Genomic DNA, 271824 nt, shown 5'->3' on the forward strand with positions numbered 1-271824 from the left:
GCCCCGGGAGGGAGCTGGGATGGGGGCACCCCCTGCCCCTCCAGGGAGGAGCTGCTGCCCCAATGCCAGTCCCAGCATGGAGCTGCCCCTGCCCCAATGCCAGTCCCAGAGGGGAACTGCTGCTGCCCCAATGCCAGTCCCACAGGGAGCTGCTGCAGCCCCAATGCCAGTCCCACAGGGAGCTGCTGCAGCCCCAATGCCAGTCTGAGCAGGGAGCTGCTCCTGCCCCAGTGCCAGTCCCACAGGGACCTGCCCCAATGCCAGTCCCAGCACAGAGCTGTTCCTGCCCCAATGCCAGTCCCATCAGGGAATTGCTCCTGCCCCAATGCCACTCCTAACACAGAGCTGCTGCTGCTGCCCCAATGCCAGTCCCAGCAGGGAGCTCCTCCTGCCCCAATGCCAGTCCCATCAGGGAATTGCTTCTGCCCCAATGCCAGTCCCACCAGGGAACTGCTCCTGCTGCCCCCGGGATCAGCAGAGGAGCAGGAGGGAGCCCAGGCCGTGCCTCTCCCGATAAACATCCCCGGAGCAGTTCTCCTTAAGGACGCGCCTATTTAGCACCATTTCCGTCACAAGCGGCTGCTTTGCATTTCTCCTGCCTTTATTAAAACTGATTTTCTATTTGCTCCACACAAGCCGATCTGATTACATTTCCATTTTCCCCTGAAGAGAGGGTCTCTCTCTCCCGAGGGAAAGGGGAGCTGGGGCTCAGCCCCCCCTGCTCGAGGGCTCTTGTGGCAGGATGGGGCTGGGGCTGCAGGAGCTCTGCCCTGCTCTGCTCTGCTCTGCTCGGCTCTGCAGCATCCCGCAGCTGTTTCCATGGGGACACGGAGGCAGCGATCTGCCCGAGCCTGCAGAACCCAGCCAGGAGCCCTTTCAGCCCAAAGATGGGTTTGCCTGGCACAGGAGCAGCAGCCGGTGAATGCAGGCAGCAGATTTCTGTCTCTGCACGCTCTCCTGTTGGCTGGAGCATCTCCACACCTGCCTCAAAATGCAGCTGGGCACTGCCAGCCTTCCTGCACAGAGGCTTCTCCTCCTTCCCCCCCTGCAGCCCTTACTGCATCCTCAGTGTCCCAAACTCATCCCCCGTGTCCCCAGGGGCTCCTGGGCCCTGCCAGCACAGGGACAGGTGCCGGTGGAGCAGGTGCTGATAAACAGGTCACCAACCCGTCCCCAGCTGGGCTGTCAGGGCTGGGCACTGTGACACTGAAGGCACAGCCAAGCACAGGAGCCCTCCCACAGCTGGGGAGGAGACAGGCCAGCAGCCAGGGCTTGGACAGCCATGGCATCCCTGCACCTTGCAGACTCCCTTCCAGCCACTCTGGGATGGAAAAACCATGGGGAGTTTTCATTTTGGATAAAGATTTTTAACATTCGTTTAATTGGAATTAAGGAATTGATGTCCCTGCCCTCTACAAGGCTCAAGGCTCTCTCTCCATCTCTGCCTTCCACTCCTCACCAACCTTGTGCAAAGCCATTACCAGGAAGCAGCTTTGAAGTCCCAACTTTATTAAGATTGATTCCACCTGCCTCCAGTTTTGACAAGTCCAAAGCAAACATGCAGGGCCACGGGGAGATTTGGTAATAATTACCATCTTTAATTACTACTAAAACATCAATTGCTCTTGTTCAATTAGTATCAGAGACCCAGGCATGGCAAATTTTGTAGCACAAAATAAGCTGAAAATTGATTTCTGAGCACTAAACGCAGATCCCAAATTGCAAACCTGATAAGGGCCCTGGCACAGCTCGGGCACCAACAGGGAGGGATCTCACTGATGGAGCAGATCCAGAGCAGGACTGATAAGTTGTAGAGCTGCGTTGTGTGTGCTGGAGCAGGAGGGACTGAGGGGACAGAGCCCTGACAAGGACAGAAACAAGTGGAGATGGAACCAGGGGTGATCCATGGCTGGGAGGGGACACAGAGCAGTGCCACCTCCCCTCTCACCAGTGCAGTGCCACCCACCGTGGTCAGCACAGCATCCCTGAGGCTGGAAAGGACCTTCAGGACCATCAAACCCAACCTGTGCCCGATGCCCACCTTGTGCCCAGCCCAGAGCACTGAGTGCCACACCCAGCCCTTCCCTGGAGGGCTCTACCACTTTAGAAAATGGCATTTGCAATAGTTCTTTTGAAACAGTGAACAAGGCACGAGAACATAGCTAACACAATAACAACTACAAGGAGAATCCACAGCATTCCCTTAACCAAAGATGCAGCCCATCCTGTTAATCTTCATTGCTCGACACCACCTCCCTGGGCAGCCCCTTCCAGCCCCTGACCCCTTTCCATGCAGGAAATCTTCCTGATATCCGACCTGAATCTGCTTCCAAGAAAACCCTGCCATCCTTGCAGGACCCACAGCCAGAGGTGTCCCTGCCAGAGAGGGGAGAAGGTTCATCTGTTCCTCTGTTCTCATCTGCTTCCCCTGGATATTCCCTGCCCAGGGCACGCCACAGCCACAGCTGTCACCAGAGGTGACCATTCACACCAGAACACCCCAAAACTCCACCCCAGCACTGCAGAGCCACCAGCAGCCGATGGTTTGATGCTTCCCCTTCCCTTCCCAACCAGGAAGAGGAGGAGGAAGGGCCGGTTTGGTTTCCCTGGCCCCAGCTCAGGGAGCAGCTAATTGCTGCGGCGATGGGCAGAGCCATTTGCATAATGAAGCGTGGAAGGGATGTTTAGCTCATGTATTTTTTAGGAGGTTTATCTTTCATTTTATTTAGCTTAAGAAGGGCACGTCACTCAAACCCACGGTCATTTACAGAGACATTTCCACCGTGCCTGTGCAGAGCTGTCTCCAGGCCTAAGTGGCTGCTCCCACCAGCCCCGAATACTAATGGGAGCTGCATCCACACGGGAGACAGGGATGGGAAAAGCAGCAAACCCTTCCTGCTATTCCCTTGTGCAGGAAAATCTCCATCTCCCCCCCTGTGAGCAGCAGGTTTCTCTGCTCAGCCTCCTGAGCACCATCCCCTGGAGGGAAACGCCAGCACTGAAGGAACAGTGCCAGGAGGAGCCATGGGCAGGTGGGCTCTGAGGAGAGCTCTGAGCTGAGGCTGCTCGTGGGCTTGATGGGATTGAGGGAAACTGCTGCAAGCAGGGAGCAGATTGCTCTCTGGGCCCTTCCAGCCTGTCCCAGATGTGCTCAGCGCACATCTGGGGAGGGTCTGGGACCCTGCAGGGCCCCCAGCACCACCCTGTCCCACTGGGCTGCCAAGGAGGAGCCATTGGTGCCAACCAGGACCTGGCACAGCTCCTGTGACCAGCCCTGGGCTGGAGGGGCCACCTCTCACTGAGAGTTTTGGATTAGCCAAATTGTCTCTGGTTCTTAGGCCAGTTCCCTAGTTCTAAAGGCAAAGCCCAGCTCATAGGGGCAGCAGGGCTGAAGGGCAGCTCTGAGAGCTCTGGATTAGCCCATTCCCTGGTTCTAAGGGCAAAGCTCAGCTCCCAGCTCCCAGCTCCTCCCTGCTGAGGAACCCGGCACGCACAGGTGGGCCCGAGCTGCAGACAGGGCTCCAAACTAATTAGCACACGCACAGCCACTCATTACTGTTATTACTGCGACATTATTAATTTCCCCACCTCTCATCTGCAGCTTTTTGGTGCCTTCATTCCAATCTGCCTGAGCATCGGGAGATGGAAATTAAAGCTGGAGTGACACAGCCCCTTCCCTCCTCCTCCTCCTCCCGTCCCAGTGCTCCCAGTGCTCCCAGTCTGGGCCAGAACTGGCACCCACAGCCCCCTTTCACCCCTAAATGGGGATTTGTTGACTCCAGGGCAGCAGGGGAGCAGGATGCAGCCACTGAGATCTATTTGTTGGCAGTCATTAGCTACTCTGGGCCATCAATCTATTACCATAAACTTAAGCTTCCAGATTCTTTCATTTTAAATGAATTTTCACATCGTATTTCCAAACGAGCTCTGCCTCCAGTCAGCTCCCCTTTATCTAATAAAGCTATGCAAATATTTTGTTATATTTCAATGAAATATGTCAAAAAGTATTACCCAGTGCATTATCTCAGCATCAGCAGGGAGGCTCTGGTCCCTGCCACGGGCAGCCTGTCACTCACCAAGATGAGTGTCCCCTGCCCCAGTGCCACCTCTGGGAAGGTCACCTGGGCCAGGTGGTGCTGCCGTGAGCCACGGGTGGCTCAGGGGGGCAAAAGGGACACGGTGCCGTTGGGCACGTGCTGCCCAAGAGATGGCATCTCCCCTGGCACCTGGGGCACCTGGAGAAACAGCTCGGTGCCCTTGATGTGCAGCAGGGACTGCTCTCCAGCCCTCCCTGGACCGGTTTCTGCCAAAGGACCCCGAGTGCCAGCCTCCCCCAGCCTCCTCTCCCCGCCTCAGAACTCGCCTTCACACATTTATTGTTTTTTTTAAGCACTTTTATATTTTTAATTGGTATTCTGCAAGCCTGGAGCCTTCCCCAAGGAGCTGGGATGTTTGCCTTCAAAAAAGCCTTTCTTTTCCCAACAAATGTTTTCAAGTACAAATTTTGCTGGCGCGGATGAATGAGCTGCCTGGTTCCCCCCTGCCCTGCCTGGTGCCCCCATGCCCTGCCTGGTGCCCCCCGTTCCCTGCCTGGTGCCCCCTGTGCCCTGCCTGGTGCCCCCGTGCCCTGCCTGGTGCCCCCGTGCCCTGCCTGGTGTCCCCCGTGCCCTGCCTGGTGCCCTGCCTGGTGCCCCCCATGCCCTGCCTGGTGCCCCCCGTGCCCTGCCTGGTGCCCTGCCTGGTGCCCCCATGCCCTGCCTGGTGCCCCATGCCCTGCGGTGCCCGTCTGGTGCCCCAGCCTGCCTGGTGGTCCGTTTCCCCGGCTGGTGTGAGGCAGCAGAGGCAGTGCCTCCAGCACTGAGCCCTGCCCTCCCCAAAGCCCCTGGCAGCCCCAGGGCTCTGGGTGCCAGCTGGGCAAAGAGCCACGGCTGCCCCTGCTCCCGCTCCCCTGCGCTGGCACCAAATTAAATAACTGCAACTCCCTTTTTATTCTCCGTTTGACAGTAACGTATTGCAAACGCAGCTGCTTTTGACATCCTCATATTCAGCCTTGTGTCCCTTGGGATAAACACGTCATCTGTTATCTGAGCAAATGATTTGTACCGGGACAGCAGGAGCGGGGAAGTGGAGCAGACAGGAGGAGCAGGGCTGGGGCAGGGGGCAGTGCCCAGCCTGGCCAGGGCCCTGCCCGGGGCTCTGCCACCAGAAATGGTGTCCCTGTGCTCGAGCATGGGGTTAAAGAGCTTTTATCTCAGTGCCCTGGGCCACATCCCTTCCAGGGAAACTGACAGTGGGGACAGAGGGCACAGGGCACAGAACAAAGGGCACAGGGCATGGCACACAGGGCATGGCCGAGTGCCAGGGCAGCTGCTGTCCTCAGCAGGGTGGTGGCACTGCTGTCAGTAACAGGGTGGTAGCCCAGCTCTGGCTCCTGTCGCTCCTCCAGCCCTGCCTGGCTGCACATGGCCCACTGGGAGGGCAGCAAGGACACCCATGGTGTCACACAGCCTGTGTGGCCATCCAAGGACTGGCCCTGCCCTGAGGTCACTCCCTCATGAACGTGTCTGTCACCAGTATGATTTTATTGGGCAGGATCTCAAACGTTTCTTTCCTTCCAGCGATGAACAAACTGAAGGGTCTCAGATCAGTTTTTCATGCCCTTGTAGTGTCAAAAGGCAGAGTGGGACTGGATCCTTTGAGGAGTGTTGTGCCCTGTGTGAGAAAACAAAGGCACAGGGCTGGGACAGCAGAGGGGTCCCAGTGGGAGCCTGGGGCAGGGGGGGCTCACAGCTGGGCTCCCAGGGACAGGCAGTGTCCTTGTTCCATCTGCACAGAGCTGCTGTGGCAGCCAGAGGCACTGGGAGCACTGGGAGTTCCTGCTGTGGCCTCTCCTGCGCTCCCTCCCAGGCTGTACCAGCTCCATCCTCACCGCTGCTCCCCATGATCAGGGGCTTAGGTGATATCCAATGCCATTGATTGTTTTTCTCTGTGTTTGCACTGGGAGCACTGGGAATTCCAGCTGTGGCTTTCTGAGTGTGCCCTCCCAGGCTGTACCAGCTCCATCCTCACCGCTGCTCCCCATGATCAGGGGCTTAGGTGATATCCAATGCCATTGATTGTTTTGCTCTGTGTTTGCACTGGGAGCACTGGGAATTCCAGCTGTGGCTTTTCCTGAGTGTGCTCCCTCCCAGGCTGTACCAGCTCCATCCCCTCACCACTGCTCCCCGTGATCAGGGGCTTAGGTGATATCCAATGCCATTGATTGTTTTGCTCTGTGTTTAAGGGATGAAAGCGGAGGAGCTTTCCCAGAAATCCTTTGAGCAGCAAGACACAGCCGTGGCTCGGGGCTGAGTGCAGAGCAAACCCAGGGGTTTATTTCTCTTCCCAACACGGCTCTGGACTTGCTCTGCAGAGGAAAATGATTGTGGAAGTGATTTAATCAAAGGCAGGAGCTGATTCCTGACTATCCGACCTCCTGCTGCACCTGACAGCCTCCCTGCCACCAGGTCTGATCCAGGCATCAGTGTGGTGCCCCCTGTGCCCCCTCACTGCACACCCACCTGCATCCCCAGCCCAGGCTCCTACAGGGGATTTGGGGCTGAGCTCATTTCACACCCAACTCCCCATCCTTCCACTGCCCCCTCTCCCCAGCAGGCCCAGAGGGGGGAATTTGGCCTGAGGCTCGAAGGTTTCTGTTGAAATCTGCAGGAAGAGGCTCGGTGCCCGTACACATTCCGTAGGAGGAGATGGATTAGTGACTGAGACATATCTGAAGGGATTTGTGAGGAATTATTTATGGTGGTAACAAGTAAGCACTCATTTAGCTTATATTATACATTATCCAAACAAGGCGTTGAGCTCTGGAAGTTAAGGCAGTAATGCCACTCCAAATTAAATTCATCAGCGCCTTAATTAAGATCTATATTTAGTTGTTAATTACGGGGAGTGGAGCAGAGGGGGCGATGCTGCACGGGGAGGGAGGGATGAGTGCGGTGGGCGCTCCTGGGATGGCTCTGGGAGGGAAAAGCGAGCTGGAAACGCGGGGCAGAGGCAGGGGCGGCCACAGCTCCCCTCCCACCTCCCTGCCCCCGCCTCATCAGCGGCTCCAGCCGGCTTTGATCCCAGAAATCAAACCCCGTCTGATGGGTGACTGGATGCTATGCTAATCCTGGTTGATTGAGCTGAGATAATTACGCTTCATCCAGGTTTCCCGGGAGTTTTGAATAAATATTGATGCGCAGCTGTCCCCCCAGTGCAGGTACCTGTTCTGGAGAGCTCCGGGCTGCCTTGGGCCGGTGCCTGGGCTGGGATGGGGCCAGGGGTGGGACAGGGGGCACCGGGATCCTCAGTGACCCTCCTGGTACTGGATTCCCATCCAAGCTCCCTTTCAAGGCACCGTGGGCTCATCGTGCCTCCTCCTTCTGCAGAACAGCACAGCACCCGGCCAGGAGGCCCTGCCTGTCCTCCCTGACACACAGAACCTTCACCAGGGTGTTTCCATGCCATCCCTGCCCAGGGAGAGGCACCAGGACCCTGCTCTGCACCCTGGGATGGGCCAGGGGCAGCTGGAGTAGGCCAGGAGCCATCCGAGCTGCCTCAGGAGCAGGAGACACGAGGAAACAAGGAAATCAAATTATACATTCCTAGGAAGCATTTATAAGCTGTGTGCATTCTTTAATCTTAATTAGAAATCTCAGCAGCTCCTGCCGGCTCTGTAATCAGCGCTGGAGCGGGCTGACCCCCACCGAGCTCACCTTGAGGGCAGGAGCAGGGATGGAGGAGGGAGCAGGGATGGAGATGAGCATGGAGTGAGAATAGAGAGGGGATGGAGCCCGAGATGGAGCTGGAGATGGGATGGAGATGAGAATGGAGTGAGAATAGAGAGGGAATGGAGCCCGAGATGGAGCTGGGGATGGAGCTGAGATGGAGCCAGGACGGAGCTGGGTGTGGAGCCAGCTCCATGTGCTGGAGCAACCTGGGGATTCAGACCCAGGATCAGAGCAGAGCAGCAGGAATGATGACTGTTCACTGAGCTCTAATTAAACATCCCCACTGACAATTCCAGGAGCCTCAATCATCTCCTGGCTTGGCTCAATACCACCCCTGTTTGCAGTAAATGAGATTTCCTGGTGCCCCAGGAGAGCGGGCAGCTCGGGGGCAGTGCTGGGCACTGACACAGCAGAAAACAGATGCCAGTGCCACCGAGAGCCTGGGCTCACTGGAAAACTGGATGGGTGTTCCCTGGAAAACACGCTGTCCTCTGCCCTCACTCAGCTCTTCATTAGTGTGAGGATAAACAGCCGCTCGTTTGCTCACCGTGGTCAGGTTCGAGCTGAGCAAACTTGGAGAGAGCTGGGCAAACAGGGAGCTGCTGGCCAGGTCTGGGGGGTCACTGCTGAGGGAGAGCTGTGCCAGAAACCCCAGACAGGACCCGGGCTGTGCAGGGGCTGTGGGTGCCCTGCAGCATCACAGAGCCCGCTCTGCACCCCTCCGGCTCAGCAGGGGAGGGGGTGCTGCTTCTCCCAGTCTGGTTCTTACCCTGGGGTGATGCACAGGGTGTCTGGGAGCTGGGGGAAGCAGGAGGGGCTGGCAGAGCCCCCGGGTGGTGCCTGCAGCAGTGGTGGAGAAAGGAACGCAGCCCTGCCTCCCCCACCATCCAGGGGGCCCATATGTACTGTCATTCCTGTGTTTTGGATGTCTTCCAGGGCTTTTTGCTCTGCCAACCCCTTCCCACTGCGAGCTGCGTGCTTCCCAGCCCAGCCCCTGTGCATATATCTATATTTATATTTGTATTTATATTTCTGTGTGTGTGCGTGCAGCAGGCACGTTCCAGCACACCCAAACAAACAGAGCTCTCTGTATTTGTACACAGAGGAGGAAACGATGCCTGTGCCTCCCCAGCTGGGAGTGGGGCTGGGGCAGTCCTGGGCTGCTGACCCCACAGTGGGCACTGGTTTTTTGTAGCATCAAAGAGTCCCAGGAAGGTTTGGGTTGGAGGGAGCCTTAAAGCTCACCCCGTGCCACCCCTGCCATGGCAGGGACACCTTCCATTGTCCCAGGCTGCTCCAAGCTCTGTCCAGCCTGGCCTTGGGCACTGCCAGGCATCCAGGGGCAGCCACAGCTGCTCTGGGCACCTGTGCCAGAGCCTCAGCCCCTCAAAGTAAAGAATTTTTTTCCCAATATTTTTTCCACTGGGATGGGCCGCTCTGATTCCATCACGGTTCTGCTGGGCACTGCCTGCTGCTCCAGTCCTTCCATTTCTCTCAAGGCTGGGAGTAAACAAAGCAGTGCTAATAAATGAGAGGCACCATCCCGGCACTCCTCGTGTAATTGCAGTTATTTAATAACCTCCTTGTGACTTAAGCAAGGCAGCCAAAATCCTTCCCTGCGAGGGCACAGTGCTGGGGCGCGCATCCTGCCTCGCCGCTCGCAGCTGCTAATGAGCAATAAAGGCTGACTTTTAGGAATAATTAAAGCTCCCCGAGGGCTCCCGTGTCCTCGGTGCTGACTGCAGACCCTGGCACAGAGAAGGGGAGCAGTGCCACCCGTGCCATCCCTCCTGGTCATGGCCCAAGGTGCTGGCACATCCCTGGCTGCTGCAGCATTGTCCCCTGGCACCCTGCCCTGCCAGAGCCCGGCTCCCCGCCCCAGTTATTTTATTCAGCACCCTCAGCACAGGCAGGACTGGCTGCTCTGATCTGTTCCATCGATCAGATTTCTTAGAAACGCATGGACTAATTAAGTTGTGTCCTTCCCTGGCTGCCAGGGCTGGAGTGCTGCAGGGAGGGTGGGCAGGACCTGCACGGTGCCATCCTCCCTGCAGTGCCCTGTGGCACGGGGTGCCACCAGGACCCCCCAGGAGTGCCACACTGTCCCTTCCAAATGGAGCATGGGAAGGCGGGGTGATTTGTTGACATCTCTGCTTCTGGTCATGGTAAAAATAAATAAATAAGGGGGGAGAAAAATCCCTGTGAACATGAGTAATGGCCCAGGAATGAGCAACCCGAGATAAAACTGAATAATAACATGTCAAAAACTACACGATGTGGGTTTTTATTCCCCAGCGGAGTTTCCTTCCTGCTAATCCATCACTGTAGAAGATGCAAGATTACTGCTTTCACAAAAAACTCCGGGAGATAAATGTGAGTAAATTAGGGTTTATTATATTATTTAGGGCAATATAATTTCCAAAGTTCCTTTATTAAATTATTTATGCCCCTGGCGGTGGCTCAGCTGGGCAGTGGCCCTCCCTGGCAGCATCCCCCTGTGCTGAGTGAGGTGGGGACAGTGATGGTGACAGCGGTGGTGACAGCAGCAATGCCAGCCTGGGAGGATCCACAGAGCCCTGTCCTGCCTGGATCCCGCTCTGCAGCCCCCCGGGGGTGACATCCCTGACACCAGTGAGGGCCAGCAGCTCCCCGGGTCCCCTGTCACCGCTGAGTGTGCCACATGCAGACATGTCCTCATCCTGCTCCCGCTGGTGCTTAAACAAGGAGCCAGGCGCTTTTCTGGAAATTGCAGCAAAATTACAGCCCCATCCATAATGAAAGGCTTGTCCTCCGGAGGGGAGGCTGGCAGGAGCCAGCTGTCCTGCTGCACGGCGGCTGCAGCCTGTGTTTAAATTGTTTAAATCCGTGCGCATCCTCTCCATCCGTGCACGGCGAGGTCAGGGCTGGCAGGGGACGAACGGAGGGACAGGACAGGGCAGGACAGGGCAGGTGGGGCAGGGAGGGACAGGTGAGCTGTGTCACGGCAGAGAGAGGAGGCTGCGGGCAGGGATTTAATGGGAGCAGCCCCACTCTCCTCCCTTTGCTGGGACAACTCAAGAAGTGTCACCGAGCATCCCAGACAGGAATGCCATGCATCCCACGGGAGCTGGGCAGTGCTGCAGGGCACTGGGCTCCCTCTCACCCGGGCCATCCATCACCCACAATTCCCAGCTGGCTCCAGGGCACTGCCAGAGGGAATGGGCACAGCTCAGCCAGGAGCGGTTCAGGTAGGGCAGAGCTGGCAGGGAGGGAGGCACAGAGAAACCCTGCACCGGTGGGAGCACTGAGCCCAGCATGCCAGAAACCCTCACGGGAGGCTGCTGGACACGGACCCCACTGAGAGGCTGCTGGACACAGAGCCCACCGTGTCAGCAATCCCCATGAGAGGCTGACAGACATGGAGCCCACCATGCCAGCAACCCTCATGAGAGGCTGACGGACATGGAGCCCACCAAGAGGCTGCTGGACATGAAGCCCACCATGCCAGAAACCCCCACGAGAGGCTGCTGGACATGAAGCCCACCATGCCAGAAACCCCCACGAGAGGCTGCTGTGCTCTCACAGCCTCTCCTGGGCATGGCAGCACCACGATGGGCTCGAGCAGGCAGTGCCAGCCCTGCAGCCACACCCGCTCCCGGTCCCTCTGGCACCAGCACCAGAACCGGGCTCTGGCCATGCCAGGCCTGCCCTGGGCTCCTGAGGCGTCCCTGCTCGTTAGCTCCAGCCCCGGCAGCCGGCTAACGAGGCCCGAGCTGACAGAGGAGGATTACCCGCTCCCAGGAAGCCGGCGTGATTGTGTTTACTCCAGAACCTGGGCCGATTTACTTGTCGGTGCGCATCATTAATCTTCTTCTACAATCCCTTCCCCATCTGCTCCCACTTTTTAATGAACTGCCACTTGCCACACTCAATAAAATCAACGCTTTCCCGGGATCGCAGCAAGAGGGGAAGCAAGAGGCAAGGCAGGGAGGGAGGGCTGGAGATAAAGAGATGCACTTTGCTTTGGGAAGGTGTTTTCTCATCTACATGGGCAAACAGAGCGCGGCAGCTCTCCCCGAGATGCTTTTGGCTGCCTTGCCCCGAGCCAGTCACAAATAACCACATCAGACCGCGCCGAACGCGCGCCGTACAATGCCGAGTGTCAGCCCAAGTTTGATCCCAGCTCTGCTGTTCTACACAATTATTTTCAGCGCATCAATACTGCAGGCGGCACCGAGATTGTAGTTTTCCAGCTTGCTGGCAGCTCTGGGGATTCATCCGATATCAGGCTATTACCTTCTGATTACTTTCCTTGGCAGCCAACCCGTTTGGAGCTGGCAAATAAACAATAGGGAAGAGTGTGATGGGGAGCTTAGCTTTCAAATTACACTTTTCAATCATTTGTCACACCAAAGGTATAATGAGTGTTTCATACAAAACTCAAAAGGCTGCGGGGCTGGTGGGGGGGCTTCACTTAATGCGGAGGGCGCCGGGTTTGGGTGGAGCTCAGAAACTTCATTTCCATTTCTCGGGATTTTTGTTTGTGGACGCCGCCAGCCCAGCTGGGCAGGACCTGTTGGAAAAGCTCCGTGCTGGGAGAGGAGCCAGAAAGCCCAGGGAAGGGGAAGGACGGGACAGATGCCATCCCGACACACCTGCAGGGACCTCCCTCCCTGGAGACGGCTCGGACCGCTGCACCTGGACTCATCCCCAAGCATTTGTTACAAACGTTACTCGGGATCAGAGAATCTCATGTTAATGTGGATCTAACGCAGAAATCCATACGAGCCATTGGATGCTAATTAAATGCCATCATTCTATTGATATTCGCGGTGTTTATTGCTGGCTGCAATTAGCGCCGAGCCCTCGCTGCTGGGGCACCATGGAGCAGCCCCTGCCCCTCCCGGCACCCTGCACGGAGTTCCCTGCCCCAGACTCGGAGGAGAAGCTGCTTTGGGAGCCAGGAAGCTGCTGCCTCACCCTCGGCATCCTCCCCCGAGCTGCTCAGCCCCATCTCCTCCTCAGTCCCACTGTCAGACCAGAGCAAGGAGTAGAAATCGCTCCTTAAAGTTCACAACCCGTCACTCCGGCTTTCAGAAATACAAGCAAAAATGGCAAAGCAGTAGGGGGAAAATCCATTTCTTTCGAGATGATCTTTCCCTGGAACATGTCCTGTTGATCTGCAGTCAGGGAAAGGCGAGTGTGTTTGTCTGAGATAGGGGAATCAGATCTGTCTGAACTCTCCTCTGCTCCAAACTCCCCCCGCCAAAGAGCTTGTAGACAAAGAAAAGCCTTGAGAGAGAAATCTCTCCTGTTCCAAGACCTTTCCTTTGGGAACGTGCCCCCAGAGGGAGAAGCAGCCCTTCTGTCACTCTCCTATGCCAGCAGAAACAGCTGGATGCATCTGGGATCATTCTGAGCAATGCGAGCAGCACCAGCCCCTCCCCAGCTGCATTTGGGCTGGATATTGTGACCCCAAATGGACTGGGGGCGTTTAGAGCTGGATGCTGTAGCCCCAAAGGCACTGGGGGTGTTTTAGGGCTGAATATTGTGACCCCAAAGGCGCTGGGGGTGTTTAGGGCAGGATATTGTGACCCCAAAGGCACTGGGGGTGTTTAGGGAGGATGCTGTGATGCCAAAAGCACTGGGGGTGTTTAGGACAGGATGCTGTGACCTCCAAAGCACGGGGCCCACTCTTGGGACCTGTTGCATCCCACCGTGTGGCTGAGCTGAGGGCCTATCAGGAGGCAGAAAGAGCCTTTATTCCTACAGGGATAAAAGAACTTTGTGGTGCCTTCTCTGGCTGCCGCAGTTCCTGGGACACCAGCACAGCAGTGTGGGACAGACACAGCCCATGGGGCCAGCTCAGGGCACCCTCATCCTCAGCGGTGCAGGGACACGGCCAGTCCCGACCTGGCGGGAGCTAGGCTGCCATCGAGGGGAGGACACTGCGGCCGGGAGCACCGCGGAGCCCTCGCTGACTGCAACGAGCGGGATGCGGGATGCGGAATGCAGGATGCGGGATGCGGGATGCAGGATGCGGGATGCGGGATATGGGATGCAGGATGCGGGATGCGGGATGCGGGATGCAGGATGCGGGATGCGGGATATGGGATGCAGGATGCGGGTCCCGTCAGAGCCCCTCGCTATTGCAGAGGGCGGGATGCGGGATGCGGGATATGGGATGCAGGATGCGGGTCCTGTCGGAGCCCCTCGCTAATCGCAGCGAGCGGGATGGAGGATGCAGGACGCGGGTGCTGCGGAGCTGCGCCGGTGCAGCAGTGCCACCTCCCGTCCGCGCCGCGGGGACAGCCCGGGGCTCGCCCGCCCGCCCCTCTGCCCGTGTCCCCCCGGGCTCCGCGTCCCTGCCCCGCTGCCGGGGCCCGCTGTGCCCGGGACATCCCCCCAGCACGGGGGCACCTGCCGGGCTTTCCGCTGCTGCCCATGGAACGGGGATAATGCGACCCGAATCCTCACCAGCAGGGGAAACTGGAGAAAAATAAACACTCGGTCGAAAAGAAAGGGAAAAACCAGCAGCGTGACCTATAAACATCTGCTCCTGTTCCCCGCAGTTATTGCAGAGAGAGAAGCCAGAGATATTTCAGGCTGCTCGTGCATCTGGGAAGGGGTTTGGGTTTTGCCTGCTTCCCCCACCCCCGACACTTTCCAGGCCACAAGAACCGGAGAGCCTCGCAGAAAGGATTAAAGCTCCTGTCATTATCTCCAGGCAGTGTCCCCAAATGCTCGCCCAAAGGGGGGTGCCATGGGGACACCCTGCTGCAGGGGGGGCTGGAGGGACTCCCAGCCCCTCTCTAGCACTGAGGAGCCCCAGTGTGAGGAGGGGACAGGCAGAGAGGCACCTCAGGGCTTCTGTGCCCACAGGTGCCACTGCAGCCAGCAAGAAAAAAAAGAAATGCTGTATATTCACAATAAAGAAAGAAATACTGTATGTTCACAATAGAGAAGGAAATGCTGTATGTTCACAAAAAAAAACCAAAAAAAACCAACAAATGCTGTATATTCACAATAAATAAAGAAATGCTGTATGTTCACAAGAAAGAAAGAAGTGCTGTATGTTCACAATGAAGAAAGAAATGCTGTATGTTCACATTTGCTCTCCTGCTGCCCGGATCCCCACCAGGATGAGCAGCTCTCCAAAGGCAGCCCCTGCAGGAGCCCACCTCACCTCGGGGGAGCTGCCCAGGGTCCCCCCGAGGGCCGCCAGCTCAGCCAGGATGCCCTGGAGGGGTGCTGGATGCTCAGCCCTGAGTTATGGGTGATTTCTCTGGAGAGAAGGTGCTGCAAAGCCCTGCCCTCCCTTCAGCCAGGACCAGCGATGCTCTCCGAGGAACGATGCGGCGGCAGGATGCAGAAAGGTGCGGGAGAGCTGGGAAAGGCAGCGAGGAACAAAACCCGACTGGTGAACAGCGTCGGGAAATCCCGCTGGGAGCTCGGGAGAGGAGCGGGAAGCGGTTGGTGTAACCTTGGAGACGGAGACGAGGAGCCCGAAGGAGCGGCGGGAGGGGAGCGCCGGGAGGGGCTCGCAGGGACGGGGGGAGCCCCTGCCCTGCCCAGAGCTGCCCTGGAAGGGCACCAAGCGGGTCCGTGCCGGGGAGGGAGCAGGAGGGTGAGGCAGGTGAGACAGCGGGAGAGAGAAGCGAGGTGGGCGGATAACGGGAGAGGAGCGGGGAGGAGGTGGCGGTGCAGGAGCAGGAGGAAAGATCAGACAGGAACAGGGAAGAGCAGGATAAAAGCTGTGCCCAGGCTGCTCCTGCTGCCACACCACAGCCAGAACTGCCTGTCTCGTGGAGCAGTGTCCATCTGGATAAACCCTGTCCATCCTCCAGGAAGCAATGGCTGCAGTTCCCCTGGAACCTGGGCCGGCTTCTGCTTCTCCAACTTTCCTGCAGCCCATCCCACTCCCCCTTTGCTCTCTCCCTTTGGCACAAAGCTCTTTGCTCACACCTCCAGATTCCCTCCTGCCTGGCCCCCAGCTCGGCAGGAACTGGGCACTGTCACTTGTCCCCTGCTCTTCCCTGGAGGGAGCAGAAGCCCAGGCAGCCCAGCCACTTCCCCCTAGCTGGGCAAGGGACACCTCGGGTAAGGCAGGGCATCAAAGTGCTGCAATTAGCTCTGATCTTAATTACACACAATACTGATGAGCTCATCAGTTTAATCTAATTAGTCTGCAGAGCTCAATTGCCTGTTTCTTTTTCTTAAATAATGCGCTGTATAAGCCTATTATCCCTTTGGATACAACCTGTTCATTCCCAGCAGCCACCAGCCAGGCCTGGCCACGTGCTCCTGTGGCACCTGTCACCTCTGTCACCTCTGCATCCCCTGGGCCCAAGGAGGGGAAGGTGCTGTCCTGAGGGGCTGCATGCACACAGCATCCAGGCTCTGGGCAGTGCTTGGCACACCTGGGATCCCAGTGAGTGCTGGTGCCTCAGCCTCACCCCCAAACCTGCCCTGGCCCCGGCCCCAGCAGGGATCAATGAAATCCCCTAAAAGCTCATAACTTGGAGGTAATTATAAGAAGCATCAATTACCCAGTGATGCAGGTTTCATGAATTCAATTAATTTGCATAGTGATCGATTGAGGCAGGGCCCCCAGGGCCCCGGGGAAGGGAGGACATTGTTCTGCACGCCATTGATTCCACAATGTAAAACCAAAGCACTCTCCCCTCATTCAGAGCTGCTCATTCAGCCATATTAACTTTCAGATCATTTATTTTTGTACGTCTTTCAACTCTGTTTGTTGCTATCACACAAATGCAGAGTATTACATTGTAGAGAATAATTGAATCAATACAGTCGTGGCGCTCTGGGTCTCCCAGGCCCGCAGGAGCGCGGGAGCTGGCGGGAGCCGTGCGCAGCCGGGGAGGGCTCGTTTTAACCTTTCCAGTGATTAAAACGCCCGTCTGGCTCTGGATTAACTTTCTGCACCGCGTGGTTGCTGTTGTTCCACCAGGACTGGAGCGGGAGGTGCCGGCGCTGGGATGAATCCACGGAGAGGAGCACCCCCAGGCTCCATGGCAGGGTGCAGCCCCAGCCAAGGCCTCCTTCCCCTCGCCGCCCTTCTCCATTGCAGGCGGCCACACGCAAATCAGGGCCCGGGAGAGAGGAAGGAGCCCCTTGAAATGAAAAGCCACGGCATAAAGGAAGAATCCTTCAGATTGAAATGGCTCTGAAAAGAGACGGGTTTTAATTCCGCCTCCCCTCCCACTGGGATATTAGACAGCTAAATAGCAGCGCGCCTGTTTCCCTCAGATAACCGGCTCCCAATGAGCACCGTAATTGTCCCCGGCCCCTCTCCGGCGCAGGTCATTTACCGCCCGGCACACGCAGCCAAACACAAATCCGTTTTCCAAGGGAAATTTCTATTCTTATCTGCGCTCTGCAAGAGGGTCGCACGCGGCCCCCGTTAATTGAAGCTTTGATGTCTGTTGGAGGAGGCCTCTGATCAGCTCCGCCGAGGGCTGAGCACCTGCGCCCACCGTGGGACAGCCTCGCTGGGGAGGGAATCCTGATAAAGGAGGAGGCAGCAGCTCCACCTGCCTCGGTGCTGGAGCTGAGATGCCCCAGGGCCACCTGTCCCCAGCCCCAGGTGGCACAGGCACACCCCAGTGTCCGCCCAGGGCGCTTCCCTGATCCGGTGTCCTCTGAGTGCTTTGGCTCGTTTGCTGCAATATCCTCCAGCAAATCAAGCATCCCCTTCTTGGGATGTTTTCAATCTGTTTTATGTTGATTTTAATTAAAGAATTTGAAACTGAACAAACAGTTCGTAGCAGGTGGCCATACGAGTGTGAAATAAGCAAACTGTTCTCTCTGCCACAAACCCCACCAGTAAATTCCTTCAAATTAATCCCAGCCTCTGAGAGGCTGCCGGCTCTGTCTGAAGCAAGCCGGGCTCTGCCGTTCTCCAAATATTTGCCTTCATCCCAGTGCCAGGAGCTGGGGAGCAGGGATGGACACAAACCATGTCCTCAGCAGGGATGCTGTCCGCCCACCTTCGCTCCCTGAGGGCAGGAGGGTGGATTTCCCACTGGGAAAATACTGCACCGTGGATTTGGGAGCGGGTCCTGGAGCCTGGCTGCACTCTAATGTCACCAGCATGACCCCAACACGAGCCCATCCTCATTCTCCCCCTCTGCCAGGGCAGCACGTTCTGCCCAAGCATCCCTGCTCTGCTCCTGACCCTCCTCAGCAGCCAGGAGCTCCTGCCGTGACCTTGAGGAACAGAGGGAAAGGCCCCTGCCCAGGTAACAGTCCCTGCATATTGATGGTCCCCAGGGAAGGCAGAGGCGAAGCACAGATGCCCACAAGCTTTTCTTCTTGCAAGGCTGTGCTGGAGATAGCAGGGGAGAGAAAAAGCGAGGGAGAAGAAACGCAGTCACACGCTCCCCTTCATCTCCAACTCCTGCCCTCGCTCAGAAGCCCTATCAGCATCTGTAAGGGATCACATTCCCCTCTGGAAATGCCAGCAGGGAGCAGCTGCCAGCTCTGTTGGTGTCCTGGGCTCCATTTCCTGCCCCTGGCCCAGGGGTACCCGGGGTGCAGGGGCATCTTGTGCCCTCAGAGCATTGGCATCTCCCTCCTGATGCCCACTCTGGCCATGCTCTGAGCACAGCCAGGGAATTATTGCCAGATCCCCTGTCACCGACCATCTCCCACCCAGGGGATTATTGCCACATTTGCTGTCATCACCATCTCCCACCCCAGCTTTTGTTCCCAGCAGCATTTTGGGGAGGGAAGCAGCTCTCACCTCACCCCAGCCAAGGGGCCACAGGACAGGGGGCCCCCAGCTCCCCTTGTGCATCAATCCCCTTTCCCCCTGCAGTGCTCAGAGCATGTTTAACACCCCACCTTTCCCCTCTGCCCTTCGGGGTGGCCCAGGGCTCCCTGGATCCCCTGTGCACCCACGCCGGCCGAGCTGCCCGGATAATTACAAATGTTCCACTTCCCGACGGTTTTCCTTCCCTTCCCCACAATAAATATGGATGCACAGCTGCTGCTGAGCAGAACCAGCAGCAACAAAGAGGGGCAGGCTCAAAGCACCACTCCCTCTTTCCCCCCGTGCTCCCAGTGCCGCCGCTGGCCCGCATTCAGGCGCTTGCAGGGGTGGATTGGGAATTTTCTCCCCAGGTGCCAGGCTCAGGTGCCGGTGTAGACAAAAGAATCCTGACAAACAGCTGGGGAAGAAGATGGGATTTAAGAGAAAATGAGGCAGCAGCACAGCTTCTCCTGCAGCCTCGCCCCAGAGCCGGGAGGAAGCGTGGAGATTAAAGAGTTGAACACTTCCCGTGAAGGCTCCACGGGAATGCCACATCCCAGAGCTTCCTCCCGGCCTTTCAAGGAGAGGATATGCTCTGCTCCATTTATTAATCTCCTAATCACTAAATTAATTTCCATCTCAGTTACAGCACGCTCGGAGTCTATTAGTAAATCCTGGCCTGGCTGCTTGGCAACTTTTGTTGTAAGATTCCTATTAGATCATGTTTCAAACCGGCAGAGATGGAGCAGTTATTATCTTAATAAGTCCAACATTAAAGGCTCTGCAGCGGGGATGGATGGTTGGGGCCCTCCTGCTGCTGGCAGCCCTGCATCCAGGCACACCTGGATGGATCCACCTGGGAGAGCCCACCCTGCACCCCGAGCAGCCCAGCCCCGTGCCCTGCCCTGCTGCTGGGCTTCACTGCAGGGCCCGAGGCTGTCACTGCGGGAGGAGCAGCCTGAAATGTTTGCTCACCCATCTGGGAATGATTCCTGATTCCTGATTCCTGAGTTCTGATCTCTGATTTCTCACTTCTCATTTCTGATCTCTGCTTTTTGATTTCTATCAACCCTGGCGCTGCTGCTGTAGGGGCAGGGGCACAGGGGCTCAGACAGGATGGGCTGGGGAGCTCAGGCCAGCCCAGGGTCCATGGACAGGACAGGCTGGGGGGCTCAGGGCCAGCCCAAGGGCTCAGACAGACCCCAAGTGCCTCTGTGCCAGCCCCGCAGCGTGCCCACACCCTCCCCTCTCCCCCTGCACCGCACGCCGCCTCCTCCGGCTCATCGGCGTGAAATTTAATTTGCAGCAATCAGCTGGAGGTGAGGCAGGCGCTGAATTAGCTCGACGTGGCGCTCTCGCCCCCGCCCAGGCCCCCTCCCTGCACCCGGAGCATCCCAGCAGGGCTGGATCCCGCCGGGGGTGAGTTATGGCCGGGCTGGATGCACACATATTCTGATAAGGAAGAATAATAACTTGTCAAAGATACATATGATATGTGTTTTCTTTCCAGACAGAATATATATTGGGATAATTCATCAACTCGGCCTGGCACTGGCCAGGAGAAGGAAAGAAGAGAAAAAGAAACTCAATAAAAAGAAGTGAAGGCAGAAAAAGGCCTTGGCAGGGAGTGCTGTCTCCCTGCAGGATCCCTCTGCTCTGAGCCGGGTCTGGCAGGGACTCCTGGCTCCCCACTGGAGCCTGGCCTGCATCCACAGGGCTGCTGTGCCACCATCACCACGCTGGGCTGGGCTGGGCACGTCCCCACCTCGCTGGGCAGTGAAATGGGAGTGAAACTGCTCTGGGACAGGCAGAAAAGCTGAGCACAGGCAGCCCCAGCTCACCCAGCTGCTGCCACAGCCTGCCCTGAGCCCCAGCGCCTCCCTCCTGAGGAGGAGCGTGGCACAAACACCAAACACCCGGGATGAAGGCTGGCACAGCCCAAAGCAGGGACTGAGGGAAGATGCAGAAGGGGTTTGTAAAGTGATTTGTCAACTGACAAGCAGAAATATATTACCAATTTAGGCCTGTGATTTGCCTGCAACTTTTTTATCCTTGAGATGTTGTTGAGCAGATTAAAGTGTCAGCTTTGATCCATGCATTTGGATGGAAACATAAATATTGCTGCCTCTTCTCCTCCCAGCCAGCACCTGCCCCAGGTGAGCGTGCCCAGGGGTGCTGCCCAGCTGTGCCCACCCACATCCCCATCCCTCCAGCCCAGCATTGAGGCACCAGCCCCAGGAATGGCAGGGAAAGGCCTGGAATTACCCTGACACTTCAGTTTGGCTGGACCTGCCCTTGTTTTAAAGTTTGTGTAGAGCAGGGCTCAGCTGCAGACTGCAGGGTGGATTTTGGATGCACCCAGGACGTGGGATGCTCATCCCAGGTGCAGGAGGAGCCCCTGGGACAGTCCCAGCCCCAAACCCACCAGGGGTGCCCTGCAGAGCTGCCCCAGGCAGGCACCTGCTGGGGAGCAGAGATCGCTGTTCCGGGTGGTTCCTGATGCAGAAATATGCAGCATCATCCCATTTCCAGGCAGGGAAACAAACGAGGCTCTGCTTGCTCCCCTCTCCTGTTTTCCCCTCCTTCCCACCCTCATTTGATCCCACTCCATGTGACAACATCAAACGAGCGTTGAATATTTTAGCTCCTGTAAAATATTTATATTATAAGGCACGGGAGGAAATCGATGCTTCCAGGCCATGTAAACATCTGCCTGGGAACAGCTGGATCCCTGGCAGTGCTGGGGGAGCACTGGGCTGCACAGCTGCTGCACTCCCAGTATTCAAAGCCCTGAGAAGCCCCAGCATCAGGTGTGGGGCAGGACCTTGGAGCCCAAACCTCTGCCAAGGGCTGCCCAAGGCTGACCCCAACATTGACCCCCAGGCAGCTCCTGTGCCCTGTCCTGGGCAAGGGTGGGCAAGGGAGGTGCCCTGAGCCCCCAGGGGATGGCAGGGGCCTGGCCTTTGCCCCGTGACTGGAGATTAATTGAGGCTTGCCATTAAAATGTCACCGAGAAAATTATTAACTTAAGGTAAACCACTTCCACGCGTCAAAAGCAAAGGCAATCAGTCCCAGGCATGTCCCCCTAGGAAATTATGTGGAGTAATTAATCAAAAAGCTAATGAGAAATGTGTTTTCTTTCCCAGCCTAACACCACATCATATTCTTATTAGCCAAGGTTATTACAATAGTAATCATGCATGCTCCGAGTTCAGATTGGGTTTTTTGCTCCACTGCCACCAATTTAGAAAGCCATTAATGGCAGAGATAAACCCCGATACACAAGCCAGCCCTTTGTGTGTGAGTGCCCAGGGCTGCTCCTGGCCACACACGAGCTGTGCCCGCTGTCACAGGTCCCTGCCACCCCAGCCCTGCCCATCCTTACCCACGGGTATCTGCCACCCCAGCCGTGCCCATCGTGCTGCCCCAGAGCAGGGATCTGCTGAGCTGAGGCTGCTGCATCCCCTGGCGTCCTGCTCTGCTCTCCCAGCCTTCCCCAGCATGGAGATCAACCCCAAACTCCTTCCCCAGCATGGAAATCACCCCTGAACTCCATCTGATGTTGTGACTCCACACAGAGGTGGATTAGGGACACTGGGCACACTGTGATTTGTGAGCACCCTGTTCTGGCCCTGCCCATCCCTCCTCCAAACCTGTCCCACTAATTCAGACAGCTGAAGGACCCGAGGTGCTCCATAAATCTGGCTGCAGGCAGGTGATGTGCTGCTGCTCGGGTTCCCCCGGGCTGGCTGAGCGCAGCCACTGCCAATCTCAGCAGCCCTGAAATGCACAGTCAGCAGCCAGCGCGGGGAAACCAGCCCTGCTTGATATTCAGCATTAAATAATTCAGCCCCCACAGAGAGACGGGGGAGAAGAATGAGCCTGACAGAAAATATAAAGATTTCCTATGCCCCGTTAAAAATGCATTGACCTGATTAGCTGGCTGGCAGGATGCTGAGCCACGCCAGGGCCGGGCAGGGAATCCCATCCCAGTCTGCAGCCACAGAGGCACAGGGAGGACCTCAGCAGGCAAATTCCACTCTGCAGAGTGCAGCAGCACCCTCTCTGCTTGATTTCTGTGGGTTTTCTTGCTAAATCTCTTTTCCTAGCTTGCCCACAGGTGACACGTGGGAGATTTTGCTGCCTTTTCTCCGCAGAACCACAGAATCATTCCGGTTGGGAAAGACCTCCCAGATGATCAATCCAACCTCTGAGTGACCGCCACGCGTTGCTCACTTGCTCAGGGACTTGCACATCCTTGCTCAGGGCCATCCCACCCCTTCCCAGCGGCTCAGAGCCCCCCTGGCCCAGGGTCCCTGTTGTGCCCTGGGCAGCCCCGAGCCCCCTGCCCCGCCGCTGGCCGTGAGCGATCCCCAGGGCACAGGTGCTCACCTGCATCCCTTCCAGAAGGGATGGGCTGTTCCCACATGCTCTGCTGGAGGGGGGCTGCAGGGACACAGAGGCACAGGACACGGTGCTGTCCCAGGGACACTGAGGCACAGGACACGGAGCTGTCCCAGGGACACAGAGGCACAGGACACGGTGCTGTCCCAGGGACACTGAGGCACAGGACACAGAGCTGTCCCCAGGGCTGTCCCAGGGACACTGAGGCACAGGACACGGTGCTGTCCCAGGGACACTGAGGCACAGGACATGGTGCTGTCCCGAGGGGTGACCCAGGGACACAGAGGCACAGGACACGGAGCTGTCCCAGGGACACTGAGGCACAGGACACGGTGCTGTCCCAGGGACACTGAGGCACAGACCCTTCCCCAGCCGAGCGTGCCTGAGCCCTGAGCCCCATGACCAGGCCCTGCTCACCCTCCAGTTAACACATCTAAGCCGTGTTTATTTCCATCCAGGCTGCCTCTCCATTTGATTATTTATCTCCCGTTTAGCCTCTGACAGATCAAAGGCTCGGCGGAGGGGAAGCGGAGCCGGGCCGCGCATGGAAATGAGCCTTGATACATAATTAATTAGCATAAAACAGTTTCATTAGGAGACGGTGTTACATGGCTGTTTGTCTTAAAAATTTAAGCTGTGTAAAGAGCACGGGGGAAGCAGAGCTCCCTGGCAGCCCCTGCCTGGTGCTGCCCATCCATCCCAGCCTGGCTCCCCAGAGCTCCGGAGCGTGGCCCCCTCTCCTGCATCCCGTGCAACTTCTCCTACCCTTGATTATTAATCTGTTTTTAATTCTATTAAGAGATAGCCAGGAGAAAGAGTATCAATTTTAGATTAACAAGGTTATTAGCACTTAATTATGTGAGGTGTCTTTGTAATTGAAAAGGAAAAGAGGAAGCGCCATAAATATCCCGGCCCCCGAGCTCCTGGGGGTTTGCGTGTGGCTCTTTATTCACGAGCCTGTGGAACCATAAATATTAAATATCGGGTGGAAAAAAAATTACAAGGCAGAGGGAGGATGCCCTCTGGATATTCCGGCTCCGAATGTTCTTGCATTTACAAATATTCATTAGCTGGGATCTGCAAAGTTATTTCCACCAAGACTCGGTGAAGGAGGAAGAGAGAGAGAGGTTATTGAAAAAAAATAGAGTCTAGAGTAAATATTATTAGTAATTTTTATCTCTGCGTGTCCCTAATTATTCCATAATTAGGGAAAGTGCACATATGCATATACAATCACTAACCTGCCAGTCTCAGGGATTCTCACTGCCAGCCCTGCTGTGGGATGGAGTCCCCAGGGAAAACTCTTCTTCCCCAAAAGGCAGAGGGGGTGTCTGTGCCTGGGGGAGCCCCACTGTGCCCCCATGCCCAGGTGATCCGTGCTGGGAGCCCGGGATGGCTCAGGGAGCCACCAGCTCTGCCGAGCACCCACAACCTGGAGCTGCTGCTGCCGCTTAGAGAGACGTTAAATGACAAATCTCAGGCTCTTTTTAATTAAAAAATAATAGAACTCAGCAGGAAACAGAGCAATAACACAGCGCTGCCAAAAACCACTTTGCTGGAGCTGCTAAAAAAACAACAGGCAGGAGGCAGCTGGGGGAGCAGCCACTCTCACCTTTGGGGACAGGTGAGACACGGGCAGGGTGGTGGCCGAGGGTCCCCTCCCAGCACCAGCCCCACTCCCGTGGGCTCCCAGGGACAGGCAGTGTCACACCCCAGGAATTAAGCTCTTAATCTAAACTAAACACATTACCACGAGCTCATCAACAAAAATCTAATTACGCTGCGCGAGGCCGGGTTAATTGCTCGTCCTTGACACGAGCGGGGCCCCTGGAAGCCCAGGAGCCAGCGAGAGCCTGGGACTGGAATGATCCTGATCCTGGAAAAAGCACAAAAGGGGGGAAATAGGGCTGGGCAAATAGGGAGAAACGAGAGCCTGGGACTGGAATGATCCTGATCCTGGAAAAAACACAAAAGGGGGAAAATAGCGCTGTGCAAATGGTGAGAAATGAGAACCTGGGACTGGAATGATCCTGATCCTGGAAAAAGCACAAAAGGGGGAAAATAGGGCTGGGCAACTAGGGAGAAACGAGAGCCTGGGACTGGAATGATCCTGATCCTGGAAAAAGCACAAAAGGGGGAAAATAGGGCTGGGCAAATAGAGAGAAACGAGAGCCTGGGACTGGAATGATCCTGATCCTGGAAAAAGCACAAAAGGAAAAGGGGGAAAATAGGGCTGTGCAAATAGAGAGAACCAGCAGACAAATCAGCTGGTGATTGTCGGGGGGAGCCCCAGGGTGGGGAGCACTGTGGCATCCCCGGCAGGCTGCAGAGGGACACACAGACACACACAGCACAGGCACTCCGGGAAGGGGGAATGGTTAAAGCTGGCTCTTCCCACAGCAAAGAGAAGCTGGAGCCGATCCCCAGCCCGGCCCTGCTCCCCCAGGCAGCCCTGGGCTCCTCGTTTGCTGCTGCTGCTAATGAGGAAATCGGGATGCAGGAGGTGGCTGAGCCCCGCTGCCTCCCCCGCTCGCTCCTCCCCGACTTATCACCACTCACAGGATGTTTACAATAATTTTTAATTTGCGCAATTATTAATCATTTTTCTATCTGTCTCATTTGCATAATAATTACTCTGCTTGCTGTTTGCCATGACTGTGAATGACAGTGGTTTAAATTAAATTAAGATTTTAATATTCATTTTTTTGGGTTAAAGCTAATCAAAGTTGCTGCTCGATGCCAAGACCGGGGCTCTGCCCTTCCAGAACCACTAATGAAGAGATCCAGAGCTGGTGTCACTGCTCCATCTCCATCACCCAGCTCATCCCACAGGATCCCTCAGCGTTTGCCAACTGCTCAGACAAGGCCACAGCCGGGACAGGGGATGTAGGATGCACAACAAGGGCACAGGGGGGACAAAGCCAGCTCCCTTATCCCCAGGCAGCACACGGGATGGGATCAGGGAGGGAGGTGTTCACCACGTGAGCCCCCCTTTCCTCAAGGATATCTCTTAAAAATGCAATATCTGCTAGCAAACAAGTAACAGATGTATAAATGCAGCATTGTGATGAACAGGGAGGTCCCCAGGGCAGTGCCTCTAAAATTTTAAAACCCCAGCCTTCAAAATCAGCTGCAAGAGCAGAACCTGATGCCATTTTCAGCACATTTTGTTTAGTAGCAGCATTTAAAAGTGCTTTTCCTCCTTAAGAGCAGCCTACAGTCCCAAGAGTGGCACGAGGCAGCTGCTGGCAGCTGTGGCTCTGCAAGAGCAGCCACTGTCACCAGGCAGGTGGGGAAGGAAGCAGCATCCAGCTCTGCCCACCAGGGCGAATCCAATCATTCCACAGCAGGTTCTTCACATCTCCAGCAGCACTCAGATTAAGTGAGAGCAAAAACGAATGTGTCAAGTGGAACTGCTCTTGTGGAGGCTGCAGCTGCCTCAGGTTACAGGGGGAATGGAACGGGGCCTTGGTGACAGAAGGAGGAAGCACAGCTGGAAGCAGCTGCCTGGAAACGTGCTGCCACCTCACACCAGCACCCCCCGCTCCCAAACCATCTCCTGCCCAGCAGGTGCAGCAGGGCTGGCAATGGTTCAGCTGCCTTGGAAAAAGCACCAGCACGCAGAATCGAGTAAAAAAAGAAAGGGTTTATTTACAGGTGAACACACCAATTCCAGGGCCGCTGGAAATGTGACACAGGGATGAAAAGCAGGGAAGTCCCAAGAGTCTGGCACTCCAGAGCACACTGTGCTGCTGTCCCTCCCACCCACGGCCCTCCCAGGGCTGGAGAATCCCTGGAAAGGGCGATCCTGGCCTGCCCTGCACTGCTGCAGCCAAGGCATCTCCATGGAAACTGCTGCTGCATTCATCCCTGCTCCCTGGGACCTCAGCAAGAACAACTGTATTTATTTCCACAAGTGCTTTGTGGCACTCAGGGATTAAGGGAAGCTCCGAGACAGACAAATCTGATCCCAGGAGAGGGTTGTTACACCTCCCACTGGAGCGAGCCAAGTGCTGAGATCAGCCCCAAACCCAGAGGGGTCTGGGGGGAGCAGCTGCTCCAAACTGTGAGGGAAGCAATTCCAGGTCCTAAGTCCTAACTCTCCACGCATTTACTTCCAGTAGAAATGGAGCCCTGCAGAACTGCTGAGGCTCCTGAAGATCTTGCTGCCCAATGCAGCACTGCAGGTCTCTCTTCCAGTGCCAGAGCATTCCCTGCCCAGTTTCCTGCTTGGACAGGGTCAGGAGAAGCTGAGTTTGAACTTTCCTGCACGTTGGTGACTCTGGGATCTACATGGCAAAATAACTGCATAAACTTGACCAAAGTTCAGGAGTTCCACTAAACCTGAGTTCTGGAGCAGACTGACCCACGACAGGAGGGTAACTCTCCCAAGCCCAAGCGTTCAGCAGATTTGCACCTGAGATTTAGGACACCTGAAGACTTGGGAGCTGCTCTCAGAAGTCATTTGGTGTAGAACAGAAGTTTGTTAGAAAACAAACGAGAAACTGTCCTCCCCAAGGAGCTGGAGGCTCTGGCTGCCAGGAAATCCAGCCTGGCCTCTCAGGAGATGGCCAGTGGGCAGCTGAGCACAGGGCTGGCTGCAGGGAGAGCAGGCCGCTCCTCGGGCTGTGCAGAGGTGGTGCCTGTGGGGCACTGCAGGAGCTGTCCCTACATGTCCTCCACGCTCCACTTGTAGGCCAGCTCCTGCACTGCCTTCTTGTTGGCAATGCGGGCGAAGCGCTGCTGCTCGAAGCCGTTGGACCTGCAAGGGACACCCAGTGACAGCAGCTGCTGCCACCAGCTCTCCCGACCCCTGCAACCTGTCCCCTGATTTACCCTGGCTCAGTCTCCACCTGGACCTGCGGTTACCGAGAGCTGATGCCTCTGAAGTGCCTCACCTCCCTTGTGCCATCTGTGCCATCACCCACTACTAACTGCACCCATTCAACCTTCCAGTGCCAACCCCCTCACTCACCCCAAAACTGGCAATGCCCTGAAGCAAAACTCCTTATTTTCACTGTTATTCCAACAGGAACATTACCTGTCCACACCATCCCAGCGGTGCCCGGGCCAGATGTTGAACCTGTTGAGGGGAGGTGCTGGTCCCTTGTACCTGGGTTTTTCTGGAACACAAAGAGCAGAGGAGCTGTGTTCAGCACAGCCAGGTGGCCACATCCTCACCCACCCAGGAAGTTCTGCAGGTACAGAGCACAGGCTCCTGGCAGCCAGCTCCAGCTGCCAGGGGTTCACTGTGACAAAGTGCTGAGTCCTCAGTCAGCAGGGCCTGCTCTCCCAGCTAACAACTCATGTAACTGCTACTGGTAACAGGCCAGGAACTCCAGAGGGTCCACAAGTGTCCCCTGGCTGTTTACTGAACAGCAGCTGCATTTCTGCACTGCTGACACCTTAGACAGGTGTGCTCCAGAGACATACCTTTCTCCTTGTTCTCCTTGGCCTTCCTCTTCTTGATGAGAGCAGCCATGGGGTCTCCTTCCCTCTCCTGCTCCCTCAGCATTCGGTCCAGGTCCTGGTCATCGATGTAACGGGCCAAGGGCTTCTGCATCTCCTTGACTGCATCCTCCACGTTCTGCTGCTGCTGCCTCTCCTGTGCCAGCCTGGAAAACACAGTGTGTCACCCAAACCCCAGCCACCGCTCCTTGGGAGTGGTTCAGCGTGCAGGAGGGGTCACAGCCCTCAATCCCCACTGCCCGTGCAGCATTCCCAAAGCACCTCCAGCACAGGAAGGGTTTTCAGCATTCCCAAAGCACCTCCAGCACAGGAAGGGCTTTCAGCATTCCCAAAGCACCTCCAGCACAGGAAGGGTTTTCAGCATTCCCCAAAGCACCTCCAGCACAGGAAGGGCTTTCAGACACGTGGAGCACGTGCTGGTCCCAGGCTCAACCTCGAAGCACAACACCAGTCTGGCAGCAGATCCAAACTAACAGCAGGACATGGGAGGCCCAAGGACTGTGCTTTGGAGTCCCTTCCTCACCCTTTTCCCCACTTGGCATATTGCTCTTCTCTCTTGGCCTCTGCCTCAGCCTTCAGCCTCTGCTCCAGCTGCTCCTGGGCCAGGTTCCTCTTGCGGCCGGACTTGTCTCGGAACACGGTCTGAGCGTTCCGGGATTCCTCTGGAGGGGACACACGCCTCAAGTCACAATTCTGGAACATTTTATCACCTCCAGACAATTCAATGACTAACTGGGACTTCTCTTTTGCTTGTCCTCATCTCCCAAAGAGCCTGCCACCCAAATCCAGGCAGGATCTCAGATTTCCCTGCTGCCCCACACAGACCCTGAGCTCTCACTATCCATCAGCTCCCTCAGACTTGCAGAGAAGCATTTCCCACTCCCTGTGACCTCCCTGGCATTGCTCTGAAATCCCCATGTGGAACAGAGACCCTGGCCAAGGCTCCCAGCAGCGTGTCCAGCTGCAGCTCCTCAGGGATGCTCCCAGCAGCATCCCAGTGCCAGGGCCTGACAGAGCAGAGGAATGAGCTGGGGCTCAGGCTGTGTTCCACTCCCACCTTCCAGGTGCCTGGTGCTCCTCTCGTGCTTCTTGAGCTCCTGCTTCTCCCTCTGCAGCACATCAGCTGACACCAGGCCTGCTTTGGCCCCAGATGACATCGTGCCAGCCTGGAGAACACACAAATCCCAGTTACAGCTGGCTGAGAGGGGCAGCCAGAACAGGGGCTGACCCAAACCACAGGGACAGGGCAGGGACAGCCCTGTGAGAGCCAAGAACTCCCCAGCTTGTCAAGCATTGGGCTTCCACAGCTGGAAGGGAAAGAGACAAACTTTACCTTCTTGGGAGAGCCCTTGGCATCTCGGTGGTGTGGGGAGTGCTCCAGGGGGCTCCGTGACCTCTGCTGGTCCCTCTGGGTGGGAGAAGCCCGCCCTGGAGGAGATAAATCAGAGTGAGGGGCTGCTGACTCCCCCAGGAGGAGATAAATCAGTGAGGGGCTGCTGACTGCCCATCCTGGTGGAGATAAGTCAGAGTGAGGGGCTGTTGATTCCCCCAGGAGGAGATAAATCAGAGTGAGGGGCTGCTGACTCCCCCAGCAGGAGCACGCTCAGGTGCACACAGCCCAGGTTGCAGCAGAGGCACTGCAGGCTGGCTGAACTCTCACCCAGCTATGCACAAGTACAACCCAGCTGTGCCCACAGGGACACACTGCCAGCTGTGCCAGCTGTGCCAGTGGAGCAGCAGCCCCCAGCACTCACCTGGCAGCGTGGGTCCCAGCAGGTCCCCAGGACACAGTGTGTGACACTCACCTTTCGTTCTGCTCTTCCTCCCACTCGGGGAGCCCGGCTTCTCTCTGCGAGGTGACAAATCCTGACGCTGCCTCCGGGGAGGGGACAGATCTGGGGTGTCGTGTCTCTGTCTCCTGGGAGGGGATGGGTCAGGGGTGTCGTGTCTCTGTCTCCTGGGAGGTGACAAGTCTGGGGTGTCGTGTCTCTGTCTCCTGGGAGGGGACAAGTCTGGTGTGTCGTGTCTCTGTCTCCTGGGAGGAGATGGGTCAGGGGTATCGTGACGCTGTCGCCGTCGAGGAGGTGACAGATCTGGGGTGCCAGGACGTCGTCTCCTGGGAGGTGACAAGTCTGGTGTGTCGTGTCTCTGTCTCCTGGGAGGTGACACATCAGGGGTGTCATGTCTCTGTCTCCTGGTAGGTGAGGGGTCAGGAGTATCGTGACGACGCCGCCGCCGGGGAGGTGACAGATCTGGGGTGTCACGACGCTGCTTTTTGGGAGGTGACGAATCTGGTGTGTCGTGACGGTGCCTCCGGGGAGGGGATGGGTCAGGGCTGTCGTGTCTCTGTCTCCTGGGAGGTGAGGGGTCAGGGGTGTCGTGTCTCTGTCTCCTGGGAGGGGACACATCAGGGGTGTCGTGTCTCTGTCTCCTGGGAGGGGACACATCTGGGGTGTCGTGTCTCTGTCTCCTGGGAGGGGACACATCAGGGGTGTCGTGTCTCTGTCTCCTGGGAGCAGAGAGCCCCAGGGAGCCGTTGTGTTTCCCTGCTGGGGCCGAGGGCTCTGGGGAGTCGTGGCACCGCCGCCTGTGAGGGCAGAGAAGGTGACAGTGAGCTCCCTTTGTGCCTGGCTTGTCTGGAAACACAGCAGGGCCCCAGAGCTGGGAACAGCTTGTGAACGTGGGTTCATTGGGGTGCTGCAGCCCTGAGCCCCAGCACTAAGCCCCCATACCTCGAGGCAGACTTGGCAGATCCCGACACATCCGAACTCTGTGAGTCCTCATCTGAGGGAAAACAATTGCAACCACCATTACTAGGGCTCTGCACAGCCCAGCAGCCCTCCAGCACCTCCAAGGTTATTTTAAACTTGCATCATGGTTTGGAGAAACCAGGCATTACGAGAGAGCGTGGAAGGGGCTGCTCTCACCTCCCAGGAGCTTCCATTTGGAGTTTGTTCGGAATTCCTCCATGAGCTTCACCTCCTCGGGGCGCTCATCAATGAACTCTGCCACCTACAAACACGCAGCGAGCACCAGGGGCTCAGCAAAAGGGACAGCTCCCACTGCTCACACAGGCAATGCCAGTCCCTGTGCCCTGCTCCAGCAGCTGTTCCGGAGCACAGAGCCCCGTGCTGGCCCGCAGAGCACGGGCTGCCTGGATCCACAGGGAGCTCCCTCCTGCCTGCCGGGCTGCCGCCCACCCCCGAGGCAGACCCCGCCCCAACAGGGCAGGGAGAGGCGCTCCAGCGAGTTCTTCCCAAAGGGAGACACGAGGTGAGCACCACAGCAGACTGAGGGTGCCTGCCGGGGCTCTCTGCTCACCACAGGCATGTCCCCTTCGTCCTCCTCCTCCTCCTTCTCCGGGGCGGCGGCGATGCTGTTCCAGCTCACATCGTCATCCACGATCCGCATCCTGGCAGCGGGGAGAGGCGCGGTCAGGGCCCGTGGGGACGGGGGGATCCGCGGCGGGGCAGCCCCGGGGGCTCGGGGAGATCCGCGGCGGGGCAGCCCCGGGGAGGGTCCCGGCCCCGGGCTCTTGGGGCTCGGTTCGGAGCGGGGCTTTCAGGGCAGTGCGCTCGGGCGGTTCCCAAGGCCGGGCGGCGTACAGGGCCGCGCCTGCTGCCCCCCTTTCCCGGGACTCACCCGCCCCTGGCGGTGCCGCCCGGCAGTTTCCTCCTGCGGCGGCGGCGGGGCGGGCCGGGCTCGGCGGGGCCGCTCAGGTACCGCCGCAGGTACTCGGCCTTCGACAGCCCCGGCGCCGCCATCGCGCTCTGACGCAAAACTGCGGCGCCGGCGGAAGGGGCGGGGCCTGAGCGCGGCGGGCTGAGATGGGCGTGGCCACTGCCATACATGGAGCTGTAACGGGATGGGCGTGGCCAGGCCACGGAAAGGCCATAATTGGAGCGAGGGCGGGGCTGTAGGAGTGGCCAAACGTGTGACGACATAAATGCAGTAGGGGCGGAGCTTTAGGTGGGGTCAAATGTCAGCCTATGCCATAAATGGAGCAGGGGTGGGACTATAGGCGTGGTCAAACTTCAGCCAATACCATAAATGGAGCAGAGGGCGGGGCTATAGGCGTGTCCAAACGACAGCCAATGCCATAAATGGAGTGGAGGGCGGGGCTGCAGGTGTGGTCAGCCAATACCATAAATGGCGCAGAGGGTGGGGCTGTAGGCGTGTCCAAACGGCAGCCAATGCCATAAATGGAGCTGCGGGCAGGAGCATAGGCGCGGCCAGGCAGCGGTCGCGGTTATGAATGGAGCAGCAGGAGGACACGACTCCATCAGCATTTTCAATCAGCTTTATTGGGGAGCCATCCCGTGCCCCAAACCACCAACAGCAGCTCACGGCACAGCTCCGCAGGGCAGGAACAGCTCCCTGGCCCCACACAAGTCCTGGTCCCAGCTGGGGCAGGGGGTGGCAGGGCCGGGCTGGCCCCGCTACCGGCCCGAGGCCGGCTCTGCCTCATAGCCCTCTGTCCTCATGTCGTTGAGGCCCAGCTCCTCGTTCTGCTCAAAGGTGCGCTCGTAGCGCTGCACGCTCAGCTCCGGGTCCTCCTCCGGGGCGTACACGTTCTGTGGGGACAGGGCACAGCTCCTGCACTCCCCTGTGCTGTGGGCACAGCCCCTGCACTCCCCTGTGCCCCAGGCCGGGAGCCCTGGGCACCCCCACAAAGCCAGCAGGGCTTCCAGCATCTGCTGGTGCCCAGAGCTCCAATGGGACCCCCACTGCCACCACGTGCCAGGGAAATGAACCCCCCAAAGTGCCCACAGAGCCCGAGGGCCCAGGGCTGTACCTGAAGGTAGCTGTTGCCTGCAGGGTCGTCCATGATGAAGTGAGCCTGGGCCTTCCCCTCTATGATCTGCAGGAACACAGCACATCCCATTAAGGCTCCTCCTCATCTTTCAGCACCTCCTGGACCCGTGCAGAGCATGGAAAACCCAGAGCAAACTCACGTCCTGCAGCTTCCCAATGAACTCCTGCAGCTTCCCTGTCCTGCTGGCCGTGGAGCTGTCCCCCAGGCTGAAGGGGTTCTTCTCCACCTGCAAGGGCAGGTGAGGCAGCTGTGAGGCAGCCAGCCCCTCAGCAGAGCCAGGGAGGGGGCTCAGCCCCCCCAGCAGGGCCAGCCAGGGGCTCAGCCCCCCAGGAGCACTCACCAGGTCCCGGATGTCCTTCAGCAGCCCCTCCAGCGTGGTGAACTTCCCCCCCAGCGCTCCCATGCCCAGCTCGAACTCCAGCTCGGGGATCTCCACGCTGCACGTCTCTGACTGCAAGAGGAGCCCCTCATGAGGCCATGCTGGGCCCCCAGACCCCACAGCAGGACAGGGCAGGGACCCTGGGCACTGCACCTTCAGGATATCCCTGGTCATGTCGGAAGGGTCTGTGATCCTGAGGGTGATCCTGGTGCCTTGGGGCTCGATGGCTCCTCCAGACTTCACCTGGGAACAGCTGGCAGTGAGCTCACACCCAGCCCTCCCCTGTGCTTTAACAGGCTCAGCCCAGCAGCCCAGAGGCCCCTCCACAGCTGGGGCAGTGGCCTCAGCAGCAGCAGAAAGCCCCAGGTGCAGTTTCCCTCCCCAGCAGCCCAGGTGGGAAGCAGAGCTCAGAGACACAGGCACAGAGCTCCACTCCCTGCCCTCTGCCCAGCTCACCTCGTTGGTCCTGTGCCCACAGGAGTCACAGTTGGTGGCCATGATAATCACTTCCTTGAAGTGGGGGATTTCTGGGGCAGGGAGTCAAGGCAAACATCCAAGCAACAGCCCAGGGATGGCAGGACTCCACTGAGGGGAGCTGTGAGCAGCCCTGAGACAGCTCTGCAGCCCAGCAGGCCCCAGCTGAGAGCAGCAGGGAGAGCCCAGGCACGCAGAGCCCCCAGCCCTGAGCAAGGATACGCACTAACTTCATGTTGGTGCTGGCCGGGGCGTTGCACTCGGGGCAGTTGGTGTTGAACTGCAGCACCTGGGGAGGGAAGGGACAGCCTGAAGGTCCCAGCCAGCCCAGGGCAGGTGGCCTGGGTGTCCCTGAGTGTCCCTGACACTGCAGCAGCCCCCACCTCGTCCCTCAGGTCCTCGGCAGCGTCCGGCGGCTTCGCATCCACCTCCTCTCCCTGCAAGGGCAGCAGAGTCAGCTCCTGCTCCCTGCTGGGGCTCCAGGGAGCGGGACAAGGAGCAGGGGCTGCTGCAGGCACCTGCAGGCCCAGCAGGGCACACTGCTGCGGGCTCCTCCTGTAGTGAGTGACCTGCAGGGCCTCGTCCCTGTGCGGCGCCCGCGGGTTCTCCACGAAGCTGTTCCCAGAGGGATCGTCCAGGATCTGCAGGACAAGGAGCCCTGAGGGAGCTGCCCTCCCTGCAGCCCCCCCCTGCCAGGCCTGCCCTGCCCTGAGCACTCACAAAGGTGAAGGGGGAGCTGACTTCCTTCAGCTGCCTCAGTTTCCCAATGAACTCGTCTATCTTCCTGGCCACCTCTGGGTCTGTTGCCTGGAAGGAGACATGGAACCACAGAACCTTTAAAATGGGGACACCCCAAAGTGGGGCTCAGCTGCTGGGGACAGTCAGAGGTGGCTGTGGCACAGCCAGAGCTGTCCCCAGCAGCCCTGGGTGCACCAGGGGATGGACACCCCAAGCACTCTCCATCCCCGAGGAGTTCCCCTCTCCATCCTTACCCTGCGGGAAGGCTGGTCCTGCTCCAGGCCTGCCACAGCTCTGTCAATGATGCCCTCGATGGTGGTGAGCACTTGGCAAGGCAAGAACACAGAGCTGACAACACCATGAACAGACCCCAGGGACCCCCTGGAGCCCCCCAGGCACTGCCCCATTCACCCACCTCCCTTCTGGCTGAAGGCAGGCACCTCAAAGTCCAGCTCTGGGATTCGAGCTGAGGCACAGTCGGTCTTCACCACCTCCCTGTTCATGTCCTGCACAGAGCAGGGAGCAGCCTGAGCCTCCCCTGGCACACAGGGGGACCCCAGACCCATTCCTGCAGGGATGTGCAGGTGCTGGGCCTCAGCAGGGCAGGGCAGGGCAGGGCAGTGCCCACCTGGCGGGAGGTGACGGCCAGGGTGTAGCGCACGCCCTGCTCCTGGATCCTGCCCGCTGCCTGGATCTCCGTGTTGGACCAGGAGCAGCTGGGGCACGAGAAGGAGCTGACAATGATCTCCTTGAAGAAGGGGATCCTGGTGAGCAGGAGCCGGGTCACTCCCTGCGGGGGCAGCGAGGGGTTCATGGGAACCCGAGCCTGGAGCCATGGCCCTGACAGCACCTCTGGCATGGGCAGGTCCCTGCCCCTCCCCTGCCCGCCCCACAAACCTCCCCTCACCCCCCAGGAGCTCCTAGAACCCCTCTCAGTGCCCCCTGTTCCGAGAGCAGCTGTGGCCCCCAGCAGTCCTTCCTCGCTCCTGCCCCCACTGGAACCCGCCAGCAGCCCCTGCCCGCCCCGATCCCGGCCCACACAGGCGTGTGTCCCCTGACCCCACAGACCCCGTACCAGCCCTGGCCCCTCACGCCCCTTGTCCTGCTCTCCCCGTGACCCCACAGACCCCCCAGTCCTGCACGCCCCTCGTCCTGCTCTCCCCCTGACCCCACAGACCCCCCCGTGCCCCCCAGTCCCCGCACACCCCTGTCCTGCTCTCCCCCTGTCCCCTGTACCGGCCAGGGCCCCTGTGCCCCTGTCCTGCTCTCCCTGGGCCCCCGCAGGCCCCGGTGCCCCCCAGTCCCCGCAGGCCGCCGCTGCCCGGCCCCCGGGGGCCCCTCACGTTGCGGTAGCAATTCATGCACAGGGACTCGATCTCTGCCGGCTGCTGCTCGCCGTCCTCGGCGCTCAGGGGCCGGAACAGGGCCTCGGCGGGCGCGGCCGCCGCCGCGGTGGCCCCGAGGGCCGACATGCTGGTGGCGCGGGGCTGTGACGTCACGGATCACGGTGGCTCGGGCGGGTCATGTGACGCGCGCGGGCCGCGATGGCGGCGCCTTTATTGGGGTTCAGCGCCGGAGCCGCCCGGGGTCCGCCTTGGGATCCTCCCCGCCACCTTCCCCGGGATCCCCCTCGGGACCTTCCCCGGGACCCTCCCCGCCCCGCTCGCTCAGGCTCAGCGCCAGCTCCCGCCACAGCGCGTCCAGCCGGGCGCGCAGATCCTCCACGGGCGGCGGCGGCGCGTCCAGCGGCCCCTCCGGCGGCTCCGGGCGGGCGCTGAGCTTCAGCCGCATCTGCTCGGTCTCCTGGTCCAGCGCCCGGGTGAAGGCCTGGATCTGCGCGTACGTGTCCCGCCGGAACTCCTCCACGCGCCGCTGCACCTCCCGCGCCAGCGCCTCCCGGGAGCGGCCCGGGGCAGCCGCGGCCCCGCCGGGGTACAGGCTCAGCTTGGCCTTGAGCTGCTCCAGGTTCCGCTGGATCTGCCGGTGCAGGTCCCGCGCGTTGCGGGCCAGCTTGGCCGACAGCTCCTGGATGTGCCGGTTGAGCTGCTCGGGGCTGGCGCGGGCGTGCGGGGCCACGCCGCGGTGCAGCTCCTGCACGTTGCGGTGGATCTCGCTCAGCAGCCGCTCGGCGTACGGCTGGAAGATGTCCTTCACCTGCTCCGTGTGGAAGGCGATCTTGTCGCCGTAGTGAGCCGCGAAGCGCTGCAGCTCGTCGGCGCCGCCCAGGAGCTGCGCGGCCACCTCCCGGCTGGGCACCAGGTGCCGCCGCAGCTCCCGGGCCCGCAGGGACACCTGGTCCAGCAGCTCCTCCGTGAGCGGCCGCAGCTGCTGCCGCAGCTCGTCCAGCTGCCTGCCGACCTGCTGGTGCACCTCGTCCACGTACGGGGACAGCTGCAGGCGGAGGCTGTCCAGCTCCCTGCGGAGGGCCTTGCGCAGGCTGCCCGGGTCCTCCCCCAGCCGGGGGGGCTGCAGGCCCCTGCCCAGCGGGGACAGCTTCTCCAGGAATCCCCCCACGGAGCTGAGCCCATCCTGAACGCTCTCCTTCAGGTTCCTGCACGAGAGAGCCCCGAGTGACCGCCCCGTGGCCCCCCCGTGCCCCGCACCCCAATAAACGCTGTTCCCCCCCATCGGGCCCTGCCCTGCCGTGCCCGGCGGGGAGCGGGGGCGGCACTCACGTGCTGTCACTGCCCAGCTTGCTGTGGCCGCGCTCCAGGCTGTCCTTGTCCCCCGTCAGCTGGCTCAGGTACCGCCAGAGCCCGCTCTGCGCCGCCTCGGCCGGGGGCACTGCGGGCGGGAGCGCCGCTGCTGCTGCTGCTGCTGCCCCGCAGCCCCCGGGGGGACCCCTGAGCCCGGCCCGGGCCCGCACCCACCTGGGCAGGCGGCCAGCAGCGAGAGCAGCAGCGCGGCCTTCAGCAGCATGCTCGGGCTGCGGGAGAGGGGACAGAGCCGTCCGAGTGCTCACGGGGGGCTGCGCGCCGCTCCCCGCAAGGACCTGGGGGTCCCCTGGGCACCCGCAGCTCCCTAGAAACCCCTGCGGTTCTCCATGACACCTGTGGGTCCCGGAACAGCTCGGCTGCTGCCCCGCTGGAGTCACGCCCGGCTCCTCCGGCCGCACAGACTTAAAGCCCCCCGCCCCTCACCTGGCCCGGGTCGCCTCCCGCGTCCCTCCCGGCCGGAGGCGGCCGCTGCCCGCCCTTATGTAGGCTCGGGGGGCGGCCGAGGAGCGGCCGATAAGGCGGCTTTGGGACGGGAAGGCGTTTTGGACCTCACTCCGTGTAAACACAACGTGGAGGTCCGGCCGGGTGACCTGGGGGCCGCTGCCCCCCGGGCTCGGGGGACGGGGCTGGGCCTGGCCCGCGGCGCTCGCTGCACCCCGCGGGGATCGCGGGACGGGGACGGGGACACCGGTGCCGCTCCCGTCGGGACGCGAAGGGAGCCCCGAGCCCCGCGGCGGGTGCGGGAGGGCGAGCCCGGCTCGGGCAGTGCGGGGCGGGCGGGGATCAGCGGGTCGGGCTCGCACCTTCCCCTTCCGAGGCCGCGCTCCCGCCGGTCCCCGTCGCGTTCGTGTCCTTTCCTTTCCGCCTTGGTTCTTCCCGGGAACGAGCCCGGGCACCGGGGCTGCTGGGCCAAGGCCGGGGTGAAGCGCCGAGCGGGCGGCAGCGCTGCTGCGGCACCAAAGTCCGCGCGGTCCCTGCCCGGCACGGCCTGCGGCGACACGTGAGGCTGCTCCAGGCAGCGCTCACCTCGTCCCGTCCTGTCCCGTCCTGCCGGCAGAGCGCCTCAGTCCCCTTTCCCTCTTGGTGACCCGCCGAGCTCCCTTGCTGCGCTGCGGGGACCAGGCGAGTGTCCCCCACCGCAGATCTGTCCCCCACCATAGATCTGTCCCCCACCGCAGATCTGTCCCGGAGCCACCGATCCCCACCCCTCATGGCCGTTGCGGCCCCACCGCGCTGGGGATGTTTGGCCTCACCCCGCGGCTCTGCCCCCCCGGTGTCCCCGGCTGTGTGAGGGGCCAGGGCGGCCTGGGCTCGCCCATGGGCTCACCTGGCTGCCGCCACAGACACTCCCACCCACCCGGCCCCAGCTCTGCTCCCTGTCCCTGCCGCCCCAGAGCCCAGATTTGGGGTGATGTTCCCCCCTCGGAGCAGCTGAGGTGCCCCAGGTACCCCAGCCCAGGGGAGGATGGACAGGGAAGGAAGGACAGACACGAAGCAGCACGTGCATCACAAGGAGATTTATTTGAGCCACTGCAAGTGGCCAGGAGTGCTTGGAATGTGCGTGGCTGGCGGGGCGGTTTAGTTCTGCGGGGGCGCGGCGGTGCTGAGGAAAGCGGCCACCTTGTCCCGCACCTCCTTCTCCAGCAGCTCCAGGTGATCCTCCACGCCGGCCGCGCCCGAGTCCAGCTTGCCGCGCATCTCCTCCAGCCGCTGCACCAGCTGCTGCCCGAAGGTCTCCCCGAAGGGAGCCGCCTGCTGCCGGAAGGTCTCCAGGCTCTGGCCCAGGCGCTGCTCCAGCTGCTGCGCCAGGGGCTGCAGGCGCTGCCGCAGGCTCTCGGCGTCGCCGCTCGCCGCCTCCCGCAGCTCCCGGGCCAGCGGGCTCAGCTGGGCGCGCAGCTCCTCGGAGCTGGCGGCCAGGCGGGCCCGCAGCTCCTCGGCCGCCCGCTCCATCTGCGCGCTCAGGCTCTGCAGCTGCCGCTCCAGCCCGTCCCGCACCTCCTGCGCGTAGGGGCTGAGCCCGCGCCGCAGCTCGGCCACGCTCTGCTCCACCTGCGCCTTCAGCTCGTCCGCCACGGGCGACAGCCGCTGCTTGACGCCCTCCACGCCGCCGTCGATCTGCTGCTGCAGGCGCTCGGCGTAGGGGCTCAGCGAGGCCTGCACGTTCTCGGCGCTGTCCTGCAGGCGCTCCCGCAGCTCGGCCGCGTAGGGCTCCAGCGCCTGCCGCAGCTCGCCGGCGCTGCGATCCACCTGCGAGCGCAGCTCCTCGGCGTACGGGCCCATCCTGGCCTGCAGCTGCCGGATGTTGGTGCCGATCTGCTGGTGCACCTGGTCGGCGTAGGGCGCCAGCTTGGCCTGCAGCTCCTGCAGCTCCCGCTGGATCTGCTCCTTGAGGCGCTGCGAGTCCTGCGCCAGCTTGGCCTGCAGCTCCATGGCGAAGGGCTCCAGGCGCTGCTGCAGGTCCTCGGCGTAGGCGCTGACGCTCTGCAGGTTGCTCTTCAGCAGGGTGCTGGGGACAGGGGACACGTCAGGGCCTGTGTGCCCCACCCCGGGCCCTGCCTGCCCCCCGAGCCCCCCGAACCCCCGGTCCCACAGCTGGGCTCACTTGAGCTGCTTGCTGAGCTCGCTCTGGTGCAGCTGCTCCGCCGTGTCCTTGGCATTGCTGCCCAGCTCCGTGAAGTACTTCCAGATCACGCTGGCCACCTCATCAGGGTTCACATCGGCCCGGGAGCCTGCAGGGGGAGCTGGGGTCAGAGCTCACACAGTCCCGTTCCTCGGGGACAGCGGGGACACTGCCATCCCCACCCTGCTGGCACCAGGGGACAGCAGGGACACTGCCATCCCCGCCCTGCTGGCACCAGGAACCCACACAACACTCACCTGAGATCGCCAGGAGAACCAGGACAAGGGCGGCCGCCTTGGGCGCCATCCTGAGTGCTGGGGACTCCTGCGGGAGCACAGAGAGAGGTGAGGGAAGGCCCAGGGACCAGCAGCCTCAGCCAGAGCCCATGGAGAGCCAGGCTCCCTCCAGGCTCCCTCCAGGCTCCCTCCAGGCTCCATCCTGGCTCCCTGCAGCCCCTGCACCCCTGCACTGCTCACCTGTGCTGCCAGTGCCGCGGTAGATGCAGAGCCGGCAGCTCCCAGCACTATTTATGCAGCCCGAGGGCTCCTGCAGCTTCCACGCAGGCTGTGACACAGCAAGGGCTTGGACTTTAGTCGGTCACAACGTGGAGGTGCCTGACGTGTGCGCAGGCCTGACATCACCCAGGGCCCTGACATCACCCGCGGCCCCGCCAGCCCCCAGCAGGGGGACAGGGACAGACAGGGCTGGGGGACACCCCGAGCCCCTCCTGGGGACAGGGGCCTGGGCTAAGGGGACACCTCAGAGCTGTGAGGAGGCAGCAGTGGCTCTGTCAGTGCTGGCAGGGCAGTACCTGCGATGGGTAGGTGTGGAATGGGTGGCAGTGTGACGGGACGCGGGCTGGGGATGCTGCAGGGACCTCCCAGCTCTGCCACGGGCTGGGCAACGGGCAGGACACGGGCTCAGGGCAGGACACGGGCTCGGGGCAGGACACGGGCTCAGGGGGACACTGTGATGGAGCTGGGGGGCACACGAGGCTGTGCACAGGCAGGAAGGCATCACTCCTTCCCCGGCCAGGCTCCGGGAGGGAGCCCTGGAGCAGGAAGAGGCCAGGACAGGGCACAGGAAGAGGCCAGGACATTGCAGGGCACTGCAGCCCCGCGGTGCCCGGGAATGCAGCTGTGACCCGTGTGTGTCCCCGGCCGTGGGCATCGGGCTCTGGGCACGCACCGGAGGCAGCCCCGGCCCAGCCCAGCCGCCCCGGGCACAGCGGGGCCGCGGCCGTGTGTCCCTGCGGTCAAAGGGCACGGCGGCAGGGCAGGGACCCGCCAGGCAGGGGCAGTGCCAAGGTCCGAGGAGCCTCGCGGTGCCCGGGCCGTGCCCGGGGCCAGGGCCGCTGGATGTCACCCTTGTGCCGTGCGTGCCCGGGCTGTCCCCCCGCGGGCAGCGGGCGGGCTGCGCACACGCGTGTGCCCGCGGCCCGCTCTGCGCGCACACGCGCGGACACGCGGGGCCCCTCAGCTCCGTCCCGCGGCCTTTCCCAACTCCTGGCTGGACACAGCCCCCCTGCAGCCCCCCCGCGCCCTGCCCTGACCTTTGCACGAATCCCCCGGGCGGCCGTGGGGCGGCTATAAAGGGTGAGCCCGGGGCTGCCCCGCGCCACAGCCCGGCACAGGTGAGTGGGGACAGCCCCGGCGAGGGTCGGCCTGGGAAGGGGACGGGCTCGGGACCCCCGTGCCCCCCCGTGCCCCACACCGTGCGCTCTGCTCTCTCCCCAGCCATGAAGGCGTCGCTGCTGTTCGTGCTCGCCTGCACGGCCGTCCTGGCGCTGGGAGCAAGTAAGGGCCGGGGGCTGTGCAGAGCAGGGCTGGGGGCTCAGGGCAATGGGGGCACACAGGGGGGCGCAGCCGCGGGACCCCCAGTGCCACCAGGCTCGCCCTTGCAGGGGCCGACTCGCCCGAGGACTCGAAGGCGCTGGTGCAGAAGGTGCAGGAGCTGGCGCAGAAAGTCTCGGCCATGACCAAGGACGCCTTCAGCAGGGTGCGGGAATCGGAGGCAGCGCAGCAGGCCAGGTGCCCCCGAACCCCAGCCCTGTCCCTGTCGCTGTTCCCGGTGCCGGGGGACCCGGCCAGGGCACCGCGCTGACCCCCTGCCCTCCTCTCCCTCGGTGCAGGCAGTGGCTGTCGGACAACGCGGAGCTGGCCAAGCAGCGCCTGGTGTGGCTCAAGGAGCAGCTGGCCGAGCTCCTGAAGAAGACTCCGGCCCCGTAGCCTCGCCGGGGGCTGCCCGGGCTCTGTCGGGGCTGGGGACCCCCGGCTCCCCCTCTCGCTGTCGCGGTGCTCTCAATAAAGCGGGGCTGATGCAAACGCTGTGCTGCCATCACTGGGGGCTGGCCGGGAGGAGCGGGACCCGCAGAGGGAGGTGGGGCTGGGACAGACACCAGCACCGGGGTGCACACGGCCGTGTCGGGCTGCCCAGGGTGGCAGGAGCCGGGTAATGCTCCCAAAACCTCCTGCAAATTCAGTGCCACACATCCAACGCCCTGAGTGGGGCTGAGCTCGGCTGCACCTCGGGCAGACTGGACTCAAAGGCTCCCCTCACCAATCCAGGGAGCCTCTTACCAGCCCAGGGCACCCATCACCAGCCCAGGGCACCCATCACCAGCCCAGGGCACCCATCACCAGCTCAGGGCACCCATCACCAGCCCAGGGCACCCATCACCAGCTCCCTGTCTCCCCAGTCCCTCTGGGTCCCCCAGTACCCCCAGCCCAGAGCACCCCTTGCCCCCTCCAGCATCCACTGCAAAGACTGAGCGAGCTCCAATAACTTAAGTCAAGTTTATTTCTCAAAAGGGAGGCAAAGCTGAGAGCGACGCCGGGCTGGGGAGGGAATTCTAGGGGAAGAGGGGGTCTCCGGGGAGGACACCCGAGGGCTCCTGCAGCCTGTCCCCAGAGCCCCCTGAGGAGAAGTGCCCGGGGCAGGGCAGGGAGCGCCCGGGGCGGCGGCGGAGCGGGGCTGGGCTCAGTCCCTGGCCGCGCCGGCCGGCAGCTCAGGCCACGGTCTTCTGGAGCTCCTCCAGGAGGCTGAGGAAACGGGCCTTGAGGCTCTCGGTGTAGGGGGTGAGGCGCTCCTTGAAGTCCTGCACCAGGGGCGTCATCTTCTCCCGCAGGCTGCTGAGCTGCTCCACCACCTTGGCCTGGTATTCGGCGGCCTGGGGGATGCCCTTCTCCCGGATCTCCTCCAGCTTCTGGCTCAGCTTCTGGCGCAGCTCATCGCTGAAGGGGGCCACGTTCTTGCGCAGCTCCTCGACGTGTCCGCGCAGCCGGTCCCGCGCCTCCTCGGCCACCGGGGTCAGCTTCTGCTGCAGCAGCTCCACCTTCTGCTTGCTGAGCTCCTTCAGCTCCTGGGCGAGGGGTGCGAGGCGCTGGCGGTACTGCTCCAGGTCCTCCGTCCACTTGGCAGAGAACTGGTCCAGGAAGGGCTTGATCTTCTCCTTCACCTCCTCCAGGTCCTTGGTGAGCTCCTTGCGCAGGGACTCGGTGTCCTTCAGCCACATCTCCCGCACCTCTTTGTAGTAGGGGGCCATGTCCTCTCGCAGCTTGGCGGCGGCCGCGCCCAGCGTGTCGAGGTTCTCGCCCAGCTTCAGGCTGCGGGACGGGAGGGAGGGAGGGATGGAGAGGTCACGCACTGCGCCCGGGCGCCCCCAGCCCCCCGCCACACGCCCCCCACTCACTCCAGCTGTTTGCCCACGGTGGAGGCCTCGAACTGGGCAATGGCTTCCTTGCCGCTGGCCTTCACGGAGTCCAGGTACACATCGAGCATGTCCTTGAGGCGGTCCAGGGGCGCCTGGGGCTCATCGTGCTGCCAGAAGGAGCGGGCCTGGGTGCCTGCGGAGAGAGCCGGCCGTGCTCAGGACACGGTGCCCAGGGACGGCTCCAGCCCTGCCGGGTCCTGCCCGGCTCGGGAGGAACCGGGGAGCCCCTGGGCTGCAGCCCGGCTCCAAAGCAAAGCGCTCCGGAACGCGGCGGCTCCCGGCGGCGCTCCCGTCCCGCCCGAGCCGCTCCATCCCTCCCGCACCGCTCCATCCCGCGGGGACCCGCAGCCCCGGCCGGACCTACCCGTCAGGCAGAGCAGGGCGAGGGTCAGCACCACGGCTCTCATCTTCGCGTTGGACCTGCGGGCAGGGGAGAGAGTTGGGAACCGGGGCAGAGCCAGAGCCAGCCCGGCGGGGCTGAGCCCCAGCCCGGCTCACGGTGCCCGCTCTGTCCTGCGGCTCCTCGGGGCAGCCCGGGCTCTTACCAGCTCTCTCCTCCGCTGCTGCTCGTCCCGTCTGAGCGGCCGGGGCTCCGCCGCCGCTATTTATGCCGGAGGGGCAGTTCCGCGGAGATAAGCCAGCGGCGGCCCCCGGTGTGCGCGCAGGGTTCAAGGATCGCGGCATCGCCGCGGAGCGCGGCTTGGCAGGGGCGGCGAGCAAACAGGAGCTCCCCGCGGGACGCGCCTCGCCGGCCAAGGAGCTGTTTACGCTCCCGGTGACCCAGATTCCCGCTGGCCTTGCCGGGGCCCCTCGCAGCCCCCAGGGATTGGCCGCGGGCCCGGGGACAAGGTTTATTCCCGCAGGGATTTGGCCTGCCGTACCCGGACCCCTCGCCTCGGCCGGGGTCTGTGCCCCGTCCTTCACGGGGCCGCTCACGTCACCCCCTTTGCCCGCTGTGTCCCCAGCTCACAGGTCCCGGGAGCTGCGCCCTGCCCGCCCACGCCAGCCCTCGCTGGGAACCTGGGCAAGGGGAAGGCTCAGAGCAGGCACCGGCACTGGCACGGCCGCCCCAAAACCGCCCTCAGCCCGAGCCAGCCCCAGGAGCTTCCCTGTCCCATTGCCACCGGTGCGGGGGTGCACAGGAATCAGGCTGAGCCCGGCCTGGCAAGGGGAGAGGGGACGGGGAGAGAGGGGACAGGGAGAGAGGGGCCGTGTCCCCGGAGGGGCTGCAGGGGCTGTGCAGGGCTGGCACTGCCAGGGGAGCTGCCACAGAGGAACGATGCTCCCGTTTCTGGGGGGCACCGGCTCCCTGCAGCCCCAGCCCGCTGGGCACCGCAAGGGCATCGCACGGGAGCTGCCACCGCAGGTGCTGCAGGCACAGCTCAGCTCAGCTCCCTGCGCCTCCCAGACCCTGCCCGCGGCTGGAAAAGCCCCAGGGCAGCAGATGCTGGGCAGGCTCTGGGCTGCAGCACTGCCGGTCCCCAGGCTCTGCTGGGCTCCGGCTGCAGGGGGCTGCGAGTGCCGGGGGGCTCCGGGAAACCGGCCAGGGGGGCTGCTGGGGACCGGGACCAGTGACAGCGCCAGGGATGGGCTGGGGACACAGCAGCTGCCGCCCCTTGAACTTTGGCGTTGAGCAACAAGGCAAACAAGAGCCCAGGGAAGATCATAATCATGGTTTTATTTGTTATGATCCCACTGTCCAACTAATTGACTAGTTGCAAGTGACCCACAAAAAATGGACTGAAGATTTACTGAAACTCTTTTTTTTTTCCTGTTCCGTTTTTTAGTCCAACATAAATGAGGAAGAAAAAAAAAATACTTCTGACATTTCCAAAAAACAGAAATAATAGCAAAGTATATTAATATACATTCAACATATACTGCGCGTATTGATTACTACAATACAAAGCCATGATAAAAAAAGTGTGATACTGCGGATGGCACGGTGACGGCCCTGCGGGGCTGCTGCTGCTGGGGGGGGCCCGGCGACTCTCCCAGGATACAGTGTCATGTAAACAAAAGGAAAATGAACCAAAGGGACAGAGCAAAAGGCTTTCAGCGTTCCCCACCCTTCCCGCTCCATCCCGCGGGCTCTCCCGGCCCGCAGGCGCCGCTGAGGGGCCGGGCACGGCCGGGCTGTGTGCGGAGCTTCCTTCCCTCCTCTCTGGTTCTCGGCATCCAGAGCTGTCAGCGTTGTTCTCCCGGAGAAGGGGAGGCCGGGAAGAGGCACGGGGTAAGGACAGCAAAGTCACCTCTGCCGTGCTGGTTTCACACTTCCTTCTGTGCAAAGTCAGGAGGGCTGGGGCGATGTTTCCTTTAGTTTTAAAAAATATTCCGGAAAAAACATCAGTAAGAAGGGTTTGAGCTGGAGCTTGTCAAGTCCCAAAGGCAAGGGTGACACCATGTGCTCCTGAGCCCCAGGGCGGGGGGCCTCCCGCTCTATCCACCACGGAAAGGATGGAAAAGGGACAAAGAAGAGACCTCTGCACGTCCCGACTGTATAAGGAGAATTACCACTGTCGCCACTGGCACGAGAGAAAACCAGTCACAAGTACAATGTCATTAAAAGAAATAAAATACTTTGAACAAAAGGTGCAAGTCACAATTCATATAGAACAGAATCTAGTTAAAAATTTCTCTCAAACAGAAATTCCTTTTGCCTTTTATTAATAACAATAATAATAAAACAACATTTACCAAAAAAAAAACAAATCCTACGTGATCGGGAGGAAAAGCGAAGGAAACAAAGAAAAATCCGTCTGCCCTACATTAGCCAGGAAAAGAAAAAACCCCAAGTCGTGGCAGAATTGGAAAGAAAAGGGGAGGGAGGGCAGGGCAGGGGGGATGCTGCCAGCACCCCGACACACGAGAGGGAACAGAGCAGACAGAGTGAGACAAGAAGTGAATTGCACCGGGGTGGGAGGGCCCTGCCAGGCCCAGAGCCCCAGTGCAGAGGGACAGGGGCAAGGAGAGCGTGGCCTCCATCCAGGAGCGGCTCCAGCCCCCTCGGAGCTGCCCAGGGAGGCTCCAGGGAGGCTCAGCCCGGCGTGGGGCCCCGGGCAGGGCCAGCCCCCAGAGCAGCCCCGGCGCCGAGGCCGATCCTCCGTGTCGGGCTCAGGGCTCTGGGTGTAGCTGGAGTTACAGGCAAGTGTGGCAGAAATTAAAGAACCCAAAGGAACGACACACTGGATGAAGTGAGGATGAGGAAAGGGGCCATGGTATTCCAGTTAGTCAGAAATACTACGGCAATTTGGCGCAATGCTGCTAGATACTGTTGGTTTAAAATGGACCTTTTCATTTCAAAGCTGTACACAAACCCTGCAAGAGAGAGAAAACAGATGTTAGGGGACACCAGCATGGCACATCTCCTCCCACAGCCCTCCAGCACCCCCAGGCCATTCCTGACCCTGCCCCAGGAGAGAGACCCTGCTGTGCAGAGGGGTCTGAGTGCAGCACAAGGCTGAAGGAGGGATGCTGTCCCTGGGCACATGGGGCACAGCAAACAGCTTCAGCTCTGAGTGGATGGTCCCAACCCCAGCACTGGAGCAATGAGCAGGGAAGGTGACCCAAGGGAGTGAGGCAGAGGTGTGGTGTGCTGAGAGAAGGACACAGGGATACTCACTCCCTCCTGGTTACACCCCTGCCTGCTCCATCCCAAAGGGCACCTCCGGGTGCTTGTAGCTCAGCAGGACGTCCGTGATACACGTCGAGGGGTAGCAGGAGGTGTTGAGGTGCTGGCTGCCATCGCCCAGGCTCCCGTGCTCTTGGCCTTCCAAACCCTCCCCGCATTCTGGAAGGGCAGAGAGGTGACTCAGCAGCCGTGGCAGTGACTCAGCTCCCCGAGGGGCTGCCCGGGCCCCCTCCCCGTGCTCACCCTCGCCGTCCCTGTCCCGCAGCTGCTGGCTGGCCATCAGCGACGACTGGCTGAGCACGGCGTCCGACATGCGCGCCGAGCTGAGGGCTTTCCCTGCCATCAAACTCATGCCAGGCAAGTTATCCAGCTGCACCTGTGGGGATGGCAGGACACACTCAGGGCCAGCTCAGGATCCCCTCTGCTGTTCCCATCTGCCCACAGACAGGGTGCCCAGGGAGCCTCTGCAAGCCTTCAGCAAGGGCTGGGCAAGACAAGAACTGCATCAGGCACAGCCTGGGTGCAGCCTGTCCCTGCAGCAGGATGGACTGAATGGTCCAAATGCCTCTGAACTAACAGAATCAGCATAGCTGGGGTTGGAAGGGAGATCAGGAGATCATCCAGCACAAACCCCTGCCAAGGCAGGCACATCTGGAGCAGGTGACAGAGAAACACATCTGGCCGGTTTTGGGATGTCTCCAGAGAGGGAGACTCCAGGCCATACCCTGGGCAGCTGTTCCAGTGCTCTGCCACCCCCCATAGAAAGACGTTCTTCCTAATGTAGAGGTGGAACTTGTTGTGTTTTAGTTTCTGGCCCCTGCTCCTTGTCCTGTCACTGGGCACCACTGAACCAGTGAAGCTGACATTCTCATCTACAGCAGAAGGGAGCTGTAGCAAAGCCCACACCCAGATTTGGGCAGGACAGTCCCCAGCACTCCAGAGCCCAGAGGGCACAGAGCACTGGGGTCTGGGCTGCCCTGACCAGCCCCTTCCCAGCTGGGCTGGCTGTGTCTGCAGAGCCCTGCTGGCCCCAGGCTGTCTCAGAGCAGGGACGGGGCAGGCAGAGGCACCTACGTAGGCATCATCACTGTTCTGGATGGTGTGATGTCTCTGCAGGCTGCGGGGCCGCGGGTGCTCGCTGGACGAGGGGCGCACGGGGTAGCCCAGCCCGTTGTGGTCAGGCACCTGCATGGCTTGGCCAGGGGAGCTCCTGTCCATGCAGTTCCCTACGATGGACTCTTGAAAAGCAGACAGAAAAAGGACACGTTAGTACAAGGGACGTGCAGCCTCCTGTGCTGCACACCAACACTCCTTGCTGGCAGAGCAGGGACAGGACCCCCGGCTGCTCCAGTTAGAGTGGCGCAGCACCAGTGCCCCCAGCTGCACTCACATGGGCCTCTCCCTCCCATCAATATCCCAAAAGATCCCAATGCTAGCTGCCTTCCATCAGGTCTACAAAAGCAGCCTAAGGCTGGAGCAGTGGGGCACAGGAACCAGACCCTTTCCCACTTCTGCCTTCCCCTCAAGCCTGAGCTCGACCCCCACATTGTTACACAAGAGCTGGGGGAGCCTCCAACACGGGATGTTCCAGCAGGGCCCCTTGGCAACTGTAAGCAACATAATCCTGCTGAAAGAGCTGGCCAGGATCTTCACTTTTATCAGATGACTTCTCCCTGCCCTCCCACAATCTGGCTGCGGGAGCACACGAGTGCTCTGCCTGGCAAAGTCCATCTGCACTGCAAGCTCTTGTGACTGAGGGCAAAGGCCACATTCCTATCAGGCAAAGCCTCTCATCATCAAGTACACGATGTTTTGGATAAAGTCCTGAGCCATGGAGGAGCCTCCATCGGGGCTGAGCTCGCAGAGTGCAGACCCTGCTGAGCACAAAGGCCCGAGCGCTGGGGAGCTGCCCCGGGGTGACACAGCTGCAGGTACATCCCTCACACAGCCACAGCTTTCCCAGGGCTTTGGCCAGTGGGAAGTGATGTCCTGCTGTGCTGGGACACTGCACGGCCCAGCTGACACTGCAACTGCCACAAAACTGCTCCCCAAAGGGATCTCACAGAATCCTAGACCATCCCCACATGGACCCACAAGGATCATGCCTGACCTGCACAGAGCAGCCCCAAAATCTTTCCACAGATTTAGCGGAATTCAGTGAGACCCCATCCCGTGTGGTCCCCACGCTGCTCACAGGCAGCACATGGACAGAGCATGGCAGAGCAGGGACAGCACAGGCAGCACGCTGCTCCCCATGCCCTTCCTCCATCAGCAATGTGGCATTCCTGCCGGAGCCCTGGCCCAGGGCAGGCAGAGATGCAGCCTCCCCCTTCCTTTGCACAACCGTGGGGTTACGTGCGGTTAGCAGTCAGCCTTCCCAGAAAAGAGAGAAGGAAAACATGAGGTAACAGATGTTAGCGGATCAGTGCCACCCACACACGGCCTGGGATGCTGCTCCAACTGTGGGAACAGTGGTTGGGGCCAGCAGCCTGCTGCTCCAGCTCCACAAACAGCCCCAGCCCCAGCCCCTGTGCTGCGGGTGACGAGTTCCCTCAGCCTGGATGAGCCAGGACACAAAAACAGCTGCTCCCCAATGCCAGCACTTCACCTCTGGGGATGCTGCTCTGCACCCAGGGACAGACACCCCGAAGTGACACCCCAGCCCTGCAGAGGAGAGCCTTTCATGCCCCCATCCTTTGTGTGCCCGTGGCATGTGACGCTGGCACGGCGCTGCCGCCAGCCCGGCTCCCTCCGCCCAGGTTTCCCATGGGCAGCGCTCCCAGCCCCGGGACGGCCACGCTGGAGCAGAACTGGAGCAGGGCTGTTCACAGGCAGCTCAGCCACATCCCAAACAGATCTGGTCGGCTCTCAAGGTCCCCGGCTGCCATCCCTGGCAGCTGCAGCACAGACATCCAGAGCGCTGTGATCAGCGTTAGCACGCGCCCTTGGAAGCACAGGCACTCCCAGCCACAGGGAAACCACTCTGCTCCAGGAAAACACATCTGGGGAGCTGAGGCAGGGAGGGAAGAGACCCTCAAACTGCACCCTCATCACACAGTCTAGGGAAAAGAGTGGGAAAGCCAGGATACAGGATTTGGTGTAGGTCAATAGTGGGAAAGCCTAGGGATATGGGATTTGGTCTGGGTGAATAGTGGGAAAACTGAGTGATGTAGGATTTGATATAGGTAAAAACCAGGAAAGCCCAGGGGTGCAGGGTTTGCTGTAGGTAAAGGTACCTGGGAAGCTCTGAGGTGACTCTGCCTGGACCTGAGGGAGCACAGGCCTGAGTCCAAGTGGGTTATGGAGGCCATAGGGAAAACGGTACAAGCAGTTGCATCCCAGGACAGAGTTTACTACAAACAGCCCTGTCAGAAAGGCTTACACAAGCCTATTTGTAAACATCTATTTGCTTTTACTCATTTACAAGGCCTCGCAGTCTAAAGTCCTTCTCCTTTGTGTAACCAGTCCTTGCACCAGCAGTGTGGGGGCTGAGATTTGGCTTCTGACTTCAGCAGACCTCACTGTCCATCTACCAGGCTTCAGTGACAAGACTCAGACTCATGATTTCACACCAAACGCCCCTCCAGAGCTTCCAATCTCCGCTGAGCCTGGGGCGATTCCCCCCACTCCAGGCACGGCAGGGAAGCAGCACTGAGAGCAAAGAGAATTCAGAATTTGGGAGGATTTCAGCACAGCCCAGCCTCGTCCCTGCCCCCCGCCCACGCTCTGGGGGGTCAGGGCTTGGCAGCCCCACTCAGCCCTGCGAGCCAGCCTATTCCAGCCCGGTACTTTCCCAACAAACCCGCGCTGTGTCCCTGAACAAAGCTGGGCCTCCTGTGCCTGGACACAGCTCCTCCGCAGCAGGGCCCTGGTGCCAAGGGCAAGCTGGTGGCTGCAGCCCAGCACCCCGAGTCCTGCAGGGAATACTGATCTGCCCACTCAGCCTCTCCTCAAAGCCCTTCAGCAAGGGGCTCAAGGGGTGCTTTTCCTGCAGAGGAGCCTGTGATTACAGCTCAGGCAGGAATTCTCTGACAGCCCAGGGCTGCCAGAGCAGCCACTGAGGAGCAAAGGTGCAGCTGCTTCCAAGGAGCAGGAAAGGTCTTCAGATCCTAATGGCAAGTTTAAACTCACTCTCTCCAGAATCCACCCTTCCCAGTTCAAGCAGGGATAGAATCTTGCTGCTGCTCCTTCCCAAAGTGCCAGAGAGACTGCAAGGCTGCTGGAGCCACAGGACACTGACCAACACTGTTACTGTGTGTTTGTGGGAGCTTTAGCAGTGCCTGGGCTAAGAAGAGGAATAAATGACTGCACTGCCACAGCTGGGGTGTACTGGCAGCTGAGCTGTTCCTATCCCCTCTTTACAGGGGATGGGGAACATCATCAACAAGAATAAATCTGTGGCCACCATGCAGCGCCCCTAAAAAGTGGCACCAAGCCGGGGCCTGGTCTTTACCTGCCTGCAGAAGTAGGTCAGATTCCCAAGGGAAGCAGCCCATGGGGCTCCTTCCTTATTCAACCCTGTTTATTACAGAGGCTGTGCCTGCAATTTACTTCAGGCCACAAAAGCCAGAAAGAATCTTGGTAATTCTGTGCTATGCAGAGCATGTCAGGAAACCCTTGGTGTGCCGGTGTCCTGGGCAGGAAGGTGAGTGGCTGGCACAGACAGACAGACAGCTGGCCTGCACGGGCAGCAGGGAGCCTTACCTCTGCTGGGCACCTTATTCCTGAATGCGGGCTGATGCCTGTACTGGTGCGTTGCCAGCTCCTGCGCGGGGTTAGCAGTTCCTAGCAAAGATTCGGGGTCCCCGTGCCCTCCTGTGTTCACGAGCAGAGGGCTCTCGTGGCAACCTTTGGTCAATGTGTTTGAACTCTTACTGTCAGGAAAGCTGTCCCTGTTTCCCTCGCAGGCGCAGTCCTCCTCCATGCTCTCCGAGTGGAACAGGGCTGGCTGGTGTCCGTATCCCTGCGGCGGCGGTGGCACGGAGGCAGGGACCTGCTGGATACATTCTTGAGCCCTGATTTTTAAGAGATGTTGGGGGCTGTTCTGGGGGTGGTACGTGTCAGCACTCTGATAAGGCAAAGACAACGACTGGCGCTCCGAGAGGTTCTGTCCCATGCTGCTGCCCATATTCCCAGCATCCCCTTGACTCATATGCCTGAACAACTCTTGGTACTCTTGCTGCTGCTGCTGCTGCTGCCGCCGTTTGATGAGCTGTGCAAATTCTGCCTGGGGCAGCCGCATGTCCGTGTGGCCCGTGAGCGAGTGCCGGGGGGAGAGCAGTCCCTGGAGGATGTGCGGTACCTGCTGGTGTCGGCTGTAGTCGGGCGGGGTCGGGGACAACAGTGCCTGCTGTAGTGCCGATGCCGTGTAGTGCTGCTGCTGCTGCTGATGTGCGTTCGGGGGGAAACTGGGGTACTGCTCGAGCTGCGGGACCTTCAGAGCCTGCTGGGCTGCAGGGAACCCCACCCCTCCCGGCGGGCTGTAGTTGCTGGGGGAAACGCGGGGCTGCTCCGGGAACAGGTGGGGGTGTAAGTGCACCTGGTCGTAGTTGGCGGGGGGATACCTGTTCACGTTCAGGCTGCAAGGACAAGGAAAAGGATCGGTGATTGTGCTGCTCAGAGGGAGCCAGAGCTGCTCCTGCACCGGAGGGGCTTCCCCAGGCAGGTGGCACAGCAGCCCTGGCCCGGCTCAGCTACTCCTTGCCAGGGCCAGCGAGGCAGCAAGCACAGGGCAGAGTGGCGAGGACAGCGTGTCTCCCATTGCCACCCCCTGCTGCCCACAGCGCTGCCCCAGCAGGCAGCAGGGCCTCACCTGTGCGACTCGGCGCTGTCGGCGCTCAGCTGCTTGGACAGCTGCCGGTGGCCGTAGCTCAGCGAGGCCATCAGGTTGGCACGGTGCTGCATCTGGATCTGGCTGGCGCTGGGGCTCAGGGACATGCCCCGGGCGTGGGAGGCCCCGGGCAGGAGGCTGCTGCCCACCATGTCCCCGGGCTCCTGCACCTGGATGGTGACCTGCTGGGGCTGCTGCTGCTGCTGCTGCTGCTGCAGGGCCAGGCACGTCAGCCCCATGGCCGGGGGAGGGGAACAGTTACCCGACTGCGGGAAGATGGTGGTGTGGGATGGCATCCCTTGGAACTGGGACTGGGAGGCAGCACCTGCAAGGAACAGACACTCAGCACCCCTGCCAGCCCGGGGTGAGCCCAGGGAGTGACATCTGCTCCATTCCCCAGAGTGCTGGACAGGGCTTGGATTAACCTGGCCTACTGAAAGGTGTCCCTGCCCGTAGCAGGGGGCTGGAGAGGGATGATCTGTAGGGTCCCTTCCAACCCAAAGCAGGCTGTGATGCTGTGATTCATTCCATGACTCTGGGCCAGGCTGGGAGCCCAGTACGTGTCCGTATGGGCGCTCTGTCATGCTGTGCCAGCGTGCAAAGGTCACAGCCAGAGCCCCTTGCACCAAAACAGAAACTCTGCGGAGCTGACAGGGATTTGCATAAACCTGAGAATATCAGCCCTTCCTCCCCACCCCCGGGAGAGATAAGTAAGGATCTTGTGACAAGGAACCTGACAGCACATTCCAGCTGGCAGCTCCTCGCCAGCTCTGATAACAGCAGCCCTTGCTGCCAGATGGAGAATCTTTTACATCATCAGCAAACTGTGCAGGGCCTGGCCTGGGGGAACGGAGCCCTGGCAACCCCAGGCTGCTCCTGCAGGCTTTGGTGGGATCCCACGGCCCTGCCCAGCTCCCAGAAGTGCTTACCATGGGGCTGGAGCACGCTGCTGCTCACGGGGGGCGGGCTGCTGTTGGGTTGCCTGAAGAGATGATTGCTGGGGTGGTTTGGGGGTGGGCTGGATGGCTGGATCCGTAACCTACGCAGGGAAACAAGCACCTTCTCACCAGGCCTGCTCCTTGTCAAGATGCTGTCTCAACTGTGAGAACTGATGCCAAACACTGCATGTCTTGTTCAAAACAAACAGCATAGAGCCCTTCCTGGCCATCCCAAGGTCTCTGCAGCTTGGCTTCTCTTCTGAGAGCCACCTCCCTTGTCCAAGTCACACAGGGAGTGAGCATAACCTGATGGCTACCACAGAAACCTGGGGACAAGGACACTGCAGGCTCACCTCCTGAGTCACTGCACCTGGTGAGACACCCTGCTGGCATTTCCCATAACTCAGCCTCCCTCACCCACAGGTCAGGGTGCTGAGGGCAAGGAGGCTGAGCTCACCAAGGGCCTGGCAAGGTGTGAGACACCCAAGGAAGCATGAGAGAGCTTCAAGCCACTCAAAGGGCAGGACTGTCAATCCTCTGCTCAAAGCAGGTCTGTGCCCCTGAATCAGATTTCTCTGATTCTAAAGTCCTTCTGAGAGAATCCAGCCCAAAGGACAAGGCACATTCACCTGGGAAGTGGCAGTGTCATTCTGACTCCATAAACCTCCAACTCAGCCTGGCCTCTCCTGAGTGTGTCAGCTCATCCCTGGGCTTCAGGAAGAGCCAAACCCAGAGCTGTCCTAAAGCCATTTCTTTACCTCTGGAGCTGGTGAGTGAGCAGAGCTGGCTGGTTTTCACATGGAGCTTGCAAGGGTGGAGATGGCTGGGGAGGCCGGATACAGTCCTGAACCAGGCACCACAAGAAAACAAGAAGTGTTTGCAGTCAATGCCTCAGTCAGTAAATTTAGAAACACTGCTGGGTGAAGCAGGACATATCCAGATTCACTGAGTGTCAGTCCCTGGCTGCAGCCCTGGCTGCCACAGCTACCACAGCAGCTGTGCAAACATCTCTGCTGAAATCCTTCAGCCTTCAGCAAGCCCAGCAAACGCCCCTCCCTCAATCCCCCCGGGACCCGCTCACGAGTTGTGTCTGCAGCAACACAGGAAAACAGAGCTGAGCCTTCAGCAGCACTGGCTGGGGCTGCACTACCTGAATCTGCTGATGAAGGATCTGGTGGTGCTGCTCCTGCTGGTACAACATGTGCTGCTGCTGCGTCTTCTCCAGCGTCCGCTCGTCCATGTGCCCCCCGTACATCTTCTGGAGCTGCTCACACTCCTGCAAGGAACCCAGCACAGCCCAAAAATGACCTTCTGCTGCACAGCACCCTGCTGTGTGGGAATGGCACGCTCTGCAGCCCACCCCTCTGAGAAAAGCTGGCAAAGCAAGCCTAATCCATTCCTCTGACAGAATCAGGTGTGCAGGGACGTGGCAACAAGCCAGAAAAGCAACGGGTGCATGTGACACTGAGCTGGCACTGCTGTGTTCCCTTAATGCAGGCAGCAAGCTCTGGGAACGACACTTCAAGGTGAGGAGAGCATCTCATTTGTGCCATGCTGCAAGGGGAAAGGCCTGTCCCAGGGCCAAACCCTGCTCCAGCCATTGGCAAGCTGTGCCTGGCTGTGCAGGGAATATCCCACAACACACTCAGGAGCTGCCCTTTCCCGGGACACCCTGGAACAGCCCCAAACTGCTGCCAGGGGAAATGTGGGCGAGCAGGAGCTGCAGTCTGACAGGGCTGGTGGGACAGGCAGGACACCCATGGGTGGGCACAGCACGATGGCTCTCCCCAGAAAAGAGGGGGCAGGAATCCCCCCAGGTGCCCAACTGCAGGTGAATAGCTCATACACCCAGAGGACACTTGGGGTTTGCTGCAGTCACACAGGGCAGGAATAACTCCAGGGTGTAAAGATTCCTCCTTTGCTTCCTGAAGCAGCAAGACCGAGGCAGTAAGAACTCCTTGTGGAGGCTGTTTTGAGGGCCCCCTCTCACCTGCTGAAGCTGTTTGATGCTGCTGTTGTTGCCCATCTTCTCCAGGTGGGCTTTGAAGGCCTGGATGCTGGCGGCCCCGTCGGAGAAGCGCCGCACCGGGGAGAAGCGCTCGGTGGGGAGGTGCAGAGTGTTGGAGTCCTTGTAAATAGAACTGAACACAGGGGAAGGGGGTTAGAGACGTGTGACCAGCCAGAACACAAACTGCAGCACAGGATTTCCATTTCCACCAGCCGCCCAGCTGCCTGGGTGCCCCACACTGGGCAATCAGGATGGGCACACCTGAACCAAGCTGTGCCCAAGGCACCTCAAGCACTTCCCCCTCTCAATGAGGTTTCTTTGCCATCAGAGGGAGCCAGACTTTTTTCAGGAGCTGTTTTCTGCCGAAGCTGGGGCTCCCCCTTATCACTGAGCTCCTGCCCTGCCATTAGGTGCCATCTGTGTTATCAGGAGCAGAGATAACCTGGCAGACACTCAGCACAACGTGCCTCACAATAAACAACTGGGGCTCTGCCTGCCCTCAGGGCTTCCGGGCAAGTGCTATCTCTGGCACCTGATTTCTGTGCAAATCACAGAAACACAGAATGCTTTGGGCTGGGAGGGACACCTTCCACTGTCCCAGGTTGCCCCAAGCCTGTCCAACCTGGCCTTGGACACCTGCAGGGATGGGGCAGCCACAGCTTCTCTGGGCACCTGTGCCAGGGCCTCCCCAACCACAGGGAGGATTTTCTCCCATCACTAAAGGATTTCTTTTGTAAAGATTCTGCAGATGCCACCTCCAGAACCCAGCAAGCAGCACTGAAGGCACAGGCTCCAGCAGCAGCCTTGGTGTGTGAGGGTCATGGAGATGTGGTCTTTACAGCACCTCTGACACCAAACCCAGAGGAGCCTGCCTGGCTGCAGCTGGAGTGCTCCTGAGCTCCAGAGGTCACTCTGAGGGCGGCTCCAGCTCCCCCTGTCACAAAGTGACTGATGCTGCACCACTTCCAGCAGGCTGGGCTCTGTTCTGTCCCTGTCTCTGCCTTGGGAGGACACAGTTCAGCTTCCTTCCAAGGAAAGAGCCGTGCTCCTGCCTTTTGAAGCCATCCCATCCATTATCCTGATCCATTTGTTCTCCTGTTGCATTGATGGAAAGCAGAAGCTACAGATAAAATCCTGCTGAGTTTTTGAAACCCGTGCGGGCAAGGCAGAACAGCTGCACTTCCCTGTACAGCTGGACTTCAATTCTGCTTTCAGACATTGAATGTGACAAATAAGAACACACATAAGATGGCTTAAAATAGGTTAAGGGCTAAAATAAAACCCACCTGCTGTTCAATAATGTGGTTTATTTACACAATGACTGCTAATTTCTGTGCCAGGTATGTAATGAACTCACTGTGGAACACTGTGTTTAGACCATGGTCAGATGAAATTTCCGTGATTTCACAGGAAAAACACAGGACAGGCTCACAGCGCGTTACAACACCAAGAGTGCAACGAGCAGATACCACCCGGCTCATGATGCAACAGCTTCAGGACTCCAGAGCCAAGAGCCAGAGGTGACACCAACGTTATTTACAGGGTAAATGTGTTTAAAGTCTTGTAAAAATTCCGTTCCTGCTGTGCGTGAGGGACTAGGCTTACCTTTAGGATTTGCAGCAATCCCGAAAGCAGGACACAGCACATTCTGCTTGTTTTGCAAGCTGCACTCCTCTTCCTATCAAGCTGTGACCCTAGAAATGTTTCCCCTCTGCTCTTCCCATCCCCCGGGCACCTCTGAAGAGTAACTCGAGGGCAGAGAGGTGCTTATCTTGGTTTTGCAGCTCCAGCGTGGCACTAGCCGTGTCTCAGTCTGCTCAGAGTTCACCTGTCCCTGCTGATTACATCAGTGCTCAGCTCAGCAGGTCTCTGGCTCCAATAAAAAGGGCTTTGTCAAGCCTGCCACTGTGAGCTGCCCGAGGGGCTGAACAGCAGCACCAGCCTGGCCTGGCAGCCACTGCTTTCCCAAGAGGCAGCAAACCCCAGTGTGCAGCTGGTTTGCTCCTAGCACTGAGGTGTCAGAGCCCTTTCAAGCATTTTTTAGAAGTTTTTTTTTGTTAACAGGAATTTAAGCTCCCTCTGTGGCATTAGCATCTCTGGTTGGCTGCTGTGACAAGGGCTCTGTCACATTAACACCTCACCAGGACTGTCCCTCCCACACATCCTGAGTGTATTTAGATCTAATTCAAAAGTTCCCTCTTTCCCAAACACGGTGATAGTTTGTGTTTTTCCTTCCCCACCGGGATTCCTTTTCTCACATCATTCCCATCAAGGGCTCAGGTGAGAAATGAAATTACTCTCGAGGAGCTTTGCACAGAGACTTTGCAGTCAGAACACACAACTCTGGTGCAGAACAGTGAGGGTTTTAAGCTCTGCTGTGGATGACTCTTGGTGCAATCTTTTGCCTGCATCTGCCTCCAGAAATGTTCTGTAGCAAATCTGCTACCTTGACGCCTACCATTACACAGGGAAAAGCATTCCTCTAAAAAACACAGCTTATTCCCAATATTTCTGTGATGGCAGCCATTCCAGCAATCACGTCCAGCCACAAAGTGGGACTGGAGGGAAGAGCCAGCTGGTTCCTGCTGGTCCCTGCAGGCAGGGGGTCACACACCCTCTGCTCTGTGGGTCTGCTCTTTGTCCCTGCTCCTCCTCCTCCTCCTCGTCACCCCTCCCTGCCAGCGGGATGTCCTCAGTGCTCCGTTCCAGGGCCACCTGGGCAGGGTCCTGAGCGAGCTGCCCGGCCGGCCGGTGCCGTTACTCACCGGTGCTGGTCGGGTCCCAGGTGTGGAGCCCAAGCCCGGGGTCGGAAGGACTGCTGTCCTAGCTGCCTCTGCAAGTCTGGAGGGATTTCAGCTGTAGGGTTGGTCATGGCCAGAGTGTGCCTTTTTGACCTATTTGCCAAGTATCTGCAACAAGCAGGAGCACATTTTATAAGAGACTGATGGGAGTACTCCAAAAACAGGGAGTGTTAGATAACCCAGAGAACACGGGAAGGAAGAAGCTTGTGCAGTGCTCAGAACACGGCACGGACACGCTGCCCATGCCCGTCACAGCACTGGCTCCCCTGTGCTTTGGGGACAAGAGCAGCTGCAGCTGCTGCTGCTCCACTGCCAGCCCTGGAAGGAAAGAGGAGCCGTTTGCTCTTCCCAGCAGGAAAGCCACGTTTCACCTCAAGGGGAATGCTGGTATGTCCCTTTGGGAATACCCCCTGCCCTCAGCGGGCATTCAGTGCACCAGAGCAGATCTGTCCGTGTGCCCCAGCCCGGGCAGCCAGGGCAGAGATAACCCAGCGGGAGCTGCTGCTCGGCCCGGGAGCCTCCTCAGAGCCACCCGGCTCCGGCCACCAGCAGTGGGCACCGTGTCCCAGCAAGGGAAAGTGCCTGAGGAACACCAAAAGGGCTGGGCTGAGGCAGGGCTGTGCCAGCCCGGTCCAAGTGCGCCATCTAGTCCCTGCTCAAAGCCGGGAACAGCCCGGGATGCGCAGGGAACGGGAACCGAGCAGCAAGAGGGTTCCTCCCTCCGGAGCCTCCAGCACCAGGGCTGGGCTGGCCTCTCACACCGGAGCTGGGAGGCGACAGCTCAGACAAAAACCCGCTGTGCCCTGGAGAAGAGCTGCAGCTCTCCTGCAAAGCCCCCAGAGACCGGGGAAGAGGAACTCGGAGCCTGTGCTCCGGAAGGATGTGAGAAGGGCAGGCAGTGCTGAGAGCTGCTCCTGGCACGGCTGGGCTGGCAGAGAGGGGCTGGAGCCCCCGCCCAGGGCTGGCACTGCACCAGGCTGTGCCCGCTCAAGGCCGCCGGGATGAGCGGAACCCTTTGTGCCCTGTGAACACAAATAGCAGCCGGGCAGCTCCGGTAACCAGGCCAGGCACCGCTCGGGCACTGACACCTGCACGCCCTCACCTCTGCTCCTTTCCCCAGCTACTGCCCCGGGAAGCAGAAAGAGCAGCAAGCAGCGCAGACTTGCCCAGACCCAGCCTCTGCTTGCTGCTGAAGCCACTTAAGCAGAAGCAGCAGGTTAACAGTGCCGTGGTGCCCCGCCAAAGCCCGTGCCATTAGCTGTTTAAGAATCATTTGATGTAGACAGGGAAAGGTTCCCAAAGAGCTTTACTGTTGTGGTTTGCTAAGATCATTTTATTTCAGCCCTCCAGGGAACAATCCAATCACGAGCTCTAAGAGCGTTTCGGGTGGAAGAAAGTTTCCCAAAGCTCAAAGGAGATGTGACTGCTCCCTGGAACAGAGAGAAGACTGTGCTCTGCTTTCAAGGTCAGATTAAGGAGGGCAAAAGCTGCTCAGTGGTGGCTGCAAACAGAGTATTTGGGGCAGTGTCCTGAGAAGCTAAATATTTGCATCTGTCCCTGATGTTAATGCTATTTACCCTTCTCCTCTGATGACTACTGACATGTTGCAACACAAGGGGGTGGAGAACAAGTTAACACACAACCTGGATGGTGCTTTTTCAAGGCCATCTGCTGGAAGAAGAACATGTGCTGTGAAAGAACTAAGGGCAGCACTGTCGAGAGCAGTGAAGTGACCTCTGAGTCCAAGGGGACTTGGTTCCCAGTGGGATCTGAACATTTCAGTGCCTTGCAAAACACTGCACAGGGGTTTCAAAATGTTTCCAGCTGAGCTAATGCTTTAAAGGCTCAGCTGAAACCTTCAGGTTTAGAATAGCGAAAATCTACCCAGGTAAGATGTCCAGGCATGCCCTTGCCAAGAATGAGATTTATGTTTGCACAGCCAAGAAGACCACCAGCTGTTTGAGGTGCTGTCAGAGGACATTACTGCCCCTATATGAAACTGTTAATGGTTGTTGGAGCTATTATTGAGGCTACAAGCTGACTTTCCAGGCTGAGGTATGCAAAGGGAGCCTCAGTGCACAGCCTGTCACTGCTCACGCCCACTGTTCCCTGGGAGCACTGAGAGGAGCACAGCTGGCCAAGGCTCTGGAGCCCGATCTGCACCCACCCCAGTGTCTCCCTGCCTGCAACAACCCCCAGCCTGAGCCCTTGTGAGCCCTGAGGAGCCACTCCCTTACCCAGGTGATGACCTGTACAAAGGGGGATCCACAAAGCTCTTCCAGTTTGAGGTAAGAAGCAGGAGCACCCACCACACGTAGTGCCCAGCTGGTTAGCAGAGAGGAAACTATGCAAAAGCTCCTAGGAAAATGTTAGCAAGGCCATGGTTAGTGTGTTCATGGACTGAGAAAGTACAAGCACATTCTACCCACTTCCTACAATGTGTTTAGAGCAGACACAGAGAACAGAAGTTCCCAGCCTGAGAGCTAATAATGCTTCCCTTGTTGGAGCAGACTATTTTAAGGCCTGATGCTAAAATTAGCAGCTAGAGGTACCCGTAATTCCAGCAAGCTCACTTTGTTTGAGGCATCAGAGTTGGATGTTTACTGCATGTCTTGATACAAAAGCTGCTGCACTGGCACCCAAGGCCACAGAGGAGATTCTCCCACCTCCAGCACCCAGCAGGGAGGGGAATCCCTCGGCACTCACTTGGCAGGTTAGTGTGGATCGCATGCTGGTGCACACTAAGCAAAGGAATTCAGCAGTTCCAAGAGTTTCTGGAGAACCTACTGCTCAATCAGCTACCCATTTCAGGGGAATCCAGCTTTGCAAGCACCCACAAGTGCCAGAGGAGCAACTGCCCACAGTAATCAACGCCCAGAGGAACAGGAGAGGTGCTGAGCCTTCGCTGTAAAATCACCAGTGGAGCCCTGAAGAGGTGGCTGTGTTTGAATCAGCTCTGGAACAGGCAAGGTGAGCCTTGTGGAGGTAGGAAGGGCAAATGTTAACTGGGAGTTACCTCTGCACAGCTTCCTGGTCCGGCTCCCCATCGGAGCTCTCCTCGTCCACAGGGGTGACAGCTGGCACAGCCTGTGGAGAGACAGCCACGGCTCAGGAGGGCACCCAGCACAGCCCCCTCCGTGCAGGGGACACCTGATCTTCCCAAACAAGCTGCCACAGGGGTGTGTGCTGGCTCCTCTGCAGCAGCAAGGAAACCTGGCCAAGAACCCCTTCCAACATTCCTTCCCCAGTCCAAGTGCCTGGGCAGGGCTGCTGCTGCTGCTTGGGGAATTCATTGATACAGACGCACCCAGGGAGCGAGAACACGCCCGACATGGACGCTTGGGTTTTCTCCATGGGATCAGCAAAGGACAAAAGCCACCATGAAAAAGTGCACAAACACTGTCAGTTCCAGAGAGGAGCACACAGCCCCACGTGGCTCCTCCAGGAGAGCACGGCAGTGCTGCAAGGGGAGCAGGAGCACCTTGGGCAGCGAGCAGGCACATCCCTGCAGTGCCAGGCCTGCTGTGAGCTGGGCACAGCCACCTCTGCCTGCAGGAGGGGACATTCTGAGCTCTGTGCTACTCACTGGCGTCATGGTGACGAGCGGCGAGGGGCCCCGGGGCCGCTTGAGCAGCTGCTGTGCGTGCAGCTGGATGTTGGCCCCGCCGTCGGACGCGCGCCGGCCCAGCGGGCCCATCCCGTTCAGCAGCTGCAGCGTGGGGGGCTGCAGCAGGGACTGCTCCTGCAACACACACACAGCACTGTCACCCACCCAGCACAGCCCCAGGGCACTCAGCAGGACAAGACAAGCCCTCTGGGCTTCAGGGAATGTCACCAGCATCTCGAGGGATGTGTGGCAGGGACAGGGGCAGGCAGTGTCAGTGGATGAGCAGGGTTTAACTCTGCAGCTCCCTGCACGCTGCTTTAGCTGCCAGGCAGGCTGCAGCTCCAAGCCAGGCAGCACAGTCCTGTTTCTCCCTAGCCCATTTATTCATTTCATATTACACTGCTCTTTCATTCTTTGGCTTTTTCACAGAATCAGAATGGTTTGGGCTGGAAAGGACCTTAAAGATCATCTCATTCCAACCCCCTGCCATGGGCAGGGACACCTTCCACTACGCCAGGTAGCTCAAAGCTCCATCCAGCCTGGCCTTGGACACTTCCAGGGATGGGGTATCTGCAGCTTTTCTGGGCAACCTGTTCCAGAGCCTCACCACTCCCATAGTAAAGAGTATTTTCCTAATATTTGATCTAAACCTACTTTAGAGAACCAACTGGAATCATACATAAAGAGAGTCATTCTTGAGGCCTATGCAGTCCAAGGAGTGACAAACAGAGGGAGCACAAACACCCTCCCACCTGGCAGGGCACAGGTCGTGGGCAGTACCTTGTACTCCAGCTGCCCCGTGGGCTGCAGGTTCTGCCTGGGCAGCACACTGTGCATGAAGTTCACATTCGGGGTCACCTGCAGGAACGGGGCCTGAGGAGTGACACGGGGGAAGCCAGGCAGGAGCTTCTGCAGGTCTTCCATGACTTCCGTCCTGTACAGTCACATTTGGAGAGGGGAATCAGCCATGATGTGAGGAAACCCCTCACAGACCCAGCACACCCAGCTTCCCTTCACAAAAAGCTTCTTTCATGTCAGGAAAATGGTCACACGGAGCAGCCAAGCCACTCTTTGGTTTTATTTGTCTCCTTTTTCCCCTCCATGTTGAGATTTGGCAGAATTTGCTCTTGGGCATTAACCTCAATGGCATTTATCACAAAAACTTCACCTTGGACATGACAGCAGTGCAGCTCAGGTAAGACAGCTGCCTTGACCAAAGCACAGCTTACCCAGAGCTGATCAGGAAGGGCAGGAGGAAAGTACCTGATCCCCATCTAAAATACTGACCAAGCTGTGCAGGGGGACTGGCAGCTTTAAAGGAACACCCAGCAGGACCAAAGTCACGCGCTGGGGTGAATGTGCAGGCGGGAGTGCAGTACTCACCGTGGGTCAGCCACTCCCACTGTGTGCCTCCTCATGGAGAGGTAACGGACCAGAGCCTCGGGGGATGGCTCCTCCCCTTCATCACTGTCCAAGTTCATTGTTCCATCAGTCTGGGCAGGGCAAACATGGCAGAGGTTGAAATGCAACATGAGGATCAAAGGAAAGGCCTCGATGTGAGCCAGAAAAAGAGCTCTGGAGGGCTCATGGGGATGTGCCTCACCTCCACAATTTGGTTCTCAGGGTTGATGAGCTGGACTTGGGGCACGTTGATGTTCATGGTGTTGCCTGTCTGTTCTGTCTGCTGAGAGGAGAGATCAGGGTCAGAAGACAGAAACACAGCATTGTTTTACAAACACTGCTGGATTAACACCAGCCCTAAGCACCTGGAACAGAGAGGTGACCCTGGAGCCAGTGAAGGGCTGCTTATTCTCAAGAGATTGTGTCATTTACCCCCCTTCCTTCTGTTCAGGCAGGGTCAGCATCTCTTCTGCTTCCCTTATGGCCTGGCCTCTCCCAGAGCAAGTGCTCATTGCTCCATCAGCAGCACAGGTGGGGAAGAAGCATCACACAGCAGCCCTGGGCTGGGAACTCCAGCTCCCAATAACTCCCTCAGCTCCTTCCCCTCTGTCACTAAGGGAGCAGAGACTGTCTGAAGGATGTTCGGCCAATGCACAAACTGTTCCTAACCTCAGGATTAGGGCACCCTAAGCCCACACCAAAATCTCAGACCAGGAACGTCTGACACCCAGCCAGGGTGTGGGCACCCCCGAGCAGGTCTGAGTTTAGCAGGTAAGGGACTGGCTGGCCCTGCAGGGCTGGAGGAAGCCGGGCAGAGGGGAGGCACCTGGATGTTGGCCGAGGTGGGGAAGGTGATGGTGCGGGGGATGCTGGGCGAGGGCGCGATGCGCAGGTTCTTGTGCCGCTTGAGGCGGTCGCAGAGCAGGCTGTAGATCGCGCTGTAGTGATCGTACGCGTCGGCTCGCAGCGACTGCAAGGCACAGCACAGCAGGGATAAAGTACACTTTACACTGTGTGGGGCTGCTCAGCTGCCACCAAACACAGGCACTGATCAGGCAGGACGCGCCAGGCCTCACCTGCACCGTGCGCTCCTTGTCCAGCCCCATGTCCGCCATGGCCAGCAGCACGTCCTCGTTCAGCGGCTCCAGCTGCCTCTCGGTCTTCAGGTGCTGACACTCTGCTATCAGCTGTGAGGGCACAGGCACACAGTCAGAGCTGACATTCCCAAAGGCACACTGATGAGTCACAGCGCTCCCAAGAGCCCAAGCACCGGGCTCTGGCTGCAGCTGGCGTGAGGTCTGATGGCAACCGATCCGAAATCCACTGCCCCAAGCTCCCAGTGCCACGGGGGAAGATAAAAAATGTACATAGATAAGGAGTGATGTGGAAAGCAAGGCCAGGAGACAGAGAAAAGGGAAAGGCCACGCCTGGGAATGAGTGTTCCCAAAGAGCAGAACCAACACTGCAGCACCACGTGCCCAAAGCCTGTTTGAGTCACTGAGCAGACCCTGCTCGCTGCTGCTCACCCTGTCAAACTCTGCATCAGCCTCCCCCAGCTTCATCCACTTGTGTTTGCAGATCTGCTCCATGGAGAGCCTCTTGCTCGGGTCCAGCACCAGCATGTGGCGGATCAGGTGTTCACACTCTGCCAGGGAAGAGAGGCTGGGTCAGTCGTGGGGAGGGACATGGCTGCTGCAGTGTTCCCTGTCCATGCTCCCGTCTGGGGGATCACCTCACAGAAATACTGCTTCTCCTTGCACTTCACACCTGCTGGTCCCCAGCGTGCCTCACTGCTGCAGACATTGTCTCCCCTGTGCCAGGAAGGAGAGAAGCCACCCTGGCTACACAGAGCCCTGTCACCCTGTCCCCCCATCCTGATGTGAGTGGCTTTTGGAGGCTGAGAGCAAAGGACCCTTGGAATGTTCTCCACTGCACAGCTGTGCCATCATATTACACGTGTGCTGTCACCAAGAGGGACTGCTGAGGCTCTCCTGTTTAGGCTGGGATCTAAGTTTGCTGTGAAAGCTCCATATTTTAGCAGAATTTTCTGCATGGAGACAACCTCTTCCCCAGATAACACAGCAAGCAAGGAAGCCTTCAGCTGAGAAACTCCACTCAGAATTGTTCCTTAACCTGACAGCAGGCAACCAAGTACCTCCACGTGACTCTTTGTTAAGCTGAATTTAAATGAAAATTAATCACACTTTCCACACCCGAGATTTATTATCAAAGTGCTTTTGCAGCAGCAGGACACAAACGCCCATCTCTGACGGGGCTGTTGCTGGGAATTCAAGCCCCACAAGGCAGTAAAAGCTGAAGATGCAGTGACAAGCCCCTTCCTTACCTGTGGACATGAAGAAGGGGATGCGGAACTTGCCGCTGAGCACCCGCGCGCGCAGGTTCTGCAGCGTGCTCCCGTCGAAGGGCAGCGCCCCGCACACCAGCACGTACAGCACCACGCCGAGGCTCTGCACCAAACAAACCCCGTCAGCAGCGCCAAACCCAACCAAAACCCATCCCCGGGCAAGGCATGCCTCTGGCACCTCCCCACGGGGAAAACACAGCATGGAGTAGCCAGAACGCAGCTCTGGAAACGTTCCTTTGGAAAACGCTTTTTGCTGTGTCAGGGCTTTTCTCCAAGCACTCAGGAAGCAAAGCCAAACAAACACAGCAAAAATCAGATCAAAGTCACAGAGAAAGAGGCTCATCACATACCCAAATATCAACCTTTGGCCCATCGTACTCTTTGCCTTCAAAGAGCTCTGGAGCAGCATAGGGAGGACTCCCACACCAGGTTTTAAGGAGCTGGCCAGGGGTGAAGATGTTGCTGAACCCAAAATCTGAAAGAACAAAGAGAACCGATGAGAGGAATGCGATTCACTCCAACTGTCCTGAACAAATGGTATTTCAGTAACTTGCTGAGTCTGGTAAGGTCACGTACCATCCTGTAATGGGTAACTGGTACACAGACACTGGAAATGGGATCACTGAGGTTAGAAAAGCCTTTAGGGTCATGGAATCCAACCTGTGCCTGATCTCCATATTGTCACCAGCCCAGAGCACTGAGTACCATGTCCAATCTTTCCCTGGACACCTCCAGGGGTGGTGACTCCAAACCTTCCTGGTGACCTGAGCTCTGGGCAGTGCCAGCAAGGACAGAGTGCAAAGGGAAAAAGAATGGGAATTCTGATTTTTCCAGGAAGCACTACAGGGTTATGGTGGGCAGCTCTACCAACAGTCAAATCCTTCACCAAGAGCAAATAACAAATCCTGAAAGAGAAAGGTCTTCACCTCGCAGGCAGCCAACCATCAGCTTATGTGGGCACTAATGGCATTCTCTGTTAATTAATCTGCCTCCCCCTGGCTCACAGCTGGGACCTGCACTGCAAAGGGCAAGGAAACCAGTCTGGATCCAAGAGAAGGGAGTTGGTTCTTGTTAAAAAAAAGAAGTTTCCTTCCTTTTTTTCTTAATTGAATTGAAGCAATCACAGTCACAGAGAGGAGTTCTGAGGTGTCCACATGTTTTCTCTAACACGTTTAAGATTATCCAATATTACCAGCTAGTTACCAATTAACTACCAGTTCCACACGGAATTCCAAGTGAGGATCAGCAGTGATGCCAATAGTTCTATGCCAGAGGCAGGCAAATCCCACCAGCACTCCCCAGAATGCACTAACTGCTGAGTCCGTGCTCCCTCTTGCTGCTCTCCTTACAGGATTTTCCATGACCTAATTTCAGGTGACTCCTCTCCTCCTTTGCACAGTGTCTGCAGAACCCAGCAGCCCACCTGGCACTGCTCCTGCCAGCTCAGCTCCAGGGGGACACCGCCAAATTCCTTCTCCCTGTCCCTCTGCAGGGAGGAAATTCTCACTGTGGAGATGATTTATGCACATGGAGAATACCTAACACAGCTGCTCCTGTGGAAACACCTGGAGTACACACCAGGCTGCTCCAAGCCCAGCTCCAAACAGAGCAGAGATGGTAAATGTTCTTTAAAGGCGCTGTGGAATCAAAACAAGGCACTTACATGCCCGTTGGGTTTTTACTGTTGGCAGTGAAGCCATCTAAAGCTCCAGTCAGCCTTTGGAGGACAATTCCAGGGAAATAGCACACAGCTGCACAATTGTCTTTTCCACCTCTCAAGCCTTTGAGCTGCTGTCTCACGTTCAAGGCAGGATGTGTAACAAGTGCCTGAGTTACGGCCACCGGAGCCAGCAATAAATGCTGCAGCACTGGATGTATTTCCCAACACACAGCATTTGTATCAGGTTTAGACATAAACTCCTTACGAGTGTGGAATTTTGGCACTTCCCATATATTGAGCAAGTTACCCTAGTTTAGTTACTTTTATTTGTCTTTGCAAGCACACCAGCGGGCCTTGGGGAGCCACCCGGGTTTTCCAAGGAGTGCACAGCCAGGAGCAGCTCCAGCCCTGCTCAGGTGAGAGCCTGAGGTGCTCCCCACTCTGCTGCAGGGGTCACAGCGAGTGCCAGCAGCAGGGGCAGGGCTGTGCCATTCCAGGGCTGTGCCATTCCAGGCCCGTGCCATTCCAGGGCTGTGCCATGCCAGCTGGCAGCACCGCAGCCGTGGAACAGACACGCAGCAGCTGCCTCCTGCCCCCTCCTCTGCCTCCTGCAGATTGGTCAGCTGGGAAACCTCACCCCTTCCCCATGGTGCTGAAATTCAGGCAGGGATTCCCAGCTCTTTGGGACAGGGAGGGGAGCTGGGGAGCAGGGGAAAGGCAGAGTCTGTCCTTAGGGAATGGGGCCAGCGGGTCCCAGAGGAGCCCTGGCGCGGGGTGAAACCTCTCCCTGGGCAGGGATGCTGCTGTGCCCAGCCCTCCTGGGCTCAGGGCAGGCAGGCAGGCTGCTGGGCTCTGCAGGGAGCTGGAGCCAGCAGGTCCTGCACAGGGACACTGCTCCCAGGCTGGAAACGGCTCCCAGATCCCACCTGCACTGCGGGACTGGGGTCAAGGCTGGGGAAAACAGCAGGGCTTTAAAAACCCAAGGAAAGTTCACGGGAGGACTTGAAAACCCCGGAGCAACTAAGCACAAAATCTAAACCAAACAAAAACACAAATTACAACTTAAATAAACTTTCTTGAAATCTATGGCCAAGGAGATGCATAAATCCAAATCCTCAGGGAGCAATCAGGTCACATTCCACAAACAGATGCAGAGGGAAAGAGGCATTTTTGAGCAGCAAGGTGAGTCACAATGAGGTGATACAGGGAAAAATATTTAAAACAAACATCCCTGCTACAAAACACTGGGTCCAGTCCCTCAAGTTTCCTTAGAGCTGAGCTCAGGGAGTGGTCTCAGTCTCTCCCAAGAGGGATTTGAGCCTCAGGAGGGGAAGGAGCAGCTGACTCCTGCAGACGAATGCAAAGCGATGCATAGATGAGATTCCTCTCGGAAACCATCCCCGGCAAGGCTGGGCTGTTTAGCAATCATCAACTCCTGGCTGAACTCTCGGGCTGGGAGCACAGGGAGCACAGTGCCAGCAGCTACTGACTCAGCCCCTGAGAAGGTACACTGGAGAAAAAGCATCCATGGGAAAAATGAGAGCGAGGGTCACGGCGTTGGGATCTCGCTGTTTACGGAAAAATAGCGAGGCAGCAATCAATCAATCAATCAATCAATAAAAACCCAGTCCAAAGAGTGCCCACCCTGGGAGCTGGCCCCTGCTGAATGCCAGGCAAGGGAGATAAAGCTGCAAATGGATGTCAGGCAGAAAGTGCCAGAAAATCTGCCCTGATCAGAGTCTGAAAAGCTCCAAGGTTTGAGTTAGACACAGTTAATGGGTTTGGCCTAATAAGTTCAGCTGGTTCCTCACCAGTGTAACCAGTGTGTGCATTTCTGTAGCATTTCTCTTGGGAGGTCTGCTGTGAAGCAGATCTCTTGCTATCACTTTATTTTTTTTTTCTCTTGAAACAATGGAAGAACTGGTGTCAAATTGTAATTGACTGAGTTATAGGGAGAAAACTTAATACTTGGAAAATCCTATACCATAAATCAGCTTTTCCAGGCTACTTTTCAAAGCACTACAGCATCTTCCTGCCAAGGCAAACACTGCCACCACCAGGGTGGGGACTATCTCCTGGAGTCATTCTGGGAGCACAGATTTGGAAGGAAAATAGTTTCCAACTCCCTCAGATAAAAAAAGGTTTCCACAATTTCCAGAGCTTCTCAGCCTGCTCATGTGGACATTTCTCCAGCAAATCCAGCTGAATTCCAGTTTCCACCTGGGTTAGTTTTTAACTTCTCGCCGTTCACCAGGCACCCTCCCCCTGCACACAGAGCGGATTTTCCCCGTGAACACAAGATGGCCTCAAACCATTAGTGCAGCCTTTGCATGAACACCAGAAAGTGCTGCTCAGAGACCTCCCCAGCAGCTCTCCCCAGCTCCACAGCCCCTGCACTCCTTCTCCAAGGAGCTGCACTCCTGTTCACCAGCCATGCCTCTGTCACTTATCTGCTGCTCCCAGAACAGTGAGGAGCAGGTTATCATCCCTGTGCCAAGGAGGACGTGCTTCACACTGTTAAGCACCACAGGGAAGTCCATGAAGTCCTGCTGTCCTTCCTATTCCTTCCCCAGGCCCTCCCCACAGATGGAGTGTGAGGGAAGCATGAGAAATTGCTGATGATTTTACCACAAACCGAATGCTGAGCTCTAATCTATCACCTCAGGATGGTACACGGAGAGAACAGCAACAATGAGCTAGACTGTTTCCTTTCTACAAGATGCTATCTAGACAGAGGAGTATTTCCCACCTCCCAGAAGTAACATTGCTCAGACTGAAGTTTTGTAGCCCTCAGCACTTTAAAAAAAAAAAAAATAATCAAGTTACAAACCCTTGCAAAAGACAACAATCTCACCCAGGAAGTCTGCTGGGAGAGGGAGCAACCAAGTGCTTTCTAAAGGTGCTCTGCTGTGCTCTAGGCTCTGGGAGAATGAAATGCTGAGTACAAGATCTACCACTTCCAAAGCCTGTGAAATGAGATGACCAGGGCAGGATCACAGAATATTCTGAGTTGGAAAGGACCCACGAGGATTGAGTCCAACTCTTAAGTGTTAAATCTCACTGGTCAGCGCTCCCCAGAGACGGGCCAAGGCTCAGTCTCATGCTCAGAGGGTCACAGACATGCAGCTGTGTTAGGTCAGGACAGAAATGCCCAGGGAAGAAGCTCTCTAAAGGGGCAGTTAGTGACAAAAAAATCCCTGCAAAATCCAGGAGAAGGCAGTGAGGGCCTGAGTGCTCAGCTGCTTCAGCTTCTCTCCCTGCAGGGAATAAAGCCCCAAAGCACTGAGGCCACTCTGGCTCTGTCACAGCACATTGAGAACGATTCCAGGAGCACAGCTTCCCCTCCACTGCTCCCCCATCCACCCTGTCATCCCTGCTTTGCCATTCCTGCTCTCTCACCTAGCCTGACCTGCTCTGAGAAGCCCTGAACCAGCAGCAGGACTCAGAACAAGGTCAGTTTTGTGACACTGTCTCACCCATCACCCAGAGGAGTGAACGCCGCAGTGTCTGCAGCCTGGGGAGCCAAACCTGCCTTTTTTCCCTTCTTCTTTTACTTTGCACTACTCGAAGGGAGGTATAAATCTCCTGGCTTCAACCTGGCAGTCCCAGCTCTGGGCAGCAGGCCACACAGAAATCCAAAGCTTCCTTTAGCTGCACCGCGTTTCCTTCTCCCTGAATACCTGGAAGCAGCCAGTGCCTACATTTATTAACTCCTGAAAGCAGCTGCCTTCCTCCCACACCGCTCAGCTTAGCTCACCTGCTATTTTGATGTTCAGGTTTGCATCCAGGAGGAGATTTTCTGCCTTCAGATCCCTGTGGACTATGTTACGACAGTGACAGAAGTTGACAGCAGCCACGATCTGCTTGAACTTTCTGCGGGCTTCCTTCTCGGCCATGCGCCCGTGGGCCACGAGGTGATCTGTGGGGTGAGGAGAACACAGGGTTATGGACACAGGGGCAAATCCTGCTCGTGGAGAGAGCTGGGGAGGTGGGAGCAATGTGGCCACAGCGTGGTTCCCAGCTCCAGCAGCACACATGGAGGAGGCACAAGCAGGGACGGGCACAGCACTGCCCACCGGTCCTCGCCTGGGCTGGCTTTGAAATTTATGTTATATACAGGACAGCTGAGGGGATGCCTGGAAAATCAGAACTGTTTTGTACGCAAGGACAAAGGTTTTTAAATCTTTTTTTCATCAAAATAAAAATGAGGCTTTTCCAGCCCTTGCCCTCAGTCAGACCCCAGCCTGGTAGCACATCACCTCAGAGGTGCAGCTTCCTGGCCACATGCATCCTTCCTTCCCCCTGCTTTTACACAGGAAACGTCTCTTTGGTCTAACTCCTGCTGGAACCAGCCAGCTCCCAGGTAGTCACAGCCACAAGCAGCTGCTCACCTCAGCTCTCCAGCCAGCACAGCTCCCAGCAGCTGCAGGAGGGACTGAACATCCTCCCTCTCTGTGCATCGATGCAGCAACACCCTTGCGAAATCCAAGAAAGCATTTCATTATAAAAATGGAGCTGGCCTCCACTACGGAAATCTGAGCACTCCCAAACATTTTGCTGAAAGCCTGTACTCTCTCTCAAAGGTAGTGTTTGTTGCCAGCTGGGCTTTCCTTGGAAGCCAGCACTGCACACACGGACAGGAAAAGCCTCTCCAAGAGATCACAAAGGCAGGCACACAGCAGCTGAAGTTCAGTCCACTTAAAACCTGGAAGCACCAGGCTCACAGAAGCCACTTGTCACTGTCCCAGGAGTAGGGATGGACAGGCAGGAGAAAAGGCAGAGAAAGAAGGAGGTAACTTCAGGAGGTTGTAACTCCTTGGTCAGGCCATCGAATTGGCCTCAAAACATCTCTGGCCAAAATTAGGCTGAAATGATTCATATCCCTCCCTAAACTCCATTAAACTGGGGGCTCAATACAGATATCTGTTCTTGAAAATAAAAACAATAAATCACTTGTGCAGGTTTCTCATCGGGTGGTTGTGTTTTTCCCCAGTCACCCATTCATTAAAATACCTACGACATAATTGACTCGCAGTAAATACTAATTACCAAGATCCATCAAAGCAGTTGTGCTGCTCCTGACTGCACAGCAACCTACTTCTGCCTTTGCCCACTCACGTTGTGCAACAGACTCGAGGTGTTTTTCAAAGAACTTGTCAATTAACTCTTGTTCATCGGATAAACTTATTCTGTAAGCAAATCTGAACCAGGGCTGGAGAAGGAAAACCATCCCCAAGTCCAATCTGACCCTCAGCTCGCTCGCTGGGCAAAGCAAAGCCACCATCTCAAATTGCCCCGTCGTATTTCATTAAGGCATTTGCATGGTCATAAATTTGTGACTCTAAGGAGACTGACAGCAGAGCACAGCAAGGGCTGCTCCAATTTAAGCCACTGATCAACAGGTAATAGCTCAGCTCCTAAACAAGGTCATTCACACCTTCTGCTCCACTGGGATTTGGAGCCAGCCTGTCCATGCAGCAAGTGCCCTTGAAACAGCACAATTTCTGAAATATTTTAGCAATTCTGCAGGCAAGAAAGCAAACGCAGCTACTGCAGCAGGTGTCTTTCTGCAAGGCTCTCCTACGTGGATTTGTGCCCAAACCAAGTTCACGGTCCCACACAGCCGGTGACACCACGTTCAGTGCTGGCACTTGGGGCACCCCCAGCCCCACGCCTCTCACCCAGAAAACTCTGCTGCCCCTGTGCCCAGCCAGCCCTGCTTAGGCCGCAAAAAGCCCGTTTTAGGTTAGGCGTGAAATTTCCCTTTTGCTGAAGAACTGGGAGCAGAGGCCCAGGCTCTGCACGTAGGCACCGCGCTCCGAGCCCACTGACATTTCTGCACCAGCTCCAGAGGAAGGACAGAAACAATGAGGCTACAGAATACTTCACATACCACCAAGGGCAACTGTATGCCAAAATTAACCATTGAGAGCTTAGTCTGCACAAACCTCCCATGCAGGGGAGGTTACAGAGCTGACCTGAGCGCTGAGCTGGGAGCCAGAGCACCCAGAGCCCGGCTGGGCTCGCGCACAGTGATGCTGCTCTGGGTGTCTTAGAGAGGGGAAGGAATGCATCATTGCATTGCACAACCCCTACACACATCAGTCACTGCTCTCCCTACTTACAGGAGGCACCTGACGCTGCTCTCTGTGTTAAAAAACAATCCAATCCTACACTGGGGAAAAATCACCTTTGGTTCAGAGAGCACTGACACACAAGTTTCCACTCGCCGCCTCTGGACAGACGCCTCGTGCTTTTAAGCTGCTTTCTGTCTGGAAAACAAATGCTGATGAAGCTTCACATCTCCTCTGTGTGGGGGATTAAGTCACATTTCCAGTGAATTTGGTGACCTTGTGATGTCAGAAGCAGTCTGACCTTCTAGAGACAGGCACCACAACATTGTTTAATGTGTCTGCCCAGTTCAGGCTCACAGTGCTCAGGACAAGCGGGCGGGCGGTGGGGAGACAGGGCAGACGTGGGAACCACATCAACCAGATGATAATTTTCTAAATTTCCTGGGATTTTTTTTGATAATCAACCAAGAACTCATATACCGTCAGTGAGGACTGCAGATTATTTACAGTTTTCATAGTAAACAGCTGAAAGCAAACCAGATTTTTAGACTATATTCCATCTGACCTCAAAAAGGACACTCGAGGGACCTGGAATAGAGACCACCCTATGTTTAAAAGGAGACATTCATTTCTTCATAATGTCAAACCAGCGACCCAACCACACGCAAAACACGGACAGGGACAAAAATAACAATTTACATTTGGCTGCTGGAGCCCACAGCAAACCCAAGGCCTGTCCCTGGTCCCTGCTACGCAAACAAAGTGAATTATCAAACATTTCCAGTAAGAGATGAATCAAAGACTCTTACGGCACAGCCTGGCCGCCGAAGGAGTGCTCAGCCCTTTACTGGAACTTGGGATAAACAGGTGGTGCAGCCCTCCAGGTGCTGAGCTGGGATCCCTGTGGAGCTCCCAGGGCAGGGACAGGCCAGACACACGGCCAGGACTGACTGACTGACTGCAGCCATTTACAGAAACCATCGCTCTCACAGCTGAAAGCTCTGACCTCTGGCACTGCCTGGGAAACACTGACAGCTTTAAGCCTTGGGAAGTTCTGAAAGCATCAGAGAAGCAATTTAAGATGTATTCCTCACAAAAACCTGCAGTTTACAATAGCACAATGCTGCAGCTCTGGTTCTATGGGGCTGCACTCAAATGCCCCATGGCATTTGGCACCCAGAACACCACAGCTGTCAGCCCCCTTACCCTCCAGTACCACATTTTAATGCCTACATCATGCAGGTGCTAAGACATGACCCAGAAGAGGACTGAAGAGTCTCAGCACAGGCCATCTCACAGAGCAGCCCCAGTGCCCAGTGAGAGGCACGGTGCCAGTGCTGCACTGCCCACGCACACCTCACACACCATCCCTGCAGCTCACCCAGCCATTCCCACCAAGCCCAGCTGCCCCAGCAGGGATAGGCACTCAGAGGAGGTGCAGGTGAGGTTTTACCCAGGAGGAGAGCCCAGCTGCCCACGCTGCCATCCACTCTGTCTCCACACACACAGACGTGAGACCCTTCAGCGCTGGAGATGCAGGGACTGCAAGGAAACCTCCCCAGAATGGGCTCCTGCTTCCTCCCTGCAAATTGCTTCCGCTGGCAGAACAAAGTCTTAATGGCTCCTCAGGAAACTCTGAACACAAAAAGCTGAGACTTGAGCTTTCCCCTCTCTGCTCTTGCACTGAGGGCAGTGCCCAAAAATCCTCAAAACTGGGGAGAGAGGCACGACCTCCTGCTGTGGGTCTGGAGATGCCTCACGCTATTGCAGAGCTGGCTGCTCCCAGCTATCAGTGAGGATAAAATGCTGGGCAGCAACATGGAAATTAGCCATGCTAATGAGCTGAATTTACTACAGCAGAAAATCTTTCAGAAAGCAATTAGGTTTTCACTTCGACTCACGCAGAAGGCTATTTTTATAACCAAAGAATTCATTCCAAGTTTGTATGTGAGCTTGCACATAGCTCTGGATTTAAAAAAAGATGAGCCCATCCCTGCCAAATTCAACAGAAGAAGGAGAAAAAGTAAAAAGAGATTTATACTTTTCTGTGGTGATACACACCCAAGCCAACTCCAGGTGATTTTGCTGTGCAGGGGAAGGTGAATTTCACAAGCCTTTGGAACTGCTGAGTGTGTCCAGCACCATGATTCATATTTGAATAAACAACTGGAAGGCTCAGCAAGTCAGTTTTTCACCAGGCAATCCACACTTCCCAAACATCAGCTGTCACTCGCTTCCCCTTCGGCTGTCACCTTCTCAGGGAGAAATCCAAGGGACATGGACAATATTGACAGGAAGCCATGGCAACCATCTACAGAGGGACTGAGGAACTGGTGGCAGTTTGTATGGCTGCAAACCAGCACTTTTCAGCTTTTAGTTTCCTTAATTTGGGGCTTCTCTTGCTTCACTAAAGCTTCGCCTTTTACTACAACTCAGCTTCTCCTCCAGAGAAAAGAGAAGTAAAATCAAAAGTGAATCTTCTGCAGTGGCTGACGAGGACAGGGGGAGTGCTCCCAGGAGCTGACAGGCCACGTGTGACTGTCCTCACTTCCTTGACTGAAGCTAATTCAGGCACACAGGATTTTCCCCCTTTTTGGAGGCTCATATTGGCAAAGCCAGTACAGACCAATGTTGCAAAATCCTGACTCTGTCACCCAGTACAAAATTCCAGTGTATAAGTAAATTCCTGTTTCTCTAAGTTTTGCTATTGTTCACCAAACAAATGAATCAATCAGCCCACAGCTCTTTCAGTCGTGCTGCACAGATGCTTTTTTCCCTTTCAGGAACAGCTCCTGTGGTCAAGAACACTCAGCCAAAACTCTCTGGGACAATGGTGCTTGGAAGGAACGTAACCAATGCCGGCTAAGATAACATCAGATATCAAAAAGAAAAGACAGGACATGGTTTTGAGCACAAAACCCTCCAGAACTGCAGAACTGCCTGTTTCTTTGAAAGCTACTGACATCCCAACAGTTCCACTATCATCAACAAGGTTCATAAAACTTGCTGGGAAGCAAAGCACTCAGCAACACTAAAATCCAAGTGCATGACTATTTCCAACATCTTTAATCCCAAAGTGAGCGCGAAAGAGGAGCAGCACCACCTGTCAATGAAACCCAAAGAAGAAGCAGAGGTTATGGGGGCTATTTTTCCATTGAGTTGGTCTCATTTATTCCTTTACTCCTCTTGTCAATGGAAAGTTTGCAGGCTGAAGGGCACCTCTCGGCTGAAACAAGAGAGTGTGGTGGCTATTTTCAGTTTACTGTAGTTGACCAAGTGCATTATCTGATTAAAGAATGCAATAAATGTACTTACCAAATATTTCCCCTCCACTGGCATACTCTGTCACCAGATAAATCATCCGCTCCGTCTCCATAACCTGCACACAAGGACACAGCAGTGACACATAAGGAGACTGCTGAGTGCAAGGAGAAACAGCCCTGAAACCACCTTTATTCCCCTGTAACACAGGCAGCTGCTTTCATCAAATCCCAGCTATAACCTTCCCAGAGCCATGTGCAGGGGTGACAGGAATGGGGACAGTAAGGATGAAACAGCCAGTTTCAAACACTAAATCTGTAACTACACATTACGCTTCACCTGCACCTTCCACCTCCTGCTGTTTCCCCTCCCATTAGCATTTGCTCCCTGGTCTTGTCCATTCCAGCAGCCTGGGAGACTTCCCCACCCTGCTCTTCTCCCGCCCTAAACAAAGCCAAGCCACAAGTGTCACCTCTTCAGTACCACATCAAAAGCTTTAGATGGAATCAAACAGGTTTAAAGAGGGTTTTTGGCTCAAAAGAAAGGTTTAAGGAGTAAGTTTGCAAAGAAGCACTCCCTGGGTACCCTGAAAGTGCCACAGTCCCTGTAAGCATCTCACACATGGTGTGGCCAAAGGAGCTAAACATTAACCTCTGTCACTTCCACTCAGTTTTAACTCTTTGGAGTCCAAATAAATGTTCATATCTCTCAAGAACAGATGGGAAACAGAGTCCTTTATTCCTCTGCTCCCATCACTCTGCTGCACCCTCCTCACAGAGGGGCACAACCAGCTACCTGTGCAAAGGGCAGACCACGCGGCTTCTGCCTCTGGGGGTTTTGTTTGCAGACAAAAAAAAGTCAAACAAGCTGGGAAAAATGTCTGCAAACAATATTGAAAAGCAGGTCTGCCGCCAGTATTGATCCCCTTCCAGGAACTGAGCAGACCAGCAGGGCCTGGGGGCCACAGGGAGCTGGGCAGGAGAGGAGAGCCCAGTCCTGCTCCCGGGTGAGATTCACTCCCTCCCTTAAAGGGAGAAGGGGAACCTGCATCCGGTTTCAACTGGGAAACTGAGAAGCACACAATGGCCATAAACAAGTGGCAGGAGGCCAGCCCACAGCGGAAGCGTGATGGCCAGAGAGAGAAGGATCAGCTCCACTTTCCCCCTGCCCCTCCAGTCAGAGCACTTTGAGACCTTCAAACATCAGGGGCTTTCCCAGTTCCATGTGCAAGGAAAGGAGGGATAGCTCTGGAGGAAATGCTGACATGTGGAGCCAAGGGATGGGAGCTCCATGGCACAATGCTCCTACCTGGTACAACCTGATGATATGTGGGTGGCAAAGCATCTTCATGATCTGGACTTCTCTAAATATCTTCTTCAGGTTCTCTTCGTCCAGCTGAGTCTTATCAATGATCTTTATTGCAACCTGGCAGAGGGGAAACAGAAGAGAAGTTACTGACCCAGCTGCATTACCCACACAGCAGCTCCCTGCACCAGGGCTGACAAACCCCAGCACGGATGGAAATGGGGGGCAGTGTCGGGCTTCTAACAATTGAGGTGTTTATTTATCTGTTTTAAGCCAGAAGTGCTCCGTAACGCTACACTAATGGAGTTTAAACAAGTCTAAGTGCTTCCAGTCAGCTGCTCTACAGTCTCCAAGATTTTCCCTCCACCTCCCTGGTGCTGGCAGCTCCCAGCTCCTTTGGGCATGGACTGTAGAACCACCAGACTCCAAACGTGGAGACACTTCTGTGCAAAGAACCACCTGTCCTCAAGTCCACTGGGCACCCTGCTTCATCCACACACAGAGAGCAAGGACAGGAATGTTTTCTGGAATGCCAGGATGAACAGGAGAGAAAAGGCAGAGTGAAACCTTGATGGAGAAAAGAGCTGAGAGAAAAAGCTGCTCTGCCTGGCAGAGGAACATCTGCCCTGCTGCTTCTAAATCAAATTTCAGCCTTTAGTGTCCTCCTCCCCACCACGAAACACCCCTTTGAGCGAGCAGCTCCAGTCTGGGGATTTGTGGGATGAGTTCCCATCCCCCAGCAGGTTTTCTCACTCGGAGAGGGCTCTCTCTCCCTGGGAAAAGAACTGCCTCTACAGATCTCCTGGTTGCTTTGCTGGAGAGCCTAATTTACACAAGGCCTGCCCAGGAAGGCTGCAGGATCATGCAAAGGCCTGGGGAAGGGCATGCAAAGCAGCACTGCCGCGAAAACCGCTGAGGATGCACAGCCAGAACGATCTGACACAGAAATGCCTGGCTTGTCCCAGACCCCAGAGCTCAGCGGGGACAAGGACAAGTGCCCTGTGCACGGCAGCGTGCCAGGACCACGGGCACAAACCCACAGGGCACACGACCCAAACACATGTCCCTGTCCTAGTGCCAGCCCAAGGGCAGGGCTAAGGGATGCTCTCACAGGCACGCACACAACCACACAAAAGCAGCTTCAGATCCTTTAAGGGAATCTTTCTTTGAGGGAACAATCTGAAGCACATGAAAATTAAGCCCCATATTTTATGATCAAATCCCTGCCAGAGCAATAACCGCCCCGCATGTGAGCAGAACCCAGCAGAATCCCGAGAAGGCACCCAAGCACAATAAGCTGTTTCTTTCATTTGAAACCTTTAATTCAGAGCGCAGGAACGCTTCCAGCCTTCCAAGTCACTGAGCATGCTTCCTCCAGCAGGAGCGGGAGCTGAACGGCAGCCAGGTCTGGCACTCGGCGCTGGGAGCTGCTGGCAGGAGGGGCTGCAGCCCAGGCACGAGGTGAAGCGGCAGCAGGGGCTGCCAGGCACCGGGGCTGTGATTAACGGGGCAGAGCCCCAGGAGCAGCCCGGCGCGGACCCACACGCAGGGATCCAGGAGCTCAGGAGAGGGCTGGGGATGTACAGGGAGCCAGAGGGGGATTGGGGAACGCTCTCCACATGCTTTTCACCCAAGGTTTTCCTGCAAGAACGGGCTTTTGTAAAGCTGGAGCATAAAAACACATAAAAGCTAAGCGACGCTTCCTCCGAGAGCAAAGCCAAGATGTCTACCCAGAGACATGAGTCATTTTCAGGCCCAAAGACGTAAATGAAAATCCACAGATCTGGAGTATTCCTGAGCTCCTTACTCATTCCCAGCTCTATATTTGCTCTAAGGAACTCTCATTTCCCAGCTTAATTATATGGCTCGAGCTGACACTCTCGGCCAAGTTCAGGGTATGCAGAGCATCTGATTGCACCCAGCTTGGTCAGTAGGGCCAGACACAACAGAACTGAATTCCTCTGGTTTTCCCTGATAACCCCGGGCAGGGAGCACCAGGCTGCCACCTCCCCATCTCCCTGTGACGCTGCGGGATTTCCACATGGTGAGTGAAACTCCACACCCACAAGACACACAACAGCTGGATGGGGAGCAAAGCCAGACCTGTAGCACTCAGGAGATGTTCTTCTTGAGAAGGAGCTCAGCCCCAAACCCAAACCCACCCTCAGCAGTTACGCAGAGAGACCTGAAGGAGTTTCTTCCAAATGTTTTCATTCCACACAAATGCCTCCAGCAACTGATGCAACATGAAAGGCAAAAGCCTCCTGAAAAATCCTGGGGAAAGCACCTCGTGCTCTGGTTTCAGGAAATGCAGAGCTTCCTCAGGAGCCTGCGAGGGTGGAAGGAGGAAATCCCCTGTGCTCTGGGCAGCAGGGACACGCAGGGAATTGAGGATTTCAGGGGGCTGATGTTCCACCCGGGGCTCTGCAGCAGGGGAGCTGCAGCTGCTCCAGAGCTTTGCTCTTTGGGTCCTTTTGGAGAATCACTGCTTTTCCAGAGGGCAGCACTGGTGGAAAGGTTTTCCAGAACAGATCAGGGTGGTTTCTCCAGTCCTGCATCTCCTAGCTGGCTGATATTCTCTCTTCCCTCAAAAGATGATTTGGGATTTCAACAGAAAAGGGACTGGCTGAGGTCCTTGTGTTGCACCAGCCACACTGACTCCATCTAAAGCTCAAGGGATGGCCACAATGAATTCAGCCCTTTATTTTATTATTTATTTATTTATTGGAGATTATAAATTGGAGTAAAACAGCCAAACAAAAGGATCTTTAGGATCTTTAAGGGAAAAATCTAAAGCACATGAAAACTAACCTTCATATTTTATGATAAAATCCTTGTCAGGGCAATAACTCCCCTGTCTCCAAATATATGTATATATTTATAATTATTTATGCAAAAAGAATCAGTTTCAGTTATAATAAACCCCAAAATCGAGTGCATTTCCTCATGCTTACAAACACCACATAAAATAGAGAGGAAGACTAAACATCATTAAGTAAAGCAAAAATTCAGGCACAAGTAGAAGTGGAAGACAACTATGATCCAAATTCTCAAACAATGAAATACTCTAAAAAAGGAGTCTGAGAAATTAACTATTCTTTTATCAGAAGTTAATGAAGCTTACAGGCAGGAGGATAAATGCCAAGCCTGGAGCATGCATGCTGCTACCAATTAACAAAATGTTCCCGCCACTTGTAAACAGTTCATTTATTCCTTCTTGCATCCAAGTAAAACTTGCACTAGTAATTTGGGAAAGAATTGTTACTTGGGAGAAATGACAAGTAGCTAAAAACAATTGGTGGAGAGCAGGCAAGGTGCTCAAAGTGACAGCTGCAGGTTGCAGGTGGCTTGTTCACTGCTTTTCCAGATTTTTCTCCTCCTGGTGCTCAGCTGAACACTGCTCTGTAACTCCTGCGATCCCAAAGCTGGGCTGGGTGGATGCACAGCCAGGCAAAGCCCTGTGGGGAGGAGTGGAAATTCCAACCACATGAAAGCAGGAGTAGTTGGAAAATGGAAGGAGGGGTACTGAAACTCTGGGGGCCAAAAGGGAGCACCCAGATATCCCTGTACCAGCACATCCCACTGCATCCCATGGGAAGTCAGGAGGGATGGAAGGCACTTGTCAGGCAAGGCAAGGCGGCTTCAGTCACCCCAGAATGCTCAGAGATGTGGGGAGGAGCCCAGGCTGCCCCTCTGCCCTGAGCACTGACCACTTCCTTCAGCCCAGCACACAAAGCCTGGACAATCCCTGCTCTCAAACTCACAGGATTCTCCTGAAGTTCCCAAAGTGACACATAAACAACATTATAAATTCTTACTTTGCTCTGAGATACCAGGTTGTCAAACCTGGCAGCCAGCAGAGCTCAATATGCCAAGGTGAGGGGCTCTGAAACAAGGCACAAGGCTTGGAACAGGAGAGGGGAGAATATCAACTTGCAGGAGTTAAAACTTCTATGGACGTCTTGTTTCTCAGCTGAGTGTGGATAACAATCCAGACAGACTTCCTTGAATGCACAGGGCCCTGCCAACAGGAAGGGAAAGGAACTGCTGGGTGCCCAGGCGGATGGGCAGGGAGGGGACAGCCACTGTGCCCTGCGCTGCTCCAGCTGCTTGGAAAGGCTCTGGGGCAGAAAGAGGTGGGAGCACGGTCTGTTTTCAGTGGAAAGGAGCCATGGGACACTGCTTCCTTTTATTTCTGTGCTGGGAACAAAGGAACAAGCCAGAGACCCTGGCCTGGGCTAAAATCTGCTCCTTCATGCCATGCGTCTGCTTGGATCTAATTATAATCCAATGATAAATAAAATTTCTTGCATGAGTGATCATTCCATAAAGAAATCACCCTTTCCCTTCTAGTTCAGTTGTTTCTGCAGTGGCCTGAGTGAAAATGAGAAACTCCCACTTCTTCCAAAAGGAGCCCATGTGCTCAGTGTGATCAGTGCTCACTGTAAAAGTGTAATTATGGCAGTGGCATTCCTGTAAATCAGCACGGATCTCCTCCATGGAAAGGGAGCCAACAGATGGCACCGGCAAAGCGACTGCATTGAGAAAATCAACATGTTTATTTGGGAGCAAGACATTTCCTAGAACTGTCCTGGGGAGTCCTCCTGCTCCAGATTCCTCCTGGAAAAGGCTCAGTAAACAGCCATGGATGGAGGTGTCCCTGCAGCTCGGCCCCTGTGTCACCCCGAGGGCACGTGGCAGCCTGCAGCCACACTGAGAGCTGTCACCAGAGAGAGTCTCTGGAACAAACCAATAAACCTGGAGCAGGCTCATCCACCCAAATTCCTCCTGCATTTGCAAAGCAGCCCCCTCGTCGCTGTCCACCGTAACCCTCCTGGGCTGACAACGTGAGCTGTCAGAGGGGCTGGCAGGGAACAGCTCTTCCAGCTGCTCCTGCCTGCCACAAACACTTGGGAAGCTCGGGAACACGGCCTGTTTGGATTAAGCAGCTGCTGGAGGGGTAAAAATCACTCCTGTAAGCAGATACCAGAGCTGCACAGGAGAACTCCAGCAGCAGAGACCAGAATTACGACAGAAAAGGGGAAAACAGAGGGCTAAGGAAGCACTCTGAGGATATGTGTATGAGGCACACACAGAGGCACTCAAGTGGCATATGGACACAGGGCTGTGATAAAACCACAAAAACACAGCATCAACTCCAGGCTATGCAGGTCGTGTCCTCCTCTGCTGGGTGGATGTCCCTGCACACAACGCACGGACACTCCCATGGCAGAGGCACATGTTTCTGAGGCAAGCTGTCAGCACAAGCCTGCTGGTGGGTTTGGGGTCACCAAAAGCCAGCTCTCTCCATGCAAACAGGCAATTTGTACAGTTTTTAGTCATAAGAAAGCGCCTGACAAAAAGGAAGCACTGACACTGCTGATTCCCGGACTTCTCTTGGCAAGCTCATAGGTGACACAGGGGCATCTCCTCCTCAGAATTAACCAACACAGAACCTACCTAAGTCAAAGTGATACAGCAAATAAAACTAGGCCAGTCTGCAGCAACATCAGTGGCTTTTGGAGGTGGCACAAATGCAAATATTGGCAGCAACTGAAAGCAGGAAACTGTGGACGAAGATGTGCTCAGAGAAGCTGCATTTGCTCAGGAAGGAAGTTCTCACCTTGTCCACATCCCTCTGCACAATCAATGCAGGGACTTGTGTCTTGCACAAGGTGAAGAAAATACTGATGGTGTTACGAGAAAAGTCAATACATCCAAATCCTCTTGGCCGGCTGCAGTGTTAATACCCGGCTTGTGTGAGCGCCGTGCTCTGCCGTGACCTTTCCCTGTCCCAGAGGGAGCACAGCTGGGATTTCAGCGGCCAAAGCACAAACCCCACATTCACATCCACGGCTCAGAGAACCAGCTACACCCAGGTAAGGAAATCTCATCATTTCAGGGCAGCTTACAATTGTCACAGGACAGGAAGCTCACCCAGAGCACCCCCAGGGATCCCAGCCTTTATCCGTGCTGCATTCCTCCTTTCCCAGTCCTGGATTAACCCCGTGCCAGCAGCTGCAGCTTCTCTTTTCCAACAGAAGCCATCAAAAAGGTCTGAGAGGTAAGTGCTCCCCACCTGACACTTGCTGCTTCACAGCCTCAGTGCTGATTTAATCCCAAATGCAAACTCTTTCCTACTCTGGAAGCTGCAAGGGCTGACAGGTAAATTCTGTCATGTTCAGCCACAGCACAGCTGTGTAAATAATGTCCTGCCAGCCACGAGAAAGCCTGGTCACATTGCTAGAGCTCTACTTGTCACACTCACCTGGATGCCAGGTCCCAACCCCTCCTGGAGAGCTTCTCCTCATTATTTCATCACCTGGGGCAACAGCGGGAAACAACAGAGACTCGGAGTTACCTGCCCTGGCTGACACACACTACATCAGAGCATGCTGAACAGCATCAAGGGCTTTGGGATTGCAGAGAAAGGCACGGGGAAGGGAGCAGGAGATGCCAATTAGATAAACAAACCATCCTGGTGCACAAGAACCTCCCGCTGCAAACGGGAGGTGCCGCGAGGGCGAGCGCCATGAATCATCACCTGGGGCTGCAAACACACACCTGGGAAGAGGCCGAGCACAGGGACAGGCCACAGCACTCCACACAGGGCTGGGAAGAGCCTATCCAGGCTGCATGGAATTAGCACATATCCCCACAAAACCTAATGGCTGCTCAGCAAGTTCTCTGGGCTTCAGGCAGAGCAGGACTCAGAGGACCAAGCAGCAACCAAGGAGGTTAGCCATGCACAGCTTAAGAACAGGAATCCCTTAAGCTACACCACATCTCCTTCTAGCCCTTATCCTTCTTAATGACAAGATTTCCAAAGCTTTTTAAAGTTCTGGTCAGACACTGAATCTCCTGGCCCCTGCCAGCGCTGCCTTTTTCTCCTGCAAGAGCCTCCATGGGATTGAGCCGAAGGCAGAGCAAGTCTCAGCAGAGCAGACTGCAGGTAGCCACACCTAACCACCTCAAACACAGCACGGATAGCCACACCACTCCTGTCTGCTGGATTGCACAGCTTCGCACCGTGCCCTGTCTGCATTCCCACTGACCTCCCTGGCTTTTCATTTCTCACTCTGTTACAGCAGAAAACCCCTCCAGCCCCAACAGCTTCGGCTGACATTTATGCCAGTAATTTGTTTTTAGTTCAGAAGCCTTGTAAAAATTCCTGTAATGCTTCCCAGATGCAAGGCTGAGAACTTCACAGGAGTCAGAACGTGAATTAGAGGTGGTATGGAAAATTATTTATCCTGGTGAGGGAAGAGAGCAAACCACACAGACAAATGGCAGCCTACAGTGAGTGCTGCTACCTGAAACATGTCCACACGTCCATCCTCAGAGAGCAGGCACCAAGAGCTGCGTGCCTGGGAGGTCAGTTCATCAAACTCCTCCACACCTGGACCATAAAAGCAGAATATCTAAGAACAAGTATTAAAAATCAGCTTAAGCTGAAGGAAAAGAGGCTGAGGTAAAAGGCAGGCTGTAAAAGCTCCTGCCTGTGGCATCAGCAGGAATTCTAGTGGGATGCAGCAGGACACTGCTGAGCAGAAGGAATGAAGGCTGAGCCTGAACACGGCTGTGGTGCAGCCCCACGATCTGCTGACAGTCTGCAGCACTACCTCCATGGCTTCCATGCAAATTAAAAGCACTCTTGGCACTTACTACACAAAGACTGCACTTGATAATTAAAACCGGTTTTTGAATGCACTTAAACTGGTGCAGAAGCTCATGGAGGTGCATTTAAATCGATGCAAACTGGTTAACTAACAAATGTGATGTGAAAAAGCAGAGCCCGGTCACGTAAGCCCGACTGTTTGGCCAGGGAGGCTCAGCTCCAGCCCCTGTGACAGCAGATGGGAGCACTGCAGTTCTGCTCAGGCCTGACTGCACTCCTGCCTGAGCTCCAGCTCGGCCTCCCAGCCACCTGCAGGCAAGCAAAGCCAAGAGGTGAATCAAATTCTGGGAGGACATTGCCCACCTTGGTCCCCTTCCAGTCCAGGTCACCCGTTCAAACCATTTGCCTTATTGCTGTCCCCTCAACGCAGGCACTGCAGCCTACACATCCCATGGAAACAAATCCAGACCAACACCTTGAACACCCATCTGTCAGTATTATCTCAGGAGATGTCAGCTGAACACTGCAACTGACCTCTGGGCAGGATTCTGCCTCCAAACCTCTCCTGAGATTGCCACTGAAGCATTTAAAGAATCCCAGAATCACTGAGGTTGGAAAAGCCCTCTGAGACCATTGAATCCAACCTGTGCCCAATCCCCACCTTGTCCCCAGCCCAGAGCACTGAGTGCCCTTCCTTGGACACCTCCAGGGATTCCACCTCCTCCTGTGCAGCCCCTTCTGATACCTGTCATGAATTTACACAGAATGAGAGGGTCCCCTTTGCACCTCCTTTCCTCCAGGCTGAGCCCCCCAGCTCCCTCAGCTGCTCCTCATGCCCTACTCTCCAGCCTTGGAGAGAGTTGCTTAGCAGCAGAGTTTTGGAAATGTATTTGCACGCAGGAAGAAAGCTGTGACAGCAGGAGATGTATCAGGAATGCTGCTGTGGAACAGAGCCCCAGTGGGGACCCTCCCTGCGAGCACAGGGACCACGAGACATGGAGTCACCTGCCAGGTTTCATGGGAAAGGCCTGGCTCAAACATCAAGACAAGTCTTTAAAAAGCTGCCAGAATATTACAGCAAGCAGGTTTTGAAAGTGTTATACAAAGTTCCCTGGATTGTCATTTTGCTCTAATTCAGTCGTGACCTAAAAATGCAAGTGACAGGGAAAAATAGTGCATTTCAGGTACAGAGTGTGCAGTCAGAGGCAGCTTTGAATTACTGGATTATGAAATAAAAAAGCTCAGAAATAAGGAAATTTAGAAGCTGGTGTGCATGAAGTGATGTGTTGAGAACACACTGTGCGTTAGGGTTTGGATTTTTTAAGCAATGCTTATTCTGCAAAGAACACCACTTGGACTGAGAGGTCTCCTGAGAGGAGAGGGAATACCTCAGCTCCCTCCTGCCTAACCCATATGGAGCACCCAGCACTGGTGCAGCACAAGTTAAGAGTAGCTACTTTGGAAAGACAGAAAATGGCTATTTTTTAATGACAAACCAACACACGCAGCAGGAGCGCCCTTGGCTGGGCTCCCCAGCCTGCCGTGCACCACAGAAACGCTCCTGCTGTAAACTGCATCCTGGGAAAGCACCTGGCACTGCCCCAGGACGTGCAGCACAGTCACAGAGCCATCTGGGCTGGGAAAGACCTCCAGGACCAGCGAATCCCCACCTTGTCATCCAGCCCAGAGCACCACATCCAGGCATTCCTTGGACATCTCCAGGGATGCGCACTCCAAACCTCCGTGGGCAGCCCCTTCCAGTGTTGAACAACCCCTCCTGTGAAGAAATCCCTCCTGATGTCCAACCTGAGCCTCCCTGGCACAGCTTGGGGCCATCCCACCCTCTCGTCCTGCTGCTGGTTGCCTGGGAGAAGCTGCCAGAGCCACGCGGAGCCTTTGCACCGGATTCCAGTGGATTTCCTGAGGCTCCCCAAGGGTTAAAGCCAAGGACTTCTGGAAGATATTAAGCACCAATGTCTTGGCTTCCCTTCTGCAAACAGCAACAAGCTCCAGAGGAATCTGTCATCCCGTATAACAATCCCTTTCACTCAGCCCAGCAGCCCGAGCGCGGTGCTGGCTCCGTGCTGGGCTCCTGCTCCGGGTCCTGCTGCATGCCAGGGGAGCCTGGGCCCTGCACCATGCACGGGAGCTGCAGCGTGCATGCACCGTGTGTGCAGCTCCGTGCACCAGCGCAGCAGCTCCTGCTCACACCAGGGCTGCAGGAGTGTTAAGTATCACACTGGGATCACCACACAAAGTGACAGAGAGGATGGAAGGAATCGCTGCTCCTCTTCATGTGCCACCAGGTCCATTTGGGAATGTGGGATTCTGGACTCCCAAACAGACTTGCACAGATATTTTCCTAAACCTGTCAGTGTTAGGTCTTTTCTATACCAAAGTCAAGCTAGCTGGATGTTCAAAACAAGTCAAAAGCAACAGCCACACACTTACAGAAAAGGAATTTTCCCCCAATATTGAAGATTTCAAGTGCATCAAATGCCTTTTATTCAGTATTTATCATTTCCATGTGCATCATCCTGCTGCTGGCAGAAATGCAAACACTGCTCCCTTGCCAGCACCTCTGAGATCACAATTAGGAGGTGACACCATCACCTCTAGTTCTAGGATTATTTTCAAGGTGCCAATTGCATTGACACTGCGGGTCCTGGAGCCCACTGAGCAGGAAGGGGCCGAGATCCTGCCAGGGAAGAGAGGAATAAAGCACCACGCCAGATCTGGATGATACACCGAGGAATTTTTAGACGCTGCGTTTGCAGCAGGAGCCTTTGTGCAGTTTGCCACGATCAGATGGCAGTTTCTATGGGAACAAACAAGCAGTGGCCCTGTCACAAGATGTCTTGTAGAGACACGGATGAAGGCATTGAGTCTCAGGAAAGTTTCTTCTGCTGCAGTGCAGCCTGGCAAGGATACTCCAGCTCGGGTTATCAGCTTGGGAGGCAGAACTAGCAGGATACACCCCAAGTATTTTCAGTACAAAGTCAGTGCAGTTGTTACACTCAGAATCTTGAATCCAGCCTTTGTGTGCACACAGCTTTGGAAGGCTGCAGTTTGCCTCTCAGACACTCCTCCATCAATAATGATGTTTGTTACGTGCCACAAACCCCAGTCACTGGAGTCTGTGCTTGGCTCCAAAAGCAATAGAAATGATCAAACTAGTGAGACACTATTTTTTAGCTTCAAACATCAGAATTTTCATCAGTCACAAGACTACAGCAGAAAGCAATTTTCTTCTCAAAACCACTGCTTCTATTTACCATCCCCACCCCTTAAGTTAATTAAAAATCCTTCAATTAGCTGATTTAGGGAGGGTTAATGTTATTGTCAGGAAGACTGGTTCCCCTGGGCCTGAAAACAACTGTGGCTGCCTCCAGCCCCCGATTACACAGAACATTTTCAGACTCAAAGGTTCCCGAGTATCACCACCCCTCACTCCAGAACTGTTATGAAATGGAGTGGAAATTTTTAGAAAGAGAAGCCAAAAGTGAAACTGTGAGGAATGCAGGCTTCAACACATTAACCCTCAACAACCAAGATAAACCACATCCAAGCGATGGAGAGTCCCTTCCTCACCCTCAGCTTGCCCAGGCTTTGCAGGAGAAGCAAACCAAACTGTGCCAGCTTTAGCACCACGGATTTACCCCCAGTTAGGGGGGAGAGGCACTGGCTGCCCCCAGCCCTGTCCTGCCCTCAGCAGAGTTTATAACAAAGGAAGGTGAAAGGTTGGCAGCTTGGGTCTGATTGTAAAGTCCAGATTAAAATAAACTGATGTTCTACAGCGGTATTACCTGAGTGAAGGCAGAAATTCCCTCCCTTTTAGCAAGGGACAATCAGGGAATCTCATTCCAGCTTGCTGAGGACAAAACACCCTTGCAGTCATTTCCACTAAGACCTCCCAGTGATGTCAGAACACAGGAGCTGCCTCTTGGAACTTCAGGAAGTTTCTGCTCCCCCAAAACCACAAAGATTTGCTTGAAATTTGAATTTGTTTCATAACAAAGCAAGCTTGACAGAAGAATCTTCCACAGCAGTAACTGCACGGACCAACTTGTTAAAGAATCACCTTTCACTTGGGCACGGAGCTGAATTACAACACTAGAGAAGCCTACAAGCCACTTCCAACAAGACTATCTGATTTCCCTTATCAGCAGAAATGACTTAAACCCACAGATTACACGCTCAGGAGCTGAAACCCTACTTCAAAGCCAAGGCATGATCCAGCCCCGGGCTCTCGGGGCCGCGTGGCACAGCACGGTGTGAGCAAAAGGGCACCAGACCCTGCCCCGTGCCAGGGCTGCCAAAGCCACCCCAGGAACCTGGCTCTCAGCAGGGCAGCCACCTGGGACACAGCCTGGGCGTCACTGCATGGAGAGCATGGGCCTTGGGCTCGTGATTCACGTTCTGCACTGCGAGGAGTGAATTCAGGTCTGGGCTGCAGCGTCCCACTAATCACCCCAGCCAGGCTCCCAAATGTCACACACGGCCATTAGCCCCAGGTTGGTGACAGCACGGGGCAAAGGGCCAGAGATCAAACAGCAATGGGTGTCACTCTGATCCCTGCTGCTCCAGCCATGCAAATCCAACTCGTTCCTGGTGCCAACAGGCAGCACCCAGGGCTCGGGTGCCCCCAGACCTGGGAGGGAATCCTGCCCTCGGCACCAAGGCAGCCCTCACGTGAGGCTGGCAGCCATGGCTGTCACCAGCTCTCAAAGCAGGGGACAATGGAGTATTTTTGGAGCACAGACACTGCTATTTTGAAAGCACTTCAGCGCTGTAGTACCCAAATTCTAATTGTGGCTGCTGCTTTGCTTTGCCACCATAAATCCTGTTCCGAGGGAGTAAGACAGCAGCCAATACATGAGCGTAGGCATTGCACAACTGGGCTTCTACAAGCACTTGGTGTGAAGAATAATGTTCTTAAAAGATTTAATTTCTAGGGAATGTTTAAATACTGAAGAGTAAACACTGAGTCAGAGACACGCACTAAATACAGGTAAATGCAGCAGGGGCACGTGGAAGCAAAGCCGCAGCCTGGAATTCTCTCAATGCCTCTCCTTGTACATGGGAAATTCAGGGCCCACAGAGGACAAAGCCTCTTTTATATGTGCAGAAACTGCAAGAAAACAAAAACCAAACAAATACAGCCAACCTACAGATCCTTTTGGGGGTCTTAAACCAAGCCTGCAGCACACAGCCCGGCGTGTCTGAATTTTGGGTATTTGAGCCGTTCCACATGCACAAAGCCCGGGGCAGGCAGTGGGTACCCACAGCTCACGGGACCCCTGAGTAACAGCAGCACAGAGGAGATGGGGCCCTGGACACTGCAAGTGCCTGGGAACTGCTGAGCATCCCTGGGGTGCAGCGCTGCTCCCCTCCACACCATACACCAAGCACAAATACATCCCTTTCCCCTCATCACAGCATTTCCTACTTCTTCCAAGCAGCAGGTCAGGACTTATTGCACCAGGACACTGACCACACGTTTCCATTTGCTTTCAGTAGAACAAAAATATTTACTTTCACAAGCACAAGCTGATGTGCTACTAAATCATTTCACTCAGCCTAGACCTAACAGTCCAGCGAGAGCCATGAACAGCCCAAGAACTACGTATGAAGGCAACTCTCCAGTGCCAACAGCCACAAAACAGAGGTGTGTTTTCCCTGTCCACACAGCCCAGGGTACTTTCTGATCCCAGACTACCCTTCCCAAAGTGCAGCAGCAGGAACTGATGGCACCTGGCAGCATCCAGCAGGAGCCAGGAGCACCTCACAGCTTGTGTAAACCCCCTCACATGGGCAAAGCACAGCTAGGGCTCACAAAACCCCTGAGATTTCAGAACAGCAGGGGTCAGTCCCAGGCAGGGCTTTCCCTGCCCACCCCTGTCCCAACAAAGCCCAAACCACTCAGCCAAGGGAGCTTTGCCTCCTCAGAAGGGAAAAGGGACCATAGATAGTGCTCTGCAAACTTGGCAGGCCATGTGGGAACTGATACAGCCAGGGTGGGCAAGCTGGAGCCAGGAGAACAATTTTGGCTCCTAAACTGGAAGCCTGAAAAATTGGAAGTGGCGCTCCATTTGTTTAAATTACCTTCTGAAACCATGCTCCATATGTGGGAACGAACAGTCACTCTGGTAGCCCTAAACACAACCAGGAGTAAATTGTTCCAAGATGCACATCTGCACTTACCAAAGATCAGACAGCAGGGCTGCCAAGGCAGGGCTTCATTTCCCTTACAGGACTTTGTTTTAAGAACTCCTAACTGAAAATGGCAGCCCAGGAAGGTGCTGTGTGTGGAACAGACCACCATCACCCCTGCCTCAGCAAATAAAGGTCTCAGTCTGTCCTGCTGCCTCGGAATCACGGAATTGTCTAGGCTGGAAAAGCCCTCTAAGATCAGTCCAGTGACATTGCCAAGGCCACCACCCCTGTGTCCCCAACATCTACACGGCTCTAAAACACCTCCAGAGATGGGGACCCCACACTGCCCTGGGCAGCTGCTCCAGGGCTGGACAATGCTTTTGGTGAAGAAATTTTCCTTAATATCTAAATGTCCCTTGGCACAACTTGGGGCTGTTTTCTCTCCTCCTGTCCCTGTTCCCTGGCTGTCCCCTCCTGTCAGGGAGCTGTGCAGAGCCACAAGGTCCCCCTGAGCCTCCTTGGCTCCAGGCTGATCCTCACCTGCTCCTGGGGCTCCAGACCCTTCCCCAGCTCCACTGCCTTTCTCTGCACGGGCTCCAGCACCTCAGTGCCTCTCAGAAAGCAGGTTTTTGTTTTTCTGCACATCCACACAAAACCACAATAAAATTCAAAGTCCAGATGCAACTTGAAGTGACCAGAGTCCCATCTCGAGGGAGGGAGGCTGCTCCATCCATGCCTGTGAGCACAAAGCCAGCGCAGGGCAGGTGTGTCACACACAGATTTCACACGGCCCCGGAGCTCGAGTGCTCCAAGCTCTCCTGCCTGGGCTGTACAGTCCGAGGGGCTGCAGCCAGCAGCTCATACTGTACGGCTCTCGGGTGACGTGCCCAGTAAAACAAGCTGCCTGCCTGCCTGCCTGCTAAACCTGGACTATCACAAGACCACGACATAAATGTCAGGCCCAGCAGTGCCTGCTCGCACCCAGCCCTGCAGCCAAAACAGAGTGTGCCCCAAACCTGCAAGGGACTGAGCAGAGCCCTTCTGCTTCCAGCCTTTATTTGCAATTCTGCTTATGTGGGGACAGGCACACTGGTCAGGGCACAGAGAGCATCTGGAGTGCCTGGAGCAGGAGAGGGGGGCAGCTGATTTAACAAGTGACTGACCAGTCCTGGGCAGGGGATTTATTGCAGCTGTACAAGAAAACACGGAAAAGTGCAGCAATCCAAAAACACTGCCTTGCTTATTCACCCTTGATATCAACATTTACCCAAATTCTTTCCTTGCTTCTGTGTCCAGGGAAGAGAATGGAGCTGGGAAGGGGCTGGAGCCCCAGGAAAGGCTGAGGGAGCTGGAAAGGGGCTCAGCCTGGAGGAAAGGGGGATCAGGAGGGCCCTTGTGGATCTGCTCACAGGGAACAGGGACAGAAGCAGAGGGAACGGCCTCAGGCTGGGCCAGGGCAGCTCAGGGTGGGCACAGCAGGAATTTCCCCATGGGAAGGGTGCTCAGGCCTTGGCAGGGGCTGCCCTGGGAGGTTTGGAGCTCCCATCCCTGGGGGTGCCCAAGGAAGGAGCGGAGGTGGCACTCAGTGCTCTGGGCTGGGGACAAGCTGGGGATGGGGCACAGCTGGGACTCCATGGTCCTGGGGGTCTTTTCCACCCTCAGTGATTCTGGGGTGCTGTGAAATATTGAGTGCTCAGCTTCAGGGAGCTGATTAAACCTTAAGTGAATTCTTTCCCCCTTAAGCATTTTTGACCATTTAAGATACCTGCAACACTGAAACCCCAAAGACAATGGTGATGCTATAGGAAAAAAAAAGGCTTTAGGGCTGGATAAAGGTTCCTGAGCAGCAAGCCTTGCAGAGCTGTCCACGAGAGCTGTGCAGCTCTGCTGAGCACATACTGAACCAATTACACAGGAGCCTCCCCAGACCCACACAACCTCAGGAGCTATCACATTATAGATCCTTATGTAAGGCACAGTGACGTAAATCCAGGCTCCCTTGACACACGGAGGGTGCGAGATGAGCGAGCCTGCAGGAATTTCAGATCATATTTCCCATCTCCCCTATTCATTCATTTGTATCATTTGCCATGACCTTGCTCTCCAGGGACATATATCACCAGAAGGAGATAAATGAGATTTCTATTAATTTGAATGATAGCAGCAAGAAACTGAAGGCGCTGTCTCACCAGGCTGATTAGTATTTTTTCTCTCTTTAGATGCAGATGAAAACAAAGGCTTATTTACCAGCTGCAGGACTGGCCACACTAACTAACTGATGGCTGCTCTCGGTGCCAGCAACCAGATCAGCTCATTTCAGCTCAATCCTGCAGCAGGATGCAGGAAGATGTCAGCCACCAGAGAGAGGAGATCCTGCATGCTCAAGGATTGCTTTTAATTTGTTCTGAGTGTGCAAGGGGAAGGCTCAGGCCAGGACTGCTCTCCACAGCCTGCAGGGAACATGCAGAGCCCTGCTCCTGCTCCAGCCCTGCTGGGTGAGGGGTGCTGCTCCCCAGTCCACAGCAGGTACTGTCACTTCTCCAGGAAAATCCCCCTCAGTAAGGCACCTACCCTGGGTGTCTGCCCCATGCAGTTACAGCTGGGCTAAGCTGGGGGACTGAGGAGAGGGAAGGGCTGAGTGGAGCCAGCACAGCCAGAGCTTTGTGTGGTGCAGGAGAACTTTTGTCTCTGCAGCAACGAGCTCTGTCGTGTTAGCCTGACTTTCTATGATTCAGGTACAAAATGAAAATGAGTTTCTATTCTAGCACATACCAAAAATTCCATCAATCCAACAGCTGCCTCAGGAAAAACAAGAATTTTTCCCTGGTTGCAGAATGTGGTGGAGGGTCAGACAATAAACATGATATCTGAGATAACCATAATGGTCCAGGACCAATACGTGCACCTTGTAAAGAGCCCACAAGGCTGCTGGGGAGCCAGTCAGTGCCATCAGACAGGCTCCACAAAAACATATTCCTACAAGCCACAGCTTCTGTGCCTCACATTCCTCTGCTCATTCCCAGACACAACCAGCAGGCTCCGAGGTCAGGCTGCAAGAGCTGCTATAAAGTCATTAGCTGCACCCTCAGATCACACAGCCCTGCATCCCAGGGAGCTGCAAGAGGCAGGGCCATCGTTCCAGCAGGATTAACAACTTAGAGATGCTTAAAATTACCAAAAAAATTCACATGAAGAGGAGGTAAGTGTTTAAGTAACAGTTTCACACCCTAACACAGGTGAACACAGCTGCAGGGCCAGCTCATGGCGTGGTGTAGCCAGAGTTCAATGGCCACAGAGGGGACCAGAGCCAGGGGACATCAAGGCACTGAACGTCACCAGAAGAGCAGGACACGAGGTCACAGCACACAAAACACCCCAATGGTCCACAGTCCACAGCTCCCCATGGGCACAGAGCATTCCAGCACTGCCCAGCTGGAATCACTCGCAGCCTACTGCTCAGGAACAACCCGTCCAGGACTGCAGCTCGGCAGCACCCAGATAAACCCCGCTGGAAACCAGCCTGGCAGCAGGAGCAGGGCTCCAGGACGAGCAGGACACGGACAGGACAGGCAAGCAGCTCTCAGATAAGGTGTACGCTGAGGGCAGTTTCACAACAACCAAGGAAAATATCAACCCCACGTCGGCAAGTCTTGAGGAGCAGCCTGGAATTATCTCCCTGCAAACCTGGGATCCACTCATCTCCACAGCGGTACCACAGGTACCCAGGCTGTGATTGTGGCAGCTGTGAGCTGAGCTGTGCTGCTCACACAGAGCACACCTCGTTTCTGGGCAGCAGCTTTGCAGCCTGCAACTCTCCAAGGAGCAGCTGTGGAGGGATGGAAGCAGGAACCACTGCAGGGATGGCACTCCATCACAAAGGGGCACAGGCAGCTCCGGAGCCCCAAGCACAGTGCCAAACCAGTCTGAAAGCCCAAACAGAGCTGCAGAACAGCTGCTGAGGCAGAATGAGCAGCAGCACAGCACCTGAGCAGGTGAGGGTCGGCCTGCTCCCACCCCAAGCCTGTGCTCTGCTATCCTTCCCCCTCGTGTGCAGCAGCCCTGCTCTCCGAGGGGAAGCTGGCCAGCAGAGGGTAAACAGCTCTGCTCAGTCCCTCTGGGGAAAAAGGAAGAAAAAAGCTTTCCAACGTCACTGAAATGGAATGTGAGGGAACCAAGTGCACTTGTAGGGGGAGAGAAAGGAGAGCCTCACGCTCCAGCCCGTGTGTACACAGCACTGGGCTGGGGAAGGCACACATGGAGCATCCAACAGTGCATCTGCTAAAGATCCCTTCAGCTCTGAGGGTCTGAGGAGATATTTTGGTTCACAGAAAAGTTATGTTAATGCAATGAATCATTTGATAGGAATGTACAGTCATCCAATGCAATGGAAAATGTAGAGGTTCGAGCGTTCGATGTGCGCACCCAGAATAAAAGGTTAGGGTAACACTTCTTCCAGAGGCATTACTCATCCCTGCCTCGGCTGCACATCCCTGCAGAGGTGTGCAGAGGGAGGATGAGCAGCAGCAGTAACTTATCAGCTGCAGTACAAAACCACCAGGTAAGAGCCATAAAAAGCAGAAAGCAAGACCTAAAGCACCCCTAAAGTAAGGAGTCTTTGTGCAGCAGGGCCACCTCCTCAGCACTGCAGCTCTGAGTGGGTGACATGAGCTCCACCCCACTCTCACGATATCCCAAGACACTCATGGAATGGTGGGACTCATCCTTCCACAAGCACTGTGAGAAGCCCCCTGTATCAAAGAGCTGACAGGGTTTGCTGAAGCCCTGTAGCCATTTACCTAAGGAGAAAGAAGAGAAGAATGCTTGGTTGAAGCCAGCAGGAATTGTGCATTACACACAGGCTTTCCTGGGCTCCCAAAGCTGCACTCCAAAAGAGCATTCAGTCACAGACCAGAGTTCTTGCAGTGGCTGCTTAAGGACATTAATTCACAGAGATGAAGCACCCCAGCATTTCTAAATACAGCCCATTCTTCACTAGGTGGGGGTTTGTTTCCAAGGCCATGACATGTTATGACGCAAGAGGCAACAGCACACAGGCAGATGACTCCCTCACGCAGACAGGCAGTGGATTCACCCCGACAGGAGGTAAGCTGGAATCTCTCCCATGCCACACACCCTCCCCAAACCCCTCCTCAAGTGCACTCAGCTCTGCTGAGAAGTAACGTAAGGAAAAGAGCATATGGACAGATCCAAAGCTCTTCTGAATCACTGCTGCCTGCCAGCAGACATATTGCTGTCATTAGCCTCTAGCTCTGTCACAAGATTTGTTTCTGAAAAGTCTTTGAGCCAACAGATTATATAAAGCTCAGACCCTTCCCCTTGCACACGAGCTGATAGCCTCCTCACTATGGAGGGGTGAGGAAAACACTCATCCCTGCACACACAGGGTGATGCAGCTAATCAAAACAACTTCCCCAGCCAACAGGCAGCGTGCTGCAGCCAGAGCTGAGCTGCCAGATAATGCCCACTGACAGGAGCATGGAACAGAGTCCCACAATGGGCTGGGTTGGAAAGGACCTTAAACACCAACCAGTTCCACCCCCTGCCATGGCCAGGGGCACCTTCCACTATCCCAGGCTGCTTCAAGACCTGTCCAACCTGGCCTTGGACACTTCCAGGGATGGGGCAGCCACAGCTGCTCTGGGCACCCTGTGCAGGACCTCACCACCCTCGCAGATCCTGCAAGGTGCTCTGAGGTCTCCACACAGGTACTCATCAACTTCAGGGCCTCCTCAGGGCCTGCTCCAACACTTCCATGTCCTGCTTGTGCTGGAGACCCCAGAGCTGTGTGCAGGACTCCAGGTGGGTCTGCCAAGAGCAGAGGGGCAGAATCCCCTCCCCAGTCCTGCTGCCCACACTCCCATGGATGTGTCCCAGGGCACCCTTGGCTTTCTGGGCTGTGAGCGCTCACTGCCAGCTCACGGTGAATTCTATCATTCATAATGATCCTGTACAGAAAATCTGCAGAGATCAGAGTTTATTTACCCCAAACCCTGGGGCAGGGAATGGTGTGACCCTCTCCTAGCACCAGGGTCACACCATTCCCTGCCCCAGCCCCTTCCCAGCTGTGCTGCCTGACCTGGTAGCCCCACAGAACCGGCTCATTAACTCACAAGCACTTGGAAATAACTGCAGGTTACTGCCCAGGGTTCTCTGTATCTTTTATCTAAGCAAAATGCTACAGGACCAGGCTTGTTTGGTGCAACGCCCTTGTAGCTTCTACTCCCGGGAGCAAGTGAGCAGCTAGCTCTGTACACCTCACCTGGCTGCCTTTTGCCATCTTTTACAAACCAAGGCCTGAAAAAAATAAAAAATATATTCTGTCTTCTGAGCTGTGAAGCGAAGACACCCTTTTGGTTCCTTAATTAATACACAGCAGGATGGCCCCCACCAGGTTGTGATAAACTCCTTGTGGTTTAAGCTTTACTGGAAACCAGGCTTCCTACCTTGTTAGTTTTCCATATTACTGTCTCTCATTAAGCAATTCAGATACTCAAGTAGTAAATCAGAAGTGAAAGGAAGGCTCTTAATCGCCAGATCTAAACAACACTGGTTTTCGTCACCTCGTAACTCCAGATAACCACCATCTCCTGGTCCAAGCTGTCTCACACACTGCATTATCTTTACACCTTCAGGTGTCTGAAGGAGGTCAAACAAACACACTTTAGTTTCCTTGTAGAAGGCTGGTAGTACTCCTGTGGCTGCTTAACACTTGCAGTGGGATGAGGTCTATTATTTCTCTAAGTTCTGGTAACTCAGCCATAAATAACCACGGTCCCTGTGCTGAAAACAGCCTAGAAGAGACCAGGTGAGTGCAGAAGCCCCAGTGGTGGTGAGGCACAGCCAGCCAGCCCAGCAGCTACTCCTCAGTAACTCACTGCTGCTTCATCCAGCAATTCTCAACACAAAATACATAAACAGTCCCTGGAGCACAGATGGAAGCTGATCCCTATCCCCTCCCAGGGGAGTTCCCTCATCACTAGGCTACAAAATCATGTTCCCTCTTGCTTTCAGCCCTTTGATGATACAAATCTTACGTTCCTTCCTACACAGTGCCCGGGTTTCAACATGAGAGGCAGAGCCTCTCCTCCCTCCTCAGCCGGCAGCTTGAGGATTCGGGCACTCTCAGAACTGGAGTCAGGGACGCCCCAAGGCCCGAGGAGATGCCTCACCTGGTATCACACTAAGTGCCCTTTCCCAGCTGCCTTTCACTCACCCACAGGGTACGGTGCTCATCTGCCATGAGGACGTGGCTGCAGGAGACCATGGAAGCACTGACCTTCCCTGCCCATGGATTTGCTCTTTCCATGAGAGCAGCATGCTGAAGGAAAAGGTCAAGTTCTTGAAGAGCAGAAGTCATTCAGGTTTTCTCCTCACAGCAAATGGCAGCTGTACAACAGCATTTTGCCACAGGTTTTTTTTCGGGACTCTCACCCTGACTGCTCATGACTCTCTGTACAGCTGGTACTCACACAGCACCTCCTGCAGCTGCCTGGCCAGGCCCCAGGCTGTGCTGAAGGGAGCAGGTGAGCTGAAGGCTCTCCCCATCCTCTCTTGCCTGGCTGCCTGGCTCAGTCCAGTGTCCTGTGAATGAGGACAGGGAACCCCCTCTCCAGGTATGAGTGAAGTGCAGGCAGTTCGTGTGCTTCAGGTCACAGAAGCAGCAGATCTTGGAGCTTGAATTATACTTTAAAAAATCCAAGTGAAATTCAAGCTCTGTCACAGCCTTGCACTGCAGCTTCCCAGAGTCCTCCAGCCGTTTGTTCTCTCCAGGGAAGACAGATAGGTTGCCAACCAAGACTGCACTGTGGGATTAGCCAATGTTTATGAAGTGCTTTAAAGATTAGAAGTGTCACCTATGTGCTAAATATTTCTCTGGCACTATCAGCTCGAACAGCACCCGAGTATCTTGTATCTCCTCCTGCTGATCTTGAGCTGGTTGCCGAAGGCGTCACTCAACCTGACTCCCAACCACGGCGCTTGGCACTAATTCCAGGGGCGCTTTGAGACGTATCACAGGAGAGGGCAGAATCAAGGAACCACTTAAACCCCAACTTCTGAACACTACTAGCAGAGTAATGACAGTAACATCACCAGGAGAGGCTTAGGGATTTGTGTTTTTACAACATTCTCATCCGTGTGTGCGAGATGGAACAGCCTGGCATGAAGCCCAACCGTGCGCAGAGAGGAGCTCGCCCCGCTCACCCAGATGGAACTGGCTGGGCAATGGCATCAAAAGGTACTTTGTACACACCAGTCTGATAGCAGCCCAATGGAGCCCGGCTCCTGCACTTCCCTCAGAGCTTTTGGCAATGCTCCTGCAGTGCCTGGATTGAAAAACTGAGCAGTGAGTCCAAGCACACGGGACAGCAGCACAGCACTGCTCAGGCCCTCTGTGCTGTACACACACAGACCAAACTGCAGGGATACACCTATTTTCCTGCCTTTCTTCCTCTTGTTCCCATTTCTCTTCCAGCTAGAACACAGACAGAGCCTGTGTCAAGACCTTTCTACTGATACCACACAGAGCCAAGGTGTAAGGCTCAGCTGGACATCCGTGTTTCCCACTGACATACCTTTTGTTACCCAGATCCCATCCATCCTCTGAGGACTGACACTGCACATAGATCTAAAACCATCCAAAATACAGAGTACAGCCCTCCCCTCAGCCTGTGGGCTTCACCAACAGCAGCAGAATCCAACAACTATTGAAAAATGAAACATTCAATTCCAAGAGTTTACTCTGCACTGGAGAGAGAGAAAAACAAAGCTGGAAATCCCTCACTTTATAAACAACAGCTCCTCTGAAAGCACTGTCAATAGGAAGTTGTTGCTCCAAACTGTGTACACATTTGGCTCACAATTTGCCAACAATGAGGAAAATGAACTTCATGGAAGGATTCCCACACTGGGAGCCCAGTGCTGTCACCCCAAATGGATGCTGCCAGGGCCAGAGCAGCAGGACTGCGCCAGCAGGAGCTGATCTGCACCTCTGTGCAGGGCACAACTCTCTTGCTGGCCTTTGGGAGGGCATTTGGGGGAGGAATCCCTCCAAAGATGCCAAGGTGGGAGCATGGCAGGAGGCAGAGCGCAGCTGAGGTGACAGTGCTTTTCTCACACAGCTTTAATGGTTTCTGTGTGACAGAAGGAGCGGTGCCCAGCCAGGAGCCTGCTGAGCGAGGTGCCCTGCTCGGGACAACCCCAGCCAGGTGTACTGCACACGGGTTGGGCTCTGCAGGTCCCCGTGGCTGACAGCTGCCTCCAACTCGAGGTGACTCACTCAAGTCACACATCATAAACACTTCTTACTCCAGCCCTGAATCTGGAGCACAGAGAACTCAAACAAAGCTCCTGTGACACATGCCATTCCTGCAGAGCCGCTCGCAGCCTCTCCTGAAACCAAAGGATCAAAGCAAACAGAGCACTGGAATTGCTGTTCAAGATCTTCAAACACATTTAAGATAAGAAAAAAACAGCTAGCAAAAACCAAAAAGCTATCTTAATCACCATTTTAATTGGGAGTTGATACTGCTATTCTAACAAAACCACTGGAGCATCCATATCCCAACACTCAGGTGCAGGGCTGAGGTTTCCAGCAGCGAGGGGCAGGAGGCACCATGGTAGAATGTGCAGAGCAGCCTTTGTTCTGGGACCTGGTGGGGAAAACATCTGCCAGGCCCAAAGCACCGCTCCCTCCAGGGCGATAGGATCTGACCTCGGAGCACAGGAAGGCAGCTTTGTTCCAGGCAGCAGGGAGGGAAGGCGGCGCTAGCACTGCCACTGCACAAGGGCTGGGACCTGGGAGACCTGCAGGTGGTAAAACAAGAAGCCTTCTGCTGCTGCTCACCTCAGACGAAGCAGCCTCGGCAGAGCTGCTCTTGTTTGGACAAGCACGTTTGCTCTGGTGTCTATTTGAATGATGACTCACTCCAACAAGCCAGGGCACCCTACCACACACAGCCCCGAAGTGCTGACTTAGGGCTTGGGATGCAAATCCGGCAGGAAGCGGCGCTTCCCGACCAGGGCCACGCAGCCTGGTCACTGCTGCCATTGCCCTCCTCCAGTTGCACTCCCAGCCTGGATGACGAATCCAAAGAGAAGATGACAAGAACAAGAAAATTGTATAAAATTTGCTCTTAAGAGTGCTTCTGAAGTTACTTTTTCTCTCTTTGAATATTCGTGCTCTGCAAAAGTGACAGCCCAGTTGCAAGTTCCGTGTGTGCCACCCCGTCCCCGTCTCAGGAATGCTGCCCAGCACCCCGTCCCTGGCTTGGAGGCGAGCCCGTGGCCACCCCGCTGGTGGCACTCCTCCAGCCACTTCCACTTTTGTCTCCCCAAGCATGTGAGAGTCACAACCCGTGACGAGCCGGGCAGTAATTGCCGTATCGATTTCGACGTTCCTCCGGCCGGAGCAACGCCTGTAACTGTAAACCATAAACCTTTTAATATCCCGCTCAATTATGGGGAAAACAACTCCTGAGCAGCAGCACGGTGGGAGCATCGCTCAGGGCCCGCTGCTGAGCCTGCCTGGGGATGGCCAAAGCACACTGAGACTCTGTCAGGGGGACAGAGCACAGACAGCCCTTCCACGTGTCACTGCCACTGCTCCCAAACCTTTTTGTGCTGACCTCACCAAAGAGCTGAAAATGCTGGAACACATGGAATGAGAAGACAGATAAGCCAACGGATGGTGCGCCATCAGAACGTGACTTAGTGCTCGTGCAACCTCTGGGCTGCTCGCAAATCCGAGAGAAAGAGCCCAGGAATTAAGCAACTCTGTCTGGGCACTGTCACACAAGGCAGACTTACAACCTCTCCATTATTTACAAACAGTTTCAGGGAAAGGGAAACAATCAGAGTGACTGTGTGGCCTTTAGAAAACATTCCCATCGACTGCAAAAAGCACAGAATCACAGAGTATCCTGAGTCAGAGGGACCCATGAAGTTCAAATCCTCCCCCTGCATGGGACAAGAATCCCCCTATATGCCTGAGAGCATTCTCCAAACACTCCCTGAGCTCCCGCAGCCTTGGGGCTGTGGGCACTTCCCAAGTCAGGAGCCTTGATGACATAAGAATGAGATCAGTGGAGCACACCTCTAATCCCCAGCTCCAAATCCTGGTGTTGGTCACCTCACCAGCCCTTTCCCCAGCAGAAGGGGCAGGTTTGGAGACACTCAGCCTGGAGAAGGCTCCCACCTTGCTCTGTGCAGACCTGACCCGCTTTTGTCTCGCTGTGCTGTGAGCCAGCCGGGCTTTGTTGCCATGGTGAAAGCTCTGACACGTTTAGTTTTCCCACTAATTTCCTGCTGTACTAAAGCAACTGCTGCTCTGCACCTCACTGCCGTGGCACAGCAACAAGGAACCCCAAGAGCCCCAGAAACAGGGGGCAGGTCCAGCCACACGCTGGTCACTGCCAACTGCTCCAGGCAACTTCAGCTACACCTCCTCAATATCCCAAACCCATCTGCCTTTAAGCCCTACAAAAGTTCTAGAGATTTGACCATCACTCAAAAAGGAACTAGACAATTCAGTGATCTCATAATCAGGGGCTGTATCCCACCTTACCTTAAAAGAAGGTAGTGCATTTCAAATCCCAGACTGCAGTCACCAAACCACCCCATTTTCCTTTGGGCTCACATGAAGGGACCGGGTTCATTCCCGACTGTGTCAATGGTAAGTGAAAACAAGGATCCAGTTGTGTCTGTGGAACCAAACTGGGACCAGCAGCACACACACACACGAGGAAAAGCAGAGACTAAGGCCCACACTGTCAGCTGATGACTCAGAAACTGCACAAGCGCCCACTGAGTGGGAAAATACCTATAGTCAGCCTTCACTTGTCATTTTACTGTGTAATGGGAGTCTCAGCTTGGATGAAAAACACATGAATATTTTGTTCTGACTAAGCACAGGTTTCCCCATGTACCTCAGCTCTGCCAGGGCAGTGGGCACACGACACCCACGCTGCAGCAAGGGGGAGGGAGCGACCGAGATTTCCCTCTTCACCAACTCTGCACTTTGTTTCTAACATAAACCAGCTGAATTAACCAGCAGAAACGAAAAGTCTTTGGATTTTTTTAAATCTTACACTTCCCAGAGCCGCTCAGGGGAAAAACAGCCTCTGTGGAAGCCAAATATTAAAATCCTCGTACAGAGAATGAATCAGAATGATTTTTATTGGTTTCCAATGAGATTGTGCTTGAAAACAAACAGTTGCTGTACGACTGACAACCCCCTCACTGTGTCAGAGAGATGGGAGAACATAGATGGGCTTTGTAGAGCTGAGAACATGCTCCTCCATGGCTGCTGGGGAGCAGTTCGATTTATTAATGGTACATGTGCAAAGAAATGGAGCACAAGCTAAGCTGTATCATAATCAGCTTGCTGGGGGGGTCCTCCGACCTCCAAAACTGCTGAAAGCGGCCACAGCTGCTGCAGCCTCGGGCTGCAGAGGACACGGCTACAACAAAAGAGCACCATTGTCTGCCGGCCACCTGGGAACAGCAAACCTGCCATAAATCAGGCAGCACACGATGCTTGCTCTGTCCCAGGCAGGGGAGAGGCCAGGACAGTTCCCGGCAGCGGCGGAGGCTCGGTGGGAGCCGGGAAGAGCCGCGCAGGCTGCCCGGAGCCCGTCCGTCCGTCCGTCCGTCCGTCTGTCAGCGGCACTCCAGCCAGGCTGATAACCTTGACAGAGCCACTTGCGAGATTACAGCCCAAGGATTTCCTACAAGCACATCCAGAGAGGAAGGACTAAGTACCAAGACTAATACTTTTCATCTTTGGCTGCTGCCAGTGCTGTGAGCTTCAACGAAAATTTGGGGCACGCAGAGACATGATTACACTGTCACAGTGACTGACAAAAGCAAACCCTTTCCTGTAGCACTAATTACTTCAGCTGAAAGGGGCACAGACAAACATCTTTAAGAATTTAGACATACACGTGACAAGAGGCATTTTTTCCCCTAGTTTCTTCACTGTCACTGACTGAAGGCTGTATCACAGAAGATCCACCTGGCAAGGGGGCCCTGAGCATCAGCACCGCTCCAGACTCCTGCGAGCCGGCAGGAGCAGCACGACACCTGAACAGACCATTCCACAGACAGGAACCAGCTCCAATTAGGCTCCGTGCTGCAATTCAGCGTGTTATCTGATCACACTTCACACACACAATGACACACAGCTCATAAACCTACTCCTTCCATTAGGAGCACTTCATGTTGCGAAATGCCACAATTAGTTTTTAGGCATCAGCTTCAGTGCAGCTGCCTTCCCCAACAGCAAGAAGCCTCAGGGCTCTAAAGATGCTGTCCCTGAGAGGGGCCAGAAACACGCCTGGAAGTACCTGATGAGCCTGAACACGGGCAAAAAAACCAGAAACGCTTCAGGTTACATGGCAGCAGATCCCAGAGCCTTAAAAATACCCTTGTGCCCACAGCGTGATGGCCACGGGTCTGTCACACACCCATCCCTGCTATCCTCCATACACATTCCAAAGTTATTCCTGCAATTAAACTCTCTGCACAGACAGAGGTTATGCAGGAAAAGGCACAGCTGAAAGCCAAGACAGCCAAAGAGCCACGACAAGCTGAGACTGACTTGTGTAGGTGAGGAAAAACCTGGAAAAAATGTGTCTTCCCTTCTGCTGCAGAAATCCATGCACACTTCCCCAGCCTTGAAAACACCTCGCTGCATCCCTCTCATTCAGAACTCCTTCCAACAGGACCAACCACATTTTAAAAGTTATTGGAAGGAGACAAGAAACATCCATCTGCTTGCTGAAAGGCAGCAGACGCACACAGCCTCCAAATGCAGACTTTAATTGAAACACTTTAATGCGCTGCCGCGGCCCCGCGCTCTCGCTATTCCCAGCGGTGCCGAGGCGTGTGCTCAGCTAATGGAGCTCTGACAGTCGTCCTGGGCCTGGCTCCCTGTCAAACCACGCTGGCCTCCAGCTCCGGGCCCGCAGTCGCACGCTGATACCCCACAGACTCCTTTTCTTCTAAACCATCTTCCAAATGCACTGTAATTAATGCTCTATAACTGCAGCCGACGCTTTAAGGAGCTGCAGGCAGAGCCAAACCGTACAGGAGAGTGGCCAACGTCGAGGAGATCCCGAGCTACAATGGCAACACCCCAGTGGGCCGTGGGGAACAGGCACCCCTGCATTGCACAACCCTGGCTCGGGCCAGTCCCTCATCCCTCTGCGCATCGAGGCGTAACTCAACACACACATCACTGCTGTCAGCAGGCCCCAGTTAGGCAGCCAGGGCAGGATTTGGGAAGCTGGTTAGGCTCCCACTGCAGGCCCTGTGAGGACATGGCCACATTCTGTCTGTGGCTCAGCTGACCTGCTGCAGGCTGTGCTGAATCACCCTGTGCACAGGCTGACCCCAGCACGGCATCCAGGCCAGGTGCAGCACAGCCCGCTGCTGCACCCTGCACTGTGCCACAGCACCAGGTAAACCACAGCCTGCTGCTGCACCCTGCACTGTGCCACAGCACCAGGTAAACCACAGCCCGCTGCTGCACCCCGCACTGTGCCACAGCACCAGGTAAACCACAGTCTGCTGCTGCACCCTGCACTGTGCCACAGCACCAGGTAAACCACAGTCTGCTGCTGCACCCTGCACTGTGCCACAGCACCAGGTGAACCACAGCCTGCTGCTGCACCCTGCACTGTGCCACAGCACCAGGGGAACCACAGCCCGCTGCTGCACCCTGCACTGTGCCACAGCACCAGGTAAACCACAGCCTGCTGCTGCACCCTGCACTGTGCCACAGCACCAGGTGAAGCACAGCCTGCTGCTGCACCCTGCACTGTGCCACAGCACCAGGTGAAGAACACCCTGCACTGTGCCACAGCACCAGGTGAAGCACAGCCTGCTGCTGCACCCTGCACTGTGCCACAGCACGTCTGCTTTCTGTGTCTGCATCCCCACCTTCCTCACCTGCTCCTTCAGACGGGTTCTCAGGAACTGCAGCTCCCAAATCCCACAGGGAGGTTTCCCAGTGCTGTGCTTGCCTCTGACAGCCAGCAGTCACTCCTGCACACACTGCAGCTGAGGGCACGAGCCAATTGATACCTTCAATACTCATATGGATACCTTAATTTCAATCATTCCATGGCCAAAGCAGCTCTAAGGGGAGCATCTGCACTCTTGCTATGGAGTTATAGCCCCAAGCCCAGCTCCCAGGATAAAGTACCACATCTTGCACAGAGGGATGCTGGAGTCACTCCCAACACACCTGCACTGCACAAGGACCAGCTCCTTCCTGCAGCTCTTCCAAGCTGGAAATTGTCCCCTACACTGGATGCAGAGAAGAAACCAGAAGCATCAGCAACATTTCTCTGGGATCAGACCATGCACTCTGCAAGGACCCAAAGCTTCAAGATAACACCCAGCCAGGTCTGACAGCTCCACTGAGATCAGCTCTGCTGCTGCTGCTGTGCTGCCCCAGGATCTCCTGCCCATCCTCTGATGTGCAGAGCAGAGCTCAGCTCGGCTCCCCCCACACACACTGGGCTATTTTTGAGCTCAACGTGTCAGTTCCACTGGCTGTGGGAGTTTGTTTGTGTGGGATAGCATGATTCGACTACTTTGAAAGTTAGCTGAAGCCACATAATTCCCTTTTCATGGAACCCTTTTGATGGCCATTTAGCAGAGAGGGTGAGGTTTAGCCTCAACTAGAGAGACTTGGGGTCAGAATTACTAGAAAAAGACACATAATGACTAATAATGAATCAGCCTTCAGTGGTTTCTTCATGTAAGTGTTAACACAGCATATTAAACCCCTGGCCTGGGATCAGCAGAAAGGCCCTGAATGCATTAAATGAGTACAATGGCTTAACTAGAGAATCCCCAAATTGCTCTGTTTGAACCTGTGCAAGCTCCAAGCCAGTCCAACCTTTGCTGGTGCCGGTTCAGGTAAATGCAGCATCTTGCTGGGGGTGTGCAGAGCACGAGACCCACCGTGGTCACACAGGGAAGTCCCAACTCTCATGAGAATCCTTTCAGCCAGAAAGGAAGGGAGAACTTCCACCACAAACTGTGAATTCTACTCTGCTGGCAATGCTGGAGCAACTTCCCAAAGCTTTACTTTCAAGGGGATAAACACAGAGCTGTTATGCAATCGTCTTGGTGAGAGCAAGAAGGGGCAGCACCCTGCACAGCCACTGCACAGGGCTGATACAGCACCCAGAGAGAGGACAAGGGAAAAAGGAGCTTAGAGCTGCTTCCCTGTGAAAATGTCTAATACCCAAGGAGCCCAGTCTCCCAGCAACACACTGCCATTTCCTTATTTCCCTCTCACGTAATTCCTCCTTCAAACACAAATGAGGAGACAGCTTCTAGAAACCCTCATTAGGCCTCTGCAGCACTCACCAAACCTCTGTGAGACCCTCCTGGGAAAGAGGCACTGATCCCTGTCTGGCACAGCCCTTCCTCCTCCTGCTCCTGTCCTGCTCTTCCTCACAGGGCAGCCTCTGTACCTGCCCAAAGGTGCCCCCACCTCGTTCAGAGGTGTGGATTGCCTCCTGCTGCAGCAGCTCAGAGCTCTGGGACAGCAAATATTGGAGAGGAAGGGACTCCAGGCAGGAGGTGGGAGGCAGCCGGGTTGAAGAGGTACAGAAGTTGTACCCACCTCACCCCCCAAATAAGTCAAGAGCCACACAGCTGAGAGGTAGGTATTAATTATCCTGGCTCTCTTAGAATATTCTCCCTGCCCAGAAAGGCTCAGGGCACATGCCACAGGCCCCCCAGCTCACCCTGCCCTCTGTCAGCTGGCTCTCCTGTTTCCACCTGTTAGCATCTCAAGAAGCAGCCTGGTCTCCAATTCAATCATGCTCTGGCATTAACATCTTGGTAATCAAATGTTATTTGCTGTAGCAAGAAAAACATTGCAATGAAACATAAAATGTCAGTACTTCAGCCCACAGTTGATACAGGCAATGGCTCTCTGAGGTTTTAGGAAATATTCCCTCTTATCCTCACTGTGGTAACTCTGCTTAGCCAAAGTTCATTTCTAGCTTTCAGGCTTTTGCTAAATCTCCCTACCAAATGAGAACTAAAATACAACTCTCCTGCAGCACACAGGCGAGGAGAACAAAGGCCCTGTGAGCAGCAGGATCATGCTGCCTGAGGAATTAGCCATCCACAGCATCAGCTCTCCTTATGGCCAGGAGAAATAACAAGCAGGACAGGTGAAGCACCACCAAACACTGCAAAAGAGAAGGAAAATGACTGATGAAAGGTGAGCAGGCGTGGGTCATTACAAAACGTGTGGCACCGGTATTGAACAATCCCATCTGACACGAGGCCGATGAGTCAGGGCACGCTGGCACGGGGCTTATCACACGGGCAAGCTGGCTGCAGGGAGCAGCCCTCAGTCAGCCCAGAGCCACGTGCCTCGCCGAGCACGGCCAGGGCAGGACACAGAGCCACCAAGGCTCTCCCACCCTCTGCGCTGAGAGCGCTCTGCATCGGAGCAGGGAAATCCAGGCAAGCCCTGGAGCCCCCGTGCTCAGAGACCAGAGTGTGCCAAGCCAAGCCTGAGACCCCCAGTGTGCCAAACCAAACCAAACCTGAGCACTCTCAGTGTGCCAAACCAAGCCTGAGACTCCCAGTGTGCCAAACCAAACCAAACCTGAGCACTCCCAGTGTGCCAAACCAAGCCTGAGACTCCCAGTGTGCCAAACCAAACCAAGCCTGAGCACTCCCAGTGTGCCAAACCAAACTGAGCACTCCCAGTGTGCCAAACCAAACCTGAGCACTCCCAGTGTGCCAAACCAAGCCTGAGACTCCCAGTGTGCCAAACCAAACCAAACCTGAGCACTCCCAGTGTGCCAAACCAAGCCTGAGTGCTCCCAGTGTGCCAAACCAAACCTGAGCACTCCCAGTGTGCCAAACCAAACCTGAGCACTCCCAGTGTGCCAAACCAAGCCTGAGCACTCCCAGTGTGCCAAACCAAACCAAACCTGAGCACTCTCAGTGTGCCAAACCAAACTGAGCACTCCCAGTGTGCCAAACCAAACCTGAGCACTCCCAGTGTGCCAAACCAAGCCTGAGACTCCCAGTGTGCCAAACCAAACCAAACTAAACCAAACCAAACCTGAGACTCCTGGTGTGCCAAACCAAGCCAAGCCTGAGTGCTCCCAGTGTAACAAACCAAACCAAGTATGAGCACTCCCAGTGTGCCAAACCAAACCAAACCAAACCAAACCAAACCAAAGCACTCCCAGTGTGCCAAACCAAGCCTGAGCTCTCAAGAAGCGAAGGCAGCACAGCAGGAAGATCACTGCACTTGGGCAGGAGCCGTGTTCTCCCAGGACTGTCAATCCCATCTCAAGAGGAAGATGGACAAGAAAGTGACTCCTGTCTCCCAGTGAAACACTCCATGACAGCAGGTACACACTGCTCCGTGCCCCAGCTGCAACTCCAGCCACACGGAGTGATGGAAGGGATGGAACCAGGACAGCAGAGAGCTCTCAGCAGTGCCCAGCGACCACAGCGTCCCTCTCTGTCCTCCTCAGCCCCAACAGCTCCTGAAGGCTCAAACACAGCACCCAAAGGGCATGGGAACATAAGGTATGTGCTGCTTGGCACACTCACCAACATTCCCTGACCAGCCCTCCTGAAAAAATGTGGCATTAAAAACAACCCCACCGCCTGAACAGAGCTGGAATTCTAATGAAGTCACTGGGATGATTTATAAATGGAAATTCTGTGGAAAACAATTCATTCAGCAGGTCAGTCTGAAGATTTTTAGCGCAGAAACAAGGGTTTCTTGTAGAAGATGAGAAGAGACAAAAGGAAAGTGGACAGAAGGAGGGATGCAGCACGGTATCCCACAGGTGCCCAATTCATCCAGGTCAGAGCAGTGGCTCCAGCTCCTGCCCAGCCATCAGAGCAGCTCTGACAGAGCACAAGAGTCCAACTTTGCATGGGCAGGGACTGAATGTAAATTGCTGCCTTGGTTAATACGTAAATTGCAGACTGTTCCCTCCTATTCCATCAGCTCCAGCGGAGACAATTATGAATACAGGCCTCCTGCCCTTTGGGATGATTAACATTCCCCTTCCTCAGTGTCCCCAGCACTGCTGACCCACATTCAGCTCCTGAAATGCAGTTCTATGTAAACTGCAACGTTGGGTGTCAGCAGAACGTGCCAGCCCAGCTGGGCCGGGCACTCTGCTCCTCTCTCTAAACAAATGCAGTGCTCAACTTCCCAAGGGCCAGGAAAATCTCAGCCCATTAAGATCAGGACCCAACTACCCTCTGCTTCCCTTTTCAGGGAAAAGGGGACACAAGCCAGGAATGCTCTGGCTGTTATCTCGAGCTGTCATGTCAAAGTCCACTTGACCTGGTAAATGTCCGTCAGAAAGGAAAACAGGATCCAACACCCATCCCAGACCACCTCTAACCCCGGGCTCAGCAGTGGGCACCAGCCCACACCGTCACTAATTCCACCTTCTGGAAAAGGCCCCAGATCACGGGTACACCATTTCCAAGCTCACACAGACACTCAGAGCAGAATTCCGTCTGAGACGGTGCAGGAGTCCTTCCCAAGGAGGGGCCGTGCCGAGCAAACCCGCTTTTCTCTAAGAGAATGTGACACGGGGTCAAGTTTGTGCAGGGATTTGGTGGCTATATTTGAGCTGCCCGGTTCTCTTACGCAGCTACTACTGGGAGAGCAGGAGCACCTCGGGCAGGGGCTGCCAGCTCAGGCAGCAACCGGGCTGCGCCTGCGTTGCGTGATCAAAGAATTCTTTCAGATGCCTAAATGGGACCATTTTGCCAAGGTTTCGCTCACTTCCAAGTTGTTTCCATTAAGTCAAAGCGTTAAAAGTGTAACTGTGATGAAGACAAGCTCGCAGTAGCATTATTTTGTATTTCTGCTGCCAGTCAAAAACGCTTCCCCATAAGGATTTGGCTTTTCCAATGCATTTACATCAACACCTCCCCTCTAATCTCATGAGTCCCAGAGCCTGAACCAGGCAGCTCCTTTCTCCTTCCCCACTCCTCTCCCAGAGCCAACAGCAACAGCTCTGTCAGAGAAGGAAAAGTACTGAACCCAAGTGCTCAGGGTCTGCAAGCAGAATCCAATCCATTCACTCGCACTCCTCTCCAGAGGCTGGGATTTGAAAGGAAACCTGACCTCGGACTTAAGAAAGCTTCCAGGTCAAGTTTCAGCTCCAAGCTATCCCAGCTCAGCTGAACAGATGGCAGTTGTTCCAGCACAGGTATTTCCCCGGGCTCGGGGAGCCCCCGGAGTTCAGAGGGACAGGGACTGGATCTCCTGCATGCAGGGAACGTGCTGCAGGTCAAACCCGCTGCTCCAGAGCCCCCAGCACCTCACCATCCCACCAGAAAGCTGCTTCCTGAACTCCACAGCCCACCCTCAGTCACTCCAGGGCACTGGGAATGAGTGTACACTGCTGTAAAGCAAAGCTTTCCAAGCTCAGTGTCCCCTTCCATCACCCAAAGCCAACGTGCAAAACCCTTGGACCTGTAAACTCGGAACACAATTTCCAGACAAAATCTGTGTGTGTACTCTGCCGTTCTTCAGACAAAATCAACTATTCCTGCACAAAAATGGTCTCTGATTTGGAGTTTTGCAAACTTCAGAGTCAGCACCACTGAGAAGAAACCTTGACCCAAGGATGAGTCTGGAAACAGGAAGAGGAAAGCAGCTTGGAGCTACATCCCTCCTTTTCCAGGAGTGATCTCCACGCAGAGGGGTCAGTGCCCTGCACTTGGGGCACCTGAACCCATCACCCCGTTTCTCTCAGCAAGGTTCGCATTCATCATGGGGAGAACACCTCAAGTGCAGGTTCAATTGTGGCACCGAGCACTTGCAGGCACAAAACAGCCGTCAGGGCAGGCAAATACAGCCCAGCTCTGAAAAGAACTGTCCAGGAGGTGTTATAACCGATGTTTAAATAGCCCCTGAAATTAATTTCACTTTATTATCCGGGCAAGGAGCCAGAGCTCCAACAAACCAAGGCGATGGCGGATTTCTCCTCCTGTTTCAAAACAATGCTGCTCCTGGAACTGAGAGAGGGGCAACCCCAGAAATTGACAAAGGCGTAATTCGTGCAAGTGACAGAGGGACAACCCTGGGAATTGACAGGGGGACAACCCCAGGAATTGACAGAGGGGCAATGTCTGAAATTGTGACAGGGGGGCAACCCCAGAAAGTGACAGAGGGATAACCCCAGGAACTGACAGAGGGACAACCCTGGGAATTGACAGAGGGATAACCCCAGGACCTGACTGAGGAACAACGCCAGGAACTGACAGAGGGACAACCCCAGGAATTGACAGAGGGACACCCCAAGGAACTGACAGAGGGACAAGGCCAGCCAGCACCATCCTCTCTGCAGCGCTTGCAGGAGCCAGCGCGGAGCCAAGAGCAGCAGGGCAGGCGCAGGGCTATGGTTCGGGCCTGCCTGCTGCCTGCCCGTGCCAGCCCCGCTCCTGCCGCAGCTCCGGGGCCATCCCGGGCTGGCACTGCTGCATGCAGCACCGCGAGCCGTGCCCGGGAGCCCGGTGTCACCGGCACCACCGGGAGCACAGCGCGGTTCCTCACGGATCTCCTGCCGCGCTCCGGGGCTCGCCCGTGCCGGGATCCACCCGGATCTGCCGCCGTGTTCCGGGGCTCACCTGGCAGCGCGGCCGTACCTGCATCCACCGCTCCCTCGGGAGGCCCTTCCTTCCTCGCGCTGCTCCCTGCGCTTTCCCACGGCCCTGAAGGCTCGGCCACGATCGATTCCCACCGTCCCGGTAAGGAACGACCTGTCCCCCACCTGGCCCCCGCGTCCCCCCGGCTGGCCGGGAGCATCCCCGGGTACCGCGGGAGCATCCCCCCGCTCCACCTCCACGTTATCCCGGAGCCACGGGACCCGCGGGGACACCCGTGTCACCCGTGACAGCGGCCCCGCGCCCCGGCAGCGCCCGCCCGGGGCAGGGGGGGCTCGGGGCCGCTCCCCGCTCGCTCGCCGCTCACCGGGCCGGCGCCGCGACCCCCGCGGGGGACTCACCTTGGCGCGGGTCACCAGGTGCGTGGCGAGCTTCACCACGGCGAAGTTGCCCTTGCCGATGGTGCGCTCGATCTCGTAGTAGCCGATGCGGGCGGGCCCGGGGGGCCGCGGGGGCGGCGGGGCCGGGGAGAGCCGGGGGGCCGCGGGGGGAGCCCCCGCTCCGCCGCCTCCTCCCGCCGCAGCCGCCGCCGCCATCTTGTCGCGCGGAGCGAACCCCCCCGCGGGGCTGCGGCACCGCGTGAGCTCATCCGCGGGGGGGCGCCGGGGGGCGGGCGGCTGCCATGGCGACGGGGGCGGCGCTCTGACGTCACCGCTCGCGTCACGGGCGCGCGGCCCGCGGAGGGCGCCCCCGCGCGGCGGAGAAGGGGGAGAGCAAGGAGAGCGCTGCGGGTTTGGGGAGAAAGCCGCGGGAAATGGGAAACTTGCCGTGCGTGACGTCACGCCATCAGGGACGGCCACACCCCCCCGGTCACATACACCTGGACACGCGTCATCTCGGGAGGAGAATGACGTCACGGAGAGGGGCTGCGGCGGGCGGTGTGTGCTGCGGTTTTGGGGAGAAACCAGTGAGATATGGGAGATGAGTCTGACGTCACTCTCCAGTGGGGATAGCTGAATGATGTCAAGGTGAGACCGCCCCATCTGGTGCACCCCCGGGGCCAGGGAGCTGCTTCTGTTTTGGGGCAGAACCCACTGTAATCGGAAACTTGTTCTTGCGACATCACTCCTTAAAGGGACATCAGGGACCCCGCACATGCAGGGCAGAATGACGTTAGGGTGCGTTAGAATGACATCACGGCGAGGGGCGGGAGGTGCCGTGGTTTTAGGGTGAAACCCACGATAAACAGGAAAATGTTTCCTCGTGCCATCACTCCATCAGGGAGCGACTCCATCACCCCGCCCAGGCTGGCGCTTCGCCTCGGCGCAGCGTGACGTCACGGGAGCGCCGCAGTGACGTCACGGCGGGGAGGGCGGGAGTTCCGCGGGCGCGGGGCGGAAGCGGCGGCCGGGGCGCGCGCGGGGAAGCGGAAGCGGAAGCGGCGCAGGCGCGGGGCCGAGCGGAGGGGACGCGCCCGCCATGGAGTCGCGGGGGAAGGAGCCGCAGCCGCCGTGAGTGCGGGGGCACCGCGGGGCGGGGCGGCGCCGGTCCGCCAGCACCGCCGGGGAGCGGGACAGCGGGAGGAGGAAGGGGAGGGGGCTGCGGGGGGAACCCGCCCTGCTCAGCCCGGCCCAGCCCAGCCCGGCCCGGCCCGGCCCAGCCCAGCGCGGGGGGCTGCGAGCGGCGGCCGCGGGAAGCATCGCCCCGCTGCTCTTCCCGCTGTACATCCTCCGGCATGTGCGAGGATGATGAAGGGCTGGAGCATCTCTGTGATAGGGAGATGATGGGGAGCTGGGCCTGGTCAGCCTGGAGAAAGGAATCCCATCGATCCGCACAGATTTCCCCAGGGAGCGCCACAGGATGGCTCCAGGCTCTCATTAGTGATGCCCAGCAGCAGGACAAGGAGCAGGGGCCATAAAGTAAAATACAAATTTCTACTCAACGTGGGGAGGAAATTCTTTCCCTGGGGGGGCGGCAGAGCACTGGAACAGCTGCCCAGGAGATGGGGATCTCCCTCTCTGGACATTCCAACCCACCTGGATGCATTCCTGTGTCACCTGCTCCAGGTGGCCCTACCTTGGCAGGGGAGTTGGACTGGATGATCTCCAGAGACCCCTCCCGATCTGTAATGGTTTGGGATTCTGGGATCAATGGGATCAATCCACCACGCTGCTCTGCTCCCAGAGCCAGATTATCCACCTGGACTGTGCAGCTCAGCAGCTGTAAGCTGGATCCCTGGGCGCTAATAGGGACTTATCCTGGGAGTCAGCCGTGGTTGCTGAGCTGTTAAAGCCTCGTGGCTCAGGTGTGGGGCTGCAGAGCATCCTTGAGCGGAGCTTTGTTCTCTGTGCTGGGGCATCCATCGGGGCCTGGCTCCAGGGGAATGTGTGCTGCAGAGTCACTCTGGCATGGAGCAACATCCGTGCTGCTGTTCCCAGCCAGCTGCCAGCAGGCACAGCAGCAGGAGCAGGCAGGAGTTGTGTGCAGTGGATTCCTGCAGCCCTTTGGCAGCCCTGCTGCTGTGGGAGCTGCTGGAGCAGTGGCTGTGAGCTGTTCTTCCCACAGGAACAGGATGGGCATGGGGGACTCCAACCCGGCAGCAGTCCCACACGCCGCCGAGGACATTCAGGGAGATGACAGGTGGATGTCACAGGTAAGGCTGGCAGGGGGATCCTCCTTTCTGAGGGGTGTTGGGCCAGGCCACACTTGGGACCCCGAGATCACAACAGCCTGGAGCTGGCAGCTGTCACACCTGTGTGTCCTTGGAGCATCTTTCTGATGAGGAGTGACTGCAGGAGCTGAGCTGGGTTACTCCTGAGAAGACTGACAGGGGATCCCATCAATCCACACAAAATCTCCAGAAGATGGGGCCTGACTCAGCTCAGTGATGCTCGGTGACAGGACAAGGAGCAATCGCCATGAACTAAACCACGCCAAGTTCTATCCTCAAGGGGTTGTGGAGCTGGGAGCAGTGTCCAGCAGCTCAGGGGTTAATGCCAGCAGGGCTGCTGGAGGCCATGGCAGGGGGAGCTGGCAGGGCAGCTGTCCCTGTGCTGCAGTAGGGGTGGATGCCCTGGGGCAGCGTCACCTGGAGCTCACCTTGTCGCTCTCTTTGGCAGCACAATCGGTTTGTCCTGGACTGCAAGGACAAGGAGCCCGACGTGCTCTTCGTGGGGGACTCCATGGTGCAGTTGCTACAGCAGTACGAGGTAGGGATGGAGGGAGGGACAAAGGGAGGGTTGGAGCCATTGGAGCATCCCTCTCTAACCCAGTGGCTGATCATGTGTAACACTGATGACTTCCACTGTTCCCATTTTCACTGCTGTCTCCTGAGGCCCTCCTGCCCTGCTTCCTGAACTCCCCAGGGCCTGGACACTGCTTTACCTGGCTGCTTTTGCCTCCCGGCCTCCTGAGGGCCATGGAGTTCCCTGTTGCTGTACCTGGCATGGCCAGCACACACTTAGCCTGTAGAATTCAGGGTGCCAGGGGCATTGTTCCACTGGTTCCTCCCTAAAATTACTGAGGGGAAGAAGAGTTCTTTTCTGCCGTGGTGGCAGCTGAGCAGCTTTGTTCTGCAAGAGCTGCTTCCCTTTGTTCTAGTTTTGTTACCTGGGGATGAGAAGGATTTAATCAGGTCATAGACTCCTTCTTCAAAGGCCCTGTGCTCAGGGACACCGTGATCTGCAATAGATCAGTGCTCTGGGGCTCTGATGAGTGCAGCAAATCACTGCTCCAGAGATCTTTCCTTCCTTTGTGCCAGGTCTGAGAGCTTGAACCTCAGCAGCTCCATCTCTCCTGACTCCACATAAAACCCGGTTCTTGTCCAGGTGCCCTTTGTGGAGAGAGTTTTCAGAGCAGGGCTCGTGGCTGCCCTCAGTGACCCTGAGGACCCCGTGTGGTGTCTCTGCCTCACAGGCAGGATGCTGCTCTGAAGCAGCACGTTGGTTTCTGCTTGCAGATCTGGCGAGAGCTCTTCTCACCGCTCCATGCACTGAACTTCGGGATTGGAGGAGACACCACAGGCCATGTTCTATGGAGACTGAAGAACGGTGAACTGGAGAACATTAAACCCAAGGTACGAGCTGCAGAGCTAGTGAGGGTATCCAGGTGTGCAGTGAAGGTCACCTGTGCCTTCCCTGAGGGCAGTGGGCAGTGCCAGCCCCAGGGCTGAACTCTTGAGCCTGACTGTCCCTGCAGCCCTCTGGCCACACATGGTGTTCATGCAGGGATTTCAGGGTCATCACCCCTGTTACCACTTGGCTCTGGAAAAGCTGCAAACATCTTTCTCTCCTTGCAGGTCATTGTTGTTTGGGTTGGAACAAATAACCACGAAAACACAGCAGAAGAAGTGGCAGGGGGAATCGAGGCCATCGTGCGCCTGATAAACACCCAGCAGCCACAGGCCAAAGTGATTGTGCTGGTACGTCCCTGCTCCCTGGGCTGTGCTCTGCCTTACTGGGAGTCACTGGTGGTGCTGGGAGGGCAGTCCCCTGATCTGCCCTCTGCTGTGTGCCTCCCCTCACTGCTTGGCATTGCAGGAGCCCTCCTTTGGCCCTTCCAGAGCTGGGTGGACTCATTCCCAGTAACTATCCCATTTATTAATGTTAATGTTTCCCCTGTGAGGGGAAAATAGGTGCCCAAGTCCCAGCTGGCATTGGGAATCCTAGCTGGCTTCCTTGTCCTAAGGAAGCTGCTGCCCGTCTTGCTGAGGAGCTGAAAGTGTATGGAAAGAGCACAAGCTGGTACATTTAAAAAATAAAAGAAAGCAGTTTCCCTGCCAGTCAGTGCTTAGAGCTCATCTGGCTCCTTCACTTGCATTTCACATTAGGCCTGAATGAACAAATTCCAATTGAAGGGATGATTTCCTCTTGTCACAGACATCCTAAACCTTGACAGGCAGCCCGAATTGGAAGGGCAAGCAGGGCTCCTGGTGCCATCAGAGCATCAAAGCTCTTTTCTGCCTCCTCTCGTGCCAGGGCCTGCTACCTCGTGGAGAGAAGCCAAACCCGCTGCGGCAGAAGAACGCCAAGGTGAACCATCTGCTGAAAGCCTCTCTGCCCAAACTGCCCAACGTGCAGCTGCTGGACGTGGACGTGGGCTTCGTGCACTCGGATGGCACCATCTCCTACCACGACATGTTCGACTTCCTGCACCTGACGGGCGGGGGCTACGCCAAGGTCTGCAAGCCCCTCCACGAACTGATCATGCAGCTGCTGGAGGAGACCCCCGAGGAGAAACGAGCTGCCCTGGCCTGAGGCGCTGCTGTCAGCGTGGAGAGCATCATCCAGCCCATCAGATCAGTTCTGTCACTGGCACTACAGAATCCTTCTTTCTTAAAGCACTTTCCATTGTAGAATGTTACCGGATGTCCGTACCTAGTGTTTTGAGGGGGAAGGCTATGTTTAACTGGTCTTGTACATACGAGGGCCGGCTGGGTTGGTTTTATTGCAGGAGGAAATTAGCTGAAGAAGAGTTTTACTTTTAAACCATTCCTCATTTGAAACGAGAACAGGACTGTCACTCTGTGCCCCTCTCATGTCTTGTTGCCCCGTGGTTGTCCTAGACCCCCTGTAGCCTGTCCGACAGCCCGCTCCTGGCTCACCGTTCCTGGCTGCAGCTCTGTGCTCTGTGTATTTGCCTGGGAACAAGAATCACATTCCACTTGCAAAAGCCAGAACAGATGCATTTTTCCAAACTCGGTTCCACCTTTTAGGCGGTTTGGGGTTTTTTTGTTTGGGGTTTTTTTTTGTTTGTTTGTTTGTTGTTTGTTTGTTTTACTGAGGGGGGTTAAATCACACGTGTTGCTTTCTCACTCCTTTCTGAAGCAGCTTGAAACTGGAATTCAGAAATTCAAAGAAGCAAACAGTTACCTGAACTCGTGTAACACTCCCCAGTGCTTGTCTTGTGCTCGTTTCCCCAGTCCTGCTAGCGGGGGCACCTTCCCTTCCTCCCACGCAGCCCTGCTGGGAATGCTCCCACGTGGGTGCTGCTGCTGGCCCCTGCTCCTGCTGCCCGTGATGTTGCTGGCTTTTAGCAGTTGCTCAGTGTAGGATTTTAATGATCCAGTAATTGGCAGTCACTTCCTCACTCCTCTGGAACTGACAGACATCCCTCTGAGATGCCCAGGCTCTTTGCAGGTTTTTTCTATTTTTTTATTAAGTATGACTGTTACATCCTTTTTTTTTCTAAAGCAAACCCACGTGAAGAGCCCCTGGCTGCAAGGCCTAAATCACTCTGAAGCTTTACAGATCCCAAGGTGTATATTTCCTTATCACTACTGGTTTACTTGTATAAAGATTTTATTTGAGCAACTATGGCCTCTTAGAGTAAAAGTGGAGTTAAGGTGTAGCTTCTCCTGCTCCAGACACTGCTCCTCACCTCGAGCAAGGGAGCCAGAGGGGCAGGTGCCCTCCTAAAGGGCTGTGGCTCAGTGGGGTTTTGGTTTGGTTTGTAGTTCAGAGGGCTGGTTGTAGCAAAAGAACTTTTCATTTCAAACTCAGAGCTTCTCTTCCAGAAAGAAGTGGATTGGAGCTGAGAGGCAGAGCCCTAGATGAATTGATAACTTGCAAATAACCTATTTTAAACCAAATCTGTTCCTCCCTGCCTTACCTGCTGGAGCTGGAGCTCAGTGGTGCCACGCTGGGTTTGTGCTTCCCGTGGGATGCCAGGCAGGTAATCCTGGGAGGAACAGAGAGCTTCACTCCGTGCTCCAAGGGAGGGTTCAGGTGTCAGGTGGCTTTGCTGAAGCCCACAGGTACTGTACATAGTCTGTCTGCCCTTTGCTGTGGCCAAGGGCTGGTGTGTAACTCTGACCTAGCGTTGAGGAATCCCCTAACGTCCCACCTCATCCCCCTCCTCCTGTAGGTTTGATCATAGCAGGATTCCTGCCTGGATTGCATGCATAGTGTGTGTTTTGTTTCCAGTATATGTGATCTACACACAGATGAAGGAAAGGTGAAGCATTCCCCTGGCCAGGATCAGACACAGGGAGCTGCAGAGTGCCATGGGAGAGGAGGGATCACATCCTACCCCCGTGATCCAGACCAGGGTGCTGCTCCCTGGAGCCCCACAGCCTTGCAGGGCAGGCTTTGAGAGAGCACTGCTCGTGCTTCCCATAAGCTTTGGTTGGAAATATTGGGGAGGGCAAGTGGAAAATCAAAGGTTCAAAGTACAGTGCAGTGGAGAGTTCTGGGGAAGGGTTTATCCCATCCCCAGCCCCCTCAGGGAGCTGGGATAAAACCCATTCTTGCTCCCTGAGAGTTTTCCATCTCCAGGCTTGTGAGACAAGGCCGTGTGCACTATAGTTTAATCTCTGCATCCCTGCTCCCTTCCCTCCCTGCTGCTGCTGCTGCGTTTGGCTGAAGAGATGCTAACCAGGAATGTACTCTGCAGTAAAGCTCTGCCTGCTCAGCACCCTGTGCTCGCTGTGAGCCAGCCCCGTGGGCAGGGTGCCGAGTGGCCCGGGCAATTTGGCAGGCTCTGGCCTCACCAGGGAGGCTCTGCTGGCTCTGCTTAGGCTTGGCTTGCTGAGGTGCCGTGCTCTGTGCTGGTTCAGTGCTCTCGGCTCTGCTTGTTGCTGCCTGGCAGGAAACTGCCCTGCTCACCTGAGAGGTGTGGTGGGCAAGAGGGGCTCTGCCTCTGCTCACCCCGTGCTGAAATCCGAGTGCCTCCTGTGAGAAAAATTCAGCTCCAGCTCTGGATGTCCCTCGGGACGGGGCTGGGCTGGAGTTGTGGCCTCCTCTGAGTGAGCGTGTCCAGTTTTGTGTTTATGCAGCAGAGAGGAAAACAAACAAAAGATGTGAAATGACAGAGTCTGTGAGGTGCTGGGGGAGGGTGAGGCAGGAGCAGGGAGGCCCCCATACCTCCCCTCGCTGCCCACCCGCTGCCCCCAGCCTTCCCCGGGACACAACCTTTGTGATTCTGCTTTGGCAAAAATGCATCGGCTGGTAGAAGTCACTGTTAGTGCATATTTCAATATAAATGTCAATGTTTCACCCACCGTGTCGCAGCCTGTGTGTGTGTGTGTGTGTGCCCAGCCGTCTCCTGCCCTGTCCTGGTCACTCCTGGAGCTCTCCACGGGGCCGGGCAGGCGCTGCCAAAGCTCCCTCTGGGAGTTGTGCTCAGCCAGATCCTTGCTCCTCGTTTAATTCCTGCTGTTTTTGGGGCTGGTTTTGTCTGTTTTTCCTCCTTTCCCCGTGCAGATCTGGGTGCTGCACCCACACCTGCGAGCACGGTGCTGCAGGTGAAGGGGACTGGTTTATTTTGGCCCTCGACAGGACATCGGCCTGTGTTGGATTCCTGAGAGATTGATCTCAAACGGCCCTGGAACAAACAGGGAATGCACATCCCCACACAATCCTGCTCACAGCCATCCTGCAAGAGGCGACTCGAGTTCCACCAGGGCCGAGGAGTCGGCTGGAATTCTGCTTCTCTTCCCGCATGTCTGTCCCTGAGGTTGTCCCATCTGCCGCCAGCGCCACCACCTGCACCTGGAGACCATGGGCAGACTGGCCGAGCTGTGGGATCCTCAGGGACAGGAGGGCCCGGAGAAATAAAGTGCACAATAGCAGCAGAGCCTTGTCTCGTGGCGTTTGTCCCCTGGAGCAGAGCAGGAAGCTGGCAGCGGTCCTGGATGTCAGAGCCAGCCCAGGAAGTGGCTCTGAGTGAGGTGACACAGGGCTGAGCCCCTTCTGAGGGGGATTTTAAATCAAAACCCCCAGCTGCAGGCAAATAAAATGGGATAGAAAGGTCACAGAGCTGTTGGAGAGAGGCCTGGAAGCAGGAGGCTCAGCAACAGCTGGAACTGGGGGGTGTTTTGGGAGACTCACCAAAAATGCAGTGTGGCATCACTCCTGCTTCCCCCAAGCATGGGAAAACTCCCAAGTTACTTTGAATTATTCCATCTCTGGTGGTGAAGGGTGCAACAAACGGGAGAGGCTGCAGGAACCCTGGTAGGAATCCAGAGAGCAGCAGGAGAAAGGGATGGGGCAGACCCAGCCCTTCTCTGACAGGATTCTTCCATGTCCTCATGGACTTTAGGGGCAGGGAGGCCGGGTAAGGGGTTTGGGTGGGTGTTTGGGGTGCTGCATGGCAGCTGGGCTTCCCTGTTGGGGCAGGGGCTCCATATGGGGTCTTCTATGGAGCAGGGGCTATACAGGACAAGGCTGCCCTATAGCATTCTATATGGGGCAGGATGTGCCCTACACACAGGGCTTTTTCTGTGGGGTTCCACAGGATCCCATATGGAGCAGGGGCTCCCCTTTGGAGCCGGGATCCTGTATGGCCATGGGGCTCCCCTATACAGCAGGGCTGCCCCTGTGTGGTCCCATGTGGAGCAGGGCTCCCTTATGGGGTTTTATATGGGACAGGGGCTGCCCTGTAGGACAGGGCATCCCCTGTGTGGTTCCTTATGGAGCCGGGATTCCCCGGTGGGGTCGCGCACGGAGCTCGGTGCTCCGGGACGGGGGTTCCCGGCCGGGCCGGTCCCCTCGGGCTCAGGTCGGTCTCCCCGGGCTCGGGACGGTCCCCCGGGTTCAGCCCGGTCCCCCCAGCTCGGGCCAGTCCCCAAAGCTCGGGCCGGTCCCTCGAGCTCAGGCCGGTTCCCCCGGTTCGGATCGGTCCTCCCATGCTCGGGCCGTTTCCCCGGTTCGGGCCAGTCCCCCCAGCTCGGATCGCTCCCCAGTTCGGCCCGGTCCCCCGGCTCGGGCGTCCCCCAGCTCGGCCCGGTCCCCCCAGCTCGGGCCGGTCCCCCCGCCCCGCCCGCCGCGTCACTTCCCCGGCCGGGCGCTCGGCGTGCGCCGGGGCTGACGTCACCGCCGGTCCGTGTTTACCGCGGTGCGGAACGGGAAGGGGAGAGGGGACCGGCCCCGGGACCGGCCCCGGAGCGGCTCCGTGCCCCGGCACAGCCCCGCACCGCGCCCGCCACCGCTCCGGCCCGGCCATGGCGCAGCGCGCCCGGGCGCGCCCCGGCTGAGCGCCCCGTCCGTCCGTCCGTCCGCCCCGTCCCGACCCGTCCCGACCCGTCCCTTCCGTGCCGTCCGTGCCGTCCCGCCCCGCGGACCTTGGCCGGGGATGCTGGCGGGATGTCGGGCGCCGCGGCGGCCGTGCTGGCCTGGGCGCTGCTGGCCGGGGCGCTGCTGCCCCCGCCGCCCGTCCGGCCCCAGACCCTGCCCCACGGGGACCGCGAGGTGCAAGAGAAGGAAGCGCAGTTCAACACCACCTACAGCGACTGGGTGCACGCCAACCTGCTCAACATCTACGCCTTCAACCACAGCGTCCGCAGGAACAGGGTGAGCCGGGGTGGTCGCGTCCCCCGCGGGCTGAGCGTGCCCGGGCCGGCTGCGGGCTGCGCCGGGCACGGCGGCCCTGCCACGGCGGCCGAGCAAAGTCCAGCCCTCGCTCCGAGCCGCCGCGGCCCGACCTGCCCGGCCAACGCCTCGGCTGCCCCTGTCCCTGCAGACCGAGGGCGTGCGGGTGTCCGTCAATGTCCTCTCGGACCAGAAGGACCAGCCCGTCCTCTTCGTGGTGAGGCAGAAGGAGGCGGTGGTCTCCTTCCAGGTGCCGCTCATCCTCCGGGGCCTGTGAGTACCAGGGGGCGGGCAGGGACTCCGCATGCAGAAGTTCCCCAGGCTGGGATGCCCCACGCAGGGTCCCTGGGAGGGGTACACACCTGGGCACACACCTGGGCTCTCCCTGCCCAGGTACCAGCGGAAATACGCGTACCAGGAGGTGAGCCGCACGCTCTGCCAGCCGCAGACCAAGGCTGAGGTGGAGACCCAGCACTTCTACGTGGATGTGTCCACTCTTTCCCTCAACACCTCCTACCAGCTGCGGGTCACCCGCGTGGAGAACTTTGTGCTGCGGTGAGGGGAGCCCTGTGTCCCTGTCCCCTTCCCTGCCTGCTGCCTGTGGGGGCTGCGGGGGCTGTGGGCCCCCTCACCACCCATCACCTCTCCCGTGCTCTCTGCAGGACCAATGAAAGGTTCAGCTTCAATGCCACGGCCGCCCAGCCGCAGGTGAGGCAGCCAGCACAGCATGGCACGGGAGGGGTCTGCACCCATAGGGGAGCGTGGCCACCGTGGCACCAACGGGCCCTTTGTCCCCTCAGTACTTCAAGTACGAGTTCCCCGAGGAAGTGGACTCGGTGATCGTGAAGGTGACCTCAGCCATGGCCTTCCCCTGCTCCGTCATCTCCATCCAGGACATCCTGGTAGGTCTGGGCACTGGCTCTCCTCTCTGGCTGAGCCGTGGTGCCCAGGGGGGGCTGACGGCCCCTCTGCCCCACAGTGCCCCGTCTACGACCTGGACAACAACGTGGCTTTCATCGGGATGTACCAGACCATGACCAAGAAGGCGGCCATCACGGTGCAGGTGGGCACGGGGCTGTGCCACGGGGCTGGGCTGTGCCGTGGGGCTGTGCCACGGGGCTGGGCTGTGCCCAGGCCCTGCCTGCTGCTGCCAGAACCCACAGAGGATGTCCCAGGGATAACCTCTGGCATGGGAGACGCCCTGCTGGGCTCTGCTGACCCCCATCTCTTGCTGCAGAAGAAGGATTTCCCCAGCCATAGCTTCTACGTGGTGGTGGTGGTGAAGACGGAGGACGAGGCGTGCGGGGGGGCTCTGCCCTACTACCCCCTCTCCAAGAACTCCTCTCCAGGTTTGCAGTGGGGCTGCCGCCGTGGGCTGTGTGTGGGGACAAGCTGGGGACTGGGCAGGGAGCTGAGCCCTGTCCCTGCCTTCTTCCAGATGAGCCCGTGGATCAGCACAACCGGCAGAAGATGCTGGAGGTGATGGTGTCACCTGCCATCACCTGTGAGTCTGGGAGGGGCTGGGGGGGCTGGGGGTGCTCTGTGGGGACCCATGGCAGGGCCCCCGAGGTGCCAGCCCCACTGAGGGCCTGTCCTGGCTCTGCACAGCCGAGGCCTACGTGCGCAGTGTGCTCTTCTGCCTCGGCATCTTCCTCTCCTTCTACATCCTCACGCTGCTCATCGCCTGCTGGGAGAGCTGCCGGTGAGTCCTGGCTGTCACTGCCCCTCTGGGTGCTGAGCCCGTGGGCACAGTCCTGCTGGGGACCCTGGGGCTGTGTCCCCTGGCCCAGCAGTGTCACAGACGGGCTGACAGACACTTCCCTTGGCAGGCAGCACAAGAGGAAGGGGCTCCTGGCAGCCATGGATTCTCCCAGCCTGGACACAGGTGAGGGCTGGAGGCAGCAGCCGGCAGCATGGAGGGCTCTGCCTGGGGAGTTCCTCATTGTTCTGCCCTCTTGAGCCTGTGGCAAAGCCTCTGCCTCTGCAGGAGCATCCCCCTGAGTCCCTGGGGGTAGATCCCAGTGTCAGGGGGACAGGGAGGTCCCTGCTGTGGGGCTGGCAGGGCTGTGCTGGGGCTGTGCATCTCACCAGGTCTATCTCTTTCTTCTCGTGGCTTTCCGGGGACTCCCAGCGTCACTCCTGGGTAGGTGCCAGCTCTGTCCTTGGCTCTGAGCTCGCTCCGTGCCAGGGCAGGGGTGGCGGGAGCTGCTGTGTGCCCAATGGCCTTGCAGCCCTGGGTCAGGGGTGCCACAGAGGGTGACAGGGACCCTCCTGTCCCGCAGGTCACTCCCGCAGCATCCCCAACTCCTTCCTGAACCACGGCCCCTACGACAGCTACGGATACGGCTCCTTCGGTGAGTGCCACGCTCTGTCCCCTGTCCCTCAGCCCTGCCCGTGGGCTGTGCCCACCCTCTGCCTGTCCTTTGTCCTTGTCCTTGCAGGGAACGGCTCCTCCAGCAGCACCGAGGGCATCACAGACAGCCTGGGCTCAGCAGAAGTCTCCTACAGTTACGTGGGTGAGTGGTGTGCCCGCAGCCCTGCGGACCCTCGTGCCCATCCTGGCTCTGTCCCCTCCTCTCTGGGAAGGATCCTGGGGCTGCTGGCCTCTCCGTGCAGCCCCCAGCGGGGCTTCCATCTGTAGCACACCTCGGGGAGCTCTGCTTCAGTAACTCTGGCTTTCCTTTGAAGGGCAGGAGCAGTTCAAGCGGCGCACGCCCTCCGGCCCGGCGAGGCCACTGAGCATTCCCATGGGTAGATGCTGGTACTGGGCAGGGTCGGGCCAATCAGGGCGAAATCTGCCCAGCCCCAGGCTGTGCCCAGGACACGGAACCCCCGCTCCCCTCCCTCAGAGCAAGGGCAGCACCCGAGGGGCTGCAGAGCAGGACATTGTCCCCTGGCCATTGGTGTTTCCCAGCGTGGCAGAGCCCCAGGGAACAGACACGGGGCAGTGCTTGCCCGTGTGGGCACTGCCACACCTGTCCCCAGGGCAGGGCTGTAGGGAGCTGAAACCTGTCCCCAGTGGGAGTTGGCAGGGAGGCAGCCCAGTGGTTAATTGGGGCTGATTGGGGTTCTGGGGGGTGGGCACCAAGCGGGCTGGCCCTGGGGCCCTGCTGATGGCCCCGGGACCCTGCTGATGGCCCCGGGACCCTGCTGGTGGCCCTGGGGCTTTGCTGGTGGCCCTGGGCCCTGCTGATGGCCCTGGGCCCTGCTGATGGCCCCGGGACCCTGCTGATGGCCCTGGAGCCCTGCTGATGGCCCCGGGACCCTGCTGGTGGCCGTGGGGCCCTGCCGATGGCCCTGGGCCCTGCTGATCACTCTGGCCTGGCCACAGGGGAACGGTCCCTGGAGAACGTGGCCGGCCGGCCGCGCCTGGACTCGCTCAGCTCCGTGGAGGAGGATGACTACGACACGCTGGCCGACATCGACTATGACAAGAACGTCATCCGCACCAAGGTGCGTGTCCCCCCCAGCCCCAGCGTGTCCCCGCTGGCCAGGCAGGCCCCTGACCCCCCTCTCCTTCCAGCAATACCTGTGCGTGGCCGACCTGGCGCGCAAGGACAAGCGGGTGCTGCGGAAGAAGTACCAGATTTATTTCTGGTGAGTGGGAGGCAGTGGGGAGGGGGCACCCAGCAGTGTCCCAGGCTGGCGTGCACAGCAGGGACCCCCTGACAGCCCCACCCTCTCCCAGGAACATCGCCACCATCGCTGTCTTCTACGCCCTGCCCGTCATCCAGCTCGTCATCACCTACCAGACGGTGAGTGTGGCCGGGGCAGCAGGGAGGGCTCCTCACTGGGAGTTCTGGGGGTGCAGTCCCAAACCGTGCTCTGAGCATGGTGGGGACGTCCCTGGGAGCCCCCTGTGTCCCTCACCCTGCCCGTGCCCACAGGTGGTGAATGTCACCGGCAACCAGGACATCTGCTACTACAACTTCTTGTGCGCCCACCCGCTGGGGAACCTCAGGTGGGCTGGGGGGACGGTGGAGGATGGCTGGGGGTCCCCTGTGCCCAGGGCTGGGCTGCAGCGGGACCCCGGGGAGGGAGGGGGCTCACAGCACCCACGCTGGGACTGGCTCCTCGCAGCGCCTTCAACAACATCCTCAGCAACCTGGGCTATGTGCTGCTGGGTCTGCTCTTCCTGCTGATCATCCTGCAGCGCGAGATCAACTACAACCGCGCGCTGCTGCGCAACGACGCCCACGCCCTGGTGAGGGACGGGGCTGCTGGGGGGCTCGGGCTGCCTGGGGAGGGGCTCAGCCTCCCGGGACCCCCCACTTCCCTCCCTGCCTCTCCTCTGCCCCGCAGGAGTGTGGCATCCCCAAGCACTTTGGGCTCTTCTACGCCATGGGCACTGCCCTCATGATGGAGGGGCTGCTCAGCGCCTGCTACCACGTCTGCCCCAACTACACCAACTTCCAGTTCGGTGAGTGCTCCCCCGGTCCCTCCCCACCCACAGCGGGGCCGCCCAGGCCCCTCTCACCGCTGTGCCCCCCCAGACACCTCCTTCATGTACATGATCGCGGGGCTCTGCATGCTGAAGCTCTACCAGAAGCGTCACCCGGACATCAACGCCAGCGCCTACAGCGCCTACGCCTGCCTGGCCCTCGTCATCTTCTTCTCGGTGGTGGGCGTGGTGAGTGTGGTGGGCACTGAGGGAGGGGGGCTGGCTCTGCCTGTCCCCAGGGCTCACTGCCAGCTCCCTGCTCGCCCTGCAGGTGTTTGGGAAGGGGAACACGGCCTTCTGGATCGTCTTCTCCGTCATCCACATCGTGGCCACGCTGCTGCTGAGCACCCAGCTGTACTACATGGGGCGCTGGAAGCTGGGTGAGGGGGGCACCGGGAGCGAGGTGGGAGGGGACAGTGTGGTGGCCCCCCTGTGTCACGTCCCCTGTCCCCACAGACTCGGGCATCCTGCGCAGGATCCTGCACGTGCTGTACACGGACTGCGTGCGGCAGTGCAGCGGGCCCATGTACGTGGTGAGTGCTGGCACGGGGCCCCGGGCTCTGCAGAGACCCTCCCTGGCAGCCCCCCCAGAGCTGCTGCCTGCTGCCCCTCACAGCCCCCTCCTCTTCTGCAGGACCGGATGGTGCTCCTGGTCATGGGGAACATCATCAACTGGTCGCTGTGAGTGCAGAGCTGGGCACGTGGCAGATCCCACCCTGCTTCTCCCCATCCCTGCTGCCCCCACCCCTATCCTGTGGCACTGCCATCCCTCCATGGAGCTGGGCTGGGGACTGGCAGCTCATGGCAGCTGTGAGCCCAGCATGACAGGTCCCCCTGCAGCTGTGGCACCGCGGAGTCCCCACGTGCTGCCTGATCTCCTGGGGGCTGCAGACATGCTTTGGGGACAGTGGGCATGGCAGGGGTACCCCCAGGCTGACCCCACTGCCTGTCCCTGCCTCCCCAGCGCTGCCTACGGCCTCATTGTCCGCCCCAATGATTTTGCTTCCTACCTGCTGGCCATCGGCATCTGCAACCTCCTCCTCTACTTCGCCTTCTACATTATCATGAAGGTGGGAGTTGAGCCCTCAGCGCCCACGGGCAGGGCAGGGCAGGGGTGGGCACTGCTGCCAGCCCCTGCCCACACGGTGACCCCGGCCTCTCCCGCAGCTCCGCAGTGGCGAGCGCATCAAGCTCATCCCCCTGCTCTGCATCATCAGCACCTCCGTGGTCTGGGGCTTCGCCCTCTTCTTCTTCTTCCAGGGGCTCAGCACCTGGCAGGTGAGCAGGAGGGTGGCACGGGCGGTGGGGCGGGCAGGGTGGCCGTGGGCAGGCGCAGTGACGCTGGCCCTGTGCCCGGCAGAAAACACCAGCTGAATCCCGGGAGCACAACCGTGACTGCATCCTGCTCGACTTCTTTGACGACCACGACATCTGGCATTTCCTCTCCTCCATCGCCATGTTCGGCTCCTTCCTGGTAGGTGCTGGTTCCACTGGCACGGCAGCCGCTGTCCCCAGGTCCCCAGTGCCCCGCTCCCCTCACTGCCCTGCCCCACAGGTGCTGCTGACGCTGGACGATGACCTGGACTGTGTCCAGCGGGACAAGATCTACGTCTTCTAGGAGCCTGCAGCCACCCGCTGCCCTGGGACCGTGCCAAACGCCCGGCTGCAGCCCCGGGAGGGGCACCCGCCCCTGGGGAGGGATGTCTGCGCTGCAGGTCCTGCCAGCCACTCTGTCCCCCTCCCCACACAGCCCTGGGGTCCTGGTTTGCCTCCTCCCCGTCAGCCGGGTCCCTCCAGGCACTTCGTGCCCGTCACAGCCAAAACTGGGGCTGAGGGGCCACCAGAGCATCCGTCCTCTGTGGCAAGTGACACTGGAAAAGTGCTGCTGCTGCTGCTCCGTGTGCCCATGGGCACGGGGGGATTGGGGCGAGCGCCGTGCCAGCAGCCCCGTGGCCCCCCGAGCACGTGGGTGTGGGTCTCTCTTCAGTGCCTGAGTCGAGTGGGTGGGAGGGGGGGTGCGTGGGGCCAGCACGGTGGTGGCAGTGGCCAGAGAGGCCCCACTCGTGTCCCCTCCAGGAGGGGTGGCCGCAGTGGGTCCCTGTCTGTCCCCACCGAGGTGCCGCGCTCCCCGCGGGGATCTGCTGGGAAGGGACTCGCATTAAAGTGTCTGCACTTTGCCCCTGCCTCTGCTGCCTGCCAGGGGTTTTGGGAGGGGGGAGATGCTGCAGGGGCTGGGAAATGCTGCCCTGGAGAGGGCCTGTGGGTAGGGTGGGGTTATCCAAGTAGCTAAAGTTAAAAAGCAACTGAGCTGTCACAAGCCCAAGATGCCAATAAGGCCTCCCCATCAAAGATCTTAGAACAGAGATCAATTGAATGCCACGAAAGCCAGGGCCCAAACTGGGATTAGATACCCCACTATGCCTGGCCCTAAATCTTGATGCTTACCCCTAGTAAAGCATCTGCCTGAGAACTACGAGCACCAACGCTCAAAACTCTAAGGACTTGGCGGTGTCCCAAATCCACCTAGAGCAGCCTGTTCTGTAATCGATGGTCCACGATATACCTGACCATTTCTTGCCAAAACAGCCTACATGCACCTCCCCTGGCCTGTGTGTCACGGGGGCACTGCCAGCCCCACGGGTGGGTAAGGGATGTCCGGGGGGCTGGGGCATCCTGGCAGTGCGGTGCCAGGGCTGCTGCGTGCCCGCCGTGCCCTGACCCGTGGTGCCCGCGGGCAGAGGGAATCCCGGCATCTGCCCAGGCGCGGTGCCCGGGATGCCGCGGCCTCGCCGCCGGTCCCGGCAGCCCCGGGCGGACCCCGTGGGTGTCACCCGCAGTGTCCCCGCGGGGGGACCGGCTCCCGGCGGTGAGCGCACGGGAAAACCAGCCATGAAGTCAGAGCAGGAGCCCTCGGCGCTGCCGCCTGGCTATAAAAGGATTTACTCCATCAGCCCCCGGCCCGGTTCCGCCCCGGCCCCGGCCACGCTGGGGCGGAGGCACGCGGGGAATGCTCCAGCGCGGCTTTCGCCGCTGGTTTTTCGGAGTCTTTCCCCAAATATGGTGCCTGGGATGGAGTCACGGAGCGCCGCGGGGCCGGGCGCCCCGGGAGGGAGGGCTCGGGGGGGGCCGGGCTCCGCGCCCCGCTGACATCACCCGCCCGCCGCCCGCCTTTTAGCGCAGGGTCGGGGTCCCCGCGGGGCAGAGCGCCGGTCCCTCGCCGAGCATCGCCCTCGCTCCGTCCGCAGCCGCTTGTAAGTCCTGCCGCGGGGGAGGGGGCGGCGGGGAGGGTCCCCGGGGTGGGAACGCCAGCCCCCGGCACGGGGGTGCTGCTCCCGGGATGGGGACCCTGCACCCGGGACAGCGGAGCCGCTCTGGGACTGCGATCTGCGGCTCCCCGGATGCCACGGATTCCGCTCTCCGGGATGGGGATGCTGCTCCCCGGAGGAGGGTCAGGCTCCCCGGGATGGGGATTCCGCTCCTCCGGGTGAAGGCGGCTCTCCAGGATGGGGATGCGGCTCCCCGGAGGAGGGTCGGGCTCCCCCGCTCGGGCTGGGGTCACTGTCGGGGTTCTGTCCTGCTGCTCCCCTCAGGACCGCGTTCCCGGCGGGGCTCAGGGCAGCGATGGAGGGGCAGCTCCAGCCTCCCGTGCCCGTGTCTGCCCGGTGCTCGGGAGATGGGCCCGGGGCTGGCGGACACAGGGACAGGCAGTGCCATGTGGCCCCGGGAGCCGTGGGTGACCCCTCTGTGCCAGGTCGGGCCAGGGCACAGAGTGGGATTGCTGGGGCAGCTGCAGCATCACGGGATGTGCCCAGCAGTGCTCGGGATGTGGCCACAGGCTGCCCGTAGGGCTCGTGGGGTATCACCACATTAATCACGGGGCTCGGGGGGCACCCCTGCATTGCCGGCAGCAAGGGGGATCAGTGTCCTCTCCCGCACTGAGCTGTGCCAGCTCTCAGCCCAGCCCGCGGGAGCTGGGGTGCCCCGTGGTCAGGAGGAGCCCACAGGAGGCTGGGTGTGGATCTGGGACATCCACACTGCTCTGGAGGCACCCCGAGGCTCCCTGCCAAGCAAGGAGCCGGGCACGAGGGAGCGATGCCAGCTCCACCACAGGCTTGGCTGCCACTCCCAGAGCCTCTCCCTGCTGGCATCTTCCCTGGCATCCTCCCTGGCACCCTGGGGGCCTGCCTGCAGCCGGCTACCTGCCATCAGTGCCCGCAGCATGTCCTTACAAGGGCACGGGCACGGCTCCCGCTGCTCCCGCGCTCCTCCCCAGCTCCTGGACCTGCTGTGCCAAAGCCGTCCCACGGCCACCCTGCTGTGCCAAGACCATCCCATGGTCACCCTGCTGGGCCACAGCCACCATACCATGCCACAGCCAGCCAGCCTTGATGTGGTCACCCTGCCCTCTGGATCCTGGCATGGGTCACACCAGGGACATCCATGCCAACCAAGGACTGGCAAGGGACAGGGATAAGGCTGCTCCAGTGCACAGTCTGAGCTGGGCATGAGGCATCTCTGCCCGGACACCTACTGTCTGTCGGGGCAGATTTTGGAGGTCATGGTGGTGAATTTTCCTCCAAGCACACCTGGATGGAGCTGAAGGGCGAGGGAAGAGTCGGAAGGGCTTGTCCCCACTGCAGCAGAGTGGCAGGCAGATGACACCACGGTGTCTGCGGGGTCCCTGGACAGGAGACAGCATCTCCACACCTGACTGTCCCTGTCGTGCCACCAGGTCTCCCAGCACCGCAGCCATGGCAAACGTAGGGCCAGCCTATGGCATGAGCAGGGACGTGCAGTCCAAGATCGAGAAGAAGTACGACGATGAGCTGGAGGCCCGGCTGGTGGAGTGGATCGTGGCGCAGTGCGGGGATTCTGTGGGGCGCCCCGAGCGCGGCCGCCTGGGCTTCCAGGTCTGGCTGAAGAACGGCATCGTAAGTGGGGCCGGGGCTGGGCTGCCGTGGGGAGCTCTGAGGGCAGCGTGGGGGGTTCCATGGGGAGCATGGGGGGCTCCATGGGGAGCTCTGAGGGCAGCACAGGGAGCTCCATGGGCAGCATGCAGAACTCCATGGGGAGCATGGGGAGCTGTGTGGGGAACTGCAAGGGCAGCACGGGGATCTCCATGGGCAGCATGGAGAGTTCTGTGGGCAGCACGGGGAGCTCAGAGGGCAGCACAGGGATCTCCATGGGCAGCACGGGGAGCTCCAAGGGCAGCACAGGGATCTCCAAGGGCAGCATGGGGATCTCCATGGGCAGCACAGGGATCTCCAAGGGCAGCACAGGGATCTCCAAGGGCAGCACAGGGATCTCCATGGGCAGCACAGGGATCTCCATGGGCAGCACAGGGATCTCCATGGGCAGCACGGGGAGTTCCAAGGGCAGCACTGGGAGCTCTGATGGCAGCACAGGGATCTCCGTGGGCAGCACAGGGGGCTCTGTGGGCAGTGCATCGAGCCCAGGCTCCCCTCTGTGGCAGGTGCTCAGCAGGCTGGTGAACAGCCTCTACCCCTCTGGCTCCAAGCCCGTCAAGATCCCCGACGCGCCACCCACCATGGTCTTCAAGCAGATGGAACAGATTGCCCAGTTCCTGAAGGCGGCCGAGGACTATGGAGTGGTGAAGACAGACATCTTCCAGACCGTGGACCTGTTTGAAGGTGCGGGAGGGGGGCAGGCGGGGTTGGGGGTCCCAGGGGGTCCCGCTGTGCTGTGCCCGTCCTCACAACCCTCTCTCCCTGGGCAGCCAAGGACATGGCAGCGGTGCAGAGGACGCTGATGGCCCTGGGCAGCCTGGCAGTCACCAAGAACGACGGCAACTACCACGGGGACCCCAACTGGTTCATGAAGTAAGTGGGGGAGTGCCGAGCTGGGCACGGGGACTGCCTTGTCCTGCGGCTGCTCAGAGCTGGCTCTTGGCTCTGCCTGGAGCACACGGAGTTGGGATGCCAGACTTTCAGCTGGGGATCGCGGGGTGGCTGGGACATCCCTGGGGATCAGGGGGTGCTCCCGGGCAGCCGGGGGTGCGGGTGCCCCACGGCCTCTCCCCGTGGCCCGCAGGAAAGCTCAGGAGCACAAGCGGGAGTTCACCGAGAGCCAGCTGAAGGAGGGCAAGAACATCATCGGGCTACAGATGGGCAGCAACAAGGGAGCGTCACAGGCGGGCATGAGCTACGGCCGGCCCCGGCAGATCATCAGCTAGGCTCTGCCGCGCCGCCCCCAGCCCTCCCCAGCCGGGACCTCCGTCTCCGCTCCCCGGCCCAGCGCCGCCGCCCGTCCATTGGTATTTATTGAGGAGCAGCCGCCCGCCCGCCGCATCGCCCCGCCAGCGGCAGCACGAGCCCCGCCGCAGCCCCGGCCCGGGGCCGTGCCCCCCGCGCCGTGCCCCGGGCAGCCCCCGCAGCCCCGGCCTCGCACCCCCAGCGCTGAGCCCCGGGCAGCCCCCGCAGCCCCGGCCTCGCACCCCGCCGCCAGCCGGCCCTGCCCCGGCCGGAGCCCTCGGGAGGGACCCGGGAGCGCCGCCCGCACCTGCCCCCGCCACCGCCGCAGAGATCCCTGCCACGGGGAGAAGAGAGAATCGGCCTCGGTTTTGTACTTGGTTTTTGTCAAAATTAAAAGGTTCTATTCATCGAGCGTGGCCTGACGGGGTTTCGGTGGTGCCTGGAGAGACAAAGTCCTGCTCCCTAAAAGGGAGCTGCTCCTTCTGCCACCTCCAAAGCCGGGAAAACCTTGGATTTTCCCTGCCTGCCTTGGAAAACTCTGCCCTCTCCCCGCTGAACCATGACAGCCACTTTGGTCCTCTTCCTTCCCATGCTCTGGCCCAGCCCTTGCCTCCCCTGCCTGAGCAGCCCCTTTACCCCAGGGCACAGAGGGCTCTCAGCCCCCCAGATGCAGCACCCAGCACTGGGTTCCCCCCCGACACATTTTTCCACAGTGAGGAAGCTCTGGGAGGGCAGAGGAGTGATGGATGGGGCGGGGGGAGAGGAGGGTTTTTCAGGCTTTATTTGGAAAGCTACACAAAAGGGCTTTGCTGATTAAAAAACAAACCCCAGCTTTAAAAAAATAAACCACCGAACCCAAAGACATGAGAAGAAGCCAACCCTGCTCGGACAGAGCCACTGCCAGAGCAACTCAGGCTCCCGTCTGCAGCCCAAGGCAGGCCTACCTGCCACCACAGTGACACGGGGACAGCCCATCCTGCCCCAAACAGGCTGGCTCCTGCCTCCCCCGCCCCACAGCTGCTCTGTGCCCACTGCAGAGGAGGAATCAGCAGCACTGGAGCACGGGGGCAGGCAGAAGCGCTGGCTGGAGATGAGTGAAACAACTCCCTGCTTCTAAACTGGGATAACTGGTGGGTAGGGGCCGGCTGCCAGCCTGGGGAAATGCCAGTGCTGCGGGGTCCCTGCCTGCAGAGGCGGCTCCTGGGGCCCTGCTGTATTTCCCAGGCTGGCTCTGCAGAGATCAGGGACACAGGGACACGTCCTGGCCCTGCAGGAAGGGGCTCGGTGGGAATGGCACTGCACTCACAACGGTGCCCTGAGCGTCCAGCAGGGCAGGCTCCACCAGGAAAGGGTTTAAGGCTTGCTTTGTTTTCCAGGAGGAGGGAAGGGAAGCTCCCTTTGCAGTACCAGCCCTCTCTCCCTGTTTCCAAGCCCCTTCCAGCACCACCTCCCGCAGGACACAGTGGCAATGGTCCGTGGAGGCTCAGGAACCAGTCTGTGCTGCCCGAGCCCAGGCAGGTCGTACCAAGGGAGGGAGCCCAGCCCAGCCCCAGTCAGCAGGGCTGGTGCTCCCTGTCCTCCCCGAGGAGTTCAGTCGATGCCTCCCGGCCCAGGAATCCCGGGTCTGCCTCGTGGAAGCTCCCAGCTCTGCCATTGCTGGAAAGTTTGGGGTGTGTGGGGCTCCAGGACCCCTCCTGCCCATCCTGGGCAGGCTCCAGGTGCTCACACTCCATCTCAGCCTCCTCCACGTCCTTCTCCCGGTACAGAGGCACCGACTCCATCTCCAGGTCGCTCTCCAGGGCTCGGTGCTTCCTGCCCTGCTGGTACCACCTGCAGCTGCTGGAGCTGGAGCAGGCCAGGTCCAGCCCCACCTCGTTCCTCGTCAGGCAAACCTCCAGCATGTAGTAAAACGTCCAGAACACGGCAAAGCATCCCAAGAGCAGGAGGGTCTGCAGAGGGAAACCCCTTGAAAAACCTGCTCAGGGCCTGCCCAGTGCCCAGCAGAGAGGGCACAGAGCAGGGTCCTGCCCTTCCAGCCCATCCTGGAGCATGCAGGGCTCCCAGCCTGCAGGCAGGCTCACCTTGAGGGTGTTGGCTGTGATGGTGTAACGCTGCTCCTCGGGGATGTCCAGCCCTGGGGGACAGGGCAGGGAGAAGTCACTGCTCAGGTACTGCCCACTCATGGCTTCCTCCAGCAGCCTGGGGACAGAGACACCCGTGAGGCTCCCGTGGGTAGGGGGGCTCCAAAACACCCACAAAGGGTCTGCAGTGTCCCCTTCAGCACACAGAGCTGTGTTCTGTGTGCTGCAGCCCTGTGAGGTGTGAGGGCAGCCCCAGCCTCACCTGGCAGCAACACGGCTCCAACCCAGCCACTGCTCACAGGGAGGCAGGGATGAACTCCTCATCCTCCCTCTCCTGGCTCCCTCCAACCTGGGGACGGGGTGTTCTACCCCTGGGGGACGTGGTGCCCTACCTCTGCCGCTCCTTCATCTCTGCTGGGGACCAGGAGGAGCCGTACAGGGTCAGCTGCCAGTGCCTCAAGGTGCCCGGCCTCAGGCTGTCGTCCCCTGGGGAGGAAGCAGGCTGCTCCAGTGGGGAACTCTGAGCCAAGCACAGGAGCTGGCACTCGCTGGGACGTGGCACAGAGCTGCCAGCACTCCTGAGGGTGCCCTGAGGGCAGCACTCACCGATGTCCCTGATGAGCAGCCTGTAGGTGCCCTGCGCCTCCTCGCCCCAGCAGCGCACGGTGGAGAAGGTCCAGTCAGAGAAGCCATTGGGGTCCCTGCCAAGAGAGGAGGGGAAACAACCCCTGAGGGGTCACAGAGGCAGCAGCAGCAGGACCCAGCCCTGCCCTGTGCCCCCGCTGCTCACGAGTCCATGCTGCGGGTGGTGCCGATCAGGGACATCATCCCGCTGGGGCACAGCAGCCGGATCTCCAGGTTGCCACGGCGAGGGTGGGTTATGGTGACAGTGACAGCCACGTGCTCCAGGGTCCTCATGCCAGACAGCTGCAGGTCGGCAGGGGTCACTGGGAAAGGGAATTATTATTGTAATTAATATGCTAGAAGAGTAAGATCCTCATCAGTAGATAGAGATGTAGAGGAATAATCAAGGCTGGTTGGTCAAGGCTGGTGGCGTTGGGATGGAGTCCCCACTGCCAGGCAGCCCCACTGGGCTGTGGTGCCACTTCACAGGACACACACGTGCCCTCTGCCTCTTCCCCACTGCCCTGTGTGGGACTGGGAGGTGTCCAGGCTGGCCCAGCCCATCTCCAGCCATTCCCAGCTCCAGGAATGCTCACGGCCCCAGGGCTGCTGACCACAGCCCCTCTGCAGTGGGGAGAGCTGGGTGGCTGCTCCAGCCCCTGCCAGGGGGGACGTGGGCACATGGCAGGGCAGGCAGGTGACAGAGGCAGCAGTGTCCCCTGCCTGCAGGTGACAGAGGCAGCAGTGTCCCCTGCCTGCAGGTGACAGAGGCAGCAGTGTCCCCTGCCTGCAGGCCTGCTGGGACCAGGCAGGGCTGGGCTGAGCTCTCCCTGCCCTGGTAGCCCGGGGCAGCCGCTGCTGCTCGGCACAGCCCGGCCAAGTCGGGAGCTGCAGCATTTCCTAAAATGGTCAAAGGCAGCAGAGCAGCTCTGGCCGCTGCCCAGCCCCGCTCCCGAGCCCGTCTGGCTCCCCAAACACATCAGAGCAGGGATGGGGATGTGGGGAGGGGATCCCCTGGGGATGGGCAGCGGAAAAAGCCCAGGCAGCCCAGCACTTAACCCCTTCCTGGCCTCCTGCCGCCCAGGGCTGGTCCTGCCTGGCTGTGCCACCCGGCAGGGCAGGCTCTGCTCTCCCTGGCACACCTGGCAGGGCAGGCCCTGCTCTCCACCCATGGCACACCTGTTCTTACCATTCCAGGCCACCTCCAGCTCCTGAGGGAGCCAGGGGATGCTCCTGCCCTCCTTCAGCACGGGGCTCACGTACGAGGCCAGGTAGGGCACGGACTCCCAGATCTGCCAGGGGAAGCAGAGAGGGCTCAGCACGGATTGCAGCCTCCCTGCACACCCATCCCTCATCTCCCACAGGCTGCTCCTGGGCTGGATGTGGGCCCAGGCCAAGGGGCCTCTCCTGATGGTGCTCTGGGACACCCAGGGATGGGAGCAGTGCCCACATGCCCAGGAAAGGAGGGAAAGCCTGGGAGCCAGGAGGGCTGATGAAGGTTTGGGACTCCCCAGCTCTGGGTTTGAGTGGTGTCCTGAGGCTGTCCCACTCCAACCCCTGGTACAGGGGACAGGGAACAGCAGAACCCAAGTGCCTGCAGGAAGAGGGAGCAGCCTGGAGGTCCCTGTGACCCTGGGGGCACAGCTGGCAGTGGCAGTGACCTGACACAGCTGGACAGAGCTTCACACCCAGCTGGGACCAAGTGCCAAAGGGACGTGCCCGGGGCTCCATGTGACAGAGATGGGGACGCCTCAGCCTGCTGTGAGCACACCACTGCTCCAGAGCTGCCAGTTGAGAACTGGTTCTGGGGGCAGGACACCTCCTGGCTGTGGGGCAGGACATCCCCTGGTTGTGGGGCAGGACACCCTCCTGGTTCAGGGGCAGGACACCCCCTGGTTGTGGGGCAGGACACCCCCTGGTTGTGGGGCAGGACACTCTCCCTGCAGCCCCTGCGGAGGGAGGAAGGTGCTGGGGCTGCTCCGTCATGGTGGATCAGGGCCCTGACCATGGCTATATATAGTGCTGGAGAGCAGCAGCTCTCAGGGGCAGCTCTCAGGCCCTGCTGGGAGCCCCGTGAGCTCACAGCCAAAGCAGCCTCAGAGGCAGGGCCAGCAGGACGGTGGCCAAAGCGCTGAACGGCAGCGGTGTCACAGCACAGGAGCTGTCCCTGCCGTGGGGCTGGGCTGGGGTGGCAGGGCAGGGCATTACCTTGGCAGCGTTCACCAGCCTCCAGGCGTTGAGCAGGCCGAAGCCATGCTGGTGGCTGTGGCTGAAGCCAGCCTGGTTCGTGTCCCACTTGGCGTGACGGTCCTCGTACTGCAAAGACACACGGGGGGCCCTGCTCACCTGGGGGCTCAGGCAGCCTGAACCCCCAGCATGAAGGGAAGGAGGCCCAGACACATCCCACGGGTGGGGAAGCAAACCCACATCAAACCCACATGGCCTTATTAGAAAGGAACAGGTTGATCTTTGTTTGAAACATATCCCAGGACAAAGCGGCTTCCAGCTCCTCAGAAAGGAAATGGAGCTGCACAAAAGGGCACAAATGCCTCTGCTCTGAAACATCCCAGCTGCTCCCTGCTGCCCAAACCACTGCCTGTGGCATGGCAGAAGCCTTGGAGAGAAGGAACTGAGTCCTTTAAATCACCAAGAGTGAGGCAGGACAGATCTGGGTCCCATCACTTACTGGGTTGTACTGCTCTGGCAACGCTGGCTTGGAAGTTATGGAAAACACTGTCCCATGCCAAAGAGAGCACAGCATCAGCTGGACACAGCCTCCTGCTCCCCAGAGGGGTGAGGGAGAAGCCCCATCCCTCCAGTGAGTTCCCACTGCTGCTCTGGGTGAAGGGCAGGGCTGCGTTTGCTGCCCAGCTCTGTTGTGCCTGTTTCCAGGAGCCCAGGTCTCTGGAGAGCCCAGGAAAGGCCAGGGCAGGGCAGAGCTCCTGTTTCCCACTGCCTGGAGCGTGAGGTGACATTGCAGAGGTGGCAGCCCTTGGGCTGGGCCAGCACCACCTACTGAGCCCTGGAACCTGCTGAGTTCTGGACCTTGCTGAGCTCTGGAACCGGCTGAGCCCCTGGAAGACCCCTCCATTGGCAGATGGAGGCATTCCTGAGGCAAACAACCCATTTATTATCATGACAGGGGAAAATGCCTCAGCCACATTCCAGGAAGGAACAGGGGGTGAGGAGAGAGCCAGCCGAGGCAGAGATTTATGGAAGGGCAGCAGACACAAACAAGGATGTGCACAGCAGGGCCCAGCGTCCTGCAGCGCCCTGAGGGGAGGGAGGGAGGGAGGAGGCCCAGGTTCACCTTGGCGGCGGTGAAGACGATGAGGGAGGGAAGGAGGGACTCACCTGGTGAAGATGAGGAAGGAGGGAGGGAGGAGGGACTCACCTTGGTGGCGGTGAAGACGATGACGTGCTGCACGTCGCGCCAGGTGAGGCAGGGCCGCACCTGCAGCATCAGCGCGATCATCCCCGCGGCCAGCGGGGCGGCCGCCGATGTCCCCGTGTGCCCCTCCGTGCAGCCCGTGCCCTTCTGCAGGTCCCAGTCCGTGGTCACCTGCCCAGGAACGGGGCACAGGCCCCTGTCAGGCTGCTGGGCTGCACAGGGACGTGTGCTCCGTGTCTGTGCCAGCCTGGGCCCGGCCTGTGACACAGCTGTCCCTGGGACAGCCTGACTGCAGGGACAGGGATCCCAGCTGGGAAATGGTGCATGGGGACAGCTCCCTTTGCAGAGAGAGAGAGGAACCAGCCCTAACCAAGGAACTCTGTGGGAAACCCCTGGCAGACACAGTGTGGGCTCTTCCTCACTGTCACTGCTGATCAGTGTCACAACCAGGGCCCACGTGGGGCTGTGCAGAGCACACACAGCCTCTGAAGAGGCATCAGGCAGCTCTCAGACTGTGCCACCTCGCTGCAAAGCAAGTGCATCCATCTCCCTCTGCTCCCCGTGGGGAGACAGCCCAAAATCTCAAGGGTTTCTTGTGTTTTTGCTTGGCTCCATCCCGTTTTTCCAGCTGTGAGCGGCTCCAGCTCACGCTGGGACACTGAGTGTCCCACACAGAGCACCCTGAGAGCACAAACTTTCAGTAGGAAACACATCCAGTGCCAGAAGCTGTATTAAATTCTTCCCATTAAGGAAACCACACAAAGTTTATGGTCTGGTAAAAGAAAAAAAAACAACAAAAAGAGCTGGAGCAGATGGCTGCAGGGAAATTAACTCTGAGTTAACTCTGGCAGTACTGCAGCGAGCTGCAGGGTGCCCAGGAGCAGGCTGTGCTCCTGAAATGGGCTGTGTGGGGTTCAGCAGCTCCTGAAAAGGCTGTGTGGGGTTTAGGAGCTCCTGAAAGGGCTGTGTGGGGTTTAGCAGCTCCTGAAAGGGCTGTGTGGGGTTTAGCAGTGAAAAAGGGCTGTGTGGGGTTTAGGAGCTCCTGAAAAGGGCTGTGTGGGGTTCAGGAGCTCCTGAAAAGGCTGTGTGGGGTTTAGGAGCTCCTGAAAGGGCTGTGTGGGGTTTAGGAGCTCCTGAAAGGGCTGTGTGGGGTTTAGCAGCTCCTGAAAGGGCTGTGTGGGGTTTAGAGTTCCTGAAAGGGCTGTGTGGGGTTTAGCAAGGCTAGGGCTGGCTGAAGCAGCCACTGTGGTACAGGCTGCTCCCAGGCTATGTGTGCACCTCACCCTGGTGCCCCATGGAGTGCCAGCTCCCCTGTCAGTGTCCCACAAAGCCAGTGTTTAAAATGAAGGTGCATTTGTGACCTCCACAGCACTCACAGCGTGCTGGGGAAGCCAGACCAAGCCCTGAGCCTGGAGCTCCTGATGGAATGCAGCACAGCCCTCACTGGTTTCCTTTTTTCCCAGGGTCAGCACTTTCCAAACCAGCCTGGGACAAGTGCAGGGATTTCTGACAGCAAGGATCAGCCCTGCTCTGGGTTTTACTGTCCCTGTGGCAGACTGTGCCGTGCCCTGGCTGGGCACAGATCCCTGCCCTGGCTCTGGGCTGCAGCAGGAGCTGGCTGAGCCCCGGCCAGGTGCCTGAGGATCCCAGGCTCTCCCTGTTCCCCAGGTTTCCCCAGCCTGTTCGACAAGCCTGGACTGTGGCAGGCACAGAGCCACAGGAAAGAGCTTTTGGGAAGTCCTGTCCTGGTGGGAGATCCTCCAAACATGGACAGCCAACCCCAAATATCAGGAGGCAGCAATGTTTCCCTGGAGCTGCCCTGGGGTGGGAGGGCTCTGCAGCCCCTGCTGGCCCCACAGGACAGGAAGGGGTCACAGCACTGGGGTGGGGGCAGCGTGGCACCAAGGGAGGGACAGGCTGGCTCAGGCCTGCAGGGGGGAAAACAGTCCTGCCTGCTTGGCTCGGGCAGAAAGGACGTGTTGTTGACGAGAAGTCGTTTTTTGGCAAAAGAAGGGAAAAGCTGATAAAAATATTCTTAAAAATTCAGCTGGGAGAGGCCCACGTGCCAGAACAGAGGAGAAGCTGGGGCCAAGTGGTTTAAAGAGCCCGAGGCTCTCCCTGCCCTCCGTGCTCCAGCATCCCTTGGGAGCAGAGAGAGGGGGCTGAGAAACAGGAGCCTCCCTCTGCTTGTGCAGGGCCTGGACAAAAGGCACATCAGAGGGAATGAAAGGGAATCAGAGGGGACAGAGCCATGTCCTGGCTGTCCCTGGGGTGGCCAGGAGGGCACAGACAGGGACACGGGTACTCACAATGCTCCTCATCATCTTGTCCCCGCCGCTGAAGGTGACAGCCAGCATGGAGGCACACTCCTCAGCATAGAAGGGCATGGAGCCAGTCTCATCCACAGCTCCTGGGGAAAAGGGAGAGGCACCCCTGTGTGAAACTGCCCTGCTCCCACTGCTGGGACTTCGGGGTGGTGATCCCTGAGAGCCTCTCCTGCCATGTGCTCCTCCAGGGCCTGGGAGCTGGGCAGGGGAACCAGAACCAAGCCTGTGTTTGCCCACCTAGAAGATCTACAGGAAGGGCAGCAATGACAAATAATCCCCCACTGTGCTCAGTGTCACACAGATCTCCTGCCCCTCACGCAGCCTCTGCTCTGGAGAATGGATCACACACTTCTCCTCTAACAAATGATGGGAATGCTGCATTCCAGGTCATTCCCTGAACATGGCAGTGTTTGTCACAGCCCCGGGAGGGAGGCCTGGGCACGGGCAGGAATTTCCTTGGCCTCCTCTTGCTCTGAGGCTCAGAAGCAAAGTGCAGGCGTGGGGGCTGAAGCCCAGCACACCCAGACACTGCCATGCTTGTCCCAGACATTCCCCACAGGCTCCCAGCTGGGCAGGCTCTGTGCTTTAGGGATCACCTCACTGCTGCAGGCCGAGGGGAGCAGACAGAGGGCTCACCTATGGTGACAGTGTAGATGGAGTTGGCGTATCCATCGTAGTTGCAGTTGTCACTGTGCTGGCCCCCGTTGCCACTGGCCACCACGAAGATGCTCCCGAAGCCGCGGCGACCGGCGATCACCCCGTGCTGCAGGGCAGCCTGCAGGGAGGGACAGGGCAGGGGGCTCCTTCCACTGACCCCAGGGCAGGGGGCTCCTTCCAAACTGATCCCAGGGCAGGGGGCTCCTTCCACTCCTTCCACACTGATCCCAGGGCAGGGGGCTCCTTCCACTCTGATCCCAGGGCAGGGGGCTCCTTCCACTCTGATCCCAGGGCTTCCTGCAGCAGCCAGCCCAGCACGTGGGACCAGGGCTCCCCAGTGCCCCTCTCTGAGTGCCCAGCCCCACAGACCCCGGGGCTTTGCCTTTGCTGGCACACACCACAGCTGGGGCCCCACCTGGCAGCACATTTCAGCCCAGGCTCTGCTCCCACCCAGGGAAAGGAGCAGAGTTTCAGCACATTTCAGCCCAGACTCTGCTCCCACCTAGGGGAAGGACTCGTCTGAGGGATGAGCAAGAACACAGCCCCACTGGCAGTGAGCACCCTGCTCTCCCTCCCCTGGCAGATGAGGGCACATTCTGCCCATTCTCTGTGGCACAGCGAGCTCTGCCTGTGCTTTGTGTCCTGGAGCTTGTTCCAGCTGTCTCTGCAGGCAGGAAGGGAATAAATTAACCTGCAGGACTGGGAACCATTTGTTATGGTGAACGAACAGCTCGGCTGTCAGCGCTGCTGAGCTGTGGTTGGAAGAGCACAGCAGCAGCAGAGCACTGGAGCAGAACCACACCCCAGTGCTGCTTTTGGGGCCCCTCAGTGACCCCTTGCTGCAGCACAGGCAGGCTGGGTGTGCTCTGCAGCAGTTCTGCAGCACAGGAGCTCTGAGAAAACCTTAATGGCCTGGGAAGGAGCAGCCTCAGCTCTGGCTCTGCCTCCCACTGCAATCTCACCCTCCCTTGTTTACTGCCAGTATCCAAAGGCACCATCCCTGCCTGGAGAGCCACCCTGAGCACAGGGAAAGCTCCAACTCCTGAGCAGAGAGCACCTCGTGGGCTGCACAGGCTGTCAGTGCCACACCTTCCACAGGTTGGGAAAGAGCCTTTCCCTGCTGGAAGCAGCCTCTCCTTGGAAAGCTCACCCTGCCCTGCCCTGCCCTGCCTGCACACAGCATGGCCTCTCCCAACCAGGGACACCTCAGCTGGCACCAAGGGACACACACAGACGTGCAGAGTGTCACAGCCACATCCCTTTCACCCTGAACGGGCAGGCAACAGCCACAAACCCTGGAGGCTCCCCCAGGGCTGCTGGGGCTGGGATTTACCTTTCCCAGCTGGTGGGGGCCATCCACAGTCTTCCCATCGTCGTCAGGACCCCAGCTGCAAAGAGAGACAGGGTGAGGTGACAGCCCCAGGAGGCACAGGCGGCTCTTCCTGCCACCACAGCGAGCTCCCAGCTGCTCCCAGAGCCACCACTGGGACTGCAGAGCACTGCACTTTCCCACCCGTCAGGATGGCCCCTCGCTGCTGGGACACGGCTGCCGTGTCTGCACTGTGCCCCTGGGTCAGATTCCAGCGCACAAAATGTTTGATTTTTATTTAACAAGAGGCTTCTCACACATTCCAGTCCCCGTCACACGGCTCAGCCGGGGCAGCCTGACCACAGAGGGGAGCACAGTGCCCCCTCCAGCACAGCCAGCCCAGAGGATGTGCTGTAGTGAGGGATATCTCACAACTGCAGGAGCTGTGCAGAGCCCAGGACAGGTGCCAGGACAGATGGCCTCAAGGTAACTGAGCCACAGGATTCACTGTAGGCTGTGCAAGCAAAGTCCAGAACAGGACTGTGTAACAGCATCTGTACAGTACAAGCTAACTGCAGCCACAAGAGCACACACAGGGACATCTCACACCTGTAGGAGCTGTGCAGAGCCCGGGACAGGTCTCCAGGAACAGGATTGTGGTTAACAAGGCTATCTGATAGCAAGGTTATCAAGGCTAACTGCAGCCACAGCAGGATGGGAGCTGGTGTGAGCACTCAGCCACGAGCTGTGAGCCGTCCCCAGGCAGAGCAGGGCTGGCAGCCAGCTCAGGGTCGCAGGGCTCACCTGCAGCTGTAGATGTCATTGATCTGATAGTGCTTGTTGAAGGCAATGGCCTCCATGCTGTCCGTGAGGGGCCCGTCCAGCACTCGGATGCCTGCAGGACAGAGGGACACGGGTCACATGAGCTGCACAAACTGCAAACACTCTCCTGGCTCGAGGCTGCCCCGCTGTGCTCACCCTGCAAGGCCAGCCCAGCTCTGGAGGGCTGAGTCAGCGCCAGCTCCTGCTGGATCTGGGGCAAACCCTCCTGTCCCCTGTGCCGCTGTCTGTGCAGCACCAAGGGCCAGCCCAGCTCAGGCACATCCGAGCTATAGTGGTGACACTGCAGTACCCAGGATGGGGGGCAGCCCTGGCAGCCTGGCAGGGGACGTACCCGCGATGCGGCTGCCGAAGGCGACGCCCACGGTGCAGAAGCTGTTGTTGGGCACGGCCGCGATCTCCCCGGCGCAGCGCGTGCCGTGGTGGTTCCCGTTCTCCTCGTCGGGGTGAGGCATGGGGTCAGGGTCGTTGGAGTTCAGGTCATAGCTGCCCTCTGGGCTCTGCAAACAGAGCCACGCTCAGGACTGGGCTCTGCTCCCCTCAGGTTGGGAACAGCAGGAGTTAAGAGAACACAGCACGGGCTGAAACACAGGCTGGGCGTCACGGGAACTTGGAGGCTGCTTCCTCACAGGGCTGCAGCTCATCGCTGCCAGCTCTGCTGTGGGGAAGGGACCAACCAGGGCAGCTCCAGGCACTGCTGCGGGTCAGAGGGATGCCAGCTGCCTCCCACGGGTTGCACAAAGGCAGGTTACCCCAAAACCTGGGTGCAGAACCTCCCAGGAAAGGCTTGCTGCTGGCACTTTCCGCCCTGGCAGAGCCAAGGTGACGGCACAGGCTGGACCCTGAGCTCTCACACACTCCTGTCACACTGCCCGGCCTGCAGGCTGCACAGGCACTCACGTAGTTTGGCTGGATGTCCTTGATGGTGTGCTCCACGCCGTCGTCCACTACCACCACCGTGACCCCGCGCCCCGTCACGTTCCGCTCCCACACGCCCGTGACGTTGATGTCCTTGCCGGGGCTCTTGTGGTTGTTCTAAGCACCAGAAGGGACAGTGAGGGGACAGGGTCAGCGCTGAGGGGACCTCCTGGGGGCACTGGACATGATGTGTGGGGCTGGGACCAGCACGGGAAGGACTCACAGGACAGTCAGGGGAGATAAACTCAGGCTGACAACGAGCAAAAGCTGCTGGAGCCATGAGCTGGAGGGCACAGTGTGCTCCAGCCAAAGCCCTCTGCTCACCCCAGTGCCACCAGTGCACAACCAGCTGCAGGAGCTGCTTCCTCCCATCATCACAGCGAGCACATGGCACACAGGGCGAGCTCTCAGCGAGCTCCCTCCTCACCAAAGCACAGAAAGAGGCCACTCTGCCTCCTGCATGACAGCTCTCCCATGGCCACACAGACAGCCCGAGCCTGGCAGCACAGCAGGAGCCGGGAAACCACTCACCAGATGCCACTGCTGGGGGTATTTGGGATCGTTAAAGTGCAGGCTGCGCTTGGAGCGCTTCAGAAGCTTCTGTTCCGAGTGCCACCGCACGCTGTCGTGCTGTGCAAACAAAGTGTCCACGGACCTCCTGATGGCTTCATGCTCAGCCACCGCATGGCCGTCGGGCTGGTAGGCAAAGAGGTAATGGCCCTTGAGCTCCCCGACACGGCCCATGTTCACCAGCCCCGCAGTCCGGGCCAGCTCCTCTGCCCGCTGCTCCAGCTCCTCCTCGGGTGCCTCCAGGCTGACCGCCCACGTCAGCTTCCCGTGGCTGCCCTCAGCGTCCAGGGCCGGCGAGGCCAGGGGGATCCAGGAAGCGCTGAGCCAAAGGCACGTGTGGATGCAGAGCGTGGCCTCCATCCCCGCACTCCATAGCGGCGCTCCCCGCCTCCAGTGCGGCATCAGACAGGAGGGCTGTAACAGCACAGGTGAAAGTGGTGACAACCCCTCCTGATGAGGGACACGGTGGCCAGGGCCACCTAAAGGTCCCACAGAGATCCCCATAGGGGATGCCACCAACCCGCTGCATGGCAGATCCCCTTCCCGGGAAACACCAGCGGCTCCTTCCCAGGGTTCAGAAGGGGAGGCATAGCCAAGGATCGATCCCAGCCCTGCCCTGCCCTGCCCTGCTGGGTGCCAGCCCCGGGCCCGGAAACACCGCACTGGGCTGCCAGGAGCAGCCACTTCCCCCTCTTGCCTCTGATAAGGAACTGATAAGAAACTCTTGATGCGTGGCTCCCCAGAGCAAACACCACGGGCACCGCCATGCTCCGCGGGCAGCCCAGAGCCGGTTCCTCTTCTGCAGGAGCCCCACGGAACTCGTTCCTCACCTGCCCCATGGCCGGAGGAACAGGCTTTTCCCTGGCACGGGAGCAATCACCGCCGAGCCCCGGTTCAACCCGCAGTCCATAAACCACGGCACCGCAGAGCGAGGAAACACCTCCCGAGGTCCCGCTGCCCCGGCCGTGCCCGGAGCTCCGCACCCCGGCCCTTTTTCTCCCGGAACCCGCTCCATTCCCCTCTGACACAGCTCATCAGCCGCACACCGAACCCCGCGTTTCTCTCCCCAAAAGCCGGGCTTCAAGCGCCCCGGCAGCGGCACCGCGCAGCGCCCCGGGGCAGCCGCGGCGCTCCCCGCTCCTCCGGTCACCGGCACCGGGGACACCGCGGAGGTCACCCCCGGGCACAGCACCCCCGCTCCGCTCCGCCACCCCCGCCCGGGCCCGGCGGCAGCGCTCCCCGGCCCGGTGCGCATCCCTCCCGCCGCCCGGAGCCCAGTGCCGCCCGCCGGTGCCGCCCCGCAGCGCTCACCGGGCATGAGCCGCCGCCGCCGCCGGAACCGCGGTGCCGCTGACAGCGGCGTCACATCCGCCGGGGCGCGGGGCGGAAGGGGCGGCGCGGCGGGGGCGCGGGTCGTGCGCTCCGCCCGGTGCCGCTCGGTGCCCCCCGGTGCCGCCCGGTGCCGCTCCGCCGGCCCGGCCCAGCCCCGCAGCCGCCCCCATGGCGCTGGAACAGGCGCAGGGCGACGGCCCCGACCCGCCGCGCCTCTGCGAGCCCGGCCCCGCCGCGCCGCCGGGCAGGTAACGGGGGGGCCCGGCGGGGCGGCAGCGCACCGGGATGGGGCGGGGATGGAGCGGGGATGGAGCGGGGATGGAGCGAGAATAGGGCCGGGATGGAGCGGGAATGGGGCCGGGATGCGGGCGGGATGGGGCGGGAATGGAACCGGGATGGGGCCGGATGGGGCGAGAATGGGGCCGGGATGGAGCGGGAATGGGGTCGGGACGGGGCCGGGATGGAGCGGGAATGGAACCGGGATGGGGCCGGAATATAGCCGCGATGGAGCAGGGATGGGGCCGGGGTATAGCCGGGATGGGGCCGGGATGGAGCCGGGACGCGGCCGCGGCTGAGCCATTCCTCGTTCCCCAGCGGGAGCCCGCTCTCCGCCCCGGAGAGCCCCAGCGAGCCCGGGCCCGGCGGGGACGCGGAGCCCGCGGCCGCCCCCGGCCCCGGCGGCGATGCGGAGCCCGGGCCCGGCGGTGCGGAGGCCGCGGGACAGAGCGGAGCGGCGGCCGAGGAGCCCGACGAGGAGGCGGCCCCGGCCAGGCCATCGCAGAACATCGCGGTGCAGGTGGGTGCAGCTCCCCGGGGCTTACGGGGGTTCTGCTCTGCGGGGCCATGGCCCTGCAAGGCTCCCAGATGACAAAGAACTGAGTAAGCCGTGACTGAAGGGTAAAACACATCTGTACCGCTGCTGTGTGCCTGGTCCTCTGCTTGAATTTTAATTAAAATTAGACCCTAATGAGGCCACACCTGGAGTGCCATGTTTAGGTCTGGGCTGCTCAGTACAAGAAAGAGAAGGAGCTACTGAAGAAGGATGCAGTGGAGGCTGTGAAGATGATGAGGGGTTTGGAGCATCTCTCTTATATGGAGAGGCTGCAGGAGCTGAGCCTGGTTGGGCTAGATAAGTCTGAGAGGGGATCCCATTAATGCATATAAATATCTCCAGGAGGTGTCAGAGGATGGTGCCAGCTTCTTTTTGTTGGTGCCCAGCTATAGGATGAGGAACAATGGCCGTAAACTAAAATGATAAGTGTCATCACAATATGACAGTGATCTCCTTTCTGTGGAGGGTGGCAGAGCACTGGAGCAGGTGCCCAGGGAGGGCTGGAGTCCCTCTCTGGTCACTGCAGGGGCTGATCTCAATCATCTCCCTTCACAGACCGACTTCAAGGCGGCTGATGCAGATGTGAACACAGACCAAGACATTGAGAAGAACCTGGTGGGTATCAAAGCCCTGTGCTCAGGCTCTGCTGCTCACACTCCCAGGCACAGGAGCTGGAGCTGTGCTTCCCACTTTATTCCTGTCAAAATAGAATCACAGAATCATTGCAGTTGGAACAGACCAAGTCCATCAAATGTCAGCCTTGAAGTCTGTTACAGGCTGTCCTTGTTACAGAGGAGCTTTGCTCTCCCCTGCAGGACAAGATGATGTCCGAGAGGGCCTTGCTGAAGGAGCGCTATCAAGAGGTGTTGGACAAACAGAGGCAGGTGGAGAATCAGCTGCAGGTCCAGCTTAAACAGCTCCAGCAGCGGCGGGAAGAGGAGATGAAAAACCACCAGGTATTTGGTGAAGAACTGCTTTTGTTTAACCTGCCCTGTAATTAATTTTAAAGTCTTTGTGAAGAGGCAGGACAACCTGCAGTCCAGAGCATCAGTCTCCTGAGTTTCCTCATAATAACCAATTTATATCTTGACTCAATCTGCTAAAAATAAAGACTTTGCTGTGTAATCTCATTAACCAATTTATCAGAAAAAAAAGTATTTTAAATCAAAACCGTAACTTGGTAATTTTGCTCTGTATCTTTGTGATGCTTCTTTTACTCCAGGAGATCCTGAAAGCCATTCAGGATGTTACGATCAAGCGAGAGGAGACTAAGAAGAAGATGGAGAAAGAAAAGAAAGAATTCTTGCAGAAAGAGCAGGATCTCAAAGCTGAAATTGAGAAACTCTGTGAGAAAGGCAGAAGGTATTTGTACAGAAAAGAAAGTGTTTATTTTTGGGGAAGAAGACCTTGCTTAACCGTGATATAAACCTGATGGAGCAAAGAGCTTTAGGAAAACTCTTAGGAAGCAGCGAGTATTTAGGTCAGACTTGTATATGGATGAATTTGGGATGTATTTGAATTGGCATTTTTGTGGAGCCATTCTGTTATGTCCTAGAGGTCTGGTTTTTATTCTGAGGCTCAGTGGTGTTTTTGGGTAAAACTCCTCCAGTGATGGCTCCGAGTGCTCAGCCCTTTTCCCCCGAGTGACGGTGGCAGAGCACATGCTGGGGGAGCAGCACAGCTGCCTGCAGCCAGCCTGGTTCTGTGCCACAGCTTTGTGCAGTGTCATGAGACAGCAGGATTTGTGCTCCAGAGGCTGCTGTTGGTGGCTGTTTTCCCACACACATTGCAGGGAGCCCTCCCCAGCCCGTGGTGTGGGGTTGGGGATGTTTGGATGTGGGCCCTGCTGTGTTGGGGCTCCAGCTGTGCTGTTCCTTTTCTCCCGTGCAGGTTGCTGAAGGAGCAGGAGGAGAAGGAAAACAAGATTGCCTCTCTGATTGCAGAGCAGTCTGATGAGAAGTAAGGCTCTTATCCCTCACCTGATTAGTGCTGTCCAGAGCGCTGTTCTTCCTGTCATTCTGCCTCAGAGGGAATCCAGTGCTTTGGTTGGGCCAGAGCAGAGACAGTGAGCCAGCACTGCTGGCCACTTACGTGCCCTAGAGGTTTTATCTCCTCTTTCAGCATCAGGGCTCTGGATTAAATCTTCCTTGATCCCAGCCACAAGCAGACTCCTGGATACTTGTGACATAAAGATCCCACAAGATTAGAGCTTGTGCTTGGTGATTGACTCAGCTTGTAACTGCTACTTCTGACTGAGCTTCAACTCCCCAGAATTAGGGCAGACTGATTGCCCTGTCTGTTCCCCACAGCTGTCCAGCTCCACTAAACTCTGGCTGTTTAAAGCTGGGCAGAGATGCTCCAGGTGTTCCCAAAGCACAGGTGGAAATGCCCAGCTTTAAACTTCTCCAGGATCAGAACAGCAGAGCTGCTCGGGTTGATTCCTGGTTCAGATCTTCCCTGGGGTTGGACTGAATTTTGCTGAGGGGAATTCCTCTTGTTTGGCCCAGTGTCTTTGCATGCTGCTTGTTTGTGTGCTGTGGAGCAGCTCACTGCTGGGACAGAGACTCACACAGCCCGGGGAGCTGGGGCAGGTGTCACGGGCTGGACACTGCTGATCTTCCGTGTTCCAGCCCTCCAGAGCTCCTGGGATCCATCCTCTGGGGCCATGGCAGTGCCTGAGCCTGAGGGGGCTCATTCTGCTCTGTTCTGTGTGCAGGCAGCTGTGGGAGATGGAGCTGGACAAGCTGAAGAACCAGCACAATGAAATCAACAGGAACATTCTCGAGGAGACAGAGCGGGCCTGGAAGGCAGAGGTGAGCAGGTGACTCCTGCCCCTGCAGGCTGGTTTGAGGTTCCAGCTGGGTAATGGGCAGTGCTGTAGAAGCAAGGCCAAGTCCCACTCTGTGAGATAAGAGCAAAGATGAACACGTGTCAGGGAGCATTAGCAGGGAGCCGTGCCCAGTGCCTGGGCTGGCAGCAAGAAATGGGAGTACAAAACTGAGCTCTGTTCACAGATCCTGTCCCTGGAGAGCCGGAAGGAGCTGCTGGTGTTGAAACTAGAAGAAGCAGAAAAAGAAGCAGAGCTACACCTCACCTACCTCAAGTAAGTCTGTGTCGTGTCAGAAGTGGCAGGGAGGGTCCCTCAGGTGAGCCTGTGTCCCTTCTCCTCTTCCTCTGCTCACCTTGGAGGTTGGACTGGAATAGTTCAGGATTTCCTATGGTTTTCTTGGTGTGATTCAGTAATGTCCCACAGCAAGGGTGTGTGGGGCTGTGCTTGTGCCCTGTCACTGTTCATCAGCCAGTGCTGTGGTGTCCCTGTGTGTCCCCCAGGTCAGTCCCTCTCCCTTGTGGGGTGCCCCACCTGGGGGTGAGCCCTTCCCACCCCTCTGGAGAAGGGGAAGCCAGGGGGGTGTGGGGGTTGCTGTTCCCACCTTGCAGCCAGTGAGAGCACAGTTGCAAGTGGGAAAGTTCAGCTGTGCTTGCAGGTCTGCACCGCCCACGCTGGAGACCATGAGGCCAAAGCAGGAGTGGGAGATGAGGCTCAACAGGATACGTATGACCAAGCAGAGTGTCCGAGTAAGTTCTGCTGACCTCTCCCAGCCTAGCAGTGAGCAGTTCTTCACACACACAGTGAGCCCTTCACATACACCGCGTTCCTCCCTTCAGCTCCTCTCCCTTCTTTTGTGGAGCCAAGCAGTGCCACTTTAGGGCCTGCCACCCCCTGCCTTGGAATGCCCAAACTCGCTCAGCTTTGATAAACAATCCTGTTTTCTTCCCTCTCTGCCAGGATCAGTTCAATGACCACATCCAGATGGTGAGGAATGGCACAAAGCTGAGCAGCCTCCCCCAGATCCCAACACCAACGCTGCCTCCTCCACCTTCAGAAGTGAGTGCCTCTCCAGCCCCACAGCGTGGTGCTGCCAGGCCCTGGCACAGCCTGCCTGGTGCTGGGCATGTGTGGGGTGGCCCATTCCCTGTCTGGGCTTACCAGAGAGGAGAGGAAGGGTCTCCTTCACTTTCCAGCTGCCAGTGCCTGCAGTTCCCACCTTGCCTGCAGAGGAGGGCACTCAGCTCTGCTTCCAGGCGCTCTCACTCTAACCAGCCTTTCCCTCCTGCCCTGCTTTTCTTTCTCAGACAGATTTCATGCTGACGGCATTCCAGCCCAGCCCCTCCCTGACCCCCCGGCTGCCCTTCCCCATCGGGCCCGTGCCCGTCCCCATGGTCATGCCCAGCGCCGATCCCCGGGCTCTGTCCTTCCCCCTGCTGAACCCCGCCATGTCCAGGCCCAACCAGCCCTCCCCACCCCTGCCCGCCTCCCAGGGCAGGAGCAGCCCGGTGGTGGCATCGCTGCTGGGCACCCACAGCCCCCACATGGCGCCCGCTGCCCCCATCCCTCCTCCGCCCGGCCTGGGCGGTGCCCCCGAGTTCCCCCGGGCCCAGCCGGCCGACAAGCTGGAGAAGCTGCTGGAGAAGCTGCTCACCCGCTTCCCTCAGTGCAACAAGTAAGGCTCTGCTGGGGGTTTGGGGGGCAGGGGCTTGTGAGGGCGCTGGGAGCTGGGATCAGGGCAAGGGGGGCTCCTGCTGTCAGTGGGGTCTGCGGGAAGGGAGGCAGGCAGAGGTGGTGGTCTGCAGCAGGTCTGCCCTAGTGCTGGGGATGGGGATCACTGGGAGCTTTGCAGGGATATCTGGGCGCAGCCCCCCCAGCCTGGCTCGGGGGGTTCCCTGCTCTGTCCCCAGTGCTTTGGGGAGAGAAGCTCCTCAGCACATGGCTCACCTCACCTGGAAGCTGGAGGGGAAGCACACGGCCTCCCCCAGGCAGCGGTGGCTGAGGGATCCCGGTGTGTGAGCACCAGGAGCTCTTAGCAGGCTGCTGTCCACGCAGGGCCCAGCTGACCAACATCCTGCAGCAGATCAAGACTGCCCGCAGGACCATGGCCGGCCTGACCATGGAGGAGCTGAACCAGCTGGTGGCAGCCAAGCTGGCAGAGCAGCAGGAGCGGGCAGCGGCCGGTGCTCAGGTGGGACAGCCTGGGGGCTGCAAGGGGGCCTGGGGAGCAGGGAGAGCTTTGTGGGGAGCAGGGAGAGCTTTGTGGGGAGCAGGAGAGCTTTGTGGGGAGCAGGGAGAGCTTTGTGGGGAGCAGGAGAGCTGCTGGGGAGCAGGGAGAGCTGCATGGGGAGCAGGAGAGCTGCTGGGGAGCAGGGAGAGCTGCATGGGGAGCAGGGAGAGCTGCTGGGGAGCAGGAGACATGTCTGGGGAGCAGGGAGAGCTTTGTGGGGAGCAGGAGAACTGCTGGGGAGCAGGGAGAGCTGTCTGAGGAGCAGGAGAGCTTTGTGGGGAGCAGGAGAGCTTTGTGGGGAGCAGGAGAGCTTTGTGGGGAGCAGGAGAGCTTTGTGGGGAGCAGGAGAACTGCTGGGGAGCAGGGAGAGCTGTCTGAGGAGCAGGAGAGCTGTCTGGGGAGCAGGAGAGCTTTGTGGGGAGCAGGAGAGCTGTCTGAGGAACAGGAGAGCTGCCCCTGCTCCCCACAGAGCTCGGGCTGTGCGTCAGGGCTGTCCCCTGGGCTCCCTGTGCTGCTGACTGCAGCGTAACCAGGGAATGGTTTTCCCTGGGGTGACTCCTCTGTCCTTTCGTCCCTGGCTGTTCTGACGTGCCTCCTCTGCCTCGCTGCAGCCTCTGGGCCGGATCAGGGCTCCCATGTTCTCTGCTCCCCTGCCTCAGATCAGCACGCCCATGTTCCTGCCCCCGGCCCAGGTCGCCTACCCAGGAACGGCGTCACACGTAAGGATGCTTGGCTGGACTGGGGAGGGGGAGCCTGCCCGGGGTGTCCTGAAGGGATGGGATGAGCCCCTGGGGCCGGGGGCTCTCTCCTCACACAGCTGCCTGGCTGCTGAGGTGAAGGGGAGGATTGGGGCACAGATCCTTTGGGTTTCACACTGGAACAGAGGGACACGAGACGTGATGGTGGCTCTCAGGGCGTGATGGCTGTGGGCAGAGGGGACTGTGGCCTCGGGCTGCAGCTGAATCTGATCAGAGCTGTGTGTCTGACTTCCCTGCCTCCTCCCAGACCCCAGCTGCCTGTAAGCTGTGTCTGATGTGCCAGAAGCTCGTGCAGCCCGGTGACCTTCACCCCATGGCCTGCTCACACGTGCTGCACAAGGAGGTGAGTGTGTTCTGCTGCTCAGAGCCTCCTCCTGGTCCTTCCAGGTGACCCTTCCCGAGTCCTTGCTGTCCTGACACCTTGCCAGGAGAAGGGTACGATCAATAAACAGCTTCCCTGCATCCTGTCATCCCATCCTTTACTCTTGGCTGGGCCACCCTGCGTGGCCAGGGGGTGGTGGCTTTAGGAACAGGCTGCCCTTGTGTCCCTGAGCCTGTGTCTGTGAGGGTTGGATGCTGGAGCAAGGCAGTCTGGAAGGATCTGGAACACAGGGTCAGGGGAGAGCTGCCACTGCTGCCCAGGTGTCTGGGTGGGGATGCCAGACAGGAGCTCCTGTCCCATGGGTCTGGCAGTGGGTCACTTGTGTGGGCAGCCCCCCATCCCAACAGCTCTGGGGCATCAGTGGCCCAAGGAAATGGAAACTCCAGTTGAGGAGGGCCTGATGGTCCTGCAGGGGTGACAAGGGCTCCTTCCTCACGGTGACCTTGTGCTGGAGGCTGCAGGAGCAAAGGAAACCACCCCTGAATCAAGTGTACAATGATGGCACTTCTGGGTTGGGCCAGTGGCTCTTGACTAATTCTCTCTCTTCCAGTGCATCAAATTCTGGGCACAAACCAACACGAATGACACTTGCCCCTTTTGCCCAAGCCTCAAATGACGGCTGCTGGGACAGCGTGGGCCCCTGGGAGGAGTTGCTGTGAATAGACAGGATCAGTTCTAAGATTTCTACAGTTCTATATTTATACGATCATGTATACACATGTACATTTTTATTATATAGGTAATGTGTGTATAGAAAGTCTGTAAACATACAAATTCATAAATAAAGTGTGTATATTATGCAGTGATTTGCTGCAGCTCCTCATTTCTCAGTCTGCAGCCTTGCTGGCTTCTTCCAAATGAGGGTCAGTGTTCCCTGCTTGCTGGGAACCACCTTTTCCCACTTGGCTCCCCTCAGCTCCTTTCCTAGGGCCATTCCTCATCACCTGCTGCCCCAATCCCTGCCATTCATCACCTGCTTTTTCCCCTCGTGCCAGCGAACGAGTTGCGGACGAAGAGCCGATTTTTGTGGTCATTTATTTTAATGTCATAATAATTTACCGTGTTAACATTCATTGTTCTTACATAGACACTGGGTTACAGAGTACTGGAGCCTCCAGCGACAGCCCGTGGTCCCATCCTGTCCTGTCCCCTCCCCTGCTGTCCCCGGGCCCGGGGAGGGAGCACAGGGACGCGGCTGCGCTGCAGCTCGGGATAAACCAACCTGTCCCAATTCCTGCGTTCCCCCTCCTGTCCTTCCTGCTAAAGCTGGGCTGGCTCACCAACCCTTTCTCCATGGATCTCGGTGGGATTGCGAGGTGCTCAGCACCGCTGAAAATCTGGCAATGACTCTCTAAAAATCCCCCCTCCCTTTCCTGGCAGTCGGTGGCAGGAACCGGGCACTGCTGGCAGCCCCGGTGCCCACCCAGCTCTCGGGGCATGTTTTAAGGCAGTGGTCCACAACAGAGTCTCTGGGGTCCTGGGGGTCCTGGGCAGGCACGAGGGTGGGGGAGAGCGTTGTCCTCTTGCAGGGAGTGGCTGGGTGGGGTCTGGAGCGGGGCTGGGGGCTCGGTGTGAGCAGGGGCAGTGTGGGGGCTGTTGTGGCAGTGCCCCTGCAGGGTGGCTGCTTTCCTACTCTGCCGGTGTTTCCTGGCTCCCTCGCTGCCTTCCCAGAGAGACGTTTGGCTGCAGGGTTAATTACCAAGCTCTGTGCTCGGTGAGTGCTGTGGGTGCCCAGTCTGTCCCTGCCTGACCCGGTGGCTCCGTGGGCAGCTGCCAGCTCAGCCCTGGCACTGCAGGTATGCCCTCTGCATTCATGGAGGAGTGATGCCTTTCAACTGTGGAATCTCCGTGTCTGAGCCCTTTCCTACCCAGGCTGGAGGCAGAGAAGCAAGGGAACACAGCACTACCACTGCCTGCAGGGTCACAGGTGTCTGCTCTGGGGAAGGGACGGTGATCCTGCAGCACGGGGAGGATCCTCACACACCGAAAATCCTCTCTGAGGACAGAGGCGCCTTCTGTGCTCAGGGTCCTTTGGGCTTGTGAGCCACTGCTCTGCGTGCTCCAGCCCGGCAGCCCCTCCTCGAGCCACCACCACATCTCCCACCACACACACGGGGCTGCACTGTGAGCCCTGGCCCTGCGTGCTGCCAACAATGGCTGAGCAGAAGGCTAAAAAGATTTAAAAAAAAAAACCCAAAACAAAACAGGACCGACCCCTAACGTTGGAACAGTGGCTTTCAGGGCTAGAATTAAAAATAGAGATATATGGATATACTGTACAGGTGAGAGGCAGCCGTGCTCTGTACACGTGGGACCGGCTCTGTACACGCTCTCAACGCGCTACCAGTGACACGCTTTGTAAAAAGAAAAAAAAAAATAAATACAACCATGTGTTTACAAAACAATAAACGCTGCAGTTCCCGCAGCTGCCGCCTGTCCCCGGGACGCCAGGGTGTCTCACAGCCAGGCCTGGACGTGTGGAGTGAGCAGGGAGGAGCTGCTGTGCCGTGGGGTGCGCTGGCGGTGAGCTGGGGGGCTGCAGGGGGGTCCAGGCTCCCCTATGGCTTACAAAGGGCTGGGTGGGCTGGGGAGCAGCCCCTGCCAGGGCTGGGAACCCCACTCCTGGCACTGGCTTCTGCATGGCAGCCGCTGCTGATGCTGGAAGCCAGGGCAGGGAGCTTCCCATGCCATGTGATGTGGGGAGAGGATGGGTGCCTGCTCCTGCCTGTCCCAGGAGGGTGCAGGGAGTCCTGGGGCTGGCAGCAGCAGCAGCACAGCTCGGGAAGGCAGGAAAATGCAGGGGAAATGTGAGAGTGAGCGGTGTAGGGGCAGCAGGGCAGGAGGGAAAGCCCTGTCTGGGCAGCCCAGGCTGGCCCTGCAGGGCTGTCTCTGAAAAGCCCGAGGCTGGATGGCTCCAGGGTGATCCCTGGAGTCTGGCTCAGTGCAGGGAATCACAGGGGAGGCACAGCTGCAGCACAGCTCCCTACAGGAGAGCCTGGGCTGGCAGCTTCCCCACGGGACGAGCTGGAAAGGGACGCACAGGGATGGAGGGGGACAGGCAGGGGATGGCTCAGCAGCGTCACTCCATCAAGCCAGGCAGGATGGGTGGGAGAGCTTGGTCCTGTCCTGGTGCTGGAGCACAGAAGCTGCCCCCAGCGCCCTGGATGGGGCTGCTGAGCTCTCCCAGTGCCACGCTCCTGCTGCAGCTCCCAGACGAATGGAGCTCCCCTGGCTGCTGGCCCTGATGGACACCGAGTCCCCAGGGTGAGCTCCCCACACTCCACCACACCCCGGGAGCGAGGCCCTGCCCTGCTGCCTCACCTGCAGCCCCGGGGCTGTGCCCGCTCTGCCCTCACTTCAGCAGGGAGATGTCGTCGGCAAAGTCGTCGTGGTCCCGCCGCAGGCAGCGGAAGCAGCGCCACTGGAACACCATGAGGCACAGGGGCAGCATGAAGAGGGCGCAGATGGCCGCCATGACGTAGGCGATGGTCATCAGCGTGGACTCGTCCGTCTGCGGGATGTTGTAGCCGCAGTCCTCCATGTTGGAGTGCAGGTGGGGCCCGTCCACCGCCGCCGTCCGGAACTCGTCGTGCACTGCGGGAAGGGAGGCAGGGTCTGGTCTCTGCACACCTGTGACCGTGTTCCCCATGGCCCGATGGGGAAGAGAGAGGATCTGATCTCATGTTCAAAGGCTGATTATATTACATATAGCTACATTAGTATATAATATAATTATTATATTTTCAAATATTTATATTATATTATATTATATTATATTATATTATATTATATTATATTATATTATATTATATTATATTATATCTATACTAAAAGAATAGAAGAAAGGATTTCATCTGAAGGCTATCTAAGAATAGCAAAAGAAAGAATGATAACAAAGGCTTCTGTCTCGGACAGAGAGCCCAAGTCAGCTGACTGTGATTGGCCATTAATTAGAAACAACTCTAGGAGACCAATCAGATGCAACTGTTGCATTCCACAGCAGCAGATAACCATTGTTTACATTTTGTCCCTGAGGCCTCTCAGCTTCTCAGGAGGAAAGGGTTTTTCATAGAAGATGTCTGTGGCACACACCCATGTCCCCGTCCCCTCCCCGCGGGCCCAGCTCACCGTGGCAGGCGCTGACAGCGAAGCCGATGCGCTTGCGGGCGCGGTCAAACACCACGTAGAAACCCTCCATGATCACGGCGCCCATGACGGTGCCCGTGGAGGACTGGGAGATGGCAAACTTGTAGCAGTCGTCCTGAGAGGTGGCCACGTCCTCCACCGGGCGCAGGTATTGCTGCAGGGGCAGGGGAGCGCTCAGGGAAGGGGCACGGGAGGCAGCTGTGCCCACCCAGCCGTGCCCTGCCCTCTCCAGCCTGGGCCTGGCCAGCCCAGCACTCACCTGGGGCAGGATGGTGATCCGGAAGGACTGGTTGGTGGCCTCCCCCATCAGGTAGAGGGACAGCACCGGGAAGATGTGCCAGGGGGTGGTGCCGACCTGCCAGCAAACCAGCTGCTCCCCCAGCCAGAAGCCGTCTGGGAACTTCTCCGTCTGCCAGAGGGAAAGGGAAGGTGAGTGGGGCCAAGCTGGGCAGGCAGCAGAGATGCCAGGCTGGTGAGGGGCAGCTACACTGCCACAGCCCCTGGGCTGTGCCCGTGGGGAAGGGATGGGTTCCACTGACCGAAGATGCTGTTTTGATGGATTTCACCGCAGCCTCAAACACCTTCTTCGGCAGCCTGAGGTTGGTGGTCCCGCTGTCCACAATGCTCTTGTCGTAGTTGTACTGGGGGGCAGAAAGGAGGAGTGACCCAGGTGCAGGACCCCAGCCCACTCCCCTGAGCAATGCTGGGTGCCTCCAGTGCCCGTGGGGCAGTGCCACCACTGCCCACCCACCTCCTTGCAGTCCATGTTCAGGTCCTGCCCGTTGACCTCCAGCTTGACGATGATGACCTCGTAGTACCACTCCTTGCGGATGGGGGTGTACCAGATGTCACCCACGTACAGCGAGCGGTCGATGCCCCCGATGATCTGCAGGGCAGACAGGACGGCGCTGCCACCACGCGCTGGCAGTGCCACAGGAACCCCCCAGCCGCCTGTGCAGGGCTCACCATGCTGCCTCCCACCGAGGCCACGGCCTCTGTCTCGTTGGGAGAGAAGCCTGTCCCGCACAGCTGCAGGGAGAAGATGTTGGGCACCCGCGTCTGCTTCACCAGGGAGTCAAAGAAGGGCTCCAGGCTGTCGTCGGGCTGGTGGCAGAGAGAGCAGAGGCAGGACAGGGATGTGTCAGTGCTGCCCCTTCTCCAGGAGCTCTCTGCACCCAGGGGAGCTCCCCTCAGCAGCACTGCTGTGCCCCAGGGGACAAACAGGGACAAGGAAAAAGGCAACCGAAGCGTTTTGGTGCTGGCATCCAGGACTGCCAGCCAGGACTCACCCGGGCAATCTCGGCATACGCCAGCCCCAGGATCCCTTCCCAGTTGGAGCCGTTGATGAAGAATTTGTCAGACTCCGTGATGGCAGCGATGTTGGCTCTGACAGTGACGTTGGGGCCGTGGGGGATGGTGACAAGGTCAGTGCCCAGCTCCCCTTCCCACTTGCCCTGGGTGTAGGGCACATACACCCCCTTCCGCAGGTCACGGTAGGTGCTGGACCTGCAAGGGCAGCAAAGGGACGAGTCAGACCAGCAGGGTTTGTGTGCACCCAGCCACTCCAGAGGCCAGGTCGTAGCTGGCAGGGTGTGGCCAGACCTGCAGCAAGGAGAAGCAGTGTGCCCGAGAGGCTGTGCCCTGTGTTCCCCCACAATACTCACAGCTGCCGCTGGTAGTATCTCCGGAGGAAGGGGTGTGGTGCAGCTCCCACAGCGAAGTTACTGCTCCCTGTGTCCACCAGGATATTCAGCTGCAGAAGGAAGAAAGACAGGAAGGGCCATGAGTGCAGTGGGACCCCCTTTTGTTGTGCCCAGAGAGGAGAGAAGGAGGAGGTGGAGCAGGAGGCAGCGACATCAGGGAGTTGCACAAAGAGCAAACACCATCCAGCATTGTGCAAACAGATCATGAGCTCCTTGCTCAGCCTCAGCCCCCAAATCCACAGGCAGGACTCAGGAACCACTTGGCAGGTGTCTTGGGGCAGCAACACAGGGTGCACAGGCTGCCCCTGCCAGGAAAGCAGATTTGCTGGCACTGCTGGTGGGCAGGATGGCTGGTGGGCAGCCCCCGCGGTCCCTGTGCCCGCTAATCACCACCCATATGCTGAGCCCTGCTCCCGATTCATTCCTGCCTGGGCAGGATTACCATGCTGGCAAACATCCCACTGGCAGGCCAGGAGTGGGCCAGCCTGATCCTGCCCTCAGCTGACCTGTGCCCGTGGCCCTGGTGAGGAGATGGGTGGGATGGCTGGGGTGGGATTGCCCTGGTGGGATTGCCCTGGTGGGATAGGGGCTGTCCGAGCCTCCTGGCTGTGCTGGGCAGCAGAGCTCGGGGTGAGCCCTGGCCCCAGACCCAGGAGCTGCCTCACAGCAGCACCCCGGGCAGCAGCTCCAGGGCTTTGGCCCCTAATCTGTGCAGGCAGAGGCAGAGGAAGGAGGTTAATGCGCTTGTGTTAATCGCAGCAGCGCCGGCTGCAGCTGCAGATTCCTCTCCCTGACAGGGGTGGCATGTCCTGAGTGCCCCAGCTCCACCTCCCTGCCAAGGGGAGCGTTTCAGGCTGTGGGTAAAGCTCAGGGCAGCACGTTCACCCCTCCAGTACCCACCCTGGGCAGGTGCCAGCTCAGCACCCACCACACAGCCTGGCAACCCAGCACCTGCACTGCCAGGGCTGCTCCCAGCTCTGTGCCATTAGGGGCCACTGCTCCATCCACACAGCTCATCTGCAATCCCCAGGGCACCCAGAGGAGCCCGGTTTCCCTGGAGAAGGACCTGCTGAGCTGACGCTGCAGGGAGAGGAGGCAGGGAGGGTTTTTACTCTCACAGGCTCCATCCTGCTGAAGGGGTCACGCACAGCACCCACGTGGAGAGGACCCAGATCCTCGAGACTCAGCCCAGCCATCCATTCAGGCCAGGACATGGCACGTGAACTGGGGAGGCCAGGACATGTGTGGCAGTCCCTGCACTGCCTGAAACCTGTCCCTGGAAGTGACAGCCCCTCCAGGCACCTCAGCAGCAGCACTGGCTCCGTGCCACACACGTCCCTAGAGCTGTGTGCTGCTCCTGGGGCACCAAGCCTGTGCCATCTGTCCCAAAACACCAGCTCCTGCTGCTCGGCTCACCCCTCTCCCCTGTGTGTTTATGAATCAGCCCGTTCTGGGGAGCCAGGGAAACCAACACGCTTGGGCACATGGAATGTGTGAGCAATCAGCTGCTGACGGTGACTTGGCAGCGCAGCACGGCTCAGAACCAAAATTACAGCACAAGGGGACACAGAAACTTCCTTGTCAGCATCGGGAAGGTGAAAGGAAAGGTGAGGAGATGGATCACCCTCTCCCTCTCCCTGCTGCGTGAGAGCCTTTGGGAAGGATGCACCCACCCCGGGGCAAGCAGGCTCCCAATTTCCTGCAGAGGCACAGCAGAACTCTTTCATAGGAATCCACTCATTCCATTGCAGTGTCTGGAGGGATTCTGCTCCAGCACACACACACACACACACACACACAGAGGCACCACGTTTGCATTTGGAAGCAATCCAGGGCTGGAGATGCTGCCCAAAGGGTGGCTGGCTCCGGAACGCGCGGGTGCCTGGAACAGGTGGTTCGCACGGAAATTATCTGGCAGCTGCGACACGTGGCAGGCAGGAGATGATGAAATCACATTTAAAACCAGATTTCAGAAATAATCTCCTCCCTTTTTTTTCCTCCCAAACACACCCTGCCAGGCAATGTATCCCAGGCACACAAGGACAACACAATAGTGCTCCCAGAGATCAATTTCCATGGTATCATTCCTCCATCCACTCCTTGCTCCCATTGCTCTCTCCCACCACACACACAGCCCAGCCAGCTCGTGGGGAAAGCCAGCCTTTATTTCAGAGCCTGTGTGGGTGCTGGCTGTTCTGGCAGCACCCAAAAAGTACTGATGGCAGGCATGAGAGAATGTGGCCCTGTGCTTGGAGGAACTGGAGCCTCGATCACCGAGCTGGACCGCTGGGCCAGACTTGTTGCTGGTGACAATGGGGATCAAGATGGGCACAAAAGGATTTAGCAGTGGGAACCTCCCCGATCTCATCCATAAAACAGGGGAGGAGCTGGTTGCCCTGTGCTGTGTGACTGGCACCTGGCCCTCAGCACTCACCCTGGCCCCAGCAGGCAGGCACACGGTGCCACACGAGCTGGGCAGCGTGCGAGGGATGCTGACAAAAAGATGGAGCAGGACCAGAGCCTGGTGACGCACCAACGCCTGCTCTGCCGGCTCCCTTTCCATCCCATTTTCCTGCACTTTGTCTCCCCACGCTGCCCCAACTCCTGCGCAGCAAAAACCATCACGAGGCGCCCGGGAAAGCCGAGCTCGGGAGGATTTCTGGAGAATTTCCGCGGCCGGGAGCAGCAGGCAGAGCCAGGCAGCAGCTGCGCCCGGGGCTGCGCTGGGAGGAGCTGCCAAGCGCGGCTCGGCCGTGGGCTCCTCCGTGCCCGCATGTGCCCGCTCCAGGCGGGCACGGGGCTGCGCAGCCACATCCCACCCGCCCGCCGCCCACAGCCCGCGCGGCTCCCGCGGCTCGGGAGCGGGGAGGGAGGAGGGATGGAGCGGGGAGGGAGGGATGGAGCGATGCAGCCTGGCTCGCCCGCACGTAGAGGCACACGCAGCACCGGCCCCTGCGCCCGGGCAGCCCCGGGAGCGCTGGGGTCACCTTCGGCGGGGCCCTGCGGCCAGTTTTAGCCGAAAGGCAGCGGGAAAAGCATCAGCGGAGCGATGAGAAGCAGGAATGGTGCCCGGGCCGTGCGGAGAGAGGGAGGCGAAGCCATGGTGGCACCCGCAGCGCTTCTGCTCCGCGCCCCGCAGCCCCGCACTGGGCCCGAGCGGCACCCGCAGCCCCGGGGGTGCGGGGAATGCAGGGAATGAGGGAGATGCGGGGGATGCGAGAGATGCGGGGATCCCCTCCCACCTCACCTTCTGCGGGGGGCTGCCCACCGTCATCTCCACGTAGTAGCCCTGCCCCGACTTGCCCCGCAGGTTGTCGATCATGTCCACGAAGCTGCCGGAGCTGTCGGGCTCGGCGTCCAGCGGCGCCCGGCGCTGCCGGAGCCCCGACGGCGGGGCCGCGCCGCCCCGCAGCGGCAGGCGGATGCGCGGCGGGGCCGGGAGGGCGCGCACGACGCCCAGCCACAGCAGCAGCCAGGGCCAGGCGGGCGCCATGGCCGCGGGGAGCCCTCGGGGGACGCGGTCAGCGGGCCCGCAGCGCCCCGCGCCTCGGCGGGGCGGCCGCGCCGGGGCGGGCGGGCGGCGCGGCGGCGGCGGGCATGGCGGCGCGCACGGACCCGCCCCGGAAAGCCCGCCCGCCGGCGGAAGCGCTCACCGAGAGACCCGCCCCGGCCCTGCCCGCTGCCCGCGGCCCTTGGCCGGTCCCCCTGCCCGTGCCCGTCCCGCTGCCCCGTCCCGCCCCGCCGGGACAACCGGGGCACACCGGGACACGCCGGGCAGGACCGGGCCGGGCTGCGGGCGGTACCCACGCGTCGCCATGGCAACCGCAGCCCAGGCGGCCCCGCCGGGGTGACGTCATGCATCCTGCCTCCCCGACGGCCAATGGGGTGGCGCGCATCGCCCCGCCGGCCAATGGCGGGGAGGGGGCGGGCCCTGGGGCAGCGGCCGCGGCGGCTCCCGCGCTCCCGGCAACCGGCGGCACCCGCGGGGCGGCGGACGGGGCCCGCGGCACGGTGAGCGGCGGGCGGGCAGGGCCCCACGGCGGCGGGGAGCCGGGCCCGGGCCCCGGGAGGGTCCCCTCGGTGAGCGGGGGCTGCGGGGAGCGGCCCCGCGCCGCGCGGTTCCGGCCTCCCTCCGCACGCGGGCTCGGGCTGTGCGAGTGTCGCGTGGGTGCTGCCGTGATAACGGGCGAAAATGGCTTTTTTTCCTACTTTTTAAACTACCCTATCAACCAGAGCTGTTTGTTCTCCTTGCCAGCCGCGCTTTTTCCGTGGCTCCAGGCTGGCGCGGCGGCGGCTGCGCTGAGGCTTCGGTTCTGTTTGCACGGAGCTATAGAACGGTTTTTCGGGTTGGAACGGACCTGAAAATCACCCTGTTCCACCCTATGCCATGGGCATGGGCCTTCCGTTATCCCAGCTCGCTCCAAGCCGCCCATCCAACCTGGCCTTGAACACTTCCAGGGATGGGACTGCCGCAGCTTCTCTGGGCACCCTGTGCCGGGGTCTCCCCACCCTCACCGGAAAGAATTCCCTCCCCAGATCTCACCTAAATTCTCGTCTTTTAGTTTAAAGCCGTTCCCCCTTGCCCCCATCTATTGTAGCTGCCCCTCAAGCACTGAAAGGTCGCACTGAGGTCTCTCCATTTGTGGTGAGGCAGATTCTCCAGGAGAGGAGTGAGCCCATCACTCATCCCCCAGTGCCAACTCCAGGGATGGGAGATGGGGCTGAGATGGTTTTGGGAGAGGAAAGTAAGAACAGAAGGCCCTGAGTGAGGTGCCCACACCCAAACGACTGGGGACGTTTGGGAGGGGCAGTGGTGTGGTTTGGATTTCCTGAGGATATCATCACCTGGAAGTGCCAGGATTAGTTAGTTGCTGCTTCTAAGACTGACTTTACATAAGAGTTATAAATACAGCGTGGGTTGAGGACATGGGGAGGTGGAGAGAGCAGTGCTGGGCTGTGTCACAGGTGCTGATCCTGCTCTGGTGCTGTCACTGCAGGTACCTGGCAGGTACCACAACCCCCTGGGTCTCACAGGGAAAGCACAGGAATGCTTTTTGCACTGAGAATTTGGGGGGGATTAGGCTGGAATGTTTGACCTTGGTGTTCAATTGTGTGCTTGAGCAGCAGTTGTGGTCCTGCAGTGCTTGTGCTGGCCCAATGTGGCCACACAGAGGCACAGGTGAGGGTTTGGGGTGAGCTGGGTGGGCTGGAAGGGCCCAGCTGTGCTGTGCCCTGGGAGTTAAATCACAAAGCAATGCTTTGGGAAAGTTTGTTGGTTTCTCTTCCTTCCCTGTCTCATTTCAGCTTATTTTTTGCCTGGTTACAAAGTGCCTGAAGCATCTTTCCTGTGAAGCCTGGGGGATGTGATTATAACTTTGTCCAGTTCAGCTCTGCTGTCTGTTTCCACAGCCCATGGCAGTGTGTGTGGGGGCTCTCTGGTTCAGTTTTGCTGTGTGTGCTGCAGCAGAAGGGCTCTGCCCTGTCCTGGGGCTGGGGAATTGCCTTTCCTGAGGGCAGCTGTGACTCTGTGTGGTTCCTCCCCGTGCCAGGTGTGGCACCCATGGCAGGAGCCGTGCGCATTGGGGACCAGCTCATTCTGGAGGAGGACTACAATGAATCCTACGTTCCCATGGAGCAGGGTGAGTGAGCCTGTCTCCCCAGGGGCTGGGAGGGGGGATTCAGGCATGCAGGTCACTTCCAGGGGTGTTCAGAACACGGGGATTGTTTCTGGAGTGCTGGAGAGGGCAGAGCACAGGGGAATTTAGCACAGCTGAGTGTCACTCCATGGTGTCACTGCCCCTGTCCCCAGCCTGGCTCCACAGGCACACAGGGCTCTGCTGCTGGCTTTGCCTCGGGATTTCCCAGTGTGCCCACAGCTTCAGCTGAGGAGGGTGGCTCTGCTGGGTGGACCAAGCTCACATTTTGCTCTCTGTTTCCCCAGAAATCCGGGATTTTGCACCAACGATTGGGATTGACCCCGACAAGGAGTCGGAGCTGCTGTGGCTGGCCAGGGAGTGCCTGGTGACCCCCCTGCCCCCCGAGTGGAAGGCCTGGTGAGAGGGAGCTCTGGCAGCAGCTGTGCTGGGCATTCCCAGTGCCAGGACAAGGGGAGCAGCTCCAGCTGGCAGAGGATTGGGTTTGCTGGGGTATCAGGAGCTCAGGGTGGCAGAACAGTTTGGGAAGCTGGGTATGACATCCTGGGAGAGCTGCTTCCCTCACTGGCACATTTGTGGCCCCCTGGACACATCACACTCCTCTTCCCTGAGCTTCAGGTGCACCATCAGCAAAGATATTCTGGCCTGTGCAGCCGTGTTTTTAATTTGTGCTCTTTCACCTTTCCCTGCTGTTTTTGCCCTGCAGCCAGGCCATTGCAGGGGGTGACGTCTATTTCTTCAACTTTGAGAGCGGCCTCTCCACGTGGGAGCACCCCTGTGATGAGCACTACAAGCAGCTGGTCATCAGGGAGAGGGAGAAGCTGCTGGCACGGGGCAGCCTGAAGAAGGAGAAGAAGGAGAAAAAAGAGAAGAAGGACAAGAAGGAGAAGAAAGAGAAGAAGAAGAAGGACAAGAAGGAGAAGCAGCTCCTGAAGGAGCTCCCTGTGAGTAGGATGTGCCTGCAGTGCTTTGGGGAGGGCTGGGCAGGGAATGACAGGGACACAAAGTGCTTTGTGACCCCAGGCCCAGTGATGGGCAGTGAATCAGCTGGGTGGGAGCACTGGGTACAGAATCACCTTTGATTTTGGCTGTGAGACTCTCTGGTGTGTCTGGGAGGGAGGGGAGTATGCAGGACCCACTCAGATGGGCCAGGCATTTGGAAAGCAGAGTGTGTGAGTGACTCAACCCTGTTTCCCCACCTGTCCCTGGACCCACTCAGAATTCTGACAGCAGAGTGTGTGAGTGACTCAACCCTGTTTCCCCACCTGTCCCATGTGTGGGTGTGGGGTCTCTGAGCAGGGTCAGCCCCACAGCCCCTGTTTGCCCAGGGCAGCAGTGTGACTGTGCTGTCCTGGCAGTGACCCCCCTGTGCTCCTGCAGCCCCCAGGCTCCCAGCTGGCCCCCATCCAGCCTCCCCTGGGCAGCCTCTCTCCTCTCCGTGGCCTCACCCCGCCTTCCTCCGTCGCCCTCCGTGGGAGCCTGGACCTGGGCAATGTGTTGGACTCCAGCCTCAGCCCCAAGGAAGGAACGCTGGTGAGGCTCCCTCTGCCCTGGGAATGTGCCCTGGAGGCACACTGCAAAGGTGTGGGGACACTTAAATGACAGGGTTTGTGATCTTCTGTCAGTTTGGAAATACCGTTGTATGTTAAAAAACTCTATTTCTTCTAGTGCTACATTAGTGGTGAGCTTTCTTCTGCTGTCTTTGGCAGATTGAAAGAATTGTTTCAATAACTGCTGCAGAGGAAAAAAGAATGTTAAGTTTTAGTAGAATTTGGTGCCCAAATGAAGCATGACAAACAATGCAGATAATGCATTTTAATAAACTACTTTCACTCGTCTATTTGAGGATAAAATTTAAAGAGCTATTGTCCTGCTGAGTAAGGATTACAACCATGTGGAATGCTTTGTTTATTTATTACTAGAAAGTGACCTGGGGATGAATGAAACTTGTTAAATGGGAAGAAATTGACCCTTTAAAGGAAGCCAAAGCAAAATGTGTGCAAAACATAAACATAAATACCTTCAGAAATAAACAAGCATGTTGAGTGGTAGGAAACTGCCACCCCCAGCAGCCCAGTGTCTCAGTGGGTTTGTATTTCCCTTTCCTGCTGTCTGACCCCTCCTTTCCCTGGCTCCTGGCCTGCACAGCCTGCAGAGATCCCAAAGCCCTCCAGCCACACCAAGAACCTGCTGGATTTGATCTGTGAAGAGAAACGTCCCTTGAACGTGGCAGTGCCAGAGAAATGGAGAGAGGAAGATGAGGACAGTGACCATGAGGTATTTGTGTGCCCTGCCTGTGAGCAGAGTGCTGGAGCCTCCTGGTGCTCTCCTGGCAGTGGCTCTTCCATTTGTGCTCTCTTTTCTTTGTGCTGCTTGGTCCCCAAAATCATCTGACCCTATTTTCACATGGAATCCCTATTAGTGAGCATCTGCCATGGTGTCATTCCAAGGTGCATTTGGAGGCGCATTGCCATGGCTCTGCTGCCCAATTTCACTGCTGAGGAACCCTCCTGTGGCATTGCACGGGTGAGAACTCCATTTTGGCCATTTATTTATTTTTATTTTTATCCTTCAGAGTTTCCCTGGGACCTCAAGGCTGTTAAAAAACGTTTACCTGGACGTTGAAGCCCTGGCAGGCAGCTTTGACTTTGAGGTAAGACCAGGGTGATGATCCAGGTGGGAGAGGCACTGCCAGGGGATGAGGGTGCAGGAACAGTGACAGAGGGATGAGTTTCCTGTGAGAGTGAGGAAGAGGCTCCTCCATTCTGCTCTCTGTTTGTGGAGGAAGGCTCAGTGAGGAAGAGGCACCTCCATTCTGCTCTCTGTTTGTGGAGGAAGGCTCAGTGAGGAAGAGGCACCTCCATTCTGCTCTCTGTTCATCAGGGCTGTGGAGGAAGGCTCAGTGAGAAGGGGTCTCCATTCTGCTTTGTCATCAGGATGGGAGGAAGGTAGTGAGGAAGAGGCACTCCATTCTGCTCTCTGTTCATCAGGGATGGGGAGGAAGGCTCAGTGAGGAAGAGGCACCTCCATTCTGTTCATCAGGGCTGTGGAGGAAGGCTCCTTGGCAGCAGAAGCTGCAGTGCTGGCCCTGGGCAGGGGACAGGGGAGCATCCTTTGGGAATGCTCTGCTGCTGTCCCTGGGTTCCACAGGAGCCCTCACGGGGGCTGCACGTGTCCCCTTCTCTGTGCCAACACCAAACCTGCTCTCCTTTCTCCTCAGCCTGCTGCTAAATCCCATGCTGGGGCTCAGAGCATGCAGAGCAGCCAAGGCTTGAGCAGGGGCTGTGCTTTCCCTCTGCTCCTGAGCTGGGATCAGGCTTAGCATGACAAGGGCACAATGGGAAGTGCGTTGTAAGCAGCTCTGGTGATTTGGCCCGACTGTTTGTGCTGACATTAATCCTTTCTCACCGCTTTGAAAATCCTGTTCCAGTATCTGAAAGGCAAATTAATTTCTTTTAAAGTGTTTTAGAGTATTTTCCTTATCCTTTTCACGGCGCAGGAAAATTAAGCTGTAAAGTACTTTGCTGGAGAACCTATTCAGGGCGCTGGGCAGGATCTGCAGAGGCTTATGCTAAAGTGGATGTGACAAAGAGAGCCCTGACTCTCATCTCCAGACAACAGCAGCCTGTGGGGGCCCAGCTCCTCACTGCAATGTTAATGTCTGTGGAAACAAAGAGCTGCCTTGGCATTTCAGTGCCGTGGGGATGGGGCTCTGGGAATCCATTATGGAATGGCAATTGCCAGGCTGCTGACCCAGAGCGGTGATAGCCTAGTCCTGATAAGGCAGCAGTGCCCGACTGGAAAACAGAATTCCTCTGTAGCTCCATGAGATGGCAGCAGAAAAGCATTCCTAGGAGGAACCTCAGCTGCTCCCTTGCCAAGCAGCAGACAAGGGTTTGGGTAGCAGGTCCTAAGGGGGAAATCGAAGCAGAAATGGGTGAAATAATGAAAAAACTGCTTCATGTAGCCCGTGGTCAGGGTTGGAGGCCTGTATTCAAAGGAAATAGGAGGTTTTAGTGACTTGCTGAGCCAGGATGTTGGGTGGAGCAGAGGCAGCATCAGACACAGCTCATGGGGAGCTCAGAGCAGGAGCAGTGAGTTCATGGAGCTGGCCAGCAGGAAAAGCAGAGAGAAGCATCCACAGCTTGGGAATGTTTGGGAATGTGGGCCTGTGGGTCCCTTTGTGCTCCAGGGCTGCATGTGGGTGGGTGCTGACCTGTCCTGGGTGGGCAAATGCTCCAGCTTGGGGAGGTGCTGTGGGGGATCCTGCAAGTGGCTGTGTCCCCCCACCCAGGAGAACAGCAAGGAGGAGCAGGAGGAGCGTGGCAGCCCTCCATCAGCTGGTGCTGCTGGTGCTGCTGGTGCTGCCCAGCCCCACGGGAGCCCTGAGGAGGAAGCTGCCAGCCTGGCAGAGGTGACAGTGGCTCCCTGGCATCCCTGCCCTGCTTGCACGGTGCCAGCCAGGCTTTGCATGCAGTAGGCAGCTGCTGGTGTTGTGGTGTGTGGTGTCTGCAGCTGCTTGGCTTGTTGCTGGTGCTGGTTAAAGTTTAATGCTGCTCGCTGGGAGCAGTGGTTTGAGAGGCAGGGATTTCCCATCAGGTAGTGCCACTCGGGGTGGGTGGGATGTCACAGCTTGGGAAAAATCACCCAAAGCCAGTTATAACCCAGCTGACTTGCCCAGCTCTGAAATACAGAGAAAATCTCTAGAAAATCTCATAGAAAGTCTTCCTGCAGGAGGAAAAACCTTCCTATTCCTCCTCCTCCTGTGGGTCTGACTGCCACGGGTCCCTCTTCTGCAGAGCTGCATTTGTGATCATCAAGGTGTGAGCCTGACAAAAGGGTTGCCTGTTATTGCCATTGAAACAGGATTCTGCCAGCCAAAGAGATTATTCTGGGATATTTCAGTAGCTCAGGTGAACCTGCCTGGGGAGAGGTCCTTTTGTGTGCACTCCATTGCTGGTGTGCTGACACATTTTGGGGTGTGTGTGATCCTGTTCAGGCATCAGAGCCCTGCTTGGCCTCGTTTGGGATATCCTGGACACTGCCAGGTCCCATGGTGGGATGTCCTCAGGAGAACTCTGGAGCAGGTTGTGCAAAAGGAGCAGAACTTTCCAGCCACCCTAACCCCCATAAGAGGGGAAGCACTAAAGAACTTCGCTGTGCCCACCTTTACTGGGTCCTGCTGTCCCCAGGAGCCTCCTGTGGCTGGTTGGTGCCCCAGGGGCTGGGAGCTGTCAGTGCCAGGGGATTGATTGCAGCTGAGCCCCAGAGCTGCAGTTTTTGGGCAGTGCCTGGAGCTGGGCTCCTCCGCCCTCTCCATCCTGCTGGATGCTGTGCCAGCCCTGGCAGAGCAGTGACACACTCAGAACGTGCTCCAGGAGCGCTGCAGCCCTGGCCTGGGAGCTGAGAGCGTTCCAGAGGCTCTCTGATAAAAATACACAGCTAAAATATGCGCTCAGTGTACAGAACACGGCGTGCACAGGAGGCAGGCGCTGTTTGACAAGGCAGCGTGGCATTAATAAAACAGTGAGCGAGTGGGATGTGCCAGCAGCTCTGTTTGCATGCTGATGCTGATGAGGGAGCCTTCCCCTGGCCATGCCCCTGTCCCTGGGCAGTGCTGTGGCCTCCCCTCTGCTGGAGAGGCAGAGGAACCTTTGGGTGACTAAGCTTTAATTTGGGGCTGGTTTTCCCCCATCTCTCAGCCTCCTGTGTTAGTCACAGGCTCTTTCTGAGCTCTGAGTGCTGCTTTCAGTCTGTCCCTCTGGAAGGTGGGATGGAGATCCTGCCTGCTCTCCCCTGCTTGAAATGTCAGCAGGCAGAACTGAACTGTCCTGTCGGGGTCTCTTACAAATTTCCGCCTCTCACCAGACAGATCCAATGTGGGAGCACAAACAGGCCTGCAGTGGGGCACGTGGGTGCTCACAGGGCTGGTGGCCTTGCACAGCCACTCTTACCCGCTGTGAATAAACAAACAACAGATCAAAAGAAGTCAGAGCCCAAGAAATGAGTGAGGTTATGCCACTGGAGTCCCTTGCCTTGGAATGGGACTACATGGAAGGAAATCAAACAGGTCTTGAAGTCACCCAAAGATTTGTGATTGTGCTGCTTGCTGTAGGAGAGCCTGCGCTGATCCTGACTCCTGCATCCCCCAGGGAGAGTGTTGGGTCTGTAATTGTGTTTGACTTGCTGCCTAGAAGGAATCCTTAAAATCGAGGCACCCTGAAGAAGCAGCAGAGTGTTGTTCCCTGGATTCTGGAGCGGCGTGCCCCCCGTCTGCAGCTCAGCTCCTCTCTGGGGAGCCTGGCAGCAGCCTGAGTGCCCAGGCAGAGCTGCAGGAGCCTGCTGGGCACCAGGCAGAAGATGCTCAGGTGGAAGGAGACGCCTCTGCAGCTGAGGAGCTGCCTCTGTCCGAGGGGCACAGGAGCTCAGCAGGGCTGGAGGTGCCCAGCTCTGCCGGGCAGCCCCGAGCTGCCCCTCTGCCTGTGGAGGGCACAGAGCAGCCAGCCAGCCTGGCTGCCACTGCTGACACCCTGTCCTGTGCAGAAAGGGCGCTGCGGGAAGAGAGGGAAGAGGCAGCAGCTGGTTCAGTGTCAGAGGACAGGCTGGATGATGGCAAAGTAAGAGTCCTGCCTGTGTGCTGTTGGTGTTGGCTGTTATTGTCTCGTCAGGCCCTGACTCAGGACAGCTCTTGGGGCACTGTCTGCTTCCCTGTGCAGCCAGCCCAAACCTTTCCTGCTCAGCAGGGCAGTCATTCCTGGGAGTGCTCTGAATCCCCAGCTGGGCACCTTCATGGCTGAGCTGGGCAGTCATTCCCTGCTGCACACCCCAGGCACAGCCACCCCAGGCACAGCCCTGGGTGTGTTCTGTGCTCTGCGGCTGCAGGAGGAGCAGCCCCAGCTTCCATTGCCTGTGCTGGGCCAGCAGGGCTGGCAATGCAGCTCACCCCGAGCCCAGCTGCCCGTGCTGCTTTGTTTCTCCTGCTGTGGTTGTTCTCAGCTTGCTCAGAGCTGCGCTCACAGCTCCGTGCGAGGTGAGAGCTGGGAGTGGGGCAGAGCCCAGGGCTGTTCTGGAGCTGGTTCTGGAGCTGGGAGCGCAGATTCTGGCAGCACAGACCCTGCCTGTGTGTGAGGAGAGCTGCAGGAGCAGGGCTGGGGCTGTGTCACACTGCCTGCCCACAGCTGGGCTGCCAGACCCGTGCTGCCCACCCTGCCCACGCTCCAGAGCAGGATCCCAGCCAGAATTGGGGATCTGATGGACGATCTCTCTGCAATCTGGCTGCCTTCCTGCTGATTCTGATCGTTTCTCAAGCTCACTGATGCGTAATGTCTGTAAGAAATGATGAACTGCAAATCTGAGCCTGGAAAACGCCCTGAAGAGCTGAGGGTGCTGCTTTCCCCTGCTCATCTCCGTGCACCTGAGCTGTTCTGCTGAGGTCAGCAGGGCCACAGGGTGCTCCCATCGAGCAGCTGCAAATGGCTGGGAGTGCAGGGGCACTTAGGCACAGCAAAGTGGAATTTTAAAGTGCTTTTATGGCTCCAGCGCTGGGCTGGGAGCTCTGAGAGCTGCAGGGATCCTTGCAGATGGAGAGGAAGCAAGTGCCTTGTGTCAGGGGTGTTCAAGGAGCACCTCTGTGCCCTCCCCAGCTCCAGCTCCTGCCCTTGTGGTGCTTTGTGCTTGTCCTGTGGGTCACACATCCCTGTGCTGTGGGTCACACATCCCTGTGCTGTGGGTCACACATCATTGTCCTATGGGTCACACACATCCTTGGTGTCTCCCCCATGATGTCCAGTCGCCTTTTCTTGCCTGGGACAGGCCAGGTTTGTGCTGGCAGCAGCAGTGCCCGGGTGAAGCTGCAGGGTGGGACCCGTGCAGGCTCTGATGGGCTTTTCCTCTCAGCTTTCCAAGGCATCCGGGGTCAGTGGCTGTGAGCAGGACCTGCCAGTGTCCAGGAGCTCCGACCATGAGGTGCCTCAGCTGCTGGTGAGTCACCAAAATCTCCTTTTCCTCCTCTTCCTCCTTTTCTCCTCCTTTTCTCCTTCTTTTCCTCCTTTTCTCCTTCTTTTTTCCTCCTTTTTCTCCTTTTTTCTCCTTTTTCTCATTTTTCTCCTTTTTCCTCCTTTTTTTCTCTTTTTTCCTCCCTTTTCTCCTCTTTTTTCTTCCTTTTTTTTCTCCTTTTTTCCTCCTTTTTTCCTCCTTTTTTCCTCCTTTTTTCCTCCTTTTCCTCCTTTTTCCCTGGGTGTGGGCTCCAGCTTGCCCTGGCATGGTGCAGTGCCCATCTCTGCAGTGCCCACTCTGCAGTGCCCACTCTGCTGCCATGGGGTGCTGAGGGGGTTCTGAGCTGTGCTGGGACGTTGCTGTCAGCATCTCTGCTTGCCCATCCCACACTGATCCTTTCTGCCTTCTCTTTTAGGGCTTGGACGCCAAGAGCCAGCTGTGCCAGGAGGGTCTGGGTGTGGGGACGGTGCCCCCTGATCTGGACAGCCCCAGGAGCAAGGTCAGGGCTGTGTGGGGGATCAGGGGGGCTCTGGGGCACTGTGGTGCTGTCAGTGAGGGCCCTGCAGAGCTGAACAGGGCTGCTCTCCTTTCTTCTTTTGTATTTGTCCTTTTCTTTCTCCTAAGCAGATGGGAAGGATTTGTGTGGCAGAACACGATAGAATCAATGGGAGGAAAAGGAGGTTAACTCCCTCTGACAGATTTTGGTAGAGGGAAGCTTATTTTTAAGCATTTGGTTGCCTTGCCTGCTCTAATGCAGGGGGGAAAGGGGCTCCTTTCAGTGGGTCTGTGGCACGTGTGTGCACATGCCTGTGTCAGCCTGGCATTGCTGAGATCTCTGCTCCATCCTTGTCCTCTCAGCATGGCTCTGAGCTGCTTTGCTCAGCCCCACGTTCCTCTGGAGCCCTCCCAGCCCATCTCCAGCTGGGGCTCCTCAGCCTTGCCCTGACTGTGGCACATCAGCTGCTCTGAGGTGGCACAGTGCCACCTGTCCAGCAGGGAGGAGCAATCCTGTCTGCAGAGCACACCTGTGCTCCCGTGCCCAATAATGAGCACAAGCAGATGTGAAGGGAAAACAAAACTCCTCTGCTCCCTGCCCGGCTCTGAGCATGCCAGTGCTGCTGGGGGCAGGCACGGTGGGTTTGTTACAGCCCTGCCCGGGCAGAGCTGGGTGTGAAATGCAGCTCCCTGCAGAACTGCAGCTGCTCCTTTGTGTCTGTGCTCACAGGCTGGGCTGCTCCGTGTGAGGGGCTGGCCTTGCTTTGAGTTCAATGGCAAAATATCCTGTTCCAAAAAATACAAATAAAAATAAAAGGCACCTCTGGCAGCTCTGTGAGCACAGAACTGGAGGGGGTTTGTCGGTGTGATTTGGCAGGAGCTGTGGTGGTGCAGAGGCTCTGTGGGATGTGTCCTGCTGGACCTGGGAGAGGGGAGGCTGCTCCTTTCCCCTTTTCCCTTTTCCCTTTTTCCTTTTCCTTTTCCTTTTCCTTTTCCTTTTCCTTTTCCTTTTCCTTTTCCTTTTCCTTTTCCTTTTCCTTTCCCTCTCTCTTTCCCTTTCCCCTTTCCCCTTTCCCTTTCCCCTTTCCCTTTCCCTTTCCCTTTCCCTTTCCCTTTCCCTTTCCCTTTCCCTTTCCCTTTTTCCCTTTTCCCTTGCCCAGATTGGAGGTTCAAGAAGCAGAACTGTGAAACCACACAATATCCCAAGCTGGAAGGAACCCACAAACACCATCCAAGTCGAGCTCCTGGCCCCACAGGGACACCCCAAACCCCCCCCGTGCCCTGTGAGTGCTCTGTGCCCATTCCCTGGGGAGCCTGGGCAGTGCCAGAGCCCCAGGACAAGGGCAGAGCTGTGCCAGGTGCTCAGTGCTGGCACCTTGCAGCAGGATCTGAGCTGATGTCAGACGGTCCCGCGGGGTCTGGGCTGTGCACAGGGAGGAGCTGGCCCAGGATCTGTCATTGCTGTGTTCACACAGCTGGTTCTGTGTCTGCAGCATGTGAAGGGTCCTCGGGGGATGCAGCTGGGCAGAAAACTGAGCTGGGGTTGCAGAAAACTGAGCTGCTGGGGCTGCAGAGATCCTGGGCAAGGATCTGACAATTCCACAGGCAGGGCTTAAAATCTGCCCTCGTTCCCTGCAGATGGGGGCTGTCCTCACCTTCCCAACGTGTCCTGAGGCTCCTGCAGCCTGTGGTTCCAAGGGAGGGAATCACAGGGAAGGCAGCAGGAGCTCCAGGGCTCAGAGTTCCCTGTGAGCAGTTCCCAATCAGGAGCTCCAGGGCTCGGAGCAATTCCTTGTGAGCAGTTCCCCGTAGGATCCCTGTTCCTGGCTCAGAGCAGTTCCCAGTCAGGATCCCTGTGCCCAGGCTCAGAGCAGTTCCTTGTGAGCAGTTCCCAATCAGGATCCCTCTGAACTCAGAGCAGTTCCCTGTGAGCAGTTCCCCTGTAGGATCCCTGTTCCTGGCTCAGAGCAGTTCCCTGTGAGCAGTTCCCAGTCAGGATCCCTGTGCCCAGGCTCAGAGCAGTTCCCTGTGAGCAGATCCCCTGTAGGATCCCTGTTCAGGGGCTCAGAGCAGTTCCCAATCAGGATCCCTGTTCAGGGGCTCAGAGCAGTTCCCTGTGAGCAGTTCCCCTGCAGGATCCCTGTTCCTGGCTCAGAGCAGCTCCCCCCTCTCCAGGATGATCCCTGCCCCATTTTTCTGGCTCCTGCCCGTCCCAGGCTGCTCTGGCAGAGCCCATTTGAGCCAGGGGACGTTTGCTGATCTCGGTTCTGGGGAGGTGCAGCCATCAGTCCCAGGGGCAGGAGGGGCTGGCTGGGGGCCCTGCCCAGGCTGACGTGATGGGAGCTGACAGCACTTGCAGGGAACCCTTCTGCCGTTTGCTCTGCTGCACATTTGCATTAATTACTGCGGCGTTAATTCCGCCCTGCCTCGGCCCTGTGCCAGGGGCTGGGCTCACCTGCTGGGATCCCCAAAACCCTGGGAATGGCCCTGCCTGCTTCCCTGGGGCTGACAGGTGAGGGGGGATGTCCTTGCCCTGCTCAGGTGTCCCTGCTGCAGGGACAGAGGGAGCGGGGAGCAGCTGATTATTTCACATTCAGATATTTTCTATTCATATTTCTGGTATTTACTATGCCACAAATGAGCCAACTGGATGCTCAGTGTGCTGCCAGGGGGGCTGGGTTGCTGAGGTGCCCTGGAGTCAGAAATGCCTGGATGGAGACTCTGTGCAGCCCCTCACACCCTGCCCCAGAGCCTGGATGGGAGGCAGAATTGTGGTTTTTGGTCCCAGACAATGCAGCCTCTGCTTCATTGCCACAGCACTCTGTGTGGGGGACATTTCTCTTTTGGGAGATTCCTCTCCTGTGCTTTCCAGAGAGTTCAGGATTGTAAAATGAGCTTCAGGAAAGAAAAGCCAAACCCATATCCCCAGTTCTGAGGGAGTCACAAACTCCACCCTGTTTGCTTTTACCTGCAGGAGCTGGGAGAAGAGGACAAAGACCAAAGCAAAGCCAGTGTGGAGAAGGAGCAAAGGAAAGGAGCAGAAGCTGCTGAGAGGTATGGTACAAACAGGGGCACAAGGGAGGTGTGGGCAGCTCCAGCTCCTGCTGCCCTGCCCTCCTTGCCTTGCTGTGCTCACTGCAGCCTGCCCAGGTGTGCCCAGGTGTGCCCAGGTGTGCCCAGGTGTGCCCTGTGCAGCTCCCCCTGTGCTGCAGCCTCTGCCAGTACCTTGCCCACCTGCCCTGAGCTCACCTGATCTTGTGTGCCCTCTCTTGTGCTGCCCAGTGAGAGGGATCCCAGTGCTGCTGAGACGCCCCTGGAGCCCTGGGGCTCAGAGAATCCCCATGGGGAGGAGCAGCAGGAGGGAGCCCTGGACAGCCTGGTGGACCCCGAGGAGCTGCCTGGCCCACAGAACCTGTAAGGGCTTGGGGTCAGTGCCTGGTGTGTGGCTGTGACTGCTCCTGTCCTCCTGTCCCTCTGTCCCTGGGGTGGCTGCAGCTGGGCTTGGTGGGCACAGCGGGGCTGTGTGCCCATGCCAGCAGCTGTGCCCCTGCCACAGTGCCAGCTGAGCAGCCTGGGCAGGGCCAGGGCAGCAGCTCAGGGCTCCCTGGGATGAGGGGAGCTGCTGCTTTGTCTTTGGGAAAGCCTTTCCCCATGCAGGTGTCACTGTGTCATTTTCCCTCCCTGAGAAACTCCCACACAGAACCTGCTGGGTGAGGCTGAGCTGTGCAAAAAAAGGGTAAAACCCCACAAATTCAGCCCATTTACCGCCACTGGGCACCTTGGGGGCAGTGAAACAGTGGGGTCAGAGCTGAGCCCCTGCCCAGGCTGCTGTTGTGTGCTGCTGTGTGGGTTCCTACCTGCAGCTCAGGGGGTGTGAGCTGCTGAGTCTGCATTGCCATCGGTGACACAGCAGCAGGTGCAGCTGCAGGGATCAGGCAGTGTCCATGGGGACAGGGATCTCTGTTCTCCAGGAGCTGTGTAAATGTCTGTGTGTGTGTGTAAATGTCTGTGTGTGTGTGTGTGCTGGGGCTCCTGTGCAGCACAATCTGGGGCAGAGGAACAAGGTGATGCCCAGGTGGAAGGGGCTGAATGGCTCTGCAGAGCAGCCTGGTAAAGGACACCTGGTGCAAGGGGGGCTCCACGAAGGGGGATTGTTCCAGAGCCCCCTCAGACACTTTGCTGTGCCTTGCTCTTTGTGCTAATGGCTGCAGAAATGACCTTTTCTCTCCTGACTGAGGTGAGGAGCTGGGGCTGTTATTTCCCTGGTTGCTGGCAGGATCCCTCTGCCTTGCCCTGCCAGTCTCACAGCGTGGGGAGACCTTCTTGCTTTGTTCACTAGCAAACAACAAAAATCTTCCTTCCTAGACTAATCTCGATTTTCCCCTCCTTCCCCTTCAGCTTATAATTTTGCTGCTGTCTCTCTGAAAAATACTTAATTAGGACCAGATTGGGTTTGGGTTTTTGGAGTGCTGAGGGCTTTCTGTTGCCTGGAGCTGGCAAATTCCCAGCACACTTCAGGCTGCAATTGCAGAAGGATACCTGGTCCATGAGCAGCAGCAATCCCTGGGCTGGGAGGGATACCTTGGGAGCAGGTACTGATGGATCTGCTCCTGTGCCTGGCAGCCTGGCCAGGGCTTTTCACCAAGCCAGATTTTATTGTCAGATTTTATTTTGGGTGGGCCAAAACCGGAGTTATTTGGGCCTGGGGTGCAGCTGGGCTCATTGATCAGCTGGAGATTCTCTGGAGCCACCAGTGATCCTCAGGGTCCACCTGGGGTCAGCAGTGAAGCTTTTGGAGTAGGTGGCTCTGGGATTGTTGGTTTGGGGTTGATGCTCTGTGGTGGAGGTCACTGCTCTTTTTATGTTTCTCATTTTCTGTCACCCTTTTGCCAAAGGAGCTCTTTGTCTTTGGTAGGGAACCTGAGAAGGACATGGAGCAGTCCTTGAGCCAGCCTCCCGATGAATCCCTGGAGGAAATCGTCAGGGAGGTGGAGACAGAGCTGGAGCAAGAGGAAATACATTTATTTCCAGCAAAGGAGGAGAAAACCCAGCGATTCCAGGAGGAGATGAGGCAGGAGGAGGAGGAGGAAGCTGAAAAGCTTCATCAGCAAAAAGAAAAGCCCCTCAGGTACTTTCCTTTTTTACTCCATCTCCTGCAAGCCTTTCCAAGGGGGATTTCAGTGCTGCTGTAGGCACCACTGGGAATGGGGCAGAGCTGGGGAAGGAGCAGGATCAGGGCTCTCAGGGAGGAGGAGGAGGAAGGACAGGCATTGGGTCAGGGCTCATCAGGAAGATGCAGAAATGGCACCTGAAGGGGAAAAAAAAAGTGTAGCAAAAGGGTGTAATATGGAAATGTGGAGCTTCCAGATGTGCTAATGCATCCAGGTACCTTGCCTGGGAGCCTGCATGCATTTAGTGAGAGTGGATTTCACTCACCTGCAAAAAAAACCCAAAAATCCCCAAAAGAAGTGTAAACTGTGATGAGATAGCAAGTTTGAAACCCACACTGCTCAGGGCTGGTGCTGGGGCTGCATCTCCTGTGCCAGCAGCAGGTCCTGCAGGTGTGGGGGGAATTAATGTGTCACCCCAGCTGAGCTGGAGCCCTTGGACAGGGGACTGGGGGATACTGAACCCATTTCCTTTGGTTTTATTTTCTGTCAGCGCTCCAGAAGAAGATTTAGCAAAGCCTGAGCAGGAAGAGCAAGAGCTGCTGCTCAGAGAGGAAAAAGCCCAGAGGCTGGAGGAGCTGCGAGCCCAAATGGCCTCAGAGCTGGAGGCAGAGGAGCAGAGGATGAGGTGGGAGGTTCTGCTGCCCCTCCTGGGCTGTGCAGGGCTGCTTTGGGAGGGCAGGGCTGAGCCCCCTGCATGGATCCCATGCCTGTGCTCTGTCCCACACCCAGCAGGGCCGAGCAGGAGGCCAGGCTGCAGCAGCTCAGGGACGAGTGGCAGTCCCAGCAGCTGCTGGAGCAGGAGAGGCTGCAGAGGCAGCAGCAGCTTGCCCTGGAGGAGATGAGGCTGGCAGCAGAGGAGGCCCAGCAGAAGGAGATGGGCGAGCTGGAGCAGGAGCAGGAGGAGTTCCTGAGCCAGCTCAGGGACAGGCTGGACAGGGAGAAGAAGAAGGTGAGATCCTTATGGCCAGGCTGAGCCATTCCTGGCTGGCAGGGCAGTGCCAGGTGTGGGGTTAACTCACACCTGCAGGGTTTGGGGACAGCTCTCTTAGGGCAGGTGCCAGGGCTGTTGGGGGCACAGGGAGGTGGGCAGGAGGGCTCCCCAGTTGTTATTGATTAACTAACAATTACTGCAATGGCCACTCTGCATCTGAAGACAAGGTGAGGATCGCTGTGTGTGTCCCCAGCCCTGTTATCAGATCAGAACTGAGCTGAGCCTTTATCAGCTGCCAGCCCCTCTCTGGCTGCTGGTTCAGCCCTGCAGGGACCTGGGCAGCCCCTTGGTTGGGCATTTCCAGTCCCTGCAGCCCAGCATGACTGGGATTCATGGAGAACCATGGAGGGAAAGCACAGAGGGAGTGAAGGCACCTGCAGTGATCCCGTTTGGAGGGAGGGGAGGTCACTGCTGTGCCTTTTGGTGCTTTTGGACAGGGTTTAATTGCAAATGCACCTCACCCCCACACGCAGAGCTTTCCCAGCAGACTGTTGTGCTCGTGTTTGTGCAGGCAGCAGAGGAGCTGGAGGAACAGAGTGCCAGGGAGCTCCAGCAGCTGAGGGCTGCAGCCGAGGAGAAGCACCGTGAGGTGAGGATGGTGTCCTCAGAATGTCAATGGCTGGCTTTTATTTTTCCCCTCATGCTGTCACCAGAGGTGGCCAGGGAGGGTGGCATTAGTTTTTTCCCCCCTCCCTGGCTGTGTTTCTGGTCTGGCTCAGCTGCAGGCAGGGCTGGTGGGGCTGGGGAGGGCATGGGATGGATCCTGTGCAGAGGCTGAGGAGTCTCTGTGGGTGCCTTTCCTGCCAGGTCATTGCCAGCCTGCAGGCCCAGCTGGCAGAGGCACAGAGCAGCCAGGAGGCCCAGCTACGTGAGGAGCTGCAGAGGGCAGACCAGAAAGTGCAGGAAAAAGCCCTAAAAGTGAAGGAATACGAGCGTGAGGTGAGTGGTGGCTCTGTGCTGAGGGTTCTTCACGTTTTCAGGTGTGGGGAGAGCTCTGGGTGCCCACATCCCTGCCTTGGGGGGCAGGACATCTCCCAGCATCTCACCTCAATGGGGTGAAGGCTTTGTGCACCTCAGGACACAGTCCCTGATGCTGTGACCGTGTTCACAGGGGTCTGAGGATGAGGGAAGAGATGAGGATATGACTCCATGTTTTAGAAGGCTGATTTATTATTTTATGATATACATTATATTAAAACTATACTAAAAGAATAGAAGAAAGGATTTCATCAGAAGGCTAGCTAAGAATAGAAAAAGAAGAAATGATAACAAAGGCTTGTGATTGACAGAGACAGTCCGGACAGCCAGACTGATTGGTCATTAATTAGAAACAACCACATGAGCCCAATCACAGATGCACCTGTTGCATTCCACAGCAGCAGATAACCATTGTTTGCATTTTGTTCCTGAGGCCTCCCAGCTTCTCAGGAGGAAAACTCCTGAGGAAAGGATTTTCCATAGAAGTTGTCTGTGACACTGATCCCGCTGTGCCCTGGGCTGGGTGGGGGGCTGGTTTTGGGGACCCCACTCCGGTGCAGTGCTGCAGCTCAGGGGAGCCCCTTTCCCTGCCCCCCCTGCAGCTCAGCGAGCTGATGGGCGACAGACGGCGGGAGGTGGAGAAGGAGCACGAGAGGAGGATGGAGAGGATGAGAGATGAGCACAGGGAGGCCCTGGGGCGGATCCAGCAGCACTTCGAGGAGGAGGTACTGCCTGGGGGGCTGCACTTGCACTGGGTGCTGTGTGTCCAGCTGGAGATCCCTTTGTGTCCATGCTGCATTTCTGGGGATCCCTGCATGTCCATGCTGTATTTCTGGAGATCCCTTTGTGTCCATGCTGCATTTCTGGGGATCCCTCCCTGTCCATGCTGCATTTCTGGGGGTCCCTGTGTGTCCATGCTGGGGATCCCTGTGTGTCCGTGCTGTATTTCTGGAGATCCCTGCCTGTCCATGCTGCATTTCTGGAGATCCCTGCATGTCCGTGCTGCATTTCTGGAGATCCCTTTGTGTCCATGCTGCATTTCTGGGGATCCCTGCATGTCCATGCTGTATTTCTGGAGATCCCTTTGTGTCCAGCTGGGGATCCCTTTGTGTCCATGCTGCATTTCTGGAGATCCCTGTGTGTCCATGCTGTATTTCTGGTGATTCCTGCATGTCCGTGCTGCATTTCTGGAGATCCCTGTGTGTCCATGCTGGAGATCCCTGCCTGTCCATGCTGCATTTCTGGAGATCCCTGCATGTCCGTGCTGCATTTCTGGAGATCCCTGCCTGTCCATGCTGCATTTCTGGGGATCCCTGTGTGTCCATGCTGGTGATCCCTGCCTGTCCGTGCTGCATTGCTGGTGATCCCTGCCTGTCCGTGCTGCATTGCTGGGGGTCCCTGTGCCTCACAGAGGTGTTCCCCTGCCCCCCGGGCTGGCAGGAGCGCCGGCAGAGGTCGGAGCTGCTGGAGGGGCTGCGCAGCGAGGCCGCGCGGCTGCGGCAGCTCCACGACACCGAGCTGCAGCGGCTGCAGGCGGAGCTGGAGGGGAGGCTGGCGGCCCTGCAGCAGAGGCACAGGGAGAAGGTGAGCAGCAGGCCCTGCCTCTGGGCCCTGGGGCTCCTCGGGGTGCCCTGGAGCCTCCCCACCCTGTCCCCCTGTCTGTCACCAGCACAGAGTGACGGACACGAGTGGCAGGTCACACTTCCCAGCTTGTGTTTTACTGGTGAGGGGGGAGCCTATGCCCTTCTCTTTAACTCAGCTCCCTGTGCAGGAAAGAAAGCTCCAAGATTCAGAGAACGAGCTCGAGATCCGCATGAAGAACATCCAGGCCAGATCAGAGCAGCTCCAGAGCCAGGTGAGTCCTCACAGAGCTCCCCCGACCTGTGCCAGTCCTTGGGCTGGTTCCTCATGGGAGCTGCTCAGGAAAGCTCAGCCAGGGCTTCTGCTGCCATCCCACTGAGAGGTGAAGCTTTGCCACCAGTCAGAGCAGGGCTGAGCATTGCTGGTGTTTGCTGAGCAGGTCTGAGCTCTGGGTTTGCTCAGCGCTTTCTTTGGGGGCAGTGAGAGGGGTCCTGAAGCACACCTGACAACTCTCCTGTTTTGGAATGGTTGTGAGACTCAGGGCTGAGGTGCTGCTCAGCATCAGCAGTGCCCTGGCTCTGACACTGCCCTGCCCTTCCCCTGTGACAGGAGGAGTCCCTGCAGAGGAGGAGGCAGCTGCTGCTGGATGAGGACGGACGGATGCAGCTGGAGAGAGACGTACGGACACCTGGGCTCGAGAGGGGCTGTGCTGCTCTGGGCTGAGGGCACAGGACTGGGGCTTTAGGGAAGCACTGTGCTGGGTGGTGGGTCATTCTGAGATCCCCAAAGAGAACAGTCCTGTTCTCCCAGGATTGGTGTGTGGCTGTGTAGCTCTGGGACCCCGTGAGCTGTGTGCCCCTTGTTTGGCTCTTGGGGCAATGACTGTGAGGGATTGTCACTACAGGACATGAAAGAACACAAGTGCACACCGCTGTTCTCAAGGTGAAGGAAAAAAGGGAAGTTTATTTTCTGACTCTAACATTTATAGTTTTCTAAAAGTGACAGCAGATTGGAGGGTGACAATGCCACCTCTCCAATGACACTGGTCAAACCAACAGTCCATCAACTTTTTCTTCTTCTATAAAGGAATGCAAAACAATGAGTTATTTACAGAAAGCGCGTGAGAAAGTTCACTACAAGAATGTCAACATCAGAAGGCTTAGAAAATGTTAAAAAGCCAGGGTGATAAGGGATGTCCTGTGTTTCTCCCAGGAGGCTGCTCTGGCCTCTCAGCTGCGCCTGGAGGAGAGCAGGAAGGAGCACTGCAGCCTGCTGGAGTCCCTGCGGCAGCTGCGCAGGACCCTGCAGGAGCTGCAGGACCAGAAGGCCGAGCTGGAGGCCCAGGTGGATCTGCTGCAGAGCCGCAGCCAGAGGCTGCACAAACGCATTGGGTGCGTGTGAGGAGTTGCCTCTGATACCCCAAAATCTGCCCTGTGCCCCTGGCAAACCTCCCCACCCTAACCTGGGCCTCTCCCCGACCTCTGAGCTCTGTGCTGGGCCATGTTCCTTCAGAATAATCCTCAGGTGCCCATGGGGGCACAGAGTTCCTGGGGGCTGGTTCTGGATTTTTCATTAACTCAGGGTGTGAATTTCAATTTGCTCCTTCACCTCTGCAGGTCAGGTTTGCCTCCTCCACTCCTGCCTTGGGTGGTTAATGAGGGGCTGTGAGAGGGGCACTGAAATGCAAAGAGGTTTTTCCTGAGGGGGCTGAGCTGCTCAGGAGGGGTGGGAAGCAGTTTGCATGCCCAGCCCTGGTGTTGCCAGCCCTGTGGCCCTTTCCCTGCTGGAATCTGGAGCTCACTCTGGACACCAGTGCAGGCTAATCAAGCGCCTCTGCTGCTGCTTTTTCCTGTGGCAGAGAGCTGGAGGAAGCAATCAGGAGCAAGCAGGAGGCTCTGAAAGAACTGGAGGCAGAAGAAAGTGTGGAATCTCCAAGAAAGAAAGCTGAGCTCTGTGTTGAAGACCTGAGAGAAGCTCCTCAAGCTGTGAGTAAAGCAGCCTGTGAAGGTGTTTGCCTTGCGAGATCTGAGGCTGAAACTCCCTTGAAAATCCCAGCATTTGTTCCTCCTGTTTGAAACCATTTGAGGTGCAGAGATGGATTTCTCTTTGCTGGTGTGTTCAGTAGTATTTGCAGATGTCTGTCTATTATTAGTGGGTGGAGAGGAGTGTGGGGTACTCAGATCAAAAGCAGGGACAGAAATGCCTTTGTTTCCCTCAAGAGCCACATCAGGAACATCCCTGGTGCTGTGCTCGATCTGGGCAGTGCCATGGTGATGTCAGTGGATCCTTAGGGGCCTGGCCCTGTGTTTCCCCCATAAACATTTGGTTTTTGCAATGTGTCACCCCCAGCACTCATCCAGAGAGCCTTCCCCAGCCTCCCAGAGCCCCGAGGAGAGCGAGCTGCAGCTGGACCGGTGAGATCCCGTGCCGGGAGAGCTCCTGCTCTGTGCTGGGTGTGCCCAGCAGGCACTGAGCCCGTTTGGGGCTGCTGTGTGAGCTGGGCAGCAGCGCAGGGAGCCAGCACAGCCCTCCTTTCCCCCCAGAGTGCAGAGCTTCCTCTCGGCCGAGGGGCAGTCCCTGCGCAGCGCCAAGGAGTTCCTGCAGCGCCAGAGCCGCTCCCTGCGCCGGCGCCAATCGGCGCTCAGGGCTGCCAGCCTGCAGTGGCACCAGCACCTGCACAGGGCCCAGGGGGCCGAGCAGGGACCCCACAGCTCCCAGCTCCTGCAGGGAGTGCGCCAGAACCTGCAGGAGGTGAGCCCTGGGCACTGCCTGAGCCTGGGTGTTGGGGGTCACAGAGCGCCCGCAGCCCTGGCATCAGCTCCTGGTGCTGGGGTGGGCTGGGGGACCCTGGGCTTGGGGACCCTCTTGGTGAGGGCTTGGGGACCCTGTTGGTGTGGGCTTGGGGACCCGGTTGGTGTGGGTTTGGTGACCTTCTTGGTGTGCGTTTGGTGACCCTGGGCTTGGGGATCCTCTTGGATGGGGGCTTGGTGTCCCTGTTGGTGTGGCCTTGGGGACCCTTTTGGATGGGGGCTTGGGGACCCTGGGCTTGGGATCCCTCTTGCTGTGGGTTTGGTGACCCTGGGCTTGGGATCCCTCTTGGATGGGGGCTAGGGGACCCTCTTGGATGAGGGTTTGGGGACTCTTTTGGTGTGGGCTTGAGGACTCTCTTGGATGAGGGTTTGGAGGTGAAAGCTCCTTTTCCTCGGGCTGAGCCTGCTCTGAGCCATGTGCTCACTGTGATGTGCACACCCCTTCCCACACTCTCTTGGGCTTGGAGGGATTTCACTGCAGCAGCGCTGAGCAGAGTGAGGTGGTGGCACTCACCCCAGCTGCTGGCAGGGATTATTTCAGTCATTGCTGTTTGATTTCCCTCCTTGGCATTGGTCTGTGCAGGAGGCAAAGGAGCTGGACAAGATGAAGTCAGCCATGCACAAAGGACAGGTGCTGCTGAAGAAGAAGGAGGAGAAGCTCAGCCAGCTGGAGTGCTCGCTGCTGGAGGAGGTAAACTCTCCTGGTGCTGGCAGCAGAGCTGGATTGTGGATCCATTCTGTGTGAGAGCACCAGAGGCTGCTGAGTGTGTGGCTGCAGCTTGGAAGGGCTGCATGGATTGAGCCTGGAGAAAATGGGCAGGTGACCTCCTGTGAGCTGGGATGGAGCCTGCTCTCCTGACCAGAGCAAACCTTGCAGCCTTTGGCTCTGCCATGAGCCTCAGGCAGGGCAGCAGCAGCTGCAGCAGAACCAGAGCTTTGCTGGTCAAACTGCTGCCCTTGGCACAGAGAGCCCAGGCCTGCAGGAGCTGTGGGGTTATTTACAGCACAGCCTCCTGCTTCACGTGGTGCTGCCTTTGGCCTCTGCACCCTGAGAGCCAGAGCAGTCTCTGGGCAGTCAGGCTGTGCTGTCAGGGGCTGGAGATGAGTTTGCCTTCACTTGACCTGTGCCTGACTGCAGCCCAGCTCTGCAGGCAGATTTCCAGTGGCTTTTGTGTTCCAGGGATGATGCAGCAGCTTTTACTGGCTTTGTTTTCCTGCTCCTGAGCAGCTCTCAGATGAGGACACGCTGAAGAGCTCTGCGTGCAGGAAGGTGGTGACGTTTGATCTGAGCTCCTCTGAGGACACAAACAGCACGGCCAGTGTGAACCTGGGCCAGCCCAGGTGTAAGTGCCCAGCATGGGAGGCTGCAGGCCTGCTCTGCCTTTCCCTCTCACCTCTCTGCTGTGTCCAGGGCAGGTCTGGCACTGCTCTGTGTCCCACCCCTGGTTGCAAAACTCATTTCCTGCCTTAGTGGCCGATAAGAGGGATGGGATCTGTGGGTGAACCTGCCTGTTAGATCTCTGTGGATTATAAAACCTCTCTGGTTTCCCTCTGATCCTGCAGATCTCTATTGCTCTTCTGCAGGACTCTGGGCTTCCCCTTTCTCCCACCATGGCAGGAGAAGCTGCTGCCACTCCCTCTGTGCTGCTCTGCTTTCTCTCGGGCTGTGCTTGCCTGGAGTGGTGCTGGGGGAGGAAGGGCAGGCAGGCAGCAGGGCTGGTTCCTTGCACACGGGCTGCTCCTGTCAGGGCTGCTCTCTGATCCCTTCCTTCCCCTTTGTTCCTCCAGCTGACCTGAGGGTGGATGTGTGGCCCGTGCTGCAGCAGGACAAGATCCAGCACCTGAGGGACTCGGTGCAGAGCATCACCAGCGAGCTCAGCGGGGTCCTGGGGCTCCTGGACTCCCTGAGCCAGCAGCAGCCCCCCCTGCTCACCTCCACGCCCCACCAGGGCATCCCCCTCCCCAGCCACCCCTCCTTGGCCGGCCTGGGGGGCAGCAGCTCCCTGGGGAACCCCCCCAGGGTGTCCCCCCTGCACCAGTGGGGCCGGGGCAGCAGGGCCAGCTCCAGTTACCCCATGCCAGGGCAGTCAGTGGACAGCATGCTGGCAGAGAAATGGCACAGGTATTTCCCAGGTGAGTCTCCTGGCCTCACCCCACCTGCTTTGCTGGTTTTGTCTCAGGCTTCCAGGGCTGGGGAGCACTGGTGCTGCTTAGGAAGGGTGCTAAGGGGATAAGGGATGAGCAGCTCCCTCCAGAAGTGCAGCATGGGGCTGATCCTGTCCTCCTGCTCTTTAATAACCAAGGGAGCAGCAAAGGGGGAGCCAGCACTGTGTCCTTGGGGTCCTTGTGGGGCAAAGTGCCTGTGGTGCAGGAGAGCACACCCAGGCAGAAATGTGGATTTTGTGGGACTCCTGTGTTTCATGTCTGTTTTGCAGAAATGTGTATTTTTAGGGCTCTGTGTTTCACGTCTGTCTTGCAGAAATGTGGATTTTGTGGGCTCTGTGTTTCATGTTTGTTTGGGAGGCAGAAATGTGGATTTTTGGGCTCTGTGTTTCATGTCTGTCTTGCAGAAATGTGGATTTTTTGGGCTCTGTGTTTCATGTCTGTTTTTGCCGAAATGTGGAATTTTGGGGCTCTGTGTTTCATGTCTGTCTTGCAGAAATGTGGATTTTGTTTCATGTCTGTTTTGCAGGTGGGTTCTCGTGGCTCGGTGGGACTTCTGTGCCCCTGGACACCAAGCTGGGCTATGTCCCTGCAGAGTAAGGACTTTTCCCTTGAGTTGCCCTGTGCTGCTTTGTTTCTCTGCACTCATTATTGGTCACTCCTCACATAACCAGTAGATTACAATTTGGTAATTACTGTGAACTATTTATTAAGGAGAAAAGGTGAATTATCAGTAGATATATTAGAGGAGGTGTTTTTTTCCTTCAGCAGCCCATCACTTTCTCATCTCTGGGATAATTTCTTCCCAGCCTCTTTTTTCCCCACTTACCCTGTCTCTCTCTCTGCCACAGTGAACAAATCAGGCTCTTCCAGCACTCCAAATTCAGTGAGCCCGAGACAAGGGATATTGAGGGGATGATTGAGAGCAACAAGAAATGGTTGAAAGGCTTCAAGAAGGATTCCAAAGTGTATCTTTTACCTGGCTCTGGTCTTGAGTTGCATTCCTGCTTCCTGCAGGAGGTGGGAGGAGGGTGGCAGGAGGGGTGTGAAATGAAGAACTGAGCAGCAATTTCGAGGCCTTGCCCTCTGTTGCAGTGCCTGGTGCTGCAGGGGTGTTTGGCAGATGGAGCAGGAGTGATCTGAGTGCTGCTGTCTGGGCTGTACCTGAGTGAGGGAGTTTCCCTTCCTTTCCCTGTGTTGTGATGCTCTTAAGGGATGCTGCTCAGCCATAGAGGAGCAGTTGGAGCTGGGAATGTGAGGATTTGAAAATATGGAAGTTTCACTTCCTTTCCCTGCGTTGTGATGGTGTTCAGTGGTGCTACTCAGCCACAGAGGAGCAGTTTGGGCAGGGCATGTGAGGGTTTAAAAATATGGGTTTAAACAGTGCAGAGTGGAGGGTGAGGTGGGCAAGAAGGGGGTCTGGCTTTGCAGGGCTGCTTCTGGTGCCATGGATGGAGCCCTTGGCATGGGCAGGGCCTGCTGGGCAGCCTGGAGGAGGTGAGGGCACCTGGAGAGGAGGTGAGGGCACCTGGAGATGTGTGGCTGGGCCATGGTGGGGCAGGGAGGGCTGGGCTCTCTCCAGCTCTGGTTTGAGGAATCCTGTAGCACAGGGCTGGATGCAGGCAGCAATACCTGTCTGTGCAGTGACCGGGGATGCTCCCAGGGATGCTGTGCTGGGGCTCTGGGTGTCTCCTCAGTGTACACTGATATCAGCAGCACAGCTCCCTGCTGCCCTGAGCGCGGTGTGCCTCTGAATTCCCTGATCCCCCCTAATTCCCTTTGCCTGGGATGGAGCACGGCCTGTGTGCTCTGGGCTGGCTCAGTACCTGTCCTGGCTGGGCTGGCCCTGCTGTGAGCCAGGATTTTCCTTCACCCAGCTGCCAGAGCTCTCTCCCCACGGGCACAGCAGCCCCCGGGCAGCAGCCCCAGCCTCCTGCAGCTGGGGCTGGATGAGAACAGAGAGATCAAGGTGTACCACTACTGACAGGTGGGGTTCCCCTCTGCAGGGAGGGTGGGCTGGGGGCCTGGGCAGGCTCCCCACCATGGGCTGGGCTTTTGGGATCCCCACCTGGCACCTCCACTGTGTCTGTGGCCGTGTCCTTGAAACTGGGTGTTTCTGCAAGAGAGTGGAGGAAGGGGCAAATAGAACTTCCCAGGCGGGCTCTTCTAATCCTGTAATGTGTCCAAATATGCTTTATAGACTGTTTAATCCAGCAGTGACATATCAGGGCTTCAATAAATCAACACTGCCCTCATTGGTATTCCAGCGATGGCAGGGCAGGGCTGTGAATCACAGAGGATTGGAGTTAACTGGTCAAGCGGGAGGATGTGCATCCAGCTGGGGCCCTGCTGGAGGAAATGGGTCAGGGAACGAGCCTGCCCCCATGCCCAGCAGTGCTTGGTGGCAGGTGGGCAGTGCCAGGCGGCCCCCGGCACTTGGGAGCAGCAGGATGGGGGAAAAATCAGGGAATGGCACGTGCTGGCTCCTGGGGAATTTCTGCTTGTTTGGGGTGGGAGATGTGGGAGCTGAGCCAAGAGTGGCAGGTCTGGAGGAGCCCTCCCTGCTCCTCTCATGCCAGGCTGGCCAGAGCTGGGCAGCAAAGCAGCTGCTGCAATTCTGTCCTGTGATGGCAGCAGGAGCAGAGAGGTGAGCCTGTGAGGATTTAAAAATATGGAAGTTTAAAAAAAAATATGGAATAGTTTTAAAAAATATTTTTAAAATATTTTAAATAGTTTTTAAACAAGTTTTTAAACTATTTTAAATAGTTTTTTATTTTTTTTTTTTAATATGGAAGGATTTAAAAATATGGACACGGGGAGGGTCTGTGAAACAAAGCAGCTCCATCCCTGTGATGGCAGCAGGAGCAGGATGGTGGCAGGACATGGCAGGGTCTGTGCAGCTGCTGGTGCTGTGTCCCCTGATGGCAGCAGGAGCAGCAGGATGGTGGCAGGACACAGGGAGGAGCTCCTGTGGGTGCTGGGCATCCTCCATGGTCCCTCCATCCATCCCTTGGTGGGAGAGGGATCCAGCTCAGCAGCTGGGATCGCCTTCATGCACATGTGGGAGCCCCTGCCATGAATGCTGGAGCCCAGAATTGCTCTTTTGCCCCGGAATTGCTGCTCCTGCAGCAGATCCATGGGGATCAGGGCTGTGGGAGGTGGCTGAGGAGTTGGGATGGGCAGCTCCTGGAGCGGCTCCTGGCTCTGCTCACCACGTTCCCCTGGGACACATGCAGAGGGTGTCCCAGCCAGCAGGGATGCTTGGGGCTGGGAGGGGAGGAGCCAGGCTTTCAGGGCACGTGCTGTTTGGTTGTTTGTCAGTATTTGCTCCGAGCTGACTGTGAATATTTGATGCTTTAAGAAGCTGCGGAGCCGCTCGCCCGTCAGGCTGCCGAGGATGCTGCGCTGCAAGGAGCCCATCTGTGAGGAGCCATCTTCAAAGCCTTTCTCCTGACACAGCTGCTGGGGGAGGCTCTGGAGCTGCTGCCCCACATCCCTGTGCTGTGAGAGCCCCCGGGCTGCGTGAGGGTGCCCTGCTCTGCTCCCTGCACACACCCTGAGCCTGGCACGGGCATGTTTACATGCAAATACAAATATGGAAATATATTTTTGATGAACACCATTTTGAAACTCTCTTAAGAATGTATTTATTTTATTTTTCCTTGCTGTTTTTCTAGAGTTTTTGTAATTGCTCATGAATAGCCTTATTCCTTCCTAGGAAAGGAGGGATCCAAGCACAGATATCCCCTCTGTTGCTGGATTGCACAAAGCCCTTCCTGCAGGGATTTTGCTTTTAGTTTACTGCATACTCAGAGGACACAGGGCAGTACTTCCAGTCAGGGGTTTTAGAGGGGACCCCACAGCTGTGGTTGCTGTGGCCCAAGCCATATCACTGAGTCCATTCTGTGTTTTGGGAGCAGCATGCATTAATGGTGCGGGGAAATGCCATTTTTTAAACAATAACTCGGTTTGAAATGTGCTCCTTTTTCCTGTTAAAAGCCGGGATAGCAGCTGTATCTGGTTTTGTATAAATTAAATCAACATGAGCCTGTTTTGTATGATGCTGGTGGTTGTCACTGTGTTTTGTTGTAGCTGGGTACCCAGCTGTACTTACCTCTCACATCTCCCCCTGTCTCTGGGCTCTCTCATGTTTTTTCTTGTCAAGGTCACTTCTGGCAGTTCCCAAGACCACTTAACTCGCTGGGGCTTTGTTACCATTATTCTTTTAAGTGTCTGGACAGGGTAGCAAACGCAGAGGCAGAGAGAAGAAAGCTGAAAAGCAAAACTACAGAACGCAAACAAGGCATCGCTCTGGCAGCCTGGCACCTGTGAAAGATGTCTCACTGCAGCTTGGCTGGGGCTGCTGCTTTCTCCTGGCTCTGGGAGCAGCCAGGAACTGTCCCAGCAGCGTGCTGGGTGCTGTGGGACCTCTGAGTAACGCTCACCAGGAGCTAGGGAGGCTTGGTGATGTGTTCTTCTCCTGCTCCCATCTGCTGCTCGCCTGCCAGCAGCCTGTGGGAGCTGGGGAGGCACAGGGGGAGCAGGGTGTGCATCAGGTGGGGCACAGAGTGTGCATCCAGGTGAGGGGTGTGCATCAGGTGAGGCACAGGGGGCACAGGGTGTGCATCAGGTGGGGAGCAGGGTGTGCATCAGCTGCTTGGGCACAAGTGGAGGCTGTTAGTTTCATCCTCAAAAAGAAAACAAACCACCTCCAGGCTTTTTTGCCCCCGTTGCTGCTGTGCCTGATGTGTCTTTGCCCTCTGGAGAGCTGGGTAGGAGCTCTGGAAGCAGCACAGTGTCCAGGCAGGCACTGCTGGGGACAAGGCTCCCACCCCAATGCTGAGCAGCTCAGGGAGGTTCTGGGACATCCCAAATCCCAGCTGGGGTGTGAGGGGCTGTGACCCTGCTGAGGTGGTCCCCAGGGAGCAGGTGTGCGCTGGGCTGTCTGTCCCTGCTCCTGGAGCAGAGGATTTGCCTTTCCTGGAATGCCAGCGCTGTCTGTTGGAGAAACTCTGCGATTAGGAGAGCAAAAGGGCAGGGCCTGATTACTTCACAGGCTGAGCAGGGCTGTAAGCTCATTAAGGGGCTTGGCCTGTGCCTGCCCAGGAGGCACAGCTCAGTGCTGCTGCTGGAGGTGCTGGAGTGCTGCTCGCAGAGCCCCCCAGCCCTGGCCATGCTGGGCACCCTGATGACAGCGCTGTTCTTCGTGGTGAGGGTGGTCAGGCAGGTGAGTCCTCCCAGAGGGAGCTTCTATTGCTGCAGTGCTGTGCTCACCTGCCTGGGGTGGGCAGAGGGGGCAGCAGCTCCTGCCTGCCCTGCTGGGAATGGCTGCTGTGCTCCTAAAGCACTGTTGTGCTCCTAAAGCACCTGGGCAGGAGGGTGGGAGCACTGTGGGCTCAGTATGGGTGGGCAGGGCTGGGATCTCTGGTGCTGAGCAGCTCTTTCTGTTCCTCTTCCTCTCCTGTGCTCCTCCCTGCTGGAAAACCTTCCCCGTGTGCAGCTGGGGACCAACCTGTTCCGTGAGGAGCCCCTGCCCTACCTGGTGTACCAGCCCCTGCCCTGGCAGATCCAGTGCGTGTCCCAGAGCCGCCGCACCAGCCGGGACAGCGAGGTGAGGGAGGCTGGCACAGCTGGCACAGGGAGGGGAGGGAGGATGGCACTGCCAGGACAGCCGGGTGAGGTGAAGGCTGCTGGCACTGCCAGGACAGCCAGGTGAGGGATTCTGGCACTGCCAGGACAGCCAGGTGAGGTGAAGGGATGCTGGCACTGCCAGGACAGCCAGGAGAGGTGAGGGATGCTGGCACTGCCAGGACAGCCAGGTGCGGGATGCTGGCACTGCCAGTACAGCTGGCTCAGGGGATGGCAGTGCTGGCAGTGCTGCTGCAGGGGCAGCTGTTAGCCAGGCACCCTGGAGGTTTAGGCAAGGGGGAAATGTAATGCCAGGAGGGCAGGGTAAGCTGGCATTTGCAGACAAATTCAAGCTTATTTTTAGAAATGGAAATTTCCCCTGGATGACCTGGCAGCCCAGGAGGTTCATGGTGTAGGGGCTGTCTCCTTACTGGTTTGAAATGCAGATCCAGTGAGGATATCCTGTGCCAACATCCATCCGTGGGCTGCAGCATCTCACTGCTCTGGGTTTGGATGCAGAGCTGTTTCCTGTCTCTCCTTGGAGGTCATTTCATAAATACAGATGAATTAATCAGTGCTCTTTAAGGGAGCAACAGTGAGCATGTTGCAGTTTCCTAAAGGGAATGGAGAGTGGAAGGGTTCCTGGCTGGCCTGAAAGTTACTGCCCTCACTGCCTCTGCCTGGGATAGAACTAACTTTTATTTTATTTCTCTACTTTCCTAGAGAGGCAGGAACTCTCGGCACAACAGCATCTACTCACTTTCTGGAGAGAAAGGTGAGTGTGGCACAGGTGGGAGGCAGGGAAAACAATCCAAAAAACCCCAATAAACACAAGTAACAAGTGGAACTCGTGGCTGGGGCTGTGGATGCAGCAGGAGAGCAGGCATTGCAGTACCTGCATCCTTCTTGGTGTCTTTCTCCTTCCCATTCTTCTTGGCCTCTTTGTCCTTCCCCAAATCTGTCTCTGACACTGTTGAGGGGTATTTGATGATGATATGTTTGTTAGTGTATGCAGCATCAGCCAGTGAAGGTGCCAGTGCTGCAGGGCTGAATTTATACCCCAATGTGTCTGTGCAGACCCCGGCTCCCCTGGAAACCTGCTCCATGACTCAGCTGTGGCCCTGCCGTCCCATGAAGCATCCCCTTTCTCCTGCTTCTGGGAGAACCACCTGGCATTCCCCCCTCCTCTCTTTGGGCCTGTCTTGAGGCCCTGCAGTGCTCAGCAAAGAGGATTTGAGCCCTTCTATTCTCAGTGCTGAGCGGATCACGGGCTGGGGGTGCCACCCTCCCCACGGCCAGGAGCTCTGCCCAGCCTGGCTGGGGCCTGGGGCTCACTGCAAACAAGGGTAGCTCTGGGGGTGCCAGGGGCAGGTGAGCCCCTCGGGCAGGTTTGGGGGTGCCAGGGCTGAGCCCCTTGGGCAGGTTTGGGGGTGCCAGGGGCAGGTGTGGTGGTGCTAAGGGCAGGTGAGCCCCTCGGGCAGGTGAGCTCCTGGCACAGCTGCATGACCAGGGCTCACCCTGCCAGTGCTCAGCCTCTGCCCCTGGGCAGGGTTCACAGCTGGCTCTTGTTGAGCAGGGCAGGGAGGAGCCCACTCCCTCCTTCACTCATCCTTTTACTCTGCAGTTTCTCTGAGGCAGGGAAGGGAGCTGGTTCAGGTGGCAGCGTGAGTTTATTCAGCAGCATCTGGCCCCAGGATTGCTGATGGCTGCTCGGGGGGTGCTCAGCGGTGACACAGTGGCTTAGAGGAGCACCGCTGAGTGCCTTTGATGCAGTTCCTGTTGAATTTCACAATACTTCCCTAATGCCACATTAGGCAGGAGTGGGGAGGGCTCCCATTTGTCAGCGTGAGAGCTTTATTGCTGCATGGGGCCGGGCTGGCTCCTAATCTTATTTGTGTGTGCGAAAGTAAGTGAGCATCCTACGTGCTGATTAAATGTGGGGAAGCTGCTGCCGTGGGGACTGGGGCTGGGTAAATAGAGGGCTTAGCCCTGCCAGGGAGGCTGGGCTTTGCTCTGCCTCCTGCTCCCTGCTCCTCCTGCCCTGGGATGTCCCTGGGAGCCGGCAGAGCTGTGGTTTCATGCTGTGAGCCCTGCAGCAAGGACAGCTGTCCTGTCTGGGGAATGGGGAGGCCACTGACCCCGTGGGGGTGATGCCAGAGCCTGTTCAGGGCTGCTGGCACTGTCTGTGCTCACTGTGATGCTCTGTTTGCTCCCCAGGTGATGTGAGCCCCGATGGCAGCAAGGAGAGCAAGGTCACTGACCCATCTGAGAGGGCAGCCATCACCATCCAGACCCACTTCAGGAGGTACCAGCAGCAGAAGCAGGAGAAGAAGTAGCCACAGCAGCCCCCTGTGGCCTGCCCTGTCCCTCCTGTTTGTGTGTTCTGTACCCCAGAGGCGTTTGGGGCCGTGGTGATTGTGAGCCTGCCCCCCGTACGTAGCTCCTGCTGCAGGTGTAGGTTCCTGCCCTTGTGCTGGTGCTCACAGGGAATTCTCTGTCCTGCTCAGTCCTTCCCCAGACAGCATCACTTCGTGGGCCAGGCCACAGCTGCTGGGGACAGGGCACACAGGTGACAGCACACCTGGCAGCTTGGCCAGCCCTTGGGTGATGCTGTGAGCCCCAGCAGCTGTGGGGGTGGGAGGGGGTCTGCCTGTGCAGGCTGGCCCCTGCCCAGCTGGGGCTTGTTTGACCCCAAGGGCCCTCCCCTGTGCCTCCAGCTCCTCCACTCTGCCTCTGGAGCTGGGTGGAACAGTTGCCTTTGTCCCCTGCTCTGCGGGGCCAGCCTGGGGTGGGGCATTGCCAGGGGAACGTGCTGCAGGTGGGGAGGGGAGCAGGAGGTGAGCTGGGAGCTGCTTTTACCTTTCCTTGGGGTGTCCTGGTTCCAGAGCAGGGCCTCTCTGTCCTGAGGGGGACCCCCCTTTCCTTCCCCTGGCAGCCCCCTGGCAATGCTGGGGTTGGGTTTGGAGCCCACCCAGCCCCTGGCCTGCCCCTCTGGGGCATTCCTGAGCTTGGGGCTTCTCTGCTGATGGGAGGCAGAGCTGAGGGGGCTGTTCTCCTTCCCATCCTGCTGTGGTGAAGGGCAGGGGGCTCCCTGGGAGCAGGGGGTGGCAGGGGCTCAGGGGCACTGCTGGAAACTCGTGCTGTGTTAAACTGTGCAGGGCCAGGGCTGGTGCCTGCTGGGGAAGGGAAGGGGGTGATCCTTGCTGAGATGTAGGAGGAAATCTGTACCAGCCAATTCCAATAAAGTTGTATTAATCTCTGTTAATCTGTTCCTCTTTTTATCTTGCTAATCTGCTTACTCTCACGGCTGAACACGCTTGCCTTTTCTTGCCTCTTCTATTTTTAATTCTGTTTTCCCCTTCTATTTCTATTCTAAGCCTGGGGTTGGTATTTTGGAGGTGCTGCCTGGCTGTGACCCTGGTTTAAGGGCTGGGCACTTGGTTTTCTTTAGAACCTGTGTTGTGTAATGGTTTATAGATGTTATGTGCTCTGATGCCTCCCCACCAGCCTGGCTGGGGAGGGTGGTGCCCCTCTCCACATGGGATCTTCCTTGACAGAGGTTGGCTCTGAGTGGCGCCTGAATAATGGCCAAAAATTATAAAAAATGGGCACAAAAAATTGTCTCAGCAGCTTGTTTCTCAAGCCCCAGAGGTGAACAGCTGCCAGGCTCTGGCCAAGGCACCTCCTGCTCTGCAGGATTCCAGGAGTTACCTTGGTTAGGAAGGACCAGATGGCAAAGGAGGATTGCTGGCCAGTGTGCCAGCAGGCTGGGAAGGGCACTGCAGAGCTGCAGTAACATCACTGTATTTGCATGTCATTTTAATTTGGGTACTCCAATTAAAAAAGAAAAAAAATATCAAGGAGAGAGAGAGGTTGAAAAAAATGACCTCTGCAGTGCTTGATTATAGCTGATGAATTAAACCCTGTCAAGAGCAAAAAAAAAAAAAAAAAAAGAGAGAATGGTACAAATCTGTGTGTAGATACTCCAACTGCTTTGGGCTAAAATAGGAAATGGATCTGTTTGTAAGGAAAGAGCTGGACCCAGCTGGTAGCCTGCATGGATGGGAAAGTAATGGAAACTTGGGCTTACAAATTACAGGAAAAAAGAAATGTAAGTGCAGTTAGTTAACTACACCTCAGACAGCACCAGAAGCTCCTCAGAAAGGGGAAGTTCTGCTTTGGGTAGCTGAGGAGTTAATAATGGCCTGAGCTGTTTTTTGGTTTTTTGCCTTTGGAGCAGGTAAGGAGGGTGGGCAGCCCTGGGGTTTCAAGTGCTCTTGTTTTCACAACCTTGTATGAAAGGGATGAAGTAGCATCAGCATTTCTTTGGTCTGATTTTGGTGTGGCTGGCGGTGAAAACTAAAGGGAAAATAATAACAAATTTTGGTGTGAGGTGGTGCTGGGTGGTTCTCTGTGCTGCCCTGTGTCCTGGGGCACCTGTGCTGCCCTGAGCAGGAGGTTTTACCAGGATTCAGGAGGCAGAGACACCAGGGGCAGGGCTCTGTGCTGCATTCCCCAGGCTCCAGGCTGTTCTGGATCCACCACGATGCGTTCCAGTGTGACCAAGGACAGCGAGGCTCCTTCTCCTGCTCCCAGCTGGGGCTGGGACACATCCCAGGGTGCAAACCCTGCCTGGAGGAGCTGCTGTGCCTTGCTGGATGCTGAATTCCATCCTGGAGCCACCCTGCACTTACCAGGTGAGCTGCCAGAGCTGTGCTGTGGCTCCCGAGGGTCTGGGCAGCCGTTCACCCCTCCGGAGCTGGGCCAGGATTCCTGTTTGGCACCGTGCTTTGTCCTGGGCTGGAGCTGGACTTGGTGCTGCTCTCTCAGTCCTGTGGCACACTCTGGTCTGTCCTGCTCCATGGAACCATTCCCAGGACCCTGCTCCAATTCCTGACCCTTCTGCTGCCCCACAGCTCTGCAGGTGGCTAATTGTCTCATTATTCTTTAATATTCAACCCCTTCTCTTAGTATTTCTGTACTTTGGCTGTCCTGAGCTGTCCCTCTCCATCCTCCTGCCCCAGCCCTGCTCTGCCTGATTCCCTGCTCACTTCACAAACGCCCCACATATAAACATAACCTTTATTGCACACAGCGCTGGGTTTTTTTTCATAGAAAAAGGTATTAACACATAAGCATTTGCAAATTGAAGCAACTCCTGCTGTTTTCAGAACAGTAAAATAGCATGCAATGTCTCGGAGACGTTCCTTTTTTAAAACCACCGACAAGATCAGGGAGAGAAAAAAAAAAAAAAGTCGCTGAGTCTTTCCTTGTGCCCCTTTCAAAATGATGTGAAATATATATATATGTTTACATATATATTATATTTTTAAATCTGTAACATCAAATTCTTTGTGCCCTGGTTTCTTTTTCTGTTCGGAGAAGAAGAAAATAGCTTCATTTATACAAAAGAGTCCGTTATGTACAAGTTTGTTAATTAAATATAAACGGCGCGGGGAAACGAGCAGCATCCGGCGTCGGCCCTACACCAGCGTGTAGGACTTGGAGTAGGCTCCGGCGCCCTGTTTTTGAGACCTGCCTACCCCCGACGTGCTCATCTCCAGCAGCGAGTCCCTGGAGCCCCCCACTTTGGAGTGCGTGGGCACCCGCGCCTCGGCGGCGGCACCGGCGGGCACGGGGGGCTCGGCGGGCACGGGGGGAGCCGGGGCTGTGCCAGCGGCGGGCGCGGGCGCGGGGCCGGCCGGGCCGGGCATGGGGAGAGTCCTCTGAGGTAAGGTGGTTGCGGCGGAGGCCGGGGGAGGCAGCCCCAGGGGCTTGGCGCCGGGCTCCAGCGTCATGTGCCGGGCCTGCGCGTGGTACGCCCGCGCCAGGTTGCGGATGGAGGCTTCCCGCGGCGGCACCACCGGGCACGGCTCGTGCGCGTCGGGCTTGCGGAAGAAGGCCTCCGACTTGACGTACAGCGGGAGGTTGCAGTAGTCACCTGCCGAGAGAAGAGCAGGCAGGTAAGGCTCTGGAGAGACCCTATTGCCCCCCACCCTCTGGACGTGTTGGCGTTGGGTTATGGAGAACACGTTGGGCTATGGAGAACACGTTGGGTTATGGAGAACGAGTTGGGCTATGGAGTACACGGGTTATGGAAAATGAGTTGGGCTACGGAGAAGCTGTTCTAGGGAGAACCTGTGCTACAGAGAACACGTTGGGCTACAGAGAACACATTGGGCTATGGAGAACCTGTTCTACAGAGAATGCGCTGGGCTACAAAGAACGTGTTCTATTGAAAATGTGTTGTGCTACAGAGAACCGGTTTGGCCATCGAGAACCTGTGCTATTGAAAATATGGAGAACCTGTTCTATTGAAAATATGTTGTGCTACAGAGAACACATTGGGCTATGGAGAACCTGTGCTATGGAGAACCTGTGCTACAGAGAATGTGTTGTTCTATCGAGAACGTGCTGTGCGACACAGAACAGGTCCCGCTGTAGAGGGAGAACGCGTTGTGCCGCAGAGAACGCGCTGTGCTATAAAGAATGTGTCACGTAATCATCCCAAAATTGTCCCACTCCATGCACTGCAATGCCTGGGATGTGTCAAACTCTAGTGCTCAATGCTGTACACAGTGTCCTGTAATGTATCATGATGTAATAGTGCTAATTATAATGCTGAATGTACAGTGATAGATGTTATCATGTGAGTAATGCTGAATGTACAGTGTGACAGTATTATAATAATAACAACAACGTGATGCTGAAGTTCTGACACAGGACAGGCACAGATCCCGTTCTGTAAAGGACAGAAATGCTCCTTATGCTCTGTGTCCCACCTGCACCAGCACCCAGCAGAGGGATGTGGTGTGTCCCACACCCAGCTTTACTCTGCCAAGGTGAGTGGCTGTGCTGCCACAAACCACAGCTGCTGCTGTGCAGTGTTATGGCATCATCTATAGTTAGTGCCCTAATTTAGGGGTTTTATGTCTATGTATGGATAACCTGTGTTGTTATATTGGCTGTTATCGGTGTTAGAGGGTTTTATTTCTGTTCTATTACTGCTCCCTTTGTGTTCTACAGCATCACCTCCAGCTGTAGGGCCTTAATTTAAGGATTTATATGTCCATAGATGTAAAGGCCTGTTATTAGTTTGCCTTTTATATTTCCAATATATAACACCTCTAGGCATAGAGCATTACTCCTTTAATTGTATATATTGTGCAGTGTGTGCTGCAAGGGCACGTTCCTCTCTTCTCAGGATGTGGAGAGAATGTATTGCAGGATCTGTGGTGTTAATATAGGATACAGCACATATAGATATGGGATTATATGTATTAGGACCTTAATTTTAGGAGTAATGATTATGTGTATATATATAAACTTTTATATTAAAAATAGAAACACTATTTTTATAAAAATATATACTATATAAAATAAAATAAACATTATAATTAAAATATAAATATATAATAAATAATATTTATATATAAGTGTATATAAATCTCCATATAAATACATATAAATTTCTATAATAAAATATAAAAACTTTTCTATATAGATATGTCTATTAATCTATATATAAATATATAAAACTTACATATAAGTATACATTAACTTATATATTAATTTATAAATGTTTGTATGAAAATATAGAAATTGCTATATGAAATATAGAAATTTATATATCAATATAGAAAATCTATATTAAGAATATAAAATTATGTATAAATTTATTTTATATAAATGTATGTATTTGGAAATAAACATATAAAAATATATAGTTAAATATATTTAAATTATATAATATATATTTTTTATATATATATATAAAGTCCTGCATTATTATATTGTCTCTTGCAGGTGTTATATTGCTTTTATTATAGCAGTATTGCCTTAAAACTTGTATGTTTTATTATAGCTTTTGTAAATTCCTTTTTTTTAAGGTTACAACAGTGTTACACCTAATATACTCTGTGCTACTTAAACTATGCCATAAAAATATGTGGTCTAATTTGAGGAGAAAGATGATCCCATTATATTGTGTGTTATATAATCAGTAAATAAATTAACTATCAATTCCTACCTATGTATTTTTTATATATCTTCCAGGTGTTTTTCTATTTTGAGGTAATAAAACTCATGGGAGTGGGAGATTGTTGGGGTTCTAGCACTAAAGATAGGGGAGAAATACAGAGGAATACAAAGGAATGCTGATGAACACTAAAGCAAGGGTAAAAATACTGATACACACTGAAAAATAATAAAAGCAAGGCAGGGAAATACTGAGAACACCAAAAAATGGGGAATGTACTGAGGGTCTGGGGCAGTGCTGAAAAATGGAGGGGGAGGAAATAACAAGGAATACTGATGGATATTAAAAAATGGTAATGAATATTAAGGAAGGGGAAGGAAGAGTAAAGAATAGCCAGGGATACTGAAAACAGCATGAAACACCAAAGGATGGAAAAAAAAATCTATAAAACAACAAAAAATAATGAAAAATATCAATGAACGAGGAAAGAACAGTAGAGATGCCAAGAAATAGGAAGGAATCCTAAAGAACAGCTAGGGATAGTGAAAATGGGAAAGAACAATAATACTTAAAAAAAAAAAAAAGGAAATATTGAGGGATGTGGAAAGAACAGTAAGGAATGCTACCAAATAGGAAGGAATACTGAAAAATGAGAAGGAACTGTGAAATACAGGGGAAAAAATACTAAAGTATGGGAAGGAATACTAAAGAATGGGGAGAAATACCAAGGAACAGGGCAAAAAAATACCGAAGATTGGGTGGACTACCAAGGAATAGATGGAATGCCAACAAAAGGGTGAAATACCAAGAAATGGGGAACAACATCAAGCAGCAGAGAAAGACCATTACAGCACGGGGAGAAATGCCAAGAATGCAGAGGAACACAGGACTGGGAAGGGCTCCCAAGGATTTTGGGAAGCTCTGGGGCGCTGATGAAGGGCAGGACCCCCAGAGATCCCACGGGAACCTACTCTTGCTGGCGCGGTGCGGGATGGGCACGGCCACGCCCTTGCCCCGCTCGCTGTCCTGGGGCTTGGGCGGGGAGGCGGTGAAGCGGCAGATGCCGGGCTCGGACGGCGTGCTCATGGAGGTCATGCTGTCGGCGTTGTCCGTGGTGCCCGTGGTCATCTGGTCCGAGGAGCTGTCGGAGATGAAGCACTCGGTGATCTCGAACTTGGCGTGCTGCAGCTGCTCCTCCAGCTTGGCGTGCTCGTAGGCGCGCGCCAGCTCCTCGTAGGTGGACGAGGCGCTCTCCGTGGACACCATGCTGTTCCGCCCCTTGTCTGTGGGGAGAGGATGTGTCACCCACCTGTGGGCTCTCCCTGGCACGGGAATGGCTTTGTCTACATCATGGGAATGCCCAGGCTGTCCCTGCTGGGATACACCTGGCCACCTTCAAGGGCAGGTTGGATGGGACATGGAGCGACCCGGTCTAGTGGAAGGGTGGAACAACATGAGCAATGAGGTCCCTTCCAACCCAAACCACTTTGCTTTTTAATGATTCTATCTGTACCCACAGCTGGGCATCACCCTGCAGAACCAAGTCATGGCTCCACAACCCCACTGATAAGTTCTGCAGTCACCCTGAGCTCACAGTTTGGGCTCTCTGTGCGCCCCAAAGCAGCAGACTGCTGCCAGGGAGGCAGTGGCCCTGCATACCTGTGTCCTGCGAGAGGCTGGCGCTGTAGCTGTCACTCTCAGTGACCGTGATGCCATGCTGGGAGCCCACTGTCCTCCAGTCCGAGGTGAGGGTCCGTGCAGGGGTGGACGCCTGGCACTTGGTGAGTGTCCACTGGCTGGAGTAGCGGTTACGGGTGCTGTGCGCAGACTTCACGCTCTTCCTCGACACGGGGTCTGTGGCACAAGGGTGGCAGAGTCACAGTGAATCCCTTCCACTCACACCCAGCATGCTGTCCCCTCCCCCTGGAGCACAGCTTATCCCTTCTGCCTCCCCAGCAGCTGCCTTTGGGCACAGCCAGGGCTGGAGGACATTCCCCCACCCCTGCCCTGTGTGTACAGCCCCAGCACAGCCAGCCCGGCCCCACACACTCACTGGTGCCGGGGCGGATGTCAGACATGTCGATGAGGGGCCCCGTGTTCTGGATCAGGGCTGGGTGATGCAGAGAGACGCCCGTGCAGAAGCTCTGGGGGTTCACTGCCTGGCTGAACTCCGTGTCGGTCACCGGGATCGTGGCTTTGTCATCCCCTGTGCAAGGGAAATGGATCTCAAACCTCTCCCTGGCCAGGCACTGTAGGCACCTGCTGGCCCACAGCCCATCCATGGGAGCCCAGCACTCTGGGGAACAGGGGATGGCAGCTTTGCCTGTGCTTACCCAGCTGCTTGATGCCCTCCTTGTCCTCGATGAGGAGCTGCACGCGCGGGATGTCGATGTGCAGGCGGGGGCCCTGCGGGGGCCCCTTCACCGGCGTGTCAAAGCTGCGGTTATTCTTGCTGTGAGGTGAGAGGGGACGCAGGCCCGCCCATTACCGGACAGAGCCCCGGCGGCTCCAGCCTGCCACGGGCTGGGGATTGCCACCAGCCAGCCCACCCGGGGCTCAGCTCTGCCCTGGCAAGCTCCAGTGTGGCTGCTGGGACCCTCGGGCAGGCAGGAGCAGCCAGCAGCACTGGGCTGCTGTGCCACAGAGTCACTGCCACAACCCTCACAACAGGTGTGAGTGTGAGAAGGTCTGAGCAAGGGCTGTACCCGGGCTTAAAAGCAGCCATGACCACCCCCAGCACCACCTATTCCCCGCCTGCCCACCCAGTCCCAGCCACAGGCAGATGTGAGACTCACCTGATCAGCATTTCTGCCAAACTCTTTGCATCTGTGCAGGAGACACAAAAACCAAGAAGTTTTTTGTAAGGGAGCAGTTTAGGGCACAATGAGGAACAGAATCTGGGGTCCCGTGTGCTGTGCCTCTGAACCCCATCTCACCTCGAAGCCTCTTCAGCCGCTTCTCCTTCCTCTTCTTGCGGATGATGAAGAGCAGGGCCACTCCCAGCGTGGCCAGGATCACGGGGCAGGCGATGGTGAAGAGCTTCTTCACGTCATCCCCTTCCCCTTGGGCAGACTTGATCGGGGGGATGGTGCCTAGGGCAGAGCAGGGGCGGGTGGGCACTCAGCATGCCAGGTGCCCTCTCTCTGGTGTCAATCCCCCAGCCCGTGTCCCCACTCACTGCCGTCGTAGTCCAGCGTGGCGAACTGCGCGGTCTCGTTGCCGCAGCCGGCGCTGTTGCAGGCCTTCATGCGCAGCTCGTACCAGGTGGCCTCGCGCAGCTCGGTGAGGAACACCTCGCTGGAGCTGTTGGTGCGAAGGCTCTGCCACACCCAGTTGCCCTTGGGCCGGTACTCCAGCACGATGGCCGTGATGGGGCAGCCCCCGCTGCTCCAGCCCTGCAGGTTCAGCCTGGCGTGCGTGGAGTTGATGTGCGTGAAGAGGTGCTGGTCCTTGCTGAAGGAGGGCTCTGTGGGAATCCACAAAATCAGAGGGTTTTGGGAAAGCTGCAAAAGGCAGGCCTCAGGGACAGCAGAACTGTGGTTAGAGCTAAGCAGCAGCCATGAGATAGGTCAGCAGAAAAACTGTTCAAAAAGTAGAAAAGCAAGGGCAAATAGAACAATGGTCTGTGTATTAATGCTTGTCTAGAATAGCTCTCTAAGCTACAGAAAAGTTTATCTAGCAAGATATTAGGAAGTTTGAAGCTTAATAATGGAGCTCTGTGCATTGTGTTTTAAGGCTTACAAGCAGGTATTGTATTTGAAATAAGCAAGTATTGTTTTAACCAAAGGTACATGTGCTTATAGTGGTTGGATGGAACTACTGTCAATGTGCTTTTGCTTTGTGTGATTGGTCAAAAAACTTATAAAGTGAGTTGTAACACTGAGTTCTTGGTCTGTTGCCTGAGATGTGAGCTGCTGGCATCTTCCCATTGTCATAACCATGGAATGAGACTGATGCTGGAAAATAAAACAGCTCGAGGCATGTTCCTCAGCAGTCCTGTCCTGTTTGTGATTTGTAAATAGCCCCGAGCTGGCGATAGGCTCTGCGGGACAGGAGCTGTCAGGAGGGTGGGGAGGGGACCCAGGGACACCAGGGCGGGGACACCAGGGGCCAGGCTCACCTCTGCCGTGGGTCTTGGCCTCGATGATCTCGCTGATGCGGCCGGCGCCCACGCTGTTCTTGGCCGCCAGCTTCACCTTGTACCAGGTGCCACACTTGAGGCTCTCCAGCTTGAAGGAGCGCTCCGAGGAGCTGATGAACACGTCCTTCCACTCCTCACTGTTGTCCACCGAGTACTGGAGCACGAAGCCTGCGGGTGCAAGGAGGGGGTCACCTCTGGCACATGGGTGAGGGAAAGGGGTTATGGCTGGCACAAAGCTTGTGCCCACATCTAGCAGAGCCTTGCAGTGCCAGGGCACCCATCACACACCAATTCCTGCACTACTCTGCACTCATGGAGCAGTGGTGGAACCTGCCTGCTGTGCCCATCACACAGAGCCAGGCAGGAGTGTGGGCACACCCAGAACCTCCTGAGAGCTCTGCCAGCGCCCTGGTCACACCTTGCCTGCCCCCAGCATGCCCAGGATGGCCCCACTGCTCATTTCCACACGCTGTGATTGACTGGTGTGAGGCTATAAAGGGAAAGCCGGAATTAAGCAGCTCCCTCGGGAGGCTGCAGGGAAGTTGCTTCTGTCATTGCAGACCGCCTCCTCTCCCGTGATGAGGAGTATTAGGAAGCACATTGTGTCCTGGATGAGCAAACCTGTTACACTGCCATCAACAAGGCACCTGGAGGTGGCTGGTCTGGGCTTCCAGGGAGAGCAGGGGACACAGGGACAGCCACAAGGGCATTGGGGCATCTTGGGACAGCACATCCCTGCTGCCCAGCTGTGCTGACCAAACTTTCCTGGTGCACTGATAGGTCTGGCTATTTCTGCAAGATATTCGGCCAATTCTCAAATAAAAATAGCAGGGAAGAGCAGGCTTCCTGCCTTGCTGTGTGCATAATAAGCTGCACAAGGCAGGGCTGGCAGGATGGCCCCAGTGCCAACACCACCAGGTACCACCGTGGCAATGCCAGAGGGTTCAGGTGAAGGAGCTCTGTGAACACCCAGCTCCAGTTTGGGCAGAGCAGTGGGGACACTTCTCACACCTTCCCACCACCAAGGATCCCCTGTGGATGGTGGCACCAGGAGCTTCCCAAAGCCATGGGCATGTGATTCCCAGCAGTGTCAACACCAGCCCTGGCACCCCCACACCACCCACCCTGGTGCCTGCCACTGCTTATTTATTTATTTTGTACATGCGGTGCGTTTTTAATATTTCTAATCCAATTATAACCAAATTTATCAACAGAGTCCGCTGGAGTGAAAGGCTGCTGGCTGGGGAGATTTGCTTGTAATTACTTTCATGCTTTTAATTAATTGTAAGCGAGGTCTCCTTCCTCGCTCCCCGCTCCCCCCTCCGCACGCAGCTGTTTCAACCTATAATTCATGAGATGAATCAGAGCAGAAAGGAGACTTGGGAAAGCTGGGATGCTCCTGGAGCCCTCCCAGAGCCCCCAGCCTGTCAGGGATGTGGGACAACTCCTGCTCTGGTGGGTTCAGAGTGGCACCAATGCCAGGAGACACGGAGCAGCTCTGGGACTGGCCCTGGCCATCACCACCTTAGCACCCAGTGATGTGCCCTCCTTTAGCTACATCAGTCCCTGCACCTTGTCCAAAACACCTGACAAACCCCTCATCAGGGCTGGCAGCCCCTGCTAAGAGCTCAGAGGCATCAGCCTTACTTTGGAGCATTTCTGAGGCATTTTGGAGAGGTGCAGATACAAAAACATGGCACAGAATGCCTGCAAACATGTTCCATGAGAATGGAACCAGTCGTGGCTCTGGGATGAGCTGCTGGCAGCAGCCCCATCACCCACAGCAGCCCTACCTCGGATGGAGCTGCCCCCATTGTCCCCAGGGATCCAGGCCAGCGTGATGGACGATGCTGAGGTCTTGGAGACGGTCAGGCGGGGCTGGTCTGGGGGCACTAGGGAGAAGGGAAAGCCATGAGCACCTCACACATGCAGAGTGCCCCACACTGTGCCCCAGAAGTGCCAAGGAGGCCTTGCACTCATGCCTGGGCCAGCAGGAGCCCCTGGTGCAGGACAGAGCCCGGGCACGGGGCAGTGGGGATGGAGCGTGTCCGTGCAGGGCAGCACGGAGGTGGAGCCCTCACCTTGCACCAGCAGGTTGATGATGATGGTGTCGAAGCCCCAGGTGTTGGTGGCAGTGCAGGTGTAGTATCCAGAGTCCTCGGCCTTCACCGAGCGCAGCACCAGCGTCCCATTGGCCTGGATCAGGCGGTGCCCGTCCACCGTCACCGGGATGGCAGAGTCCTCGCTGCCAGGGGGACAGGGGGCATATCAGCCATGTGTGTGGCACAGCCAGGGCTGGCACCAGCCCCCAGCACGGCTGGCAGCCCCCTCCATACCTGTCCTTGGTCCACTTGATGGCGGGGACGGGCTCCCCGACGGAGTTGCAGGGCAGCCTCACGTCCTTCATCCACGGCGTGGTGACGGTGCCTCCGAAGGAGATGATCTTGGCGGGGGCTTGGGGACAAGGAGGAGGTCAGCCTGGGGGGCTGGCCCCCGAGGCGTACAGACCCCCTGAGGTGTACAGACCCCCTCAAAGTGTACAGATCCCCCTAGGTTTGCAGATTCTCCGAGGTGTAAAGAGACTCAGGACCCCAGTGCTGCCCCTCCTCTGCCCTGGGGTCACCCAGCCATCACTCCCTGCAGGCCATAGGGCAGGGCACAGCAGCAGGGGTGCCCCCCCCAGGCTGGCAGCCCCCCAGGCTGTACCTTTGCCTGCAGGCTCGATGGTGACCTTCTCGCTGATGTTGCCGCGGCCGGCGGAGGTGACGGCGGCCACCCAGAGCAGGTACTGCTGGCCCCGGTTCAGGTGGGCGATGCGGTAGAAGAGCTGGTCCGGGCTGGTCTCGTACTCACTGGGAGCCTGTGGAGGGGACATGGGAGAAGGGGAAGCTTCTGTGAGACCCTCAGCCCATGGCCTTGGCACAGACCCCACAGCCCCTCGCGGGTTTATCCTGAGCAGCAGCAGCTCGGCTCTGCTCACACCCCTCAATGCCGGGGAGAGCCGGCTGGTGTCGTGATTCCTCCAGGGAGCCGGGCTGCAGCCCAGGAGCAGATGGCTGAGCATCCCTGCTCCCGGGAAAGGATTCTGGCCTGGCACCGCCGAGCTGCAGCAGTGCCAGCCTGGAGCCAACCCCAGCTGGGATGGCCCAAACCCATGAGAGGCAAAGGGGTCCCCAAAACCCATGTAGGGTCACTGCATCGCCTGCTCCAGCCCTGTGGGGGCCCTGCAGACAGGGCTGGCTGTGTGCAAGAAATGAGGACAGTCTCCATCACAGCGGGGACAAAGTCACCCTGCCCCACGAATGCCACAAGGACAAGGACTGCCACCCGGCTGTGCCGCCGTGCCAGCAGCAGGCAGGGATGGGCTCCATGACCCCTTAGCACAGGATGAGTCCATTAAAACATGACCTGGCAGGTACCTGTGTGCTCACTGTCGGCACACGTGTGCCCTTGCAGGGACACGGATGTGATGTACCCCAAAGCAGACGCACCTATATGAATATTGTATAGTATACATAATTTTTTTACCCAAATGACAGTTTTGACAAGATGCCAAGAAAACAATATCGGATCCCAGCGGTTTTACCAGTTGCTTTGATGAAAAGATTATGTTGCCCTGGAAACCAGAGGCTCAGATAGTGAAATGAGTTTGAGAAGGAGCTTTTGATAAGCACTAGTCTGCAGACCTCCCATCAACCTCTCCCTCACCAAGGAGGGATGGGGCCAGGTTGGATTTCTATTTCATTTTTGGTCAGCTGCTGGCATGTTTCCCCCCCTGGAGCTGGCACTGAGCAGGGCAGATGCCAGAGAATGGGAACAGAGAGACAATGGGACCAATCCCTGCTGCACAGTGCCCATGGATGCCCTTGGACAATTCCGCAGTGCACCCCAAGAGGTCTTTGCTGCGGCTGCTGCCTGGCATCAGCTCTCCCTGCCGTTCCTGCTTGGCCAGCCCAGCATTCCCTGGCACACTGTGGCCATTCCCAGCCCTGCTCCCATCCCGTACCGGCTGCCCCGAGCCGGGGCTGGAGCAGAAGATGGTGTACTTCCGAATGATGCCGTTGGGCTTGGCTGGCGGCAGCCACGACACCACCACGCTGCTGGCAGAGGACGGCACAGCCTTGATCCCAGCCGGGGGACCTGGAACTGAGGAGGGAGAGTGTTGCAGAGCCGGTACCAGGAGGTCTCCAAGGTCTCTGCCCAGCTGGGAGATGTGGCAGCAGCCTGCTGTGGGGCTGGCATCCCTGCCACAGCCAGGGAAGCAGCTGCGATGGTGGCGTCACACACAGGCAGGGACAGGTCTGCCTGCAGGACGCCTCTCCACGGGTGGCTCTGGTCCCCGTGTGAGCCAGAGGCAGGAGGGTTAATTGCAGCCCAAGCTCTGCTTTAGAAATCATGATTGGCTTTTAATGGCCATCTCCTTAATCTGTCAGCCGTACCCTGCCCAGCTGCGCCTCCCTCCCAGCATCTGGCACTTCCTAGGACACAGGCCCAGGGATGCTCTGCTAGAGAGCTAATGGCATTAAAGTAGGGCAGGCGGGGTGTAAATATTTAAATATCAGCACTTAAGGAAAAGGAAAGAAGGGGAAAGGGAAATGCCCTGCCCATGGCTGTACACCGGGGGTTTTCCCTGTGCCCCAGCAGCCTCTCCAGCCCCTGGGCCTGAGCGGGTGGCAGAGGTACTTACTGTCCTCCTTGGTCTGGATGTAGAGCACGCTGCTGCGGACACCATCACCTGCCTGGGTGTAGGCCAGCACCTGCACGCTGTAGTTGGTGAATTTCTCCATGCCCCGCAGCTCCACTCGCTCCCGCGTGGTCGTGATGTTCTGCATCTCTCCCCACTCTGCAGGAGAAGGGTCTGTCAGCCCCTGAGCCCCCAGGTCCCCTGTGCCACCCCCTCCCCAGGTGTGCTCACCTCCGTCCATGTAGAGGGACCAGAAGATGACCCGGTAGCCCTTGAGCACCCCGTTGAGGGTGCTGCGCGGGGGCTCCGACCAGGAGATCACCGCCACGTCCGACGTGATGGAGATGGCCCGCACGTTCTCGGGGGGCTGGCTGGGAACTGGGGACGGATGAGGAGGACAATCAGCAGGAGGATGGAGATGCCAGGCTGAAGGAGCTGGGTCCCACACAGCCACCCTGGCTGCACCTACATGGACCCTGCTGTGCTGCTGGAAGCCCTCAGCCAGTCCTGCCCAGCAGGGCTCTGCCTCCAACATGCAGTTTTCTTTCATGGCCAGTGACGTGGGTGTGAACCCTGTGCTGGTGGTGACAGGGAGGATGCTTCCAGCGAGGGGAGAGTGGGAGAGTTGGCTGGATGCGAGGTAATTAGATCCCATTGCCCCGCAAGAGGTAACTCTAATTTTTATGAGCATTTAAATGATAATACATCACCGTAACGATCCTCTTTGAAAATGATTATTGTTTCATATTACTTAGGTGCAAAAATATAAGCACCATGTAATTAGGGACGGAGTATAATAAACTAATACAGATAGTCCGTTTGAACAAAATGAAGGTAATATAATTATGGAAAAGACACTATTGCTAAAACAGGGGCCCTTGAATACCCCGGGAGGAGTGCTAATGCAGCCAGGAAACGATCGCGGTTTGACAGGCTAACGAGAGCCTTAATTAAGTATGAAAAACTGCTGAGCAAACGCACTGCAAAACTTTTTCCTCATTGTTTTTAAAACGACCGAGGCCATCAGTGACTGTGTCCCAGATGGAAACCTGCCTAGCACTTCAGCAGTGCCAAGATCCACCTTGCACCCTTTAGCTGTGCCACAAACCCAGCGCCATGGCTGTCCTGACAGTGCTGTGCTCCTGGTCCCTTCCCAGGGAGCTGTGAGGGCACACAGCCACCACCCCAGACCTGTGTGATGGGATGGGCATCACTGAGGGTTCCCAGGTGGGAGCTGGACCTGCTTTGGCCACTGAGCCATCCTTACCGTCCTCCAGCGTGGTGGCGTTGATCTCGCTGGACGAGGGCCCCGTGCCCGCGCGGTTGAACGCCTGCACCACCACCCCGTACTGCGCAAACTTCTTGAGGTTGTCCAGCGTGTAGACCTCGCTGTCACCCGTGGCCTTCATCTCCACGATGCTGTACTGCCCGTTGCTGCCCGGGCTGTTCTCCCGGTAGCCGATCTGGTAGCCACGGATCACCCCGTTCTGCAGCTCCTTCTTCGGGGCCTGGGGGACAGCGAGGGCAGGATGGAGCAGTGTCACAGGGCTGGGAGGCTCACAGGGCTCCGTGCCCCAACCACCTCTCTCCAGGGGCTTTTCCCAAGGTTTTCAAGTTGTTTTCCCTCCCCACTTTTCACTGAGTGGCAAAATAGGCATAAAAAAGGTCCAGAGCCACCAGAGAGGACAGTGCTGCCTGGACAGCACCAGTCCCCAGCTGGAGCAGCAGAAATCCCAATTCTGGCAGCCTGAGAGGCCAGATTGAGATCAATCTTAACAATATTTCTCTGAAGCATTAACAAATCAATAGGGTTGATTGCAAATTTATGTTACAATGCCAGGGCGATCCATCTTGCTGAAATACTCCTAAAACGAAGTGACTTATCTTTCAAGTGAATCTTACTTTTCATTAATCTGTTTTTCAGTGCTTAAGGGGAGGTGGGGGGAGAAGTTGGAACCCTAAATTTATTGACTTAGCAGTTCATTCCCAAGTCCTAACTTTATAATCAATTTTATTTTTCATTAGGCAGCTTTGGAAAAATAAATCCAATTCTAAGTTTTATTGATCTCTGCTCAAACACTTTGCAACCCAGCACCTGAGTTTTTACATATTTATCCTCTCTGCCCCATGGTCCCCCACGGACACCCTATGAGATAATGAGCTTGTTGTAAAACATGATTGATAAGAGCCCTGAGCAATAAGGTGAGCTGCTTGCCCAGCCTGCAGGTTTTCTTTTCTCCTGGAGAATTCTTCCTGATTCTTGTGACATTGGTGACATGCTGGGTCTCTGGACAAGCTGGGGCAGCATTTGGCCAAGCCCCCATAGCCCAAAAAAACCCAGACAGCATCCCAACCTCACTCACCTTCCAGGTGACCTGGATGCTCTGGGAGGTGATGGGCTGCAAGGTGACATCCATTGGAGGACCATCGGGAGCTGAGAGACACAAACACGAAACAGCACATTGAGAAGGTTCAGGAGCTCCTCACCAGGATATCCCTGCCTGTACCTCACCCAGCTTCAGCCCCCGTGTTCCCCCTGCCCACCATCCCCAGCAGCCACACCAGGAGCCCAGAGAGGCACCTGCTTCCTCGGTGCTGATGGTGAGCTCCTTGCTGGGCTCGCTGCGCCCGATCTTGTTGAAGGAGTACATGCGGATGCTGTACACCGAGGCGGGGTGCAGGTCCACGATGTTCGCCTGGTTGATGGTCGGGGAGATGTTGCGTGTAGACTGCTTAAAATCCCAGGAATCTGGAAGAGTGAGGCAGGAGGGTCAGAGCCTGAATCCCCTGCAGGGCCTGCAGTGCTGAGGGGGCCATGATCAAGCAGGCACCTCCAGCTCTTGTACCCCTGGAGAGGTGCTGCTTCTCTCTTTCTCGCTGTTGTGCGCTGGGGTTCAACTTTTTGCAAATATTGTCTCTTTTAATATTCCCTTTCAAATGCTCCCATCCAACAGAAATTACCATATTTCATTAATGCTGCTCTCTCCTTTCTTCATCAAAGGAACCGGGATGCAGAATATTCCCTTGGAGGCACCGCTGGGGCAGCCCAACACCTGCCTGTGCAGGCCAGCCCCCAGCCCCACTGTGCCACGGGGAGGGGACATCACTGTCACCTACCTGACTTGTTCTTGTACTCGATATCAAAGCCAGTGATGATGCTGTTGCCGTCGAACCGCTGCGTCCACCGCAAATTCATACTCCGGGCTTTCACCTCGCGGATCTCCAGCTCCGGCGGGTCAGGGGGCTCTTGGGGACACGCAGGCAGGTTAGGACACAGGCAGAGGAGGGCCCCAGGAGCAGGGGGACTCTCTCAGCAAGGCTTTGCACCGCAGGGCTCAGGCAGGGGGGATGGAGTACCTTGGACAGTGAGCTGGATCAGGCCTCTGTCCTCACCATAGGAGTTGATGGCGTGACAGGAGAAGAAGACGGAGTCCCCGCGGTCGGCTGGTTTCAGCTGCCAGCGTTCCAGGGAGAGGAGCCAATTCAGACTGAGCTGCCCCAGCACTGTGCCCTGCCACCCCTGCCTGCTCCCACCACAGTGCTGCGCTCCTAACTCCCCTCTGGGTTCAGCTTTGCTACTCAGGGAGCTCAGTGCAGTGCCCAGCTCTGTGACACTCCTGGGGACCACCACACCCTCCCTGCTCCTCCCCTTCTCCTCTCCCACACCCAGCGAGACCCCTGGGAGCCCAGGCAGGTGCAGGACGCCCGGCCCTCACCTTGAGGGTGGAGATGACCTCGTCGCCGTTGTCCTTGGTGGTGATGGCGTAGCGCATGTTGCGGTCGGGGTCGATGACGGTGTCCCCCTTCTCCCAGCGGATGATGATGGGCCGCTCGCCCCGCGCCGTGCAGTTCAGCTCCTTGGTCTGGCCCTTGATGGCGATGGTGGTGTTGGGGTGGGAGGTGATCATGGCCGGGACTGTGGGGAGGCAAAGCGTCACCCGTGTGCCCTGGGGACGGGCAGGTGCCACCTGTGGCTGCCAGGCCCCGCAGAGCCCACGGAGCCGCCGAGGACGCGGCGCTCACCGAGCGGCCGCGCAGCCCCGAGCGGAACCGTCGCGCTGCATTATACAGCTCAGGATCATAAAATAATGAAGCAGATAAATTTTATAATGCATAGCATTACACCGGGGTAGACAATAAAACGTGAAAGACAAATAACCAAGTGCACACTATAATGAAGAGAAAGCCTCCAGTCTGAGACGTGCGGGTATGAATTATTGACTAAGGTTTTACACTCCCGAGGATGAGAGGAAGAATGTTTTCCATCACGGATTTGCATAATTCACTCGTATAAACCTGGGCAGAATACAGAGTGTGATTTCCCATCAGCAAGGCCGCCTTTGCATTGCAGATGCCAGAGATGACTTTTTTTCCATAGCTACCCCAATATACAAACAGGGCTGGTGGGGACACCCTGTACCATGGTCACCACCTGGCAGGGGTGCAGAACCCAGAGGTGCTCGAGCGGTGGGTGCAGCACAGATGGGGATGGCTGATCTGGGCTGTGAGGATGCTGTACTGATCCCTGGCCTGGCTCATCCCTGCTCCAAGAGCCAAGCTCATTGTGCCACCCCAGTGCCATACAGTGGGCTGGATGTGGCAGGCAGCACACAGGAGGAACGGGCTGGGGGACCGAGGGCAGGCTGGGTAAGCAGAAAAAAATGTAATGCATAAACAAACAGCAGTGCTGAGTCCTGCAGTAATGTATGATAATGACAATCCGCAAAGGCAACACACACTGTTCTAATGGGACACAAGAGGCTCTAATGAGCTACGACTCCTTGGCTTTCTGTGGCAATGTAATTCAATTAACAGCGAAGGAAACCTTTCCTCCTGAGCTGCTGGAGTTTGTGGGGTGCAGGACAGTGCAGTGCCCAGCTTGGTGCCCGTGTGACAATCCTGTCCCAAGGGGAGCACAGCACTCTGAGCTGGCAGGGGATGGCAAAGAGCAGGGATGTTGTGGCAGCACAGCCTGGACCACCAAGGGGCACAAGAAGCAGCCCAAGACTTCTCCAAACTCTGCCCTGTCCCATCCCCAATGTTCTGACAGCTCTGCCTGCCTCAGCCCCAGGTCAGGGACACACAGGGACAGAGGCAGGCCTGGGAAAGGTTAGGGTGAGGGTTAGGACTGTCCCATCCCAGCATCCCGTGTCCCATGGGGTGAGGACAGAGCACAGGGGCAGCCAGGGGCTCTTGCACTTTCCCCAGGGCAGGGCTGACTGCCCAGCACAGCACAAGGGCACACACAGCTGCAGGAGGGGCTCAGCACCCAGTCCTGGCACGCCTTGCCAGGTTCCTGCCCACTGTCCCCTTCTCCTGCCATGGAAAACCATGGAGGGGCCACCCTGCTATTTGTCAAACAGGGACACTGGGGATGTGGTCCCTGCACCCAGCCCTCATTCAGCCCAGTGCAGCAGCAGAGGGTGTGAGGCTGTGGGGCCAAAGGGGCAGGACAGCCCCTCAGGGCTGCAGCAGCCTTGGCTGCACCGGCCCCTTCCCAGCAGAGAGCAAAGGCCCCGGGAGAGGAGCTCTGTTTCAGGCTCTGCTTCACTGAAATGCACTTATTGATGTTTGATTAAAAGCAGCTCCTTGGATGTAAACATATCAACTTCTCTCAATTGCCAGGGTCCCACGGGAGCTGCACGTAGTCCAGAGCAGGAAAAGATCACAACAAACCCCCAGAAAACCCCAAGCAGCTGTGAGGATAGCACAGATTGGGCACTGGTGCCTAACACCTGCCCTGCAGCAGCTCTGCAGCTTGCAGAGGGACCACATTGCTTGGGACTGGCTGCAGGGACCTCCACGGGGGGCTGGGGGCTGCTCCTGACCAGTCTGTGATCCCTTCCTGGGTGCAGGGCATCCATAATGTGGCATCAGACACAGCTCACTCTGCGCAGACAGGCTTCCTTCGAGGAGAGCTCACCTCCAACGCCTCCTGTGCCCTCCATTCTGTGCCCACCAGGGCACTGCACACACCCAGCCTCTCCCTGTGCCCATGGCCTTGTTAACAAGACCACAACCAGAGTTGGTCCCCTTGGCTGGGCAGAGACAAGCCTGGGAACAAAGGGAGCCAACAGCCAGAGCACGCTGCCATCCCACACCCGGCTGGGGCACGAGCCGCTTGGCAGAGCGCTGGTGACAACTGAATGAGAACAGTGACAAGGGTGACAAGGGCTGTGCCTGCCTCCCTCGCCCCCCTCTTTCTTGTTTGGAGCTGGCTCTGTGATGTTAATTTGATTGCACCCGTCTCAGCTTCCTTTCTACACTGATTAGCTGAGTTTCACCTGAAGCATGAGATTAATTCAAATTGCATGGAAGCAATCAGTTATGCTCGCGATGTGTGGCAGAGAACTTCCAAAGAGGGCTGTGCCATGACCACAGACAGAGACCCCTCTATCTGCCCCCTGGCTGGACCCCTGGCACCGAGGTGCTGGCACGGAGCGGGCAGAGGAGCCCCCTCCCCTGTGCCCAGGGTGCTGCTGCCCTGGCACAGCGGGCAGGACCCCGGGGGATGTGACTGTGCCCATCCCACACGCTCCTGACACCCGGGCAGGTGTGCAGCCATGTGCTAAATGGCATTTATCACACACTGCTGGGCTCCTCACCTGCGCCCAGCCCAGCCTGCTGTGCCCTGGGGCACACGCTCAGATACTCCAGCACTCCCCACCTTGCACTCCTCACCTTCTGGGGGCCGGTGAGTTCCCTCCCAAAGCAGGCAAGGAAGGACAGGCTGCCATGCTGTGAGAGCCCAGAGGCCCTGGCACCCAGGGACAGGAAAGCCTCAACCCCGTGGGTGACATTCCCAAGCAAATCTGGTGGCTTTCCCCATCCACCACCCCCTGACAAAAGCATCACCCAGCTGCTGCTGGCTGTGCCCAGCCCAGGGAACTGAGGCACACAGTGCCCAGTGTGTCACCTGGCTGTCCCAGCTCACTCCTGGCCGTGGTACCAGGGCAGGGGACGTGTGACACCAGCTGGCTGTGGCACTGCCCTCTCCCCTGCTGACCGCCAGCACGCTTTGTTTGGGCTCTGATTAACTCTCATTTAACTCAGTCCGCAGTGGCCTGACTTTCAGGGAAAGCCAGTGCTGATCTCCCTTTAATTGGGCTGACATTTCGCTAAACAAACAAAAACCCCAAAATGAAACAAAACAAAGAGCCCATCTAACGCTTAATTGGCTGTGGCGCTTGGTGTACCTATTCATCCAAACCTTTTCAAAGGCAGCGAGGGCTCCGAGGGCTCCGGGAGATGCAAAAGCACTCGCATAATAAGGTTATGTGCTATTCAAGTCAGCAAGCAACCTGTCCTGGGATGCAATTACAGGAGCTAGCAGGGACACGGCACCAGCCCGGGCTCCCAGGCTTGGCGTGCTCGCTCGGGATTAATCGCCTCGACTTTGTACCTGCACTCATTGAAGTGCCTTGTTTGAAGTGGCTGGGTTTGATTCATCAGTGGCAGGGATAAATTAAACAGCTGACAGCCAGGGGAGCGGGAACCTGGGAAGGCAGAGGCTGCGTGGGGAGGGGAGAAGCCCCTGAGAGAAACAGCTGCTGGTGTCAGGGAAGGAAGCACCAGGCTGGGAGGGAGGCCAGGGCCTGATGGTGACACCAGGCAGGGGAGGGAGGCCAAGGCATGGTGGTGACCAGAGAGGGCTGCACGTCCCCTCTGCCCACAGCACCCTGGATGGGCAAGCAGGGCATGGTGGCTCTCATGGCTTCACCAGCAGCCTCCATCCCCTCTGGCACAGCGTGCTCACTGCCTCATTCCCAGCATGGTCAAGGCAAAGTTTAGTCCTTCTGAGCCCAATCCTGACCGCAGCCCCTCCTGGAGACAGCAGGAGTGAGGGTGATTGCTCTGGACCCCCTCCACCACCTCCTTTTGGAGGTCTGAGTGCTCCCAGCAGCAACGAGCCCAATGACTAACAGGGAGCTGGCAATTATACATTCTGCTGATAGCAACGGGAGAGCAATCCAATAACACACACAGTTCAAACACGGTGTCTAACAACACTTCCCAGCCCATCCCTGTCAAAGCAGCCCAGCTATTTCCTTTCCTCCTGGATGATGTAGATTGATTGCCTGGTTTTATTAAAGACAAAGTGTGTTTAATAGCAAAAGGGAAGCGGGTCCCTGGAGGGGAGGAATCGATGCCCTCCCGTGCCCTGCATTGATCGTGGGGATGCGTGGGGCCGGGGCTGGAGCACGGCGGGTGTGGTTGGAGCTCTCAGAACAGAGAGGGAGGCAGTGCCAGACCAGGCTCTGCTGGTGACCCCGTGTCCCACAGCCACCCTCACTGTGCCCATCTCTGTTGCCCAGGTCACTGCTGTGACCTGAGCAGGTCCCTGTGCCCTGACGATGCCCCGTGGCACAGCCCTGGGTACCTACTCTTAACGGTGAGGAACATGGACTTGCTGATGTCGGTGCCCACGCCGTTGCTGGCCTGGCAGAGGTAGTAGCCGATGTCCTCCTCCAGCACGTGGCGGATGAGCAGGGAGCTGTTGGGCAGGATCTGGATGCGGCCCGTCAGGGGGATGGGGTGGTACTGCTGGGGGTTGCCGCTTCCTAGGAGGCAGTGACAGAGGCACAGAGCTCAGCTGAGCTGAGCAGCTCTCACAAGGCTCAGAGCTGGGGTGGCCGTGCCCAAGGGACTCTCCCCAGCGTGCACTGACATCCCCACATGTGCTGCGACCCATCCCTACCTTTAGCGTGCTTCCACATGACTTTGGGAGGGGGGTACCCATCAACGGAGCAGTTCAGCACCCCGGCTTTCCCATAAATGCCATCTTGGTTGTTGGGTTGGACCACAAAGCGAGGAGGCACTGCGGAGTTTGGGAGGAAGGACGGTCACTGCAGGAAAATCCCCATCAGACCCCTACAGCTCCCCACTGCCTTTGGGCACGGGGGTGGCATTGATTCCCAGCTCAGCCTTGCTCCTCACCCTCCCAAACTCCCCCTGCTGCTGCTGTGCTGCCCTCCCTCCCTCTCCCAGCAGCACCAGGTGGGATGTGGGATGTGGGATGTGGGCTCACCCCGCACAATGAGCTGCCGCTCCCGGCTGACGGTGGCGGCGTCGTTGCTGGCGATGCAGGTGTAGTTCCCGTTGTGCTTCAGGGACACGCTGGAGATCTGCAGGGAGCTCATGAACTCCTTGCTCTCGATGGTGACCCCGGAGCCAGAGAGGATGACGTGCCCGTCCTTCCTCCAGGTGATGTGGATGGGCATGTCCCCCGAGGACACCACGCAGGGGATGTAGAGGAGCTGTCCGATGGAGGCTGGCGGGAACTCGAAGGGCTGGATCAGAGGAGGGACTGTCGAGGGGAGAGGAGGAGGATGCTGGAGAGCCCATCCCAGGAAAGCCCTCCTTGAGAGGGGATGGGCTGCAGAGGGGCTTGGGGAAGATGCTGTCCCGGGAGGAGAAGCAGCCCAGAAACCGAGACAGGCTTTGATTCCACCAGAACAAGGCCAGGGGACAGCAGGAGGTGCCACCCAGCCGAGAACAGCAGGGAGATTTCTCCCATCTGGCAGGGCCACCCTGCTGAGAGTGGGATGGAGAAACGCTGACCCTGCAGTGGGGAAAGCCCAGCCACCCCCAGCACGTGGCCCCCGAAATTCCACCTCAGCATTTATCCACTCCCAGAAAAGCCTTCATTAGATGGATGCTTTTCTTAAAGGTGCTGGATTCAGAACCAGCCATTATCTTTCTGATAACTTAATTAGGCAACTGCAGCAGCATCTCTGGCAATGTGGGAGGGGGAAGAAAGAGGAGAGAGGGAGACAATTAGCTTAACAAGGCTCAGCACCTGGTAGATGAGATCCTCGTTCTGCAGTCTCCATAATTAAATTAGCAGCCTGCCAATTGTCCCTTCAGCAGCAGGGAGCAGGGAGCAGGGGCAGTTCCCTGGACCCCCACGCACTTCCCTGGGCTCCCACCTCCACCCTGAGCCCATCGGGTCACTCAGGTATCACTGCTGCCTGGTCCAGAGCACGGCAGGCAGAGGCTGTCACTGTGCCCCAGGTGGGAGCCCCTGCCTTAGGCAGGCAGGTACAGGCAGGGCTGGCCTGTCCCTCTGCCTGTGACAGCAACGTGGCTCGAGCTGCCACAGCCATGGAGCCAGCGCTGCCTGTTTTCCATAATTAATGAATAATTAATTGGGAATGCACTGCAGTCTAGTGCAGAGCGGGGATGGGCTTGTGGACCACGCCTCCCCAAGCACGCCCCTCCAGCCGCTCTCCCTGCTCCAGCTTCCCACAAACAGAGCTCACAACTCCCCTTTCCTTCCCAGACCGCTTCCCACCGTGATTCTCCTTTCTCCAGAGCTTCCAGACTCTCACCTCTCTCTTGCCCACAGCCTGGAGCACCCTGCCCATGGTGCCACCACAGAGCCCATCCCAGCAGCTCCAGTGCAGAGAGAGGTGACCCCGTGAGCAGCCTCTGCCTTCCCATGGGGTGAAGCATCACCCCACAGTGCCCTGGCACTGTGTCAGCCCCGTGCTCCCCAAAACTCTGCAGCCACCTGAGCAGGGCTGTGTAAGAGCCTCAGGACAGCACCAACACACAGGGGATTAATTAAAACCTTCAAAGATGTCTGCAGGAAGAAGGAGCTGTCAGGGCACCTTGGAAGAGGCTGGATTTTGGATTGTGCTGTTGAGGAAGTGCAGGGAAGAGGCCCCAGCAGCATCCCTGACCAGCAAAGCCCTGGGGAGCAGGGAGGGTTGAAATTGGGATCCTGGGGTCCCTGTAGCAGCAGCTACAACTGGGCAGGAGCTTCCCTCAGCACGAGATGGGGATGGGGCCCCATGGACAGGGCTGCACATCCCCGTTCCTGGGGGGAGCAGTGCCAGAAGGAGCTGTAAAGCTTTTACTGTGAGATTGGAAGGAGCTGCATAACTCACTGGTGCCATTTCATGTGGTGACCAGGCACTTGGGGCTGTTAAAGCTTTATGGTGCTCCACGCCAGCCCGCGCTCCTTGTGCTACACAGTTATGTTTATTCACTCCCTGACTCTCTGCTAGGGCCTTTGCTATTCTTTTCCACAGGCCTTTTATCCAGGGGCACAGGAAACGAGGAATTCAGCTAGTGGGAATGGGTGTAAATCTCCAGCAGGGGAATGAAGACGTCTGGCCCGTGCTGCACCATCCTGCTCACCTTCCTCAGCCCGTCACCAGCCACTAATCGAGGCAGTAAATCCACACTGGGAAGGGCTCAGTAGCAGTTCCTTCCCAGGATACACAAATCCTGAGCTGAACTTCAGCATCCTGCACCCTCTGAGGGCACCTCCTGGCGAATCCCATTATTTAAGGGCTCACAAACGCCCTGAGATGGTGTTCCCCACATCAGCCCTGCCTGTCCCAAGACAAGACCAACATCTCTGGCCTCTTTCCAAGCCCTGGGGCTCCACATGGACGGGGATTTATGCGAGGTGAGAAAAGCAGGGCTGCCCAAGCCCTGCAGACCCCAGGGGCAAGAAGACCTCCCTGCACCCCCTCAGACAGGTTACCCACACCCTCCTCTCCCCTTTGGGAGCCTGGGAGAAGAGCATTAGCTAATCAAGTGGTAGCATCTCTAATCAGCTTGATGCTCTCTCTCGCTAACCTGATTCCTAATAAGAAAATGGTGGCTGGGAGGGGAGGGAGGGGGATCAGAGTAAATCCAGTGCACGAATCCCCCGCTGGGTGAGAGGCAGGATGACAATTGGCCGGCTCTGTCCCCAGCGCCGCCGTGTTTGTCTGAATGATTTACTGCCAACACCGAGCTGGCGACGGGAGGAGCCGACCCCACAACTCCCGAGGAGGGGAGATCCGGGAGCTCCCAGCACAATCTCAGCCAGTCACTGGGAGGGAATGCATCCGGCTCAATTCATTAGGACTGATAGCTCCCTCAATGGGGCTGAATAATTGATGGCCTGGAGAAGCTTTTAAGATGTTCTGTGCGCTCGGAAGACCGAGAGTATTATTTTTTTAAAAGCTAGCACACACAGAAAAACATCGGTGAAGGTGATCCAAGCAAAGGTTAGATGTTTTAATACGTTATGTTTACACCATAAATCCTTGCTCCATCACTTGTAAGGGGAAATGGATACGGCGTGGCTCGGGGCAGCTGCTGGCAGCTGGCAGGACCAGGTAGCCAAGCCAGCTCCCGAGGACTGAGCTGCCACACCTGGTGACCACAGAGCACAGCCACCACCTGGCCATGCAGGTGTCCCTCTGCCTCCATCCCACTGTGGAGACCCCAAAAACAACCTGGAGGAGCCACCCAGGGGAAGCGTCCCCAGCCTCTGTCTCACCTTTGACGGTGACGTGGACGCTCTGGCTGATGGAGAGCTGGGGCTGGATCAGCACGCTGCACAGGTACTCTCCCTCATCCATGCCTTTCTGCACATCCATCAGCTTCAGCGTGCCGTTCTCAAAGACCACTTGGCGGTGGTTATCGGGCAGCAGCAGAGAGTCCTTGTACCACTTGATGGAGTAATAGGGGTACCCGATGACCCTGCAGTTGATGAAAGTGTCCCTACCCGCGACCGCTGTTATGTTCTTCATGGCGCGGATGCTCGGGGGACCTACATATGGGGGAGGAAGGAAGAGGCAGGCTAGGTTAATTCCGAAGGGCCATTTGCTTGCGTGCACATCTGCTGCTATTCCAGAGCCAGCTCCACAGGCACAGGAGGTGACCAGGGCACCCTGGTTTGGGTGAGGAGGCAGCACGGGCTCCTCTCAGCTCGTGTGGGGACAGCTCTTGGCTGCAGCCTCCAGCTACAGCTGCTCTCCCTCACCTACAAACAGGGCTGTGCTCTGGGACACAGCCACACTTCAAACAGCAATCCCACCCCAGTGCTGGGGGAGCTGAGCCCACACACACCACTGCTGTCTGCTGGTGTCTGTTCTCTGCTCTGGGCACTCTGCCTGCCCAGGGTGCCTCCACCTGGCTCCTCTGAGCACCAGAGAGATGGGAGAGATGGGGAGAGCTCCCCCACCATCACAGCCTCTCTCTGCCTCTCCCAGGAGGAAGCTGCCTGCATTGTGCCAAACATCCTTGGCAAGAGCTGCTATGGGAACCTGACTTCCACTGGCAAAAACGCTTCACCTCCTTGAACCCCACCTTTCTGCGCCCCCCACTGCCAACCTGCATGTCACTGAAAAGCCAGACAGCCACCAGTCTCTGTCTGGCTTTGGAGCTGCCTGAGGACTGGAGAATGCTGCAGGTGAGCCTTTAAACGAGAGGTTTCATGCATCAATAATTACATTGTTCTCTCAGTCGCTGCATAAAATAGCGAAGTAATCTAAAGATTAACCCTGTCTTGACTCCTCATCCTGAGGGTGTAGCAAGATAACAGCTTAAAAGGCACTCAGGATCAGCTGATGGACAGCGTTTTTCATTCTAGGACACATTAAGAGAAGGAGCAGAAAGAAAGGAATTAGCATCTGGCTCTGTAACCGTGTCTTGGGCCTGTTTGAGGGACATGCTCTATGCCACTGAAAAAGAAACCCGAATCTTATCTAGTGACAGCCCATCAAGAGCTGAGAGAGGGGAAAAAGGGAGACAAGGGAACATCCTCATTGAAAACGCTGCTCTGGCTTCTCCTGGCTGAGGGATGAACTTCCTCCAAATTCAGCAGTAAACGGCAGCAAAATTCCGACTCTCCTGGGATCCCAGCCAAAAAGCCACTAGATCCATTTCAAACCTGAGACACAGACAAACACAGCCCTTCAACCCTCATTCTCAGCAGACAAATAAACGCTCCCTTATCTTGTCTCGCTCCCACCTGTAAGCCTGGGAGCTTTAATTGGGGATTATTAATGGGCAGGGGCTTACAGCATACCCCGTGCCTGAGAGCGCTCCCCAGAACACACCGAGCGGCGCGCTGCAGCCGTAATAACACGGTGATTAACGCGGCCATGGCTTTTAGCAGACAAAGAAAATACAGACATGACAAATCAAAGCTCATTTTCCACGATTTCACGTGCTGCCTCATCATCGTTTGTCATGGAGATCCTGGTGCCACCAGGCACGGTGGCTGCCAAGGAGTGGGGCTCCGGTAGGGAATGGGGGCAGCTGGCAGAGCACAGGGGACCTGGGACACTTCTGGGCCTGCCACCTCCTTCTCCATGGTGGAGTCCCTCAAGGGGTGCCTGCCCACCCTGTGCAGACCCCAAGGCAGGGCTTGGCAGAGTGAGAGTGGACCCCGGTGTGGACAGTGCTGCCCTTTGACTCTGCAAAGCCATGCTCCAGCTCTGCAAGCCTCTGGAATTGCTTTCCACTGGGTTAAACTCCCTGCTTGAAGCATCAGAGAAGCTCAACCCTGCAGTGTGCAAGGAGTGGGGCAGGGCTCAGGGGGTGAGGCTGGGGCAGCCGGGGAAGAAGAGGGAGAGGCGAGGAGGAGCGATCAGCCGGGGAACAGAAGAACCAAAAACCAAAAAAAGCCCAGTAAAAGTCCTATTCTGATATTTAAAAGTAGACAGGCACCTCTTACGTTTATTCGCGCTTGGTATTCGGCGCTGCCCACCGAGTTCCGCGCGGTGCACCGGTACACGCCGCCGTCCTTGATCTGCGGGCCGCTGACGTTCATGTGGCTGACGGTGGTGCCATCAGACATGGTGTACTGGTTGGAGCGGTGCCCGCTGTCCCGCGGGATGGGCTCGTCGTCCAGCGCCCAGGTGACGGTGGGTGGCGGGGCCCCCTTGGCGGCACACATCAGGGAGAACTGCTCCCCGGGGTTGACCACCTTCTCGCTGAAGGAGGAGACGATGCGGGGGGTCCCATCTGGGGGGCACCCAGCGGGACGGGGGTCAGGGAGCGGCAGCCACAGGCAGCAGCAGTCACCCGCCAGCAGGATGGCACTGAGCTCCCACCCCAGGCTCAGCCGGGACAGGAGCCCCGCTGGGGACACATGCGTGGCTGCGCTGGGGTCCCTGCGGCAGGGACATGCAGACAGGGACGAGGGGACACTGATGCCACCTCCCTCAGCAGAGCCCATCCCTTATCCAAACACTTGGTGGGCTGGATCAGGGAGGGCCTGGTGAATGGGGTGCCCAGGGGCTGGGGATGGCAAGTCAACCTTATTTTGGTCCTTCCCCGTCCCGGCCATGCTGTGCCCCTGCAGACAGCACACGGGGCCCAGCAACAGGCTGGCAGCAGCCTCAGGATCCCCGCCCCAGTGGGTCTCCCTGCCCCCCAGCCATGCACAAAGCATCCCCTCAGAGAGGGGCAGAGGAAGGAGCCCCCAGGCCGGGAAGGCAGCTCACCCTCCAGCGTGATGATGGAGAAGTCCTGTGCCGTCTGGGACTTGCGGGTAGCGAAGCACTGGTAGGCGCCCGAGTGGCTCTTCTGGGCGGCCGTGATGAGCAGGGTCTCGTTGCTGATGCCCCGGATGGAGATGTAGTCATCCACCGCCACCAGGTCCGTGTTGCGGTACCAGCGGATGACGTACTCGGGGGAGCCGCTGAGGGCACAAGAGAGGATGACGGTGCTGCCGATGCCCGTTTTGAGCTTCTTTGGTGTGAGGGTCACACGCAGAGGGTCTGTGAGAGAGGGGAGAGGCATTGGCAGTGCTGTGGGAGGCTCTCATCCCCGCTGAGCGCTCTCTGCTCCTCCTGCCCCGGCAGCGCCAGCCCGGCTGCGCTGTAAATGTCACCGCACAATGAGGCAGGTGGCCCTGCCACTGTCCCCGCTGCTGGCAGCCCCTGCTTCCATCATCAGCCCCAGGCCCTCGGCAGGGGTGCTCTGGGGAGGTGGCAGGATGGCTGGAAGAAGATGTGGCACAGTGCTGGGCAGGGGACACACCAGGCTGGCTCCCAGCAGGCTGGCAGTGCCCGGCTGGCACCGTGCTCCAGGTAAGGCAGGCACAGTGCCTCTGGTACTGCCAGGATCCCGGTGACAGGAGGAACCCCCAGGAAAACAGCACGTGATAAATACTTGGCCTGCCCAGATGGTATTTACTGTTTGGCTAGAGCTTATTTTATGTAAATCGACATAAATTTTATGTAAATCAACAAAGCAAAGCGCAGAAGCACCCAACACGTCGGACATGTGCAAGACAGTGGCTTCCAGCGAGCCAAACGCTGTGCCAAAACACAAGGCTGTTGTTTATACAGCTGTATAAACCTCTAAAGCTGAATACTGATAAAGGCTTTGCGTGTTCAGAAGGCAGCAGGACCGAGCCCCCAGCACCGCTCCTCCCGCCGGCTCTCACCTATGACCGTGAGGGTGCCCGTGACCTCTGCGGAGCCGAAGGTGTTGGTCACCTCGCAGATGTAGGTGCCGCTGTCCTCCACGCGCAGGTCGCTGATGGTCAGCCCCGTGATGCGCTTGCTCCAGCGGCTGTCGGCGGGGAGCGGCCGCCCGTCCTTGATCCACCGCACGGCCGGGTTGGGGTAGCCCGAGGCGATGCAGGGCAGCTCCACCAGCCGGCCCGCCTTCACCTCCCTGGACTGGAAGCTGTCTAGCATGGTGGGGATGGACTCCGCCGGGTCTGGGGTGCGAGAGGAACCGGGCTCAGCCGGGGAACAGGAGGAAGGGAGGTGTCTCAGAGATGCTGTGAAACCCCTGGCATGGTGACACCGTGCCCAGTCAGCGCCATCCACGAGAGGCCGGCTCTCCCCACTCCCCTGAGCTGCTGGCTCTGCCACACAGGAGCGCAGGATGCACCCGTTCATCCCTGCTGAGTATGGGGTTCCCTGTCCCACCTGGCCAGCACAGCGCTTGGCAGGACAACACACACAGGCAGGAGGAAAACCAATTCCTAAATAGCTGATGGGAGGAATAAACTCAGCATCGGAGGAATTACTCAAGGTGACACCTAATTGGTGCAAAATACACAAATTTTGTGGCACATTTCAAAATTTACAAGCAAAAGGGCCCATCAGGCAGCTGGGAAAGGAGAAAATTAATCACTAAGTCTCAGGCGTGAAATTAAATTCCAGGGGAAAGAAACCTCTTTCATTACTCCCAAGCAGAAGTAAAACGCCGTGACGTGTAAATAATGACAGCGACCGGGAGGGGACCGGGCCAGATCGGAGAGCTCGGATGGGGATGGTCCACCCGGGACGCCCAGGCACCGCAGGCAGGTGCGGCACGGCTGGACCCGGGGCCCTCGAGAAGAAAGATTCGGCAACCCCGCATCTCTTCCGTGCCCTCCGGGGGGTTAATTCGAGGAGCCGGTGCGGGAGCACCCGAGGATGGGAACAGCATATGGCAGGGAGCGGGCGCGCCGCGCCGAGCGGCTGCGAGCGGGCGAACTCCCTCCCTCCCTCCCTCCTCCCTGCCGAGCGGAGTAATTTGGGCAGTGAGCGGAGCCGGGAGCGCCCCGAGACACCCGGCACTCCGGACTGCACTGCCTCCGCCGCAGTATCGCTTGCATGTTCGTCACATCGCGTCAGGCTGCTCACATCGCGGGCTGTCACATCGCATCGCCGCCCGCCCCGTCGCCTCCCGCTCGGGGTGACGCGCGGCACCGCCACCGCCGTGCCCGGCGAACTGGGGGGCTGCGGGCTGGGGGGCACGGCCCGGGCACTGCCGGAGCCCCGCGGCACCGCCCGCCCCGCTCCGGGATGTCCCCTGGCTGCGGGGACCCCAGGTGGCGGTGCCAGCGCTCCCCGTGCGGGGCGGCAAAGAGGGGAGCGGGCAGGGCAGGGCTGGGCAGGGCTGGGCACCCTCCCGGGCACAGAGTCCGCCCCCCGCCCACGCCGGCAGCCGCACGGGCTCACCTGAGACGGAGAGGCGGGCGCCGTTGCTCTGCCGCGTCTCGCCGCTGTACTTGTGCTTGGTGATACACCTGTAGGTGGACAAGGCATCTTCCTTCTGCACGTCCGATATGTACAAACCTCCATAAGAAGTAATAAAAAACCTATTTTCTGGAGACACAAAGGGAGGAGAAGAGTGAGCGAGCCTCCCCCGGCCCCAGGCTGAGCACTCGGGTCAGGCAGAGCCCCTGCACTCCGAGATATGGCAGGGAAAGAGGGACCCTCCTCCACCTCCCTGCACCCCCAGCATATCGGGGTGCAGCTCGGGCTGAAGTTTCGGGCAGGCTGGCGAAGTTGGGTGAGCCACAGGAACCTCGTGTGTGCAACGGCAGCCCCGGCGTTTGTGGGCACCGCCTCCATCCATCCATCACTCCCCCGACCAAGCACACGCACCTGCCTGGGTGTGAGCACACACACACCTGTACAGGTGTGAGCACACACCCCTGCCCCAGTGTAAGCACACACACCTGCCCGGTGTGAACACACCCCTGTACAGTGTGAGCACACCCCTGCCCCAGTGTAAGCACACACACCTGCCCGGGTGTAAGTACACACACCTGTACAGGTGTGAGCACACACCCTTGCCCAGGTGTAAAGCACACCCACCTGCCTGGGTGTGAGCACACACACCCCTGCCCAGGTGTAAAGCACACCCACCTGCCTGGGTGTGAGCACACACACCCCTGCCCAGGTGTAAAGGTGGCTCTGGGCGTCTCTACACACACCTGGACCCGCGGGGCTCGGTTCGGGCGGGCCGTGGCTGCAGAGAGGAGCAGAGCGGTGGCACAGCTCCGGCACACGCTGCTCCTGCTCCGCCGTGCCACGCGCTCCATGGCAACGCCGCAATTAAAAGTGAATCCGTCCCGCTGAGTTAATAATTAGCTTAACTTACTTAGAATCATGTGAAAACAAATAAGGGCTTGAGCTGATGTTGGAGCCCCGGAGGAAGGTGGTGGGAGAGCAGCCCCCTCAGGCCAGCTGGTTTTGGAGCCTGGCACAGGGGGAAGGAGTCTTTGGCTGGCTCCTGACCCCTGTAATTCATCATGAATTATAACAGTAATTAACACCAATAGAAAGGCCTGTGTAGTGGCTGCATGGAGAGCAGGATAAGCTGGGGTCTGGAGAGGCTCCCTGCCCACCTGGAAAGCACTTTGCCCTGCCCCTCCGTGCCAAGCAAGGCTTTCACCCCCAGCTCCGTGGGGCTCTGGGGTTTATTCCAGCGCCAGTCTCAGCTGGGATGGGATGCTCCATCTGCTCGGCTGCACCGTGCTGCCAGCCAAACCACCCCCTACCAAACCCCACGGCTGCAGAAGGTAATTTAGTGCAGCTGAATGCTCAGAGTGAAAACCTTTAAACCCAGTCTGTAAATCAGCAACATCTGCAAATGGCTCCCTCAAGCCCTGCACAACGCCTGCTAAGCCAGGATCTAGCTGATGAGGCCAAACAACTGTTTCTACTTCCAGCACCTTGTGGAAGCACCTGGATATTCTCAATTTGGGCAAGAAGAAAGCTCCATGGTCAAACTCAGGAGTGCAGAGTAAGCACGAGTGAGAGAGGACGAGAGGCAGATGCTCCCAGACCACTCTGGCTCCCACACCCTAGGCAGGACCCCAGGCCCAATTCCCTGCAAATTCTGCAGATGACAGAGCAGCAGAAAGCAGAGATCCTCACCCAGGGAACCACGGAGGGTCCCTGGCACCAGCCAAGGCAATGGCAGTGCCAGGCTGGGCTGGCATCACCCATTCCAGCCGTGGCTCAGCCAGATGTGTGTGCTTGACTCCAACTGCTCCATACAGGGCAGTGGAGGACTCCAAACAGCAAATAAACAGCAAACAATTAATCATAACCCCAGTCAGCTGTGGTTAACAGAGGCACCGCCAGGCTGGCACCCTGTGCTGGTGCTCCCTGGGAGCAGCAGGAACATGAGCAGCACCCCCAGCCCCAGGAGCTGCCATCCCCACACCTCCAGCAGCACCCCTGTGACTCCATCGCTGCCGGGAGGCTTTGGGCTTCACCAGCCCAAACCTCAGCCCAAAGCTCCATGCCACCATGGCGCGCCGGCCCCAGCATGGCAGCACATGCCCCGCAGCAGCTGGCACCAGCCCTGCGGGATTTGGGCATTTGGGCTCCACCGGCAGCGGGAGCCGCCCCGGGCTCTGTGCGACCCCCGCCGAAGGGCCGGGGGAGTGGTCCCACGGCTCCGCAATAAGATGCAAATCAAACATTAATTTTTCATCTCCCATCAAACCAGTAAGCGGAGAACATCGGCTGCACTGGAGTTTGAGGTGGGGGGAGCCGGTTTCCATGGGAACGGGGCTGTATTTTGCCAAGCGCTGGCAGCCCCAGCCCACACCCTCACACGCGGCCGTGCCTGGGGATCCACAGCCCCGCGCCGCCGTGCTCCGGGCCGGGAACAAAGCCTTGTGCCCGAGATCCGGGCTCTGCATGGGCTCCAGCCTCAACAGCCTCCCCGGGGACAGAACAGGCAGAAACCCTGCGGGTGTAGCATCCACATCTCCTCCGTGGAGTGACAGGAGGCATCTGCCTCTCGCACGGTGTGGTGACACTGTTCCATCACGTGTGAGATCCACCCAAGCTGACAGCACAGCTTCCTTTCCTTTTTTTCTTTTTTTTTTTCTTTTTTTCTTTTTTCCTGGGAGGGGACAAGCGGCTCTGTCGAGGAACGTTCTGCTGGCTCAGGGGAGATGCTTGGGGGGCTGTAACTGATGTGACAGCTCCAACAGACCTCACCCAAGTGACTTATTGCTGAGTTTGCCTGGCAGATTAACGTCGGAGAGCTCCAAACAAAATCAGATCTCTCTGCTTGCCAGGAGGTGGAAAGGCTTTACAGGAAGCAGAGGATTAAGCACGTCCGTGGCCAGGCTGATGTGCCTCTAATAACTCTTCCAGATAGACTTGAGCTGCTACCTTTGGAGGCTCTTGGATCAAACCAAGAGCCCAGCACGAGCTAAATTCCACCTGAATTCCCAGGACCTGGCCCCTCACCTGGGGAAAGCATTAGGGTGAGAGGGGGGCTCTCACTGAGTGCACACACACCTCTCCCACACCCAGCTGCCCTGAAACCCCAGCATCATTCCCAAGGGGCTCCCAATTCCAAGAGAAAGATTACAGGCAGTGCAGGTTACCAGCTCCTGCTCTATCCAATATAGATTTATCAAAACAACGGGGTCAGGGCTGCAGGAGGGAGCACGTTTATAGTTCATAAGACTAATGAGATAACTTTCCCCTGGTACTGCTGCAGAATCAATAGGTGCCAGAGTTTATGAATTAGCCATACTCGGAGCATGAGCATCCCAAGGCATCCCAAACAAATCCAATAAGTGTTTGCTGCTATTTGTGGCCGCGTTTAAAGTGACAAACGCCTCCCGGGGGGAAGGCACGGAGGGGGAAGCCCCAAAGAGCAAAGCCTGTAATTTTCCACCGCTGCCACAGCGGCACTTTTCTGCTGTGGCTGCTGCTCCAGGATGCCATTTGCCCGGCATGGAGCTCGCCTGGGGACAAGGAGCATCCACAGAAAACCCGGCCAGGATGGGAACTCCTGCCCGCCCATGATCACCACCTCCCTCCGGGGACAGCCACAGCCTGGGGACAAAGAGCATCCACAGAAAACCCAGCTAGGATGGGAACTCCTGCCTGTCCCATGATCACCACCCACCTCCGGGGACAGCCACAGTTCTGGGACCAGTGCCCAGCGGGGCAGGGGGCACAGGGCACAGGAGGGGGCTGGCATCGGTGCCCATGCTCTAGAGCTGCCTTTCATCTCAGCAGGCTGAGCCCAGCTCGTGCCACAGCAAACGCTGCGAGCAGAGGGGGCCTGGGCCGGGCACTGAGATTAAAGCTCCCTGCATCCTTCCCTGGCGGAGATGTTAAAGAGGAGCCGCGAGCCGAGCCCGATGCAAATTTCATAGGACCTGCACAAATCTGACAGATTTATTTACGTGTTTGCCTGCCGTGGGGATCCCAGGGGAGCTGCGGGGCCGTCGCTGCTCGCAGCCCTTCCAAAGGCAGCGGAGCCGTGAGCTCAGCCAAGGGTTCGCACCTGGAGGAGTCACGGGCATTTGTAACGCGAGCGGTGCCAGCTGAGCCCGCAGCTCGGGCTCCTCCTCATGCTCCTCATCCTCCCCCAGGAGCACTGCCCCTTTTCCCTTTTCCCTTCCCCTTTTCCCTTCCCCTTTTCCCTTTTCCCGATGGTTTCTGCGGGAGTCCGGGCAGAGGGAACGGCAGAGGAGGGCTGGAAATCGGGCACTCGTGACGGGCTCTCCACCTCCCCTCCCTAATCTCCTTAATAAGCACGGCTCCATCTCCTCCCGTCACAGGATTAACACCCATCTCTCATTCTCCTCCCGCAACAAGATTTTATTTCTAATTACGCTGTAATAAAACTGGGCGCGCTCCCAGGGCTCCTTCCAAATGACTTGTCGGCACTCGGCGAGATTGAATCCTGCTCGGGCCGTTTCCGGCACCTCTGCCGGCTGTTCATTAGGCATGCATGAGGGACAGGGCTTAAGAACAGAATTACATTTAAATGGCTTTTCTGAGAGGGAGACGTGAAACAAGAGAGAGAAGAAAAAGCAGGAAAGGTTTACAAGGAGGGTGTCACTGTCACCTCCGTGTCACACTGCTGTCCAGCAGCCCTTTATGCCAGGTTCCCTCTCCTGGGGCTCCGGGGATCTGACAAACCAAAAAATCCTAAAGGGAACACTGGAGGGGATTTCTGAGCAGCACATTTTTGCAACAGGATGGCAACCAGGGACATGTGTCACCGACCACTGTCACCCTGCCCTGGGGGTGCCCGGGACACTGCACAGGGACTGCTCGGCTAGTGGAGAGGTTTTCCAGTAAAACCGGGGATTTTCTTCTCAGGGTTTAGGAAAACACACACCAGAACAAATTATGGGCATAATCAGGAGCTGGCAGTGCCAATCCTGCATCTGGGTGTGAGCAGCAGCATGTGGCTGCAGTGGAGCACCGGGGCACCCGCCGTGTTTCCCTGATGTTTTCCATCCTCACTGCACTCACTGGCAGTGGGCAGCCTCTGCTGCCTCCCAGATCCAGTCTCACGAGTCGGCAAAATTGGGCAAACAGATGTTAGGGAATATCTCTCTCTATTAGCTGCCTCGGAAGTGAGGTATCCTGCAGGGCTGGCAGGAGTTATTAAATCAAGAGTCATTATTTACCCAAGGGCCAGTCTTGCAAGTCATGTTCCTAGAAGTAAATCCGGAATTATGCTGCCCACGGAGATGGATTCGCACGGGTGTGAGGGAGAGCACAGTTTGCCTCTCCGGGTTTTAATCCACCTCTGAGTCACCGGAGCGCTTGGCAGCCAAACCCAGCAGTGTTTGGGGACACTTGGGTTTGTTTGCGTAAGCGACTTTGGGAGTGGCACGCTTTCACCGAACCAGAGCTCGGAGGAGGAGGAGGAATCCCCTGGTGGGGGCCACGGGGCTTGCCCATGGAGCAGCCCCTGTCACCAGGCACGCTGGCACTGCCAAAGGAGGAGGAATTAATCTCCCGAGGTGGTCCGGAGCCGCCTAATACCAGCAGAAAATTACAGAACAGGATGAAGAGCATTACAAAATGAATAGGAGGGGACTAGAGATTTCCATGGCTAATCCTGTTAACGAGACAATTTCTTATCAAACTCATTATGTGGAGGAAAGCGGCGGGGAGGGAGGGGCTGGGCAGGGAGCTGGGGAGGGGGAGGCGATGCCAGGCAAACGGCAAAAGGCATTCCCGGAGCATCCAAAAGGCAAAAGGCATACCCGGAGCATCCAAAAGGCATTCCCGGAGCATCGGGACGCCGGCAGGGGAGCAGGGCAGCTCCGAGCCCGGCTCACCACGCCGCACGCCAGCCAGGGTTGTATTTCTATTTCCGAGCGGAGCTGAGCATTACTAGAGTGACATTTAGCACAAAACAGTGCCGTCTGCTCCGGCTCCATCAGCAGCGCTGAGCTGCAGCGGGCTGGGATTACGGCAGGCATAAAAACGTATAAAATCCACCAAGAGAACACTCAATTCAAAACGGGATTTTTGGATCGCCGGTTTTTCCTTTTCATTTTTTTTTTTTTTTTAACCTCCTGTTACAACTAGTCTCGTTTTCCTGGAGAAAGGCAAAGAAAACACCGCGGTCCGCAGGCTGGACCTGTGTGTGCCCAGCTCAGGGGGGTGGGCAGGGGCTGTGCCCGCCGCCCCTCCATGCTCATCCCGCATCCCGCATCCCGCATCCCGCATCCCGCATCCCGCACGAGCACGACTGAGCAGCCTGGCGTGGAAAACCGCGGCTGTGGCTGAGTGATTCCCAAAAATCCTCGCCAGCCCCTCCACCCTCTGCCCCCCAGAATCACGGGGGGGGCTTCGCCGCTACTTTGTGCACAGCGTTTAATTTTCTTTTTTTTTTTTTTCATTTTTTTTCATTTGCTATTTAAAAAACCGCGGAACTAGTCAGATTTCATGCTAATGAGGAGAAAATCTGGATCGAGGACTGTGCAAAAATTTGCATCTCAAAGAGGAAAACAGGAAGTCGCTAAGAAAGGAAATTCCACGCAGAGGTAGCGGGTATGGCCATAATTAGGCTAATGCTGCCTGTGTTCTGTCAGCTCGTTTCCATCAGCCCCGGGCGGGCAGGGGACAGCCAGACCTCCGTGCCACCACGCCGTGCTCCCTGCCACGGCTGCCAGCCCGAGAGGGATGATGAGGGATGCTGGGCACCAGGCTGGCACTGCGGGACACAGATGGCATGGGATGGATGGCATGGGATGGAGTATGGCAAGGGATGGAGGATGGCAGGGGATGGAGGATGGAATAGGATGGAGGATGGCACAGGAGGGAGGATGGCACAGGAGGGAGGATGGCACGGGATGGATGGCATTGGATGGATGGCACGGGATGGAGGATGGGATGAGAAGGAGGATGGCATGGGATGGGGGATGATATGGGATAGAAGATGGCACAGGATGGAGGATGGCACGGGGATGGATAGCATGGGATGGATGGCACGGGATGGAAGATGGCACGGGATAGAGGAGAATGGTGCGGAATAGAGGATAGCATGGGATGGAGGATGGCACAGGATGGAGGATGGCACGGGATGGAGGATGGAACAGGAAATGTGGTGGCCACACTGCCCTGGGCATGATGGCTCACAAAGAATCTGGAGATTCTCCAACAGCACCCTCAACACCACGGCACTGCCCACAGCCAAAGGGAGAAAACTCCATGGCCCCAGCCCCAGGTGCCCAGCCCAAGGCAGGTGTGCCCAGCCCAAGGTAGGTTAACCCAGCCCCACCATCTGCCTCAGCACACAACGAGCCGTCGCTGTCCCCCATCTTGAGAGGGGCTGATTTGCAGTTTTGCATCAATTTTCCTCTGATTTTTTAATTGGGTTTTGCTGCCGCTGCAGACATTACTGTGCAAACAATTCCGAATGGCTCGAACCAAGATATTTGCTCATAAAAATCCATCACCGGCGCCGAGAATGACAGAAATGGAAAATGCCTAATGAAAACAAAGGGGAAAACAACAGGTACCCTGGTCCTTCGCCATCCATCACCAACCTCGGATTATTGATGGGAGGGGGAAAAAATTCTCCCATCTGCAATCAAATCTCGAGAAATCTTGAAAAGCCAAACACCACATAGGAGGAAATTCTTTGCCCCCACTTCAGTCTGCAGGAGTTTCGCCATAATTATAATAAGAGTGAGGCTGCTGGATAACATGAGAATTATTTTCCCCACTTACATTGTCAAATGATCATTTTGCCCTGCAGTGAAATCTCAATAATTATAATGCCGAACCGTGAAAGAACAAAGAAATAAAAAAAGCAGTGTTTTCTTCCAGGGAGCGGGGGGAGGGGGCAGCCGCCATTGCAGAACTCAGAGTGCATCCTTCCTCTAATTATCTTCTCCAGGGCTGTGCATCCCTCGCCCTTTCCCCACGGCCTGAGCCCCCCATGACTCCCTCAGCTGGAGGGGGTGCTGTGGGTGGGAGCAGCCCAGTGTGGCAGAGCCCTCCCCACTGAGGAGTGAAGGGGGAGCGTGGTTTGGGCTCCCCCAGCCCCAACGCCAGCCCCAGCCCTGCCAGGAGCTCCCCACAGTGCTGCCCATGAGGTGTAGGGAATGCCGTGGCCAAGCTAGCCGTGGCTCAGCATCCCTTCACACCCATCCCAACACCGACAGCCCCTGGGCAGGGGAGAAGCAAGGAGAGAGGAGAGAAAGGGGACAGAAAGCAGAGGGGGGCGTGGGGGGGTAAAGAAGGCGAACAAGAAAAACAAGACGACAGAACGCTTGCTCCACAGCCCTCGGCTAAATTACAAACCAGTTTACTGAGGTGGAAAGCTGCAGTGAGCTGAGGAGGAATATGTGGAAACCATCTGCAGATTTAAAAATAATCTATTTTACGATCACCCTCGAACATATTCTTTTGCAGAAACCAAATAGGATTTGTTGTTGTTGTTTTGTGCAAACTGTTAGGGAAAAATTACTAGAAACATGCAGGGGGTTTTGCCTTCTTGAGTACTGAGAGGCTAAATATGCCCTTCCTTATGTTTAGAATAGTAACAGTCATCTTAAAATTAACTTGGTCTGCATCAGAGCTTAAAACAGTTGCAATTCAGAGCCTGCAAAAGCAGGACAAACCTGCGCTGGGATATCTCGCGCTTGGAGCTGACAGATGTCTTCCTACATACAGTAAATATAGGTCGTCTTTTCCTACCCAGAGAACTGTAGATCTTAATTAACCAGGCCACTAGCAGCATATGTAATGATTTTTTCAGCTTGCTAAGTAAACCCTCCCGTGATGAGAGGGAAGGGAAATGAGAGGCATGTGAGAGGGACCCCCTCTCTGTGTGCCACGGTCAGCGCAGCCCTCGCGCTGTTATTGCACGCTATCAAATCTGGCTAACGAGATGGGAAGGGTGTGCAGTGCCACATCCCCCTCCCTGTGTGCATCCCAACCGTGCCCAGCCAGCCCTGAGCCTGATCCTGATCCTGAGTCTGAACCTGAGCCTGAGCCTGAGCCTGAGCCTGAGCCTGAACCTGAGCCCTGAGCCTGAGCCTGAACCTGAGCCTGAGCCTGAGCCTGATCCTGAGCACTGAGCCCTGAGCCTGATCCTGAGCCTGAGCCTGATCCTGAACCTGAACCTGAACCTGAGCCTGAGCCTGAGCCTGAGCCTGATCCTGAGCCTGAGCCTGAGCCTGAGCCTGGCCACATCCCAGCCCTGGCCCAGAGGAAGGCAAAACTGGGTGAAGTTTTACCAGACCCTGCCTTGTTGTGGTGTGTTGCAATATCCTGTTTTACCTTCTCCCTTCCCCCTCGCCCCTCGCTGAGTGTGCCCTGTCAATCAGGCTAACATACCAGCAAGGCGTCGTGTGATAGGTGTCCCTAGTACCTTGAGACCCTGCCCCTTCACCTGGTTGGTGACTCACCTGTCCCCTCCCCTTCCCCTGTCCTGAGCTTAAAATGTGAATGAGACCATGCGGCTTCATTCTGTTACCAGCAGTGGCCCAGTGCAGACGTATCTGTACTCATGGAATAAACATCTGGCTACCTTCTAGCAGAATCCGCTCCCTTCTTTTCTTCACCATCGCCAGAAGCTCTCCCCTGAGGAGAACGGAGTCCTGTCTTGTGCCCCGCTGCACTCTGCCGCCAGCCAAGGTACCTCTGGGGTTAAACACCACAGTGCTGCCTCTGGCCAAGCAGCGAAGGTCAGAACTGGCCTAGGCACCATCTAACTGGTTATATTGGGATACATATTCCAATACTGCCTGAACGAGGGCACCCAGCGAGCCCCCTGCCCTCCCAGCAGCTCTCACATGCAGGCTGCTCTGAAGTGGTTTTTAAAACCACTGGACTGGGAGGAAGGGAGAGCAGAGCCCACATCCTCACACACTCTGTGCTCCTACAGCCAGAATTGTCCCTGGCAGGGCAAGGACAGCACACAGAGCTCTGTAAAGGGCAGGACTGGTGCAGGATCCCCAGAAAAAAGCTATCCAGAGATTGCGGGAAGAAGTCAAGGTCAGAAACTCTCTGTGCAACGTGGATAACTGCAAGAGAGCTGCACATCACTGCCCTGCACCGGCTCTGAAAGAATCCTGCTGAAGCCAAGACCTTGTTTTGCTCTGATGAGAGAACCAAAAGCCTCCCAAAAGCAGCTGTGGCACCTGGAGCTCAGGGCTGAGGCGGGACGATGCCGTTCACTGCTGTGGTCCCACGTGTCCAGGCACGGTGCCTCCCATCCCATCCCATCCCATCCCATCCCATCCCATCCCATCCCATCCCATCCCATCCCATCCCATCCCATCCCATCCCATCCCATCCCATCCCATCCCATCCCATCCCATCCCATCCCATCCCATCCCATCCCCTCCTCCCCTCCCTGCTTCTCGCTGGAGAAAGAAAATTCAGTGAGCGCGACTCGAACAAAGAGTGGAACTTCCTCCCTGCTCATTAGTGCTGCAAAAGCAACAGAAAAAGAATCCCCAGGACATAACCTCCTCTCCTCCTCTGAAGTCTGAGCGGCTTGGAGAGGGTGGTTGGGTTTGTTCTTTGCCTCTCACCTCGCTGGAGCTGGCCTGCACACTTTGATTGTGGAGGCTCAGAGAGGAGCCCACGGTGAGGAGGGGACCCCAGACCCACTGGCCTGGAGAGCTGGCTCTGCACAGCCACAGATTGCCCCAGCTCAGCTGCCTTGGAGGCTGGAGGCAGCTTGGCACAGCTCACAGTGACCCTCCCCAGCCCCTGGGACACTCTGATCCTTCCTCCCCGTCTCCCACCCTCCAAAGGGGGTAACTCCAGAGGAAAACCACTTCTGCTTGTGTTCCCTGCAGCCAGGAGCACTCACAGGGCTGGTGGCAGGAGAGGAGGGAGGTGTGGGGTGGGACAGGGGCATCACTGCTCTCACCTCCCACCAGCGACCAGCAAACATGAACTGAAACGTGTGTGAGCCACAGCATCCCTTTGGAAAGGGCCAGAAGGGAGCCAGGTCCCTGCAGCCACAAAAGCCACCAGTGTGCCACCACCAGCCCTTCTCCATTCCCTCCCATTCTCCAGAGCTGGAAAGGTTCAGAGAGAGCTGGGGAGCTGCTCACATCCCCAGGGGGAAACAACGCTGGTGCTCCACCAGAGCCAGGGCACAAATCCCCTGCAGAGCATCTGCCAGGGCGGGGGCTGCAGCTGGGAGCAGGGCAGCCCCCTCTGCACCACACATGATCCCCTGCAGCTTATCAATAATTATTAAGACAAGGCAAATGCATGCTGACCTAGTTAGATGCTCAAGAAGAAAAGCAGCCCCGGTGGCTTTGTTCAGCAACCTGGCAGTCCTGATGGAGGCAGGCCTGGCACGGACCCTTCCCATCAAAATAACTCTCTCCTGGCACTGGGGAGCCTCGTGTGAGCACTGGGCATAGTGAGGAACAGTTCGGGCTCCAAAGCCAGCAGGGAATCACTCTGAGAGTTCACAACATGACCACAAAATCATTCTGGGCCAGAAGAATCAGTGAGGTGCTGAGGGATGCAGCACAACCCCCTGGACCCGGCTCTGAGCAGCTCCTTGGACACCACAGGCACAGGGAGGAGAGACCCCATCCTCCTGACCCTGACACACATCCCTGAGCTCGGCTGGGGCCACTCCAGCCCTGCAACCAGGTGTGATTTCCTGGCAACGAGCAGCGAGGGGCTGGGGCAGCTCACCAGGAGAGCGGCGGCCTCTGTGTGACTCCAAGCCCTAAATGAGGTGGGATCTGTCACACCGTGCTGTCACCTGCCCTCAGGAGTGCAGGGGACACAGGGGCTGCCCTGGCTCTCAGCACTGCTCCTGGTCTGTTCACGTTTAGTGGGGACAACACAGAGCAGAACAGAGGGCTTGGCAGCCTTGGGTGTTGTCACCAGGCTGGAGGGGGAATATCCATTTGTCAGCACGGTGGCACACACAGCACACACTGCTCATGCTGTAATTCTCTCAGTTTGGGGTGATCAGGGAGAGCTGGGACCCCATAACTGTCCTGTGACTCACAAGGGTGACCTGCATCTCACTCCTGTCTCAGTTATTAATGTGAGACTCGAGCTCGCTGTGTGCTGCTCCTGCCTCCTGTGCCTCCTGCAGGGCCATTCAGGATGAATTCCCCTCATCTCGTGCAAGCTCTGAAGGCTCCGGGGGTGCCCCAGAACTGCCAGGTCAGAGCATGGCTCAGGGCAAGGGACATGGGGACACTGGGGACAGTGGGGACACTGCCACCGCCAGCCTGGGGACACCTCCTCAGCCCCTGGCCTCCTGCCCAGGGCTCCCTCCTGCTCTGCATGCTCCAGTGGTGCCTTTCCAGCACTGGCTGTGCCAGGACAGCCCGAGGCATCACTGCCAGCTCCAGCAGGCACAGCTGGGCTCAGGATGGGCAGCCCAGCCCAGGGAGCCACCACGGCTGGGTCCCCTCGGAGGGCAGGCACAGCAGGGAGCAGGGGACACGGAGGTGTGAAGGGACAGGGTGGCATGGGCTGGGCACACAGCATCCAGGCTCACACGCAGCTCCAAAGGTGACAGAGCCCTGGGTACAGCCCCAGCCTCACATGTACATCTCCAAAGGTGACAGACCAGTTCCAAAGGTGACAGACCACCCTGGGCACAGCCCTTCTGTCCAGGGCAGGCACCCACATCTCCCCCATCAGCAGCCTGGGAACGCTCAGCGCTTCTCCCCAGCCCGGGTCCCTCTGTCCCTGCAGCTCTGCAGCCAGATCCCGCCTCCGAGCGCCTCTCCAAAGCGACGGGATGTAAATTATTCCTCCCTTTCAGCTGCTATTGAAGCCGGGCAGGCCCCGCTCCGCTCCGAGCAGCTGCTGCCGCCTCGCACACGCGGGAAGGGCGGGCACGGGGCGATTTTGGGAGCCAGGAGGGGCCCCTGCAGCATCCAGCACGGGCACACAAAGAAACTCCTCAGCAGCAGCGTGAGCAAGGCAGCCCGGCCTGGAGGAGCTTTCACTGCAAAAGCCGAGCTGTCCCAGGGAGGGTGACACGGGGACAGTGGCACAGGCCAGGCCAGGGATGTCCTCGCTGACAGACACGGGTGGGTGCACAGGCTGGAGCAGCAGGGCCAGCACCCAGCCAGCTCACACATGTTTTATTCATGGAAACACCGCAAAGTTCACGCGCCTTCGCTAATTACTCAACCTGCTCCTCTGTCAGGTGAATAATGAGGGGAAAAATAATCAGCAATTTGTTCAAAACCACATGGAGAAATTCCGAGTGCATTGTGGCAGGGCTGTGCTCTGCATGCTGAAACGGGCTGATGTGATGCTGTAAAAAATCCTGGGGCACTCACCAAAGGGACCCCAAGGTAAGCAGTGCATCCCCAATCCCATCCAGTCCCACACTGCCAGGGGCATCTCCAGGTGCTCCAGGGCTGCCACAGCTGCAGCTCGGAGGGGAAATGTCTTTAAAAAGCACCGAGGAGTTTCTGCCTCCTCAAAGTGCTCAGAAGCCCAGCCAGGCCTTGCTCTCTGCAGCGCTGCTAATTACCAGCTTTCCAGAAGGCAGGAATAATTAAAGCACCTTCCCTTTCCCTGGAGAGCGAGAGCAGGAGCCTTGGTGCATGGCACAGGGAAGAGAAACCATCCCCAAACTTCTCTGGTTTCCCCAGGAGCCGAGCCTGGCAGTGGGCAGAGCTGCCAGGAGCCTCCTGTGGGGATGCTCCCGTCAGCACCCCCAGAAATGTGGATGGAGCCAGGGAAAAGCAGCCAGGAGCAGGGCTGGATGGGGAATCTCAGCCTGTGAGCTGAAGGAGCACTGAGGAGCCAGCACATCTGCTCCCAAGGAGCCACTTCAGCCAGGGGACTCCTGCCTCGGCACAGCAATTATTTTAAAATAAAACGATCCTCTGAAAAGGCATGATTGAGCATTAGCCCTGGAAATTCCCACTTGGCCACCCAAAAATGCCAGTGTGCTGTGCCACCCTGCTGGTTTGGTGGGTGTAGAGGCAGGGCCACCAAGAGGGAGCTCTGAGGCCACTGAGAGGGCTCCTTTGGCCAGCACTGCCTTCAGACACTGCTCTGCAACTGCAGCAAAGTTGCAGCCAGGCATCAGCATCTCCCCAGCAGCAAGCAGGAGCCTAATCACAGAGAGGTGAGGGGAGGGAGGGGACAAAAAGCAGCAATAAATCACTTCCCTGCTGCTACCCGAGGAGATATAATTAAGTTTATGCTTAGAGTGGCATTGCTGACAGTAGTCCTGGAATGAGATAAACACATGGCATGAGGTTAAGCTGTGTGCTGAGTGGCAGGTGACACGTGTGCTCAGGAATGTCCTTGATTAGGGAGTCCCCAGACAGGGGAGAGCAGCAGGAAATGCCTGAAAACCTGCACCCTGCAAGGCTCAGGGCAGCAGTGCACACCCAGACTGGGCTCTGCATCCTCTGCTCCAGCCTCACCCCCTGCCCAGGGGGTGCCCCCTTTCCTGGTGCCCACCACACCCAAGGGTGCCCAGCTCGCCAGCCTGAGTCCTGCTTGTGCTTAAGCACAAGCTTAACTTTAAGCACAGGCTTAAGTTTAAGCACATGAAATGTCCACTTATCTGCAAAGGATTATTCGTGGGCTCAGCTGCACACACCAGGGGCTCAGCAGGCTGGGGTGCTCAGTGCCACCTCCTGGGACAAAGGGCAGAGACAAACCCTGCAGAGGGGCTGGGAAGTGACAGGAGGTGCCCAGCCAGCTCATGGGGACACTGAGCTGGTGCAGAGCTCTCACAAAGGCCAAGGACACCGTGGGCACTGCAGAGCATCTCCTCAAACACACCTGCACGTTTTCAAACGCTCTCCTTGATTCTCTTAGGGGAAATTCCACAAGCCTGTATTAATTTCCACTTGCAGAAAAGAGCTTGGTGTGGGTTTTCTGGTAGCGCGCAGTAATTGAAGACAATCCCTAAACAGGAGCAAGTTTTCCTAATCTAGCCTTACAATCTATTTCAAACCTTCTTATTTTAAAGCACCAGTAGAACCCTCATTCTGCCCATCCCAGAGGTTTGGTGAGCACATTTCTGCAGAGAGTGATGCGATTTTCTGGGTGCTGCCCCAGGTTTTATTTCCTGATGTCCTCTCCACTGAGAGAGAGCTCATGCACAAAGCCTGGCTTTAGCAGCTCTGTCCAAGGAGCAGGGAAGGACACCCCAAATGCAGCTGAGCATCGTTGGGGTGACATCCAAGCAAGAGGCTCTTCCTGCCCTCCAGACAGTGGCAGAGCCATCAGCATCCCACGTCCAGCCCCTGATCCCAGCCTGGCCAGGAGGAGCCTCCCAAAGCCAGCGCACGGCCCAGCTCAGCTGAGAGCCTCCAGCTGCCATCTGGACGGATCACAGGATTTTTTTCCATGCAAATATGAAAGAGGGGGTGGGGGAAGGCTGAGGAGAAACGAGGCTGCAAAATGAATTCAGCATCAATTATTCTAAAATATGCGTGTTAATATGGGAAGGGCTCCATGGCTGCATCCATCTCCACTTCTGTTCGTTCTGAGCAGCAAAATGTGACCCGGGAAGATGACAGCATCTCGCCTCTCACTTACACAAACACGAGCCGGGCAAGGGGGGATATTAAAACGGGAGACAATGCTGCATATTAAAATGCCACAGATGGAGCTTTCTGCAGCCTTTGCAGTCTGCCTCGGAGATTATTGCTGGGCCATATTGTATTAAAAAATGGGGGGTGGGTGTGTTATTTATTTAATTTTTAAACAAATTCCATCTCCTACTCACGCCGGATGGATAAAGTGAGCTCTTGAGCTCCAGCCAGCTTTGCCAGCAAACCCACATGAAAAATGCATTTTCATTAATACAAACTGTTTGCAGTAGGTAAATTAATTCGGGAAATGGTTTTCATACATGGCAAATTATACGTTCAGTGAAAACACTGGATGACACTCCACAGCCCTAATAAAAGCCCCGTGTTTCCTGTAATGAGGCGGGATTGCCAGGTAAGGGCGGCGAGCTGGAACAATTAAACAAACAAATAAGTCAACAGGAGAGTGAAGGCTTGTAGGGTTGGGAGGTTTCAGGCTGCTGCAGCCATCCCAGGATCCAGGTGGAGATTCCCAGAGAGGAGGAGAGGAAAGAGCAGCCTTGGTGCCTTCCCATCACCCATGTGAGGGCTGAGGGTCCCAACAGGGAAGGTGCTGTGGGTTCTGAGGGCTCAGAGGTGGTGAGCACAGCAGAGCTGGCCAAGGAGCCAGGGAAGGCCCTGCCAATGCTCCACCATCTCCCAGAGGGGAACAAGCCCAGAGATCAAGCTCTCCCCTCTCGAGTTCCTCCTCTGCTCTCAACCCTTCAACGTCTCCTTTAGCAGTCCCGTTCTGGGCGCTGTTGGTGGTGAGGGAAATGATCTATAATGGATGGGGTGACGCTGTGCCACGGCCCAGCCCCAGCCAGGGGACGTCTGTTCTGCACGTAGCCTGCTCAGGTGCTGTCATGCTGCATTTACTGCAGCGTGTCACAGCCCAGTGCTGTGCTAACGTGGGCCCAGGGTGTCAGGGCCTGTAGAGATTGCACTCGAGGTGTTCTCCATCCTGGTTTCAGGTGTGTTTCCACAAATTTCCTTCAGCAGCACCAGAGCTGCTGGGCACGTGTGACAGCAGCACTGTGACCACCCTCACTGTGTCCTTCCAGCCTCTTGGACAAGTTCCTACTCTGCCAACTGCCTTTGCCTCCAGATTCTGGCTCTCAAAACCCTGGGCCAGGCAGAAGGAAGGCACAGCACCTTGGAAGTGGAGGAGCTCGGAGTGATTTGAAGAGCAGAACAAACCTCCATCCCTGCATCTGTCACGGGGAACCGAACGCCACGGAAGGAGGGGGCAGCATTTCATAACAGCCTGCCACGTTAGAAAACAAAGAGTGATAAAGAATCTTTTAGTCACCTCTTAATTACATATTCCGGGTGCATTAAGAAAGGAGAAATGTATCTCAGGTCACTGCCTGTCACTGCGACAAAGGCCCGTGATGAGTTCTGTATTCAAAATATTTGCACTAATTATCAGCAGAGCTCCCCTTTGAAAGCGCTGGGAGGGAAGGCTGGTGTTCCACCCGAGGGAATCAGCTCAGCCTGTGCTGCCTTGCTGCACTACACATAAATATACTCGTGCACGGGTATATTTTTACCAACGTGCCCGGCTATGTATCCATGGAGAAAAACCTATAAATGCCTAATGCTCGTCTTGTGGGGCTGGGGAGCGGCAGCAGCACGAGGGGGGCTCTGCTCCTCTCTCCTGCAGATGCTGCCTGAGCCACCGTGGGCTCTGCTGGGTTTCCAAAGGTGGGAGCAGAGACTTTCACCCCCAGGCTATGGCTCCAGCCACGGCTTGGTCAAATGGAAAACAACTCTGCCAATGCAAATGCCCAGGGAAGGAGAGGAACGCGCTGAATGCAAATGGGACTGACCTTTAATTAGTGCATAAGGAGGCACAAGATGGGGAAAAGCCAGAACTTCCCTAGGCACCTTCCCTTTCTCGAGCACAGCAGGAATCACTGCGTCCCCACAGCAGCGACTCTGATTTTCCAGGCAGGAGCTCCCACAGAACATCCTCCCCCTCTCTGCCTGCTCCAGTGTCCCAGCAGGGCCAAGAGGAGGGTGAGGGGTGGGCAAACAGAGGCCCAGGCTCCCACCAGGGGTGTCTGCAGGAACCTGGGGTTGCCTCTTCTCCCAGGCAGCTTCTGACAGGACAGGAGGACACAGCCTCAGGCTGCACTGGGGAGGTTCAGGGTGGACATCAGGAAGAATGAAAGGGTTGTTAAACATTGGGAGTGGATGCCCAGGGAGGTTTGGAGTCTTCATCTCCAGAGGTGTCCAAGGAATGACAGGATGTGACATTCAGTCCTCTGGGTGACAGGCTGGGGATTGGTCACAGGGTGGACTCGATCTTGGAGGTCTTTTCCAAACAAAATGGTTCTGTGATTCTGTGCTCCTGTTTAAGTGAGGCAAGAGAGGGGCCACAGGCCCCCAGCAGGTGCTGCTTGCCCCCACATGGCCCCTGCCACCAGCAGGACACAGCACAGCTCCTGCCCGTGGATATTGTCCCCATTTGACACAAACTGACCCACACCAAAAGCCAAGTGGAGCAACCCTCGACAGCCCTGCAGCTGCCTGGGCCAGCAGCATCCTCACCCCACCCCTGGGTGACATCCTGGTGTCATTCTCACAGAATCCCACATTATTTCCCTGTTTGTTGCCACCCAATAACCCAGGAGCCCTCCCTGAACCCTCTCTCTGACCCAGCCCTGTGCTGTGGAGCAGCTCCTTCTCCTCAGCCAGCATTTAATCTGAGTGGACAGCAGCAAAACCATGTAGATATAAATGGGGCAAGGAGAAAATAGCACGCTTCAGGTTCCTCGGGGAAGCATATGGGACCAGGAGACTTATTAATAAATTCTTCTTTGTTCTGTATTGTCTGTGATAAATAGCCGCACTCAGCATCAATAACCACAAACATCCTTGGCAGAGAGAGACATGAAGGAGCCCATCATGGAGCTGAGGGCAGACAATGGATTCGATTTCGGAGCTGAAGGCAAATTTCACAGCCCTAAACAGAATTATCAGAGGGGGCTGCTGTGGCCACGCATGCAATAAATGTAAGGTTATGGCTACTGAAGCAGCAGAACGTCACCCAGGAGTTGTAATGCCTTAAGTGAGAGGGTAAGAAAGAATGGCCCCGTTCAGGAGGGCGCCTTTGGAAAAATAACATTTATGTTTCTGAATCAGAAGTGTTTTTATTAAGGGAACACAACACTTCTGGAATGTTATTGCCCTAGAGATTACTCAAACTCCCACCCCTTTGCTGGCATCCAAAAGTAAATTTCCACGAGATTTTAAACACTGCTGAGACCTCAATAATTTGGGAGTAGGAGGGAAAAGAGAGCAGTAGCAAGAGACATTCCTAATGGTGAAGACATGAAAAACGCAGCTTTATTTTTTGATGATTGCATTAGATTTTTTTTTTTTATCACAGAGATGAAAAATGAGCAGCTACCACCTCCTAATTCACTGCCTGGGGACTGGATTCCTCTCCGCTGCCATTTGAGGAGAGGCACTGGAAGCAGCACTGAACAGGAAATGAGTTATACTGGGGAAGAGCCTGTTCCATTGTGGAAAAATGGGGGAAAAACAGGGGAAAAATAGTAACCTGGTGTAAAGGGCATATACTGAGGGCAGCAGAGGGCCCAGCACTGTGCTTAGAATGTAGAATCATAGAGTTGTAAAGGTTGGAAAATTAATCTAAAACCAACTGGAATTACCCAGCACTGCCAAGCCCAGCCCAAACCACATCCCCAAGTGCCACATCTTTTAAACACTCCCGGAGATGGTGACCCCAACACTGCCCTGGGCAGCTGCACCAGTGCCTGACAACCTTCCTGGTGAGGAAATTTCCCCTAATACCCCATCTAAACCTCTTCTGGCACAACTTGAGGGCCGTTTCCTCTTGTCCCTGACCCTTCATGGCTGCACCCTCCCATCAGGGAGTTGTGGAGAGTGAGGAGGTTCTTCTTGGGGTGGCCAGCACCACAAACTGGTCAGCACCACGGACAGGTCCGGATCCAGTGCATTCAGCACCGCGGACAGCGCCCTGCCCTGCACAAGGGATGCCCCTCTTCTCCACATCCCTTAAAAGCCGAGTTTTTCCCTCATTATTTAATGAATCTGGGTTTATTTACTCCCAGGAGGGCGAGCAGCGGGCGCTCCGTGCCCCACACCATCGGCACCGAGCGTGCCGGCACAGCACAGGCAGGATTGGGCTCCTCATCCCCTCCTCCCGCAGAAACCTTTCAGCTGGCAGCGTGTGCTGCCACCCCCAGATCTGGTGACTTCCCCGGGAAGCTCCAGGAGTAGGCAGAGCCATCCAGGGTGGCCCGGGGAAGCGTACAACCGCCCGGAACGCGCACGTGGATGTGAGGGGACGCGATCCACAATTCCCATTTCCCCCAAACAGCTTCTCCCCCGAGGTATCAGCAGGATAGACACAAAAGGACGAGGAGAAGTGGTTTTAAACCAGAACAGGGTCAATTGAGAGTAGATGTAAGGAGAAGATTTCTGTATGAGGTGGTGAAACGCTGGCACAGGTTGCCCAGGGAGAGGTGGCAGGTGCCCCATCCCTGGGAATGTTTAAGGTCAGATTGGACAGGGCTCCGAGCAGCCTGGCCTAGTTGAAGATGTTCCTGCTCACTGTGGAGGGCTGGACTGAATGGCCTTTAAATGTCTCTTCCAGATGAAGCAATTCCATGAGTCCAAAAGCCCAGCAATGGCCACGAGCCCCAGGCCAGCTCTGCGGGCACAGAGGACCTTCCCTCCTGTCACTGCAGAGTTCGTGCTGGCACCTGGGATTGCCTGCCCACTGTGACCATATCAGCTCTTTTCCAACAACATTAAAAGCTCAGCACTGCTGCTAATGCTCCCTTTGGGCAACACAAGCAAGTTTCAGGCTGTTGTCACAAAAGTGAACATGTCTTGCTGAATCTGAACCCGACTGAAAGGCACAAGTGCTCAAGGAAGCAATTTGCACAGCAGCCTTGCATCCGGGCATCCCCCTTTTCTTTCTTGCTAATCCTCTGCTCTGTAACCACCTTTTTTTCCTCATGCTTTCACTTGGAGCACCACGAGTTTGAAAGGATAAAGTACATTAAGACTTTTAATGTTGAGGAAGATATCAGGCTGACATTTTAATAACACTAAAGCTCTGGAATTTGCAGCATTATCACTGTAGTGCATATCTCAACACCAGTCCCTCCACTGTGGTTCTTACAAGCTCTACACCACATTAAACACCACCAGTAAAGAAATCAGCCCCTTCCATGGTGCCTGGGACAATGATTTTCCAGCACACTTGCAGAGACATCCCAGGGATTACCACCTTCCTCCCATCAGGCTGTAGACAACTGCTCCTCACCCTCTGCCTCCCGAAGAGCTGAGCTGTGACAACTAAAGCAGTGATGCAGATAAATAAACACTGCTTCTAACAGGGGTTTTGTCTCAGCACAAAACCAAGCCCTCTCAAAAGCCAGCTTCCCAGTTTTCTGCATCTTGCAGAAACACCCCCAATGCTTTGCTTCTACATGCCACAGTTCAGTTCAGCATCACCCGATTTCCTTGGTCCTTTGCCTGTGTCAAGGCTGAAATTCATCCTAAATTCATCCAGTGTGTGCAAACCACGAGGATAGGATGAAGTTTGGATGACGCAGCGAGGGACAGACGAATGGGAGGGACTCTCTTAAAAACAAAGAGGGCCATTTCTGTCCACAGAAACAGGGTGGAAAGAGACAGGCACCAACGAGCTCTGCTGTGAAGGATGGCTGCTCCAGCACCCACCACAGCTGCACAGGGGCCTGGGTGGCTGCAGGAAATTCTGGGAGCTCAGGGAAAGGCAGGAGCTGCCCCATCCTTGTGTGTCCTGAGTCCCTGAGTCAGCAGCACCCACAGCTTCCCCTTCCCCTGCTCTCACACCTTCTGTCCAGCAAGAGAAGCAGCTAAAACTGTGTAAATCCTGCAGCAGAGACAAGCAGAGAAGTGAAACACTCAGGTTCACTCCTGAAACATCCCCCATGTGCATCTTCTGGTGTCTCTGCTCCAGACACCAGCAAAGCTCTGGCCATGAAACACCCGCTCAAGCCCTGGCTCTGCTTCCTCAGAGGAAACCAAATTCTGGCCCTTTCTGTCCTGCTTTTATGCCTGAGTACAAAAAACCCTAAACAGGCTACAAGCATCAATCACATCCGATGTAAAAATGTAGATGTCTTAAAAAGTTACAGCCCACAAGTCTGTAAAAAATATACAACTAAAATGCAGTCAAAGCCCAGGCGTTTTGGGAAGTTCAGACCTAGTGATGGGAGGGCAGAAACTCCTTCCTCTGCTGGCTTTTTGAAACACACACACACTGTTCTGCAAAGCCTAATGGCAACAGGCACCAGGGGACTTCTCTGGCTTCCAAAACCCCTCTCCTGTGCATGCAGCCCACACACTGGGACTGGGCTTAATGAGCAGGAGTTTGAAAGCCGACTTCGACAGAGGCGAAAAACGAGCTTAAGTTTCATGTGCAAAGTCAAATGCAAAAGTAAGTAAGTGACAGGAAGCCCGAAGAGTAAATGAGACTGTTACATCTTGTGTCTAATGAGTGACACCAGGTAACGCTGGCAAATTGCTCACCTAGAGACAGCATCAGTGAATTTCTGATGGATGAACAAGCCTTTTTTTTCCCCTCATCAGCGCACATCACAGTGAATGATGGAGCATGTTTTCCTGATGGTGCCGGGGATTGTCACAATCATTTGCTAAATCCGGTTCTGCCGGTAACACTGTGGCAGGAGAGCAAAGTGGCACTGAGTCAAATCCTCAGCTGGCATGAGCTGGGAAAGCTCCCCAAGGGTCAGCCAAAAGCAGCTGAGGGGTTCTCACCCTTGGCTTTTTACAGACAGCATCCTGAGGATAATCAAGGTGCACGAGACAGCCACAGCACAAATGGGCAGTGTGAGAACACTGAGGAGGTTCAGAGACAGAGACAGTTCTGCAAGGGAGAACAAGGAGATCATGGCCAATCTGCAGCCAGAATGAGGAGAAAACCACAACGTTTTGTGGGTGTTTCAACCAAAAGAGGCCCTGGAAGCTGTGCCATGGCCAGCATTGGCACGGCCCTGGCCGGCGTGGCAGGGCCAGGCAGGCAGCGCTGCCCGTCACGTGGGGCGGCCTCACGGCTGAGCTGCGATGCGTAAAAGGATTTACAGATGTAAAGCCACATCTCGATAACGCTTGGAACAAATCCCTGACATTCTTCACACAGCTCTGCACTAACAGGTTAGGCTCTAGCAGAGTGGAAACGGCAGCTCCCCGCTATTTCCACGTCTCCAGCCCCGTTAACTGTTTGAAGCCTTCTCCCCTCGAAGCAAGGTGGAGCTGCCTTGGTGGAGGCAGGACTCTGTGCTGACAATTATTCTCCATTCAGGACTAGCCATTTGCATGCAGTTCATTTGTGATGCAGAAAAGCTTGAACCTGTCATTATTGCTTGGCATCAGTACAGTGCTGTGAAAAGACACCGCGCGGAACATGCGCACAGCGCTGCACCCTATTTTCTTTAATCTAGGCTAAAATGACAATGAGGAAAAGCAGGAGGGAGGGAGGGAGGAAGATGGGAGTGTGGAAAGCATCGTTTCCACAAACAGGAGCAATTCTCCTTCAAGCCAGGCGTGGGTACTGCAAGCAGAGCTCCAGAGGTTTGTCCAGGGATGGTCCTGGCTGGGCTGGAAATGAGAGGCTCCCCCAGTGCCAGGGCATGCAGGTGACATTGGTGTAGTCCCCTCTGCACAGCTGCAATCTCCTCAGCAGGATTATCCCCCAGGAAGGCTCCAGGAGCCACCATTTTGCTGTACAACACCCCCTGGCCAAGCAGGAGGTGCCCAGGGGTCCCCCCTGACACGTGCCCAGCACAGCCTCCCCCTGCTGTCCCCAGGCACAGAGAGAAGGAGGTGGCAGACAGGGCAGGGGAGCAGATGGAAAGCAAAAACCCCTTGAAAGCTCAGCTCCCCATGGCCATTTCCTGTCTCTTCCCAACACTCAGGGATCACAAATGCTTCCTCTCCAAGGCCACGCTGCTGCAGCCTGCCCTCCTTTGCCGAGGGAAGGGCTGCCAAGAGCGGGGATGGAACGGCTGACACCCTGGAGAGGCCTGGGGGACAGTGGGGGACACTGCCAGGCAGCTCCAGCCCCAGCCCCTTCATCAGCAGGCACTCCAGACCCCCCCACGTATGCTGATATTTGTGGCCATCTGTGTTCCGGACGGTGCCAGCACCCAGCCTCTCAACACCTCCCTCCTCTCCCGAATCCAGCACCCGACACCAGGCACAAAAGCACAAAAACTCCCAGCCTTGGCAGACGTGGACCAGCCCGAATGGTCAAAGATCAGCTCAAGCCCTGCCTGTAGCCAAGGCTTTAACAGCTCTGTCAGAACGTCTGTCAGGAACTGTTCTCGCTCCGCAGCGTCTCCCTGTCATGTCAACATCCAATTGCTTTTGGCTAACAACTCGACCTCCGTGACTGCTTGTGGCGAGACACTCCAGATCCCCACCACAAGGGCTGTGGAAAAGCATTTCCCAGTGCCAGGGCTGGCCTGGGACAGCCCCTGTCCGTGCTGCCCCACCGGGGACACCTGTCCACCCCCAGCCCAGCCCACTCTGGGAGGAGGCAGCTCCGCCATGCGCAGGTGATTTAGGAGCCCGGATCCCATTACGATTCATTGCCAGCAGGGAATCCAACTCCCTTGTTACCTTTCAAATGAGCAGAGCTACACATGAATATTAAACACCAGCGCGTTCTAGTCCCAGGGAAAAAAAAGCCAGTCTTTGAGAATCCCTCATTAAGATGCACTGGACGCCTTGCACAGGGAGCCCGAGAGCCAATTAAGCAGGACTGTAACAACCCTAAAACGAAGCCGTGCCTCGTTGGGTTCTGAGGATTGGCGGAGCTGGGGTGGGCCCTCTCCCCACAGCGCCCTGGGTGCTCCCAGACCCACCCCAGTCCATCCCAGAACACGACACCACTGCCCAAGCTATGGCCAGGAGCCTCTTCCCATCTCCCTGCCAGGGATGAGGCCCTGCCCGAACCCATCCTCCTTCCTGCCAGCCCCTTGCCTCCTTGCTCTCTTTCCAGCACCTTTAGCAAAGTTTATTTGCTGGCTTTCAAACCCCTTTATTGCCACGCTGGATCGAGGTAACACGGTCAGACAAGCCTGACGTGTCTCCTGACTTTGGAGGGACTCTCTCCTCCTTTTGCTCCTCATCCTCATCCTCCCTGCCCCTGCCCAACCCCTTCTGCCAGAGCCAGCAGTCCCCACTCAAAATCAATTTCTATATTTCAGATACAAAGGTTGTTTTACTTGAAAAATGGAGCTGCCCTTCACAGAGGTAATAGAGAGATCAATACTAGTTACATCGAGTTTCCTCCTGAAAACGAGGAACTGCTGGCATTTTTCTCCTCCTGATCCAGCCAGGTGGGCTGAGCCTGCATCCCAGACCCAGGTGGGAGCTCTGCCAGGGAGCCCTGGCCCCCACAGACCTTGGGAGTGTCTCCTCAAGGTCCCCTCTCCCTGCCAGCGACAGGAGGGGGTGGCAGGAAATGGAAGAGAAAATTGTGGATATAATTTATAATGCCTCATTAATTTGACAAATGCCGCTTCATGCGTGCTCCCCGTCAGCCCGTCACTGTCCCAGAAGCCACTCGATCAGCAGCTACTTCAGATGGAAAATGTACCTGCAGCCCCTGCTGTTGGGAGGATGGGCTCATCACTGCTGGTGCTCAGCTGGGGCTGTCCTGGGCCCTGATGCTGCTCCTGCCCCAGGGCTGCCACCCCTGCACGGGGACAGCGACCCCACAAGGGATGAGAGCGGAGATGGGGAGGGCCAGGATCACAAACAGCTCTCAGAGAAGGCATTTGACCAGCTGTAATAGCTCCTCACCAAGGCTTTTGTATAGAAGCAATCCCATAGGAAACGCCTCTTTGCCAAAATGAAGCTTTTGTGGAAACTTCTCATTTCAGTCACGCACTGAATTCAATTTTGTCTCCATCTGAGAGAAAGTTTCCTTTCTTCAAATCTCCCCTGCCCACAGACTGTTTGTTTCTCTACTGGAAAGGCAGTGAGATGGAAAGGGAAAGAGACACTGGGCTCAGGTGGATCCTGCCTAATGCACACCTGCAGCTTCTCCCTTCCCTGGAGGATTCCCTCAGCTCCCACCGGAGCAATATTTTGGGCAGAGCCGATGGGAGATGCAGGGGGCACCCAGGAATGGAGCTGATCAATGCTCCCAAAGCCAGGCAGCTGCAGCTGAAATCCAGACTGAGCTGGTACCCACACCAGGACTCCAATCCCACAAGGAAAGCAGGAAGAGGAGGCTGGAGAAGATGTATGTGCACAAGGCACCGTTAGCACAACTCCACTCACTCTGTGTTAAATAACTCTTCCAGGGCATGAGTTAAATGGCAGCACAGAGCAATCAGGGGACAATAAATCCCTGGCTATAAATTCTGGCACTAGACTGAGATGAAAATCACCATCCCTGGCCGGCCACAGCTGGTCCTGGCTCGGGGAGCAGGCCAGGAGGGAGGAACCTCTGCTCCACTGAGATCTCCCAGCCCCAGTGACCCTCCCAGGGGCTGCTGCTCCCTTTGGGCCCCACTCAAACACCCCCAAACATCCCCAGGAGCTCTCTGGCGTGGTTTCAGCACAGTTCTGCTCAGCCCCATAGCAGATACTGAATTCCCTTTCCATCCCCAGAGCTCTGGGGTGTCCCCTTGTCCTCACATCCCTGCACAAACCCCAGCCAAGGAGACAACAATTCCCCAAGGGCTCACAGCAGAGGCAGGGATACGAGGTGTCACCCATTTACCTTGCTGCATCTCAGCTCTGCCTGCTGCAGCAGTTATTTCCTGCAAATATATTGCGCTGTGGGATGCCTGCGATATTTTATAAAGTTAATAACTTTTTTTTAATTGGATGAGTTTATAGAATCGTGCGAGCAATTAACAATAATTACGTTTAAGACACTTAAATTCCAGGATGCACCACAAACACTGGAATATTAAGCTATAAAAACCCTCAATTGTACATTCAAATTACATTAAGGGTCTGTTGGAAGGAATACACTCTCAAGTTTCAAGAGCCCCACTCTGTTCTGTTTATACAATGAGCTTACATCAGATGTTGCAGCAGCAGCCCTGTCCCCATCCTCATTCAGAGCTGGGGCAGCACAGATCCCACACAGATAACCCTGCTCAGCAGCCCTGGTTCCTCTGGATGGTGAGGCCCAGGATCCAGGGAAAGCTCCCCTTGCCTTCCAGCACAGCCACGGACGCTGCTCTGGGAAGGGACTGGGGCCAGTGCTTATTTCATTTTAATCACCAGGTGCCAAAGTAAATTATTGATGTCGGTTCTCAGTGACAGGTAAGGCATTTTATCACCGTGCCTTTAATAATGCAGGAGTCATGATCCTCTGTGCTCAAATGTCAGCCAGTTCTCAGCTTGCCCCAGCCATGGTGCTGATGCTTCCCCATCCTTCCCTCCCTCCAGGGGCTCAGCACCAGCCCCCAGCTGCTCCTGGGCACGCTGCCCTCCCTGTGGGACCTGTGCCCACCTGAGCAGGAGGGTGGCCAGGGGAGAGAAGGGATGAGCAGAGCTTGGCACCTCCAAAACCAACCCCAAATGCCCATAGAGGAGGGCACCCATCCTCCCTGTGCCCCTCACTGCAAACAGAGCCATTCCACACACCCTGGCCACCAAAAGGGACGGGTTCAGAGCCACCAGGGCTGCAGGCTGAGGAACAATAGCTGGCTCATGTCTCCATTTTGAGCTGTGTGCACGCAGCTGGCGCCTGCCTCGGGAGGGAAAGGGCCTCTCCAGAGGAGCATGGGGAGGGATTCCGAGGGAGCAGGAGGTGCTCAGGGAAGGAACAGCAGAGATGTGGGCACGGGCAGCACTGCAGAGGGAGGTGGGCACCATGGGCAGGGGCAGCTCAGGTGGCAGAGCCCAGCTGGGACAGGCTCTGATCCAGCTCAGGGGTGAGGCAGCAGGGCAGCAGCCAAGCCCGGGTGACACAAAGCAAGGGGGTGACAGAACCAGCACCAGGGATGCAGGGACACTGCCAGCAGGTCCCGTGCCAGGCACAGGTGGCCCTGTGAGGGTGAGGGGCTGGGGGAGCAGAGCACCCAGCGCCCTGCCCTGCCTCCAGACCCCCGCTGCACCCAGCCCAGGCCTGATCCAGCCTTTGTGTTCCAACAGCACAGCCTGACATTTACAGGGGGAAATTTTATCCCTGCTGTAAATAACCTCTAATAGTGTAGGTCATTACACTAATTACAGAAGATAATTAATTTTCCGATTCTTGTTAGGCCGCTGCATATTCCAAGAAGAGTGCTGTTCATTATTTTGCCGTGCAATTATGACCTCCCTCTCCTTCCCCTGCCAGCCCCGCCTTCAGGATTTCAACACTTTGTCAAGTTGTTTATCATGCAGCCACGGAGCTGTTGTGAAGCTGAGGAGGCGCAGGGGCTCCTCTCTGCCTCCCACCCCACCACAGCGACCACGGGAGCTCTGGGGGTGCTGCAGAACCTCCTCTCTGCCTCAAACGGGCCCTCAGCAGCACTCCTTGGCCAGGACAGGAGCATCCCAGCGAGATCACACACCCTTCCTGCAGCTCCAGCCACGTGCTGGATGCAGGAGAGGCCACACAGCTCCCAGAGCCATTGGGGCTTCCCAGCAGCCAAGCAGGGCACAGCCTCACTGACAGCAGGAAAACTCTGTTCAGTTGCTTGGAAAAGTCCCCTCCAAGAGCCCGAGCTGCTGGTGATGATGAATCTGCAGCAGATTGATGATGGCTCTCCCAGGGCAGCGCTCATTACCCACCTCAGCCTGGGAGCAGAACATCTGCAGGACCTCAGTGCACCGCAGGGCTCGGTGTAGGGGCAGCCACCACTTCCCACACACACAGGGCACAATAAAAACAACCTGGCACCAGCAGCATCATCATCCTCACCCTGCCCAGGACCATAAAACACGGTAGTAAAACTCAGCAAGGTGCTGGAGCTGTGGGATCTGCTCCCCAGGGGTGGCAAGGGAAAAGCAGCTTCTCCCTGGCCAAACACCTGTGGAGAGGCAGCTCTGGCTGGAGGAGAGTGCCAGACCCTGGCTGCTCAGCGCTGGAGCTGCCTGGCCCTCCAGCCACGCTGTAAATCTGGGTATCAGACGGGTTTTAGTGATAATCAATTGTAATAACTAACATGGATCCCTCGGCCAGATAAGTGGAATATTATCAGCGCAGCTGCAATTAGCAGGGGCAGATGGATGGGGGCTGAGGCAGCAGTCCGGGTGTTTTCCCATCCCACCAGCTGCTCAGTGCCCACCATGCGTTTCCATTTGCTCCCCCCATGAATTCACCATCAAAGCCCCGTGGCTGCAGCAACCTGACACCCAGGGCCTGGCCAGGGGAGCCGCAGAGGGAGAGGCTGCTGTCACCTGGCTCAGGTGACACGGGGAACTCATGTCACAGGACACCGAGCAGGTCTGAGGGCGCAGCCCGGCACCGGAGGGGCCTCGGCGGGGCAGCTGATAACACACACACCTGCTGTTAGAGCAGAGAGAATGAATTTTTAAAAGGCACATAAACCCCTGATGCTTCAAGGCATCAGCTGAGCGCTAAGGAGGATTAGCGGGAAATATCTCCCGTGGAAAGCTTATTCCACATGATTTCCACTGAAGGGATCCTTTCATCTCCCCCTGGAGCATCTCTTCCCCTGGCCTGATGCGCCTTGGCACTTGCTGAGCTCCTGGAAGACACTGGCGGGCGGAGGGACGCCGCAAAGGTTGACAGCTGTCTGTGTTCTGATGCTGCCTCCTGAGTGACACCGATGTGACAGGCAGCGTGACAGGGCAGTTACACATCCCCTAAACAGGACAGTTATCCACCCTTGATGGGACAGTTATCCACCCCTGACAGGGCAGTTACACATCCCCTGATAGGGCAGATATTCACCCCTTAACAGGACAGTTATCCACCCCCGACAGGGCAGTTATCCATCCCTCCAACAGGACAGTTATCCATCCCTGACAGGGCAGCTATCCATCCATAACAGGGCAGTTACCTATCCCCTGATGGGACAGTTATCCATCCCCAACAGGGCAGTTACATATCCCCTAAACAGGACAGTTATCCACCCCTGACAGGGCAGTTATCCTTATCCATCCATGACAGGGCAGTTATCCATCCCCAGCGGGACAGAGCCATTCCTGATGGGCCAGCAGTCCCTGGGACACACAGACACCGTGTCACCTCGGGGCAGGTGAGGTGGGAGCGTGTTTTGCTCCCCAGCACAGCGAGGATTTGCAGCTCAGCACACAGCCCAGCACTGGGGGCTCCATGGAGCTCCACACTTCCCCACCATCTGCTCAGAAAGAGAATAAAGCCCTGCCCTGGGCATTCCCTGGCAGCTTTTCCTGCCCAGCACCTCTCAGAGCACTCATGCTGCACCCACAAGGAAGCATCAGCTGCCCCTCAGAGCCAGAGGAAGGGAAAGGGTTAAAAGGAATGCCATCGCCCCTCTCCTTTGCCTTGGAAGGAGAGGCACTGAGTGCATTAAAATCTGGGTTAAAAATGGCTCTGCTCTACCTATCTTATCTTCTTTGTACTAAAAGCCCTGGAAGAGCGGCAGGTTTTCACGCGGAATTTTCCTGTCTAATCCCCTTTTGTTAGCTCTGATACTGGCATTGCAATACAAACCTCGTCCCGGCGATTTAGGAGGGATTACACGCCCTCAATCCTACGGCATGTGGGAGAAAAATGTTTCCTCAAATCAAATTTTACACAAACCGGTATTTGAAAATAATCAAAGCGCAAATCCCCACCGTGGGGATTTCTGCAGGGAGGTGAGTGGGGGGCGGGAGGCGGCAGGAGCTGGTGCCACCAGTACCAGGACACTGTGCCAGGGCACCCACAGGTGCACACTGACAGGAACTCAGAACACACCGAAAAATAACCCTGGATAGGAGATGTGCAGAGACAAGAGCAAAATGAGAGCTTGGGTGCTCCTCACCCCCTTCCCGTGCCAGGTGGGTGGCAAGAGGGCATAGAAATGCAGTGCCACTGCAGCCAGGTGACAGCTCTGCCCTCTGCCAGGCCAAATGAGCTCTCCAGGGCTCTGCAGACGTGTGCTTGGCTCGGCTTTCCCGATGAAATATTGCTGGTGCTGCTCCTGTAATATATATGTCACAGATGCAACCTCATTTTATTGATCTCGCCTAGCTGCCGGGATATCCATGGTGGAATTAATACGTCTGTATCACCACAACAAAAAAAAAGAAAAAAAAAAGAAAAAAAAAAAAAGGTAATGCCCATCTGACAGTTTCAATTAAGGAAGCGTGAAAAGCGATTTGCGTAAGAGGCCGGGGCTTGGCGGGGGAGAGCGGGGCAGCCCGCGGGCGGCGCGGCTGTACGCTCACATCTGCCTGAGTGAAGTGATGTCCTACGCGAACTGATGGAGGCCAGACCCGAGTGGGGCCGCGGCTGTCACTGCCTGACGAGCCCCCGAGCCCGCCCTGTGCCCACTGTGCCACCCGAGGCGACAGCGATGCCAGCGCCCTGTGCCCGGGCAGGGCACGGTGCCACGGCGAGGTGCCACAGCCCCCCGAGCTCCTGGGACAACCCATGAGAAAGTTTCATCCAAACTAACAGAAAACAGGGCTCTGGGCTTTCCTACAGAGCTCCCTGTGGTCCTGCTTCCAAACTCCATCCTGCACCACGCCAGAGCCCTGAGCATCCTTCAGTGGGCACTGGGAAAAGCCCGGAAAGGGCACTGGGAAAAGCCCAAAAAGGGCACTGGGAAAAGCCCGGCAGCTGCCAGGGGATGCCCAGAGGACACAGCTCTCCCTCCCCGGGCATTTCAGGAAGGGCAGCAGGGAGAGGGAGACACCAGGATTGTGACACTTGTCAATTAAAATGATCTCCCCACATCCATGGGCTCCCGCTGGGCCCTTGGGAGCTGTGGAATATTCACGGTTCTGCACAGGAGAAGGTGCCCTCAGTGCTTCTCTGCAGCATTTCGGGGCAGAATCAGGGGGTGAAGGAGGGAGGGAGCTCTGCCATCCCCGTGCCCTCTGCATCAGGTGCCACCAGCTCTCCCAGGTCCTTTCAGGCTTCTCAGCTCCACTCTAAGCAGAATGGAAACCCCAGATGAGCAGGGGATTTGGGGCACTCCTGCCATGCCCAGTCCCCCACAAACCCTGAGTGCAGACACTGCGTCAGCTCATTTCTCTGCCCTTCCCCCTGATCTGGGGCAAAGCTCTTAACTCCGCCATAAAATTAAAAGTTGTGTGTGCAGATAAATCAATTAAGACCTTGTTTGCAACACCTACAGCTCAAGTCCCCCTGATCCAGGGTCTGGCCAGCTGTCGGAACATTTGGCTTCTTCTCAGCAGGACACACAACAACACAGAGTGCTTAAAAGCTCTCATCCACCAGAGGAGTAAAGCCCCTTCCTAATCCACTCTCCTGCTGAACGTGGGGCTGCAAAGCTGCTGGCCCTGGCAAGAGGAGGAGGAGGAGAAGTGGGAGCTGCTGGGAGCCCCCCTCATCCAGCTGGGTTTCCTTTGAGACCTGTGGTCCCCCAGCTGCCCTGAGCATCCTCTGCCCCCAGCCAGCTCCTGCCCAGCAGCACTTTGCCCTGTCTGGATGCTGCTCAGTGTCGCTCAGTGTCGGTTTTTAAAGATTTTCTAAGCCTTCTGATGTTGACGTTCTCGTAGCGAACTTTCTCACACACTTTCTGTAAATAACTCATTGTTTTGCATTCCTTTATGGAGGAGGAGAAAAAGTTGATGGACTGTTGGTTTGTGCAGTGCCATTGGAGAGGTGGCACTGTCACCTTCCAATCCACTGTCACTTTTGGAAATCTATAAATGTTGGAGTCAGAAAATAGACTTCCCTTTCCCCTTCACCTTGAGAACAGCAGTGTGTGCTCGTGTTCTTTTGTGTCCTATAGCGACAGCTCAGAGCATCACAAAGTGCTGAGAGGGTCAGCCCAGGCACCATGGGCACAGAACCTGCCCTGCTCAGCCCCTGGCACCACAGGCTGCCAGTGCCACCCCCGTGTGGCACCCAGGACTGTTCATCACTGCTGCCAGCCCAGCAGAAACAGAGATGCAGGTGAATTACAATCAAACCTCAGGTGGAGCTTCTGGCTCTCCTCAGGCACAGCAAATGAAGATTCCCCTCCCCAGTTTCCCTGGGCTCCTGCAGACCAGCTGAGCTCAGAGCACTGAGGTGCCTTTGGCTGCCACATCCCAAACAGGGCACACACATGACCCCTGCAGGGCATGCTGTCCCTCACTCCTGCTCTGGAGCTGTGTTAAAGCAGAACAAAAAGACCCAGAACCACACAGTGCCAGCCTGGAGGTGCCAAAGCCAGCCCTGCACCTGGGCATGGTGAGAGTGGGGACCTCAACGTGGCAGGGTTTGGGAATCAGTCTGGAAGCTTGGATTTCTACACAAGCCATGGGCTCACAAGCTCCAGACCTGCTGCCTCTGCTCCTTCCTTCAATCCACGATTAAAACACAGCTTTACAGCTTTTACACTTGCAGAGTAAAGCTGATATTCCCTGAATCCGTGGCCATTCCTGTGGTCAGGCACAGCTCCCCTGGGAGCCCAGCTGCCCCAGCCCTCACTGGCTGCTCCCAGCACCACCAGGGCTTCCACACCTCCACCAGAATTCCTCACTTTCCACTGCTTCATCCCCTCATCCCCTCCTCTTCCCTCAAGCCCCCCCTGTTAATCTTCCAGTGTTGGACTCCAGGGATAAAATAAAAAAAAAAAAGAAAAAATGGGGAGAGAAAAAGGTAAAACACAAGCGCGGAAAATCCCACAACAAAACAAACCAAAAAAACCCTCACAACAAACTGCGTCCCTCCTGGCAAAACCCAGAGCGCCGCTTACACAACATCTTTACTCGCTCCATTATTTATAGGGCAGCTGAAACATTTATTCCTACACAGAACTACCCAGCGTGCCGGGAAAGGTAACGGTGGAAATGCTCCTGGAATGGGTAACTCCATGGAAATCCTCCTGGAAGAGGTAATTCCATGGAAATCCTCCTGGAAGAGCTAACCCCAGAGCCAATCAATAAGCAGGGCAGCAAATTGCTATTAATTATGCTTGCTGGGAACTCTGGCCCGCCCCAGCCCTGCCTCTTTCTTCAATCAAGGAGAAGGAACGTTGGCTGCATAAAATAAACCCCATCCTGAGCGCTGGCAAGAAATCAGTTTCAAAGTCACAGGCATGGGATTCCACAAGTTCACATCCCAAAGCAGCCAGTCCTCAGCACTTGTAGGGCCACGGTGTGGGGTTGGTTCACAGGGACAGGAGGTGCCTCACAAACCAAGATTTTTCCCATTCCCAAGACGTTGAGCCTGATCCACCCCATGTCAAAGAGCAGAAAAGCTGCCAGTGGCTCTGGGCAAAGCCTGGTGGCACTGCCATGCTCGTGTCAGCACAAACAGCTGCACCCCCTGACCCACAAACACCTTTTTGTGGCACGGATTCGGGGCAGGATGAAGTAATTACAGATGGGTTATGGGCAGGCTGGAGCTGGGCTGTCTCAGAGCAAGGCTGATCAATAGCAGGCCATCAATAGGGCAATCAGTCACCTCTGCTGGGAACTGTGCCCCAAGGAGGCCCAAATCCCATTACTCGTGTTGGGTCAGCCCCCAGGGCTGGGTCCCAGAGGTGGGGCAGGATTAGGGGCACTGCAATCTGCTTTTTGGGGCACACAGCCCCCTGCCAGAGCTCGCAGCTGGGCCTGCCCTGCCTGCGAGGAGCAGAGTTAAAACAAAATTAAATTAACACAGGCCAGGAGCCAGCTCGGGGAGGGTGCTGGGAATGAGGGATGTGGGGAGTGATGCACCTGTGAGAGAGGACAGCTCTCTCCTGAAGGGCACAGGGCTGGGCTGTGGCGCCAGGCAGCACCAGAGCCATGTGCCCTCGAGTGACAGTCCCCACTGCACCACCAGGACCAGGACAGAGGTGTCCCTGTGCCCAGGAGCTGCACTGCCAGCATCCTCAGCAGCCTCAGCAGCCTCAGCATCCTCAGCATCCTCAACATCCTCAGCATCCTCATCAGCCTCAGCATCCTCATCAGCCTCAGCATCCTCAGCATCTTCATCAGCCTCAGCATCCTCAGCATCCCCAGCATCCTCAGCAACCCCAGCATCCTCAGCATCCTCAGCATCCTCAGCATCCCCAGCATCCTCAGCATCCTCAGCAGCCTCAGCATCCCCAGCAGCCTCAGCATCCTCAGCAGCCTCAGCAGCCTCAGCATCCTCAGCAGCCTCAGCATCTTCATCAGCCTCAGCATCCTCAGCATCCTCAGCAGCCTCAGCATCCTCAGCAGCCTCAGCATCCTCAGCATCCCCAGCAGCCTCAGCATCCCCAGCATCCCCAGCATCCTCAGCAGCCTCTCCTTGCCAGGTGCCAGCCATGGCCAGCGTCCCAGGACCAGCAGGACACGCCGTGCTGGAGGTCTCCCCCACTTTAATAGGATCTGTCGTCTGGCAATCTAATTTGATCGAGGAAAAACTAATGCAAACAGGCCCTGGTCTGCAGCACGGATTAGCCCAATCAGGCCAGAGTGGCTACTTTATTGTTCAGCTCCCTGGCACCAGCTGTGCCTGAGTGCAATCAGCCCTGAGAGCCATCAGGCTGCATCCGCCCCAGCTGCCCCGCAGCCCCCAGAGCTGCAGCGCTGGGCTGCAGGGCTGTGACACCCACGTGTGCATCGGGCACAAGGACAGGCTCAGGACACTGAGGAGGAAGCACCTCCACCAGCACAGGGGCTTTAAGGGGTGTCCCTGGGTTAAACCAAATCCCATTACTGAGGAGAACAGCATGTCTGGTGCTGGCTGCTGGCACTGTGAGCGCCCAGAGGTAATAATGGGGCAACACGTCCCAGGACAAGGCTCATCTGTCCCTTCAGACCCCAGTGTTGGGTCTCCAGGGCTCAGAGAGTGGAGCAGACCCACACAGACCATAGTTTGGACCTTTACCATCCAGTTCCACTCCCTGCCATGGGCAGGAAAAATTCCTCTATCCCAGGGTGCTCCAAGCCCTGTCCAACCTGGTCTGGAACAATTCCTGAGATGGAGCAGCCACAGCTGCTCTGGGAAACCTGTGCCAGGGTGTGGAGGAATGGTGAAGAGGACAGGAGAGGGAAAACCAGTGGGAAACACCCAGAGTGTACCATTCCTGAGACTCCTCATCTGGAGACATCCCTGGCAGCATGGGCACCGATCCTGGCTGGGTCCCTGCTCAGGCTGGCACTCGGGGAGGCACAGAGGAGCTGCACAGGGTGGGAAAATACCTGCACCAGCAGGGACTGTCTCCTGCTGCCTGCACACATTAGCTCAGCAGAGCAGACACGGCAGATGCTCAGACACTCAGCCCTACACGTTCATTCACACGCACTCCGGTGGTGCCAGGGGCCCTGGGGTGGCCAGAGGTTGTGGCACCTGTCTGTGGCCACACACAGGGTCAGCACCATGAGTCCCAGCCCCATGTCACACCCAGGGGCAGAGCAGGAGGGACTGCTGCTGGAAATGACACCGGCACTGCGGGCAGGACCTCGAGGTGTCCCACCAGGTGTGACAGCACAGGGCACCTGGCACTGCCACCTCCAGCAGCACCTGGGGCTGGGGTCAGTCTCAGGGCAAGGGCCAGATGTGCTGGCACCTCAGGGGGATTCTCAGCCTCTCTCCAGACCCAGCTCAGTCCTGTCCCCACAAAGGGGATGCAAAGCCAGGATGCCAAAGAGGTGAGAGGGTTTTAGGGACAGGGAGAAACTCCAAGCTGGCAGAGAAGTGTGAAGCTTTAGGAATTACAGCCCTGAGCCACCTGGGACACGTGCGTATTGACTCAGACCCGAGCCTTTAATAAGGCAGCTAACAGCATTGCTTTTACATTCATCCCTCTTACAAGCTGAACATGCCCAGGACAAGTTCATGTTCCAGCTGCAGCGCTCGCCGGGCTCAACCGAGGGATTACCCAGCCTTGTAGCTACAGCTCACTGCTCTCCCCTTTCTTCCCTCCCTCTGTTCTGCTCGGTGTCAGGTCAAGCAGCTCTTCCCTGTCTGTGGTTGCTGTGTGCTCTGCCTGCAGATCGCACCTGCCCCAGGTGAGACGCCCCTGCCCTCTCCTTGTGTAGCTGGGCGCACACCACGGCTCTTTTCAAGTCCTTTTAAAGGATTCACCCCAACATTTCTGTTACTGCTGCATCGGACAGGAAAGCTCCCCAAAAATTCTGCACCTGCTCTCCAGAGCCGCTCTCACTGCCAGAGCCAGCACGGCTCAGCAGATTAATGTCACCACCACGCTGCACAAACGTCTGCTGATGGAAAAGTGATGGCAAAGGGCAGGAGGAGACTTTGCACGGACATTAACAGAGGCTGGAGTACATTAATATTATCGACGGGCTGTCAGCGAGGCTAAAGAGGCTGTGCCAGCCCCGAGCAGGGATGGAGGCACCGCAGCAGCGTGGGAATACACAGGATAGTGGGGTGGGGACACACGAGAGTGGGGTAGGGACACATGAAAATGGGGTGAGGACACATGATAGTGGGGTGGACACAGGATAGTGAGGTGGGGACACAGGACAGTGGCTTGGAGACACAAGGCAGTGACATGGGGACACACAACAGTGGTGTGGGGACACAAAATAGTGGGGTGAGGACACAGGACAGTGGGATGGGCACACAAAATAGTGGGGTGGAGACACATGACTGTGAGATGGGGACACAAAATAGTGGGATGGGGACACAAAATAGTGGAGTGGGGACACATGACAGCATTGTGGGGACACACCATAGTGGGGTGGAGACACATGACAGTGGGATGGGGACACAAAATAGTGGGGTGGGGACACAGGATCATGGTGTGAGGACACACCACAGTGGGGTGGGGGCACACAACAGTGGGATGGGGACACAGGACATTGGTGTGGGGGACACAGGACATTGGTGTGGGGACACACACCAGCGAGTGCACTGCCCGTGGCTGGGGACAGTGGATGCTGGGCAGGAGGGCAGCGGTGGCAGCACACAGAGCCGGTGGGAGCGGCGCTGTGGGGGCACAGAGACCCGAGGAGAGGGAGGCAGCCTGCGAGAGCCCTGACCCGTGAAGGAGCAGCCCCGGGAAGGCCCCAGGGCCACCCACATGCTCGCTGTCAGCTCCGCGCAGGCCGCGGCCCTGATGCCTTCGCCTCCCCCTTGCCAGGCTGCCCGCCGGGCATGCAGGGCGATGCTCGGGCACAGTGGCACACTCTGGGCAGCACCTCCCCGTGCCCACGGGCCTGGGGACACATGGGGGATGCCACATCCCCATCCTGCTCTGTCCCCAGCTCCGGGCCAGGGCTCGGTGCCAGCGGCAGAGCGCGGTCCTACGGCAGCGCTGAAATACGGCGGTGGGAAGTCCCCTACTGCTCCCTGTGTAGCATTTTATCTTAATAACATTTTATCTTGGATGACAAGCCTGTATAATGTGGTTTAAAAGGCACGGCTACGCTGACACCAGAACAGGGGGAAGGAAAAAAGCTCTTTTCTCCCGTCTGATACATTTGCTGAGGTCACAACTCGCCAACCTCTCGCTGTATCTCGCTCGCCAAGCTGGGAGCTGCTTTGTAGAGCGGCTCAGAGGCAGCGGCGGGAGCTCAGCCCTGCTCCTCCCTCCCACTCAGGGTTCCGGCTGCAAAGGCTCTGGCTCTGGAAAGGCTCTGGCTTTCCTTTGCAGTTCTGGCTGGGGGAGGTCTGTTCTTCCTTCCCCTGCCCCCTGCACTGAGTGCTGGAGGCTTTGAAGGGGGAACTGCGAGGCTTTGATGGCAGCAGGCTGAGTCCCAGGGGTGAGCTGCCTGTTCCACCTGCTCAGGGGGCAGGTACAGCCTCCTGCCCCTTTCACGGCCCAGACTGCTTCCAAAACCACGCTGACCATCCCAGAGCCACCATCTGGCAGCAGCCCTGCAGACCCCAGCCCTGCAGCACCCACATTTCCTGGGCACGCTGTCCCTGCTGCGGCAGGCACCGCAGCCATGCTGCACAGCACGGCATCGTTAGGGAGACAGCTACTCTGGTCTAATTGCCAGTGGTGCACTGCAAACATGGCAGCCTGCGCTCGCAGCAGAACGGGGAATCGCGCCAAAGACAAAGGATGCCCCAAAGAAAGAGTGGGAAGTGACATTAAACCGGAGAGGGGACAGCAGCACGCAGCCAGGTTGGCTTGGGGAGGGAGAAGACACTGACCCAGCAATGAGGGTTAAGCTCTTCTTGTGAGAGCTAATTTAAGGTCAGGCAAATCCTGCTGACAGATTATTTTTCACCTAGAGCGATCAGATCGGTGGCTCAGGCACCGCAGCGCAGCAGGACCTGGGGAGCAGCTGGAGGAGCTGCTGGAAGGGCCAGGCTGGGGAGCAGGACAGCCCTGTACGTGTACCTGTACCTGTACCTGTACCTGTACCTGTACCTGTACCTGTCAGGGAGGCTGGGGAGCAGGACAGCCATGTCCCTGTCCCTGTCCCGGTCCCTGTCCCTGCCCAGGACCCCCTCACACCAACACAGCCACAGCAGCCCAGCAGCCCTTGCCAAGACCCACATCCCACCCTGTACAGCCACTCTGGTGCTGCCCCAGGAGAACAAGGAGTTCCCCCCACCCCAGGTTGTCACTCTGTCACCTCTGCTTCGCTGTGACAGACAGACAAGCCCCAGCTCGCAGGACCATCAATTATTCACACACACTATTTCTGAATATTGATGTTAAAAGCAAATTCCCGGCTTGCCCCTCGCCTGCACCTCCGGGGGGGTTTTCACGCCACAAGGACCCACATTCCTGAGGAGCCACCGAGGGGAGGGACACATGGAGGGACCGTCACTGCCACCACAGGTCTGCTGGCACTGGGCTCTGCACTTGAGGTGGGATAAGAAACCCCCAGGGCTGTTTGAGAACCCATCCCACTGCTGAGGGATCCAGCCCAGCTGAAGGAGCAGGGAGGAAGCTCAGGGAATGAAAGGATGTGTCTGGCAGAGACAAAAGGAGCCTGCTCTCCCCCTCGCTCGTTCATGAGAAAATATTTGTAAACAAATGCTTCCTGTTTGTGCTTATCCAACTTTGAGAGACTTCAAATGGAAGCCTGCTCCCCATACCGTATCATTACCCTTCATTATTGCAATTTCCCAGGCTTTAGGTGGCTGGAGAAGGAAAACACAGGATAATGCACTGCTCAGAAAGCTGCAGGAAGTTAAACTGGGAGAGAGGCAAGCCCAAACAACCCAGAGGCACCAGGTGGGCGCTGCCCATACACAGCTCCTGCATCCAGGGCAGGAGAGCAATTCTGGCCCTTTGTGCCAAGAAAGAACAGGAAAATGTCACAGCCATGGACACCCTGACTGGCCCAAACCACCAGGATGCTCCAGCTGGATGTTTCTCCAGGCTGGAACACCTCACCCATGCCATGCCAGGCCATCCTCACTGCTCCCTTGGCCTGAAGGTGCCCTGGGGATGGACTCAGTGCCCACTTATCCCCAACAGGGGCTGGAACAACCAAAGGACAGCTGACAAATGCTGGCAGGGAAGGAACACTCTTCAAACAGGGAAGGGCTCCAAAAAGAAATCTCATTTGTAGATCATTGCCTTGATATCTCAGCATTTTTTTACTTCACAATTCTGTTTTATATAGCCCCGTTTATTGCTCTGGTAGCTCATCCTGCAGATTCATCTCGGATCATCGCTAAGGTTGCAGAGATGCCTCTGCTCGTCGTAAAACTCCGCGTTGAAATTTCAGATTAATTAAAAGCTGTAAATTGCAAAGCCAGATGCGATAACTCACATCTTCACCCTTCCAAAAAAAAAAAAAAAAAAAACCAAACAAAAAACTAAACATAAAACCAAACCAAATCTAACCAAAAACCAGGAAAATGAGAAAAGTGAGAAAGTCTCTTGGTTTATAGCGTGGCTATCCCCTGAGATGGGTTCAGCCCAAAGCCACGTCCCTCCATCCCCACTGTGACCCAGCCAGCCCTGCCACCGAGGGTCCCCAGTGACACCTGGCAGGTGGCAGGGAGTGACCCGGTGCCACCAAGGTGCCACCCCAGCCGGGCCGGTGCTGCTGCCACCACTCAGAGCACAGGGAGAGGGAGGATGAGCAATGCTGGGGAGGGTCCCCGGGCAGGAGCGGAGACCCCAGCCCCCAAATCCCATCTCTGCTGTCCCGGGGCCGTGCCCGGAGCGGGTCCCGCCCCGCTGCCCACGCAGCTGCTGCGGAGCGGGGACAGAGCCATCCCCCCGGGCCGGGGACGATGCTGCCCGTGCCCAAGGACGCTCAGGCAGCCGTGACCACCATCTGCTCGCTGGCAGCCGAGCCAGCCCGGCCTCCATCGCCCGAGCACAGGCACGGGGCAGCCCCTGCTCCTGCCAGCCCTGCTCACAACACCTCCACTCACACCCCAAAACCGCCCCAATTCCTCCGATTCCCCCCGGTTCCGGCTGCCCCCAGCTCTCCTGCAGGCTGCTCTGGCTGTGCTGCCCCCATCCCCTCACTTCTGGATGCCCCAGGATCGGGGCAGCAGCAGCAGCATCCCTCCCTGCCGAGCTCCCACTCGCTGCAGATCTCTTAATGCATTTCTTGGCCAAGGGTGAGGAGATTAAACACTCTGTAGACGGCGAGCTGACACAAGCTGACAGACCTGAATCTTCTGCACATGCATAAGTGCCAGTCCTCATCACAAGGATGCTCATTTGCCAGCCTCATACCTATCACTTGGGCTGGGAGTCAATCTAAATAAAGCAAATCCACTTCTTCTGAGGGGGAGAGGGAGTCGCTGGGCTGTCACAAGGTTGAGCTCAGCTGGCATCACTCTCAAGTGGAAGGTGCTGCAGGAGCAGGAAGCAGAGGGTTTCCAGCCTCCCAGGAGGGAGGGGAAGGCAGCTTTGCTTGGCTTGGAAGCTGCTGAGCCAGGAGAAACCTCCAGCCCCAGGCCCAGGCTGCGAGGAGCTGGGCTCTGGAGTCACAATCACAGGGTCACTGAGGCTGGAAAAGCCCTCTGAGAGCAGAGCCCAAGCTGTGCCCCATCCCCACCTTGTCACCCACCAGTGCCACATCCTTCCCTGGACACCCCCAGCGATGGGGACCCCAAACCTCCCCCACAGCCCTGTCCATGTGCCAGGAGTGAGAGCAGAGCCAAGCCT

The 271824-nt window shown here is 57.2% G+C and overlaps 14 protein-coding genes across 31 annotated transcripts in view; 5 read left to right on the forward strand and 9 right to left on the reverse strand.

Moving 5' to 3' along the window:
* Positions 1–26552: 26552 nt before the first annotated feature.
* On the reverse strand, positions 26553–32175 carry BUD13 (BUD13 homolog). Of its 3 annotated transcripts, none has more exons than XM_064732140.1 (12): positions 32038–32175; positions 31717–31807; positions 31323–31407; positions 31128–31179; positions 30881–30982; positions 30201–30763; positions 29729–29823; positions 29453–29561; positions 28919–29057; positions 28360–28541; positions 27968–28049; positions 26553–27688 (listed from the first exon to the last, which is right to left on the reverse strand). In XM_064732140.1, the coding sequence occupies exons 1-12, from the start codon at positions 32157–32159 to the stop codon at positions 27595–27597; spliced, it is 1716 nt and encodes a 571-aa protein (XP_064588210.1). In that variant the 5' UTR covers positions 32160–32175; the 3' UTR covers positions 26553–27594. The 3 variants fall into 3 exon arrangements, with proteins under 3 accessions (XP_064588210.1, XP_064588209.1, XP_064588208.1); XM_064732139.1 differs by having other exon boundaries at positions 30201–30766; positions 30845–30982; XM_064732138.1 differs by having other exon boundaries at positions 30201–30982.
* Positions 32176–32677: 502 nt separating this feature from the next.
* On the reverse strand, positions 32678–36329 carry ZPR1 (ZPR1 zinc finger). The gene is made up of 14 exons (XM_064731949.1): positions 36146–36329; positions 35431–35592; positions 35218–35308; positions 35057–35127; positions 34785–34871; positions 34583–34705; positions 34448–34501; positions 34287–34353; positions 34047–34117; positions 33744–33833; positions 33552–33662; positions 33351–33437; positions 33191–33256; positions 32678–32969 (listed from the first exon to the last, which is right to left on the reverse strand). Exons 1-14 carry the CDS (start codon positions 36272–36274, stop codon positions 32835–32837), a joined length of 1344 nt encoding a protein of 447 aa, XP_064588019.1. The 5' UTR covers positions 36275–36329; the 3' UTR covers positions 32678–32834.
* Positions 36330–36368: 39 nt separating this feature from the next.
* On the reverse strand, positions 36369–37844 carry APOA5 (apolipoprotein A5). The gene is made up of 3 exons (XM_064731871.1): positions 37673–37844; positions 37478–37586; positions 36369–37353 (listed from the first exon to the last, which is right to left on the reverse strand). Exons 1-3 carry the CDS (start codon positions 37719–37721, stop codon positions 36369–36371), a joined length of 1143 nt encoding a protein of 380 aa, XP_064587941.1. The 5' UTR covers positions 37722–37844.
* Positions 37845–39022: 1178 nt separating this feature from the next.
* Positions 39023–40682, reverse strand: APOA4 (apolipoprotein A4). The gene is made up of 4 exons (XM_064731950.1): positions 40616–40682; positions 40397–40463; positions 40122–40248; positions 39023–40025 (listed from the first exon to the last, which is right to left on the reverse strand). Exons 2-4 carry the CDS (start codon positions 40443–40445, stop codon positions 39098–39100), a joined length of 1104 nt encoding a protein of 367 aa, XP_064588020.1. The 5' UTR covers positions 40446–40463; positions 40616–40682; the 3' UTR covers positions 39023–39097.
* Positions 40683–42915: 2233 nt separating this feature from the next.
* Positions 42916–44623, reverse strand: APOA1 (apolipoprotein A1). Its single transcript, XM_064732141.1, has 4 exons — positions 44397–44623; positions 44216–44271; positions 43831–43984; positions 42916–43744 (listed from the first exon to the last, which is right to left on the reverse strand). The coding sequence occupies exons 2-4, from the start codon at positions 44256–44258 to the stop codon at positions 43147–43149; spliced, it is 795 nt and encodes a 264-aa protein (XP_064588211.1). The 5' UTR covers positions 44259–44271; positions 44397–44623; the 3' UTR covers positions 42916–43146.
* Positions 44624–45509: 886 nt separating this feature from the next.
* Positions 45510–114724, reverse strand: SIK3 (SIK family kinase 3). Of its 4 annotated transcripts, none has more exons than XM_064731928.1 (25): positions 114568–114724; positions 78736–78852; positions 77482–77545; positions 71850–72011; positions 66783–66907; positions 66412–66535; positions 65594–65712; positions 65144–65254; positions 64894–65037; positions 64270–64347; positions 64050–64159; positions 63447–63600; positions 62646–62801; positions 62076–62146; positions 59024–59167; positions 56241–56391; positions 55401–55526; positions 55009–55094; positions 54242–54351; positions 53295–53637; positions 52187–53061; positions 48557–48720; positions 47726–47858; positions 47474–47641; positions 45510–47169 (listed from the first exon to the last, which is right to left on the reverse strand). In XM_064731928.1, exons 2-24 carry the CDS (start codon positions 78775–78777, stop codon positions 47484–47486), a joined length of 3750 nt encoding a protein of 1249 aa, XP_064587998.1. In that variant the 5' UTR covers positions 78778–78852; positions 114568–114724; the 3' UTR covers positions 45510–47169; positions 47474–47483. The 4 variants fall into 4 exon arrangements, with proteins under 4 accessions (XP_064587998.1, XP_064588001.1, XP_064588000.1 ...); XM_064731931.1 differs by having other exon boundaries at positions 64270–64350; positions 114568–114722; XM_064731930.1 differs by lacking the exon at positions 59024–59167.
* On the forward strand, positions 114222–122738 carry PAFAH1B2 (platelet activating factor acetylhydrolase 1b catalytic subunit 2). 2 transcript variants are annotated; one of them, XM_064731935.1, is made up of 6 exons: positions 114222–114310; positions 116732–116819; positions 117286–117375; positions 118125–118241; positions 118464–118586; positions 119143–122738. In XM_064731935.1, exons 2-6 carry the CDS (start codon positions 116739–116741, stop codon positions 119419–119421), a joined length of 690 nt encoding a protein of 229 aa, XP_064588005.1. In that variant the 5' UTR covers positions 114222–114310; positions 116732–116738; the 3' UTR covers positions 119422–122738. The 2 variants fall into 2 exon arrangements, with proteins under 2 accessions (XP_064588005.1, XP_064588004.1); XM_064731934.1 differs by lacking the exon at positions 114222–114310 and adding an exon at positions 115573–115677.
* A 1260-nt stretch (positions 122739–123998) lies between these two features.
* Positions 123999–131091, forward strand: SIDT2 (SID1 transmembrane family member 2). 2 transcript variants are annotated; one of them, XM_064731932.1, is made up of 27 exons: positions 123999–124455; positions 124625–124746; positions 124867–125028; positions 125136–125181; positions 125274–125375; positions 125453–125536; positions 125711–125822; positions 125912–125977; positions 126082–126175; positions 126303–126358; positions 126605–126616; positions 126756–126827; positions 126915–126989; positions 127805–127926; positions 127997–128070; positions 128162–128228; positions 128361–128434; positions 128554–128677; positions 128776–128893; positions 128967–129103; positions 129186–129294; positions 129371–129447; positions 129549–129595; positions 129879–129984; positions 130082–130192; positions 130275–130388; positions 130470–131091. In XM_064731932.1, the coding sequence occupies exons 1-27, from the start codon at positions 124249–124251 to the stop codon at positions 130530–130532; spliced, it is 2553 nt and encodes an 850-aa protein (XP_064588002.1). In that variant the 5' UTR covers positions 123999–124248; the 3' UTR covers positions 130533–131091. The 2 variants fall into 2 exon arrangements, with proteins under 2 accessions (XP_064588002.1, XP_064588003.1); XM_064731933.1 differs by lacking the exon at positions 126605–126616.
* Positions 131092–132032: 941 nt separating this feature from the next.
* TAGLN (transgelin) lies at positions 132033–135538 on the forward strand. The gene is made up of 5 exons (XM_064732137.1): positions 132033–132165; positions 133647–133845; positions 134388–134565; positions 134652–134754; positions 134966–135538. Exons 2-5 carry the CDS (start codon positions 133666–133668, stop codon positions 135105–135107), a joined length of 603 nt encoding a protein of 200 aa, XP_064588207.1. The 5' UTR covers positions 132033–132165; positions 133647–133665; the 3' UTR covers positions 135108–135538.
* An 84-nt stretch (positions 135539–135622) lies between these two features.
* Positions 135623–149219, reverse strand: PCSK7 (proprotein convertase subtilisin/kexin type 7). The gene is made up of 16 exons (XM_064732132.1): positions 149155–149219; positions 147805–148257; positions 147256–147390; positions 146690–146855; positions 146320–146410; positions 145540–145594; positions 144186–144324; positions 143532–143632; positions 141226–141393; positions 140040–140147; positions 139021–139123; positions 137998–138154; positions 137814–137908; positions 137600–137693; positions 137208–137325; positions 135623–137075 (listed from the first exon to the last, which is right to left on the reverse strand). Exons 2-16 carry the CDS (start codon positions 148243–148245, stop codon positions 136680–136682), a joined length of 2367 nt encoding a protein of 788 aa, XP_064588202.1. The 5' UTR covers positions 148246–148257; positions 149155–149219; the 3' UTR covers positions 135623–136679.
* Positions 149220–149273: 54 nt separating this feature from the next.
* RNF214 (ring finger protein 214) lies at positions 149274–157010 on the forward strand. Of its 2 annotated transcripts, none has more exons than XM_064732134.1 (15): positions 149274–149423; positions 149770–149971; positions 150563–150622; positions 150823–150963; positions 151230–151369; positions 151898–151966; positions 152724–152820; positions 153022–153110; positions 153481–153583; positions 153795–153893; positions 154142–154509; positions 154890–155025; positions 155676–155783; positions 156070–156165; positions 156755–157010. In XM_064732134.1, the coding sequence occupies exons 1-15, from the start codon at positions 149344–149346 to the stop codon at positions 156818–156820; spliced, it is 1854 nt and encodes a 617-aa protein (XP_064588204.1). In that variant the 5' UTR covers positions 149274–149343; the 3' UTR covers positions 156821–157010. The 2 variants fall into 2 exon arrangements, with proteins under 2 accessions (XP_064588204.1, XP_064588205.1); XM_064732135.1 differs by having other exon boundaries at positions 149275–149423; positions 153493–153583.
* A 212-nt stretch (positions 157011–157222) lies between these two features.
* Positions 157223–165619, reverse strand: BACE1 (beta-secretase 1). The gene is made up of 9 exons (XM_064732136.1): positions 165301–165619; positions 162015–162103; positions 161640–161856; positions 161317–161454; positions 161102–161236; positions 160890–160991; positions 160610–160759; positions 160333–160504; positions 157223–159798 (listed from the first exon to the last, which is right to left on the reverse strand). Exons 1-9 carry the CDS (start codon positions 165544–165546, stop codon positions 159557–159559), a joined length of 1491 nt encoding a protein of 496 aa, XP_064588206.1. The 5' UTR covers positions 165547–165619; the 3' UTR covers positions 157223–159556.
* Positions 165620–165883: 264 nt separating this feature from the next.
* Positions 165884–193949, forward strand: CEP164 (centrosomal protein 164). Of its 7 annotated transcripts, none has more exons than XM_064731966.1 (33): positions 165932–166064; positions 167603–167692; positions 167995–168106; positions 168414–168651; positions 169088–169240; positions 169856–169984; positions 170283–170360; positions 172002–172121; positions 173902–174324; positions 175604–175687; positions 176118–176201; positions 179172–179251; positions 179480–179611; positions 181113–181325; positions 181859–181993; positions 182098–182317; positions 182871–182948; positions 183167–183298; positions 183940–184062; positions 184778–184921; positions 185109–185192; positions 185528–185596; positions 186131–186309; positions 186777–186903; positions 187268–187332; positions 187462–187669; positions 188312–188419; positions 188957–189071; positions 189517–189861; positions 190421–190487; positions 190743–190859; positions 191776–191878; positions 193256–193949. In XM_064731966.1, the coding sequence occupies exons 2-32, from the start codon at positions 167614–167616 to the stop codon at positions 191873–191875; spliced, it is 4341 nt and encodes a 1446-aa protein (XP_064588036.1). In that variant the 5' UTR covers positions 165932–166064; positions 167603–167613; the 3' UTR covers positions 191876–191878; positions 193256–193949. The 7 variants fall into 7 exon arrangements, with proteins under 7 accessions (XP_064588043.1, XP_064588036.1, XP_064588037.1 ...); XM_064731967.1 differs by having other exon boundaries at positions 182101–182317; positions 193253–193949; XM_064731968.1 differs by having other exon boundaries at positions 173905–174324; positions 193253–193949.
* A 6638-nt stretch (positions 193950–200587) lies between these two features.
* The window catches only part of DSCAML1 (DS cell adhesion molecule like 1), a 97795-nt gene continuing 26558 nt past the window's right edge, over positions 200588–271824 (reverse strand). Inside the window, exons 4-33 of one of the 4 annotated variants that reach the window (XM_064731963.1) lie at positions 230022–230168; positions 228509–228787; positions 227562–227837; positions 226783–227079; positions 224606–224878; positions 221351–221629; positions 221021–221140; positions 220707–220883; positions 216039–216238; positions 215680–215776; positions 215440–215568; positions 214904–215071; positions 214686–214756; positions 213590–213830; positions 212554–212700; positions 212326–212481; positions 211645–211784; positions 210345–210498; positions 209975–210092; positions 209720–209883; positions 209432–209530; positions 207618–207806; positions 206676–206963; positions 206434–206589; positions 206293–206323; positions 205831–205934; positions 205551–205703; positions 205157–205351; positions 204469–204780; positions 200588–201460 (exon numbers count right to left, since the gene is read on the reverse strand). In XM_064731963.1, coding sequence (XP_064588033.1) covers positions 201003–201460; positions 204469–204780; positions 205157–205351; positions 205551–205703; positions 205831–205934; positions 206293–206323; positions 206434–206589; positions 206676–206963; positions 207618–207806; positions 209432–209530; positions 209720–209883; positions 209975–210092; positions 210345–210498; positions 211645–211784; positions 212326–212481; positions 212554–212700; positions 213590–213830; positions 214686–214756; positions 214904–215071; positions 215440–215568; positions 215680–215776; positions 216039–216238; positions 220707–220883; positions 221021–221140; positions 221351–221629; positions 224606–224878; positions 226783–227079; positions 227562–227837; positions 228509–228787; positions 230022–230168 — 5618 coding nt within the window. In that variant the 3' untranslated portion in view covers positions 200588–201002. Of the gene's footprint in view, positions 201461–204468; positions 204781–205156; positions 205352–205550; positions 205704–205830; positions 205950–206292; positions 206324–206433; positions 206590–206675; positions 206964–207617; positions 207807–209431; positions 209531–209719; positions 209884–209974; positions 210093–210344; positions 210499–211644; positions 211785–212325; positions 212482–212553; positions 212701–213589; positions 213831–214685; positions 214757–214903; positions 215072–215439; positions 215569–215679; positions 215777–216038; positions 216239–220706; positions 220884–221020; positions 221141–221350; positions 221630–224605; positions 224879–226782; positions 227080–227561; positions 227838–228508; positions 228788–230021; positions 230169–271824 lie in introns of those variants that run through there. The other 3 variants (XM_064731962.1, XM_064731964.1, XM_064731965.1) reach the window with 3 other exon arrangements.

The sequence above is a fragment of the Zonotrichia leucophrys genome, chromosome 24 (genome assembly GCF_028769735.1).
Source record: "Zonotrichia leucophrys gambelii isolate GWCS_2022_RI chromosome 24, RI_Zleu_2.0, whole genome shotgun sequence".
NCBI classification, from domain to species: domain Eukaryota; kingdom Metazoa; phylum Chordata; class Aves; order Passeriformes; family Passerellidae; genus Zonotrichia; species Zonotrichia leucophrys.

Excerpts from the sequence above, each read along its gene's own strand:
- PAFAH1B2 (XM_064731934.1), top strand. The coding sequence starts at position 115,646 with ATGGAGTCGCGGGGGAAGGAGCCGCAGCCGCC. Across the intron at positions 115,678-116,731 it reads GGGAAGGAGCCGCAGCCGCC|GAACAGGATGGGCATGGGGG; the intron begins GTGAGTGCGGGG and ends TTCTTCCCACAG. Across the intron at positions 118,587-119,142 it reads AGGCCAAAGTGATTGTGCTG|GGCCTGCTACCTCGTGGAGA; the intron begins GTACGTCCCTGC and ends CTCTCGTGCCAG.
- ZPR1 (XM_064731949.1), bottom strand. The coding sequence starts at position 36,274 with ATGTCGGCCCTCGGGGCCACCGCGGCGGCGGCCGCGCCCGCCGAGGCC. Across the intron at positions 35,128-35,217 it reads TGCCTTCAGCCAGAAGGGAG|TGCTCACCACCATCGAGGGC; the intron begins GTGGGTGAATGG and ends TGCCTTGCCAAG. Across the intron at positions 34,872-35,056 it reads AGGACCAGCCTTCCCGCAGG|GCAACAGACCCAGAGGTGGC; the intron begins GTAAGGATGGAG and ends GTCTCCTTCCAG.
- APOA5 (XM_064731871.1), bottom strand. The coding sequence starts at position 37,721 with ATGCTGCTGAAGGCCGCGCTGCTGCTCTCGCTGCTGGCCGCCTGCCCA. Across the intron at positions 37,587-37,672 it reads GCTGCTGGCCGCCTGCCCAG|TGCCCCCGGCCGAGGCGGCG; the intron begins GTGGGTGCGGGC and ends TCCCGCCCGCAG. Across the intron at positions 37,354-37,477 it reads AAGCTGGGCAGTGACAGCAC|GAACCTGAAGGAGAGCGTTC; the intron begins GTGAGTGCCGCC and ends TCTCTCGTGCAG.
- APOA4 (XM_064731950.1), bottom strand. The coding sequence starts at position 40,445 with ATGGCGCCCAAGGCGGCCGCCCTTGTCCTGGTTCTCCTGGCGATCTCA. Across the intron at positions 40,249-40,396 it reads GGTTCTCCTGGCGATCTCAG|GCTCCCGGGCCGATGTGAAC; the intron begins GTGAGTGTTGTG and ends CTCCCCCTGCAG. Across the intron at positions 40,026-40,121 it reads GAGCTCAGCAAGCAGCTCAA|CACCCTGCTGAAGAGCAACC; the intron begins GTGAGCCCAGCT and ends CCCTGTCCCCAG.
- SIDT2 (XM_064731932.1), top strand. The coding sequence starts at position 124,249 with ATGTCGGGCGCCGCGGCGGCCGTGCTGGCCTGGGCGCTGCTGGCCGGG. Across the intron at positions 126,176-126,302 it reads GCCTGCTGGGAGAGCTGCCG|GCAGCACAAGAGGAAGGGGC; the intron begins GTGAGTCCTGGC and ends TTCCCTTGGCAG. Across the intron at positions 127,927-127,996 it reads AGAACGTCATCCGCACCAAG|CAATACCTGTGCGTGGCCGA; the intron begins GTGCGTGTCCCC and ends CTCTCCTTCCAG.
- SIK3 (XM_064731931.1), bottom strand. The coding sequence starts at position 78,777 with ATGAAGATGCTTTGCCACCCACATATCATCAGGTTGTACCAG. Across the intron at positions 77,546-78,735 it reads ATATCATCAGGTTGTACCAG|GTTATGGAGACGGAGCGGAT; the intron begins GTAGGAGCATTG and ends CCTTGTGTGCAG. Across the intron at positions 59,168-62,075 it reads GACCAGGAAGCTGTGCAGAG|ATACTTGGCAAATAGGTCAA; the intron begins GTAACTCCCAGT and ends TGCTTGTTGCAG.
- TAGLN (XM_064732137.1), top strand. The coding sequence starts at position 133,666 with ATGGCAAACGTAGGGCCAGCCTATGGCATGAGCAGGGACGTGCAGTCC. Across the intron at positions 134,566-134,651 it reads GACCGTGGACCTGTTTGAAG|CCAAGGACATGGCAGCGGTG; the intron begins GTGCGGGAGGGG and ends CTCCCTGGGCAG. Across the intron at positions 134,755-134,965 it reads GACCCCAACTGGTTCATGAA|GAAAGCTCAGGAGCACAAGC; the intron begins GTAAGTGGGGGA and ends CGTGGCCCGCAG.
- PCSK7 (XM_064732132.1), bottom strand. The coding sequence starts at position 148,245 with ATGCCGCACTGGAGGCGGGGAGCGCCGCTATGGAGTGCGGGGATGGAG. Across the intron at positions 139,124-140,039 it reads GGCTGGTGAACGCTGCCAAG|ATCTGGGAGTCCGTGCCCTA; the intron begins GTAATGCCCTGC and ends TTCCCCTGGCAG. Across the intron at positions 138,155-139,020 it reads GCTGGAGGTGGCCTGGAATG|TGACCCCTGCCGACCTGCAG; the intron begins GTAAGAACAGGT and ends TCCCTTTCCCAG.
- CEP164 (XM_064731966.1), top strand. The coding sequence starts at position 167,614 with ATGGCAGGAGCCGTGCGCATTGGGGACCAGCTCATTCTGGAGGAGGAC. Across the intron at positions 189,072-189,516 it reads GAACCTGGGCCAGCCCAGGT|CTGACCTGAGGGTGGATGTG; the intron begins GTAAGTGCCCAG and ends TTGTTCCTCCAG. Across the intron at positions 190,860-191,775 it reads TTCAAGAAGGATTCCAAAGT|AGCTCTCTCCCCACGGGCAC; the intron begins GTATCTTTTACC and ends CCCAGCTGCCAG.
- BUD13 (XM_064732138.1), bottom strand. The coding sequence starts at position 32,159 with ATGGCGGCGCCGGGGCTGTCGAAGGCCGAGTACCTGCGGCGGTACCTG. Across the intron at positions 30,983-31,127 it reads TCTGCCAAGTCTGCCTCGAG|GCGGCGGTGCCACGACTCCC; the intron begins GTATGGGGGCTT and ends CTGCCCTCACAG. Across the intron at positions 28,050-28,359 it reads CAAGGAGAACAAGGAGAAAG|AAAAACCCAGGTACAAGGGA; the intron begins GTATGTCTCTGG and ends TTTGTGTTCCAG.
- RNF214 (XM_064732134.1), top strand. The coding sequence starts at position 149,344 with ATGGCGCTGGAACAGGCGCAGGGCGACGGCCCCGACCCGCCGCGCCTC. Across the intron at positions 149,424-149,769 it reads CCCGCCGCGCCGCCGGGCAG|CGGGAGCCCGCTCTCCGCCC; the intron begins GTAACGGGGGGG and ends CTCGTTCCCCAG. Across the intron at positions 154,510-154,889 it reads CGCTTCCCTCAGTGCAACAA|GGCCCAGCTGACCAACATCC; the intron begins GTAAGGCTCTGC and ends CTGTCCACGCAG.
- APOA1 (XM_064732141.1), bottom strand. The coding sequence starts at position 44,258 with ATGAGAGCCGTGGTGCTGACCCTCGCCCTGCTCTGCCTGACGG. Across the intron at positions 43,985-44,215 it reads CGCCCTGCTCTGCCTGACGG|GCACCCAGGCCCGCTCCTTC; the intron begins GTAGGTCCGGCC and ends CTCTCTCCGCAG. Across the intron at positions 43,745-43,830 it reads ACCGTGGGCAAACAGCTGGA|CCTGAAGCTGGGCGAGAACC; the intron begins GTGAGTGGGGGG and ends CCCGTCCCGCAG.
- BACE1 (XM_064732136.1), bottom strand. The coding sequence starts at position 165,546 with ATGGCGCCCGCCTGGCCCTGGCTGCTGCTGTGGCTGGGCGTCGTGCGC. Across the intron at positions 161,857-162,014 it reads AGATACTACCAGCGGCAGCT|GTCCAGCACCTACCGTGACC; the intron begins GTGAGTATTGTG and ends CTGCCCTTGCAG. Across the intron at positions 159,799-160,332 it reads CGCTGTCAGCGCCTGCCACG|TGCACGACGAGTTCCGGACG; the intron begins GTGAGCTGGGCC and ends CCCTTCCCGCAG.